Below are 252,500 nucleotides of genomic sequence, written 5' to 3'. Positions count from 1 at the left end.
TATGCTGGTTATTAATGTAATTATTCATTCATTCATTTTCTTTTCGGCTTAGTTCCTTTATTAATCCGGGGTCGCCACAGCGGAATGAACCGCCAACTTACCCAGCACATGTTTTACGCAGCGGATGCCCCTCCAGCCGCAACCCATCACTGGGAAATAATGTAATTATTCAGATTAATTTATGTAACTATTCATAAAATCTCTTTTAACACAGCTTTAAAACTATTATCATCGTCATTAATATTATTATTAAAGTAGGATTTCCTAATAAATATTGAATTTCATTTCTTAATAGACCTATAAAGCCTCATTATTTATGTATTTATATGATTTATATATGAGATTAGAGTATGTGTTGGCTTTTTAAGTGATTTTATGTTTTAGAATAGACTATGGAATATTTGTATTAATATAAGTAAAGGAAACACAGACCCCATATTGGCCATTTACATATATTTAAATTAATATGGAAAGCAAGTGCATACTTTTACCAAAACTAATATTAGATTTCATTTTAAATCTGTGTGCGTGTATCATTTGCACAAAGAAATGATGGGGTTCTTCTCTAAAGAAGTAGTTACTCCACCCAGCTTAGAGCATCATTATGGGCGTTTTGCGTTATAACTAACGTGGTTCAAGCGATGGATCTGCGACAGAGAAACTATGGGTTTTGGGAAACACTCATCACTACATCATTCTCTTCCCAAACGATGCATCATATACTATCTTTCAGCCGTGAGTTATGTTGTTGTTTGGGAAGCGCACCCCTGAATAGTTCGAGTGTGTTTCTGCATTCGCTGCTGCTTTTATTCTCTCCGTCTCTATAGTTGGTGGTTTGATGTGTGTGTTTAACTGATCAAACTTCACACAGTGTGATTTGTTTCTCTGTTCTTCTGCTTTTGTGAGCGTCTGTACGGCTCCTGACGATGTAAGATTAATTTAAGGTATCAATTATTCTTATGCTAATCAGGACACAGTTTCCCAAGGTTAGCATCACAGATGGCAGCAGACCCTCACACGCGTCTCGTCTGCTCTCCTCACTGTCAGACGGAGAACTGAGCGACAGGATTTACATACGTTTGTCCACTTTAATCCTGCATATCACAGACAGACCACACTGCTGGAGTGTAGCAGCACCCTGCTGATGACAAACACACACACACACACACACACAGAGCGCGAGAGAGAGAGAGAGATACAGACACACATGCACACACACACACACACACACACACACACACACACACACACACACACACACACACTGAGCGCGAGAGAGAGAGAGAGATACAGACACACATGCACACACACACACACACACATATTTGTTTATTCATTCATTTTCTACTGCTTTTCCGGGGCTGGATCGCAGGGGCAGCAGAACCCCAGACTTCCCTCTCCACAGACACTCCAGCTCCTCCGGGGGGATCCCGAGGTGTTCCCAGGCCAGCCGAGAGACATAGTCCCTCCAGCGTGTCCTGGGTCTTCACCGAGGCCTCCTCCCGGTGGGACATGCCTGGAACACCTCCCTAGGTAGGCATGCAGGAGGAATCCGAAACAGAAACCTGAGCCACCTTAGCTGACTTCTCTCAATGTGGAGGAGCAGCAGCTCTACTCCGAGCTCCTCCCGGGTGTCAGAGCTCCTCACTCTATCCATAAGAGTGCGCCCTGCCACCCTTTGAAGGAAACTCCTTTCGGCCGCTGGTATCCGAGATCTTGTCCTTTTGGTCATCACCCAAAGCTCATGACCATAGGTGAGAGTAGGAACGTAGATTGATCGGTAAATTGAGAGCTTTGCCTTTCAGCTCAGCTCCTTCTTTACTACATCGGACCAGTATATCGACTGCATTACTGCTGCCGCTGGAGCGATCTGCCTTTCAATCTCACGATCCATCCTTTCCTCACTCGTGAACAAAACCCCAAGATACTTGAACTCCTCCACCTGGGGTAAGGACCTTCCTCCAACCTGGAGATGGCAAACCACCTTTTTCCGGTGGAGCACCATGGCCTCGGACTTGGAGGTGCTGATTCTCATCCCAGCTGCGTCACACTTGGCAGTGTAACGGAGGCCAGCTAGTGAAGTTCTGTGCAGGTAAACCTCACTCCTCTGACCTCTAAAGGTGCTCTAGCGACAGATGCCAGAGGCCATGGTCTTTGGCCTACTTGGTAGAGCACCCGACTCCCATGCGGAAGGTTGCCGGTTCGATACCAGCTTGGAGCAGGTTGCGTGGCGTAGGACCAGCGGGGTTACATGAGCAAACAGCCCCAGTGCATAATGCTCCGAACCGGACCCCCTCCAGCCCAAGGCTGCATCTTGAAATTCTGTCCATATAAATTATGAACAGAATTGGTGACAGGGGGCAGACCTGCCGGAGTCCAACATGCACTGGAAACAAGTCTGACTTATTGCCGGCAATGCGAACCAGACTCCTACTCTGTTCATACAGGGATGAGACAGCCCTTAACAGAGCGGCTCCGACCCCATACTCCCAGAGCACGCACCACAGAATGTCATGAGGGACACGGTCGTATGCCTTCTCCAAGTCCACAAAACACACGTGGACTGGTTGGGCGTACTCCCATGAACCCTCGAGTACCCTAGTGAGGGTATAGATCTGGTCCAGTATACCACGGCCTGGACGAAAACTGCATTGTTCCTCCTGGATCCTAGGTTTAAGTCCTCCATGAACTGCCACTTTATCATGGATGGGTTTGAGTGCCTGACTGATCTTAAGAGCTATGTTGTTGGGGGCTAAAGCCCCTGGTAGGGTATCCTAAGGCAAAAAGGTCTCAGGTTACAGGTCAGACTAAGTGTGGTTTAAATACTCCTTATGAGTACAAAAACATCAAGGACCGTGACGTCACCCGGTATGGCGCAGCCGGGACCCAACCCTGGAGCCAGCTCTGGGGTTGGGGCTTGTACGCGAGCCCCTGATGACTGAGTTTTTTCCACGGAACCCGGGCAGGGTTAGCCCGAAGGAACAACGTGGGACCATCCTCCCACAGGCCCACCACCTGCAGGGGAGTCGTGAGGGGCCGGTGCATTGTGGAACAGGTGGTGGTCGAAGGTTAGGACCATGACAACCCGATCGTAAAAAAAGAGAGATAGAGAAAGAGAGAGAGAGAGATTGCAGACACACACAGACACGAACAGACATATACACACAGCCATATCACCCTGCAGCCCAAGACCGGTTACTCACTGAAGCTACGGTTACTCAGACAACATGAGAAAACTAGGTTGCAGTTGGAGGTGGTGTTAGTGAGGCCGGCAGGACACTCATCCTGCGGTCTGTGCAAGTCCTAATGCCCCAGTATAGTGAAGGGGACACTACACTGTCAGTGGGCGCCGTCTTTCAGATGAGACGTTAAACCGAGGTCCTGACTCTCTGTGGTCATTAAAAATCCCATGGCACTTCTGGTAAAGAGTAGTGGTGTAACCCTGGTGTCCTGGCCAAATATCCTCCATCGAAATGAAGAGACCCCCCCCCCCCTCATGATTGTGAGGTGCTTTGGCAAATGGAGGTGTGAAATCATGATGCTTTATGGCTCGTTTCCACTGACTGGTACAGTACGGTACGGTTCGGGTCGGTACGGGTCACCTTTATCAGGCTTGCGTTTCCACTACCAAGGGTACCCTTTTGGTGGGCGTGGTGTTAAGGCCTGACAAAGTTTCAGTCGCATCATTCTCACTCGAGGAAATGTCTACAGTAAAGCTGCACAGGTCATTCACATATCATATTAAAAGCACTTCTCACAAAACAGATGCTTTACACACATAAACACTTGTGTATAAATGTTTATTACTAACTTTTCTATAAACAGGAGTTGTTTATAACTGCAGATCAATGACTGTGCGAAATAGCCTACTGTAACCTCTGTAATTATATTAAATAAATAAATAAATGAACATATATGAACACATACAGACACTTACAGTCTCCGATATGATACCAACTACAGAAGAACTACACAAAGCAGACATTTCGTTGTTAATTAGGTTCAAAACAACACAAAGTATAGCCTACAGTCACTGCAAACCTCTCATCTGTGTCTGTAATCTTCAGCAGCACATGTCATGTAGCCTCTATTAGAGAGTCACTCCATCATTCCCAATTTATATTATACCAAAAGGTGATAATAAAGATTAAAACAAGGCAGTTTGTTCACGTTTGCTGAAGAAATAGCGTGCTCCTTGGCTTCGCCTTTTTTTTCGCGCCCCACTCTCGCGTTTGTCCTTTTCTTTCTGAATTTGTCACTCGTTTGTCAGCTTCTCACAGGATCGGGTTTCCAAAAGCTTGTAAATAATCAAGTGCATGTTATATCATCAGCTCAAGAAGTTTGTTATTTTAGATAGAGACGTGCGGGGAGCGCAAGGAAGAAAGCGAAACCACTCGGGCTTAAGACTGGCTCGTAAAAAAACTACGCGGCACAGGGTAAATCCGCTCATCTCCATGGCTTTGTGGCTGTTTATCATGACGACGACAAGGTTTGTTTGCAGGATCGACCATGGCTGCATATGTATATATAATTCCGCTGTAATCTCTCGCTGTGTATTTCAAACATGGCGGGTCCTTTGTTTACATTTTGGCTTGTTGCGTCTACGAATGACGTATCTCTATAAACCAATAGCGTTCAGCTGCGCGTGTAGCTCCACCTTTTGGGACTCTTTCTGCAGTTTGAGACCCTTTCGAAAGGGTCCCGAAAAAGTGGTACGGTACAGTTTGGTTCGGTAGGCCTTTTGACAGTGGAAACGGCCATAAAAGCGTACCAAACCGAACCATACCGTACCACTCAGTGGAAACGGGCCATTATTAAGACCTGCTCCTTCTGAGCTCACACACACACACACACACACACACACACACACACACACACATACACATTCATAACCTCTAAAATAGCAGATGTGCCTGTAAAAGCTTCACAATTTTAGATCCTTCAGTCCACAGACATTGACGCGCCTCATGTAACACACAAAAACACACACACCGTCAGACATAACTGAATGTATTTATATCCTGACCGTAATGAAAAGCAGAATTAAAAGTGAGCTCGTTTGCCCTCATCATGATCAATGATGCTTTAATTTCCTTCAGAAATGAATATTTCCGCATCTCATTTTCACGTAGCGAGTGAACAAAGTGTCGCCAAAGGCCAAACGGACACATTTCTCACTGCAGAAACAGACAAGCGTCAAAGAAAATGAGTTTCTCTTTCAGCTTCCCCTTCATTTGACTGTAATCGGCGCATGTTCATTCATTATACACAGCTCATGTCAAACCAAGCACCACATTATGGACGAAAAATCATTTGACCTGCATGTAAAAATGGCATGTTGTATTTATTATGTGTTTTTATTCTTGTGTTTTAGGTCTGCAGAAGAATGGAAGAGAGAGGGGAATCATGGGAAGGATTTCAGAGCGGTAAAATATGTAATATATTGTACATAAGTGAAATAAATATGTGTTATATATGTGTAATATTTACAGTATGCATGTAATCATGTCCAAAAAGTTTTAATAAAATTTCCTTTTGATCCAGATATGTGCCTTTTTCTGGTTTGTTTGTCCATTTATTGTCCTGGCAGCCCAGATATGTCAGTTTATAATTAATTTAGTGTATATTAAAGTTAATTTAGTGGGCGACACGGTCGCCTCAAAGCAAGAAGGTCGCTGGTTCAAGTCGCGGCCTGGCCAGTTGGCATTTCTGTGTAGAGTTAGCATGTTCTCCTCGTGTTGGCGTGGGTTTCCTCCGGGTGCTCCGGTTTCCCCCACAGTCCAAACACATGCGCTATAAGGGAATTGATTAATATTGGTCGTAGTGTGTAAGTGAACGAGTGTGTATTGGTGTTTCACAGTACTGGGTTGCGGCTGGAAGGGCATATCCTGTGTTAAACATTTGCTGGAATAGTTGATGGTTTATTCCGCTTTGGCGATCCCTGATGAATAAAGGGACTACGCCGAAAGAAAGTGAATGAATGAATGAATGAACATTTCAGCACTAAATTTAAGCTATTTGGCTTTATTGTGGGTAATATTAAAAGCAGTTCTATAGGTAAGGTTGTTTTGGGGAAGGGGGGTTCTGTAGAGAGAGCATTTGATTGGACGGAATTGAGCCAAATAATATCTGTTTATAAACAGATCAGTTTTAAATGCATGTATGTTTCACTCTTTAGGCAAATCGTGCAGCAAATAAAGTCATATTATTACACTTTTATTTTCAATTATTTTAAAGCACTACTTAAAAATATGAGTAAATGTGTTGCTTTTAAAGCGATTAATTGATTTTACTTAAAATAAGTGAGTACACCTGTTGCATTTAAAGTCAACTAATCGCTTTAAAAGCAACAGGTGTACTCACCTATTTTAAGAAGAGTCAACTAATCGCTTTAAAATCAACAGGTTTACTCACTTATTTTAAGAAGTCAACTAATCGCTTTAAAAGCAACAGGTGTACTCACCTATTTTAAGAAGAGTCAACTAATCGCTTTAAAATCAACAGGTTTAATCACTTATTTTAAGAAGAGTCAACTAATCGCTTTAAAAGCAACAAGTTTATTCACTTATTTTAAGTCAACTAATCGCTTTAAAAGCAACAAGTTTATTCACTTATTTTAAGTAAAGTCAACTAATCGCTTTAAAAGCAACAGATTTACTCACTTATTTTAAGAAGTCAACTAATCGCTTTAAAAGCAACAGGTGTACTCACCTATTTTAAGAAGAGTCAACTAATCGCTTTAAAATCAACAGGTTTAATCACTTATTTTAAGAAGAGTCAACTAATCGCTTTAAAAGCAACAAGTTTATTCACTTATTTTAAGTCAACTAATCGCTTTAAAAGCAACAAGTTTATTCACTTATTTTAAGTAAAGTCAACTAATCGCTTTAAAAGCAACAGGTTTACTCACTTATTTTAAGAAGTCAACTAATCGCTTTAAAAGCAACAGGTGTACTTACTTATTTTGTCAAGTAATCACTTTAAAAGCAACAGGTTTACTCACTTATTTTAAGTTAAGTCAACTAATCGCTTTAAAATCAACAATTTTACTCACTTATTTTAAGTAAAGTCAACTAATCGCTTCAAAAGCAACAGGTTTACTCACTTATTTTAAGTCAACTAATCGCTTCAAAAGCAACAGATGTACTTACTTATTTTGTCAAGTAATCACTTTAAAAGCAACAGGTTTACTCACTTATTTTAAGTAAAGCGATTAGTTGACTTTACTTAAAATAAGTAGGTAAACATGTTGTTCTTAAAGCGATTGGTTAACTAAAAAAAGGTGCGTAAATCTGTTGCTTTTAAAGTCGTCAACTAATCGCTTTAAAAGCAACAGGTTTATGCACTTAGTGTAAACTTTTTTGATCACCAGCCACAGTGGCTACCAGTTTTCCAACGTTACAATCCACTCTGCATTTTCACTAGCCACAATTTTGTTGCTGGAAAAAATATTTTTATATGCATAAATATTTGCACCCATATTGGGTCATTCTTATAGTCGAACCCTGCTTTTAAGAAAACCACAATTTAAAAATTATTTTCAACCAGCCAAGTGGCTAGTGGGAGTAACTGTCTAACCAGTGGCGGGTGTTAATGTAAAGCCCTGTATATATATATATATATATACACACACACACACACACACACACACACACACACATATATATATATATATATATATATATATATATAAATAAATAAATAAATAAATAAATAAATAAATATATATATATATATATATATATATATCAGATGGGTATTTACTTAATCACAGAATCATTTTTATTTCCAGGTTCACATTCTTATCTAAGGCTTTAGTCTGAGAGCAGGTCTCCACATTGACATCCATCTCCTCATTTCACCATGGTAAAGCACAGTAATACTGTGTTCGGACTGCAGCTGTGTGAATGAGTCGAGAAACTATATTAAATTACGCTGATTAACAATTTCTCCACGAAGCACAGAGGCAGGAGGGCTGCTATTGACGGAGCCACAGGGTCGAAAGGTCCCTCAAGTTCACAGGCTCTGTGTCTTTGTTATGCTAACACACAATCTGAAATCAGCGCACAAGTGGAGTGTGACAGAAATGATTCCTTGAGAACATACAGAGAGTTTATATTCAACACCCCTTTCTGTGCCCCTAGGGTCTGTCTGAGGGGTACATTAAGTGGAAATGTTTGGTGAAAAAGCCAAACAATCAAGTGTTTTTAAAATAATAATGCATTTAAAAAATAATAAAACATGAATAGCAAATGAATTAAATCAATAAAATAAGAATACATACACTTTATTTACATAACTAAACACATGGTGTAATTGAAACGAAGCAATAAAAATCTATTTAAGTAATATAAAATTCTGATATATATGGGTGACACGGTGGCACAATGGGTAGCACAATCGCCTCACAGCAAGAAGGTTGCTGGTTCGAGTCCTGTATGTGTCAGTTGGCATTTCTGTGTGGAGTTTGCATGTTCTCCCTGTGTTGTCGTGGACTTCCCCCAGAGTCCAAACACATGCGGTACAGGTGAATTGGGTAAATTAAAAAACTTGTAGTGTATGTGTGTGAATGAGTGTGTATGTTTCCCAGTGATAGGTTGCAGCATGGAAGCGCATCCGCTGTGTAAAACATTTGCTGGATAAGTTGGCGGTTCATTCCACTGTGGTGACCCCAGATTAACAAAGGGACAAAGCTGAGGGAAAATGAAGGAATGAATAAAGAATATTTAAATAATTCGAGCCACGGCTTGAACCAGCGACCTTCTTTCAGTGAGGTGACAGAGCTGCACCACCCAAATATATAAATTATTAATATAATTTAAACTAAACTAAATTATTACAAATGTTTTTGAAATATATTGGCCGGTATAAGATAGAGCCCATTTTGATTCTCTGTATGTCCTGTACATGTGGTTGAATTGACAATAAAGCTGACCTTGATTATGTATAGAGAAAATTAGTTTAACTTAATGCTAAAATAAATAAACAAATATTTAACTAGTTGTAAATGTTGTATTTTTATACAAGGAACAGTATGCCTTTCCTGTTTTTGTTTGCTAATTAAAGCAAAAATTACGACTGGCTCTCAGTTTTGGCATCATTTCAATCACTGTCAGCTAAGTGCTAATAAAGTTTTTTTTCAAAAGTTCAAACGAGCGGATTTTGTGTAAACACAGGAGCGTCAGCTTAGCAGAAGATTGGGATTGGGAACAAGGTAAGAATATTATTAAACATGCCCTAATCGATCTGCAGTTTTGTTAAATAGTGGGAAAATCATGGATATGTTGTTAAATAGTGTGCTTTTAGCATGCACAAATAGCGCTAGCCATGTCATTAGCATTAGCAAGACAGATGTGTTCATTGTGCTGCGATTATGGTGTTTTTTTTCATATGTTTTTCCATGTAATAATGTTTGTACTGCAGTTTTATATTTTGAAAAATCTGTGATTTTTGTCCCACAAGTTAAGAAAATAAATAAATAAATAAAATAATAAATAAATACATAAATAAATAAAGGGTTTATTATCAATATTAATGTTTAAAATTTATTAAAACACGACTTCTATCTTAGAGATTTAATGAATTTATGAATATTTATATTTTTCTTGAAATTTTATGAGTTTTCCTCAAAACAACTTTTTTCTCGACATTTAACATTTAGTTATCGACATTTAGTTTTTTCTCAGCATTTACATAATTTTTTTGAGATATTATGAGCTTTTTCTAAAAACACAATGACTGTTCTCAAAATTTAATGCGTTTTTGAAAATTCTATTTAAAAATAAATCTTAAAATTTACATTGAAATTAAAAATTGATTAGTTTATTACGTTTACGACTTTAAAAAAACCACTATTGTCAAAATTTAATGAGATTATTCTCAGCATTATATATATATATATATATATATATATATATATATATATATATATATATATATATATATATATATATAATTTAACATTTGATCTTGTATTATAAAGACTTTAATCATGAAATGGTTTTATTTAGTGTTTTTAACTGCTAATTATTTAATAACTGATGTCGTTTCTCTTTGCCATGATGACAGCACACAATATCTGACTTGATATTCTTCAAGACACTAGTATTCAGCTTAAAGTGACATTTAAAGACTTAACAAGGTTAATTAGGCAAATATTCACACTACCAGTCAAAGTTTGGGGTCAGTGGGATTTATAAATGATTTAAAATAAGCGTCTCCTGCTCACCAAGGCTGCATTTATTTCATCAAAAATACAGTGCACATTGTCAAATTGTGAAATGTTATTGCACTATAAAAAACTGTTCAAATATAGTTTATAATTTAATTTAATCATTTATTCCTGAGATTTTTAATGATGAGTTTTTAGCTTCATTACTCCAGTCTTTAGAGTCACATGATCCTTCAGATTTCACTCTAATTGTAGCTGCATTTTTGCTCTAAGCCGCTCTCTTGGTAAGGGTAAACAATGACGCATGAGTCCTTTTTTCATCATTTATTTTTGTCACATCTTGTGCCGTCAAATAGCTCCATTCCTCATCAGCATCTGCCTCCACATACAAACTCGCGCTCTTAAAATTGTTTCCTCTTCACTTACTGCATCACCTACTACCTGGCTGCCCTAAAAACAATAAAGCCAAAACTCAAACCTGAATACAATAATTATCAAATGTAAATTTAATATAATAATCATGTCATCCAATCAACCTATTTAATCCAAACATAATAATAAAAATGAAAGAAAGAAATGGCTCCAACACTAATATTTATATGAATTATTATTATTATTATTATTATTATTATTATTATTATTATTAAGGGTAATAGTATTAAAAGCAATAATGACTGGAGTAATAATTTCATTTGAAACTACATACAATAAGTAAAAAATAAATATTTAACAATTTTTTTACATTTAATAAAAGTCACCTTGATGAACAGAATAATTTTATTTTATTAAATTATTAAAATGAAATTAATAATACAAAAAAATCTGACCTCAAACTTTTGATTGTTCGTGTATATATTCATATATTCTTTCTTTAAATTCTGACTTTTTTATGTAATCAGTTTATTCTTAACATTTCTATTAATATTTCTGCATTAGATTTAACAAGTTTGATCTTGTATTATGAGTTTAATCATGAAATGGTTTTATTTATTATTTTTTAACCACCTCAGTTTATTATTCTATAGCTCTAAATGATGATGATAATGTGTAAGGAGCGTATGCGAGCTGTTTTGTTAATGCTGACGGATGATTCCCCATCCGCTGGGAGCGGTTTAGTGTCCTTCGGGAGTTCATTCACAGCAAACTGCAGGTCAAACAGTGTTAAAAAGCAGGTCAACATTCACTGAAACTCAATGACCATCATCTCCACTGCATTACTGCTCTCTCGGGACGCTTTTTACTCTTAATAACAGAAGTTGAATATCAGTGGATCAATGTCCACTGAATCTGCTGTATAAAACTACAGATTAATGAGAATTAAATTAAATTTGATATACATTTTAAATAATTTCTCAGATAATTTCTTTAACAGAGGTTATTTTCAACACATTTCCAAACATTTTAATATCTCATTTCTCATAACTGATTTCTTTAATCATTGCCATGATGAAAGCCCATAATATTTGACTAGATATTGTTCAGGTATAGGGGATATATACAGTTTTAACCCAAAAATGACCCGTCTGTCAGATGAAGAAGAGCTGGAGTCAGAGATTCAATTAAAAATAAAGTTTACTGAAGATGGTTTGCAGTTTCATCAGCAGAAGCCAGCTTCAACACTCGCAAATGAGGTTGTAGGCCGCTCTGGCCGACCTCAAAACGTCAGCAATTAAACTCTCACAACTGCGTCATACACACTGTATAGGTGTTTAAACATGATTGGCTAAAAAACAAATAGACTAAGAAAATGTCCACATGGCTTCATGCTAGGCTTGGGCGGTATTACGGTATTATGGTATACCGCGGGATCTAAAAATAGCAACGGTGTCAGTTTCAATACCGTTATACCGTCATAAAATATTAAATATCCTTTATTTATTGCCTACAAAAACGTATGTGTGGTTTTCATCACAGGACAATGTGGAGGAGAGAGGGAGAGGGGGAGAGGGAGAGGTGACGTGATGAGTCGCGCTTCAAAGTGACCTGCAGTTTGGCAGTATTTACGGTTTCGACTGAACAGAAGGGAGACGTGTTTAATATGAACGAGAGGTCTGCATTAGAGCTGAAGATCTTTGCCCGAACCCGACGAGACCCGAAAAAATCCAAATCCCTGCATTAAAATCCATCCCTGCAAAGGTGAAACAAATGATGATGAAGTATTAAAAAAAGCTCATTTTGACGGCGGTCAAGCCAGTCACTAGTTCAGAGGGAGCGGTTATTCCAGCCGCAGGTATTTCGGCGGTCGCTCATACACTGCGTATTACGGTAGAGCCCTAAACCGCAAGCTGACAGGTAAAAAGACGAGGCCTCTCGCTACAATGAAACTGGTAGAAGATGAACAAATAATTCTACCCAAAACTTGCAAAATCAGCCAGATCAGAACTCTGCATCTCGGCCTGTAGCAGCAGGAAAGGGTGTTCAGCTGCTGGACCCCGTGAGCGCAGGACTGCGCTAAAGCCAGTGGATTTAATAATGTGCCGCTAGGGTTTTGGATAATTATGCATTCAGATGTTAATGTCCAAATATGTCTTTATACGAGTTCAGTATTGTTGTTGCAGATGAAATATAACACACAAACGCCATTTCAATATTTCCCACTTGGCTAGATATTAATAAACAGTCATACAAACATCTTTATCGAAGCCTCTGTACTTGATGGTGGGTCCAACAGGTTTGTAGTTTATTTACACTTTTCACCCGCGATTGTAGTTCTAATCGAATTCACGTCCAACGTGCAATGTATTGTGGGTAATATCAGCGGTTAGAGTATGGACGGTTCTACACTTAAAATTTTGACCGGAAATAGTAAACCATCCAGGAACCTTTGACATACTCTTTTCAACATACTACAGCTGCGTCCGAAACCGCTTACTACTCAGTAGGTACTGCATTTGAATGTAAACGTACTACTCAGCCGTTATAAAAGTACGTTCTATACAGTATGAATGTGAAAAGTATGAATGGAATTCGGATATACTACATGCACCATTTTGTCATGGTCACGTGACCTACCTGCGTCAGTTGCATCGCTTCACTCCCATTCATGAATTCGCTCGCGGGGCATCATGGGATAGCGCAGCATGCATGGGATGCGCACTCCAGAATCTCACCGGAAGTAGTAAATCATCCGGGTACTTCTCGCATACTGATTTTCGAATTCTATGAATTCGTACAAACTACTCAGCTCGCATACTGATTTTAGCATACTATATAGTATGGAAGTATTTGGTTTTGGACGCAGCCTACGATTCCAACCGCGTGAAAATGTAATGGGCGCGGCCAATCGTGACCTCAATCAAGATTGACCAATAGAATAAGTTGTTTCAGAAGATCCCGCCCACTGAGCTGCAGTTTTCAACCCAAAAGCAAAGATTTTAGATCCGCAAAAATGAAACAAAACCGAAAGCGAAATGAATGAGCACACAATGCATTAATCGGGTGGTAACTGCATAAAATGGCAATAGTTTAGTTTTTGCTGTATGAATTTTTTTAAACAAATGTTTTTTTTTATTATTTGAAATCTTTTATTTTTAATTGCATTGCACTCAATTTTGGTCAAAAACTTCATATGTTTGTTTGAATAATTCATGGGTTTTTTCATGAATCCATGGGTATTCATGGGTTCAAAACTTTTCAAGTCACAAGCAAAACATTTCAACCCGCAAGCAAAGATTCTAGATTGGCAATAATGACAAGCAGAAAAGAGAGCAAAATTAATGAGTGTGCAATGAAAATTGTGGTAACTGCATAATAAGACAATTGTTTATTTTTTCAATCCAAAATATTTTATTATAATTGACATACGTTTTTTTAATTTAACATGTTTTTTATTTGAAATATTTAATTTTTTATTACTGCATACCTGATTTTTCTGTAAAACGAAATACTTTTGATTGAATAATAAAGAAACGAATCTAACTCCATAGGCGTCACCGACTCGGTCCCAGTCATTCCCCTCGCTGGCCAGCAGAGGTCATTATCACCGGACTTCTAACACATTACGTCATCCTCATTGACTGATTGTCACACACACCTGCAGCACATCCCATAATCACCTGTCACACACATATAAGCAGCACTCACACGCTTCAGTGCGAAGTCTTGTTCTGCCCCGGCTAACACTACTGAGCGGTTCTCGTCTTTGCCTGCTTTCCCGTTGATTACCTTGTACTGTCTCGACCTTGTCTTGCCTGCCACCTGCCCTGAACCTTAACCTGTATATCGACTTTGATCCTCGCCGCCTGCCTTTGACCCATGCCTGAATAATCACCTTGTGTTTGCCAGCCGCCAGCCCCTCGACTTGATACTACTGTGTTTAATGCGAGTTTGCACACGCATACCATCTGTGTGCTTATAATTATTAAACTCTGTTTAATAAATATACTGCAAATGGATCCCTCTATGTTACAATAGGACTCACTAATTCTATTTTTAGGGTGGTTAGTATGCAGAATGTGATGCAGCAACAGACTCCACGTATAGTCTGTTCCGTACCCAAGGCTGACAGTACTCTCAGCCATCTTTTCAAAACTGGTACAATCTAAATCCAAACTGGCAGCATACATGCAAAGGAGTTAACTTTAAAAGATTTAACACATAAAATGGCAAATAATTCTCTAAGAGTCCAGGTCCACTCAAGAGATCTCCATGACCTCTGACCTGGCTGGTAGATCCTGAGCTAACAAATCATTTGGCGTACAGAAAAGCCATCACACCTATATTATTCCAGTTTTACTCTGTAGTGGGATGACACTAGGGTCATCATATCATTTAGGCTCTTAAACATTTAACTTTGTTAATATTCATAAAGATATAAGAAAGAATATGTGTTGCTCCATCCTGGAGCGGACATCTATCAGAAATCCCAGGCCATCACAAGATATTCAGCTTAAATGTAAATGAAGGGCTTAACTTGGTTAATTAGGTTACCTGGGCAAAATTAAATATTGCTTAAGAGGGATAATACTATTGAAATGTTACTTAAAATTGTTAAAAAAAAAAAAAAAAAACCTGCTTTTATTCTAGACTTTTAGTGTTGTTTTTCCGTTAAATTTAAGTTTTTTAACTTTATTTTTAACAATTTATTCTGACTTTTTCTGAATTTAATTATTTATTTTCTCAGAGCTTGACTTTATTATTGAAATTAAATGTAGTTTTTTTTACTTTTTTTCTTAAAATTTAAATAAAAAAAATTATCAGAATAGAACGACTTCATTCTTGAAATGTAATGTTTATTCTGTAATCTCAATTTTTTTAAAATGAAATTGACATACATTTTTACTTTACCAGAAGCAAACAAATAGGGAAAAAAGCTCAATATCAGAGAGATTAAAAACAAAAATAAATAAATAAATAAATAAATAAATAAATAAATAAACATGCAACTAGAAAATGGAAAGTAGATTATTGACATGCATTTTTACTTTACCAAAAGCAAATAAAGGGGGTGGGGGTGGGGGGGAAGCTCAATATCAGAGAGATTAAAAACAAAAAATAAATAAATAAGTAAATAAATAAATAAACTTAAAACATGCAACTAGAAAATGGAAAGTAGATTATTGACATGCATTTTTTTTACCAAAAGCAAACAAAGAAAAAAGTTAAATATCAGAGAATTTAAAAACAAAAATAAATAATAATAATAATGATAATAATAATAATAAAGCATGCAACTAAGAAGTGGAAAGTATATTATTGACATACATTTTGTTTTACAAAGAAAGGAAAAAAGCTCAACATCAGAGATTAAAAACAATAAACAAACAAACAAACAAACAAATAAATAAAACTTTAAAGCATGCAAGTAGATACTGTAAAGAAGATCATTGACATACTCTATTTTTACTTTACCAAAAACAAAGGAAAAAAAGCTCAACACCAGAAAGATGAAAAAATTATAAATTATAAATAAATAAATAAATAAATAATAAAACCTAAAACATGCAACTAATAAATGCAAAGTAGATCATTGACATTTTTTTTTTACTTTACTAAAAGCAAAAAAGAAAAAAGAGCCTAACATCAAAGAGACTGAAAACAATAAATAATAAAACGTAAAGTATGCAACTAAGAAAAGGAAAGTAGACTAATGACATATATTTTTACTTTAAAGAAAAGCTGAACATCAGAGAGATAAAAAAATAATAATAATAATAAAAAAAACTTGCGTGCAACTAAGAAATATAAAGTAGATCATTGACATTTGAATGTATCTAGAAGTAATTAAAATATCATTGCAATAAAACCGCTTCTATTGGTAGAGTAAATTTGACTTTGCTCATTCTCAGTGCAAATCAGGTGTTCGTATCCCTCTCGTTTCTTCATACTTTCTCCCCTCTCTCTCTCTCTTTTTGGGATAATTGCCAGAGAAAATTGTGCCGCAATTTTAGATTTATGTAGCACTTTGAATACATCCTCCCCCTCTCCAGCCTGATTGGTATCCAGGCGCCTGTTACCATGGTAATGACAAGATCCCGTTCCTGTAGCTCTTTGTGCGTTGGCCTTTCTCAGATGACGGGTTAAGCAGACGTGTTGACCCGCAGTTCACATCCAACGACACCCTTACATTATTATATCTCGCCCAGGAGACCAAAGCAGAACACAATCAAGTTCAAGAATTTACTGCTAGTTCTGATCAACCAAACATGAAGACAGACTCAGCCGTTATACAGCAGAAGCATGGGAATGCTGTGACACAGGCCACTTTATTAGGTACACCTGTCTAACAGCTCGTTAACACACATTTCTAATCAGCCAATCACATGGCAGCAACTCACTGCATTTATGCATGTAGACATGGTCAAGACGAGCTGCTGCATTTCAAACTGAGCATCAGAATGGGGAAGAAAGGGGATTTAAGTGACTTTGAACGTGGCAGGGTTGTTGGTGTCAGACGGGCTGCTCTGAGTATTTCAGAAACTGCTGATCTACTGGGATTTTCACGCACAACCATCTCTAGGGTTTACAGAGAATGGTCTGATAAAGAGGAAATATCCAGCAGCAGTTCTGTGGGTGCAAATGCCTTGAGGCCAGAGGTCAGAGGAGAATGGCCAGACTGGTTCCAGCTGATAGAAACTCAAATAAGCACTTGTTACAACCGAGCTCTACAGAAGAGCATCTCTGAACACACAACACGTCCAACCTTGAGGCGGATGGGCTACAGCAGCAGAAGACCACACCGGGTGCCGCTCCTGTCAGCTAAGAACAGGAAACTGAGGCTACAATTCACACAGACTCACCAAAACTGGACAATAGAAGATTGGAGAAACGTTGCTGCTCTGATGAGTCTCCATTTCTGCTGCCGTGTATCTGTGTTTGCACTCAGTTTACCGCTCTGACCCAGTGCAAACACAAATACACGGAGACTGGAGCGTGAAGCAGCCGTAAAGATCAGTCGAGTCATCAAGCGGATCGCTCGTCTGTGTTTGTGCTCGGTAAACAGAGGATGGTGAACTGATGACCTTCTCGGCCAATCACAATCATTTCTGTTGAGCACGTGAACACAATGGCAAATCAGCGCTGTTTTAAGAAAGCCATCAACATTGCCTTAAATGTTAGCGCGAAATTGACGTTTTTTCTTTTAATTCAGTATCGTGACGAGTCTAATATAGTGAAAGAATCAGTTTATTAACTCGAGTTTGATAAATGGCATCTAAAACGTGTGTTTGGGAAAGAAAACGTTTGCTAACTAGTGCCATTTCCTTTAATTTAGCTGAAACTGAGCTCTGATATTCCTTTTATTTTCACCATTCATTCAGAACAGACCTTCGGGTCACCCGGAAGGTGGTGAAATGATAAATTTGTGTCACTTTCTCTTCGCTGATAAGATATACAGCAAAGTACACAACATTCCTATGTAACTCCCAAGGATTCTTCCGGGTTTCTTTCCACTGCAGCCTCGATTTCGCTTTTAAAAATGGCAGCCGCGTGAAATCAGTCTTTAAGGAAAGGTAACTGTTGATCTGGGAGAATAGCTAGTACTCTGTCTCCCGCACACAAGGCAGTGCATATGTTACAGCTAAGTTTCTTTATGCAGCCTGTTAGTTTGTTTCATTCTACTGTCTGTATATTTAAACATGTGTCTTAGGGTGCTTTCACATCTGTAGTTCGCTTCATTTGGTCTGTACTAAGGTCAATAAATGATGCATTGTTGCATTTTCTGCTGTCTTTGGGTCGTTTTCACACCACACTGCTGGCTTTGGTCCGAACCAGTTGAAACGAACCAAAATGCAGTCATCTGACAAAATCCACATCTCTCATTGGCCAGATGTTGTTGAAGATATTTCCTAAACTGCTTATTGATTGGTCAGAATTCACGTGCGGGAAAATGCCAATGAACTCCCGCAAGTAAACAAAACCGGCAGACACAAAATGTTGTTTTTACTATGGACGGACGACTGCGCTGACTGATTATATCCCTGCTTTAGACAACTTATACATTACGAAAATGAAGCGCGGCTGGAAAACAGTGTTTAATGCATCGCTCGTCACTTCAGGAGGAGGCGTGAATTAATTTAGCTAAACTGCGACATGGTGATCTTGCGGAAATATTACCAACGATCCATCAGGTAATGTTTTTCCCTCTCTGTTGGTAAAGCGCTGTCAACAAATATTTCCTCCATATCCCATAATGCACAGCGCATCGGCCTACGGCAGCTGAATTAGTCCAAAAGGCGCAGTACTTTTTGCGGTTGGACCTGTTTTAGTACGGATCATATTCTCACCACAAACTAACCCCTCCAGGGTTCATTTGAAAGCGTACCGAGACCACCTTTAGGGTGCTTTCACATCTGTAGTTTGCTTCATTTGGTCTGTACTAAGGGTAATAAATGATGCATTGTTGCATTTTCTGCCGTCTTTGGGTCGTTTTCACACCACACTGCTGGCTTTGGTCCGAACCAATTGAAACGAACCAAAATGCAGTCATCTGACAAAATCCACATCTCTCATTGGCCAGATGTTGTTAAACATATTTCATAAAATGCTTATTGATTGGTCAGAATTCACGTGCGGGAAAATGCCAATGAACTCCCGCAGGTTAACAAAACCGGCGGACACAAAATGTCGCTTTTACTCTGGAGGGACGACTGCGCTGGCTGATTATATCCCTGCTTTAGACAACTTATACATTACGAAAATGAAGCGCGGCTGGAAAACAGTGTTTAATGCATCGCTCGTCACTTCAGGAGGAGGCGTGAATTAATTTAGCTAAACTGCGACATGATCATCTTGCGGAAATATTACCAGCGATCCATCAGGTAATGTTTTCCTCTCTCTCTCTCTCTCTCTCTGTTGGTAAAGCGCTGTCAACAAATATTTATACTATACATACGCTTTTTTGGTCCGCTTTTGGTGCGCACTCCAGTACGATTGCTGCATTCTAACCTGCCCAAACGAACCGCACCAAAAGGGAAACAAACTCTAGTGCGATTTAATCGAACTAAATAAGGCAGGTATGAAAGCACCCTTAATAAACATCTTTGCCTGCTTTAGGGCGTAGAGATTCTCTCTCTTTATCAATGATGATACCAATACCGATGAGACCGAGAGCTGCGCGAATGGCACGAGCTGGACGCGAGCACAATGGAGCGATTGTTTACAAGTGTGGAGTCCCCTGAAGAAGCTCCTGATGGAAAGTTTTGTTTTGTGTTTACCTCATAGTTAAAGTTGTTGCACGTCCGCCGGTTCCTGCCTCAAAATGAGCGAGTTTGAGCCACTTGTACATCCAGGAAGTGTTCAGGAAAAGCAAAACAGAAGCGAAGAAACTCGACACAGGGGAACATTTACACCTCACTGCCCACAAGCGTTTCGGAAGTGTTAATTCAGAACAAGAGAAACAGCGCGCAGAAGTATAAATGCACAGCTACGCGCGTTGCATGCACCGTGGGTCACGCCGGTCACTTGACGCAGAAGTATAAACCAGTCTTAAGGAAAGATGCTGAAGTAATTCTGTTGCTTGGAAAATAAAGACGTTTTTATTTGCATCTATTTTGCCTACGGACTGTGACTTTATGCGTACAAAACTTGCTTGCTCTACCAACAATAGCGGCAATGGAACGCCGCTACAACTACAGTTTTACTAGGGTATTTTGGTGAAATATATATGCAGACAATACTAATCATGAAACCGCTATTCTTTAAAATTGAGTTGATACAACACTATTCCTAGGTCATTTTGGGACAACTTAATTTTTGTTTGTTCAATTCACTTAAACCATTTGTGTTGGGACAACATTAAGGAACTGTGTGGAATCCAGCATTTTTAGTGTGAAGTCTAAGTACCTTAAGTCTAAATATCAAAGCCTCCTTTTTCTTTTTTTGCATGTGAAACCCAGAGATTATCCTCTGTTCTGGTCTTCAAACACTCCTCAGGCCAATAATAGGCCGTCCTCCACATACTCAAGAGTCCATTAGTTGTGATCTGGATGGCAGAGGTAATGGCAACATCTCCATATATCAGCTTGACTCTGCTTACGGCTAATTGAAGGCTGCAAATTTCTTCGACACGACACCTTTTTGCTTATTGAAGAGCTCTGACCTGCGTACTGTGCCAATATATCACACAGCCAGGATGAAAATGCTGATTTTAAAGCTGTAGTCTGTGTTAGATGATCCAAAATCTATTTTTGAGCAAGTATATAAGAAGCCTGTGTTGAAAACGCGCTTGATTCACAATGGTAAACTTGTATTAAATGGATAGTTTACTATGAAATTGATTTATTTACGTTTACTCTTCCTAAAGTGGTCTGAAAACTCGAACCCTGTCTCGGCAGTCAACTCTGCTCCAAGTCTGTCAACATACATGGTGAGCCACTGAGCAAGCTGGTAACACTGTAAAAGCCATTCACATGGAAGCAAGGTTATTATAGTTAACATAAACTAAAGAAAAATGAAAACTAAAATGTCAAATAATTTTCGTTAACCGAAATAATAATAACGAGATTAAAAAAAAAAACTAGAACTGAGACTGTATTGTGTACACAAAAAGCTAACTAAAACCATAGCAAAAACTTTGTTTTCATCTTTGTGAATGTATTTAATACATAATCTTACTGTAAAGCCTTTTAAAAGTAAATATAATTCGCGCTGCAGGTGTTTGACCTGTACGGCACCTCAGAGTCTGTAATCCTGCTTCCATTAGCCGGATAGAGCCGGTTCTCCTCCAGTCATCCTCGCTGTTGCTCCCGTGACAAAAAAACCGAGTGGACATGACAGAAACACGGTGACAGCATTAAATACAGACACTTTAAACTATTACTTTAACACATTTGTGCCCAATAATGGGTTTTATTTCTGTATCGTGATCGCGAATTAATCTTTTTAACCGGATCTTCTTAATTAACTGGTTGAACTAGTTCACCAAATTGAACTGAATCATTTGAAATGATTCACGTCTCCAGTAAGCACTTATCAACCAACTACTTACTTTATAACAAGCCTGAACTCTGACTCTAAATAATCCAATATATACTCTCATACAGATATTAGAGCAGTAATCTTACACTGAGAACAAATTTAAGAAGCGCTTAACCGATAAAACTGCGCATGCGTGATTCAGTGACCAAACACAAACAGTACATGACAGCCTGCTGTGACTGAACTAAACGTGAACAGCAGCACCGCAGGTAAACCGAGAGCTTAAATGAGAGCATCTGGTGAAAAACGTTTTATTTTATAAAAGGTTTTTATATAAGGTTTTATTATATAAGGTTTATTTCATAGCAGAAAATCGTAACGGAATTTAAATAAGTGAATCATGATTGAGTTGGGTGGCAAAACTTTACATTTTTCAGATCATGGTGATGTTTTAACTGACTGAAATTACTATAGCTGACTACATAATGTTAAGTCCTAACATCCGCGGTAAATATCTGAACTTCCCATCACTACTGTGTATCTAACCTCAGAGCAGCCTTGCACACATTTTGTACTTAAGGCTGCTGTCTTGTGGGCTGTTGTATTTGAATTTGAGGATGGGTAGATGGTATTGGTAGATGATAGTGGTCATGTGTCCTCTGAATACAGGCTTCAAAAATGTTTATTATACAATATTTATTCTGTTGATTTTTAATTTTGCACCTAACAAATATCCTTATTTAGAAAAAAAAATAATACTGAAATTAATAAAAATTAAACTAAAACTAAACAATTTCAAAAGATAGAATCTAATAAAAACTAGTAAATCTGCCTTTAATAACTAGTACTAGTAGTAGTAGTAGTAAAACTTTATTGTCCTTGACAGGAGATTTCTTATGGGCATCGCCAGGTCCGGAGCAAGCTGAACTGCCGCTCTAGGCAAAGGACGGTCACGCCGCCCTCAAACCTAAAGTGAAAGGTTTAGGTTTAGGTTTACCTAAGGTTTACCTCAGGTGGGGGGGGTCTATTCTGCCGCCCTAGACGCGGCTATAACTGAGGCGCAGGTGGCGAGGGTAGTTTTGGGGACGCCACCCTCTGTATTCTGCCGCGCTAGACGCGGATATAACTGAGGCGCGGGTGGCGAGGGTAGTTTCGGGGACGCCGCTCTCTATATTCTGCCACCCTAGACGCGGATATAATTGTGGGCGCGGGTGGCGAGGATAGTTTCGGAGACGCCGCTCTCTCTATTCTGCCACCCTAGACGCAGATGAGGGCAAGGGTAGTTTCGGGGACGCCGCCCTCTCTATTCTGCCACCCTAGGCGGCCGCCTAGGTCGCCTCTATGGAAGCGCCGGCCCTGGGCATCGCCATATTGCTGCAGACATTCACTAAAAACAAGCAATTAAAAAAAACAATACAAAATACAACAATTACAAAATGTATAATGCTAATTAAATAAGACTCTTATTAAGTAAACCCACTGACAAAGGTACAAAGGATTTCTTATAGCGGTTTAACCTACACTTTGGGACTCTATATCTTCTACCAGAGGGAATCGGTTCATACTGTGGAAACAAAAAATAAGTTGGATCTTTTACAATCCTTTCCACCTGATTGAGGACACAGTTCTCATATAAAACTTGTGGATTAAAATGTTCATCGTGCCCGACAATTTTCCATGCTGTCTTTAAGAGATGCATCAGTTTAGATTTACACTGAACAGACAGGTTGCCAAACCACACTGTGATGCCATATCTAACAATGCTTTCACGCACTGCTTTATAAAACAACATCATGAGCTTCTTGTTAACTCCAAAAAGACGCAACCTCCGTAAAAAATACAATCTCTGGTGTAAACGAGAACAAACCCACTCAATGTGTGTTTTCCATGTGAAAGAACTGTCAATGTAAATGCCCAAGTACTTACAGGTTTCTGACTGAGTAATAGAATGGTCATGTACAACCACTTGACGATGGTCACCTATACACTTAGGGTCAAATACCATCTCTTTAGTTTTCTTTCTTTATTTTTAGCTTATTTCTATCACACCACTCAACGAACTGACTAATTTCTGACTGATAGATAACACCGATGTCATCATTCTCATAAATTAAACTTAGTATGGCTGTGTCATCAGAGTATTTAAAATGAACTAATAAACTAAAACTAACGGAATTTCAAAACAAAGTCAAAACGAAATGGAAACTAAAACTAATAAAAAATCCTAAACTATTATAACCTTGTATGGAAGTGGTCAGCTGGTAAGTGAGAAAAGAAAGAAAAAATCGTCCCGTAGCGTTCATTTTAAAGAGAAAATGCAGCCATACGTAGCTTTGGCTACATAATTCAAGATCTCCAGAAATGCACATAGGGCTACGTTTTCAGAATGAGCCTGTTGTATTTTGTACCACCTCTTGACAGAAATCCGTCACAGTTACCGACAGACAACAAGTGAAGCTCAAGCACTGCTAATGCATTTAATTACACTCAGTGTAACTGGGTTTATACCCGCTAAACTTGGAGATTCAGAAACGAGCTGTTCAGTTCTGGCTGCACCTGCATCAGTCGGACCCCCAGTCTGTCCAATATAAAGCCCTTCTGGCTAATGAAAAACCTACAGTGTCTCATCCTCTAAACACACTGGTATCTGAATTACTGAAAAAAACACAAACCGAACCCGTCCCCAAACAAAACCTTCACAAACAAATTGACAAAACATTAAAATATACCTATGATGATAAACAGAAAACTGAATTCAACCTCCAGAATAAACTTAAATGTTATTCGGCCCTAAATAGAACCACACAGTTGGCCAATTATTTATCATTAAAACAATTAAAAGAAAAGCACATTCTTTCTAAATATCGCCTCTGTGATCATGACATAGAAATAGAAAAAGGCAGACATAAAAAATCCTGGACTCCTAAGGAAAAGAGAATATGTCAACAGTGTGACAAACCAAATAGAGGATGAGACACACTTCCTTCTGTTTTGCCCCAAATACACCACGACTAGAGAAATATTTTCCCCCCAATTTGAAACATTGATCAGTTCATTTTTTTATTTAAATGACTCAGAAAAACTTTACCATCTACTCGGAGAGGACGAATTGACATTTGAACTGGCTGCAAAATATGTATACACCCTACACACCATAAGAAATGGTGAATGTAAACTCATGTATCTTATTTAAATAATTTAAACTTTTTATTATTATTATATTTATCAAATGTATTGTATTTTTTTTTGTATTTATTTATTTATTTATTTTTTTGTGTGTGTCATTATATCTTATCTGTATTACTATTAATTTTTCAATGGTTTTAATGTTTCATATTTGCAGTGCTTTGGCAATACTGTACTTAATGTCATGCCAATAAAGCAACTTGAACTTGAACTTGTAAGCCTTTTTGCTATATGTTTGTTTCAAGTAGCAAAAAATTCATGATCTGAATACAACCCCTTCCCCATTTTAATCCAGATAACCCCTGTATGAAGGTAATATTTCTCAGAAATCTCTGTGAGCAGCAGCACAAACAGGTTGTATTTTCTCTCAGTGCTGAATCTCTAATTGTGCAGACGGACTGCAGTGATCTCGAACTCATGGGGTTCGAGGCTTTTGTTTGACGAGCCGATCACAGGCTCATTATGTTGGCCCCAGGCTTGAGTTTAAGTCAGCGGGGACCCAAGGGCCCCTTTTTAAACAGTAAGAGATCCAGTAGTTACCACGGAGATTCTAAACCATGTACAATCAACAGCCGTGACTTTCCTCATCTGTGAATAAAGCAAGCACTCGTCTTATTAACACAAGATCAGTCTGATTTATGCTGCAGTTTACTTACGGTGATGCACTTTTAAAACCAATTACCAAAGCAACCAGCCTTCCTTTTTAATAACGAAGACAGGGCTCAACAATAAGGACTGCCCGGTGGCCCGGGGCCAGCGTGAAAGACACTCGGGACAGTAGACAGGATTGTTACTGGCCCCTATCGGCCAGTAACGTTGAGCATGTTTTTTTGTTTTTTGTTTTTTTGTAACGTGGTAACCAGTACAGCGAAAAGATGGCAACATGGCGGCAAAATTAAACAACGAGGCTAAAAGAAAACGTCTGTTTCTAAAGTCTTAGAAGCAGACAATTACATGGGAACAAAATTAAGAAACTGAAAAAAACAAAACAGTTGTCAGTTTGGCAAGCCATTTTTATAAAAAATTATTTAGAATTGCAATAAAATACCAGCACATTTTTCATACTGCTCTTTCATGTGCATTAAATCTTGAATTTTGCTCATTATACATTTATTAACATATTTAAAATGTTTAAATTCTAGATTCACAGGCATAATTTTGCCATTATTTAAAATATGTGGCTAAGAAATAGCTGGCTGATTCCAGCGTTATGGACGTGACATTTGCAGTAAAAATACAAAACATAAATGTACAAAGAAAGTATATGTTAACATTATATTGAAACATCTGTTTATATTTTCCAAAACAACTAACCACAGAGTTATGGGATCAAAACATTTCCGTTTGTGAACATTTTTTCTACTTTAAATGAGAAAAATAAACATGCGTTATGGATGTGACAAAAAAAGTTTGTGAGTTTACAGTCCAAAACATATTTTGTAGAAATTTTGTGAATTAAACTGCACTACCCGAAATAAATAATGCTAATCAAAAAGATAAGAGTTGGCTTTTGATAGAACAAAAATAAATTATTTTATTTTATTTTGACATTTTTGCATTTTTGAGGGAGAAGCTTTGTTATGGATGTGACACTTTTTCGTTATGGATGTGACAGATGTGAAATTGCCATTTGTGTGACTTTGGTAAATCAAATATAATAGTTTGAAAACATTGACAGAGACATTTTTAAGAATTTTTAAAGTACTGTAAAACACTTGCCTATGCAAAAAAAAAAAAAATGTAGAAATGGTTTCGCTATTTTGGTGAAAACATTTTCCTTTACATGGCAAGGTTGACATTTGCATGGAATTGCTCAGCTATTAACTTTTTAGTTTTTTTTTTTTTTTTTTGGTGGGGCCAGTGAAAATTTTGGCAGGGCAAGTAAAAATCTCAACCAATGGCCCGATCACACCCGTATAAAAAATCCTTAGCGTTGAACCCTGGAAGACAAATTAAAGCACTCTTTGCAAGAAATCAAACAAAATTCATAAATGAGTAGTTTGAACAAGCAGCGAAAGTCATATTTTGGAGTGAAAATAGCAATAAATATAACTATAATCATATTTTTGTCCGCACAGATGAACGATAATCATGTTTCTTTTTAGATTCTGCTTTTAATCGTGCAGCAGGCAGTGGTGGAAAGAGTACTGAAAAATCACGCTCAAGTAAAAGTACCATTACGTGCCTAAATTATTATTATTACGTGCATTATCATTATTTTTTCTCAAACATATGGTAAAACAACAATAATAATAATATTATGTGCAGGTCTACTGGTTTCTATAAATAATTCTATTCTACTTATAATAATTCTGATGTCGAATTATGTTTGAGATATAGGCCTATGCTTGCAATCTGTAATTGACAACATCATTAGACCGTTTAATTCACTGGTAAAATCAACATTATATAGGCTATAGCAGTGTTTCTCAACTGGTGGGTCGCGACCCAAAAGTGGGTCGCAGGAACATTTTCAGTGGGTCGCGGAGTGTGTGGTCAAAAAAACAACAACAACAAAAGTTTAATATTTTTTACTAATTTCAAAATAAAAGTCCGGTATAAGCAAAATGTCCGCGACAACCCTACCATTAGACTTATGAAATTTAATTTAATTATAGCAACAAATATGTCGAAGCGCAAGTACGATCCCGAATATGTAAAGTATGGATTTACATATATTGATGACAAAAACGACTTAAAGCCTCAGTGTCATATGTAGTGAGGTGCTCATAATAGAGCAAGAAACCTTCTAAATTAAAACGACATTTAGAAACCAGACATGTTTTATTAGCAGTTCAGTTTAGTTTATGGTAACTGAACATTTCCTTACAATAGCCACTGTTTACAGTATTTGCCGTTTTTACTTTGTAATATTTCTATAATTTGATCATTTTTTTAAAATGAGAGCAATAAAATATAGATTATTTGTAAGTCTCTGTGAATGTTTTATGATGTATCTGTCACTACTTGTGTATGTTAACAAATAAATACCAACTAATTATAATTAAAATTAACTAATTAAAATTGTATTATAGTTCTTAAAAATTTATGTCGCGGCTTGATGACCATATAAAAATGTGGGTCCCATCAACAAACCAGTCGAGAACCCCTGGGCTAGAGTAGTTATACTGACACTGTAAACATTTATTTTCATGCACAACTCTGTTCGATATGAAAGAAAAAACATATCAAATGCTTGTCGCAATCAGAAATTGTAAAATGCGATGATTATTTATATGATGTGCACGCTTTCGGTTTCATTTTCACTGCTAAGTGCTGTTCATACTTGGCGCGCGGCTCTCAAACGATCACTCTGTGCCACAAACTGAATATTGTTTACAACTTTATTACCTGTTACTCACAGCATATGCAGGTTCTGTTCACTAAAGGAGATGCGCGCGTCTATCATTAAGTAGGGCGCGCCCCTGCACATTCAGCAGCTCACGTCAAGTGTGATTTCAGGGTTGTGAATACAGCATTACATGAAAAAATTTTTAGGTGAATTATACCTTATAAATACAGTATTTGCCTCTTTTAACATCATTTGGAGGTGTTGCTGTCGCTGAGCAACGTGTGTGAAACAACGAAAAGACTCGTGTAGCTGCCTTTGCTTCTCTCCTGAACTTGAAAATATGATTGACAGAATCGTAGAAATGCTGGATTAAGATCGTGGGGGTCGAATCGAGATCGCGATCTTTTTACGATTATATGTGCAGCTCTATTCTGTAGTGCATTTAGTTACTGCCCAGCAGGCACACAACGTCTTAAGATGTTAATATTGGGTTAGATTTAGGTTGTGATATCAGGTGACCAAAATTCAATGCAATCTTTTTGCAATCTTTGGATCTATAGACCTTTTTCTTGGAACGCAAAATTACCCATGATGCTTTGCGTGTATGCGCAAGGAGAATGCGAAGAACTTCCGGTCGGCAGCTGATGCGTAAACAGTCACATTTGGACAGCTTTGAAACGATAGTTTTAATCTATTTGACCTGCTTTTATCCTCTTTGAACTAATACTGTTGTCCATCAGCAGCATCTCCTGGACTGATCATTTAGAGAAATGTGATCTAATAGGATAGAAAACAGCTGCTGTGAGGCGTTTTCCCCTCGTTGTCAGACGGCATCTTCTGCAGTTTAAGAGAAGCCTCGTCATCGCTAAAGTCAACATTTTCTCTTTATTTCAAATATATAACCAGCCCAAACTAATGTAGTTCACCAAAAAGCCTGTACTGTGCCACTGACACACTGATTTAATAACTGTGACAAAGTGAAAATATAGGCTAGTGTCATTTCGAAATGACAGAAAAAAACAAACCGTGGTGAAAACAACACACGAAATAAAACACAAACGGCTCGTGATTAAAAATGAACAGCAAATCAGCAGCAGAGGATCAATAACAGACTTTTATTGGCCATTTTTGTAAATTGCGCGACTTTCATACCTGTTAAGTGTCATGCCAGTACTCTTTGCTCTCTCTCTCTGTGTGTGTGCGTGTGTTAAAGAGCCATTTTTCTCGTTTTCTGAAGCGCTTGAACCACATGTGACAGATTATAACGGCTTTAACAGACACATTTCTAAGTTGTGTATCACAAAAACACTCTGTTATTCATTAAAAGCGGTATTGAAACCCATTTTCGGAGCGCAAATTACCAGTTGCACACGCTGTAAACGGAAGTTTTTAGCATTCTCCCGGAAGACGCTGGTCGCTATGGCGCCCTCCATGCAGCAGCCATGAAAAAGGTCTACAGAAACTATTAAAATCAACTGTTATTTTTGGCGTACAAAGAAAATAGTTATTCAAGTCAATCATTGATATTTATTAATATTATATGAACTCTACAGACCCTAGTACATGCAGAATTGTTGTATTTTATCCTCTTGATTAATAATTTTATGCTCTTAGCAGCCAAATAATTTCACAAAACACAATGTGTTCACACAGCTGCAGGTGAACCCCGTGCTTAACACAGTTTGGGTCACTTTCTTTTGCTTTTATTCTTGGTTTTTGTACCAAGTGACAACTGTAAAATATTGCACAGCATTTAAAAGTGTTTCCACTGTTTTCACAAGCAAATATTGCTGTTTTAACTTAGCCATTTTCCCCTGCTAGTGAAGAAACACACGTTTAAAGAGGACCTTTTATGCTCATCAGCACATCAGTACATGTTGTTAGTAAAACACTTTTAGCGTTTAAAATAAGAGCTGAAATTAAATTCAACAAATATTACAACAAAAATGTCATATACAATAATTTAAAGCTCACTTAAATGCATTCAGTTTCAACTGACATAAAAATGTAATGAATGTGACAAAAAACATCTCAAATGCTGAAAAATCTAAACTAATGAAATAAAAATGGAAACAATATTAAATATGGCAATTAAGAGACCAAGTAGTTTAGGGCCATAATAAGCAAAGCAGTGCAGAGGCAGAATGAGCAAAGCAGTCCAGAGGCAGAATGAGCAAAGCAGTCCAGAGGCAGAATGAGCAAAGCAGTCCAGATGCAGAATGAGCAAAGCAGTCCAGATGCAGAATGAGCAAAGCAGTCCAGAGGCAGAATAAGCAAAGCAAGCTAGCAAGCAAGTTAGTAGACAGCATCAGACCAAGTGAAACAATAAGTTTTTGAATTCATTTGAAGTATGTTTCACTTAAAATACCAAAAAAAAAAACATGAAAACAATCAAAGTATGAATGATTTATCGATTTAAAACTTTTGACCAATTGGGGGCAGAGTTAAAAACCGCAGAGATGCAGTTTGGCATCATGCCAGCACATTGAGATATTGCCTCGAGTCCATTTTCGCAAGCTCTACATTAGATTTGTTTGGAAGTTAAACGAAAATGGTTAGTCTAATCAACTTTGATTCCATAACCTTTGCACAGCTCCTTAGTTATTGTTGCTACGCCTGTCAAGCTTTCGTGCCTGGCATGGCTTTTACAATGTTAATGCACCGTATCAGACATTCGGGATATAATGTCATTTTTGGCGAACAGCTGACACATCCAAAATAGCCAGACAAAAAAGGAGTGCAGTCTGCATTACAGGGGTATATTCACCACATAATAAGCGACCGATTAGAGAATACTTCAATTAAAATTGAAGCTAGCTTAGCCTAGCCGCCTCATACGCTAACCATTCAACAGCTTAGCTCATGTACAGCAGGAGAGGTGAAATTTACAAATGATCTAATCATAACTAATTAAACCGTCATTTCTTTATTTTTAGCCTAAAAGCCTGATAGATTACTGTTGAGCAATGAAATATAGCGTTACTAACCCACCAGGAAACAAGCATGGACTTGAAATAGCTTGTAGCTTGAAATAGATGGAAATATCAAGTATTTTCCGGATCAATAACTCATGTCATCGTGACCTATTTGCTATTAGTAAGCTTGACTAAGGCCCAATCCCAATTCTACCCCTTAGCCCTTACCCTAACCCAGTGATGGGCAAACTCGGTCCTGGAGGGCCGGTGTCCTACACAGTTTAGCTCCAACTCTAATCAAACACACCTGCTTATAGGTTTGTAGTGATCTTGAAGACACTGATTAGCTTGTTCAGGTGTGTTTGATTGTGCAGAGCTCATAATATCAAGCGAAAAAAAAGAGAAAAAGACAGCTGGGAAGCATAACCTGCTTTGTGTTTTTATAGGAAACACAGTTTAGATCTGTTTAGGTGTGTGAGTTATTGTCGTCAGTCTATCACTGAATGTGTCAGGAATATCAAAACAAAACCAACGTATCTCCGCTCCTTTAGCGCCCCTCACAGAGCTTGATCCACGCTGGCATTTCTCCTCTGGGGTTTTTGGTTTCGAAAAGTGAAAAAATTCCACCATCCTGTCCAAACTTTAAGGATAGCGTGTGTCAGATTTGCACAATCCATATGCTCAGCGCTATGGTCTGTTTCCCTCGCTCGAGAGCATGACAGAGCCCCTGCTACGGTTGCTAAGCCACGATTGGTGGATGACGGTTTTTGGGGATGGCTTAGCGAAGGGTCAATAGTGGAATCAGTGTAGAAAAACTACATTACCCATGATGCTATGTAGGGTTGTAACAATATACCGGTATGACGGTTTACCACGATTTGAACGTGCACGATTATCATACCATGAACAATTGCATATCAACGGTTTTAACCCTTAAAGACCGAGACAGCCGCCCGCGGCTAAAAATAAGTATTGCTCTTAAATGTTAAATAACTTTTGATCCGCTGATCCGATTCATACAATTCAAAGATTGGCATAAAGAAGAGAGTCTCAGCTTTCCAGTGCTGTATCACATAACATTCGCGGACTTTCAGAGGCTCCGGAATCAGTGCAGTTACGTCATCAAAATTTGACAACTCTGATTTGACAAAGAAACGCTCGTCACTGTGTCTCCGGACAAATCAGACATGATACATTGATGCATTGTCCCTCCTCCATGCCCAGATTGGTTCAAACTCGCTATATCACAACCAATAAGCATAGGTTTCGCTTTTGTTTGTGGACCAAGCTTTTTGAACAACACGGAATGAGAGATAGGCATACATTTATGCGCGGCTAAATAAAACGCAAAAAAAAAAGTTTTGCATGAAATAATTCTCATACTAAGTACTTTTGCATGCACAGCAGCACAGAAACATGACAAAACAGTGACACAGCAAAGACGAACTGCTGCTCTTGCTGTTTTCAAAAGACGCTAATGAAGGTGCAGCTGTTTGTCTGCATTGCATACAACCATATCCAAATCCATATCCACAGACAACCATATCCATGCTGGCACATAAAACCTAAGGATGTTCCATATTGAATCTAGTTTCGTTATGTAACTATTTATAGTATAGTAAATATTTATATCTATTTTTACTGAGGATTTGCACCATGTTTATTTGGACTTTATTTGGACTTTGACACATTATTTATTATTTTCTTATTTTTATTTGTTCATTGTAAGTGGTGTTGTTTATAGTAACTAAAAAATATATTATTTGGAAAAAGTCAAATTTGCTTCACTGTTCTATTATTTTGTAACATTTGTAACATATCGTATACCGCGAAACCGTCAAACCGTGGTATTGTTTTAGACGATTATCATACCGTAAAAAATTCATACCGTTACAACCCTAATGCTATGCTGAAATTCACAAATCAGAGAGTTGCATTAAGCAAAATGAGCAACATATCTAGTACATGCATAATATGCAGTACATATTGTTTTACTAGTTATTCTGCAAGATACTAGTATTCAGCTTAAAGGTGACCTATTCTGCCCCCTTTTACAAGATGTAAAATAAGTCTCTGATGTCTCTAGTGTGTGTGTGAAGTTTTAGTTTAAAATACCCCACTGATAATGTTTACTAGTTCTCTGAAACTGATCTTTAGGCTTTGATCCTAATTGTGGTGTTTTGGTGACTGTCTCTTTAAATTCAAAGATTGTGCCCTTTTTGGAAGAGGGCGGAGTTACAAGTGCCTGTGTGTCAGCATAGTGGCAGATTCAAAAACAGGACTAACCTCATATGCAAATGAGGGAGAGATGGTCACTAGTGGGCGGGGCTTTCCCACTCTTATGACATGTACACTTAGAGAATGTCAATCAAAGTGTTTCTGCAGACTTCTTTCATCAAGTCTGATTATAAACAATACAATTCATATTTTTTTTTATTAGAAGTTGGTTGTATTCACACACTGCTGTTTAAACTGCTTATAAGATTGATTTCCGTATAATAGGTCATTTTCATTCAACACAGTGCATGTTTGTAAATGATGACATCAGCAGCTGTGGTATAATGGTCATAATACACTGCAGACTGATGAAAACAGGCCTTAGATTTGCTGTCAGATTTATTTCAGACATCAAGGGTTGGTTTATTTCAGCCCAGACTCATTTATCAGAGTCTGGGGCCGTCGACCCGCTGTTTCAGGGACAGTTGCCAGGGTACTAGGGCCAAAACTATCCTTCTCCGTCTGGCATCCCACAGCGGGACTCCTGGCACCGTCCAGACCTGCTGCTGACGGCGGTATAGAGGCTAGCTGTCTTTGGAAATGAGTGCACTGCCACCTACATGAAATACTCTTACTTATTTTTATTAAAAAATATTAATTATTATTCAATAAAATTAATGAATATAAAAATTAATTGTACTAAAATAGTGTAATAATAATTATGTTATTTAATAAAATTTGTATAAAATTCATTACCTGTAATAAAACAAATTATTGTAATAAAATAAGTAATAATAATATTAATTTACATTTAAAATTAATATTAAATAAAATGTTAATTCATATTAAAGTTAATTGTATTAAATAATGTATATGAAATTCAATGTATATGTATTAATATTAAAATTAACTGTAATAAAATAAAATAAACACAAATTGTTGTAATGAAATAATGATATTATTTTATAATATCAACATTAATATTATTAACTTTTAAATATTTAATAAATTGATTGTAAAATTAACTGCTTTAAAAGAAAATAAATTAACATAATTAAATTAACAAAATTAAAATAAAATATGAGTAAACATTAAACTTAATTATAAATTAATTGTAATAAAAACAATAATAATAATGATAGTAAATAATATAATATTTAAAAAATAACAATTATTTTATATTAAAATTAACTTCAATAAAATAAACTGTAACAAATTATTGTAATAAAATAATTAGTTATAATATTAATTAACATTTAAATATTTAATAAATTAATAATTAATAGTAAAATTAACTGCATAAAATTGTAATGTATTTTAATAATAAAATATATTATTTTTAAACTAATTTATTAACATTAAAGTTAATTTTATAAAATTAATTGTAAAAAATATAATATTAAATAAAATTTTTAATCAAATATAAATTAATAATTATTAAAATTAACTGTATTTAAAAAAATGCACTACAAATTAGTGTAATACAATAATTAATGATTATATAAATTGACATTTAAATGTTTCATAAATTATTAGTTATGTATTCATTGTATTAACAATAATTTTAATTTACTCTATTAAAAGAAAATACATTTTACTGTGTTTTAATAAAAAACATTAATATTATTTAAAATATTAATCAGTTAAAAAAGTTTATTTTATAAATTAATTGTAATAAAAATATAATAATATTGAATAAAATATAAAGTAATTAATATAAAAAATAACTGTAATTATAATACAAATAATTGTAATACGATAATAAATTATTAAAATTAATTATTAATTAAAATATTTTATAAATATTTCTTTAAATTAACGCTACAGAGATTGAAAGAAAATGTATTGCAAAAAAAAATGTTATTCAAATTTGACAACTTTTTTTTATATAACAGTTGATTTTCCTAATACTGTACTGTGTTTGAACCTCACCTTTGCTAATATACCATACTAAGTAGCAATGATGTGGTAATTTTACTACACTTACATATTTGCAATGTAGTCCAAAAAAGGCAAAGTGCTGTAACTACATAAACACTACAATTGAGAAAATATCTGGTTATACTTTACTTTTAGATGGTAACAAAAGGAATACCATTAATACTAAACTAATACAGTTAGGTGGGGGACGCAGTATACTGAATGGAACCCCAAACCATGATCTTTTCTTCACCAAACTTGACTGGTTTTTATGAATCTTGGCTCCATGTGGGTTCCAGTAGGTCATCTGCAGTATTGTTGATGATTGAGATGCAGTTCAACAGATGATCCATCTTAAAATCTACCTTCTGACTCTTTTCCAAATGACCAACTAGAAGTAGAGTTATTATGTGCTTCTCTTACAACTGGGATCAAGACAAGACTTTTGTCAGGTAGTGTACACTATACTGCAGTAAGATGTAGTAAATGGTATAATATACCGCAAGACACAACAATACTGTAGTAAATCCTGAAGTGTAGGCCTACTTTGTGCTTTTTCCTGAGGACAAAGAAGCAGATACAGCTGGCGCTTCGCTAAACTGTGCTAATGTACGGGCGCTACGCTAATAGTGCTACGCATAATGCTAATGCATCAGTCAATGTAAAGAGGCTTTAAAAAGGCTTGGCGAATTACACATTCACATCACACACATAATTCACAACTCCCACCCGACGCACTTGTAATTAGCGCTCGGCTAACAAGCTAGTGCCCCATTAGCACTCTGAGCCTGAGGGCGATTAGCATTGTGGAGGTTTGTATGGCTGATTAAAGAGAGTGTGCTTCCTGTCAGAGCACATCCACTTCCGCCATTATGTCCTGATGGAGAGAATGTGAAACTGCAGGCAAAGAAAGAGAAAAGCGTCAGGATTAAAGACTTTACCGGCCACATGGAATCAAAATTGGCCTTATTTAGCATCTTAATTAATGTCTATGATTATATTATTGGGCACATTGTTTGATACATACGTGTGATGGCTAAAGTCTATATGCACACACACACACAAACTGCAATATTAATGGTAACAGTAGATATTAAATAATTGTGTGTGTGTGTGTGTGTGTGTGTTGTATATGAATATTTTCAGTTTATCTACTACTACAGTATATGTTTTGATGTGTTTGTCTATGGTGGCTCTGTTTGTATACCTATGGTTCTATCAGTTCATCTATTATTCTGTCATTCTATCCATGGTTTTATCTTTAGTTCTGTCTATATGTGGTTCTATCTATCTAGATATCTATGGTTCAAAAAATCTTATTATCTATGGTCACACACTTACCGGCCACTTTATTAGGTACACCTTACTAGTACCAGGTTGGACCCCTTTTGCCTTCAGATCTGCCTTAATCCTTCGTGGCGTAGATTCAACAAGCTACTGGAAATATCCCTCTGAGATTTTGCTCCATATTGACATGATAGCATCACGCAGTTGCTGCAGATTTGTCGGCTGCACATCCATGATGCCAATCTCCCGTTCCACCACATCCCAAAGCTGCTCTATTGGATTGAGATCTGGTGACTGTGGAGGCCATTTGAGTACAGTGAACTCATTGTCATGCTCAAGAAACCAGTCTGAGATGATTGAGCTTTATGACAGGGTGCGTTATCCTGCTGGAAGTAGCCATCAGAAGATGGAGACACTGTGCTCATAAAGGGATGGACATGGTCAGCAGCAATACTCAGGTAGGCTGTGGCGTTGATGCTCAATTGGTACTAATGAGCCCAAAGTGTGCCAAGAAAATCTCCCCCACACCATTACACCACCACCACCAGCCTGAACCGCTGACACAAGGCAGGATGATCCATGCTTTCATAGTGTTTATGCCAAATTCTGACCCGAGCATCTGAATGTGTCAGCAGAAATGGAGACTCATCAGAGCAGCAACGTTTCTCCAATCTTCTATTGTCCAGTTTTGGTGAGTCTGTGTGAATTGTAGCCTCAGTTTCCTGTTCTTAGCTGACAGGAGCGGCACCCGGTGTGCTCTTCTGCTGCTGTAGCCCATCCGCCTCAAGGTTGGATGTGTTGTGTGTTCAGAGATGCTCTTCTGCAGAGCTCGGTTGTAACGAGTGCTTATTTGAGTTACTGTTGCCTTTCTATCAGCTGGAACCAGTCTGGCCATTCTTCTCACTTCTGGCATCAACGAGGCATTTGCTCCCACAGAACTGCCGCTCACTGGATATTTCCTCTTTATCAGAGCATTCTCTGTAAACCCTAGAGATGGTTGTGCATGAAAATCCCAGTAGATCAGCAGTTTCTGAAATACTCAGAGCAGCCCGTCTGACACCAACAACCATGCCACTTTTAAAGTCACTACAATCACCTTTCTTCCCCATTCTGATGCTCAGTTTGAACTGCAGCAGAATCTGTCTACTCTCCTATCTATGGTTCCATCTTTGGTTCCCATCTATCTGTGGTTTTATCGTTAGTTCTGTTTATCTATATGTTGTTTTTATCTATTAATATATGTATGGTTTTATTTTCAGTTCTGTCTCATGATTTTACCTTTAGTTCTCTGTCTATCTGTAGCTGTAGTTATGTATCGACTGTATCTTTAGCTCAGTCTGTCTACTTCTATCTATTTATATAACTGTGGATCTATTTACGCACCTATGGTTCTATTTTTGGTTCTATCTATCCACCATCACTACTTTAAACACAATCTCTGGCTCTGAGCAGTGTGTGTTGTTCTCTCTCACACAAACACTGCATTGAAAGCTCTTGGGTTGCAGTCGTGTGTTCTAGAAAACCGCCTTACAGACTCAGCAGGCTGGAAAATTGGCCCGCGCTGCCACAGTTAGCTTAGCTGATCCTTATTATCCAGGTTTCCAAGGGAGGGTCTGTATCCAGCATACAAGGAGATGTCCAAAGCCTAGGGTTGAAACGTTACTGGCCGCTCTCGGAGTGAGACAAAGAGCTTCACAAGCGCATGGGAAAAAAGTAGTCCGGCAGCTTTTTCTGCTACTGGGAGAGTTTGCAGTGACCCGAAAGGTCAGCTTGTGACAATGCTACGATAATAGTGGCGGTTCGAGACAAAGACTGTCTTGTACATCTATATTCATCAGTCAGGGTCGGTTTCTTCTACACACAAACTATCAACGTCCGATGTGCAAGGTTATTTTAGGGAACAAAAACTAAAACTTTTCATAAAAATTTTCAGCGGAAAATAAAAACTAAACAAAAGTAATAATGGTCAAAAACGTTTCGTTAACTGAAATAAAAAAATCACAAACGAAAAACTAAATTAAACTAATAATGGTCAAAAAACACTTTGTTAACTAAAATAAAATTAAAAAGCTCACAATAAATAAAAAACTAAATGAAACCAATAATAGTTCAAAAATGTTGGTAACTAAATTAAAATAAAAAAAAATTACTATAAATGATAAGCTAAACTAAACTAATAATTGTCAAATACGTTTCGTTAACTGAAATAAAATACAAATATTCACAATAAATGAAAAACTAAACGAAACTAATAATGAACAAATACGTTTCGTTAACTGAAATAAAATATAAAAATTCACAATAAATAAAAAACTAAACAAAACTAATAATGGTCAAATGCATTTCGTTAACTGAAATAAAATACAAAAATTCACAATAAATGAAAAACTAAAATGAACTAATAATGGTCAAATACGTTTCATTAACTGAAATAAAATGCAAAATTTCACAATAAATGTAAATATCAACAAAACTAATAATGTTTAAAAAACGTTTCGTTAACTGAAATAAAATACAAAAATCCACAATAAATGAAAAACTAAACAAAACTAATAATAGTAAAAAAAAAAAAAAACATTCCGTTAACTGAACTAAAATACAAAAATTCACAATAAATGAAAAACTAAACAAAACTAATAATGGTCAAATACATTTCATTAACTGAAATAATATTTAAAAATTCGCAATAAATAAAAAACTAAACGAAGCTAATAATGGTCAAATACGTTTCGTTAACTGAAATAAAATACAAAAATCACAAAAAATTAAAAACTAAGCAAAACTAATAATAGTAAAAAAAAAAAAACATTCCGTTAACTGAACTAAAATACAAAAATTCACAATAAATGAAAAACTAAAATGAACTAATAATGGTCAAATGCATTTCATTAACTGAAATAAAATGTAAAAATTCGCAATAAATAAAAAACTAAACAAAGCTAATAATAACAATCACTGAAAAGCTAACTGAAGTAAAATGATTAATTAGAATAAATAAATATTCACTTTCAGAATAATAATAAGCGTATAGTTTTAATAATAATAAGCGTACATAATTAATAGGCATTTATATAAACATCTTTTCTATAAAATTCATTGACAAAAAAAAAAAACGTTTATTTTAACAAGATATACTGTTTGATATGAAGATGGTTGTCTGAATTCGTTTAATTTCAGCTAATTTGAAAAAATAGTATCGAAATAACAAACCAATTTAAAAATGAAAAACTATAGTAAGCTTGGTGGAGCCTGTGTTCATTTAATGTGCTTTCGGTGTATAAATGTGTCGTCCACTTCCCCTCTGACCTCAGATCTGCTGGAAAACAGGTTTTTGGCGTGTTTGTATGTGATGGACAATGAACAGGTCAAGTGAGGGTTTGACGAAGGTTATGGTGGACAGCAGAAGTGAAGAGTTCGGCTCACTGAGAGTCATTTAAAACCACTTGGTCAATGATTGGTTTGACCTGATGACCCAGTTCATGACCACAGCACACACGCCGCTTAACCACACACTGGTGCATTAATGCAGTTACGGAAAATAAAAGATAAGGATATAATAGCTCTTTTTTATTTCAAGCAACTCTAAGATTATTTTAGTTCAAAAATAGTTTAAAATCTGGCAGCATTTTTATAATAATTTATCATTTTTATTATACTTTAGCAATTTGTGCACATTTATTTGCATTAATTTTTCATTTTTGTTTTTACCAAATGGTGGGCAGCACGGTGGCTCAGTGGTTAGCTCTGTCTCCTTACAGCAAAAGGTCACTGGTTCAAGTCTCGACTGGGGCAGTTGGCATTTCTGTGTGGAGTTTGCATGTTCTCCCCGTGTTGGTGTGGGTTTCCTCTGGGTGCTCCGGTTTCCCCCACAGTCCAAACACATGCACTATAGGGGAATTGATTAACTAAATTGTCCACAGTGTGTGTGTGTGTGTGTGTGTGTGTGTGTGAATAAGTGTGTATGAGTATTTCCCATGGTTGGGTTGCAGTCGGAAGAGCATCCGCTGTGTAAAACATATGCTGGAATATGTTGGTGGTTCATTCCGCTGTGGCGACCCCTGATTAATAAAGGTAATAAGTCGAAGGAAAATGAATGAATAAATTCCTGGAATAAAAATAATTGAGCTGTTAAAATTTAAAGTGTTTTAAAAGGAAGATTAATAGTACTTTCATTATTAATTATTATTATTTTGAATTATTAATTATTATTATTTTGAATTAACTAATAAAATTAGATTAATTAATATAAAAAAATTATTAAAAAATTAAAAATATACAGTGCTGAGCATAAATGTCATTTAAATAAATATTAGCTATAGGATGCATTACAAAATTATATGTGTTTATATAGATTAGATCAGTCAGTGCTGAAGCCAAATATGAAGCAAATCTAACATTAGTAGCCCAGAAAAATATTTAATAAAAGTTCATAAAAGAGCAAAAATTTATAAAATTTTGTTGAAATATTGTAGTTTGCAATTTTTTTTTGCATGACTTCAAATGTATTATCTTTCTATAAAACTGCTCAGTGACTTAAATATTATTTTAATAAATATTTAATATATATGCACCAAAATATATGACCTATATTTACTGAGAAATGAATAAAATATCAAAATGGGGTGTAAACATTTATGCTAAGTAATATATATATGTATATATGTGTATGTATATATATGTATATATATATATATATATATATATATATATATATATATATATATATATATATATGTATATGTGATGGTTTGTTCTGTAGACTATCAGAAAAAAAGGGTCTAATAATTTTGAGCTCAAAATGGTGTTTGAAAAAATAAAAACTGCTTTTATTCTAGCCAAAATAAAACTAATAAGACTTTCTCCACAAGAAAAAATATTATCAGACATACTGTGAAAATTTCCTTGCTCTGGTAAACGTCATTTGGGAAATATTTAAAACAGACCTTCTTGCTGTGAGGCAACAGTGCTAACCACTGAGCCACCGCGCCGCCCAATGTGTCAAATGTCAGCGAGAATTATAGACACTGACTGTGTTACTCTGAGGCCCGTGTCCCCCACGGCTGTCTCCCTGAAATGCAAATGTGAGCATATTGTTAAAACCATCTGTGAGCAATAATTATGCACTGAATAGCAATTGAATAGCCGATGTCAGTGTCACCATTATATTCCCACAGTCCTTAAAATCCCTGTTCTAAGGCAATTCCAGCCCTGAAAATCAACCACAATGCACTGCTTTACCCACAATGCGAATTCCGAACACCATTTAAAATAATGAAATTGGTGAAGGAAAATATGTTACACTTATTTACACATGCAAACATATTCCACTTCAGCTTTCTTATAGTCAAGAATCGATATCTGGGTTGTTGATGTTGTTGTTAACTAATGTTGAGTCAAATATCGACAATTAAAATACAGTGTGTAGGGACTGCTGTCACCTCACAGCAAGAAGGTCGCTGGTTTGAGCCTCAGCTAGGTCAGTTGGAAGTTTCTGTGTGGAGTTTGCATGTTCTCCCTGCGTTCGCGTGGGTTTCCTCTGGGTGCTCCGGTTTCCCCAACAGTCCAAGCACATGCGGTACAGATGATTTGCGTAGGCTAAATTGTAATCGTAGTGTATGAGTGTGTGTGGATGTTTCCCAGAGATGGGTTGCGGCTGGAAGGGCATCCGCTGTGTAAAACGTGCTGGATAAGTTGGTGGTTCATTCCGCTGTGGCTATAAGTAAGGGGACTAAGCCGAAAAGAAAATGAATGAATGAAAATAGTAAAAACAAAATAGACAAACATTGGATTTACCTATATTTGATAAAGTGTTGGGTTATGACGACAGCATTTTAAAAAAAATGGATATAATTGAATTTCTATAAGAGATATGAAATTTAAAAACAAAAATTCAAATCAATTTTATGTCAAAATGACCCAACATTGGCATAAAAAATCAATAACAGATCAGCCCTATAATCGATTACTGACGTGTTATTTGACGTCAATGTTAGACGTCAATTTGATGTTGTTTTGAAATTAGACAATAGTTTACAAAACCCAGTATCTTACAGATGAATCAAACATTTCTTATACTTCTTACGTTTTTATATTGGTGGTCAAAAGGGCGTCAATGTGTGGACGTCAAATAGACGTCAAGATTTTGACATTAAATTGATTTACATCTTTGATGTGTTTTTAGATGTTGTTTTGACGTGAAGTTGTCCAATGGGTCTGCTTAAGTAAAAGAAAATCTTGCATACATTCTACAAATGTTGGGCTGTACTAACCAAGTGTTGGGTTAAATATGGACAAAGCAAATGTTGGCAGTTTTTACGTTAAATTTTTTTAATCACATTTTTATGTCTGTATTGATTTTTTTTACATATTTGGTCCAAGATTGAGTTACGATAACTCAAAACTTTTAGAGAGCGTATGGATAAAAATGGGGCGAGGCAGTGGCACAGTAGGTAGTGCTGTCGCCTCACAGCAAGAAGGTCGCTGGGTCGAGCCTCGGCTCAGTTGGCGTTTCTGTGTGGAGTTTGCATGTTCTCCCTGCCTTCGCGTGGGTTTCCTCCGGGTGCTCCGGTTTCCCCCACAGTCCAAACACATGCGGTACAGGTGAATTGGGTAGGCTAAATTGTCTATAGTGTGTGAGTGTGTGTGTGTGGATGTTTCCCAGAGATGGGTTGCGGCTGGAAGGGCATCCGCTGCTTAAAAACTTGCTGGATAAGTTGGCGGTTCATTCCGCTGTGTTGACCCCGGATTAATAAAGGGACAAAGCCAACAAGAAAATGAATGAATGTATAAAAAATGTACCGCTTAAAATTCAAAACTGATTACAGGACAGTCCTACAGGCAATAGTTGCATTTTTGACATTAAATTGATTTGCATTTTTTGTAAGTTTTTAGTGGCCGACTGGTATACTAAAGAGAAAAAAATCTTGCATATACTAAAAAATGCTGCATTGTATTAACCCAGTGTTGGGTCAAATATGGACAAACCCAAAGTTAGGGCAATTTTTACATTTACATTTTAGTGATCTTTATTTTTGTCAATATTTCTGTTGGGTTTGTTCATATTTGTCCAAAGGTTGGGTTACGACAACCCAGCATTTTTCTTAGAGTGGGTGTAGAAGAAAAATGTGCTAATTAAGTCAGTTGTGTCCTCCATTGTGAGCCGTGCATGCAGGCACAGACAGCAGGACGTTGTGAACTCAGAAAGGGCTCAATAACGCGTCCCCTGAAGTGAAGGGCAGGTCTGTTGGTTTAGTCTTCAATGGAGCTACAGGTTGTTCAAGCAAATATAGTTGAATTCTATGAGAGATATGAACTTTATGCAGTACCAATGAACATTTAGTCAATATTTTCTTATACTTAAGCACTGATACTCAACAGGTACCTAAAAACACAATACAAAATGCTAATTTATTTGATGTCAATTGACTAACTTGATGTCAAAATTACATCAAACTGGTGTTAAAATAACACTGGTGTTAAAATAACACGTCAAATCAATTACAGGACAGTCCTATAATCGATTATTGACGCCAGTGTTAGATATCAATTTGAGGTCGTTTTGACTAAATCCAGTGTAAATTTGTAATTGAATCTTACAGATGAATAAATGTTCGTTATATTACAATACTCTTTATGTCATTGTTTGGTGGTTAAAAGGGCATCAACGTGTGGACGTCAAATAGACGTCAAGGTTTTGACATTAAATCGATTTGGATTTTATGATGTCGTTTTGAAATCAAGGTGTCCGATGGGTTAACTTAAGAGAAAAAATCTTGCATACACCAAAAATGCTGGGTTGTATTAACCCAGTGTTGGGTCAAATATGGACAAACCCAATGTTGGGGCAATTTTTACATTTACATTTTAGTGATCTTTATTTTTGTTGATTTTGTTCATATTTTAGTTGGGTTTGTTTATATATATATATATATATATATATATATATATATATATATATATATATATATATATATATATATATATATATATATATATATTTATACAACAGTTCTGTCTGGTTCTTGAATCTGATTGGCTGATAGCTATGCAATATTTTGCCAGTAACATCACACAAAGGCCTCATCACCCTTCACCTCTGTGTATTACTCCGCCCACATACAGCCAGTAACAAGTAGGCTACAGTTTGACAAATATTACTGTTGTTAAAATGTACTTTTGAGGCTTTTTTAGTCGATAATGTAGTTGTTTAGATTGCAACTATGCAATTTTTTGTAAGAATAGTGCCTATTTTAAAAAATTTACAATTTTTGACAGCTCGTCGGCGGCCAAAGTTGGTTAATGTTGTCTATCCACAAGATGGCGCCAGACTCGCATAATAAGCCCTTGCTCAGAGTGTTCTCTTAAGCGCGAATAAAAAGCTGAAAAACGGAAGCCTCGTGGTTTTTAAGGTGGACCAGATAGAGTCAATAAGAAGCTGTGAATAAGAAGCTGGATTCAGCCTCGTCCCTCCTTATTGCAAACACAACAGCCGTCTGGTGAGAAATCTCTGTAGATGGATGGCATTTCATGTCACGTTCAGCCTTATAATCTTAAAATGTGAGCAAAATTTGCTGTTTTGTCATCACCTTAAGGGGGTCACACACCAGAAGCGCCGCTTCACATTACGCTATAGAGAATCATTCAAACACTAGCTCTAAAGTGACGTTGGTGAATTAGTGACGGCTTCTGCCGTTCTGACGTCAGCTGCAGATGTGAATGAATGGCAGAAGAAAGTAGTTCCTAATACAAAGGGTTTTAGACTCTCTGTGTTTAATTTTTTTTATGTACAAGACTGTGCCGTCGAGCTGTTGTATAAACGCAATATCACACTCGTAGTCTGTGCTATGGCTGTGCTACGGCCTCGAGCCAACGCCACCTCCCACAAATGCTGATGTACAACCATAGCACACTGCTACTCATGTGATATTGCTCATTTATATATGTATATATATATATATTTATTTTTATTTTTTTTTTTACTTATTTTTTTTTTATTTTGTTGTTCATATTTGTCCAAAAATTGGGTTCCATGAACCCAGCATTTTTTTGAGAACATATGTAGAAGAAAAATGTGCTAATTAAGTCAGTTGTGTCCTCCATTGTGAGCTCTGCATGCAGGCACAGACAGCAGGACGTTGTGAACTCAGAAAGGGCTCAATAACGCGTCCCCTGAAGTGGAGGGCAGGTCTGTTGGTTTAGTCTTCAATGGAGCTACAGGTTGTTCAAGCAAATATAGTTGAATTCTATGAGAGATATGAACTTTATGCAGTACCAATGAACATTTAGTCAATATTTTCTTATACTTAAGCACTGATACTCAACAGGTACCTAAAAACACAATACAAAATGCTAATTTATTTGATGTCAATTGACTAACTTGATGTCAAAATTACATCAAACGGACATTAAACACTGGTGTTAAAATAACACGTCATAAATCAATTACAGGACAGTCCTATAATCGATTATACTACAGGTTGTTCATGCAAATATAGTAGATTTTTATGACATATATGAACTTTAATGGAATGACAATAAACATTCTCTTCCATCTTTTCTTATACTTAAGCCCTGATACCCAGCGGTGACCTTAAAATCATGTCGAAAAATGCATTTAATGTCAATTAACTAACTTGATGTCAAATCAATATCAATTTAACATCTAACATTGGCATCAAAAATCGATCGAAAGTCAGTCATATAATCGATTATTGACATGTTTTTTGACGTCAGTGTTACATGTCAATATTAGATGTCTTTTTGACATCAAGATAGTTTACATGCATGGTAGGGATACAAAATTCAGTGTAGATTTAATAAAACATTTCTTACTTTTTACGTCTTTGTGCTGGTGGTCAAAATGTTATCAATGTGTGGACGTCAAAGAGACGTCAAGATTTTGACATTAAATTGATTTACATCTTTGACGTGGTTTTCGATGTGGTTTTGACATCAAGATGTCCAATGGGTCTCCTAAAGACAGAAAAATACTGCTTACACTGAATAATGCTGGGTTGTGTTAACCCAGTGTTGGGTCAAATATGGACAAATCCAAAGAAGATTGGGCTCTGTGATTCCAGCGCTTTTTAGAGTGGGTGTAGAAGAAAAATGTGCTAATTAAGTCAGTTGTGTCCTCCATTGTGGGCCGTGCAGGCACAGACAGCAGGACGTTGTGAACTCAGAAAGGGCTCAATAACGCGTCCCCTGAAGTGGAGGGCAGGTCTGTTGGCTTAGTCTTCAATGGAGCTACAGGTTGTTAGTGCGAGCGGAGCGAGGGCAGCTGCTGTGGTCATTCACTGATTATGGATTACAAGCTGGCAGCGGTGCTCGGCCCAGCGGTAGGCAGTCCGGCGGCCCTCAGGGAGGTCAGGGGTTAAATGGTGTGTGTCAGAGGGCCCGAAACCCATAATTGAATATAGAGCTTGTCCTCTTTTAGTGCACTAAAGCAGTGGAGTGGTTAAGGGCACGGGGTCTTGCTCTCGGATGAAGTCCACCGGGCACAAGGTCAGAGGATCAAGACATTTATAGACATGTTGCGCTTCCACATTCCATCAATCATCAGTTATTGATGAAGACGCTGTCATTTTGGGGGAAGATATCATTGTCTTTTTATTTTCCTGGACATGCATCTACTACATGAGCATCTTATTGAAATGTATTTTTTTTTTCGTTTAAGATGATCTAGGGCAGGGGTGGCCAACCCTGTTCCTGGAGAGCCACCTTCCTGCAGATTTCAGTTGCAACCCATATCAAACACACCTGAAGCAATTAATTAGGACCTGAACACCACGTGATAATTACAGGCAGGTGTGTTTGATATGGGTTGCAACTGAAATCTGCAGCAGGTGGCTCTCCAGGAACAGGGTTGGCCACCCCTTATCTAGGGCAGGGCTTCCCAAACTTTTCAGCCTGTGACCCCCAATATGACGATGCCAGTGACTCGCGACCCCCAATATCCTGGTTATGAATACAGAAACCTTGCATGCAATGTCACACACACACCAATACACCCAGGTATATTATTTGTTTAATGTCAGTGCTGTAAATGGGCCAGAAACTTTAACCTGGTGTTATAAAATCAATCTGCTGCATGTGACGCTATTGCTATGTCTTTAATATAATGTAATCACCACTGGGGTCGCAATCCAATAGAACTAGTAACTATAAACTACTATAGTAACTATATAGTAGTTATAAACGACTATATTTTTTCTCTTCTGTAGGTTATAGATAAAATAGGGTAATTCTTATATGATTTAATAATAATAAATAGATTTTTTTAAATCACCAGGCGACCCTCCTTCATTGTCCCGCGACCCCTCGAGGGGTCCCGACCCCCACTTTGAGAACCCCTGATCAAGATTCACACAGAAATCAGTCAAGTTTGGTGAAGGAGAAATCATGGTTTGGGGTTGTATTCAGTATGGGGGCGTGCGAGAGATCTGCAACATCAACAGTCTGAGGTATCAAGACATTTGTGCAGCTCATTACATTACAAACCACAGGAGAGGGATAATTCTCCAGCAGGATAGCGCTCCTCATACTTCAGCCTCCACATCAAAGCTCCTGAAAGCAAAGAAAGTCAAGGTGTTCCAGGATTGGCCAGCCCAGTCACCAGAGGTGAACACTATTGAGCATGTCTTTAAACTTGAAACTATATTTCATTCATAACATGCATACAACTAAATACGTTATTAATAAATATATATTTTTGACGTTCTTACACAACTCAAATATGCTTCTCTCAATTGATTTCATGTGAATGTAGTTAAACATGCTAACAATGGGCTTAAATGTGTCCATGTACTTTTGAAAGAATGTGTCTAAACGGTAATCAATGCAAGCAAAGTGGCATGCTTAAAATCTGTCTGACCATAAAATATTTACAAGTCTTCAAACTTAAAACTCTACTTCATTTATATCATAAAATCTAAAGACGTCATGAATATATATTTTTGACCTTCTTACACAGCTCAAATCTGCTTCCCTTCTCTTCTCTTCAACATGCTAACTGTGCTAAAACATGATGTACTTTTGAAAGCATGTGTCTAAATGGTAAACAATGCTGGTATAGCGACATGCTATGATTCTATTTGCCTATAAAACATTTAAAAGTCCTCCAACTAATTTCATTCTTATATAAAGCCTAAAGATGTTATTAAATATATATATATATATATATATATATATATATATATATATATATATATATATATATATATATATATATATATATATATATATATACACACAAATCTGCTGGCCTCTATTTGTTTTATTTGAATGTACTTAAACGTGCAAGCAATGTGCTAAAACTTGTCAATGTACTTTTGAAAGCATGAGTCTTATTGGTAAAAAATGCTAGTATAGCAATCATGCTAAAATTCTGTCCGGCTATAAAACATTTTAAAGTCTTCAAACTCAAAACTATATTTCATTCATATACATACAACCGACAGACGTTATTGATTGTGACCTTACACAACTCAAATATGCTTCTCTAAATTGGTTTCAACTGAAAGTAGATAAAAATGCTTAGTGCTAACAACTTTGATACTTACTTTGATAGCATGTGTTTAAGTGGTAAATAATGCTAGCGATCATGCTTAAGTTCTTTGGCTATTTAACATTTAAGTCTTTAAACTACTAGACTGTATATTATATTTATATCATACATACAACCTACGAAAGACGTTATTAAGATTTCCTTTGGATGTTAATAGGATATATATATATATATATATATATATATATATATATATATATATATATATATATATATATATATATATATACATTTAATAAAACTTTCCTTAAAACCTTCAAAATAAAAGATTTAAAACAAAAACTAAACAATTTAAAACGTTTAACCTTTGCTGACGTTTGTCTTGACGATTTTTTTTTCCCGCCATCGTTTAATTTCCATCGTCGTCGCGCTCTTTGTCATCTTGATTTTAGCAGCGCTGACATTGATTTAATCATTGCTGGTAAAAGATAAACGCTAATCTTTTGTTCCCCTCCTGAAAAGTTGGTTCTTTCAGCTCTCTTTACTCAAACCCGCTGGGCTCCATTCGGGTCTTTTGAAAGAGGAAAATAAAGCGAAAAGTGCGGCATATTAAGAGTCCTTCTGTGCGCCTGTAATCTCCATTGTGCTTCGTCAAAGGACAATTAAATCACTCCACCAGAGTCCGGCAGGCCTGTGGAGAGATTGCGAATGAAAAATAAACTCATACCAGAACATCTACGCCTAACAATATGTTTAAATAAAAATAAATTTAGCTTGTTAATTCAAGCTAAAACGCGTAAAATGACTGAAACCGTGTATCACTGCGCTCATCCATGCTTATAATTAACCTTAATGGCCAGGACTATTTCTTCAAGCGGAAGGACTGCACTTTTATAATTTGTGCTAACATTTTATCATGCATATGCTTGTTTTGTGCTATATATAATAAACATCACATACAAATACAATCTAAAACATAACCCAGCTTTGAGTTCACTGTGCTGAGGACTCAACAGATCATGCATTTGTAAATAAAATACAATGACGCCATCTAGAGGCAAAACTATGAACATTCGTGATTATTTTCTTGCTTAGGAGGCTTTTGAAGACGTAAATTAATATGAGCACAGTACACTACAAAGATAAATGTATATTACGTTATGTATTTACAATGTTTCTTTTATTTAATTGCAGCAATTGGGTAGCGCTGTCGCCTCACAGCAAGAAGGTCGCTGGTTCGAGTCTCAGCTGGGTCAGTTGGTGTTTCTGTGTGTTTGCATGTTCTCCCCATATTAACGTCGGCGTCCTTGACCGTGCTCCGGTTTCCCCCCAAAGTCCAAACACATGCGCTATAGGGGAATTGGGTAAGCTAAATTGTCCATAGTGTATGTGTGAATGAGAGTGTATGGGTGTTTCCCAGTTATGTGTTAGCAGCTGGTGGGGAATCCACTGCGTAAAACTGGATAAGTTGGCGGTTCGTTCCACTGTGGCAACACCTGAATAATAAAGAGACCAAGCCGAAAAGAAAGATTTTATTTTAAAAAATAATATAAATTATACAGACTCTCCCAACGCAGGGAATAAATTGTCATGACAGTAGTTTTTGTTTTATTTTTCATTTATTATTAATATTATTTAGCTAAAGTTGTAGTAGTTTTGTGTTGTTTGTCTAAGGTTTTGTTTTATTATTAAATATATCTATAGTTTGTTTGCTTTTATTTAAGTCATAAAACAGCTTTTAATTTATAAAGTTGAATTTAAAAAAGTATCAAATAAATATTTTCATTACAGATTGAATATTTTAATCAATTTAATGTTTTAGTTTGTGCAAATTTAGTAAACCTGGTATTTAATCAAAAATAAATTTAAAAATAAAACATTATTTGGACACGTTTTTAGTTGATCTAGTTCAGGAATTCATGTTTCAAAAATCCTTTCATACACTGAATAAAAAATTCAGAAATTATTCCTTGGATTTACTCAATTTTTTTACATTAAGTGGCTGTAAACAATTTATTTGGGCTGAATTCAAACAAACAAATTAAGTAGAATTTTATTAAATTTAATTTGTTTGTTTAAATTCAACACAAATAATTTGTTTGCAGCAGTTTTGCAGACATAATTTTTTTAGTGTATGTCGATCTATGTACATTGAATAAAATAATGTCTGCCAAATTGTTGAAACAATTTATTTGTTGAATTCAAACAAAAAAAATTTAATGTTGTAATGTTTAACTATGATTGTAAATACGATTGTTTAATTTCACCCCAAATAAATTGTTTACAACCACAACTTTAAAAAATGTAGTAAATTCAAGGAGTCATTTTTTTTCAGTCTGTCTGTCTGTCTGTCTGTCTATCTATCCATCCATCAATCCATCCATCCATCCATCCATCCATCCAATTTAGGACCAATATATTGTTTCAGCATTGATATTGCAATGTGCGCATCCACAAAAGTCACATTCCAGGATCTGCAATGTGGAGGACCCAGGCTAGGCCTGGGCCAGTATAAGTTTCTGATGGTGTGATAACTTTGGATAAAAATTTCACAGTTTCTATGTATTGTGATTACTGGTTTAATATATATCTATATATATATTTTAAATGTCCGGGTAAAAAAAACAAAAGCTTTTCTCCCCTATTGAACACAATTTATTTTATTTCAGGAAATATTTTGGAGCAGTAAACATGTCAGGCTAAATACTTTAAATAAATAATTGGCCTCTGCTTTCTTCATTATTTTCAATAAAACAAATTTATTTACAAAAAAAAAAAAAAGAACACATTAAAAAAAACCTTATAAATAGGGTTTTTAAATCCTCGATATTTCCAAATCGTGGTATACCTTAAAACCAGTTATCCCTGATTCAGGCACACCGAATTATAATGTTTTGTATTTTTAATAAACTGTACTTGTATTTATGTATAATACGATGAAGACTACTGGGTCATTTTACATTTGATTATACATTTTGCACTGTATATTGCTCGACCTCCAGAAATTCATAAATTCTGTTTATTTAGTTTGTATCTCCGCTGTGCTGCATTTATCAACGCTCGTGATTGGTTTAGTGTATTTTATGCAGATGCTCTTCCCTACAAAGTCAATCTAAAATGATGAATTCTTACCATATTGAGCCATTGACTGTATTTCATCTGCTAAAATTCATTCATTCATTTTTGTCTGCTTTTCCGGGGCTGGGGAGGTAGCCGTCTTCGAAGAGAACCCCAGACTTCCCCTTTCCCCAGACCCTTCCTCCAGCTCCTCTGGGGGAATCCCGAGGAGTTCCCAGGCCAGCCGAGAGACAGCTCCCTAGGTAGGCATCCAAGAGGAAATTGAAACAGATGCCAGAGCCACCTCAGCTGACTTCTCTTGATGTGGAGGAGCAGCGGCTCTACTCCTAACTCCTCCTGGGTGTCAGAGCTCCTCACCCCGTCTATAAGAGTGCGCCCTGCCACCCTGTGAAGGAAACTCCTTTCGGCCGCTTGTATCAGAGATCTTGTCCTTTCGGTCATGACCCAAAGCTCATGAGCATAGGTGAGAGTAGGCAGATTGACCGGTAAATCAAGAGCTTTGCCTTTCGGGTCAGCTCCTTCTAAACCACAACGGACCGGTACCTTGACCGCATTACTGCTGCACCAATCCACTTGTCAATCTCACAATCCATCCTTCCCTCACTCGTGAACAAAACCCCAAGATACTTAAACACCTGGGGTAAGGACTTTCCTCCTACCTGGAGATGGCAAACCACCCTTTTTCCTGTGGAGCACCATGGCCTCAGACTTGGAGGTGCTGATTCTCATCCCAGCCGTGTCACACTGGGCAGCAAACCACCCCAGTGCATGCTGAAGGTCCATGTTCGATAAAGCCAACAGAACTTCGGTTCCAGCTCGCATCTCAGCCTGCCTGTTGGATATTTCACACTGGATGAGAGATCATCACCTTCAGCTGAACCTCGCAAAAATGGAAATGCTTGTAGTTTCTGCCAACCCGACTCTACACCATAACTTTTCAATCCAGATGGATGGGGCAACCATTACTGCATCCAAAATGGTGAAAAGCCTTGGAGTAACGATTGAGGACCAACTAATCTTCTCTGACCACATTTCTAGAACTGCTCGATCGTGCAGATTCACACTCTATAACATCAGAAAGATCCGACCCTTCTTATCTGAACATGCAGCTCAACTCCTTGTTCAAGCTCTTGTTCTCTCCAAACTGGATTACTGCAACTCTCTACTAGCCGGGCTTCCAGCTAACTCTATCACAGTGGCGCAAAAAGGGGGTATGCAGTATATGCGTCGCATAGGGGCGCCACACATGGGGGGGCGCCATTGTGCCAAAACTATTTTTGAAATTATTCTTACTAAAAGTTAAAAAAATAAATAAATATGTTTTGTTAAAAATGTTTTTTTTGCATTTTGTATGAGTATAATATTGTATTTTAATAAATAAAAAATTATACCATGAGTTGCATACGTTGGCACACACATTTTAATTCAAAATCAACACAATAACATGCAGTCGCAGAGCCAAGTGTAAAGTGTTCATGTAAATGTAACTTTAGATTTTTTTTTACAATTTTTATCAAAATAAAACTGTCAAATCATACATACAGTACAGCTGAGGTCAAAAGTTATAAGATTAATCTGAATTTTTCTTTATTTATTATTATTCATTATTAATTATTTAACTATTTTGTCTAAATAAGAGGGATCACACAAAATGTATGTTTATGTAAGTACAGACCTATTTCACATAAACCGATATTTCAGATAAAATATTTGGATTAAAAATTCACCTATATAAATATTATATACTTGATTATAATGATTCTTAACCCTGTTAAAGTTGACACATGAACAAATTGTCCGAATATTCACATTTTTTGGAACTGAAATGTTTTTAATCCTTCTATCAAAATCCATTTTATACAATATACATGTTTTTATAAATTTATTATGTGTCATATTGATACATCAGGCCTTTTGGTAACTTTTTTTGTTCAAAACTATTTTATTTTAGTTACAAAACTTGAACCCGCATACCTTTCAGTATATGTGTAGTTGCGCCCCTGCTCTATCAAGCCTCTTCAGCTGCTCCAGAACGCAGCAGCACGAGTGGTCTTTAATGAAACTAAAAGAGCACATGTCACTCCGCTGCTCATCCGTTTGCACTGGCTGCCAGTTGCTGCTCGCATCAAATTCAAAGCTATGATGTTTGCTTACAAAGCGACTTCTGGCCTTGCTCCTTCTTATCTGCTCTCACTTCTGCAGATGTATGTGCCCTCCAGAAACTTGCGTTCTGTGAATGAACGTCGCCTCGTGGTTCCATCCCAAAGAGGAAAGAAATCACTTTCCCGAACTCTCGTATTCAATCTGCCCAGTTGGTGGAATGAACTCCCTAACTGCATCAGAACGGCAGAGTCACTCGCTGTCTTCAAGAAACCACTAAAAACTCAACTATTTAGTCTCCACTTCACTTCCTAATCTGCAATTGCCTCTCTGGATATCACACTAACTGTACAAAAAATAAATAAATAAATAAAAAAGAAATTACCAATGCTTTCCTTCTTAGACTTTACAGACCTGAAACTGGCCTACAGCACTTATTCATTGTTGCTCTTATAGTTGTATAAATTGCTTCCTTGTCCTCATTTGTAAGTCGCTTTGCATAAAAGCGTCTGCTAAATGACGATGTAAATGTAAACATCATCTGGTAAAATTATACTCATTATTGCAATATATATAACAGAAAAATGTAAATATTGCAATGTAGTTTTATTTTCATTATCGTGCAGGCCTGATGTAATGTTTGATAAAGTCATCTTTAAATATTTATGATCTTAAAAATACATAATAAATGACAGAACAAGATTGTAAATCAAGAATATTTAAGAAATTCACATGAATAAACGTACAAACAAACAAAATTCCTTTGATTTATTTGCATATGTTAGAAAACGTAATCACTGTATTTGTACACGAGCATTAAATGTGCATGCATACCTGATAGTGTCATCTCATCCACATCTTTATGCATATTGTCAGGGAATCATGTCAGAAAATATTGCATTATTCTCAGTTCTGCCATTCCAACATAACAGTTTTAATACAAAAGCGCTTCTTCTGCACCTGTAGTTCCTCTATCAGACATATAATATATATCAAATCAGATTTAAAGCTTGTTTTCTCCTCAAACACGACATCTAAAAAAAACAAACACCAGAAATATATAAGTTTATAAAGCATATTTGGTCTGTTCAAGCATGTTTTCTGTACGTTGAAATGTGTATTAACTTGTTAGTGTTGATACTGCAGGATGCAAAACTCTAGTTATGGATATTTGCTTCCTCTGGTGGAAAAATAGGGTGATTGTGACTTTAACCTCATTCTGATTATTTTTTTTTCAAGCTACTGTAGACGAGCGATTTCAAATGAATCAGATGAATCAAATAAATCTGATGAATTCAATGTATCAAATGAGTCAGATGAAAGATGAATCAAGTGAATCAGATGAATCTGAATAATCGAATAAGTCAAATGAATCAGATGAATCCATTACCCAGATGAATCACATGAATAAGATGAATACGATTAATCAAATAAATCAGAAGAATCAGGTGAATCAAATCAGTGAAATTATTTGGTCTTTTCAAGCAAGTTTTCTGTTCGTTGAAATGTTTGAATGAAATAAAACGGATGAATTCGATTTATCAAATGAGTCAGATAAAAGATTAATCAGATAATGAGATGAATCCAAATAACCAGGTGAATTAAATAAATCACATGAATCCGATTATTCAGATGAAAGAGATGAATCAGGTTAATCCAATGAATTTGCTAAATCAAATTAATCGAATGACTGAAATGAATCCAATTAACCAGGAGAATCAGATGAATCAAGTGAATCACATGAATACGATTAGTCAGATTAATCAGATCAAAGAGATAAATCAATTGAATCCAATGAATCCAACAAATCAGATGAATCAAGTGAATCTGTTGAATCCAATTATTCAAATGAATCAGATGAACAAGATAAATCCAATTAATCAGATGAATCAAGTGAATTAAATGATTTGGTCTGTTCAAGCATGTTTTCTGTAAGTTGAAATGTTTTTATTGAGTATCACAGCAGTCAGAGGATTCAGAAAATGTGTTTGATTTTAGAGGAAACTGTGTCAGTGTTTGATGCAAAACTCCAGTTATGGATATTTGTTTCCTCTAATGGAAAAATAAAGTTAATTGTGACTTTTTTTACCTCAACATTTTTTCCGTTTCAGTAGATGAGAGATTTCAGATTAATCAAATAAATTTGATGAATTCAATTTATCAATTGAGTCAGATGAATCCAACTAATCAGATGAATCAAGTGAGTCAGATGAATCTGATTAATCAAATGAATCACATGAAAGAGATGAATCAAAGGAATCAAGTGAATCAAATAAGTCAGATGAGAGCAATGAATCCGACGACTCAGATCCTCCAGTATTGGTCATCAGTGTACAGTAATTCTAGCGTCCGCCGCTGCTCCCGCTGTACTGACCCTGAGTCTGCTGAAGGAGCTCAGAGACCGCCAGCAGCTTCTTTAACACGTGCTGAGAGAAACACAATCACACATTATGAGGGAAAAACTAGCGATGAGAGAAAATACGCTTTAAACAGCTCAAGCAACTGCTTTGGGAAATGAGTCAAAGCGTTTGAAACGCTGTGCACTGGTGACACCTGCTGGTCAAAAGTGTGTTAATGCAACAAAAACAGCTATTAGAATTGACTCTTCAAACATTTAGTGAACTTTAAATTGAAAGTTCAACTTATAACCGATGTTCTTGTTTATATTTCTTATACTTGTTTTGTAGTGAGAGTGAAACGTTTTATAGGTATAGTTATTTTAGAAACGCAGTACATTTCATATTTATTTGTTTAATAAATCAAGTAAATTTTATGTTTAAAAACCTGTATTTATTATTAATATTAAAATGAATATTACATTAATATAAATATGCATGGAATATTAATACAGATATAAATTTTATATACATATTTATATGATATTAATATAAATGTTCATTATTATTTATATTGATATTTATTTTTTTATATTAATTAATTTTTATATTACAAGCCCAAATCAGATAGAGTTGCGACAGTATGGAAAATGCAATTAAAAAAAAAAAAGTTGTGATTTCCAAATTTACTTTAACTTGTATTTCATTGCAGAAAATCTGAACACAAAATATGTCAGGTTGTGTCTGGTCAACTTAATTTAATCTGTTAATATACACCCTCTGTCATTCAGACTTGCAACACATTTCAGGAACAGGACTGATCTGGTAAACTGGTAAAATAAGGATGTGATGTCAACAGGTGATTGTAATTATGATTTGGTAAAAGCAGCATCCAAGAAAGGCCTAGTCATTTAGGAGCCAAGTTGGGGTGAGGGGAATCGCCAGTTTGTCAACAAACACCAGAGAAAATGATTGCAATGTTTAAAACAATGTTCCTCAAAGAAAGAGAGGAAGACATTTGGATTTTTCACCTTCATTAAAAGATTCAAGGAATCTGGAGGAATTTCAGCGGTAAAGAAAAAGAGCGCAAGCCTAAGCTGAACAACTGTGATCTCCGACCCGTCATGCGGCGCTGCATAAAGAATCCTCAAGAAATCATCTAAGTCAGATCAGCACATGGGCTCAGGACGACTGCGGCAAACCTGTCATGTAGCACAATACATAGTTACACCCATAAATGCCAGAGAAAACTGTACTGTGCCAAAAGGAAGCCCTATGTTAACAGTGTCCAGATGCTCCGTCGACTTCTCTGGGCTCAGAGGCATCTAATATAGACCATCACACAGTGGAAACGTGTACTGTGCTCAGGTGTTTTTGGGGTGGAAATAGACGCCGTGTGCTATGGACCAAAGAAGAAAAGGATCATCCAGACTGTTACCAGCAACAAGTCCAAAAGCCAGAGTCTGTCATGGTTTGGGCTTGAGTCAGCGCTTTTGGCAAAGGTATCTTGCACTTCTGTGAAGTACGATTAATGCTGAAGGGCATTAATGGAGCACAATTTGTTGCCATCTTTTTCAGGGATGCCTTTGCGTCTTTGTGTTTGCCTTTCCTTATTTGTCCGGAAAAGGTGGTCTTCAGTGGTGTGCCGGCCAAACCAAGCGAGAGAATGGCGCCGACTTATGACATCACTGGCCCCGCTGTGGTGGCACCAAGCACTGAAGCACCAACCGTACCAGTTGTTTTTTTTTTAATAGGGCACAGCCAGCGTTGTAGAGGTGCGATTTATGACATTAAACCTCCGATTGTTGTTTGTTCATGTATAGATGTTGGATCTTATGAGTAGCTGTGTGCTTTATATTTAGGAATGCCACATTTAAAAATCCCGCTCTCCCTCAGGAAGTCAATACGGAAGTAACTGAAACTGCAATTCATCTGAAATTCCGCTAGTCGTGGCCGCTCCTGGCTCCAAAACAGAGCAAATTTCAATTGAGTCCACTGTTAGAATGGCCAACTTTACAGCAGAAATAAAGGTGTTTACAGCCTGATACAAAAAAAGATTTTGCTTAATACAGCTAATATTACCCTTCATGACAACTGTGAGGGGGTGAATTTTTTTATAACTCATCCGTTTCCTTTATATTAAGTTTGCATAATTAAGGGCGTGGCCACTTGAGTGACAGCTAGGTCTCGTTGGTCGCCGTCACGTCACCTCAGCTGAATCCTGCAGATTAGCCACTGAACTCGGCGTATTTATCATATTTCTGTGTTGTTTTATGTGGCTTTACACAGTCAGCTGCCTTTTGGACTTGTTTCCTACAATTATTAGATAGATTAATTAATTAATTAATTAATTAATTGTGCTCACAAACCATTCATGTGGCCTCCGTTTCCCATGTGAGTAAAGTTATATACTTATATACCATCTCTATACATGTATTTGTTTTATTTAAGATCATTTATCGTTTATATTTATATTTAGAGCTGTAATGCACTCCAGGATCTGATGGATTGATCAGCTGTAGGCTCTAGAACAGTCATCTGAAGCGTTGTCATACAGTGTTATGCTGGAGTTCATCAATAGTCTTACATTAACTAACACAGACTATATCTGAAGTGTTTGGAAGTAATTCACACTTTCCTCCTGTTGAAAAACGTCATGAGAACAATGTTTAGTGGCTCAGTGTATTACAGCAGTGTTTTTAAAAGTCTAAACACTTTATTGATATAGTGTACAACCAAACACAAGTGGTCAGAACACAAACGAGTCGCAGGTGATAAAGTATTAAGCGTTCTCGCAAAGTAAAGTGTGTCTGAACCAGCTCCAAGCTAAATGCCAGCAGGTGTCTGTAGCTACTTGTGGCTTCTTTTGCGCTCTTTAGAAACCTATGGGTGACGTCACGGATACTACGTCCATATATTTTACAGTCTATGGTGTTATTATGTAGATACTTACCTGAAATCACCTGTTTTTGGTACGCTCCAAAAAAGGGGGCGGAGTCTAGCCTTTAAGAGGAGACGGCAGACTCGGGGTCAGTTCACCTGGCTAGTGCGTTGTGGCAGAACGTAAGCAATCCTTCCTATTATCTAGTGTCTGTGTGACGTAGATAAGTTTCTCTCATATATTGCAGATTGTTTTGTGTTGTATATATTGTATTTTGTTTTGTTTATTTGAGTTGTTACTTTGTAATTATTATTTTTTTGTACATAGCTTTTTGGGAAATAGGTCACTGTACTTTTATCTGCGCTGGGCTGTTGAATGTTATGAATAAACCATCTTTTTACACTTCCGGGACAAGGCCATCATTTTTATTTCGAGAACTCTTTGTTTTTTGTTTGTTTTTTTGTTTTGTTGGTGTTGTTGGGCATCCCACACCTGTTAGTGAACCCCTTCCGGGTCCACTACACAATTACTCACGGCGGCACGGGAAACAGTCTGACATACTACACTCCGTAGTGAGCACTCTCACCGCTCGGAGCTCACAGGGCGCCACAGTAAGTGGCAGTGGTGAGCTTGTGGGTTGCGGGCAGTGACGTAGCGAACAGGCCCGTGGGGGGGGGCCCCGCGTGATTAGGGGGCCCTGCGTCGTTGCGATTTTCAATACTTGAAAATCCGGCAACCACAATAATCAAACTGTGGTCGGAACCAAAGTTCACAGGTCTGTGTTCTCTGAACTCCTCTCAAGCGGTGGACTAATTCATTCTGATTGCTTGCCGCCAAACCACGTCATAGCTCATACCATAAAGTTGACTTAATTTCAACGCGCCGCGCTGTTTCTCGCCGCCGGTTCTCATTAAAATTGAATGACTTCTGCTACTTTGACGCTCTCGCCGCTTTCGGTTTGTGATCGCTCCTCAGTTTGTGAAGGCTTCCCCGCGTTGTCGCTCCACCCCGCTCCTCAATTTGTGATCGCTTCTCCAAGTTGTCTTCCCCCACCCCCCCACATAATCAGGGGGCCCCGTCAGTGATCCCAGCAGGGGGGTCTCTGCATTCTGCGCTACGCCACTGGTTGCGGGCCGTCGCACCCATGAATATTTCAACAAGACAATGCAAAACCACATTCTGCACACCTTACTGCTGCGGAGGAAGAGGATACAGGTACTTGACTGGCCTGCCTGCAGTCCCGACCTGTGGCAAAATGCGACGATGTTGCCCACTTTAAGACTTGTTTGCAGGAAGAACGGGATCAAATGACACCTGAAACACTTCATCACTTCAGTCCCTAAACGTCTTTTAAGTTTTGTGAAAAGTGGTAAAACATTACACAGTGGTAAATGCTTCACTGTCACAACTTTTTTTGAAATGTGTTGCAAGAACCAAAATTGGAATAGTGTTTACAAGAAAAAATCATGAGGAACACAGTTAATGATGTTTGTTGTATCGTCTGCAATATAAGTACATTTAGTACATTTTTATTTATTTACTTTTTTTCATTTATATATACTTACTTTTATTTACTTTTTTATTTTTATATACTTTTATTTATTTACTTTTTTATTTTTATATACTTTTATTTATTTACTTTTTTATTTTTATATACTTTTATTTATTTACTTTTTTATTTTTATATACTTTTATTTATTCACTTATGTTTTCTTTTATATATATACTTACTTTTATTTATTATTTTATTTTTATATACTTATTTTTATTTATTTACTTACTTTTTATTTATTTATACTTTTATTTATTTCCTTTTTATTTTTATATACTTTTCTTTATTTACTTATTTTTCCATTTATATATACTTACGTTTATTTATTTACTTTTTTATTTGTATATACTTATTTTTATTTATTTACTTATTTTTTATTCATATATACTTACTTTTATTTATTTACTTGTTTTATTTTTATGTACTTCTTTTTATTTATTTACTTATTTTTTATTTATATATACTTTTATTCATTTACTTTTTTATTTTTATATACTTTTATTTATTCACTTATTTTTTCTTTTATACATACTTAATTTTATTTATTGTTTTATTTTTAAATACTTATTTTTATTTATTTATTAATTTTTTTTATTTATATATACTTACTTTTATTTATTCACTTATTTTTCTTTTATATATACTTACTTTTATTTATTTCTTTTATTTATTTATATATATATATATATATAATTACTTTTATTTATTTACTTTTTTATTTTTATATACTTTTATTTATTTACTTATTGTTTTAAATAGCAATGACATTTCAGATTTTCCCCTTTATTTTCACTTATTAATGCTGTACCTGCTGTGCTCCTCTGTCGTTGCTCAGCGTCCGCAGCTCATCCAGATGTGTGACGCAGAGCTGATGCAGAGCAGCCAGATCTCGAGCCACATCTGTGTTAAAGTGCTCTGTGGGCTCTGGCAGCTCAGACACCTTCTGAACACACACACACATTTAACACACAACATCAATATTACTGCACGCTTTCAGCACAGAAATAAAGAATAGACTGTGTTTTTGAAAAGACTGTAAAAATGCTGCTGATGGGTGTCGATTAAAGGGATCTGGCGCCCTCTGGAGGATCATTTGTGTTATTTCTGTATCATTTTACCCTAATATTCTGCATTTCCTTAACCTCTTACACACACATTAAACTCACAACATCAATATTACAGCAAGATTTCTCAACAGACTTGAAGAAAAGACTGAATGTTATGAATAGATGTGGATTATGGGGATCTGGCGCCCAATTTGAAGATCATCAGTATTATTTCTGTATCATTTCACCACACTATTCTGTATTTTACTATTATTTTACCACATTAATCTGTATTTCTGTATCATTTCACCACATTATTCTGTATTTTACAATCATTTTACCACATTATTCTTTATTTCTGTATCATTTACCACACTGTTCTGTATTATACAATCATTTTACCACATTATTCTGTATTTCTTTATCATTTCACCATAATATTCTGTATTTTACTATAATTTTACCACACTATTCTACATTTCTGTATCATTTTACCATAATATTTTATATTTCACTATCATTTTACCACACTATTCTGTATTTCTGTATCATTTTACCACATTATTCTGTATTTCTGTATCATTTTACCACATTAATCCGTATTTCTGTATCATTTTACCACATTATTCTGTATTTCTGTATCATTTTACCACATTATTCTGTATTTCTGTATCATTTTACCACATTATTCTGTATTTCTGTATCATTTTACCACATTATTCTGTATTTCTGTATCATTTTACCACATTATTTTGTATTTCTGTATCATTTTACCACACTATTCTAGATTTGACTTTCATTTTACCACACTGTTCTGTATTTTACTATCATTTTACCATACTATTATATATTTCTGTATCAGTTTACCATAATAATCTATATTTCTGAAACAATTTACCACATTATTCTGTATTATTGTATATTTTCACCGTAGTATTCTGTATTTTACTATCATTTCACCATACTATTCTCTATTTCGCTATCATTTTACCATACTATTCTCTATTTCACTTTCATTTTACCATACTATTCTATATTTCTGTATCATTTACCACACTGTTTTGTATTTCACTATCATTTTACCACACTATTCTGTATTTCACTATCATTTCACCATTATATTCTATATTTCACTATCATTTTACCATAATAATCTATATTTCTGAAAAAATTTACCACAGTATTCTGTATTTCTGTATATTTTCACCATAGTATTCTCTATTTCGCTATCATTTTACCATACTTTTAAATGTTCATGGCACAATAATTATGCTTATGTTGAATAACTAATTGTTTTGTATCTAATTATTAATTAATAATAATATTATAAATGAATGATGCTAATATTAATAATAATATGCTAATTGTGTCTACCACAAACATCTGTAACAAAACAAAGCATCTCTGTAATGGATGACTAACCCCGAGCTCGTCCAGAAACAGGATCATTCTGTGTTTGTTGCTCTTGATGAATGGATTCACTCCCTCCATGTACGGCTCCTGAGAAGAGAGAATCAAATCATGCAGATTCTGACGAAATCTGTAACATCTACTGAAACGCACTTCAGAAAGTGTTTGTTCTTACTTTGGCACCAAACTCCACCAGGTTGGCCAGATTCTGCACCGCTTTGGCCACTAAAGTGAGAGTCCGTGAAGCGACAGGAGACGGAGGATCTACACACACACATAAGAAATTGCTTATAAAAATGTGACAGGCAATGGTTTTTGGGAAAAAAACACTGCATAAGCATGACGGGTGTTCGGAAACAGCCACTGAGAGCCTGTAAGCAGAAGCTTGTTATGGTTGTTCCGCCTCTAAGCTCTTCCGATTAGTCCACTGCACGCTATTGGAAAAAAATTGACATTGCTATATTTTGGATTTTGGTTTGATATACAGTGCAAAAGTTTTAGGCCAACATCAAATCTGTTGTTTTGGTGATGGTATAATGAAGAATATTGTATATTGTGCAAAATTCTAAGGCCAACAAAGCTGGTATAGCGCTTAGGACTTTTGCACAGTACTGTTTATTGGAGAATTGACATTTTTGGGTGAACTGTCCCTTTAAAGACTGTAAAAAATAAATAAATAAATACAGTCTGAAGCAGCTCACCAGCAATGATGTTAAATATTCTTGGGTTGACAATTGCAGGACAGATCAATCTGAGAAAGACAAATCCACTGGAAAACATAAAACAATAGATTAGTTTAAATAATGCGACATTAGGGCACAATGCATGGTGCATTTATAGCAATATACAACAATATATTGCCAAAATTGCATATTTTTCTTTTAAGCCAAAATGTATTAGATTACGTAAAGATTATGCTTCATGAAGACATTTTCAGAATTCATTACCATAAATATATAAAACCCTATTTTTTATTATTAATATGCTTTGCTAGGAATTGTAGCAAGCCAGACTACTGTTATCCTATTTTTCTTCTGAGACCAAAAATTAAACTCTATCTCCTTCTAGAGCTTTCGAGCTATGACCACCAAACTCACACCAGACCTCCAAACTGGTCTGACTTGGGTAGCTATATATTTTCCGACTGATTCGACTTTCGGTTTTCCGAAAAATGTCCCGGGACCGTCGGAAAAATTCCCATTGACTTAACATTGGACCAAACTTCGTGACCTCATAACTCTGACTGTCACACAGACTTCTAACTGGGCTCATTTAACTCAGACTAACTAACTGCCAATAACTGATGAGCTTTTAACTTTCTGGCCACGCCCTAGCAACCACTTTTGGGACCCTAGAAACTGTCCCATACACTTTCACTGCAAAAAAACTGTCATTGACTTTACATTGGGTCAAACTTTGTGAGCTCATAACTCTACATCAGACTGTCGCACAGACTTCTCACTGGGCTCATTTAACTCAGACTACCAAACTACCAATAACTGATGAGCTTTTAACTTTCTAGCCACACCCTAACAACCAGATACTGGACCCTAGCAACGGTCCCATAGACTGCCATTATAGAGGTTCATATTGATATCGTCATGCTGCAGTGATATAGAGATATGGGGGTTGTATTTAACTGTTCATACTGGCAAGAAGCTTTGATCCATTATCAGTCTAAGCTGTCAATCAACTCCATAGCAACAAAACAGACTTACCTAGCAACTATATAACAACAGCTGTATCTCAGCATCAGAACATCGCAGAGAAGCAGGGGTTGGCTTGTTTGACTCATGCTAGCACATCTATCTATCTATCTATCTATCTATCTATCTATCTATCTATCTATCTATCTATCTATCTATCTATCTATCTATCTATCTATCTATCTATCTATCTATCTATCTATCTATCTATCTATCTATCTATCTATCTATCTATCTATCTATCTATCTATCTATCTATCTATCTATCTATCATTTCATATTTTTAAAAACTGTTTAAACTAAATAAACTATTACCAACAGGCTTTCACAAACCAGCCTCAAAGTTTGTTCTCAATCTTTAATAATCTAGTTAAATTCTAAAATAGATTTTATCATTATTTCGATTTTTTTAACTCTCAGATTCCAGATTTTCTGTAGTTCAACATCAGCCGAATATTGTCTTAAACCATCAACATTTATTCAGCTTTCAGGTGTGGTATTAATCCTAATTTTCTAAAATGTATAGATTTTTGTAATATAGAATTTGGATATATTTCTTCAAATAATTAAATGTATTATTGAAAAACAGATTAGCTCTCCCGTAAAATCGTAATCATTTACAAATATTTCCCAAGTGCTGTTTATCAGAGAAAATATACACATTTTTAAACAATAGATTTAATCAATCTTTTCTAATAATTAAATTATTTTGTCTTTGTTCCTGAAGAAAGTTGAAATTGGGAGGCACAGAATTAGAGCTGTAAAGCTCAACTTTTCGATCTTAGGTGAAAAATAAAATCTGTTCGATACGTTCAATAGTGATCACCAGAATGGGGAAGTCCCAGAGTAAAGTGAGAAAATATGATACAACGGTGTTTGGGAACATGGAAAAACTGTCTTTATGCTGTTTTCATCTGTTTTTGTTTTATTTAATTGTATTTTATTTATACGTGTCTCTTTTTCCTGTTTATGCAAAGCACTTTTTTATTGCCACTGTGTGCTATATAAATAAACTTGCCTTGCCTTTGTCATGATGACAGCACATAATATTTCATTATTTTGCAATATACTAGTATTCGGCTTAAATTGACATTTAAAGACTTAACTAGGTTAATTAGGCAAGTTAGTGTAATTAGGCAAGTCACTGGACAACATTAGTTAGTTATGTTGCCAACTGAAAAATTATATTTCTTGAGGGGGCTAATAATATTGACCTATTGGCTAAAAAAAAAAAAAAAACATTTAATCATTATTATTTTTTATTTTAGGCAAACAAAAAAAAACATATTTTAAAGAAAAATATTGGAAAAAATAAATTACATTTTATGGGAGGGCTAATAACTGTACAACTGTACATTATATTATTATTTATTTTAATTTATTATTTAATTTTTAAATGAAACTAAATACAAATAAATTCGCAATGTCCTGCAATAGAACCATACCTTACAACTCTAGTCCTCATGGTGGTGTTTCTGGGCCATTTTTGCTCCACAGCTTTTTGTAAACACCCGTAAATGAACCTGAGAGTCCTGCAAAAAAAAGCCACCAACACGCATAAAACCCCATTCTGCCACATTTTCCATTAAGAAAAAAAAGTAAATTATAGTAAAATCTAGTGTTTTAACCATACCATACTTTATATATTTGAAGTATCTAAATTTCGGTTAATGAACACTCCAGTGTACTGTAGTATTAAATATAGTCAACTGATAAACTCATAAATACTGTAGTATACTTTAGTATTCAGTAGCATAATATACCCTTATAGTTATACATACAGTATTGGGTCAACTGTTATATATTACTAGTTACTAAAGTAACTACATAATCACCACAGCAAATTAATTCGTTTACATAACTTTAGTAGGTGTGTTACTATAGGAACTATAGTATCACCACAACAGATTCATTTGTTTATATTAATTTACTAGTTGTGTTACCATAGCAACAACAGAATCACCACAACATATTAATTTGTTTATATTTCTATAGTTGTGTTGCCATAGCAACTATAGAATCACCACAACAGATTCATTTGTTTATATTACTGTAGTAGTTGTGTTACCATAGCAACAACAGAATCACCACAACATATAATAATTTGTTTATATTTCTATAGTTGTGTTGCCATAGCAACTATAGAATCACCACAACAGATTCATTTGTTTATATTACTATAGTAGTTGTGTTACCATAGCAACAACAGAATCGCCACAACATAATAATTTGTTTATATTACTATAGTTGTGTTGCCATAGCAATTATAGAATCACCACAACAGATTAATTTGTTTATATTTCTATAGTTGTGTTGCCATAGCAACTATAGAATCACCACAACAGATTCATTTGTTTATATTACTATAGTAGTTGTGTTACCATAGCAACAACAGAATCGCCACAACATATTAATTTGTTTATATTACTATAGTTGTGTTGCCATAGCAATTATAGAATCACCACAACAGATTAATTTGTTTATATTACTATAGTTGTTGTGTTGCCATAGCAACTACAAAATTGCCACAACAAATTAATTTGTTTATTTTACTATAGTTCTTGTTACCATAGCAACTATAGAATCAACACAACAGAATAACTGTTCCTATTACTGAAATTGTTGCGTTACCATAGCACCTCAACATATTAATTTGTTTATATTACTCTAGTTGTTGTTACCATAGCAACTATAGAATCACCACAACAGATTCATTTGTTTACTGTAGTTGTTGTGTTACCATAGCAACTATAAAATCACCACAACAGATTCAATTGTTTACTGTAGTTGTTGTTACCATAGCAACTATAAAATCACCACAACAGATTCATTTGTTTACTGTAGTTGTTGTGTTACCATAGCAACTATAAAATCACCACAACAGATTCAATTGTTTACTGTAGTTGTTGTTACCATAGCAACTATAAAATCACCACAACAGATTCATTTGTTTACTGTAGTTGTTGTGTTACTATAGCAACTATAAAATTATCATGACAGATTAATTTCTTTAAAATCCTATAGTTGTGTTACCATAGCAACTATAGAATCACCAAAACAGACTAACTTGTTTATATTACTAGAGCTGTTGCGTTACCATAGCAACTATAGAATCACCACAACACATATATTAGAGTACTTAACTACAGTATGATTTAAAACATTACAGTATGTACTATCTGTTGAGACTCTACAGGCTTACACACCCACATGTACAAAGCTTCAGATAGACAACCACTACCTAGCCCCGCATCACATGCCTTTATGTGTTTTCACCCACCGGTGTGGGTAGACAGGTCTGTGACCAGCGCTCCCTAAGTGGCAGGACCAGATGGCTGCCGCCTTCATCAGACTCATCCACATCCCCTGTTCCCATCCCCTGTTGCAATGCTATGTCTATGTGTTTATAAGCTTGGTTGCTAGGGCCTTTTTCCCCCTTGATCTCACACTTTCCTTGAATTAGGGCAGTTATGAATTAGGGGTTATTTTCTTTTATTTCTCTCTTCTCAAATGCATCTTCTTTCCTCTCTTTCTAAAAGCTACCTCTTGTCTGAACTGTCTTTCCCTGGAATGTGTGATGTGTGATGTTTGCGTAATGATCGAGGGGGGGTGCAATTTGGCTGCATGTAAGAGTGAATGAGACAAATCAAGGCTTCATCATCATAAAGTACTTGTATATCTCATAGAGCTGAGAGACTCACGGAGGGAGGATTTCCGCAGCCATGAATATTTTCTCCAGCAGCTCCGACACGATGCTCAGCAGATGAGCCAGATTCACATTCACATCCTCGTTCTTCTCCAGCTTTGAGGGATTCAGCTGATTTACACACCAAACATGAGACAGAGAAAAGCAGCATTTATAATGGCCTTCATAATTAAAATGACCGTCGTTAAACTCCAGCACAACGTTCACAAAGAAAAAGCAGCGGAAGAGAAGTGTGTGGACCTGTGAATGCTGTACCTCACAGGACTGCCTGGAGTCCATGATCTTCAGGATGGAGTCTTTGAGCGCGTGGTGGACGAACGGTGTGGCCGTGGCCTTCATGTACTGCTCCATCAGAGTGCTGGCCAGCGTCGTGGCGCGAAACAGAGTCGTGGCTTCATCTGGAAAACACACAGCTCACTGAACACCACTCTATGTTCAATATAAACAGTTGAAGACTACTAAGGCCGTACTCACACTAGGTACAGTTGCCTCGAACCGGGCCAAAGCACGCTTGTCCCCCCTCCCGTCTCCCCCGACGGCCCGCGCTCGCACCATATCGGGCCTCGGCACGCTTACGTCATCGCTGCTGCTCTGTTCAGTGAGAAGCGCTCTCTATGGCAAGCCTTTTTAGCATTTAAATCTTTGTTCTGACTCCATAAATATATTTAGAGATATCTCTAATTATATTTTGACTAGTCATAATTATAATTCCACTACTCAGAATGACAATTAGAGATATCTGCAATTACAATTGTACTAGTACGAAATCAGATTGGAGATATCTGCAAATATATTATGACTAGTCATATTCCTCCATTGACTTCCATTGAAAAATATTTGCAGATATCTCTAAATGAGTTGACTAGTCACAATTGTAATTAGAGATATCTCTAACTGAGTTCTTACTAGTCATAATACATTTGGAGATATCTTTAATTCGTCATATTTAGAGATATTTACAAATATATTTGAAGATATCTTTAATTAATTTACTAATAGTCAAATTACAGTTGTAGATATCTTAAATTAGATTTTTGAATAGTCAAAATTCATTTAGAGATATCTGCAAATATTTTTCAATGGAAGTCAATGGAGGAATATGACTAGTCAGTCATAATATATTTGCAGATATCTCCAATCTGATTTCGTAATAGTACAATTGTAATTGCAGATATCTCTAATTGTCATTCTGAGTAGTGGAATTATAATTATGACTAGTCAAAATATAATTAGAGATATCTCTAAATATATTTATGGAGTCAGAACAAGGTTTAAATGCTAAAACGGCTTGCCATACGCTCTCACCCAGCAGCACAGTGGCGATTTCTCTAGTTATATCGTTTCAGTCGTTTGATATGCAGTAACATGCAGTCAAATATTTCGCCAAACAGTCCTTAGGGATGCGGTGACACGCAGTCAGATATTTCACCGGACAGATCCGCCACTTTTGGCGCTCATAAACAGTCAAAAAGCCCTCGTGCTGCAGGAATGAGGAGGTCTGCTGAAGGCGCGCAGCTGTCATGCTGTGAGGAGTTTGCATCTTTAATAAACTACGGCAGTTTGCGATCACTGAACAGTAAGAATGATCAATAAATCCATATGAAACAACCCTTTAAAAGTCACCTATCGCTTTCAGTTTCGGGCTTTGGCGCGTTTTGCACTCACACACAAGCGTACCGCGCCGAAGCCCAAGAGAACCGCGCTCAGGCACACCTCTTCCAACCGAGCCAGGGCCGGCCAAGTGAACCGTGCTTGAGCCCGATTCAGCGCACTCACACTTTTCAAACGATCCGGGAAACGGGCCTGGGCACGGTACAGATGGCATAGTGTGAGTAGGCCCTTAAAAGCCCTCATCCTTCTCTTTCGAACATTCCAAAGTGCTGTTTAACAAGCAAGAAAAAAATAACATAGTATTTCCTATATTTATTTATATATAAAGCCAATATAATTCAGTCAGCAATGTAGTAAGCCGTCAGCCAATATAATTCAGTCAGCAATAGGCCACTGTCTATCTGGTGTATTTGCATACAGCGATCTGATAGGCTGACGCTTCCATCGGCGCTTGAAAAGTTGATCTAGTCCCAACTTCTGCAGCGAGCAACGCCTCTGAATCGGCGCAGATGGATCCACAATGCAGTTCGGCAACGCCTGAAGTCACCCATTCAAAGTGAATGGGAAGCGTTGACGCTGACGCCCCGTGTGAATGGGGCGTAACTCTTTGTTAATGTTTTTGCAACCCACTAGTTGAGATACAGTGTGTATGTGATGAACTGAAAGGATCAGAAAATGCACCTTCAGCACAGATCTCGCGGTCGTTGAGTTCTCGGAGCAGCTGCGCCTCCTGGTTCTGGTGTCTGAAGATGCGGAGCAGAACGCTGGCCAGAAGAGTGCGCTTCTGTCCACACACATGAGCCAGAGCACTGACCACATGCAGATCCCTCAGCACCACCAGCTGATAGCACACACAAACACACACACTACACCATTACACAACACATGACATGATATAACACAACAAACACACAACACAACAATCCAACACAAAACAGAACACACCATCACACAACACCAAACTCAACAAAGAAGCAGTGGTTTAGAGTTGTGCCCATAAGTTGTTATATATTCACTGTAAACGATGGCTAAATGGAGCTTATTAATTCATTCAATGATTTTTTTTATAGTAATCATGTAAAATAGGCGAATATGTATGTCCTGAAAGAAACTGCACCTCTTTTAGCTCACTGTACACCTCGACAGGCATGATCTTCTCGACAGAGTATCGAACCCTCAGCCGCAGTGAACTGGGCATCACGTTCTTCAGGGGCACGTGGGAACTCAGAGGAAACCACTCGTCGATGATTTGACCCCTCTGAAGACGACACAGCGGGCAGCACATGAACACTGAAGAAGAAGAGCAGACGACATTCGAAACACTTGACTGATGGTACATTTCCACATCAACATCTCGCCTTGTCTACTTTTCACAGCGATTGGTTGCCACTGGCATTTTCCGCTTGACATTTGCATTAAGCCAACTTTTCTGATGCCCTTGGCTGCTCTCAATGCTTTTCTGTGCCACTTTCAATCCCATAATGCACTGCGTGGGCATTTACATTCATCCTCTATATCAGGGGTGTCCAAACTCGGTCCTGGAGGGCCGGTGTCCTGCAGATTTTAGCTCTAGCTTGCCTCAACACACCTGCAAGGATGTTTCTAGAAAGCCTAGTAAGAGTTTGACTAGTTACCCCAGGTGTGTCTGGTAGGGGTTGGAACTAAACTGTGCAGGACTCCGGCTCTCCAGGACCGAATTTTGGACATGTGCCTGCTTTATATGAATGAACTGAAAATGCTCGCTATATACCCAATGTGCCAGCAGAAATGTGTCGCTAGAAAAGCGCTGCTGTATCACACTAGCCTATAGTGCCGTATGCTGTTAAACACAAGCTTAAAGCTCAATCTGCTGTTTAAAACCTAGCCTAGAGCGCTATCTGTTGTTTCGAAACAAGCCTAGAGCACCGTCTGTTGCTTAAAAATTAGCCAAGATCCCCATCTGCCGTTTCAAAACTAGCCTAGAGCATCATCTGCCGTTTCAAAACTAGCCTAGAGCATCATCTGCTGTTTCAAAACTAGCCTAGAATGAAATGTGCTGTTACAAACTAGCCTAGAGCGCCATGTGTTTTTAAACGGTAACCTAGAGCACCATCTGCTGTTTAAAAACTAGCCTAGAGTGCCATCTGCTGTTAAACATAAACCTATAGCGCCATCTGCAGTGAAAAACTAGCCTAGAGCACAATCTGCTGTTAAAAATCAACCTAGAGTGCCATTTGCTGTTAAAAACTAGCTTAGAGCACCATCTGCTGTTAAAAATCAACCTAGAGTGCCATCTGCTGTTAAAAACTAACCTACAGCACGGTCTACTGTTTAAAAACTAGCCTAGAGCACCATCTGCTGTTAAAAATCAACCAATAGCGCCATTTGCTGTTAAAAACTAGCCTACAGTTCCATCTGCTGTTTAAAATCTAGCCTAGAGCACCATCTGCTGTTAAAAATCAACCTAGAGCGCCATCTGCTGTTAAAAACTAGCCTAGAGCACCATCTGCTGTTAAAAATCAACCTAGGGTGCCATCTGCTGTTAAAAACTAACCTACAGCACCGTCTACTGTTTAAAAACTAGCCTAGAACGCCCTCTGCTGTTAAAAACTAGCCAAGAGCACCATCTACTGTTTAAAAACTAGCCTAGAGTGCCATCTGCTGTTAAAAACTAGCCAAGAGCACCATCTACTGTTTAAAAACTAGCCTAGAGCGCCATATGTTGTTAAAAAATAGCCAAGAGCACCATCTACTGTTTAAAAACTAGCTTAGATCGCCATCTGCAGTTAAAAAATAGCCAAGAGCACCATCTACTGTTTAAAAACTAGCCTAGAGTGCCATCTGCTGTTAAAAACTAGCCAAGAGCACCATCTACTGTTTAAAAACTAGCTTAGAGCGCCATATGTTGTTAAAAAATAGCCAAGAGCACCATCTACTGTTTAAAAACTAGCCTAGAGTGCCATCTGCTGTTAAAAACTAGCATAGAGCCTCATATACTGTTTAAAAACAAGCCTAGAGCGTCATCTGCTGTTAAAAACAAGCATAGAGCATCATCTGCTGTTAAAAACAAGCCTAGAGCATCATCTGCTGTTAAAAACTAGCCTAGAGCTCCATCTGCTGTTAAAAATCAACCTAGAACGTTATCTGCTGTTAAAAACTAGCCTAGAGCACCATCTACTGTTTAAAAACTAGCCTAGAGCGCCATCTGTTGTTGAAAATTAGCCTAGAGCACCATCTACTATTTAAAAACTAGCCTAGAGTGCCGTCTGCTGTTAAAAACTAGCCTAGAGCACCATCTGCTGTTAAAAACTATCCTAGAGCGCCATCTGCTGTTAAAAACTAGCCTAGAGCACCGTCTACTGTTTAAAAACTAGCCTAAAGCGCCATCTGCTGGTAAAAACTAGCCTAAAGCACTATCTGCTGTTAAAAACTAGCCCAGTGCACTGTCTACTGTTTAAAAACTAGCCTAGAGCGCCATCTGCTGATAAAAATCAGATTATTTAATAGTGAAGCAAAATGAAAGAACGTACAAATATCATTCTCTTTGCTTTTCTTGGTCTTGTTGCTCAGGCTGATCTCAAACCTGTTGATCTCGCTGGACAGGTCACTGCAGGAGTATATAGACACGTTCATAAAGATGCACAATATCACAAAATTCACATCAAATCGGTATGAACATTGGTTTACTCGAAAATGAACTCCTCCGTCCACACGGGGTTCTGGCCTTCCCGCGGGTGGGTTTTTGCCACCTGAATGCTGTTTAGGTAAATGTTGCAGTAGGCGTTTGTGAAGTGTTTACTGGGAAGTTTGTGAGCCTCTTCGACGTTCAGAAATAAACTGCTGACCTGTAAAGAGAACCACTGGTGGAGTAACTCTGCAGTAAGTAATAATAAACGTGATGAAAAGAAAATGAGTTTACCTGACACAAGCGTTTGTTTGAGACTCTATTAAAAACTAGCCTAGAACACCAGCTGCTGTTTAAAAATAGCCTAGACTCCTGTATTAAAAAAAAACTAGTCTAGATCGCCATTTGCTGTTGAAATAGCCTAGATCACCATCTGTCGTTTAAAAACTAGCCTAGAGTGACATCTGCTGTTTAAAAAAACTAGCCTAGCGCACCCTCTGCTGTTTAAAAACTAGCCTAGAGCGTTGTCTGCTGTTTAAAAACGAGCCTGGATCACCACCTGCTGTTTAAAAACTAGCCTAGATCATTATTTACTCTTTAAAACCTAGCCTAGAGCACCAGCTGCTGTTTAAAAACTAGCCTAGATCACCAGCTGCTGTTTACTAACTAGCCTAGATCATTATCTACTCTTTAAAACCTAGCCTAGAGCACCAGCTGCTGTTTAAAAACTACCCTAGATCGCCATCTGCTGTTTAAAAACTACCTTAGAGCGCCATCTGCTGTTTAAAATAGGCTAGATTGCCGTCTGCTGTTTATAAACTAGCCTAGAGCGCCATCTGCTGTTATGTAAAAACTAGCCAAGAGTGCTGTCCGCTGTTTAAAAACTAGCCTAGAGCACCATCCGCTGTTTAAAAACTAGCCTAGAGCACCATCCGCTGTTTAAAAACTAGCCTAGAGCGCCATCTGCTCTTTAAAACCTAGCCAAGAGCACCATCTGCTGTTTACAAATAGCCTAGAGTTCCATATTCTGTTAAAAACTAGCCTACAGCGCTGTCTGTTGTTAAAAACTATCCTGAAGTACCATCTGCTGTAAATCTGGCGGTGTGCGCAAAGTGGGGGAAAATGGGGTGTTTGGTGCGCGCAAGTGAAGAGCAGTGTATGGGTATGGAGATGTTGTTGAGATGATGGAGTGTTGTTCCAGGAGATTTACGGGAGACAGAACAATATGGGAGATGGTCTGAAATACGGAAGACTCTCGGGAAAATGGTAGTGTTGGCAGGTATGGCGCCATCTGTTGTTTAAAACCTAGCCTAGAGCACTGTCTGCTGTTAAAAATTAGCCTAAAGTTTCACCTGCTGAAAAAAAAAATTGCCTAGGGTACTTTCTGCTGTTAAAAACTATCCTAAAGCGATGTCTGCTGCTAAAAACTAGCCTAGAGCGCTGTCTGCTGTAAAAAAAAAAAAAAGAAATAAATTGCCTAGGGCGCTATCTGCTATTAAAAACTAGCCTAGAGCGCCGTCTGCTGTAAAAAAAACTGCCTAGGGCTTCATCTGCTGTTAAAAACTAGCCTAGAGTAACACTTTTGAAGAAAAATGAGTAGAAAATGAGTTTACCTGACGCAGGCGTTTGTTTGAACATGGCTGGACGGGCTTCCTAAGGTTATTACAGAAGGTTTGCAGACATTTCATCCAGTCCTACACAGTCAAAAAGGTGTCAGAAATCATATTTACAGCGTGCCATTTAATCATTATTAAATTTTCTTAATTGCTGCTGGACCACATCAGTGCTACTTTAGGGCGCACTCACACTAGGCTATCCAAACCATGCACGGAGCTACAAATGCCTGTGTGTCAGCATAGTGGCAGATTCAAAAACAAGACTAACTTCCTATGCTAATGAGGGAGAGATTGTCACTAGTGGGTGAGGCTTCCCCCTCTGATGACACGTACAAAGGGAGAATGTCAATTAAAGTGTTTCTGCAGTACTTTTATGATTAAAAAAATAAATACGTTTTTGCCATTAGATTCTGGATATATTCACACACTGCTGCCACACAACTGTGTTTAGACCCCTTATACAAGTGATTTTTTTGCAATAGCTCCCCTTTAATGATGTTTGAATTAGTTTTTATTTTTAGATTGTAGTAATGTAACTTTATTTAGTTTTAGTTTGTAATGTGACTTTAAAATAATTAATGTTTTTATTAATATAGAATCCAATTAAATAAAAAACTAAAACATATTGTAAAAAATATTCAAACATAATGTCTGAACAAATTTCAAATAATTATTTCTTATTACACATAAAATTTGACATTTTAATTTAGAATTTATTCGTGATTTAAAGCTGAATTTTCAGCATCGATACTTCAGATATCAGATATATTTTTAAATTTAAATAATTTTATATTTGAATAATTTTTTTGTTCAATTTACAATGTTTAATTCAGATAAATAATTCAGATTAAATTAAATTCTTCCTGGTGAAACATTTATAAAAACATCCATCAAAGTGCTCGGAGTATAAACACCTGTCTTTACTATTGGTTTTTAACATTTCACCTTCATAAAATGTGTTTTATAGTGAGAGAGGATTAACAGTGGATCACACGTTGGTGGTCGATTATATAATGCACCTACAGATCAAAAGAAAAACACTGCAAATGTCTTTACTCTCACTTTTAATTAAAGTGATATCTTAAAAAAACACTGGTACCTCAGCTTGTTCCGGCGTCTCTCCTGCAAAATAAAAAATACACTGCTCCTCGCTAAAGTGCTGCACAACTATCTGGAAACAGTTTGGCCTGCAAAGAAACCCCAAAATAAAAACATAAATCCCAAATGTGGGTCACATGAAACTAAAGTTGCTACAGTTGAAGTCAAAATCCTTCGCCCTCCTGTGTATTTTGTTTTCTTTATCAAATATTTCCCAAATGATGTTGAACAGAGTTTCAGGAATTTTTCACAGTATTACCTATATTTTTTTTAATTTTTTTTATTTTGGCTAGAATACAAGCAGTTTTTAATTGTTTTATACCCATGTTAAGGTAATATTATTAGCCCACTTAAGCAATATTAGTTTTGAATTGTCATTCATTCATTCATTTTCTTGTCGGCTTAGTCCCTTTATTAATCCCGGGTCGCCACAGCGGAATGAACCGCCAACTTATCCAGCAGGTTTTTACGCAGCGGATGCCCTTCCAGCCGCAACCCATCTCTTGGAAACATCCACCCACACAATTTAGCCTACCCAATTCACCTGTACCGCATGTCTTTGGACTGTAGGGGAAACCGGAGCACCCGGAGAAAACCCACGTGAACGCAGGGAGAACATGCAAACTCCTCACATAAACACCATCTGAGCCGAGGTTCGAACCAGCTACCTTCTTGCTGTGAAGCGACAGCACTTCCTACTGCGCTACTATGCCAGTTTTGGATTGTCTCCAGAACAAACCACTGTTATACAATGACTTGCCTAATTACCCTAACTTTACCCTAATTACCCTAGTGAAGCCTTTAAATGTCACTTTAAGCTGAATACTAGTGTCTTAAAGAATATCTAGTCTAATATGTGTTGTCATCATAGCGAAGAGAAAAGAAATCAGTTATTAGAAATGAGTTATTAAAACTATTAAAGAGCACCTAGGTTACACCTTTTTTCAGATTAAATATAGAATATGTCTGTAAAGTTTCAGCTCAAAACACCCATCAGGTTTTTATTATACCTTTTATAAGATTCTATACCGTTTTTGCACCAGGTGGCGGTTTTGTTGTACTGCACCTTTAAGGCTAGTCCTCCCCGCCCACCGTTTCTACGTGCATTCATCTCCTCCCTCGGCTGCGTCAGACAACAGACAGACTTAAAGGAAGCAGATCTCACCTAGCGATGGTGAGAAATACTACAGTAAGAACTTTCCCAATGAGTATTTGATGCATTTATTGTGTTAAGTTGCAAGGAAGAGTCACACACAATGTCGTTACAAAGTTCACGCGCGCACACACAGATACACACACACATAACAACACGCTCGTTTAGGTTTGCGCTCTTTTTGCACGCATATGTGACAGGATACAGGTTAATCTCCACTGCTGTATGAGTATCTGTTATGTTAATGTACAAAATAAACCTGATTTAACATCCACAAACTGGGATTGAAGCGTTTATAATTGTTTTGACGCGCGGCTGTGCTGATAAAGTAAAGTTTAAGTAAATCGCTGTAATTTATTACACACATGCTCTGCTCTAAAACATTTTAAACATGTGAAGCTTACTCTTGATCACATTTGATGATGACTGATGATCCTAGCAAACTGAACAGACCTTTTATTCCCGGTTGCTTTGCGCTTGTCCTGTTTTGTTGATATGATTATACACGTGACTACCAAGACATGTTAATACGGAGCTGTCAATCAATATTGATGGGTGGGGGGACTGCACTTCTCTGTCAAGTTGTGGTCGGTTTGAAAACCGCTCCAATTGGTCCACTGTTTTTATGTTGATAAATTGAAAAAACAACGACTGGGTGTGTTTATTTCACACAATATGACGGTCTGTAAACTATACCTACACAAATGTCTGTCCAAACAGCTCGAAAAGTAGAATTTTCACCATAGGTGCCCTTTAAGTGTGGAAATGTGTTGAGAAAAATCTTCTTTTCTGCTAAACAGAAATTAGGGGAAAAATATACATGGGGCTAATAATTCAGGCTAATAATTCTGACTTCAACTGTAGATGCACAAAATCAGAAACTAAAACACACACACACACACCTGCCAAACATGCTGTCATGGACCTCGTACACAGAACACACACTCAGGTCGATCAAACCCTTTGGTTTCGTGGCTCGTTTCTCACTCTCAAAGTAGATGAGCTGCGAATCGTTTCCCTCCAGGATAAAATACAGATTTTTCCATCTTTTTCCTTTTCCTTTAAAAACAAAACAGAGAAATCATATTGGAAAAATAATATCAGTAATAATATCGCTCTGATGTTTTGTAAATTGAATGTTTACAAGGTGTCTCACTAAGTAGAACATCAGAAGAATAATACAGAGTAAGAATATAAGTAGAATAAGTGTTATTTATTGCAATTTATTTGTTTATATTTGTATATAAATGTATTATTTTCACGTATTTTGAATTTTACTTATTTATGTATTGTTTTAAAATTTTATGTTACTCAGATATCATATATTATTACAAAATTAAAATAAAAATTATTTTAAATAAATGAATCTTTCTTTCTTTCTGATGCACAATTTTACAATTATTTGTTTTGGGTTTTTTAACCTTAAATGGATAGAATAGTGCAGAAAATAGTTGGGATCAGAGAGAGGGGAAGGGTCGGCAAAGGACCTCGAGCCGGGAATCGAACTCGGGTCGCCGTGAGCACCAGGGTGCTATATGTCAGCGCAGTTAACCACTAGGCTATTGGAACCGACAACAGCAGTTAAAGAATCATTACACTAGCTACGTTTCCATCCACCTATTTTTATGCGCATTTTGGACATGAGGTTAAAAAACGAACGGGTTAATGGAAAAAATGCGCATAAACTACAATCGAAACACTTTTACGGAAAAAATTCCAGCCTCCAGTTATTAAAAAAAGTCATGTGATTATTGTTATTAGAGATCATGTAATGATAAAAATGTGTGAATGGACAAACCAGCAGGCTGAGCACACTGTAAAACATCTCAATTGATCAGTTGATTTGGTCATTCTAAAACACCTGAACCTTTTCAGTATTAGTGTTATTATATTATATTATATTATATTATATTATATTATATTATATTATATTATATTATATTATATTATATCATCAATGATCTCCAGAACTGGCATAAGCGTCTGTGCTCCGTTACTCACGCCCCAACCACGTATTCATTGCATGTCGGCATTTGAATTCTGAGGCGCAAGTCATTTATTAAATAAAGAAAAGATTCACGCAGCTTCTTCTACCGCAGCAAATTCAGTTTTTACTGTTGATATTTGGCAGAAGGTAATCCAGAAGTGGTCATTTGGTCTCTTTGACTTGTTGGGTGAAACGCTGCTTTATTCATAGTCATCTATGTGTCAGCTAAAACACTGCGCCAGGCATGTGAGCAACTGACCCAGGCTTTACAACGCATTTCAAGATGGCTTGAGCTGTCTCATTTGACATTGAATGTGCTTCTTTATAAGAAACAGGCCTGTACGGGATTCATTTGAGGTGCAGATTAAAAAAAGTTATTAAAAAAGTGAATTAATTTATCATGGCATAACAATAGACATTAATTAAAAATTTAATAATCATGTTAAAAATATGAGTGAGAAAGTTAAGCCAAGTCTAAACTGTTTTCCTTTTATTAGAAGGTTTTTAACACATCATACTGCAAAAAATTATACATGCACACAATGATATCCTCTCACTTGACGTATTGCATAACATCTTGGTCACAAGCCTCTTTAACAACATTGAAGCCTATTGACTCGATATATAAACAAGCAGTTCAAATTAAGCACTTAAAGCCTATGCGATGGCATCATTGTGAAGTTTTATGTAAACATAACAGTAGATTTTTTCTACTGGCCCAATGTAGTAGATGCCAAGCTAGTGCTGTTCCCATACTGATAAACTTCCTGTGACCTGTTATTGTGAGTTTTTTTCCATTTTATACGGTTCCTTTTACAGCATTGATGTTTTAATGTAATTAAAATACAATCAGTTAAACAAATTTGGGTATTTATTTAGTTGCTCAAGTGTAAAACGAGACAAAAAGCTGCACGTGCCCGTCAGAATTGGCAGGGTAGCGCAGAAGCTCCATTGAATATACTAGAGTAAAATAAATGCTCATATTATAAAGACATGGCGGGGGGAAATGTAATTTAATGCAGTGCTTCTTGTACAATCTGAGACCCACTTTATATCAGATATCACTCAGCCAGTGGAAATCGCTGATTTCTAAAGAAAACTGACCTTAAACGCGCCGATTTTGCATTGGCATACAATTCACCGAAAACAATGAACCCGGGTTAATGGCAAATTAAAAGTCCTATTAGCTTGCTTCAGGCCAGTGGTTCAGTTTTTTACATGCCCTGCCAAAATTTTCTCTGGCAACACCAAAATAAAGTTACCATTTAGTTATTCAGCATAACTTTTCTTTAAACACAACTGACCATTTAAAAATGATTTAATAAATACAATACTGATTTGATTAACTAAAGTGAATGGTTTATTTGAAAACTACAACAATTTTATGTTTATTGTTTGCTCATTGCATCAGTCTATAACACTGTCCATATTTGTATTTTTCATTTATTTGTAAACCTAGATTTAGGTTTACAAATAAATGTACTTTTTCAGGTCTATCTTCAAAAAGAGGGACAGACAGTTGAAACATGAAACGAAACACTGCAATACCTTTATTGAACAGGATGTAACCTTTCTTCACAATGTTCTTATAGAAAGCATCTTTGGTTTTTCGGCGGATGGTGTTGTAGATTTCTTTTCCTTCAACGATGTCAGTGAGCACCTGCTCCTGGTGCTGAGATATCACACATTTAGGATTAGACGCACAATAATGTCAGTATAATGAAGAAACAGCACTTTCCAGGAGTTTGTTTGTACATACCTGCACAGATAGAGCATCTTTAAGACTGTGGCCCTCGACGATCTGCTCCCTCCTGTAGTGTTCAATGATGTCATCAATACTGTGCAAACCAAAAGAAGAAAACAACAAACAAGTTTCATTAAACTCATGCATTCCCAAAGTTAACACATATTAATGTACACACACTAATTTGATTGTGCTACTCTCTTAGAATGCAGTATCAGCTGATTGGTCAGATAACTCTACTCTGATTGGTCAGATGACTCTACTCTGATTGGTCAGATGACCCTACTCGGCTGTGATTGGTCAGATGACTCTACTCAACTCTGATTGGTCAGATACTCCTCTGATTTGAGACTCTACTTTGATTAGACAGATGACGTATCTGTGATTGGTTAGATGACTCACCTCAACTCTGATGATCAGATGACTCTAATCAGTTTTGATTGAATTCAGTTTTGAATTTACTGGGTTCTGACTGGTCAGAAAAATCTACTCAGCACTTTTTGGTCAGGTGACTACTCTGATTGGTCAGATGACTCTATTTGGCTGTGATTGGTCAGATGACTACTCTGATTGGTCAGATGACTCTGATTGGTCAGATGACTTTACTTGGCTGTGATTGGTCAAATGACTCTACTCGGTTCTGATGTGTCAGATGACTCTACTCAACTCTGATTAGTCAGATTAATCTATTCTAATTGGTCAGATGACTCTACTTGGCTGTAATTGGTCAGATGACTTTACTCAGATCTGATTGGTCAGATGACTACTCAACTCTGATTGGTCAGATGACTATACTTGTGTCTGATTCGTCAGATTAATCTATTCTGATTGGTCAGATGACTCTACTTGGCTGTGATTGGTCAGATGACTCTACTCAGTTCTGATTAGTCAGATTAATCTATTCTGATTGGTCAGATGACTCTACTTGGCTGTAATTGGTCAGATGACTTTACTCAGATCTGATTGGTCAGATGACTACTCAACTCTGATTGGTCAGATGACTATACTTGTGTCTGATTCGTCAGATTAATCTATTCTGATTGGTCAGATGACTCTACTTGGCTGTGATTGGTCAGATGACTCTACTCAGTTCTGATTAGTCAGATTAATCTATTCTGATTGGTCAGATGACTCTACTTGGCTGTAATTGGTCAGATGACTTTACTCAGATCTGATTGGTCAGATGACTACTCAACTCTGATTGGTCAGATGACTCTACTTGTGTCTGATTCGTCAGATTAATCTATTCTGATTGGTCAGATGACTCTACTTGGCTGTGATTGGTCAGATGACTCTACTTAGTTCTGATTAGTCAGATTAATCTATTCTGATTGGTCAGATGACTCTACTTGGCTGTGATTGGTCAGATGACTCTACTCAGTTCTGATTAGTCAGATTAATCTATTCTGATTGGTCAGATGACTCTACTTGGCTGTGATTGGTCAGATGACTCTACTCAACTCTGATTGATCATATGACTCTATTTAACTCTGGTCAGATGACTATACCCGGCTCTGATTGGTCAGATGACTCTACTTAACTCTGATTAATCAAATTAATTTATTCTGATTGGTCAGATGACTACTCGGGTGTGATTGGTCAGAAGACTTTACTCAGTTCTCATTGGTCAGATGACTCTACACAGTTCTGATTGGTCAGATGACTCTACTCAACTTTGATTGGTCAGATTAATCTATTCTGATTAATCAGATGACTCTACTTGGCCGTGATTAGTCAGAAGACTTTACTCAGTTCTGATTGGTCAGATGACTCTACTCAACTCTGATTGATCAGATTAATCTATTCTGATAGGTGAGATGACTGTACTCAACTCTGATTGATCAGATTATTCAACTCTGATTGGTCAGATGACTTTACTTGGGTGTGATTGGTCAGAAGACTTTACTCAGTTCTGATTGGTCTGATGATTCTACTCAACTCTGATTGGTCATATGACTCTACTTAACTCTGGTCAGATGACTCTACTCAGTTCTGATTGGTCAGATGACTCTACTCAACTCTGATTGGTCATATGATTCTACTTAACTCTGATTCGTCAGATTAATCTATTCTGATTGGTCAGATGACTGTACTCGGCTCTGATTGGTCAGATGACTCTACTCAACTCTGATTGGTCAGATAAATCTATTCTGATTGATCAGATGACTCTACTCAGATAGCCATACGCTACTTATGTATCCATCAAAAGATGCAAATTAAACTAAAAATAAAATTCGTCCTACTCATGTTCATGTGGGCATTTGTTTTTTCATCTCCAAAAATGCACATCAAAATAGGTGGACGGCAACATATCGAATAACTCCGTTTATCCTGCACTATAATCTCTGAACTTTGCCGACATTTTACAGTCACAAACATTAATATAAAGAAAAACATACCACACGAAACATCACATCCAAAACACAAAACAGCTTTCCAAACCCTGCAGAACTGGTCTTTACCTGTTGTAGTAGCGTCCGCCCATCATGAACTGGTTGCTGGGTGTGGGGCTGATTTTGAAGCGCTGGATGGTCTCGGTGGTGCGGAAGTACAGTGAATAATCTCCAGGTGTGCTGTCCGACGGCCGCACCAAAAAACTGCCCACCTGCCCGACTGGAGAGAGAGATTTAAAGGTGTTTATCAGGAACAACAGCTGCTCTGTTTATTACTATACTGTACATGTTTCATTCTGACAGACCTGTCATCAGCAGGTTGTAAGCCTCTTGCTTGCTGATCTTGCCATGAAACCAGCTAAAACAATTATGAAAGATGGTGCATTAATATTATATGACACATCCATCAGAATATAAGCTGTTGTTTTACTAAATTCATAAGGAATTTTGATAATGATAAATTCATGTCAAGCAAGCAAAACATGTTTAAATCAATCCATTTGTTTGATTTTTGACTGACACACTTTTAAAAGCACATTTATTTTAAATAATCTGTTTGTTTTAGAGTTTTAATTTTATTATGGGCTTATTTTATTTTTATTGTTTATTACTTTATTGTTATTTATTCTATTAATTATTATTATTAATAAGTACAATTTTTATTATGACTTTGTATTAATATTATTGATTACTTTTATTAGCCACTGTTTCTATGAACTATTGTTTATTATTATTTATTAATGTTCTTTTGTATAATTGTTAATAAATGTTTGTATAATCAATGTTTTATTCATTAATATTTTTATATTTGTTTTAATAATCCTTTAATATTTTAATGTTAATGTTTTCATATTTTATTCTATTTAATTATAAATAATTATTTTATATTTTTATGATTGTTTATTATGTTTATAAACTATTGTTTCAATAAACTAATGTGTATTTATATTTATTTAATTTATTATTATTATTTTGTATAACTTTATTTTATTATTATAATTATTCATTTAAAATTTAATTATAACTATGTATTATTAATTTTTATATTTGTTTTAATAAACTTAATATTTCAATGTTAATGTAATATTTTATTCTATTTTATTATAATTATTTATTATTTGATAATTTTTATTATTGTTTATTACTTTTATAAACTTTTGTTTCTATAAACTATTGTTTATTATTATTATTATTTATAATATTTTATGCTATTTTATTATATTTATTTAATATTTTACAATTTTTAATCATAAATCAAGTGTTATTCTTTTATTTATTGCTCTGTCCTACACACCGTTAAACATAGGATTTGTTGTGGAATTAGAAAAGCTAAAAGAAGCTATTTTGTTTTATTTAGAGCTACAGGTAGCCAATTTTACATAATAGTGACTTATAAATCAATGCAAATTTTCTGTTTTTTGAATCCATCCAACCTATTTTCAGGAAAATATGGCAATATACAATTGCATTTCTACTCAACTAAGAATCACACTTACGCTTTCCCCTCATGTGGATCTTCTTCACGCCCCTGTTAAAGAGTTAACAGAGACACCCTGTTATAAATCTACATACATACATTTGATATTTTATTGAAAAGATTTTTCAATACATTTCAACACAACAGCTTTAATTACTTATTTCTAATAACTGATTCAGCCTAAAGTGACATTTAAAGGCTTAACTAGGTTAACCAGGTAATGTTTGTTAATTAGGCAAGTCATTAGAAAACAGTGGATTGTTCTGTAGCTTGATAAAATGATTTCATATGGCGATAAAACATTACCTTGGCAATAAAAAAAACATATTAAAATATATATCTTTCTCCATAAGAACAATTTAACAGGAAAAACTGGGAGATTTGCCCATGCTCTGTTTAACAGCACTTGGAAAATATTAAAAAAATAATTACAAATTTCACAGGAGGACTAATAATTTTGCCATCAATTTAATGTAAACAGTGTTTCTACTCACCACCTCCTTCACCAGATCCTCCACTATGAGACCCTGCTCATCTGTCCGGACATTGGTCACCCACAGCCAGCCGTCCTCCAGTTCATTATGAACTATAAATGTGTCGCCTTTGAAGAAACTGAGAGCACAAGATCTCCAGTTATGGGAACTTTTATCCAACTGACTTCTGAGGTTTGTGTCTGTATTTGCCAAGTCTTACATGCTCACCAAATTTGATTATTTTGAATATAGAAATTAAGGATGCACCGAAATGAAAATTCTGAGCCGAAACTAAATATTCTTATTAGACTTGAGCAAAAATGCCTTGCAATATATATATGTATGTATATATATATATATATATATATATATATATATATATATATATATATATATATATATATATATATATATATATTTTTTTTTTTTTTTTATATATATATATATATATTTTTTTTATATATATATATATTTTTTTCTAAGCAAAAGATTAAACTGCATCAATATACGTGCGTTTACTGTGTAGATTTTTTTGTATATCTAAACACACACATGCATGCCTAATATATTTGAGAAAATGTTTTTAATATTTAGATAACATATATATGTAACTGATGCAAATTATATATAAAATCTATTCAACATAAAATCTATGTATCTATTTTTATCTATGAAAAAGAAATACAACAAAATAAAATATATATGCATAGTAATATAATATATAATGTATATATATAATGTAATATAGGTATAATATATAAATATAGGCTTTACATTAACACCCGCCAACCCGCCAAAAGTGGGTAAATTTCAGCTCTGGTGGGTTAGACAGACACCTCCACTGGCCACTTTGGCTGGTTGGAAATCTGCGACAAAGTGTAGTTTTCTTAAAAGTAGGGTTCGACAATAAGAATGGCCCAAAATTCGTGCAAAAGTGATTTTAGAATTGAGAAGCAGCACGACTGACAAAAATAATTGTGTTTGCGCGAGCAAAACAGCAAAAAAGAATGTAAATACCGAACGACAGGATAATCACTCGCGTGCATAGGTGATGTGATGTGATGTGATAGTTAAAAAGCACACACACACACAGTTGAAGTCAGAATTATTCGCCCCCCCTGAATAATTTTTTTTCCCCAATTTCTGTTTAACAGAGGGAAGATTTTGTAAACACATTTCTAATCATAATAGTTTTAATAATTCATCTCTAATAACTGATTTATTTTATCTTTGCCATGATGACAGTAAATAATATTTTACTAGACATTTTTAAAGACACTTCTATACAGCTTAAAGTGACATTTAATGGATTAACTAGGGTAATTAGGTTAACTAGGCAGGTTAGGGTAGTTAGGCAAGTTATTGTATAACAATAGTTTGTTATGTAGACTTTCGAAAGAAATATACAGCTTAAAGGGGCTAATAATATTGTTCTTAAAATGTTTAAAAAAAATTAAAAACTGCTTTTATTCTAGCCGAAATAAAACAAATAAGATTTTCCCCAGAAGAAAAAATATTAAATTTTTTATATTTTAAATATTTAAAAATAAAGAAATATTTAAAAAAAACTGACTTCAATATATATATATATATATATATATATATATATATATATATATATATATATATTAATATAACACAATTAATTTTTGCCAAGCACGAATTATTTTATATTTTATTATTATTATTGTTATTATTATTATTATTATTAATACTATTTTATATTTTCAAAGTAATTTTGTAATACTTCATACTAACCCAATAATTTAAGTTATACATGTTACCAATGTTACCATGGCAGCAGTACATAAAGAATATCCTGCTGTTGTGATAATTGATCACATTTAGTTTTTCCGGTGAGCATGTGTGATATACAAAATATACAAAAAAATATATATATATATATATATATATTTTTTTTTTAATTAGGCCAATAATGTTGTGTGGGGGAAAATTCAGTGCATCCCTAAAAGTCATATTCCAAAACATTAGTCAAATCTAAAATATCTGTGTAATATACAATATATAATGTCAAATGCAATATATTCCAGAGAATGAAAGCTAAATTTACTCAGCATCTTCACTCCGGTCTTCAATGCTACTCTTTTAAGCATAAACACCAGTGCAAGCTGAATAAATACACGACTTTACTTGTATATAATTATATATAATATAATTTATAGCTATTTCTTATATATTGTAATCTACTCACCTGATCTCATCAGTTTCAGGCACTTTGGTGTACGGGAGAATGGCTCGCACCCTCCTGCGGTCTTCAACAGGCTTGCAGAACAAAATAATTATTTAAGATCTGCAATTTGCATCGTTAATCTTTTTGTTGTTGTTAAAAATTTATGCAAATAAATTAAAGTTAGCATGGTGTATGTACCTCTGGAGGGGCGACAGGTGATATCAGCTTCTCTCCTTTCAGCAGGCAGGACACGTAGCTGTAATAACCAATCAGATCCGACAGAGAGGAGAAACGACGGCCTCCGATATAATAATCTCCACACATTGCGATGATCCTGCAAACGATCATTATATATATAGTTGAAGAAAAAATGTCCCAAGAAATATTTCCCAAGTGCTGTTACACAGAGCACAGACATTTTTCAAAGGATTTCCTATTATGTTTTAGGAGAAAGCCTTACTTCTTTCAGTTTGGCTGGATTAAAACTTAAAAATAAAACAGTAAGAACTGCTACGGTAGGGCTGTGCAATTAATCAAAATTTGATTTTAATTTTGGCCTTTAACGTCTATGAAAAAACATGAATCCAGATAAAATGAATATTGCTTCATGTCCCGCCTTCATTCAAGCAGTCTGCATTCGATCCTCTGCAAAGCGGTCTCACATAAAAATGAGTAAACACATGTACTGTAACATGACATTTGCAGCATGAGGCAGACTTAATTTATTGACCGACTCGAGTCATTCAAGTTTTTATAACTGCTTTATAACTTTATGGGCTCTATTTTGACGGTCCATGCGCAAGGCGCAAACGCTTTCGGGGCGTGTCAGGACGCGTTTTTGCTAATTTAAGGATGAGAAATCTGCCTTGCGCTTCGGCGCAGGGTCTAAAAGGGTTGAGTTTATTTTCTTAATGAGTTATAGGTGTGTTTTGAGAATAAACCAATCAGAGTCTCATCTCCCATTCCCTTTAAGAGCCAGCTGCGTCACGCCAAGAGCGCATTCGCTATTTACAGGACGTAAAGTAAGTCTAAGTGGAAAAAATGAGCATTTCACAAGCAAACAGTTAACAGTGTTTTAACAGAAAACTGTTAAACAGAGCATCTACTGCGTGAGAATGAGAGATAATGGATCACTTTCACTTTCACTCTTGGATAGGGAAACCTTTACACACAGACATCAATTAGTCTATAAATAAATACTTTTGTTTGTTAAGCGCAAATATTCGTTTCAAAACTATTTCTAAATTCAGTTCTAATTTCCAGCAAACGAATAAATTAATAATAATAACAAAATGTGCTCAAAAACCTGAGTTATATCCTAAAACACATGCTGTGCCCCATATGGTCTAAAACCTGACAGGTGGACAAATCTAAGCTTGTTTTTAATAAAACAAATATAAATATGGATATAATAAATAATACTGCTAATAATAATAACATTATACAAAAGCAAATTGTTATGAATGAACTGAAAAAGCCTCCCGAGATGAAGAAGACATAAAAGCAGTGATTTTTCATATTTATGTGGGCTAGAAAATAATGTTTTGTAATATTTTAATCCTTTATATTTATATCCTATATCTATTCTTATTATATACTATATATATCCTTAATATTTACATTTTTTCATATGTAAAGATATTTGCCTATTGCTCTCTTGTGTGTATTAAGCAGTGTGTAAGCGAGGCGCAACTCTGCGCTGGAGTTTAGACCGGGTTAGTTTTGGTCTAATGAAAAATCTATTATAGTTTCTCAAAATAGCAACGCGCCAGCGGTCCGCCTCAGAACGCCTCCTTTTTAGACCAGAACGCCTATGAGCGCACAAATGAGTGCTAATGCATTTGCTATTTAAACAACGTAGCACAACGCCTCAAAACAACTCTTGCGCCAAGCTGAAACTACCAAAAGACTACTGCGCCACGCCTTGCGCCACACTGCGCCGGGTGTATGATAGGGCCCTATTTCTGTATGTAAGGTTTGACTCTTCTAAAGCAAAAAAATACCATAATATGTTTGCAAATTTTGCAGAAACATGCTCAGTAAACATTCTTGTTTATCTGAAAAAATTGCGTTTTAACTTGTTTGGTCATTGATTGTTTTTAGTAATGTTTAAGTTGTTTAGCATGACTGATGATGCTTACTGTAAGGCGACCTTGGGTGTCCAGAAAGGCGCCATTTATAAATAAAATGAATTATTATTATTATTATTATTATTAAAAACAGCGCTGAAGTCAGATATTCTGCTTTGAACATGTGCGTTACGAAACACGACAGAAATGTAAATGCAGCCATTCAGAAGCACAGTATAGTGCACTCACTGCACTCCAGCCTAATGTTAAGGTTTATAACCTAATGAATACAAATTATCCCTCTTTAACATTATTGAATGTAGATGCTGAATCACTGATGTGTGTTGGTTTTCACTGAGTCACAGCTCTAAAATTCAATTTCAGACAGTTTATTTTATTTTCCAGATCTGAGGTGAACTATCTGCTGCTGCTTTCAGTAGTATGGCAATGAATATCATGTGAAATGGCATTCAAACTCACATTATGAGCACTTAACACTGAATAAAGCACATGAGGTGTACCTAAGCTGATCAGTTTTCTGTTTTTCACCTGTCAGAATTAAAAGCCGTTTCTAAAATATACATATCAGGTGTGGGTTATAGGACAAAAACTCCTTTTGTTATGAAAAATGTTCCTTTTCTTAGCGTGCCGTTGCTTTTATTTAGAACATGACTTAAATCAGCCTGTAGACTCGCTCCTGTTGGTGTCCTCAATCTGGCAACCCAAGCTTGCGTGTGTTTTGAACCAGGTGTGCAATGCCTAGTTAAACCTCTGCTTGTCAAATTTACATACCGCACCTGTAAGTTGCATGCATAAATGCTCAAATAAAAAATAAATAAATAATGTGTCAAAACATAGCACTTATTGACTATTAGTCTAAACAAAGACTTGAGAAGGAAAGGTCATGTGAAAAGGAAACCATAAATGGGATTGTTGTATGCACAGCTCTTAAAGCAACGGTGCGCTATATTAATGCAGCCTTCATAAATATACACAAAACATTTTGATCATATGGGCCACTGATAATCACTTTGAATAATCACGATTACAATTTTAATCAAAATAAACGTTGGGGGGGGATTGGCGCGGGCCCTTGATAATGTCTCTGGGGCCTATCTAATTGTATGGGCCCTCAGAATCGTCCTAACTTTTCCCCCTAGCGGCGCCCCTGTGTACGGTCATCATGGCAAAGACAAAAACAATTGTTTCCAAAATAACTTTGTGCATAAAATGTGTCAAAAAAACCCTTCTCTCCATTAAACAGCACTTGGAAAGCATCAGAAAATCAAATCAAATTACACATCAATCATTTTGTCGTTAAAAAGACCCCAAGCTCATTAGTGATGGTCCAATGCCAACATGTGGAGGGGGATAAACACACACCTGAAATGACTGACTGTGTTGGTCATACTGAGGAATGACAGCACAAATGATCCGGGTCTCCGGTCGCTCTCTCGGATGAGGTAGCTGCCGGCCGCTCGAACCTGAAGCAAACGCTCCTCTGCGATCATCCGGTCCAGCTTCCCATGATACCACCTGTCAAGACACAAACTCCACTATGTTCAATTCAATTCATCGTTATTTCTCTGGCGCATTTACAATGTAGATTGTGCCAAAGCAGCTTAACACAGACGTTATAGTAAACTGAAACCGTGTCAGTCCAGTTTTCAGAGTTGAAGTTCAGTTCAGTCATTTATTTTCATCCGCTTTTCTGGGGCCGGGTCGTGGGGGCAGCAGTCTTAGAAGTGAACCCCAGACTTCCCTCTCCCCAGACACTTTCTCCAGATCCTCTGGAGTGCCTGAGTGATCCTAAGAGCTATGTTGTCGAGGGCTCATGCCCCTGGTAGGGTCTCCCAAGGCAAAAAGGTCTTAGGTTACAGGTCAGACTATGTGTGGTTCAAAACCCCCTTATGAGTACAACAACATCAAGGACCATGACATCGCCCGGTACGGCGCAGCCGGGACCCAACCCTGGAGATTAGTAATGGGTTTTATTCCACAGAACCCGGCCAGGCTCTGCCGAAGGAGCGACGTGGGACCATCCTCCTGCAGGGGGAGCCGTAAGGGGCCAGTGCATTGTTGAATGGCTTTTGGTCGAAGGTTAGAACCACGACAACCCAATCATCACAGAAACTAGTTCAGTTCAGTGTTGTTTAATTTTTACTGCTGAAAGACCAAACACTGAAAAGCAAATCAATCGATGCACAGCTCTACAGGTCTCAAACGTTTTATGTATGATCTTGTCAAGATTATGTATGATCTTGTGTTATACTTTAACACTAATGCGTTATAAAGTTGCACTGTTATGTTATTTTAAATGTTCCTATTTGGTCTATTACACTTAGGGATGCATATTATTTGTTATTCTGCGACATTTATATATATATATATATATATATACACTCTCAGAACAAATGGTACAATGTTGTACCAAAGAAGGTAAAAAACCCTTGTCACTGGGGCAGCACCTTTTTATGGAACAGAATTGTACCTTAAGACAAAGAAACAAATTTGTACCATTGCAGTTTGTACCTTTAAGAACATGATTTATACCATGGGAAACCAAAATGTACCTTCATCAAAGATACAAATGTTTTACAAGTTGTTTTGTATTAATGCATTATAGAACTTAATAATTATTGTTTATGAGTTTCTTTAAACACATGCTTTTAAATGATGATTCATGTTTTAATATGGAAATTATTCATAAATCACTTTTCCTTTCCAGTAATATTTATTTTCATAGATAATGTAACTAAGAAGGAGTTGTGCTACACTTTTGTACATTCTCAGAAATAAAGGTACAGGAGCTGTCACCGGGGCGGTACCTTTTCAAAAGATACATATTAGTACCCAAATGTACCTAAAAAGTACCTCTGAAGTACCCTTATGGACCCTTCAGGTACAAATATGTACCGTTTGAAAAGGTACCGCCCCAGTGACAGCTCCTGTACCTTTATTTCTGAGAATGTACCTTTTTATGAGAACAATTATGTACCTTCATTTGAATTGTACCATAAAAGGTACAGAACAGTATCATAAGAGGTCTTTTCTGTACCATATAAGTAGGCCCACACAGAATCTGCGCGCGCAGAATTCCGCAGATCTTTCGCAGATTTTTTGCAGATTTTCCGCAGATTTCTGCAGATTTTTAGCCCATCATTAATTCTGTTTATTTACTTTTTAACTTTTATTTTACTAATTTATTCAGTTTTTATTCAGTAATTTATTACTTTTATTTTATATATTAAGATTTTAGTTATGATACTCCGCTGGATACTAGGGATGTAACGGTATCAGAATTTCACGGTTCGGTAATACCTCGGTATGAATGTCACGGTACGATATTTATTGAATCATTTACAGGAAAAAACAAAACTTATGAAAATACTCCAAAAAAGTGCCAAAAGTGTCAATGACATACAAATTAGCCATCTATCTGTAAGCTTTGAAACAGGAACTTCAATTTTAATAACAAAAAATTATTAAACCATGTAAAAAAATAAAGTTTCAATTTAGTATTGTTGAAAACTCATCACATTCAACATTTAATCACTCACTCACTTAGATAGAGATGGGTTTTAAGGAAAATTATCATATAACTATAATCTGGTAAAAGCTGGTATCTCTGGGTATTTACAATGTCCCCTGCAACAGAAAAAAACCCTCTCATTTGGGACTGAGGTTTCTGGGACAGAGAGATATGACTTGGCCCAGGTTGACAGCAGTGGGGAACGTTGTGCATTGTCTTTCCCCCACTTGAGAGGACAAGCCATGAGTGAGATAGAGGTCTCATGTCTGTATCAATCTGAACAGTGTGCTGTGTCACACCCTCCGTCCCGCCCTTCAGTAGGCTCGCGACAACACCTTGAGTATGCGCGCTCAACCCCCCCTCCCCGCTTTACAGTACGCGCGCGACAACACAGCTGATCAGAACGCGCGCGACAACACAGTTGATCAGAACGCGCGCAACAACACAGCTGATCAGAACGCGCGCGACAACACAGCTGATCAGAACGCGCGCGACAACACAGCTGATCAGAACGCGCGCGACAACACAGCTGATCAGAACGCGCGCGGCAACAACACAGCTGATCAGAACGCGCGCGGCAACAACACAGCTGATCAGAACGCGCACGACAACACAGCTGATCAGAACGCGCGCGACAACACAGCTGATCAGAACGCGCGCGACAACACAGCTGATCAGAACGCGCGCGACAACACAGCTGATCAGAACTCGCGCGACAACACAGCTGATCAGAACTCGCGCGACAACACAGCTGATCAGAACTCGCGCGACAACACAGCTGATCAGAACGCGCGCGACAACACAGCTGATCAGAACGCGCGCGACAACACAGCTGATCAGAACGCGCGCGACAACACAGCTGATCAGAACGCGCGCGACAACACAGCTGATCAGAACGCGCGCGACAACACAGCTGATCAGAACGCGCGCGACAACACAGCTGATCAGAACGCGCGCGACAACACAGCTGATCAGAACGCGCGCGACAACACAGCTGATAAGAACGCACGCGACAACACAGCTGATCAGAACGCGCGCAACAACACAGCTGATCAGAACGCGCGCGACAACACAGCTGATCAGAACGCACGCGACAACACAGATGATAAGAACGCACGCGACAACACAGCTGATCAGAACGCGCGCGACAACACAGCTGATCAGAACGCGCGCAACAACACAGCTGATCAGAACGCGCGCGACAACACCGCTATTCAGTACGCGTGCGGCGACAACACCCGCTTCAGGTTCGATCATTTCCAGCTCTTTTTGATGCCCGCTTCTAGCAGCACACTCCATTTCCGCATTACTGTATCTGTAGCGTCAACAGACCGCAAGGGATGATGGCAAAGCCTGGGCTGATGGGAATTGTAGTTTCCGCTACCTCCCGTTTGCTTCATTCGCCTGAGCAAATTTTCTCAGAAGACCTATAGTTTTACCGAGTCATGCGACTACAGTAATATCGAAAAAAATTAATATTGCGGTATGACGGTATTTACAATACCGTTACATCCCTACTGGATACTCCCAAAATAATAATTTTTACCAAAATTCTCCGCAGAAATAGCAAAAAACCTCCGCAGATTCCGTCTGGCCCAACATGTAAGGTACAACTTTTACAAAGGTACAAAACTGGCCCTCAAGGAACATTATTTGTACAACTGTGTACCTTTTTTCTGAGAGTATATATATATATATATATATATATATATATATATATATATATATATATATATATATATATATATATATATATATATATATATATATACACACACACACACACACACACACACACAGTTGAAAGCAGAAGTTTACATACACTGTATAAAAAGGCACATACCCATTAAAAAAAAGTCAGATGTTAATGTGACTAAACTTTTTTCTTTTAGGTAAGTCAGGATTATTACAATTGTTTCTGTTATGCCTAATATCAGAATAATGAGAAAGACATTCTTTGAGAAATTGTTATAACTTTTCTTTAAAGTCAAGTTTACATACAATCAGATTATTCTGCCTCTGGAAAAGCTCAGATGATGGGGTCAAGGTTTTGGAAGTTTCTGATTGGCTAATTGACAACATTTGAGTTACTTGGAGGCTCAACTGTAGAATAGTATTGAAAGATAACCTCAAACACACTGTTTCCTTGTGTGACAACATGGAGAAATCAACAAGCCAGAATCAACAACAAAGCCAGATTACCATTAGCTAAACTACACTGGGAAAAAGACTAATTTCAGAGACATGTCCTGTGCTCTGAGATCGAACTGTTTGGTCATAAATAGCATTTGAAGGTCAAAGGAGAAAGCTTACAAGTCTAGGAACACCATCCCAACTGTGAAGTATGGGGGCGGCAGCATCATGTTGTGGGGCTGTTTTGCTGCAGGAGGGACTGGTCCACTTCACAGCATAGATGGCATCATGAAGCAAGAACATTATGGAGAAATACTGAAGCAACATCTCAAGACATCAGCCAGGACATTAAAACTTGGCCACAAATGGGTGAATGTTCAGAGTGAATGTTTTGCAGTGGCCATCACAAAGCCCTGAGCTCAATCCTATAGAAAATTTGTGGGCAGAGTTGAAAAAGCTTGTGCGAGCAAGACAGCCTACAAATCTGACTCAGTTACAATAATTCTCAGGCCAAAATTCCTGCAAACTATTGTGAGAAGCTTGTGGAAGGAGACCCAAAACATTTGACCAAAGTTATACAGTTTAAAAGCAAAGCTAAAAAAAAATACCAAGGAAATGTGTGTAAACTTTTGACTGTCTAGAAATTAATAAAAAATTCTCAAAAAAAAAAAAATTCTCTCATTATTCTGACATTTAAATGCAAATCATTTAGGTAATCCTAACGGACCTAAAATAGTATAATAGTACCCTAAAGTACCTTTGGTATGATTTACCATCAGACATTTTTAAAAATGGTTATGGTCCTTTTTTTTTAACTATATATATATATATATATATATATATATATATATATATATATATATATATATATATATATATATATATATATATAGTGTCAATTCCTGGCCATTAATCAATTCCTGGCCATCGGATATTGGGCATGGATATATATATATATATATATATATATATATATATATATATATATATATATATATATATATATATTAAGATCGTGATTTTTTTTAAAGTATTACATCGCTTTGTAAAAGTTTATTATTACCATTTGTTGAGTGTCCCCATACAGTTTGATAGAGTGCTTGGACCCGGAAGTTGCTTTGCGTGACGTAAAAAAAAAAAGATAAACTTGAAATTAACAGTGTATGATCATTTTCAGAGTCTAACAATATTCAGGAACAGAAACTGAATAATACAAATAAAAACAATTTAGTAAAATGTATCGCTATTAAAGTTACAAATGATACAATTTCTTATGCATAAATTAGTTTAAAATCCTCATACAGTCACAGGCCTCAAAAACACATGCAAATGTTGAATAATAATCCAGACTCAACATTGTGTAATCTGCGGAGTGATTATTGCGACATCGATGCCGAAACCATATATTGTGCAGCCCTAACTTATAGACATTACCTTATATACTGTCCACCCTAGAAAAGTCATTAAATTATCTGGTTTTGACTAATGTAGGTGCCTTTTGTAAAGCTGCTTCAGAACAACAACTATTGTAAAAATTGCTATACAAGTGAACTTGAATTATGTTGAATTAAACCAAAGCATCACTCACTGATTGGGAGGCGGCGCGGTGAGGGTTAAGACAATTTCCTCATCCTCTCCAATCTCCTGCACATCCAGAGTATCCCCTTCTTCAACGATGCTCAGCGGACGGAATGAAGGTGCTGCCAGGCACATTTCAGGACTCAAGGATGCGGACGGTACCCATCCAACAGCACCTTCATGTTGAGGATCTGACATCCCTCTGCCAACTCCTGAAAAAGATCCCAAAATGACATGTCCAGCACTAACACCAGCTCCCTTTGAGGCAAACATGACTGTTCCGGGTCTCGGATCCTTGCCAAAGATGGAATACGTGACTGTGGGAGGCTGTTTAGGTGGTAAAACTGTGGTGTGGATGGATAAAGCTGATCCCAGGTCTGAGATCTGTATCCCTTGACCATGACAGGCTGGTATGTGGGTGTCCCCGTCTGCTCTGGTTATGCGGGGCACCATTGAAAAGGGATCAGGCTCCTTGCCTCCACCCTGGGTTGCCATCATTGTCAACCTTGTGAAGCTGACAATAAAAGCAGGCAATATTCAGGAGGGTTTCCCCTCCTGAAACTCACAAATACACCTTTACTGTCTTTTCTGGGACTTTTGCCTTTTATTCAGTGTGATGTTTTGGTTTTTAACACACGAAACAAAGATTTAGGTCTTCACAGTGTGATGTTCTCCTCATCTGAAAATAGTAAAGAACACAGTTAATGAAATTCTGCAATATAGTTTAGAAATATCAATGTTTTTATTTTATATTGATATACATAAGAGACAAAAACATGAAAATAACAGATTAAACACAATGTCAGAGATAAATACACTTAAAAATAAAAATATTATTAACAAAATCGGGTAAATATCGTGATAATGACACAAAGAACAGTCCCTAAAACAGGAAAATTGGGATTAGCATCTTGAAATGTATGTTTGCTCATAAGGATGTTCACGCTTCACAATGATGCTAGCGGATTTTTTTTCACACGTAGTTACATCACACTCTTATTAATTGGGGAAAAGCATCAAATCTACGAGGAACTGTTAAACCGCGTTTCAGCAAGGTTAATACTGAAACGCCGCATTAAATCAAATCTGCACACAAATGACGGCTATGTGCGTTAGCTCGTTAGCTTGGCATAGTTTTGGTCTAGTTTGACACCACAAAGTGCTGCGTTTGAGGGTTAGTTGAGCGCTTAGGCGTGTTTACAGTGATGCGGGAGTGTTAAAAGTAGGTTAAGATGATGTTAATGAGTTGTTTTGTTACTTTCGGTTCACTCACTTTAGATAGTTTCATGATGAGAGTTGTGTTGTGAAGTCTCGCGCAGGCTCGCGCCCCTCAAACACTCCCACCACACGTGAACGCGCCCGCAAACCTCCTGTCCTAAATCCCTAAACACTAACAAGAGAGCACGGCGAGTTAAAGTGTTTTGCTTTTATTACGGTGTTTTAAAAAGCAGTTGATTCAGATTATCATATATTAAACGTCCTGAGGTAACAATGTCTTTAGAAACCGTTATTAATATATTTTTAAATCAATTTCTCAGTGTATAAATCCAGTAATTTGTGTACATTTAAACAAAACATTTTTAATTAAACAATTTTATTCTTTAAAATAAGTGTTTGGTCACCTAAATTTTTTAAGGAATCGAATTAATACATTTAAAATCAAACGACTTGTTACAACAACAACAAAAAATCTGCAAAAAAATTCAACTAAAAGTTATATATATATATATATATATATATATATATATATATATATATATATATATATATATATATATATATATATATATATATAGCCTATGTTTCTCTTGATTCGTCACGTTTGTTAAAATTTTGTTTAATAATTTCGCTTACACATTAATTAGGGTGTACTCTTTTTTCGGACTGATCTTAAGTCTATTTGATTGTTAGATTAGTTTGTTTTGGCTCTGGCTCTGACTAATCTAACGTATATGCATAAAAATTGTAAAGCATCCTGTATAAAATATTAATTCAAACAGAAGCAGAGGTCTCTCAGGGGGTTTGACTCATGAGGTCTACTTATTAGCCTAGTTGTGCACTGTGTGTAATCATTATTGATATTTATCCATGAATTATCAGAACTGATCCCTGTTGAAAAACTGCATACATGGTGGTAAGGTATATGTTTAGATGCTATAAAACAACATCAAAACATACAGTATAACTAACCAGCATATGTTGTTTTTTCAGAAGTTTGCCTAGCATTATGTTATACAATCATTCATTCATTTTCCTTTCGGCTTAGTCCCTTTATTAATGCGGGGTCGCCACAGCGGAATGAACCACCAACTTTTCCAGCTTATGTTTTATGTGACGGTTGCCCTTTCAGCTGCAACCCATCACTGGGAAACATTATGTTATACAGTAAATGATGAATTAATTTGAAAATGTATTCTCATATTATAAAATGATCTTACCTTTTTGTACCTACAGACGGCGCCAAACACACAATTTTGACATCAACCAAGTAAACTGTACATTTGACATGAAGTATCAAACTAGCTCTAGACAAACCCAATTTTTTTTTTTTTTTTTTTTTGCTTTATTAATCTGGGGTCGCCAAAGCGGAATGAACCACCAACTAATCCAGCATTTATTTTACACAGCAGATGCCGTTCCAGCCACAACCCAACACTGGGAAACATCAATACACACTCATTCACACACACACTCATGCACCATGGCTAATTTAGTTCATCAGTTCCCCTATAGCGCATGTGTTTAGGCTGTAGGGGAACCCGGAGCACTCGGAGGAAACCCACGCCAACACGAGGAGAACATGCAAACTCCACATAGAAAAACAAACTGACCCAGCCGGGACTTGAACCAGCAACCTTCTTGCTGCCACAGTGCTAACCACTGAGCCACCGTGCCACCCTTAGGGAAAAATATAGCTTTTTTTAATAGCGCAAAAATCAGGAATAAACTAAAAAAAAAAAAAAATTTTATTTAGTAATTTGGTAGTTTGTAATTTAAAAAAAACATGAGAAGCAAAAAAATATACTGAATATAAAATTGTTGAATTTTTTGTGTAATATTTTGCATGATTTTAAATGTGTTATCGTTCCATTTTCCAAAGTTGTTCAGTGACTAAAATATTATTTTAATAAATATATCTATTTGATAAATCTGTTTTGCTCAAATGCACCAAAATACATCACCTATATACACTTAGAAATGAATAATAATATTCATTTTTAAAACGGGGTGCACTCATTTATGCTGAACACTGTATAAGAAATCAATGCAACTATAAAAGCATGCTATAGAGTTATAAAGTTATAAAATAAAACACGGGGAGAACATGCAAACTCCACACAGAAATGTTGACCCCATACTGTGAACATTTCCTTGCTCTGTTAAACATAATTTAGGAAATATTTAAAACAGAAAAAAAAAATTCAAAGGGGAGCTAATAATTCTGACTTCAACTATATATATATATATATATATATATATATATATATATATATATATATATATATATATATATATATATATATAAACAGCAAAATAAATAAAAATGAAGTAAAAGTAGAAAAGGTGCATTTCAGGACTTGGGGCCCCATGGCTGGAATTGATTAGGGCCCCGAAATCAATAAACTCGCCAATGCCTACGTCAACATGGTGAGAACATGCAACAGGGAAACGCCAACTGACCCAGCTGGAACTTTCCTGCTGTGAGAAGACAGTGCTAACCACTGAGCCATGTCCAATTTATTTTTTTTATTAAATTAATTTAAACAAAAATGGGTCAAAATAGCTATAGACAAAGCCAATAGGGCCATTTTTCCCAATTAAATTTAGGCTAAATTATCAAAAGGTTTACTCAAGAAAACAAAAAAAAGGGTTTTATTGGTCCGCATTTGACCAAAAGTTCACTGTAAAAAAAATTAATTAATTTTCAATTCATCTCAACTTGCATCAAGTCAAACTGATTAAACAAATAAGTTAAACTTTGTATAACTTACTTTTTTGTTGGAATTTGATTAACCAGTTAATATTAAAGTAACATAAAATGACTTTTTTTTGTCAAATATATAGTAAGTCGGTGTGTTTAAAATAAGGATTATTTTAAATTAAAATTACACTATTAAATGCAGTGGTTGCGTGCGTCTATATTTGTTCCAACTCTATATAGCGTTCGGTGTTTAAGTGCAAGTTAAGTATAGCTATGCATTTAAATGCCTATAATAATTGAAAGTTATAGTTATATGTGTGAGTGAGTGTGTGCGCGCGCGCGTCAGTCTGCTCTCCATCTTCATCATCACTGCAGTGAAGCTGAAGCAGCAGCAGCATCAGCACCAGCGCGAGTCTCTCTGCATTTCATCCGCATCTCTGCTCCACACACCGCGGATTCAGGACTGCAGGACAAACCGCGGACACACGAGAGTTTCCCGCGATGCTGCCCGTGTTTTTGTTGCTGTTCGTCCGCACTGGCGCGTCCCTCCCGCATCCGACATCCGCGGGTGAGTTATAAACACAACTCTTCACCATACGACTCGCGTTCACCACAGCATTCACACGGGTAAGTTTACAACGCTGGGCAGAACTTCATCATCATCAGATTCAGATATCCTCACACATAATTCATGATGGTGGGGTTATTTCGGGTTAATGATCATGTCAGCGCCCTCTATACAACACACGCTCAGTGTAATCTGCATGAAGATGACAATAGCCTGTGATGTGATCGGTGATGTTTGTTTGATGTTAGTTTGAGGTGATCCAGAGGTCACCTGCACAATAATAATAATACTGGACATCAACAACACCGAGAGCCTGAGACATCACCTGTGTTTATAATGGAGTAAGCTGATTATTGTGGTAAATGTCATCCTGTGCATTCTGGCTGACCTTTATATCCGTGACTCAGGCTGTCACCCAGGTGTCATTACTATAAAACTGGCCTACTGGGTTGTGTTAACCCAATCAGGGGCGGACTGGCCATCTGGCAATTCTGGCAAATGCCAGAAGGGCCGGACCATTTTTTAAATGTGGGCCGGTCAGCTATTTTTATTATTTTTTTTATTTTTTAATATGTATTGTTTTTACATGCAGGCAGCTTTTATCTCTTGCAAGATGTGAGTATTATGATGATGATGATGCTAATAGTAATAATAATTATAAATGTTAAGCATTGGCCCAATCAGCAATGACCGGCTGGTTTCGAGATGGGCCGACCCAAAATCTGGCTAGAATGTCAAACAAACAGTAAGTGCAACACAAGCTAAGTGTCAGAGATGGACCATAAAAAAAGGAGGTGCCGAAAAGCTCAGAGAAAGCAAAAAAAAAAAAAAGTCAAACTCTGCCAAATGCATAAAATTAACAGAAATAGTCTTGAGAGAGAGCAGCGGAGGGGCGCAAGAAGGTTGCTTTTTTGAGCCTCGCCTGGGTTAGTTGGTGTTTCTGTGTGGAGTTTGCATGTTCGCGTGGGTTTCCTCCTGGTTTCCCTCACAAGTCCAAACATGTGCTGTAGATGAATTGGGCAGGCTTAATTGTCCGTAGTGCATGTATGTGAATGTGCTGTATAAGGGGTTTCACAGTGGGCTGCACTTTGGAGGGCATCTGCTGCGTAAAACATATGCTGGACAAGTTGGCGGTTCATTCCGCTGTGGTGATCCAAGATTAATAAAGGGACTAAGCCGAAAAGAAAATTAATGAATGATCGCATATATAAATTTGTTTTTGGTCCAGTCACATACATTAAATGTTTAAATATCTATTACATATATGGTACTGCTTATATTATTTCACCATCTATACACCAAATTAGTGAATATGCGTGTCCGTGCAAGGGGCTGTGGCAGTGTAGTAATGTGGGCTGGTGTGGCTACAGTGCCAGGGCTGATTTTTTAGTCCCAGTCCGCCCCTGAACCCAATGTTGGGTCAAATAAGCATAAACGCAACCCTTGTGTGTGTGTTTTTAAGGGTAATTTAAGTAAATTAAATGGTATGTTTTAACCCAACGTTGGGTTTTTATGTTTGACCCATTGGGTTTTGACAACCGTGTAGAAATGATCTGGGTTAGTGTTATTTTCTGTTATTTTATCATGAAAACTTTCTTGAAATGATTATTATTGTTAGTTCACAGGCTTACAAAAATGTAGGACCCACTGCTGGGTTATTTTAAACCAAAACGTTGGGTCAAATATGGATAAAGCAGCTGTTGTGTATGAGTACAAAAAATGAGTAATTAAAGTTTATTAAAAAATTGTTTGGGTTTTTTCGTGTTTGACGCAACATTGGGTTTTGACAACCCAGCATTTTTTGGTAGTGTGGAAATGACCTGGGTTAGTGTTATGATGGAGATTTGGTGTAAATTTCTTTATTATTATTATTTGTTATTTAATTATGAATAATGATTATTGTTATTAGTGCACATGCTGATATCGTACACTCAAACAATTGCTGGGTTGTTTTAACCCAAAGTTGGGTCAAATATGGATGAAGGATGTTTGGATGATGTGGATGTTTAATAAAAAGGGTAATGGACAATCCAACGTTTGGTTAAACATTTCAATTAAATTCAAAACCCAACATTGAGTTTTGACAACCCAGCATTTTAGTGTAGAAGTGACCTGGGTTAGTGTCATGATGGAGTTTTGCTGAACTATTTCTTTATTACTTTTTGAGTTATTTTATCATTAAAAGTTTATTGAATTTCATTATTATTATTATTATTATTATTATTATTATTATTATTATTATTATTATTAGTGTTCTTGCTTACAAAATATATAAACCATACACTCTAACAATTGCTGGGTTGTTTCAACCTGAAGTTGGGTCAAATGTTGATGAATGCATCTGTTGTGTTTTTAAAGTCATTTAAATTTATTAGATGTTTTTTTTAACAATGTTGTTGTTATTGTTGTTGTTGTTGTTGTTTCATGTTTGACCCAACATTGGGTTTTGACAACCCAGCATTTTTTGTAGTGTACTGCAGAAATGTCCTGGGTTAGTGTTATGATGGAGATGTGGTGTTATAAATATTTCTTATTGCATTTTTAAAATTACGGTTATTGTCAGTTCATGTGCTTAAATGTAAAAACATACACTCTAACAATCGCTGGGTTGTTTTACAAGAGTTGGTTTAAATATGGATAAACACAAGCGTTGTGTGTTCTTTGTTGTTTAAGAAGTGTCATTTAAATTCAAGTTATTGTTTTAAGTAACAAAACGTTGGGTTTTTCCAAGTTCAACCCATTGTTGAGTTTTGACAGCCCTGGATTTTTTATTTTGGGTGAAATGACCTGGGTTAGTGTCATGATGGAGATTTGGTGTAATATTTCTGTATTGAATTTATTTTTTGCTAGTTTATCATGAAAACTTTCTTGAAATGATTATTATTGTTAGTTCATAGGCTTACAAAAATGCAGGACCCACTGCTGGGTTATTTTAAACCAAAACGTTGGGTCAAATATGGATAAAGCAACTGTTGTGTGTTTAAAAATGAGTTATTTAAATTTATTAAAAATTGTTTGGGTTTTTTCATGTTTGACCCAACATTGGGTTTTGACAACCCAGCATTTTTTTGTAGTGTGGAAATGACCTGGGTTAGTGTTATAATGGATTTGGTGTAAATTTCTTTATTATTATTATTATTATTATTATTATTATTATTATTATTATTATTATTATTATTACTATTATTATTATTATTTTGTTATTTAATTATGAATACTTCATTGAAATGATTATTGTTGTTAGTGCACAAGCTTATATAGAAACCATGCACTCTAACAATTGCTGGGTTGTTTTAACCCAAAGTTGGGTCAAATATGGATGAAGGATGTTTGGATAATATGGATGTTTAATAAAAAGTGTAATGGAAAAATCCAACGTTTGGTTAAACATTTCAATTAAATTCAAAATCCAACATTGAGTTTTGACAACCCAGCATTTTAGTGTAGAAGTGACCTGGGTTAGTGTCATGATGGAGTTTTGCTGAACTATTTCTTTATTACTTTTTGAGTTATTTTATCATTAAAAGTTTATTGAATTTCATTATTATTATTATTATTATTATTATTATTATTATTATTATTATTATTATTATTATTAGTGTTCTTGCTTACAAAATATATAAACCATACACTCTAACAATTGCTGGGTTGTTTCAACCTGAAGTTGGGTCAAATGTTGATAAATGCATCTGTTGTGTTTTTAAAAAGTGTCATTTAAATGTATTTGACTTTTTTTAACAACATTATTGTTGTTGTTGTTGTTGTTTCATGTTTGACCCAACATTGAGATTTGACAACCCAGCATTTTGTAGTGTACTGTAGAAATGTCCTGGGTTAGTGTTATGATGGAGATGTGGTGTTATAAATATTTCTTATTGCATTTTTAAAATTACGGTTATTGTCAGTTCATGTGCTTAAATGTAAAAACATACACTCTAACAATCGCTGGGTTGTTTTACTAGAGTTGGTTCAAATATGGATAAACACAAGCGTTGTGTGTTTTTTGTTGTTTAAGAAGTGTCATTTAAATTCGAGTTATTGTTTTAAGTAACAAATCATTGCGCTTACTAAATGTGCAATTTAAATAAAATAATAATTATAATAATAATAATTTAAATAAAATTTGTAACCCATGCAATGTTTGGTTTTTCATGTTTGACCCAACATTGGGTTTTGTCAACCCAGCATTGTTCTAGTGTAGAAATGATCTGAATTAGTGTTATGATGGAGTTTTAGTGTAATATTTCTTAATTATTTTATCATGAATACTTTGTTGATATGATTATTATTGTTAGTGCACATGCTTACAGAAATGTAAAAACCATTACTGGGTTGCTTGAACCCAAAGTGGGGTCCAATATAGATAAAGCAACTGCTGTGTGTTTTTTTCTTTAAAGTGTAATTTGAATTTAATTCAAAAATTTAACCCAACGTTGGGTCTTTTCAACCCAATGTTGCCATTTTTAGTGCAGAAATGACCTACAGTAGCTTAGAGTTTGATGGTGTTTTGATGTACATTTCTTTATTAAATATATATTTTTAGCTATTTTATAATGAATACTTTATTGAAATGATGAATTCTTTTTTATTATGTTTGACCCAATGTTGAGTTTTGACAACCCAAGACCTGGGTTAGTGTTTTAATGAAGTTTTGGTGAAATACTACTGATTGGATTTTCGAATACTTTATTAAAATGATTAATATTGTTATGCACATGCTTACAAAATGCTTTAACAACTGCTGGGTTGTTTTAACCTAAAGTTGGGTCAAATATGGATAACCACAAACATTCTGCTTAAAAAGAAACTTTAGTAAATTCAATTTATTTGACAATTTTAACGCAAAGCTGTTTTTTTATTTTCATGTTTGACCCAACATTGGGATTTGACAACCCAGCACAATGATCGGGTTAGTGTTGTGATGGAGTTTTGGTGAAATATTTCCTTTTATATGAATATTTTTTTGTTATTTTATCATGAATACTTTATTGAAATGATTATTAGTATGTTATTGATAATCAGACAGGGCGGCACAGTGAATCAGCGGTTGACAATGTGGCCTCACAGTAAGAAGGTCGCTGGTTTGAGTTTCTTTTTTCTTTTTTTTTTAATGTAAGTAGTTACAAACACTTTATATGGGCTGAATTTAAACAAACAAATTAAGTTGAACATGAATACATTTCATTAGTTAAATTCAGCTCATATAAATAGTTTGCAACCACTTACCTTGGTTGCAAAACTCTCCGTAAGCTTCAGTGGGTCCAGAACTCAGCTGCCCGTATCATCACCATACTCCTTCTTCTCGTCACATCACCCCTGTCCTGCAGCAGCTTCATTGGTTACCTGTTTATTTTCGAATTGACTTTAAAATCTTTATGTTAACATTCAAAGCCATCCACAATCTCGCCCCTCCAGGCTAATCGGGAGGACCGGGAGAATTCCCGGTGGGCCGGTCCGTTTTTTGTCCGCGAGGGCCGGTGTCCCTAGCTCCAGAATCTGTTGCTCTCAGCAGTCACACTTTTTAAATTAATTTATTTATTTACTTGACCACAGTCTTCTTCTTCATTAGTTTACCGCAGCTCTGCTCTTTTTATATATAACCACTGTTGTGGTCCAGTGGTTAGCACGTTACATTATGACGCCGCTGACCTGGGTTTGATCCTTGTCTGAGTATGTAATTTTTTTCAGTTTTATTGTTACGACATACAATACTGTTAGGGTTGTTGAACATTTAAAGTTCTAAAGCAGCTGTTCTCTTAAAAAAAAGACGTGATAGTGTCATTAGAAACTGAATTGGAAATGACCTTATTTTAATATAGTCAGTCGTGAACTGAGGTGGGCCGGTCTGAGGCTTGAAACTCCAGGGCTGAAAAAGAGTCCCACTCCGGCCCTGCGCCCCTCCATATTTGTCTGCCCTCATCCACATTTCTGCTCCTTCTCGCACCCTGCGATCTTCTTCCTCCCTCCACTTGTCTGTTCCCTCTTCTCGGCTTTCGACTATGGGCAACAGAGCATTTAGCCGCTCTGCTCCGCGGCTTTGGAACTCATTACCACCTGCCATCAGAAACGTTGACTCCCTCACACTGTTCAAATCAAGACTCCAAACACACTTACTTAACATGGCTTTTAATATTTAATTTTATCTGCACTATTGTTGCGTATATTTTATTATTTCTCTTGTTGATTTCACGGTGTCCTTGAGTTGCTAGAAAGGCGCCTTTAAATAAAATGTATTATTGTTATTATTAACTTAAAAAATGTTGCAAACCCAATGAATCATTTTTCCAGTGCACCAACAAGCATCCTGGCGGTGTGAACTTCATTGTTCTGGAAAGCAGAATGTGGTGTGTTTGGCGCTACTGTAATGCACTGTGAGTTTCGCCCTCAGGTTGTGTTTGATCGGTGTGAAACGAGACGGCCCTGTCAACCGTGTTTCTTTCTCAACACAAAAGATGTACTGTAATCTTCTTTCGCACTTAACCTTACACACTTCTGAAGAGCTGGCCTTTTGTTTTCTGACACGGACACCTGTGTAAACACTTCAGATTCCTGCAGCTCAATAATCCAATAATAATGAATAATTCAGCTGCAAACAACAGCATGACGGAGAAGAGCATCGCAAACTTTTTATGTACTGAAGTATTAAAAGACGTACTTACTCTTTAACATTTACCCAACCAAACACAAGATTTAGACCAGTAATAAATATATATATGTGTATATATGTGTATCAAGTTATTGTATAACAATGGCTTGTTCTGTAGTCTATCGAAAAAAATATAAAGCTTAAAGGGGCTAATAATATTGTACTTAAAATGGTGTTTAAAAATGTAAAACTTAATATAAATATTATTGTATATAAAAAAGAAAATCAAACACGGAGAGTCTCAAAAATACTTTTACGAGGAACTACTTTCTTCCGCCATTCATTTACATTTACAAGCTGACATCAGGACAGCAGTAGCTGTTACTAATTCACTAACATCACTTTAGAGCTAGTGTTTGAATGATTCTCTAGCGTAATGTCTAACGTAAAGACAAAACTTTTTTTTGCTCACATTTTAAGATTATAAGGCTGAACAGCATGAAATGTCATCAGTCTACAGAGATATCCCAGTATTTCTCTGTAGCAATCACAATAATTAACCCTGAAAATGCCAAAGCAAAGGAAACACCGCCAGATTACTATGGTATAAATACAGCACTACAACATACAAAAGAGAGAGATCAACTTAGAATATCACTTACCTGATTTATAATGATTTATTTAGCTAAACCCTGTTTTTATCCTCTTATTACGTGTTCTCTGTTGGCTTCTTGTGGTGAAACATCAACCGTCTTTGCTCAGTATGACAGGCTGATGCATGGCAGACGGCGTGCTGAATATCCGAAATTATAAATATTTAAAATAGGCACTATCCTTAAAAATAAACCTGCAAAGCTTCAATCTAAACAACTACACTCTTGCCTAAAAAACCCCTCAAAAGTACATAATGTTGTTCAACAGCTGCAATATTTATTGATCTGCTGTCACTCTATATGGGCGGAGTAATACACAAGAGTGAAGTGGCTGTTATTAAAGAATATTGCAGTGCTATCAGCCAACCAGATTTGACAACCAGACAGAACTGTTAAATATATATAATTATTAGCCACCCTTTGAATCATTTTTTCCTTTTTTTTAATATTTCCGAAATGATGTTTAACAGAGCAAGGAAGTTTTTACAGTATGTCTGATAATATTTTTTCTTCTGGATAAAGTCTTATTTGTTTTATTTCGGCTAGAATAAAAGCAGTTTTTTATTTTTTTAACACCATTTTATGGTCAATATTATTAGCCTGTTTAAGCTGTTTTTTTTTTTTGATAGTCTACAGACCAAACCATCATTATACAATAACTTGCCTATTACCCTAACCTGCCTAACCTCATTAAGCCTTTAAATGTCACTTTAAGCTATACAGAAGTGTCTTGAAGAAGATCTAGTAAAATATTATTTACTGTCATCATGACAAAGATAAACTAATCAGTTATTAGAGATGAGTTATTAAAACTATTATGATTATAAATGTGTTGGAAAAAATCTGCTCTCCGTTAAACAGAAATTGGGGAAAAAATAAACAAGGGGGCGAATAATTTCAACTTTAGATATAACTTGTATTTAAAAAGTATCTAATATTCGCCAAGCCTGCATTTACTTTGATTCCAAATACTGCGAAAACTGTACAATTTGTGAAACATTTTCACTATTTAAAATCACTGGTTTCCACCAGAATGAATGTTAATACATTATTTTATTCATGGTAGCTGTGATTTAAAAATACAGTTGAGACATTTCCAAAATAACAGTAAACTACCGTATTTAATTACAATTACAATTTAATTAATTACCTTTGTAATACACAACATTAAACAATAAACATTATTTATAAATGTATATATTTTATTCATAAAACTTAAGTAAAAAAAACTTCCTAATGAACTTTTACAGAAATTAAAATAAAACATTTAAATATTTGTACTATCTAAAATGACCAGTTTCTATTTGAATTTGAAAATGTAATTTATTCCTAGGGTTTTAAAGCTGGAGTTTTAGCATCATCACTCCAGGCAGATGATCCTGCAGAGTATACTTTAATATCCTGGTTTATTGTTCAATAAATGCTTTTCTATTACTGATATTGATTTCTTTTGTAGGTGAAGTATGTGAACCAGTTCCCTGTGAGAACAGCGCTGACTGTCCCACAACACCAGCGGATGAAAATGGGTCCTGTGAGTTCTTAAGCTACTTTTTTAAGCAATTGTAAATCTGAGAAGTCTAAAAGTTTTGTTATGTTATGTTAAATGAAACTTTGGGGGGGGGGGGGGGGGGGGTATTGGCTAAGTTTTTCTAATCAATTATTATTATACATTTTTTTCATATATTTTTATTTTATTCAAAAATCTATTTCAGTTAATTAGGCTATAAGAGCCCTAATGATAATAATTATATATTTAATAAGTGATGTTTCATGTAGAGACTTATTGAAACGTCCTTTTACTGTCACCATAAACTGTATGTTAAACACAGGAAGGCTCTACAGTATTCATCTGTAATCTCACACCCCCTGTACTTTCTGCTCTCTCAGCAGCGTCAGACTGGAAAGAACAATCTATAATTGGTGAGTTTGTGTATTTAAAGCCTCCTTTAATGGACGGTTTCCTTCATTTAAAGAAAGGTCTTCACACTCTTCATTCACATACAATGCATCTTTCTGTCTAAAAATGCAAGACGCAGTATTTAGGAATGGTCTTAAAGGTCTCGTCAAATAAAAATGTGTTGTTTTTTTTGGAAGAGGATTTTATCAGTATGTTATAATCTTAAGGACATTCTATTATCATATTAAACTGATCACTGTTAAGAATGTTTGTGAACTACACAGTATTTAATTGTATTTTACTGTAGGACAGCATGCAGTATGTTACTGTATTTTAAAGTTGAATTGTGAAAATGACTGTATGTTTTACAGTAAAGATATATATAGTATTCTGTAAATACATGTACAGCAAGATAAATGGTGCTGTAAATATAAATACAGTACTTTGAATCATTTTTTTAACATTTAATTTTAATACACTTGAATTAGAAATCATTCAATTATATTTAAATTATTTGAATCGTTTGAATTTTAAATCATTTGAATTTTGAATCCTTTGAATTTTGAATCATTTAAATCATTTGAATTTTTAAAAATGTAAATTTTAAAACATTTGAATTTTGAATCCTTTGAATTTTGAATCATTTAAATCATTTGAATTTTTAAAAATGTAAATTTTAAAACATTTGAATTTTGAACTGTTTAAATTATTTGTTTACATTTTGATTAATTTGAATTTTGACTAATTTGAATTTTGAATCTTTCGATTTTTGAATCATTTAATTTTTTTATTATTTGAATGATTTAATTTTCTAAAAAGAAGAATTTTGAATCATTGGAATCATTTGAATTTGAAAAAAAAAATGTAATTTTTAAAAGATTTTTTAACTTTGAATATTTGAATTTTGAACAATTTTATGTTTTTAAATTATTTGAATCGTTTGAATTTTTAATTATTAGAATTTTTAATATTTAGAGTTGTTAATCATTAAAATTTTCATTTGTTTAAATCATTTAAATTTGTAATAAATTAAATTTTAAAACGTTTTAATTTTGAATAATTTAAATATGATTTGTTTACATTTTGAATCATTTGAATTTATAAAATGTAATTTTAAAACAGTTGAATTTCAAACTGTTTAAATTATGATTTGTTTACATATTGATTCATTTGAATTTTAAATCATTTGTATTTTTAATCATTTTAATGGTCAGTTGTTTGAATTTTGATTCATTTAAATTTTGAATCATTTGATTTAAAAAAATGAATTTTAAAACATTTGAATTTTGAATCGTTTAAAATTATGATTTGTTTACATATTGATTAATTTGAATTTTAAATCAATAGAATTTTGAATGATTTGTTTTTTAATTATTTAAATTGTTAGAATTTTTAATCATTACATTTTTTAATAATTTGAATTTTGTATCATTTTAATTGTTTGAATTTTGATTCATTTTAATTTTTAATTTCTTTAAATCATTCATCCATTTTATTTTCGGCTTAGACCCTTTTTAAATCAGGGATTGCCACAGAGGAATGAACCGCCAACTTATCCAGCATATGCTTTACGCAGCGGATGCCCGTCCAGCTGCAACCCATCTCTGGGAAATACCCATACACACTCATTCACTATGGACATTTTAGCCTGCCCAATTCACCTGTACCACATGTGTTTGGACTGTGGGGGAAACCGGAGCACCCGGAGGAAACCTATGCGAACACAGGGAGAACATGCAAACTCCACACAGAAATGCCAACTGACCCAGCCAAGGCTCGAACCAGCGACCTTCTTGCTGTGAGGCAACTGCCCTACCTACTGCGCCACTCCGTTGCCCCTATTTGAATCATTAGATTTTTTTTTATTTTAAAACATTTGAAATTTGAATAGTTTAAATTGTGATTTGTTTACGAATTGATTCATTTGAATTTTGAGTGATTTGATTTTTTTAATAATAAAATTTTTAATTGTTTGAATTTTTAACTTTACTATTTACGAACACGAAAAAACAATTAGTAATAGATTTCTTAACATATTCATTCATCTTTGTTAATGTTCTTTAAGTTAAATAACATTAGTTCATAACTCGTGGTGGATTAACTAATGTCAACAACTGTAGCACATCTTTGGATTTGAATGCATCAATGGTTAATGTTGCACCATGATTAATAAATGCTTTACAACATTATTCATACTCTATTAACACGTTAAATAATGGAGCATTATTCTACAGTCTTTTTTGCATATTAAGCAGATGGCTCATGCTCTTACAGCTGATTCAGTATTTAGTTTGATGCTCATATTAAAATATTAATGAGTGATCCAGCAATCAGCCTGCAGTGAACTCTGGGAATGAGATTTGTGGATCTGAGATCTTTTTGTGCTTCAGGGCCCTGCCGGCCAAACCCGTGTCACAATGGAGGCCTGTGTGAACTTAATCAGACCGACCGCGGAGACGCTTTACTGGGATATTTGTGCAGGTGTCCGGCTGGATTCAACGGGGTTCACTGCCAACACAGTAAGAAACCTTTTTACACACATTTTTACGCACAATTTTAGAGTGTAAATCAGAAACCTCATAATATGATATGATATGCAGCATACTCTTATGCTGGGATTACACACAACATTAAAGAATCATTGCGTCACACGCTCTGGATTACAGAATAATTTTTAATTTTGAATAGTTTAAAAATTGAATAATTTTCATTTTGAATCGTTTTATTTTTTTAATCATTTTCATTTTGAATCATTTTCATTTTAAATCATTTTATTTTAGAATCATTTTCATTTAAAAACATTTTATTTTTGAATCATCTTCATTTTGAATAATTTTTATTTTGAATAATTTTATTTTTGAATCATCTTCATTTTGAATAATTTTTATTTTGAATAATTTTATTTTTGAATCATCTTAATTTTGAATCATTTTATTTTTGAATCATTTTAGTTTTGAATCATTTTTATTTTGAATCGTTTTATTTTTAAATCATTTTCATTTTGAAACATTTTCATTTTGAATCGTTTTATTTTTAAAACATTTTCATTTTGAATCATTTTCATTTTAAAACATTTTACTTTTGAATCATCTTTATTTTGAATAATTTTCATTTTGAATCGTTTTATTTTTGAATCATTTTAATTTTGTATCATTTTCATTTTGAAACATTTTATTTTTGAATCATTTTAATTTTGAATCATTTTCATTTTGAAACATTTTATTTTTGAATCATCTTAATTTTGAATCATTTTCATTTTGAATCGTTTTATTTTTGAATCATTTTAATTTTGTATCATTTTAATTTTGAAACATTTTATTTTTGAATCATTTTAATTTTGAATCATTTTAATTTTGAAACATTTTAATTTTGAATCATCTTCATTTTGAATCGCTTTCATTTTGAATTATTTTAATTTTGAATCATTTTAATTTTGAATCATTTGCATTTTGAATCGTTTTATTTTTGAATCATTTTCATTTTGAATCGTTTAGATTTTGAATTTTTTTTTCTAATGACATTACAAATGCATTACACACATACACACACAGAAACCACACACACACACACACACACACACACACACACGCACACACACGCACACACCACAAATACATCGCACACATAGACATACACTTAACCCCCCCACATACACACACACACACACACACACACCGCTGACCTTCATCAGCAACGCTCCTCAGTTGACTTCAGTCTATAATTAATGTCAGAGGGAAAGAAGAGCTGAGGAACTGAACACTGAGACCCAGACAGCTGTTTCTGCAGAACACACACACACACACACACACACACACACACACACGCACACACACTGCGTCTCATTATTATCCCGGTCACCGTGACCTGCTCAGGTGTTGTCAGTAATTGGACTGAACATCATATTGAGCTCCTGCTGGATGTTTAGCGGAGTGTGACCAGCAGAAAACACAGAGGTGTCTCTGATTTAATGACATCCGACCTGTTTTCACTGTCAGGACACACAGAACTTACATTTGCTGCAAAAGAATATATATACATATATATGTACAGTATATATCATGGTGGCTCAGTGTTAGCACTGTGGCCTCACAGTAAGAAGGTCGCTGGTTCGAGTCCTGACTGGTTCAGTTGGCATGGTTCAGTTGGAGTATTCGGGAATCCAGCATGTGTTGAAGGATGACACAGAAATGTTTCCTCAGATCAGGAGCGGTGGGTTTATTAGGTCAGAAGCGTACAGTAGCACAAATCCAGCGTGACAGATCAACAAACCCCCTCTGATCCGCACACCAATTTACTTGCTCCGCTGGCTGGACTTCAGGAATCGCAGCCTTTAGGACCAATCACATCTGACAGCGCTGTTTCCCTATGGAGAACACTGGGAAAACAACGCTCTGTGTTCAGGCACATCTTTAAGTTCTGAAGTATTTTTGCACTTTACTTTCAGAAAACCCTTGTATTCTATTTACTTCTTAAAGAGGATGTCATTTAGTATCTTAAAGTGTCGTTTAAGACTGTGCTGGAGTCTCTTATAAAAGGTTTACATGCATCTAAGCTCAGAAAATGTGATTCAACATTTCATTTGAATCAATGCAGGGCTTAAGGTCTGTAAGCCCCTCCCCCTTCCAAAGCCAACTCTGCTCTGATTGGTCAGCTGTAGGTCAAGTCTGTTTTGATTGGTCTTTCTGTATCAGAAAAGCCCTTTTCAGAATATTTTTGTGTTGTGGGTGGGCGGAGATTATGCAAATTTGTTACTTTGATCATGTTTATGTAGATCAGTAGCAGGCAAAAAGAATCGAATGTAAAACAACTTAATTAAAGTGATTCAGAGTCGGCTCTTTCTTTTTAGAGACACCATCCTTATTTATTACATTAAGTGCTTGCAACCTTTTGATTTTGTTTCCGTTTTGTCAGTTTTTTTTGGAGGCTCAGTGGTTAGAACTGTGGCCTCACAGCAAGAAGGTCGCTGGTTCGAGCCTCAGTTTTCTGTGGGGAGTTTGCATGTTCTCCCAGTGTTGGCGTGGATTTCCTCCAGGTGCTTCGGTTTTCCCTATAATCGAAACACGTGCCCTATAGTGGAATAGACAACTACATTGGTCATAGTATGTGTGAATGAGTGTGTATGGGTGTTTCCCAATACAAGATTGCGGCTGAAAGGGCATCCGCTGTATAAAACATATGACGGAATAGTTAGCGGTTCATTCCGCTGTGGTGATTCCTGATAAATAAGGGACTAAGCCAAAGGAAAAGGAATGAATGAATGAATGTTGTCAGCTTTCTTAAAATCAAATGTTATTAGATTTTATCAGCTAAAAGATACGAATATTTTATAAATATATCTAGCCGTAGAAAACGCCAGATCCAATAATTCTATGAGATTGGTTTACCTAATATTCAGGGGCAAAATTTAATCCGTACTCCATACAATAGAAACAAAACGCATTGTATGTATTGATTTTATTACATGAATATAGTTCTAATTTGTTTCTTTTATGTTTAACGAATCAATATCAGTCACATAAAGGTTAATAGTTTAATTATGTTAAACGTATTTCATCCAAATAGATGGAACATTCATAGTTTAATATAATTCGATGTACATTCATTATAGTCCTGGTTTATTTTAATGCAATTTATTTTGCCAGCCTGATCTTACAAGGAAATGTAAGTATTTTACGTTTTGTCAGTTAAGTTGTTAATTCGTACAAATTTGTACGAGTTCAGTCATACGAAAATGTACGATTTTAAAAAGGAGGCTTGGCACCCAAGTCCACCCCTAACCCCAACCAACATTGGGTGACGAGCAAAACGTACTAAATTGTATGAATTAGATCATACGAATTCATACGAATTAGCCACTAAATCAAAAAGTTACGAATTGCAGTAAGAGTGCGTTGATTTTGCTGATATCCTGTTGCCAGATCTTGGTGGCAAAAACAACTCCATTACACTGAAAAACTTCTGTAAATGTATATGTGTTAAAATGCATTTATTTATTTAAATACAACCCAAATAAATTGTTAACACCCTTGATTCTTTTATTGTATTGTATTGTATTATATATCGTATCATATGGAATAATATCGTATGGTCTAGTATGATATAGTATCATACGGTAAAGTATTGTATGGTATAGTATCGTATCATACGTCATATGGTATTGCATGGTATCATATCATATGGTATCGTATCGTATGGTATAGTAGCATATGGTGCAGTATCTTATGCTATGGTATTTTATCATGTATCGTATAGTATCGTAGCATATGGTATAGTATTGTATGGTATAGTATTGTATGGTGTAGTATTGTATGGTGTAGTATTGTATGGCACAGTATTGTATGTATTAAATTGTATGGTATAGTATCGTATGGTATAGTAGTGTACGGTATGATATCATGTATTGTATGGTATTGCATGGTATCATATGGTATGATATCGTATGGTATAGTATCATATGGTATAGTATCGTATGATATGGTATTGTATGGTATGGTATTGTATCGTATAGTACCGACCATATGGTATAGCATGGAGTAGCATCGTATGGTAAAGCATTGTATGTATCATATCATATGGTATAATGTTGTATGGTATAGTAGCACATGGTATGGTATCGTATGGTATTGTATTGTATCATGTATCTTATCATATGATATAGTATTGTATGGTGTAGTATGGTATGGTATGGTACAGTATCGTATGGTAAAGTAGCATATGGTATGGTATCGTATAGTATTTTAATGTATCATGTATCATATGGAACAGTATTGTATGGTATAGTATCGTATGGTATGGTATTGTATGGTATAGCAGTGTATGGTATTGTATGGTATGGTATGGTATTATGTATTGTATTGCATGGTATCATGTGGTATGGTATTGTATGGTATAGAATAATATGGTATAGTATCGTATGGTATATTGTATTGTATCATTTATAGTAGAGTATTGTATCATATGGTATGGTATTTTGTAATATTGTATGGGATAGTATCATATAGTATCGTATTTATTTAAATACAGCCCAAATAAATTGTTAACAACCACTTCCCTTGAAAAAAGTAAATAATCTTTGATTCTTTTTTTTCAGTGTATAAAGAGAGAAAAATCTTAATGCTATCTATAGAATATAGGACAAATATCTGCTTCTGATCTATAGATCTATCTAATATCTAACTCTAATCATCTCTGTTTTATGTTTATCATCTTTTTTCCCATATTTATTTTGGTTTGTCACTTGTCACTTTGTGTACAGTGGAAGTTTCTGTAGCCAAAATAAGTTCCTTGTGTGTGAAGCGCACTTGGCAATAAGACTGATTCTGATTCTGATTGATTTATGAGCCAAAGCTTAAAGAACAAGCCCACATATGATTATAAGTGGACATGGCAACATCACAGGCATGCGTTTGTTAACTTAATAGAGTGTTTTAATTATAATTTGTAACATTATACATGTCTTTGCTGTTTCTTTTGATCAGTTACTCTTGAATGCTGGAATACATGTGCCTTATGATCTCCACTGCAAAACTAATGAGTACATTACCATATGACCCACATTTACATATCACTGCATATTCATCACCACATCAAGATGAAAACAGCATGAACTGTTTTGTTTAGCATATTATAAAGGAGGGCATTTACAGTACATTTATAAATGCAGAAAAAAAAGTAGAATTAGTTTACCTTTATCATTACTATAGGGACCTATTACTATATATGTTACCATAACAGATTTTAGATGAGTTTAAATTGGACTCCTGTTTTATATAATCTTAGATATAATATTATATGAAAAAAATATATAATATTATATATAAACATTTAATTTCCTGAAGAATGCACATATTTAAATGTAATTCCTTTATTTAGTTTATTTTCTTATTTTTTATTTCATTTAAATAAATAAAAAAGAAATTCTGTAGTGATTAAAAAAAAGAAAAAGAAAAAAGGAAAGAAAAATTGTACAAAAAATATTAACAAAAAATGCAATAAACATGTACAACAAGGCCTCTAGAGTTCGATTTAGGTGCTAAACTGAATCTGTGATGTGATTCCTACTATTATGTGTGGGAAAATGATGGCTAGACACAAAATTACTTAGTGGATTCTTTGTAATTGTTTGTGAAGTTTACAAATGACTTCTGTGTGAAAACCTGGTCTATAGCCCCATTCACACAGTAATACTAGTAAATTGCCGTATAATTACCAAAACGACTTTACTGGTAGATTCAAAAACCTAACCGAATATATATTATACATGGGTGTGTGTGTACTTTGTACTGTCAGTGCTCCTGTGACCCAGGTTAAGCTGTAGGTTTGGTTTCGGTCTTTTCTGCTGTGATAAACTTCTGTCTCTGATACCTGCCACATCTGAGCCGTCGCTTCACCTTGCAGATCTCAGTTTCTGCTCCAGTGACGCCTCCGTTTGCAGTCTTTAATGAGTCTCTTGAGCTCCTCTCGTACTGTTAAAAAAGACCAGGGAGAAGTTAGTGCAGGAAAATCTTCACAAAATATGTGCAGCCGTATTGCAATATGCTGAATTGATAAGAACTGGTACAAATTGTGCAATAAGTGAATTAAGGTATATGTTTTTTTTTTTTTTTCATACAGCACAAATCCAAATCAGTTCATCAAGATGTAAAATAGATTAAATAAATAAATAAACCAATTTTACAGTTTAAATCCAAATATCAAACACAAAAAATCTAAAGGGGTAGTTAATGTGTCAGTGCTCTTTGGATAAGAGATTCATCAAGAATAAAACAATGAAATCATAATTCACTTGAAAAGATGAAAAATGAAAAGCCTTCATTACATGGCTATTATTTGGGCAAGGCAAGCTGTTCTTAAATGATAGCCATGTTAATACAGTTTTTTTCATTATTTAATCTTACAGTTTGCATGAGTAAATTGAGTTGAGATAGAAACTAAGAATTCAGGTTTATTACATTTTATTTTTTCATCACTGTGGCATATCAAATTGTTTTTCAGGTCTAATTTAATGTCTGCTTTTCTCTTCAGATGTAAACGAATGTGAGAAAAACCCCTGCAGAAATGGAGGAAGCTGCACAGACCTGCAAGCAAACTACACCTGTCTGTGTCCTGGAGAATACATGGGACAAAACTGTCAGTACAGTAAGTGAGAATCCACTTCATCACCTCATTTTATAAAAAATAAAACATCATACTATATTGTATCGTATTGTGTCATGCATCGTTTGGTATTGCATGGTATCAAATCGTATGGTATGGTATAATATGGTATGGTATCGTATCATGTATCTTATGGTATCGTATCACTTGGTATAGCATCTTATGGTAAAGTATTGTATAGTATAGTATTGTATGGTATTGTATTGTATCAAGTATCGTATAGTATCATATCATATGGTATAGTATTGTATGGTATGGTTCTGTATTGTGTCGTACGGTAAAGTATCGTATGGTATAGTATCATATGATACATCATATGGTATTTTATGTATCATATCATATGGTATAGTATCTTATGGTATGGTATTGTTGTGTATCATGTATCGTATAGTATCATATCATATGGTATAGTATTGTTTGGTGTAGTATTGTATGGTATAGTAGTGTATGGTATGGTATCGTATGATGTATTGTATGGTATTGTATCATGTATCGTATGGTATTACACGGTATCATATTGTATGGTATCATATGGTATAATATCATATGGTATTGTACGGTATTTTATCATATAGAATCGTATCATATGGTAGTATGGTGTAGTATCGTATGCTTTAGTATTGTATGGTAAAGTATTGTATGTATCATATTGTATGTTATAGTTTTGTACTGTATAGTAGCATATGGTATGGTATCTTTTGGTATTCTATTGTATCATGCATGTATCGTATAGTATTGTATCATATGGTATAGTTTTGTATGGTGTAGTATCGTATGGTACAGCATTGTATGACACAGTATTGTTTGGTATAGTAGCGTATGGTATGGTATCGTATCATGTATTGTATGGTATTGTATCATGTATCATATGGTATTGCATGGTATCGTATCACATGGTATAGTTTTGTATAGTATTGTATGGTATGGTATTGTATTGTTCATGTATCGTTTAGTATCATATCATATGGTATAGTATTGTATGGTATGGTATCTTATGGTACTGTATTGTGTCGTACAGTAAAGTATCGTATGGTATAGTTTGTGTGATACATCGTATAGTATTTCATGTATCATATCATATGGTATAGTATCTTATGGTATGGTATTGTAATGTAACATGTATCGTATAGTATCGTATCATATGGCATAGTATTGTATGGTGCAGTTTTGTATGGTATAGTAGTGTATGGTATGGTATCGCATCATGTATTGTATGGTATTAGATGGTATCATATTGTATGGTATCGTATGGTATTTTATCGTATAGCATTGTATTATATGGTAGTACGGTGTAGTATCTTATGCTTTAGCATTGTATGTTATAGTATTGTATGTATCATATTGTATGGTATGGTTTTGTATGGTATAGTAGCATATGGTATGGTATTGTTTGGTATTGCATTGTATCATGTATCATATAGTATTGTATCATATGGTATAGTATTGTGTGATGTAGTTTCGTATGGTACAGCATTGTATGGCACAGTATTGTTTGGTATAGTAGCATTTGGTATGGTATGGTATCATGTATTGTATGGTATTGTATCATGTATGGTATTACATGGTATCATATTGTATGGCATCATATGGTATAGTATTATATGGTATCGTATGGTATTTTATTGTATAGTATCGTATCATATGGTATAGTATGGTGTAGTATCGTATGCTTCAGCATTGTATGTATCATATTGTATGGTATGGTTTTGTATGGTATAGTAGCATATGGTATGGTATCATTTTGTATTGCATTGTATCATGTATCATATAGTATTGTATCATATGGTATAGTATTGTGTGATGTAGTTTCGTATGGTACAGCATTGTATGGCACAGTATTGTTTGGTATAGTAGCGTATGGTATGGTATCGTATCAAGTATTGTATGGTATCATGTATCGTATGGTATTACATGGTATCATATTGTATGGTATCGTATGAAATAGTATTATATAGTATCGTATGGTATTTTGTCGTACAGCATCGTATCATATGGTATAGTATGGTGTATTATCATATGCTTCAGCATTGTATGGTAAAGTATTGTATAAATCATAGTGTATGGTATAGTTTTGTATGGTATAGTAGCATATGGTATGGTATCGTTTGGTATTGTATTGTATCATGTATCGTATAGTATTGTATCATATGGTATAGTATTGTGTGATGTAGTTTCGTATGGTACAGCATTGTATGGCACAGTATTGTTTGGTATAGTAGCGTATGGTATGGTATCGTATCATGTATTGTATGGTATTGTATCATGTATGGTATTACATGGTATCATATTGTATAGCATCATATGGTATAGTATTATATGGTATCGTATGGTATTTTATCCTATAGCATCGTATCATATGGTATAGTATGGTGTAGTATCATATGCTTCAGCATTGTTTGGTAAAGTATTGTATGCATCACATTGTATGGTATGGTTTTGAATGGTAAAGTAGCATGTGGTATGGTATCATTTTGTATTGTATTGTATCATGTATCGTATAGTATTGTATCATATGGTATAGTATTGTGTGATGTAGTTTCGTATGGTACAGCATTGTATGGCACAGTATTGTTTGGTATAGTAGCGTATTGTATGGTATTGTATCATGTATCATGGTATTGCATGGTATCATATGGTATGGCATCATATGGTAAAGTATCATATGGTATAGTATGGTATTGTATTGTATCATGTGGTATCGTATCGTATGGTATAGTATCATATGGTATAGTGGCGCATGGTATAGTATTATATGGTATGGTATCGTATTATGTATCGTATGGTATTGCATGGTATCATATAATATGGTATGGTATTGTATGGTATACTGTCATAAGGTGAACTACAAATAAGGTATGTTTCTGAAAACCTATATGGCCTGCTCTTTAAATATTCACCATCACATTAACCACTGCATCTCTGGAGGAGCAAAAGTGTGTGTGAGCTGGAGGAGGAGAGCCATCTGCCTTTCACAGCCCTTCATAGGAGAAACTGAGTGAATGAGGCCAATATGACATCGACTGTGCAGATCTGTCAGCTTCATCAATTCAGACAGGAGAGTTTATACCGATCTACAGCAACTGAGCCAGAAGGTGCTGTATGTACGTTTTTGACTCTTCTAAAGCATAAAAATACTGTGATCTGTTTGACACGGTGTCTCAGTGGTTAGCACTGTGGCCTCACAGCAAGAAGGTCACTTGGTTCGAGTCCAGGCTAGATCAGTTGTCATTTTTGTGGGCAGCTTGCATGTTCTCCCCATGTTGGCGTGAGTTTCCTCTGGGTGAGTCCAAACACATGCGCTATAGGGGAACTGGATAAGCCAAATTGGCCATAGTTTTGGATTGTGTGTGGGTGTTTCCCAATACTGGGTTGCAGCTGGAAAGGCGTCCGCTGTGTTAATCATATGCTGGAATAGTTGGCGGTTCATTCCGCTGTGGCGACCCCCGAAATACAAGGGGCTAAGCTGAATGATAATGAATGAATGAATCTAGAGATTCTGTCTGGGCCTACTAATGTACTACTAGTAACTGATTACACCCAACAGCACTCCTAACTCACACCGACACTTACATAAGTGTGTGTTATTTGCTGATGTCTTCTGAGGTGTCAGGTGTGGCCAAACACATCTATGAATGCGCAAGTGAATTATCTGCAGATTACTGTCATGCACTCTTACTTACGCGGCTCTCCGAGGAGTGTATATAGAGTTATACACTGATGTTCAGCCTGGCTTTTCATGCATCATGCTGTCCAAACGCAGCTCTCTGAGGGAAAGCCTGAGCAGTTTGCGACTCCTCTTCGACTCTCCTCAGGCAGGAGCTTCTGCAGGAGATAATAATGAGATTACAGGAGCTTCTGCAGGAGATATCAGTGAGATTATAGAAGTTTCTGCAGGAGATATTAGTGAGATTACAGGTTTGGAGAGCAGAGACAGCATTTCTGTGTGTGAGAGCAAAGACACAGGGTCTATCCATGAGGCCAAGGACGAGGCGTGCAGGAGGTCAGACCTGACGGATGTTTTCGAGGACAGATTAAAGAAAGAAGGCATTTCAGATGTGGAGTCTGTGGTGGAAAACAGAGGGAACGAGGACAGTGTTGTTATATTATCGCTCGAGACCCAAGAACACTGTGTTTGTGGTAAATCTTTTGCTTTGCTTGATATCTCCTTATTGAGGATGCTTCTCTTAATTTGATAACTATTTGCGCTGTTGTGAATTTTGTAGGCTTTTCAAGTGCAGTTTAAATGGAGAGAACATATTTGTTAAAAAAAAACAACGAATGATAGTTTAATAACTAATTTCTCTAAATTATTGCATTTTTTTCTCTTTCCCATGATGACAGCACATAATATTTGACTAGATATTCTTCAAGATACTATTCAGCTTAAAGTGACATTTAAAGGCTTAAGTATTTTAATTAGTTAAGGGAGGGAAGCTCATCTCCTACTACGCATCCAGCAGTTCGCACAATCCTATGTAGGCCTTTGCGATTGCTGCTGGTGCTGTTTCCATACCAGGTGGTGATACAGCCAGACAGGATGCTCTCCACAGTGCAGGTGTAGAGCGGGCGGAGGATGTGGGGGCTCATTCCATTCCAATCCAATGTTTGCAGATATTTAAGAATCATACTAAGTTAACAAAAACAATGCTTAATTTTCTGTTTTGACATCTATAACCAGCCCACTGCCAGTTTACCCAATTATATTTCAGCACCCCAGATTGCCTTGGTAGAACACAATATAGCATATTTCATTTCAGCCATCAAGACTGTCTCAACATACGCAGACACAGACGAAATTTGACTTCAGAAGCAACTGAAGAGGACAGAATCAACCTCCGAAATGAGATGCAGATTCAGAGTTATAAAAATCCACATTTTAATCAGCAAGTTATACATAAAGCGGCAAAAATAAGTATTGAACACGTCCCTGTTTTTCCTAAGAAAACATATTTCTAAAGGTGCTGTTGACTTAAAATTTTCACCGGATGTTGACAAAAGAAATACATATATGCAAAGAAAACAGAACTGATTAGTTTACAAATGAAGTTATGCATAATGAAATGAAAAAGTTTTGAACACATGAAGAAAGGGAGGTGTAGTTCGGCAGTGAACGCCCAGACAGCAGCTGAAATCTCTCAGCAGTTCTTCAGCAAGCCTCTGCCCTTCCTCAGTGTAAATGAATATCAGCTGCTTCAGTCCAACATCTACACTGTAAGAAAAAAAATCGTAAAAAAAAGGTCAAATGACTGTCAGCTACGGCTGCCGAACAAAAACCATAAAATTACGATAAAATGTCTTTGTTGAAATAAAGTGCAAAAGATAATAAATCTACAGATATTTTCATTCAAATGTTTACAGAAAAACACTGTTATTATACAGACTTTTCCTAGATTATTACGATCAAATCCGTTCAATAAAGTTACACACTAAGAGTTTTACAAAGAAACACTGTTATCATACAGACTTTTCCTAGATTATTATGATCAAACAACATCAGTAAAGTGACTGCACTAAAAGTTCAAGAGAAAACAATGTTATGTAAAAGAATTTTCCCTAAATCATTACGATTAAACACCTTTAATAAAATGCCAAGACATGCTCATGATCGTAATTTAATAGTTTTATTTTGGATCAAAACATTTTGGAAAAAACAACAAATGAGATACAACTGATTACAATTCTCAACTTTAATATTACAGTTGTTACATTTTATTGAATAGTGTTAATGCAAAACATGTAGAGGTTTAAGCTATATGGAATGATTCAGTTACAGATCTTAAATGAAATGTACAGTTCAAATGAAATGAACTGTAACGTGAAGGAGACGTTGACAAAGGAGTGCAGATCCAAATGCAGGTTTATTACACAGAGATGGTCAGGCAAACAGATGTAACATTATGCAGGGAATCCAGAGTCATGGTCAAATAACAGGCAAATGGTCAGTCCCGGCAGTAAACAACGTAAACAATTAACAAACAAAGCAAGGCAAAAAAAGAGAAACACATCATAATGTTCACAGTAACAGTATAATAAGACTAAGCAATCGGTCTATGCTGCTTTTAAAGTGCATGTAATCAGTTCATAATGATCCTCCGACTGTGTGTGTGCAATCAGCGAAATCCGGAACAGGTGCATGTGAGCGCACTTAGTGTGTAACTTTATTGAACGGTTTTGATCGTAATAATCTAGGAAAAGTCTGTAAAATAACAGTGTATTTCTGTAAACATTTTAATGAAAATATCTGTAGATTTATTATTTTTTGCACTTTATTTCAGCAAAGAAATTTTACCATAATTTTATGGTTTTTGTCTGGCAGCCGTAGCTGACAGTCATTTGACTCCTTTTTTATGGCAGTTTTTTTTCCGAGCAAGTAATTACAATATATTACTTTAATTTTACGTAATTTTAAATGTACTTCATAAAAAACAGGAAAAATCACTGTGTAAATAATACGGCAATTTTATTGTATAAAACAGACAAATTGATGTCATTTCTCATTATTTATATAGAACATAAAATAACAGTCAAGCTGTTAATTTACAGATATTGTTTGTAATTTTTACGGATTTTTGAATATAGTTTAAAATAACAGAAAAAAAATACTGTATCGAAAATTCCCTGTATAAAAAACAAAAATGTCAGTAATTTGTCTTTAATGATAAAGTACATAAAATGAAAGTCAAACTGTGAATTTAGAGAGATTATTTGTCATTTCACTAAGTTCCACATATAATTTTAAATGACAAAAAATTACTGTAAAAAAATTAGGGATATTTTCTGTAAAATTAGTTTTTTTTTTTTACAGTGTATGTAGGCCTTTGCGATTGCTGCAGGTGCTGTTTCCATACCAGGTGGTGATACAGCCAGACAGGATGCTCTCCACAGTGCAGGTGTAAAACGAGCGGAGGATGTGGGGCCTTATTCAAATCCAACCCAATCCAATGTTTGCAGATATTTAAGAATCATGCTAAGTTAACAAAAACAATGCTTAATTTTCTGTTTTGACATCTATAACCAGCCCACTGCCAGTTTACCCAATTATATTTCAGCACCCCAGATTGCCTTGGTAGAACACAATATAGCATATTTCATTTCAGCCATCAAGACTGTCTCAACATACGCAGACACAGACGAAATTTGACTTCAGAAGCAACTGAAGAGGACAGAAGCAACCTCCGAAATGAGATGCAGATTCAGAGTTATAAAAATCCACATTTTAATCAGCAAGTTATACATAAAGCAGCAAAAATAAGTATTGAACACGTCCCTGTTTTTCCTAAGAAAACATATTTCTAAAGGTGCTGTTGACTTAAAATTTTCACCGGATGTTGACAAAAGAAATACATATATGCAAAGAAAACAGAACTGATTAGTTTACAAATGAAGTTATGCATAATGAAATGAAAAAGTTTTGAACACATGAAGAAAGGAAGGTGTAGTTCGGCAGTGAAAGCCCAGACAGCAGCTGAAATCTCTCAGTAGTTCTTCAGCAAGCCTCTGCCCTTCCTCAGTGTAAATGAATATCAGCTGCTTCAGTCCAGCATCTACATCAGCAGGAGGATGAAGATGAAACCAGGGTGGACATTTCAGCAAGACAATAATCCAAAACACAGCCAAAGAGACTCTCAGGTGCTTTCAGAGAAAGAAAATCAAGCTGTAGATTTACCTGACTCCAATCCAATAGTAAAAGAGAAATTAAAGCTCAGATTTGATAGATGAGACCCACAGAACCATCAAACCATTGAAGTCTGTGAGGAACTCACACCTGAGCAATGCAAAATCTGGTTTTAACAGCTCTTTTAGAATTATTATTCCGATGAAAAAAACAAAAACGTTGTGTTCGATACTTATTTTCCACGCTGTATATTACAAATGCTAACATGAGCTGTTAGGCTCAATCTTTAGGCATGCTTGCTCCTGTTTGTGTCGACAACCTGTGTGTCATAGTCTGAGAGACCGGGTGGAAAAAAAACCCTTTCTCCAATATTTTGAATTTGTACTGCAATACCAAGTTCAACCACTAGGTGTTTTCAATCCTACCCACTGCACCCTCAGTTGTTGAATGAATTAAGAATACAACGGTTGCTTACACTTTCTTGCTGTGTTCTGGCAGAATGTTCCGGGCCTTTAGGGATGGAAGGAGGAATCATCTCGAACCAGCAGATTACAGCTTCATCTACACACCGAGCTCTGTTCGGCCTGCAGAAATGGTTCCCGTACTTCGCCAGACTCAATAAGAAAGGCCTGGTCAATGCCTGGAGCGCGGCCGAGGGGGACCGATATCCTTGGATTCAGGTAATGTGCTTATTTAGAACAGGGGTCCCCAAACTTTTCAGGCCGCGACCCCCAAAATGACAATGCCAGTGACTCGCGACCCCCAATATCCTCTGAGGCGGTTATAATACAATGGTCTTTAATACAATGTAATTACCCCAGGGGTTGCAATCCAATAGAAGTAGTAACTATAAGCTACTATAGTAACTATATATGGTATAAACAACTATTTTTTCTCTTCAGTAGGTTATGGATAAAATATGGTAATTCTTATGGCTTAATAAAAATAAATAGATTTTTGGAAACCACCAGGCGACCCCCCCTTCATTGTCCCGCGACCCCTCGGGGGGTCCCGACCCCCACTTTGAGAACCATTGATTTAGAACATGGATCTATTTTCCCCATTGCGAAAGTCTTCTTTAAAGCAATCAAAACAATCAGTTACAAATTACACACGGGGTGACAAGGTGGCGCAGTTGAGTTGTTTATTTAACCCAATGGCTGAGTTCAAAATATTTGATGCTTTGTTGGGTGATTTTTAATCTTTTTTGGGTTATTTATTAATAACTCAACCAGTTGGGTTAAATATTTGGTGCTTTGTTGGGTTATTTTTCAACCTTTATTGGGTTATTTATTTAATAACAATAACAATAATTTAAAATTTTAAATTTCCACAGTCAACTGACTTAACTGACACAGAAGAGCTGTATTAATATGCATACGTAATGTTGTTTTTGCTTTGTAACTTTTATTTAAGCTTAAGCTCAAGTTTATCAAATTACCAACAGGGTTCAATGCTAAGAATTTTTTCTACTGGCTCAATTGGCCCAATTCATTGGGCCAGTGGTTCCGATTTTTACTTGCCCTGCCAAAATTTTCACTGTCTCCACCAAAAAAAAGAGTAGTTCATAATTGTTTCTTGGCCACATTTTAAATAATGTGTTAAAAGCCAAACATAACTTCAGCATAACTTATCTTTAACTGACAATTGGTCACATGGTAACATGATCAGATGGTAATTTCTGTCAATTTTAATGAATAAACCAACCCGGGCTCATTGTAGAAACGTAGCCCCGCAGACGTTTCTGCGGACCGCGAGATACGTCCCGGGAGGTACGTATTCGAGCGTTTTTTGTTTTCGTGGATCTGCGAGAGGCCACTGTGCGCACTGTTTCGCGTCTCGGGCGCCTCTAGGGAGCGCGCGCCGTTCGCGCCCGCGCCGTTTTCGCGCGAAAAGCCGCCGAATCGGCCGCCCTCCTCTTCCACCTCCTCCTCCTTCCCTAAACCTGAGCGACGGTTCGCAAAAGCCGTCAAGAAAAAAAAAAAAAAGCAAAAGCCCTCGTCTTCGATTTTGACCGCGTTTTCGGATCCTGCCGCGTTCTCGCCCTTATTTTTCAGATTCCGTTTTTCGTCTTACCTGATTTCCGGAACTGCTGTTCGCCGGACTCGATCCCGGTCGTCGTCCCCGCGGCCGGCTCCTCCTCCTCCTCCAGGGCCTCCGCTCCGCCGACGCAACGCTGTGAGCTAAGCGGACAAACTGGTTGCATCGGGAAAGCCCTCCACTCGGAGGCGAGCCGGCAGCCAGCGAGCGCGAAGAGGAGGAGCGGAGCGGCGCCACACCGCCCCGCAGCGTTCGCTCGAAAAACTAAACACGGCCTTACGTACCTCCGGCCACGTAAATCGCGGCCTCCAGAAACGTCCGCGGGGCTACGTTTCCAGAATGAGCTTGGGTTGGAATAAACAGCTCTCGTTAATATTTCAGCATGCTTTCACTTTCGTATTTGACATAAAACACACATTAACCGGTTGACATCCCACCCACCTCGTAATTCTCTCTTTATAGCTATGACTATTACACAACCATAATACACTAATAATCCTGTCTACTAGCCAGAGCGTCCTACACATAAGCCCTGGGCCATCAGGCAGTCCTTATTGTTGAGCCCTGACCTCTCCGTGTCGTGTTTTTTCTATCCGTTTCACCAGCACTCTTAATAATTAATGATATAAATGTGCGATTCGCAGGTTGCTGATCTACATTAAATGGATAAAAATGCTGTGTCTGGAACTTAAAATGCAGTGGAAATAAATAATTTTCAATATTTTTGAAACTGCATGTTATTTATTTACACAGCTATAGTTATTAAATTAATAGTGATACTAGTAATAATAGCATTAGCAATATAAGAATGTAAAAAATAACTAAAATAACTAAATATTTAATCAAAATAACCCAATGCATAAACCCAAAGGTGCTATAATAACCTATAGTTGGGTTATATGTTGGGGTATTTGTAACCCAACTATTTTAACTGAGTATTTCAGAGGTAGCCACAGCGGAATGAACCGCCAACTATTCCAGCATACATTTTATGCCCTTCTAGCCGAGCCCAGTACTGCACTCTAAAAAACGTTGAGTTTTTAATTTAACCCAATGGCTGAGTTAAAAATATTTGGTGCTTTGTTGGGTTATTTTTTAACCTTATTGGGTTATTTATTAATAACTCAACCAGTTGGGGTAAAAATGTTTAATTTCAACAGTCATTGAGTTGGGTTAAAATAACCTATTGTTAGGAAGTTGCTATAATAACCTATAGTTGGGATAGTGCTATAATAACCTAGAGTTGGGTTATATGTTCGGGTATTTTTAACCCAACTATTTTAACTCAGTGGGCAACACTCATACACACTCATTCACACACACACTCATAAACTATGGCCAATTCCGTTCATCCAATTCCCCTATATCACATGTGTTTGGACTGTCGGGAAAACGGAGGAGCAGGAGAAAACCCACGCCAATATGGAGAGAACATGTAAACTCCACACAGAAACACCAACTGACCCAGTCGGGACTCGAACCAGCAAACTTCTTGTTGTGAGGCGACAGTTCTAACCACTGAAGCCCATATCAAACAACATTTCCCCCTAGCAGAGAAACCTTACCGTTAAACAAGTAACAGATGCCATTAAAATCAATGACATTTTTTTACCGTAAACATTAAAAGCACATTAACTAACAGCTATCAAACCTAATGCGTGTGCCAGCCGTCAGCACAGACGCAGCTTTCAGGGAAAAGCAGAACCACCCTGCAGCATGACGATTATGTTCAGAGACAGATTTCATTAGAGACTTTGGGACGTCTGAAAGCAGCTCTATATGAGATTTTATTAAGAAACAGACAGAAAGAACAGTGTGGGTGCACAACAACCGAGATTCAGCGGGGCTGTAATGATTTAAGTGGTCACCACACACTAAACCAGCGGCTCTGGCTGGGTGTCCTGCATGCATCTGACTTTATTTTTGTGTTCTCCAGATTAAAGACGGCTTTGATACCGGTATGCTTTTAAATAAGACCCTAATTTGTGCTGGAAAACGGTGTTATCTGTTCGCCTAGTCCTCCTCACATGCTCTCAGTGTAGTCTCCGAGCTGGTTTTGCATCGGAAAGCAGATTTCACAATGCACATTTTTGATTTCTGCTAAGCATACAAAAGCATGTCGAAGAGCTGATTTCTAGACACACACAAAAAAAACATCAACATGAGTTTATGATTACAAAATCTGCCATTGGGGTCAGAACAACATTTACAAAGACAATACAATTCCAGCTCAGCAGTTTCTGATAGGGATGAGCTGCATCGCTTGTTCATCTATTTATTATTTTTTTTATGTCTCAGATTAATCTGCTGCGCAGGATGAGGGTCACCGCACTCATCACACAGGGCGCCAAGCGGATCGGGAGCCCCGAATATGTGAAGTCATTTAAAGTGGCGTACAGTGAGGACGGGAAGGCCTGGAGCTTATTTAAAGTCAAGGGCACGGATGAGGACATGGTGAGACAAACACTGCTTCCAGATCAGATGAGGAGGGGGGTTGGGGGGGGGGGGGGGGGGACTTTAAATTAAGTAACCATCTGCTTAAAAGTAATGTTCACTCAAAATTTCCCCTGAAAAAAAGTTCATTTCTGTCAAAACAAATACTATGGAAGTCGATGGTTACAGATTTCCAGCTTTATTCAAAGTATCTTCTTTAGTGTTCAGCAGAAAAATCTATTATATTTTTTGAGGTGAAGTGTCCCTTAACTGGCTTTAACTGGCATAAACTGGAAGAAAATATCTTTAATCTTACATTTAACCTGATTAAATACCCCACATCCACATTTACAGGGAGATTACTCTCAGATACACTGTATATTTGGGTCTTGACTGGTTATAAAGTGCTTATGAACCTTTGTGATTTTCACTTTTCTGTTGAACAAAAATGAAGATACTTTGAAGAATGCTGGAAACCTGTAACCATTTCCTTCCGTAATAGAAAAAAAAAAACAATTACTATGGAGGTCAGTGGTTACAGGTTTCCATCATTCTTCAAAATATCTTCTTTGGTGTTCAGCAGAAGAAAGAAACTATTATATATTTTTTGGAGGTGAAGTGTCCACTTAACTGGCTTAAACTTTATTAAACAATTAATCCTACATTTAAAACCTTCCTCCACATGTACAAGGAGATCACCCTCAGATTTGATGTACAGTATATTTGAGTTTTGACTGGTTATAAAGTGGTTATAAACCTTTATGGCTTTCAAGATATATACTTTGAAGAATACTGAAAACCTGTAACCATTGAATTCCATGGTAGAAAAAACAAATACTATGGAAGTCGATGGTTACAGGTTTCCAGCTTTGTTTAAAGTATCTTCTTTAGTGTTCAGCAAAAGAAAGAAACTATTATATATTATGGAGGTGTAGTGTCCCTTTAACTGGCTTAAACTGGAAGAAAATATCCTTAATCTTACATTTAACCTGATTAAATACCCCACATCCACAATTACAGGAAGATTACTCTCAGATATTCTGTGTATTTGGGTCTTGACTGGTTATAAAGTGCTTATAAACCTTTGTGACTTTCACTTTTCTGTTGAACAAAAATGAAGATACTTTGAAGAATGCTGGAAACCTGTAACCATTTACTTCCATAATAGAAAAAAAAAACAATTACTATGGAAGTAAATGGTTACAGGTTTTGCAGCATTCTTCAAAATATCTTCTTTGGTGTTCAGCAGAAGTAAAAAACTATCATATTTTGTTGAGGTGTAGTGTCCCTTTAAGTGGCTTAAACTGGAAGAAAACATCCTTAATCTTACATTTAACCTGATTAAATACCTCTCATCCACATTTACAGGGAGATTACTCTCAGATACACTGTGTATTTGGGTTTTGACTGGTTATAAACCTTTATGACTTTCACTTTTCTGTTGAACAAAAACGAAGATACTTTGAAGAATGCTGGAAAACATGTAACCATTTACTTCCATGATAGAAAAAAACAAAAACTATTGAGGTCAGTGGTTACAGGTTTCCAGCATTCTTCAAAATATCTTCTTTGGTTTTCAGCAGAAGAAAGAAACTATTATATATTTTTTGGAGGTGAAGTGTCCCTTTAACTGGCTTAAACTTTATTAAACAATTAAACCTACATTTAAAACTTTCCTCCACATGTACAGGGAGATCACCCTCAGATTTAATGTGCAGTATATTTGAGTTTTGACTGGTTATAAAGTGCTTATAAACCTTTATGACTTTCACTTTTTTTTTTACTAAAATGAAGATATACTTTGAAGAATACTGAAAACCTGTAACCATTAAATTCCATAGTAGAAAAAAATAATACTATGGAAGTCAGTGGTTACAGGTTTCCAGCTTTGTTCAAAATTTATACTTTAGTGTTCAGCAGAAGAAAGAAACTATTATATTTTGTTGAGGTGTAGTGTCCCTTTAACTGGCTTAAACTGGAAGAAAACATCCTTAATCTTAAATTTAACCAGATTAAATACCCCACATCCACATTTACAGGAAGATTACTCTCAGATATAATGTACAGTATATTTGGGTCTTGACTGGTTATAAAGTGCTTATAAACCTTTGTGACTTTCACTTTTCTGTTGAACAAAAAATTAAGATACTTTGAAGAATGCTGGAAACCTGTAACCATTTACTTCCATAGAAACAACAAATACTATGGAAGTCAATGGTTACAGGTTTTGCAGCATTCTTCAAAGTATCTTCTTTAGTGTTCAGCAGAAGCATAAACTATTATATTTTTTAAGGTGAAGTGTCCCTAAACTGGGCTAAACTTAAAGAAAACATCCTTAATCTTACATTTAACCAGATTAAATACCCCACATCCACATTTACAGGGAGATTACTCTCAGATAGACTGTATATTTGGGTCTTGACTGGTAATAAAGTGCTTATAAACCTTTGTGACTTTCACTTTTCTGTTGAACAAAAACGAAGATACTTTGAAGAATGCTGGAAAACATGTAACCATTTACTTCTGTTGTAGAAAAAACAAATACTCTGGAGGTCAGTGGTTACAGGTTTCCAGCATTCTTCAAAGTATCTTCTTTTCCTGCAGCTGGATATTATTGCCTACTCCACCTTTAATCATAGTACATATATAGTTGCGAATACTATTACTGACCAATCAGAGTGCAGTATTCCAGTGAATGGTCATATTTTATTGGTCATTTTCAAAAATTTAATATTTGATTTAAGCAATTTTAAACAATAAAAAATGCTGCTAAAATGTTCTGTTTTTGTTATGCAGATATTCACTGGAAACACCGACAACAGCTCTCCCTCTGTGAACTCCTTCAGTCCACCAATCGAGGCGCAGTATATCCGCGTTTACCCTCAAATCTGCCGGAAACACTGTACTCTGCGCATGGAGCTGCTGGGGTGTGAACTCACAGGTCTGAAATAATCAACCCATGTTTTACAAAACACACACGTCAAAAACGCAAACGGATTTGATCTCAAAACCTTGATGACGTCTATTTCACATCAACACATTGATGCTTTTTTGACCACCAAAATAATGACACAATGTGTGGTTGTTGGGTATATTTAATTTTAAGTCACAAATCATGCGATTAACATACCATTAACTAAGAATTTCAGCTAAATAATCTGCTCACTCACTGCTTATTAACAGTAAGTACGGTATAAGTCAGTTATAATTCATACCTTATAACTAATAAAAACAGTTCATATCTTAATAATAGGCAGGTAATATTCCAGTAAATAGCATGACTTGTGACCTAAAGGGTTTACGGTTTTTTATTTCCCCCCCCAGGATGTTCAGAGCCCATGGGGATGAAGACGGGACATATCCAGGACTATCAGCTCAGCTCGTCCAGTGTGTTTCAGACCCTCAGCATGGACATGTTCTCCTGGGACCCGTCCAAAGCCAGACTGGACAAACAGGGCAAGGTGAACGCATGGACATCCGCGCACAATGACCAGTCACAGTGGCTGCAGGTGAGGCTCTGAGACTCTTCACTCCAAAACAATTCTTACTTTTGCTGCTTGTTCAAACGACTCAATCAAAATGAGCTGATTCAACGCAAGTTTTTCGAGGACAACTTCATTCATTCATTTTCCTTACGCTTAGTCTCTTATTTATCAGGGGTTGCCACAGGGGAATGAACCGCCAACTATTCTGGCGTATGTTTTACGCAGTAGATGCCCTTCCAGCTGCAACCCAGTACTGGCAAACACCCATATACTCTCATTCACACACACACACACACACACACACACACACACACACACACACACACACACACACACACACACACACACACACACACATACACTACGGACAATTTCTGTGGGGGAAACCGGAGCACCCGGAGAAAACCCACGCCAACACAGGGAGAACATTCAAACTCCACACAGAAACGCCAACTGGCCTAGCAGGGACTTGAACTAGGGACCTTTTTGCCGTGTTAACCACTGAGACATCATGTCATCATACCTATATATATATATATATATATATATATATATATATATATATATATATATATATATATATATATATATATATATATGTGTATATATATGTGTATATATATATATATCACACGAGTAGCAGTACGATATGGCTGTATATCGGCACTTGTGGGAGGGCGTGCCTTAGTGCCCCCACCAGTGCCGATATACAGCCATTTCGCACTGCTACTCGTGTGATATTGCGTTTATACAACAGTTTGACGGCATAATTGTGAACTACTTTCTTCCGCATTGGATTCAAATCATAAGCTGACAGGTAAACAGCTGAGCAAGCATCTTTTAAACTTTAGATTTGTAGTGTCTGCTTTCTGCTGGCTGTATGTGGGCAGAGTGATACACAAAGGGTAAAGAGGCTGTACGGGTGCTGATATTACTTAAATATATCATGGCTATCAGCCAATCAGATTCGAGAACCAGACAAAACTGTTGTGTGTGTATATATATATATATATATATATATATAATCTATGAGTGATTCTATAGGAATGCAGATATGTTTTGCATCTCCGAGGTGTATCTTTATTTAATTTTTCACAAATTATTTTGAATAACAAAACTTAAATGAAGATATCCCTTAAATAAAGTGTTTGTATGTGTATTTAAGGACACTTGGACCTATTTTTGATTGTCTCCCCCTCCTGAATCTTACATTCAGCTTCAGTTATCATCAAATAATTAAGTCTAATTTTCAAATGTTTGTGTGTGTTTATTATACAAAGTTAAATATTTGCATGAAACATCACTTTTTTTTGTATTATTTGTAATTCCAGTTATTTAAAAAAACATGGAGCATGCGAAGTAACCCACGCCACGCAGGCATTTTTTATCCAGCATAGTTGCAACTATGGTTATATAAATGTGATATTTAATCAGATTTCCCTCAGTCAATCAGCAAGTACAATATAAAGTTTTTCTTGGTGTGCTAAATTTTGCATTGTTCTAGGTTTCATGAGTTAATAACACTATTAATCCTGGCTCATGAACCCCTGCTCTGGAATTGCAGTGTCAAAGGTACTCAAATTTTTTTGAGTCATTTGGCAAGATAACCAATCATAAACCAAACACTGCCTGCCTCATTAAATATTCATGAGCTTGAGCAAAATCTCCTGTGTTTGCACAAACTGGAATGACAAACAGCTGATTTTATTTAAAGAAAACCACAGCACTTTTCTGAGGTAAATTCAGAATGTCTAAGCATCCACCAGATATATCATTATTTCAGACAATGGGATTGTTCGCTTAAGTTTGATGCGGTGTTGGTGTAAAATCAGCCACATGAATAAACACTACAGTCATTTATAATAACTACAATTGTGTTTCTGAACCATACTATAGTAATACTGTATATTATAGTATCTACAACACTTATGAATGCTTCAGCATGATAGAAAATAGAATCACCACAACAGATGTATTTGTTCATATTACTATAGTTATTGTGTTACCGTAGCAACTAAATATTTTATTGTATTACTATAGTTGTTGTTCCCTTAGCAACTATAGAATCATCACGCCAGATTAATTGTTAATATTACAATAGTTGTTGTGTTACCATAGCAACTATATAATTACCAAAACAAATTTAATATGTTTATATTACTATAGTTGATGTTACCGTAGCAACTATAGAATCACCACAACAAATGTAATTTGTTTGTTACTATAGTTGTTGTGTTACCATAGCAACTATAGAATTACCACAACAGATGTATTTGCTTATTTTACTATAGATGTTGTGTTACCATAGCGATTGTAGAATCACCACAACAGATTAATTTGTTTGTATTACTTTAGTAGTTGTGTTACCATAGCAACTATAGTTACCACAACAGATGTATTTGTTTACATTACTATAAATTTTGTGTTGCCATAGCAACTATATAATCACCATAACAAACGTATTTGTTTATATTACTATAGATGTTGTGTTACCATAGCAACTATAGAATTACCACAACAGATGTATTTGTTTATATTACTATAAATGTTGTTACCCTAGCAACTATAGAATCACCACAACAGATACATTTTGTTTATATTACTATAGATACTGTGTTACCATAGCAACTATAGAATCACCACAACAGATGTATTTGTTTATATTACTATAGATACTGTGTTACCATAGCAATTATAAATTTACCACAACAAATTTAAATTGTTTGTATTACTATAGATGTTGTTACCATAACAACTATAGAATTACCAAAACAAATTTAATTAGTTTATATTACTATAGTTGTTGTGTTGCCATAGCAATAATAGAATCACCACAACAGAATAATTCAAATATTTGACTTGGTTAAAAATAAAAAAACTGGCAACGGGTGAAAAAATAAAAACATAGTAGTATTTGCTATAAATGACTATAGTATTTTTTTTTCCTGTGAGTAAACAACACATGCATCCTTACTCAATATACGTCAATAAAATCCTTAATTTCCTAATCCTCCAAGTTCACACAGGGGTCAGACTGAGGGCAGTTACTGTAACATCAACATCTCTAATCCTGTATGTTCATACATAAGTCAGACTTAGGTCAGACTGAGGTCAGTTACGGTAACATCCACATCTCTAATCCTGTATGTTCATATATAAGTCAGACTTAGGTCAGACTGAGGTCAGACGGAGGTCAGTTACAGTATCATTGACGCCTCTAATCATATGTTAATACACGGGTCAGAATAAGGTCAAACTAAGGTCATTTTGAGGTCAGTTACTGTAACATCAACATCTTTAATCCTGTATGTTCACACAGGGGTCAGTTACTGTAATATTCTAATTTCTAATTCAGATGAACCAATGGTTGTTATCAGTGTGTGAATTATACATAATGACACATACCCGGAGGTCAGCTTTTTTCACTAGCAGTTTGTGTTATTCATGCGCATGCTTCAGTGAACCTAATTCATTTATGTAATAAGGTTTATAGTGTTTTGATTGATAATGAGCAGATGGCTTGCCCTCTGATGGGCTGTTTAAACAGACATCACTGCAAGGTTGGGTCAAATGTGGAAAAACCCAACGTTGATTTAAATTCAATTAAATTGAAATGGCAGGTTTACTAGCATGTTGTCAATATTAGCCTAATGTTGGGTTAAAACAACACAGTGTTTTTTTTTTTCAGAGTGATGTAATGCTCAAGAAATCTATTTTAAAATAATATGGCACATTTTATCACAATGATGACGTTGTTAATTTGACTTATAAATGAATGATCATGAAAGATTGGGCTAACTGTTTACATTGTGAAAAATGCTGGGTTGTTGTCACCCAATGCTGGGTAAAATATATGGACAAACCCAACTGTTATTAAAGTATATTAATGGGCTAACCCAACATTGGGTGACAACAACCCAGCACCATCTGCTCCTGTTTTATTCATTAGTTTAAAATGATATTATATGACATTAACATAATGGGTGGCGCAGTAGGTAGTGCTGTCACCTTATAGCAAGAAGGTTGCTGGTTCGAGCCTTGGCTGGGTCAGTTGGCGTTTCTGTGTGGAGTTTGCACGTTCTCCCTGTGTTTGCGTGGGTTTCCTCTGGTTGCTCTGGAAGAAGTCCAAAGACATGCGCTATAGGGGAATTGGGGAGGCTAAATTGTTCGTATCGTATGAGTTTGAATGAGTGTGTATGGATGTTTCCCAGGGATAGATTGCAGCTGGATAAGTAGGCGGTTCATTCCTCTGTGGTCACCCCAGATTAATAAAGGGACTAAGCCGAAAAGAAAATGAATGAATGAATATATTAACATAATATAATATAGGTGGCACATTGGTGCAGTGGTTAGCACTGTCGCCTCACAGCAAGAAGGTTGCTGGTTCAAGCCTTGGCTGGGTCAGTTGGCATTTCTGTGTGGAGTTTGCATGTTTTCCCCATGTTGGCATGGGTTTCCCACACAAGTCCAAACACATGCGCTATAGGGGAATATTTTAAGCTAAGTTGTTTGTAGTGTGTGTGTGTGAATGAGTGTGTATGGGTGTTTCCCAGTGATGGGTTGCAGCTGGAAGGGCACCCGCTGCATAAAACATATGCTGGATAAGTTGGCGATTCATTCCACTGTGGCGAGCCCTGATGAATGAAGGGACTAAGCCGAAAAGAAAATGAATGAATGAATAATATAATATAACCTATTATATTATATTATATTATATTATATTATATTATATTATATTGGTCTAATGATAAAGCTATTTAACTAAGTCTGCTTAAACAAACAGGCATACATAATTAAATATAAATAGTAGTATGTTTTTCTGTTATCCATATGCATCTACATAAACACATTGAGATCGACTGTGATATTTACAATCTGCACTATGCAGATTCGCCTATTTGTAAATTTGTAGAGTGGTAGAGTACACTGTGGTTTCTACAGTCAAAACTAAGTGGATTAATCAGGACTGTGTGTTTCAGTAAAACAAGAGCAGATCAGTCTTAGAGAGTAAAAGACAGAGTACAGGTTGAAAACAGCAGTTTTCACTTCAGATGTTGCTTTGCAGAGGTTTAACCTACTTTCCACACTGACACTTTTAGACATGAGCAGAGTCTGATGCCCTGCTTCTAATTTTACTCTCCGGAAAAATTGACTTTTACTCATTGACTTACAGTTGATGGCAGAATTATTCGCCCCCCTTTGATTTTTTTCCCCTTTTTTAAATATTTCCCAAATGATGTTTAACAGAGCAAGGAAATGTTCACAGTATGCCTGATAATATTTTTTCTTCTGGAGAAAGTCTTATCTGTTTTATTTCTGCTAGAATAAAAGCAGTTTTTAAAATTTTTAAACACCATTTTAATTAGCCTCTTTAAGATATATATTTTTATAATTGTCTACAGAACAAACCATCATTATACAATAACTTGCGTAATTACCCTAAACTGCCTAGTTATAGTCAACTATAGAAGTGTCATGAAGAATATCTAGTCAAATATTATTTACTGTCATCATGGCAAAGATAAAATAAATCAGTTATTAGAGATGAGTTATTAAAACTATTATGATTAGAAATGTGTTAAAGAAATCTGCTCTACATTAAACAGAAATTGGGGGGAAAAAATAAACAGGGGGAGAATAATTCTGAAGTTAACTGTCTGTTATTACTGCCGAAATTCCTACTTACCAAATCGTTTCCTCCACTGACTGACATTCAGGTTGTTCTGTTGTTACGACTCTGCTCTAGGCCAAGGACGTAACATAAATAATGCACTTGACAAATAAATTTCACTTTCATGAACCGCATGAACAAACAAAAACACCCACAATAAAACTACCTACACTCACAAAGAAAACAACAGAAATACAAATACAATACGGTAACACTTTACAACAAGGTTCATTAGTTAATGCATTTACTAACATGAACTAATCATGAACAACACATGTACAGCATTTATTAATCATAATTGAACATTTACTAATGCATTATTAACATTCATGTCCATGCTTGTTAACATTAGTTAATGCACCATGAGTTAACATGAACTAACAATGAACAACTGTATTTTCATTAACTAACGTTAACTAACATGAACAAATACAGTAGTAAACGTATTGTTCATTGTTTGTTCATGTTAGTAAATGCATTAATTAACATTAACTAATGATCCTTATTGTAAAGTGTGACCTACAATGCTAAACTTAACTTCCTACATATTAGTAAAAGCTGTATTGCTGACAAAATACAATTTTCTGCTAAATAATTTAAACATAGGCAGCACGGTAGCTCAGTGGTTTGCACTGTGGGCTTACAGCAAGAAGGTCACTGGTTCAAGCCTCGTCTGGGGCAGTTGCCGTTTCTGTGTGGAGTTTGCATGTTCTCCCTGTGCTCTGGTATCCCTCACAGTTCAAACACATGCGTTATAGGTGAATTGGGTAAAATAAATTGCCCGTTGTGTGGGAGTGTGTGTGAATGAGTGTGTTTGAGTGTTTCCCAGTACTGGGTTGCAGCTGGAAGGGCATCCGCTGTGTAAAAGATATGCTGGATAAGTTGGCGGTTCATTCCACTGTGGCGATGCCTGATGAATAAAGGAATTAAGCCAAAGAAAAATGAATAAATGATTTAGCTTACTCAATAGATTTGTGTTGGGACAACATGATGCAGTGATGTGGAATCCAGCATTTAAAGTTATAATAATAATAATAAGATTTTACTGATACCATGTTTCGTTTCCCTCAGAAAACGCACAAACTCTTTTTCCCTTTCTCTCTCTCTCTCATTACAGATAGATTTGCTGATTCCCACTAAAGTCACAGGAATCATCACACAAGGAGCCAAAGATTTCGGACACGTGCAGTTTGTGGGTTCATTTAAACTGGCGTTCAGCAACGATGGAGAGAAGTGGATCATTTATCAGGATGAGAAACAGCACAAGGATAAGGTAGGACTCTTACTGAGCATTTCAGTATTCAAAGGAGATGCCATAAATGTGTATTCAATAATTAAATCAGATGTTTTGTAAATTTAGGTAAATGTCTTGTCGCCCGAGTATGTATCGCAGTCAAAAATAACACTATAAATGGCCATATATTTTGTCCCACCACTAACCCACAACTCAACAAACTAAAACGAAAGTCACACAATAATTTCAAGCACTCTTGGGGGCCCCCTGGTGGCCACGGGGCCCTAAGCAGCCACTTATTTCGCTTATATATTTAATAAACAATTTTATCTTAAAGGATGCCCATTTTCCACGAGTCATTATGGTCTTAAATGCCACCTATTATGTGAAAATCAAGGGGTTTAAACCCAGTTGTGTGTCAGCATTGTGTGAATATAATCAGCTTCTAACTGTAACCCCGCCGGTCCTACGCCACCCAACCCGCTCTGAGCTGGTATCGAACCAGCAACCTTCCGCATGGGAGTCGGTTGCTCTACCAAGGAGACTAAAGACCATGGCCTACTAGCTGGCCTCTGTTACACAATGGTAACAATTAATTGTATTTGTTCATAATCAGACTTGATAAAACAGTCTGCAGAGACACTTTGATTGACATTCTCCCTTTATACGTGTCATCAGAGGGGGAAAACCCCGCCCACTAGTGACCATCTCTCCCTTATTAGCATAGGATGTTAGTCTTGCTTTGGAATCTGCCACTATCCTGACGCACAGGCATCCATAGCTCCGCCCTCTTCTGAAAAGAGCACAATCTCATTTGAATTTAAAGAGACAGTCACCAAAACATCACAACTATGAACAAAACGCCCAAAAGGGTCAGTTTCAGAGAGTGAGAAAACATTATTAGTGTGGTGAAATGTCACACACACACACTAGAGACATCATAGACTTATTTTACATCTTGTAAAAGGCAACATGATAGGTCCCTTAAAAATTCTGTGTGAAGCAGAAGACATTTATTTTAGTATGATTGAAATAGAATAATGATTTAGGGTTTTATTTTTGAGCTCCTCCTACCATCTTTCACTCGCAGCAAAATAATGGTTGGAGGGGCGTGGCTAAGCATATTTCAGCCAATCAGCGTGCAATAAGCAGATTTTGATTAAAGATGAACAAAACAATCAGTTTTTTTTAAACAGCGGATTAACTTGCACAGAATAAATTGCTCACTTTAAAGGGATATTTCACCCAAAATCCTCCACTTGTACCTGATACTTGTACCTTTGAGTTTCTTTCTTCTGTAAACACTATAAGACAGTGGTTCTCAAACCTTTTTCATCAAGTACCACCTCAGAAAACAATTGTCACTCCAAGTACCACAATAATGAGCAGTATTGAAATACAGTAGCAAAGTAGTCCCAATAAAGCAGCTTCAGCTCTGCTCAGTTCAAAAATGGGGCAGATTAATTCCTATTATTAAAAATATTTATTGTTGTCAGCCACTTTAAATATTATAAAGAGTCTGAACATTAACACTGCACTGTGCTTATATGTAAAAATAAATAAATAAACAAACTAAACACGTCAAGATTTAAATTAAATTGTGCTTTTAAAGGTTAAAATGGTAGGTTACTGTTCTTAAAAAGTAAAAAAAAATAAAACTGCTTAAACACCTGAAAATATTGCCTGTACCTTAGAAATATACGCTATATGTCATCATATTCATATTGTTGTAAAAAAAAATAAATGAGTGAAAAGAAGAGAGAACCCAGTCCAGGAGACTCGTTGGTTAATCTGCAGTCATACAGCGTCTTTAAGATGTCCATGTGTCTGCAAGAGCCTACTAGAGGTCCGCAGTCTGCAAGTTCTTTCACAAGTCTGTCACAAGTCTGTTTTAAGACAAAGATTTCATGTCTATATTGTGTTCTTAGGAGGAGGGGATTTGGCTAAACAAAGCATGCAAATTAAGAGTTGTGGTCGGCAGGGTAAACTGCTTTTTCAGGCCTGATCTCATCATGTTCTGGAGACAGAAACCGCCTGACCAGTTGATCAAAAAGAGAAAACAATAGACACAACCATGCTGCGAAACTGACAATTTGCATAACTTTGGCTTAGCCTGTAATCAGAAAGACAAAAGGTTAATGTCCCTCCTAGCTGGAATGTTAATGAAATGATATAATTAAAAACCAGAGAATAAAACTTTTTAGTTATACGTAGATTATTGTTCATTTGAAATTAGATGATATAAATTTATTTTTCCACAATATATAGTTTTTGATCAATTTTGAAATATATGTAACATGTACATACATGTATGACATAATTGATTCCTCCGCGTAGAAGGAAGCCTGCGTACTAGAGGTCTGCATTCCCGCGGCTGTCCGGGAAATTTAGAGGCTGTAAATTTCCGAATAAATCGCGGGAGCGGTCGGTAACGGGTTTAATTTGGGACGGGAGCGGGCTGTCTAGCAATATCGCAGATATTGCTATGCGAATGAGAGAGAGAGAGAGAGCGAGCTTTGCCTGTGTGTGTGCTTGTGTGCGCGCGAATGAGAGAGAGAGAGAGAGAGATATTTCCCAGATAGCAAAATACACTCGGGCCAGTTCCGGCTAGATTCTCGCCTGCCAGAGACTTACCACTCAGCCCGGCTCCGGCTGCCGGACTCCGGATGCTTGTGGACTCACTGCCCGATTCCGGCCCGAATCAATTGGGCCAGATGCGGCGGCCGTAAGCGAGCCGACGCTGCCGCATCCGCGCCGGAATCGGCCCGAGAGTAATGTGCGCTGCGGCCCGGAGCTGGCGCGACTCAGTATTTATATACCTTTATATAAAACCTTTTGGTATTACATTGGTACTTGATACATGGTATTACAAGCCTTTGAGTTGATATAACAGCAAACGCCTGTGTGTCTGCTTGGTGCTTGTGTGTGTGTGTTAGTGCGCGCGCGCGTATGAGAGAGAGATTTGTCTGTGTGTGTGTGTGTGTGTGCTTGGTGCTGTGTTTATACAGACAGCTTGGCTGTCTGGACTGTATAGCTGGGGGGTTTTCAGTTTTGTTCTCCCCCGCTCTTTAGCGGGATCGGGCGCGGCGGGTCGGGCAGCGGGACAATAAATTCTTAATATAAGCAGGAGCAGTCTTAGCAGGCTAAAACCTGGCGGGTGCGGGCGGGATTCAAAATTTAGTCTTGCGCAGATCTCTACTGCGTACCACTAGTGGTACACGTACCACAGTTTGAAAACCACTGCTATAAGATATTCTGAATAATGTTTGAAACAAATACAAATAAATCGGCCTCCATAGTATTTTTGTTTCTACTATGGAAGTCGATATGCTAAATAAGTTGGCGTTTCATTCTGCTGTGGCGAGCCCTCAAGTATAGCTACTTCTGCACACGCACACAGAGAAAGAGACAATGTTTGTCCTCTAAACACACACATTGTGAGGTCACTGGAGGTTGCTAGTGGTGTAGGGCTGATGATGTATTCTGACAGCGCTGATAAGAGATGCTGGAATAGATTCTCTCAGAGGATTAATCTGTGAGCGAGAGCTATAATAAGAGCGCAGGTTAAGGGTGTATGAAAGCCAAACGCCTGCTTTATATGGACTACTTCACCGGCACATCATTCTTCACTACTGAATGACATCAGAGCGTGCTTGTAATCACAGGGAGTGACACTAACAACAGAAGTTTGGATCCAAATGCAGGTTTATTCAAAGTCAGGCAAGCGATGGTGAACACAGGTGCAAACAGGTATATGGAGACAGTCCAGAATCGTAGTTGAATAACAGGCAAGAGGTCAGAAGGCAGGCGGCAGACGGAGACAAAAGGTAAACAAGGCTGAGGTCAAAACACGGAGAAACAAGACAAGAAAAACGCGCTGTAGTGCTACTATACAGTTAACAAGACTCAGCAAGGGGAGTGAATGAGTGTGCTGCTTAAATAGTGTGTGCAATCAGTCTCTGACAATCCTCAGGTGGTGTAAGTGTAATCAGTCTAGATGAGGAAGCATGTGTGAGTGTGAGCGGAGTGCATGTATGAGAATGTAGTCCAGAAATGGCGGATTTGTAGTCCATGGTTATTGTGAATAATTGCTGGTAATCGTGACAGTGCTACTGATTCGGTATATAAGGGATAATTTACAACGGGCCATTGAACTATGAGAAAAAAAACAATGCATGGCCTGGAGTGCAATATTCTGCTTATCTTCTGGTCTCCACAGATGCAGCCCCTGTTTAAATGTTGTATTTGAGACATTTGTCGCGTTTTTATCCTCAAACTGCTCCCGTGTGCAGCACTCGTTTCTTACACATCTCCTCCAAAGCTATCTGTTTTGTTTTGATGTGATTTCTGACTGTTGTGGCTGAGAAATAATTCAAATCATTCAGCGTAGTGATGTAGAGCTGGAGTGCGCTCAAAACCTGCCGGAACTACTTTACCTGTGTGTTTATCTACCAATAACAGCACATGTTAGAACGAACCGTCAACGGCCAATTAAAATCAAGCATTCAACAGAAATATAACCAGATCCGACAGAAGCATGTTTAGCTTAGCTTAGCATAGATCATTGAATCAGATTAGACCATTAGCATCTAGCTGTGAAATAATTAAACGGTAATAATAGTGGTATGTGTTTACCTGAAAATAACAGCACATTATTATGGAGTGTTCATCCGCCAATCAGAATTAAGCATTGAACAGACCCCATAGTGGACATGTGATGATGAAGCGGTTAAAATGGATGCAAATCGGTTGAGATGCCAAACAAACTGATACAACTGAAGCAAGAGCTTATGAGAAATAATCTCTGAGGGGTACTCTGAGGTTTCTTTAGATAAGCTAAGCTGATATTTTCTGTTCATCTAGCCTCTGAACAATTTCATATTAGTGTAATAAAAAAGCATTGAGCTCTATTTTAATGATCAAGGTGCAAAGTCTAAAACGAATGTTGCAAAAGCATTAAGAGCATGTCTGAATCAACTTTTGCTATTCTAAGGACAGATAAATACACTTTGCGCCCCGGCGCATGGTCTAACAGGGCTGTGCTTGTTCTCTTTATGAGATCTGGGTGTGTTTTGAGCAAAACCTACATTAAACCAATCAGAGTCTCATCTCACATTCCCTTTAAGAGTCAGTTGTGTCGTGCCATGGCGCATTTGCAATTTACATGGCAGACTTTATAAGTGGAAAAACTGAACGCTTCAATTAGCGAGAAAACAGTTAAGCAGAGCATCTGCAGCACGAGGATAAAGAACGAGTCTCCTCCATTCAGCCTCTTTACTTTCACTCTTTACTTCTTTACTTCGGTGGAGTGAGGAAACAGTGGAAACTCACTTCACTGAACACATCCATTAGCCCACATATTTAATTTCATTTGTTAAGCGCAAAGAATTGCCTTTAAAACTATTTCTAAATTCAGTTCTAGTCTCCTGCAAAGGAATAAATGAACAGTAATAATGAAGTGTGGTCAGAAAACTGAGTTACATCCAAGCCATTTCACTCGGTGGCCATCTTTTAAATTGCCTCTCGGGCAGTAGGCTCGGGCATTCTGTTTGATTGGGGAAAACATCAAATTCAAAACTGCTTGCCAAGCTTACGATTGAATTTCATATTAATAATCACCAATACAATTAAACAACAACTGTGTCTTTAGTTTCATTTCTAAATCACACAAAATCTGCAGAAACCCATGTCTGGTCCGAGCCCCTCCCCGGAGCATCGTCAGTCTATAGGAATCGATGATTGGCTCCTGTACTCGAAGGTGGGCTTTATTCGCCATAGCAATTGATGATTAGTGCCTGTATTAGAAGGCGGACTTTATTTACCATATAGTGATCGATGATTGGCTCCTGTACTAGAAGGCGGACTTTATTCACCATATAGTGATTGATGATTGGCTCCTGTACTAGTAGGCGGACTTTACTCACCATATTGTGATCGATGATTGGCTCCTGTACTAGTAGGCGAACTTTACTCACCATATTGTGATCAATGATTGGCTCCTGTACTAGAAGGCGGACTTTATTCACCATATTGTGATCAATGATTGGCTCCTGTACTAGAAGGCGGACTTTACTCACCATATAGTGATCGATGATTGGCTCCTGTACTAGAAGGCGGACTTTACTCACCATATAGTGATCGATGATTGGCTCCTGTACTAGAAGGCGGACTTTATTGACCACATAGTGATCGATGATTGGCTCCTGTACTAGAAGGCGGACTTTATTCACTATATAGTGATCGATGATTGGCTCCTGTTCTAGAAAGCGGACTTTACTCATTATATAGTGATGGATGATTGGCTCCTGTACTAGAAGGCGGACTTTATTTACAATATAGTGATGGATGATTGGCTCCTGTAGAAGGCAGACTTTATTCACCATATAGTGATCGATGATTGGCTCCTGTACTACAAGGCGGACTTTATTTACCATATAGTGATCGATGATTGGCTCCTGTTCTAGAAAGCGGACTTTACTCGCCATATAGTGATCGATGATTGGCTCCTGTACTAGAAGGCGGACTTTACTCATTATATAGTGATCGATGATAGGCTCCTGTACTAGAAGGCGGACTTTATTTACCATATAGTGATCGATGATTGGCTCCTGTACTAGAAGGCGGACTTTATTCACCATATAGTGATTGATGATTGGCTCCTGTACTAGTAGGCGGACTTTACTCACCATATTGTGATCGATGATTGGCTCCTGTACTAGTAGGCGAACTTTACTCACCATATTGTGATCAATGATTGGCTCCTGTACTAGAAGGCGGACTTTATTCACCATATTGTGATCAATGATTGGCTCCTGTACTAGAAGGCGGACTTTACTCACCATATAGTGATCGATGATTGGCTCCTGTACTAGAAGGCGGACTTTACTCACCATATAGTGATCGATGATTGGCTCCTGTACTAGAAGGCGGACTTTATTCACTATATAGTGATCGATGATTGGCTCCTGTTCTAGAAAGCGGACTTTACTCATTATATAGTGATGGATGATTGGCTCCTGTACTAGAAGGCGGACTTTATTTACAATATAGTGATGGATGATTGGCTCCTGTAGAAGGCAGACTTTATTCACCATATAGTGATCGATGATTGGCTCCTGTTCTAGAAAGCGGACTTTACTCATTATATAGTGATCGATGATTGGCTCCTGTACTACAAGGCGGACTTTATTTACCATATAGTGATCGATGATTGGCTCCTGTTCTAGAAAGCGGACTTTACTCGCCATATAGTGATCGATGATTGGCTCCTGTACTAGAAGGCGGACTTTACTCATTATATGGTGATCGATGATAGGCTCCTGTACTAGAAGGCGGACTTTATTTACCATATAGTGATCGATGATTGGCTCCTGTACTAGAAGGCGGACTTTATTTACCATATAGTGATCGATGATTGGCTCCTGTATTAGAAGGCGGACTTTATTTACCATATAGTGATCGATGATTGGCTCCTGTACTAGTAGGCGGACTTTACTCACCATATTGTGATCGATGATTGGCTCCTGTACTAGTAGGCAAACTTTATTCACCATATAGTGATCGATGATTGGCTCCTGTACTAGAAGGCGGACTTTACTCACCATATAGTGATCGATGATTGGCTCCTGTACTAAAAGGTGGACTTTACACACCATACAGTGATCGATGATTGGCTCCTGTACTAAAAGGTGGACTTTACACACCATACAGTGATCGATGATTGGCTCCTGTACTAAAAGGTGGACTTTACACACCATATAGTGATCGATGATTGGCTCCTGTACCAGAAGGCGGACTTTATTTACCATATAGTGATCGATGATTAGCTCCTGTACTAGAGGGCGGACTTTATTCACCATATAGTGATCGATGATTGGCTCCTGTACTTTATTCACCACATTGACCATTACACTTTTTCCATTCAAAAAGATACTAGTCATACGTATTGTGTAGTCTTTGGTATTCGGCAGTGCATAACTAAAGCGCTCTGCTGGACTTGAGAGCTTTTAGTTGATCAATGACGCAGTCTATTTCAGTTCCTCAAAATAGCAACGCACCAACAATGGACCTTAGCACACCTCCAGCACACCCATGAGTCCACAAAGTGGTTCAAATGGATTTACTATTTAAACGTGGAGCAAAACGTAAAAATTACTGTTGCGCTTTTCTGAAAATAGCAACAAATCGTGCCAAACATGCCCTGCACTTGATTGCACTGGGTGTACAATAGGGCCCTTAGTTTTTGAACATTTATTTCTTACAATAGTGAGTTCATAGGTTTCCAATTCTGACATTTTAAGTTTGCACATCACCATATCTCGCAATCGCAAGTTTATATTTTGATACCAGTGTCAAAGATATAGCTTAAGTTCATGCAGAATATGTAGTATTAATAAACTTAATAACTGCCAGGTAATAATCCACTAGGTAATAGAGAGAACTGGTACTTAAAGTCCTCATGAACCAGAAGCTGCGTCTGTATTTTTTTTTTTCCAAATTGTGATGCAGTTTCTAGAGAAAAAAAACATTAAACAAGAAAATAGTGTGCGTGGCTTGTTTTTTTTTCTACTGCGAGCTGATTGGATATAGTAAAGTAGGCGTTTCATTTAGAAAGATAGTGAAAAGGGTTTGAGGAGAGTTATTACAGTCTAACAGACTCCTCCTGCTCACCATTTCTGTTTGTTATTAAAACTGACAGCTGGAGGGGCGTGGTTAAGTGTGTTAGCCACGCCCAATACCTCAGACAGACCTAATCTGAGCATTGAACTGAAAACAAACAGGAAGTGCATTTTCAGATTTCAATTGAAGATGACAAGAGCAAACCATTATTTTTGTCTCAATGACCTGCGCAGATGAATTGTTCAGCACACAACTAGCACTGTAAGCTAACTAAATCAATACGGTTAATAATTGATTTCATGTGTACTTTAATCTGCAGTGTTACCTTAAGGTTTTCTTCTGTCATCGGCAGATCTTCCAGGGAAACTTTGACAACGAGACGCACAGAAAGAACGTGATCGATCCGCCGATTTACGCTCGGTTTGTCCGCATTCTTCCGTGGTCGTGGTATGGACGGATCACCGTACGGATGGAGCTGCTGGGATGTCCGGAGGAACAGTGAAAAACATTTCTAACGCTGATCTCAAGGATGCTGACTCAAAAGCGGAGGAGGAGGATTCTGATTACAGTCGATGATTGTTTTAATGATGATTGTGATGACTGGAAAATGTTACTGCCGATGGGCAAAGTCCATTGTAAAGCCACGTATACACACTGCTATTGAAGACTGTTTTGATTAAGGCTTTCTTCTCTAAATTCTAAGGGAAGTAATGTAGTTTTTGAGTTCGAGTTTGTTCTATAGTGAGTTCGTAGGTTTCCAAATTCGTTCACCATTTTACGTTTGTATATTACAATATCTCGCAACTGCAAGTATATTTTGATGCCACTTTCAAAGATATGACATAGCAATTCAGATTTTTTTTTTTCCTCACAACTTTAGCACTGTCGCCTCACAGCAAGACGGTTGCTGGTTCAAGTCTCGGCTGGGTCAGTTGGTGTTTCAGTGTGGAGTTTGCATCTTCTCCCCGTGTTGGCATGGGTTTCCTTCGGGTGCTCCGGTTTCCCCCACAGTCCAAACACATGCGCTATAGGGGACCCAGCCGGGACTCAAACCAGTGACTTTCTTGCTGTGAGACAGCAGTGCTAACCACTAAGCCAACGTGATTCCGAACATTCATTCATTCATTTTCTTGTAGGCTTAGTCCCTTTATTAATCCGGGGTCGCCACAGCCAACTTATCCAGCAAGTTTTTATCCAGCCCTTCCAGCCGCAACCCATCTCTGGGAAACATTTACACACACATTCACACACACACTCATACACTACGGACAATTCAGCCTACCCAATTCACCTGTACCGCATGTCTTTGGACTGTGGGGGAAACCGGAGCACCCGGAGGAAACCCACGCGAAGGCAGGGAGAACATGCAAACTCCACACAGAAACGCCAACTGAGCCGAGGTTTGAACCAGCAACCTTTTTGCTGTGAGGCGACAGCACTACCTACTGCGCCACTGCCTCGCCCGATTCCGAACATATTGCATGAAAATATTCGCATTTCTAATAATAATAACACAAATATTTCTAATAATAAAGACACAAACACAAATAAACAATATACTAATTTTCCAAACACTAATATTCAAAATATTTTTTTCTGCAGTTGGTCACTTTTCTACAATAAAATAAAATAAGAAAAAAACATTGAGTGGCACATCTTACCCCGAGATCCAGGGCCGGCGTGTCCATAAAGGCGACCTAGGCGGCCGCCTAGGGTGGCAGTATAGAGAGGGCGGCGTCCGCAACACCACTCTTACCACCCGCGTCCTCAGTTATGTCCGCGACACCTCCCTTACCACCCGTGTCCTCAGATATATTCGCACATAGGCGACAGAATAAAGAGGGCGGCGTCAGCGACACCTCCATCAGCACCCGCGTCTCCTCAGTTAAATCTGCGCGTAGGGCAGCAGATTAGTGGTCCACGACACCCGCGCGTCCTCAGTTATTTCCGTGCATAGGGCGGCAGAATAGAGAGGGCAGCGTCGGCGACACCTCCCTCCCTCCCTCCCTCCCTCAGCACCCGCGCGTCCTCAGTTATATCCGCGCATAGGGCGGCAGAATAGAGGTCCGCGACACCCCACTTCATTTTCATATCCGTTCACTTTCGTTTTCACATTGGGGTTGAGGGCGGCGTGATCGTCCTCTGCCTAGAGCGGCAGTGCAGCTTGCTCCGGCCCTGCCGAGATCTCACATCTACACGTAGAACAGCATTCAGTATATGACAAATACAAAAGTTAAAACTAAACTATTGCATCACAGATTATAGCTAATTTCAACTTTTACTCAGAATTGCATCATAATAGGTCTGTCACGATATCCATTTTTCGTTGTAGGATATATTCAAATCAAATTAAACCAGGCCTTTATTTGTCACATACACTTTCGTATAGTGAAATAAAACCCCCCGACCATACACAAACATCACAATTTTCAGGGGAAGACAGGTCACAGGAGGTAGCACTTAGAAAAAGGAAGTAAGATACATATCAGGAGAGGAAACTCCCTCTCGCCTTGCTCTTGAATTAGGGCAGGGAGAGAACAGGGGAAAAAAGAGAGCCCCAGCAGTCAAGCACATAAACACACAGACAAGACATGACATCGCCACAGGGGATGGGAACAGGGGATGTGGATATAGTCCGATGAGAGCGGGCAGCCATCTGGTCCTGCAGCCATGGAGGCGCTGGTCACAGACCCGCCTACCCCCTCCAGTGGGTGAAAGCACATGAAGGTGTAGGATGAGGGGCTAGGTGGTGATCTGTAGCTGTGTATGCGTGTGTAAGCCTGTAGAGTCCAACAGGTGTCCTTGACAGGGAGCAGGAATTTCAGAGCATCTCCTTATCTTGCTATCCTGGAGAAGTTGTTTTTCTCCAGCCGAGGCCGTCTGGCAGGAAAAAAAAAACAAGCGAGCCGAAAAAGTACTTCAACTTTAGGTCAATAACTGCAAATTTCACAGATATTTAACGTCTCCAGATTTGGCCAAATGTTGTTGCAAAGCTGCTAGTTTCACACCGATGTTTTCCAATTTGCGATCTAATATTGCAGTCTGATTATTAGCGAGCCTGCCCATCACTGTTTCAATCAAACCGGCCAGCCTGGTGGGGTTTTGAGCAGCACTGACCGCTTTCATCAATTGTCGATACCCCAGGGCCCCGCATGAGCCCATCAGCAGAAATGAAAGTTCTGAATAGGTGGATATCTTCAATACCCTCCAGAGACAAAGCAGCCAGACAAAGGACGCGCCACTTCTCCCACCCGTGCATCACGTATCCAGCTGCAAACATCCCCGCAGGACAAGTGGGCTCCCCCGAGCCCAAACTTCTCATCGAGAAGATCGCATTCAGAGACCAGTTGATCAAATCCACACCACCAAAATATATGCCACTCATTATACAATGCCACAATGACAATATAACATCACCACAATGCAAGTACACTCCTCCAAAGAACACATCATATTTAACTCTTTAATTATAGTCATTTGAACAGTTTAATAATGAGGCATTGGAGTCAGAATGTGAAAACATGTCCTAAATAAATAATAATAATAAATGTGAACACAAAAGTGCAGGTAAAGAGTAACAGAGGCTGTGAGATCTGCTAGCAGATCTATTTACAGTCGTCAGAATATACTATAGTAATTTATAGTAAATACTGCAGTGTTTGTTAACCGTACTGACACCGACACCTCCAATAGAGATAGAGATGTTGCACAATCAGCTAAAATGAATTGGTTTTTATATATGGGCGATAGATATCGCATCACCAAAAATGATTGAGCTCATGTCCATGTGTTGTGCGATCAGTCCATATATTGATTATTGTGACAGGCCTCATCACAAAACTTGTATAAACGAAAATACGAGAGGTTTTCTTTTGTAGTGGTTGTTTTTTTTTTTTGGAGAACTTGTAAATATAATAGAGCAAGAGCAGTTTGGTATAATCATATGTATAAAAGCTTTGTATTTCTTCATCGCAGTACACACTGGACAGTTATCAAATGATGTACTGTGGTATTACTGAACCCTTAATGCTCATTTTAAAAATAAAAAACAAAACTGTGAGACTGTTCCTTGAGCAATTCAAGAGTCTGTTGAATATGTATATGCACATTTATTTTCTGTTCTGTTCTGTGTTTTTTGCTGATGCTTTTACTTTCAATAACCACAGCCTGACCTCGAGCTCACAATCACTCCACAAACACACTGCATGCACATAAACTACTGGAGAATAGGCTTAATGTACTGTACAGCTGAAGTCTAAGTTATTAGCCCCTAATAATTATTGTTTTAGTTCTGGGTGATGCACAGAATTCACATGGAGGGCAGGAAGTTTAAAAAAAAACTCAATGGAAGACAAAGGAAAGTCCGTATTTTTGCGATTTATACAATATTTTAGAGCAGATAAAAATTGAAATTAACCACATACAGTGCATACGGAAAGTATTGACAGCACTTCACTTTTTCCACATGTTGCAGCCTTATTCCAAAATGGATTAAATTAATTTGTTTCCTCAACATTCCACACACAATCCCCCATAATGACAATGAGAAAAAAAGAGTTTTTAAAATTTCTGCAAATTTATTAAAAATTAAAAAGCTGTAAATCACATGTACATCAGTATGCACAGCCTTTGCTCAATACTTTGTTGATGCACCTTTGGCAGCGATTACAGCCTCAAGTCTTGTTGAATATGATGCCACAAGCTTGACACATCTGTCTTTGGGAATTTTTGCCCATTCCTCTTTGCAGTTCCTCTCAAGCTCTATCAGGTCATATGGGAAGCAGCAGTGTACAGCCATTTTCAGATCTCTCCAGAGATGTTCAATAGGATTTAGGTCTGGGCTCTGGCTGGGCCACTCAAGGACATTCACCGAGTTGTTGTGAAGCATCTCCATTGATGTTTTGGCAGTGCTTTGGGTCATTGTCCTGCTGGAAGATGAAGCGTCGCCCCAGTCTGAGGTCAAGAGCACTCTACAGCAGGTCTTCATTCAGGATGTCTCTGTACATTGCTGCATTCATCTTTCCCTCTATCCTGACTAGTCTTCCAGTTCCTGCTGCTGAAACACATCCCCACAGCATAATGCCAACACCACCATGCTTCACTGTAGAGATGCTATTAGCCTGGTGATGAGCGCTGCCTGCTGTTCTCCAAACATAACGCCTGGCGTTCACTCCAAACAGTTCAGTTTGAGTCTCATCAGACCAGAGAATTTAGTTTCTGATGGTCTGAGAGTCCTTCAGATGCCTTTTGGCAATTCCAGGCAGGGAGTGTCTTCTGTCTGGCCGCTCTACCATACAGATCTAATTGGTGGATTGCTGCACGGATGGTTGTCCTTCTGTAAGGTTCTCCTCTCTCCACTGAAGTGCGCTTGAGTTCAGACAGAGTGCCCATCGGGTTATTGATCACCTCCCTTACTATAGCTCTTCTTCCCCGATCACTCAGCTGAGATGTCCGGCCAGCTCTAGGAAGAGTCCTGGTGGTTAAACATCTTCCACTTATGGATGATAGAAGCCGCTGTGCTCATTGGAACTTTCAGAGCAGCAGAAATGTTTCTGTAACCTTCCCCAGCCTTGTGCCTCGAATCAATTCCTTTGTCTTCATGCTTGGTTTGTGCTTTGACATGCACCGTCAACCCTGGAAGCTTATATAGACAGGTGTAGCCTTTTCAGATCATGTCCAATCAGCTGAATTGAGCACAGGTGAACTCCAGTGAAGCTGCTGAAACATCTCAAGGATGATCAGAGGAAACAGAATGTAGCTGAGCTCAATTTAGAGCTTCACGACAAAGGCTGTGAATACTGATGTACATGTGATTTTACAGCTTTCACCGAGAACAAAAACACAGAAACAATGTTACACAGCCTCATAAATGTCAAACATATAACTGGATCATAACGGCCCATGGCTGAAATGATGAAAATGGCTCATTTTATTTTATAAAATATTTGTCAAAACCTAGTGATATTTTTTTTGAGTAAAAGCAATACTGACATTTAATTTATTTAATTAATTCATTCATTTGACTAGTTTATTAGTGCATATATAGCAGGGCTCGAAATTGCAACCATTTTGCTCGCATATGCGCCCGAAAATTAATCTATGCGACCTCATAATATATTTGGGCGCATTCGTGCAACTGCAGATAATGGTTGTAGTGCGACCTGTTTTGATTTTTTGTAAAAACGTGCTGAATCGCTCTTCCCTGCCGCTATATTGGTTCATATTAGCTGTCATTCACTCAAGGTATTCCGCTGTCAGATGACAGGGAAGGAGCTTTTATGACCACGGGGAAATGCAAACGGCTGAAGAGTGAAAACTTAAAGCACACAGGTTTGCAAACCCCACCTAAAGTTGAGGCGCAGATGAGAGCGATCATGACACGTCACGTGTGAATAATGATCCGCCAGCTGAGATCAATCGAGTACGCGCTTCATGGAGAAGGTGCCCGAATCTCCATGCGTTGCATTCACTGCGTGTTCAGCGCAAATGTCCGCTTAAAGTCAAATCTAATACTGTACATATCATCGCCAAAGGAGCTCGCCTTTACTAAGTTTACACTTACGCAGCTCATAACAAAGACCGGTATTGCGCCGATGGTTAGCGCAAGAATCCTGCTCTGCCTGCTCATAAATTGGGTCGGCTGAATCGCCTGCTTTCCACTAACACAGAAAAATGAAGATCAGCTCAGACTGAACAGTTAAATTGACACAAACTGAAACCAAAACTTTTAAAGAGTGATAGAAGTGAGACTTTACTTACTTTCCTTTGTCTATTCTTTTTTGAGGTGTATATTATTTCTTTATTTATTTACTGATGACTGCTTTGCAGCTTTCATCATTGAATTGAATGATTTATTATAATCTTTTGTTTGTTTTGTAGCAGAAATATTATTTATTAAATTGACATGCATATAAAAACAGCAGCACAAAATCAATATTTCTTAGTACAATGCTTCATTTTTGTTTGATGCAAACTATACAATTATTTTTCATAAAGTAACAGACTTTTTATAGCAGATAACCTACATTCATGCACATTCAAGGCAGTATCATAATGAGAAATGGAATTCATTGTTACTATTATTGTCTTTTTTTATCATCATTAATATTCTATGGCCTAATTATTAGACATTCATTTTGGAATTATTGCACACAAATATCAATGTCTTCGCAGCATTAGTTAGATAGTTGTTTCTAGTTTTTGTCAGTCCTATTAATGTTGTTTTAAAATACAATAAATCCCTTAAAAAACAATTTGCAGCGGTGCTCATTCATTTTTGGTGGGTGCTCCTAAATTTTTTCTGGTGCTCCTAAAACTTTTTTGGTGCTCCTAAATATTTGAAGTTGGGAGCACCGGTGCTACCAAGTAAAAAAGTTAATTTCGAGCCCTGTATAGGCTATAATACAAATCATACCACAGCAAAGTCTAAAAAAATTATTGAAAGAGTTGATTTTCTATTAACGTTTATTTGGTTTTAAAACTATTAAAAACTGCTTAAATTCTTGCCAAAATAAAACAAGTAAGACTTTCTCCAGAAGAACAAATATTAGAGGAAATACTGTGAAAATTTCCTGAATCTGTTCAACATCATTTGAGAGAGATTTGATGAAGGAAAAAACTATTCACAGAAGGGCGAATCATACTTCAACTCTAATTCCAGTGAGCTTGAGCTGGATTTATTTGGGTTATTGTCCCTCAAACACTCTCCTCAAGCCAGATGAGAAAGTGATTTCAATTAAAGTGCAACAGAGCGAACGTGTGTTGAGTTCAGATGCGGACATGAACTCACAGGCGTCTGAAGCGATGAAACACAGTCCTGCAGATCTCACAGGCTCTTCTTCCTCAGAGCCCAAACACATGAAAAATGCATGAGCAGATCTTCAGCTTCTGCTGATAATGTCAGCATGAAGAACACACACACACACGCTCTGACTGACACTCAGGAGGATCTCAACACATCTGATGCTGAATCTGCAAACCTCTGCTGTATGTATGCTCTCTGACTGGGGTGCATTTCACTTTTGTCATCTTATACATTCAGACATGCTGATCATTTCCTGCATTAATGGCTGAAATGAGGTAAAGTGGTTCATTTAGATTAGCTTTAATTAAAAGCAGGGTTTTAATTGCTTTAAATGTGACTTATTTTGTGCTAATGTAGCTATAATAAGCAGTTTGACCAGTAATATTATCATTATTTAAAAATAAAATAGGTGAATTGAATTGTAGCCTCAGTTTCCTGTTCTTAGCTGACAGGAGCGGCACCCGGTGTGGTCTTCTGCTGCTGTAGCTCATCCGCCTCAAGGTTGGACGTGTTGTGTGTTCAGAGATGCTCTACATGTCTACATGCCTAAATGCATCGAGTTGCTGTAATGTGATTGGCTGATTAGAAAATTGCTTTAATGAGCAGTTGGACAGGTGTACCTAATAAAGTGGCCGGTGAGTGTATAATTATTATAAAAAAATAAACAGAAAATAAAATAGAAATATAATTAAGTTAAAGGTTAGTTTTAATTTAAAAAAAATAAAAATACACAATAGACAAATAAAATTATAAAAAAATTAATTAAAATCAAACTATTTAAATGCAGATAGCTGCTAGGAAAACATTTAGTTAAAATAACAAAGAAAAACTAGAAGTAAAATTAATAATAAAACATAATCATATAAAAAATATTTAAAAATGTAAAAAATACAACACAAAAAAATAAACTTTTTATTATAAAAAATATTTAAGCCAAATTGTTTAGTTTAAGCTGAAGTATTCAGCTTATTAAAACTAAATAAAATAAAATAAGTCAATTAACACTACACAAATACACCAGAATTCGATCTACAATTATCAAAAATCAAGACCAAAAATAAGTTATAAAAATAAAACATTGATTAAAAGTGTAATAATATGTCAATGATGCTGAAATAAGAGACTATATTACGGCTACATTTCTCTATTAATATCTCTGAGCATTTTATAAAAAATTAAAGCACCTTTTTATTAATTACTCTGTAAAAAATATCCATAAATGAGCAGTTTTCAGTATTATGCGATTCATGTTTTAATTTTTCCCTGTTTATTTCTGCTTTTGAATTATTTTGGGATCTTAATCTTTCTTCAAACAACTTTTAACCATGAAAAGTTCAGAAAAGAGACGTCGTAATTACATTTATAATAGTTTACAGTGATATATTCCACCCCTGAAACACACATATAGATAATTTCCTCGATTTGAACACCACTCATAAACATTTGATTTCAGTTATTCATCATTTAATAAATTAAATGAATGATGATCCTACTGACGCATTTAAAGATACTTGGGAGCGAGATCTAGGAGTTCCTATGACAGAGGATCTATAGGATAGCATTTTAGCCCAGGTGTATTCCTCTTCATATGTGCTAGACATGGTTTGATGCAATGTATTGCTGCCCATCCCCTATTGTCTAATGGACAATAAATTACTGCTTACCTCTCTTAATATTTAATTTGTGTTGTCACACAAAAGACCAATAAAAATATTAAAATAAAATGACATATTGTCTGGTGTTGGTGTTGTATATTTTGTATTCTTATACATCCCTACTGAAAAAAGCAGCTTAAACCAGCGTAGGCTGGTTGGCTGGTTTTAGAGGGGTTTTGGCCATTTCCAGCCTGGTCTTAGCTGGTCAGGCTGGGAGATGACCAGCCAAAACCAGCTTGACCAGCTTAAACCAAGCTGATCAAGCTGGTTTTAGCTGGATTTAGCTGGTCATTTTCCAGACTGACAAGCTAAGACCAGGCTGGAAATGGCTGGAAACCAGCCTGGAAATGGCCAAAACCCCTCTAAAACTAGGCTGGTCAACCAGGTAAAACCAGCCAAACAGCCTAGGTTGGTTTAAGCTGGATTTTTAGCAGGGAATATTATTTCAAACTACTAAAATGTCAACAAGAGTCACTTTGTTTAACAGTAAACTTGAATTTTCAACATCAAAAGTGGACAGAGCAGAGATCAACATCCCATAATGCAATTCACAACCATAAATAATCACTTGTGAACCACTAAATACGTAAACTGTTAAAAAAACTGACATTATTTACTGTACAGCAGCTGTAGTAGTCATTTATTGAACTAATAAACAGCAGACTTTATAAACCTGCATTAATGTCGCCCTCTAGCGGTCATAAATGTCAACGACAAGACTACCGACCCTTACTGGACATTTCACATCATTACAAAAGCACTGAGGGTTTATTGTGACCTTATCTGCACATTAGAATGCGGATAGTTGCAGTTTGTCCTGCAGAAAAGAGATAAACTGTCCTACCGCAGAGTAAACAGTGCCGTCTCTGTTCGCTCAGATAAGCTGCGTCCCAAATCGCATACTTATGCACTATTCTACGCCATTTTGTAGTATAAATAGTGTAAGTAGTGTGTTCACACTGAAAACTCTTAAAATAATAAGTGCACTTTAATTACCCGGATGATGCACTCATTCAGCCGCTAAAATGAAGTGTGTAATGATGGACACTTCACGCACTCAACGACCGTAGGTTTGCTTACGTAGCGGAAGGGGCGGAGCTATCGGACGCACATGTTGAATAACTTTATTTATTTTGGAGTGTGAAAGCAAAATTCTCCTACGAGAGTGATTATAGCGCCTCCCGATGGTGAATGCGGCAATACTCACGATAGGTATTATTTGATAATTCGGTCGTTTATTTCACTTATTTGGCAACCGTCAAACGTCAACAGGGAAACGGTTTGAATTTCCGTCTAGTAAAAAAACATAAGTGTGCCATTTGGGACAACACTACATACATGTACTATCCTGTTGAGTGTGTAAGTGCATAAGTACATAGTGCATGAGTGCATAGTGTATAGTGTGCCATTTGGGACGCAGCTATACTCTTCATTCAGTTGTCAATCATACACAAACACCGCTGACCGGAAAAGACGGACGTCTATCTCACGTCGACAGGAAGTGGAGACACAAGGAAAGGAGCCTCTTTAAACTGTTGTTTCTTTTATCTGTTACTGATAAGAACAGGCTTGGAGGGATTAAAACCAGGAAACACACAATCAGCTTCCTTTACTGTTTAAGATAAGACGCAAAACACTACAAACGCTCTGCACTATGATGTTAAAGCTGAACTTATTATAGTTTCGGTCATTTACAGTTGATTATAGTTAAAAATAAAGCCTAAAAATGCAAATGTTTAATGTAAACATTAATTTAAGTAAAATAATTTTACAAATATGAATGTAAACTTTATACTATAGAAATGATTTTGAAGATGCGCATCTATAAAAACAACAACAAATGTAAGTTTACTATTTTTTTTAAGTATTAAAAAACAAACGTGCTAAGGAATCGTTTAATATTTCATTTATTTTAAGTTGACCATCTGAAATTAGTCTTTTACAATCGCTATGACAGTTTTTTCAATAGATTTAACAAGTTTCCTAAACTCTTAACACAGTTAGCACAACATCCATTTTCGTAGGCTATACAATTAACAGATTTCTTGTTGCTTTGACTCAAAATGCATCCAGTTAACACCAATTTAAAATGCTTGAACTTCAATCTTTTACACACAAACTCAATCAAGACCAAAACAATGTCATTTTACAGTCAAATTTACAAATGCTTTCACACAGTATGTCAGGACAGATAACATCATGATCTAAACAGAACTTATAAAGGCTAAAGTCAAAGTGAACAGCGGTTCTTATTGTTAATTGAAACACAAATATATTCCCTGTATTTTATTCCATTGCCAATGAGAAACAGCTTATTGCAGTAATGCAAACATATGAGGTATATACCCTAATGAAAAAAACAGCTTAAAGCAGCCTAGCCTGGTTTTAGAGGGGGTTTGGCCATTTCAAGGCTAGTTTTCAGTCATTGCCAGCCTGGTCTTAGCTGGTCAGGCTGGGAGATGACCAGCTAAAACCAGCTTGAGCAGCTTAGCCAGGCTGGGAACCCAGCCAAAACCAGCTATGTCCAGCTTAAACCTGATCAAGCCTAAACAAACACTACGGGCGGTATGATGCCGTTCCTTTTCGTGCCTACTAGCTGATTGCTTATGGATGCTTTTCCGCTGTTACCAGTTTGCTCAGTGGCTCACCATGTACGTCGGTGGACTTCAGACGCAGAGTGGAGTTGACCACGATGATGGGGATCGAGTCTGATGATGAACAGTACCAGAAAGCGGGTAAGACAAAAACAAAAGCCAAAACATAAAATAAACAAGTAAATAACAGGATGAGAATGTGGTAAAATCTGAAAATGTGGTACAAATCAGACTAGGGCTTTTCTTTTTCTGGATTTTGCTTTTTAAAACACTGTCGGTTGGGTTTAGGGAAGGAAGAGGGTGGGTCAGTCGATCAGTCAATAGGTCGACAGTGGCCTCTGGTGGAAGTACGTAAGAACTGCAGGTGTGAATGGCACTCGTGAGAGAAATTTGAGATCTGAAAAAGCATACACAGCGCCCTCTGGTGGATTCACTAAAACAAAAACTGCAAAAAAAAAAAAAAACATTGATCCTGTGACATATTTAGCGCTCTCCAGAAATGTATATGGAGGTACGTTTTCAGAATGAGCCTGGGTTGAATACTTCTACTAATATTACTACTACTCCTACTAATAATAATTTATTTGCCGCATCTAGACTGATTTGTCAGTGTATGAGTGAGATTTTTTGTCAAATGTGTACATTACAGTGTACAGTGTACATAAATAAACATTCCTCAAGAACTTAAATGTACCCAAATTAGCCCAAAGTCTAGTTTCCATGGGCTCTTCTGAAGCAGATGCTGGCCGTGTGTTTCTTTCAGCTGAAGATCAGGACAAACAGGCTCTTCAGAGGCCAGTGTTGATTTTGGGGGGGTGTTGTGTGTGTGTGCGCGCGTGTGTGCGCTGTTTTGACTGCAGCACTTCACATGAACATCTGGAAAACCAGGAGATGTGAGGAAGTTCTGTGTTCTGCTGTTTCCATGCAAAGGTGGAGGAAGAATGACATCATCACAAAAGTAAACCGACCCCATTGACACTGACTGTAAGAAATGTTGGGCTGTTTTAACCAAACGTTGGGTCAGATATGGACAAAACCAATCATCGGGCAACAAAGGTGTCATTCACTAATGCTGGGTCAGATATGGGCTACTTTTTTCAATTAAATTTAAATGACATTTTTTAACCCAATCATTGGGTCCCAATCATTTTAATATAGCTTAATTATCAATATAGATCATTCATTTCATTTCATTTGCTTGTTGACTTAGTCCCTTTATTAATCCGGGGTCGCCACAGCAGAATGAACCGCCAACTTATCCAGCAAGTTTTTACGCAGCGGATGCCCTTCTAGCCACAACCCATCTCTGGGAAACATCCACACACACATTCAGTCACTCATACACTACGGACAATTAAGCCAACCCAATTCACCTGTACCGCATGTCTTTGGACTGTGGGGGAAACCGGAGCACCCGGAGGAAACCCACGCGAACGCAGGGAGAACATGCAAACTCCACACAGAAACACCAACTTAGCCGAGGCTTGAACCAGCGACCCTCTTGTGGTGAGGCAACAGCACTACCTACTGCGCCACTGCCTCGCCCAATATAGATCATATCACCCCAATTTTATCCTCCTGACACTGGCTGCCCGTTAAGTTTCGTATTAAATTTAAAATATTGCTTCTCACCTATAAAGCTCTAAATAATCTAGCTCCTGTTTATCTAACCAACCTTCTGTCTCGCTACAATCCAACCCGCTCTTTAAGATCTCAAAACTCAGGGCTTCTGGGGGCACCTAGAATAGCAAAGTCAAGTAAAGGAGGTCGAGCCTTCTCATTTATGGCTCCTAAACTCTGGAATAGCCTTCCTGATAATGTCCGAGGCTCAGACACACTCTCACAGTTCAAAACTAGATTAAAGACCTGTCTTTTTAGTAAAGCATACACTAAGTGCATCACAGTGGGTTTCCACACAGGTTTTTACATCTTGTTTATATACACTATGAACAGCAGCTACGCTAATTATTCTCTTTATTCTCTATTTCCACCTTGGGATGCTCATCCCGAGGCCCTCAGACTATGCAGTGCCACTGATTCGATCCAAGACCAGTGATGATCCCAAGGTTTCCACAATCCTGGACCAGGCCGTATTCTGAGCAGCTGCTGTGGTGAGAGCATGAGATTGATTCCTGTGACGCTCCAGGGACAGACGAGTCTTCGCTGAGGTCCTGCGATCTCCAGCGCCTAGACTGCAGCTCTGCACTAGACGTTTGGCCAGAGGAGAAATGGTCATGCCCATCTGAGCCTGGTTTCTCTTCAGGTTTTTTAATTCTTCACTTTCGCCAATTGGTGAAGTTCTTCCCTCGCCGCTGTCGCCACTGGCTTGCATAGTTCGGGATCTGTAGAGCTGCGCATGGATGGATTTGCTCTTCAGTGTTTGGACTCTCAGTAGTGATTATTAAACCACACTGAACTGAACTGAAACTCTGAAAACTGAACTACACTGTTTCAATTTACTGTGATCTTCTATGTGAAGCTGCTTTGACACAATCTACATTGTAAAAGCGCTCTACAAATAAAGCTGAATTGAACTGAACTTAGAGTTTAATATTGCTCCTAGCATTTTCTAAACATGCAATAACAAATACTGTATTGTTTTTAGAAATAATAAATCAAAATAAAGTGAGTTCTTATTTAAAACAAGCTAAATGATCTTGTTTTTCATTTGATATATGAGTATTACTGACACCACTGGCAGATTATTCAGCACGTTTAAAAGAAAACACCACGTAATTTGGGCTTATTTCTGCAAACAAGACAATACTTTTTACTTGTCTACAAAATGCTTCTTGATATAAGAATATCTAGGTATTTTAATAAAAAAAAACAAGACAAAAACTAAATAAAGCCTTTTTTTCCATTATGCAAAGTACTGCTGGTGCAACCCTACCCTGGTGCAGATATGAGACAGGCAACAATAGACACACAACACACACACACAGCAGTAAAACAACAATAAATGCACAGAAGAAGAGTGTTTATCCTGTCACACAGTCACTTCCTCTGCACTGATGCCTGGAGCTGTGCATGTAAAGCTGCTGACACACATCTGTCCTTGTGCTCGTGTTGCAGAATGATTTCGATCTAAACCACTAACAAGTCAAACAACCACTTCCCACAGGCTACATGTCTTCTTTTGTTTAGAAAGCAGATCCATATCGGACCAGAATACATCAGGCTTCCCATTGGTCTTGGAATGTCTGGAATATCACGGAATTTTAAATGGGAGCTATTATGCAAAAGGACTTTTAAAAGGAGAACCAAATCTCCTACCACAGCGATGCTGATGACACTCAGATCTGCTTAGCCTAATGACTACAGCCCCATTGACACCCTCTGCCAACGCATTGATGAAATGAACAATTGAATGTGCCAAAACTTTCTTCAGTTAAACAAACCGACTAGAACTAAATCAAATATTCTTCAGAATGAAATATGATGTGTTCTTCTGAAAAGTGTTCTTGCATCGTGATTATATTATATTGTCATTCTGGCATTATATAATGAGTGGCATAAAATGAGCTTAAACTGACAATAATATAAGTTATCACAATATGTTTTTGTGCAATATATCATACAACAAACGATCATCACGACAGGCCCAATTGTCGCTTTAAAGGGCCATTTCACCCCCCCACTTTCGGTTAAAGTCTACTTCAGAATTTTTTCAAAAGATGCATGATTAATGGGCGTGGAGCTCCGCGAGCATCGGGCAGGAGTGGGCGTAGCCAGCAGGGGAGAAGGGGAGCGAACAACTGTTGTTGTCAGTTAGCTCACAAAATGAGACAAACCGTGAGGAGACGCATGAGTTTATAGTTTACAAAGTTAAAATGCAAAGAAATGAACAGTAATTTAATGCCCTGCTACATTTGTTATTCGTAATTTCATATACACATAACCACAATTTATATCATTATAAAGATAATCGTGTTCATATAAACACTATAAATGAGGATTCTCCCTCGATCCCTGTATCCAGCAGACTCAGTGCAGTTTTACTCAGTTTTAACCATTAGCCCTGCTGGTAATATAGAGGATTTAGGCAAACACAGCAGCACGGCGATGTGTCTGAATGTGAATGAACTCCTGATAAAAGACGGCGTTGGCCATTCTCTAATTTTCGTACTGCTCTCCCGACAAAAATGCTTGCAGCACACACACAGCTTTGCTGTATGATCGGCCTTGACAGGATCGCAGGGGAAAACATGCAACAAACCCCGTGGATCATGGAAACAAACGCATATGAGCCTTCATGAACGGCTAAATACTGTGTGCCGTGGGTCCTTGTCTCACAGCTCGGGCTTGACTCTGGCAGGTCTGGCAGGTCTCATGAATAATTAAGCAGCCGGCTCTTCTCATAGGATAAGAAAACTCCGCTATGAATAATAATGAGAAACCGATGCGTCATCATTGCATTTGCAGTACTGCGCTATGTTGCCGATTTTGATCCGCCCCAAAAATCATTTTAAACCCGGAAGCTGAAATGAGCTGACAAAAGCTCAAAATTATCCAGTTTTCCCCACAATTAAAGCTGACAGGTGCTAACATTGTCTTAACTGATGCTCAACACACACACATCTGTTAATATAAAAAAAAGGTTCTCCAGGGTGTCCTGAACCTTTCAATTTTACTGAAAATTCAGATTTGGACATTTGAATTGAGACCTTACGAAGCTCTGACACACATTTCATCCACCAACAAAGTTCAGATATTTGCTAAATGAAGCTTCTAGCTCAGATCTCTGACAGCCGAACTCCCTGTGAGATGTAGAAAGCACCGTCAAACTCAGAGATCTGCATTCCTAGCAGTTTAGTTTCCCAAAATGAATCAGACCTTGTGCCCAACATACAGTACCGGCTTTCTAAGAGCAAAAGTGTGCGCTGAACCACTTAGAAACATGGAAAAAACACTCAACATCATGGAATGGGTGACTTTCTGTGAGGTGTGTGATGTGTGTGTGTGTGTGTGTGTGTGTGTGTGTAAGACCAAATGTCCCTACAACTATAGCAATACCAGCTATTTTTGTATGTATGTATGTATATGTATATATATATATATATATAATATATATATATATATATATATATATATATATATATATATATATATATATATATATATATATATATATATATATATATATATATATATATATATATATATAAACCACATTTCTTTATGGAGAAACGTGCTCCAAAAACAGTGAATTATGTTTGATCAAACAAAAGAATAGTGAAATATGAAAACAATGATCGCTCCCTGTGGCTTGTACAGCACCTCTCATCAGTTGGAATACAATAACTTTTGCATAGATTATGGTGGAGACATTTTTCTTTATGGATTATCATCTGCTGCTTGCATTGAATGCAGGCTAAAAACGTCCATGTTATCTATCAGATATGCACAAAGCACAATGTTTAAGTTCCAAATCTATTAAGATGATGCTATTCACATGTTTGTGCATCAGCTTAACACCGGTTAATCTGCGGACCGGGTACCGGGTCCGTCACATCATTGACTTTAAGATTTAAAGGGCTAGCATTGCACCAGACCCCCGTAAGTGGTTTCGTTTGAAAGTGTAGAATCTATATTTAATGCACATATGCATCACTTTGGTTTTTATTCTACTGTAAAAAAGTTATTTACACTTAAATACACAGTATTATGGATACCCGAGCTGGGTATTGAACATTGGTTCATTGTCATATTTTTCCTATGGTTCATATGACACATGTACATGTTATAGCTCAAATGAAAGCTCTTGCCGGTGCTCATACAGTTCTAGCATTCTTTTTACTGAATTAAATTCACAAATCAAACAGTTGCCAAATGAATTGCTGTGTTTCCATGCTGCAGAAGTGAACACAATACATTTATGATCAATAAGCAGCCCCAGATAGCACAGACAGCTGTCATCTCTTACCTTATGCTGTGCGCTTCAGGGCCATTCTCCTCTGTTTTTGAGGTGATGTGCATAAGTAATCCTTTTATATGTCTGACGTGCTCCAAACACAGTGAATTATGTTTGATCAAACAAAACAATAGTGAAATATGAAAACAATGATCGCTCCCTGTGGCTTGTACAGCACCTCTCATCAGTTGAAATACAATAACTTCTGCATAGATTATGGTGGAGACATTTTTCTGTTTTCCTATGATTACAGACATGTGCAGGAACCACCAAAATTAATTACAGCACGCTAGACCACACACAACCTAAAAGAGACACTTTTAAATATGAGTTTATAAAAAAAAATACAAAAAGCGCCTCTTTTTTAGGTGTTTATTATAACACAGATGACATATACAGTTATTTTAAACACTTTCAATAGTGCTTTATGAAAATTCAAAGGGTTTTCTTTAAAATGATGCCAAATTTTTGCATTTACTCCTCTGCATGTGGATTTGGGAAGCTTTTAAATTTGGGTAGGCAAAATCCAGGTGGAAATCCCAAAATAGCAGCAGAGTTTAACTGGTTTAAGATGCTGATATAACACAACACAATGCAATGCTTTGGTTGATACATTAGGTTTTCTTGGCTGGTTGATCTATATATTTTCTTTAAAGTTTAGATGAACCATAATATAAGCATGCCTGAAGCAGCCAAAACACACACCATTCCTCTTCCAAAGGCCCTGGGGTTTCTTTGGACGCAACACACAGCGGATTGAGGTATAATGTAATTGGTTGTAAGCCAGAGTCAATAAAGGCCAGAGAAGTGGTCAGTTCATCTCCCCGTGGACTTAACTTTTACAGGCTCAGCGTTTGCATTCTCGTGTGTTTACGACGTTTGCCTTTATACCGAACACAAAACAACAATTCTGCTATCTTTTTCGTCTACGGAAGAAACATCTTACCTTTTGTACACAGAAGTGCAACTGATGGCTTCAACAAAAGCAAATGCAAGCAATGAACAACCTCACTGCTCACAAACAAAGGCTGTGTTAAAACATTGAAAGTACAGTTTTATTCGCAGTTGTACCATATCAGGGCAGTATAAACAATGCCTTGGCAACTATCAAGCGAACCACTTAGACCACCCTAGCAACCACCTAGCAATTGGGTGCTTTGAACATTGGGTTCATTTTTCAATAAATATTATTTTATAATCCGACACTGGGTTTGTTCATATTTAACACAACACTGGGTTATAATAACCCACCATTTGTTTTGAGTGTTTTAAAGAGCCTGAAAGGCCAATTGTGTAGACAAAAAGGCGGGTAAATGCATAGTTTTGCAGCAGATGCTCTTCCAGCAGCAACCCAGTACTGGAAAACACCCATACACACTCATTCACGCACACACTATGGTCCCTATAGCGCATGTGTTTGGACTGTGGGGGAAATTGGAGCACCCGCAGGAAACCCACACCAACACGGGGAGAACATGCAAACTCCACACAGAAATGAAAACTGACCCAGCCAGGACTCGATCCAGAGACCTTCTTGCTGTCAGGTGACAGTGTTAACCACTGCGCCACAGGGGCGTAGCAACCAGGGGGACGGGGGATACGTCCCCCTCACCTTTGAGACAGGCCATTTTGGAAACAGGTGATTATAGTTATATGAACTTAAAATTTTGCATGTCATTCAGCTAAAATGTCCTCTACTCCCTTGTATGTATATATGTGTGTGTGTATGTATATGTATTTATGTATGTGTCATAATTTAGCCCCCCCAATTATTTTTTCCCCAATTTCTGTTAAACGGAGAGCAGATTTTTTTCAACACATTTCTAAACATAATATTTAAATAATTCATCTCTAATAACTGATTTATTTTATCTTTGTCATGATGACAGTAAATAATGTTAGACTAGATATTCTTCAAGACACTTCTATACAGCTTAAAGTGACATTTAAAGGCTTAACTGGGTTGACTAGGCAGGTTAGGGTAATTAGGCAAAAAAAAAAAAAGAAAATGGAAAACAAATGAACAAAACGTACACGGACCGTACACGGACCATTTTTTGACTCGTTATTTCGTTTTGGTTTTGTGTTTGTTTTATTATTTCGTTTTAAGTTAATAAGCAGAATAACAGATGAGTTTCCGTTTTTTTCTGCCTACAGAATAAACAGAAAAACGAAATATTCATCGTTTTTCTGATGTTTCGTTTTCCGTAATAAAAGGAATAATCAAATGAACGGATGATACACGGACCGATGTATTTCCCACATAAAAACGATCTAAAAGGCACAAAGGTCTATGTGTGTTTGCGTATTTATTAGTTTATAATATATAGCGTGGATTATAATATAATAAACAGAGAGATTAACTCTTTTTCATGGACATTATTTCTAAAAATAAGCTTGATAAGTTGTCTGTAGCAGGGTGAGACGAGCGCCCCAAGGGCGCTGTAGTCCGTTTATAGCCTAATGTTAGCTTTTCAAGTCTTGCGTTTCCATTTAAGATCCGAAAGTGCTCAAAATTGTATTTTCGTGTAGCAATTATCCGGCTGAACAAAACGTGTAAGTGTAATGAACCGTGTTTGAACACAGAGCTTATTATTCGCAGTCTTCGAAAACCCTATAGGGGTTTTCACGAGGGAACCAGTTTTATGCTAGCAGCCGATTAGCCTGCAAAGTGACGTCATAGTTCCTCCACTCTATAGTGTCAACCAAATGCATAAAAAGTGATGTGCCATGCAGGGAATTCTGGGAAAGTCAATTTATGGTTATTCGCCGTATATATTAAGGAAACATACCGTTAACCAGGTTACGGATTTGTACTGTAGCATTTTTACAGTTTTTTTACCGTTGAAATCACGCCATTTTTTACAGTGTAGCCAAAATAAAACAAATAAGACTTTCTCCAGGAGAAAAAATATTATCAGACATACTGTGAAAATTTCCTGAATCTGTTAAACATCATTTGGGAAATATTTAAAAAAAGAGAAAAAAACATTCAAAGGGCTGTTTTGGCTTCAACTATATTTATATATATGAAGAGCACTACAGTTATACGTAAATAAATAGAATCAATAATTAAAAATAAAATAGTAAAAATAAAAAAAATAATAAAAATATTACAAATATATTAAATTCACAATAACTTAAATGTATAGCCTATTTGAAAAAAAAATACACCGTTTTTTACAGCTTTCTTGTTATTGTTTGTTTGTACTCTTCTTAATGGTAACTGGTTCCTTTTAAAGCACCACCGAAAAAAAGGTTTCTGATTCTGCATATGAAACATGCATATGAGGATGGATATGAAACTTAATGAGTATATTCAAACAATTAATAATATATGCTTCGCTTTCCACTTATCAAAGTTCAAAAAGGCAAAATAAAAATAAAAAAACACGTTAATAAAAGATAAAATTAAAGTTTGACAGCACTTTATCATTTATAAGTTTAATTAGCTACCTTCCTCAGAGTCATTTAGTACGGCGCGTGTGTTTTCCAGCGCGGGTTCTGCCTTGTTCTGTGACGTGCGTGTCTGTCTGTGTGTGCGCTCGTGTGGATCCGAGCAGTTCAGATGCTGGAGCTCATCAGAGATCATTCAGCAGCACACACAGCTCCTCCGCTTCACAAGGTAAGAACACTGCATCTCTTCTGCATTTACAGACTTCACCGCGATTATAGTGTATTTTAATATCCAGTGCTGTAGACACGGACAGAACACCTGTAAAGTGTACAGTTGTGCATGCTCATAGCGATCGTCTGGATGATCTTTGCATTCATAAACGCTTCTAAAGTGTTTCACGGTGTTAGCATGTGATTTTAGAAACCACGGAAACTTTTCATGCACATACGCTGGTTGTGTTGGGTTGGTTTAATGAAGCACGAGTGAGCGCGCGATATTATTAACACAACAATTATACTTGATGGCGTAAATATAATATGGTGAAATGTGACATTCAATGTGACACAGAATGTGATGGTCAAACCAAATGATTAAATATACAGTTTGAAAATGCTGGGTTGCTGGGTCAATAATTGAAAAATCCAACAGTTTGGTAGAAAAAAAAGTTTAATTATATATTTATATATTATTAATATTTTTTTTATGAATTACATATAATAATTAAAAAATAATAATAAATTTTTATTAATTTCATTACTGACAAACAAATGTTCTGTTGAAAAAAATGTCTTTTAAGTTTAATTTGAAAAATTAACCCAACATTTTCCATGTTTGACCCAACTTTGGGATAATACAACCTATCATGTATATTATATATTTATTTAAGTATATAGTGCATCCTGAAAGTCTTTATAGCGCTTTACTTCTTCCACATTCATTTATGTTACAGCCTTATTCTAAAAAGTTATTAAATTCATTGATTTCCTCAACATTCTACACACAATCCCCCATAATGACAATGTAGAAAAGAGTTTTTAAAATTGTTGCAAATTTATTAAAAATTAAAAAGCTGTAAATCAGTATGCACAGGCTTTGCTCAATACTTTGTTGATGCACCTTTGCCAGTAATTACAGCCTCGAGTCTTGTTGAATATGATGCCACAAGCTTGGCACTCCTGTCTTTGGGAATTTTTGCCCATTCCTCTTTGCAGTACCTCTCAAGCTCTATCAGATCATATGGGAAGCAGCAGTGTACAGCCATTTTCAGATCTCTCCAGAGATGATTAATAGGATTTAGGTCTGGGCTCTGGCTGGGCCACTCAAGGACATTCACTGAGTCATTGTGAAGCCACTCCATTGATATGCTGGCGATGTGCTTTGGGTCATTGTCCTGCTGGAAGATGAAGCGTCGCCCCAGTCTGAGGTCAAGAGCACTCTACAGCAGGTCTTCATTCAGGATGTCTCTGTACATTGCTGCATTTATCTTTCCCTCTATCCTGACTAGTCTTCCAGTTCCTGCTGCTGAAACACATCCCCACAGCATGATGCCAACACCACCATGCTGCACTGTAGGAATGCTATTAGCCTGGTGATGAGCACTGCCTGCTTTTCTCCAAACATAACGCCTGGCGTTCACTCCAAACAGTTCAGTTTGAGTCTCATCAGAGCAGAGAGTTTAGTTTCTGATGGTCTGAGAGTCCTTCAGATGCCTTTTGGCAATTCCAGGCGGGGAGTGTCTTCTGTCTGGCCACTCTACTATACAGGTCTGATTGGTGGATTGCTGCACAGATGGTTGTCCTTCTGTAAGGTTCTCCTCTCTCCTCAGAAGAGTGCTGGAGCTCAGACAGAGTGACCATCTGGTTATTGATCACCTCCCTGACTAAGGCCTTTCTCCCTCGATCACTCAGCTGAGATGGCCGGCCAGCTCTAGGAAGAGTCCTGGTGGTTAAACATCTTCCACTTACGGATGATGGAGGCCGCTGTGCTCACTGGAACTTTCAGAGCAGCAGAAGTTTTTCTGTAACCTTCCCCAGCCTGGAGACAATCCTGTCTCAGAGGTCTGCAGACAATTCCTTTCATGATTGGTTTGTGCTTTGACATGCACCGTCAACCCTGGGACCTTATATAGACAGGTGTAGCCTTTTCAGATCATGTCCAATCAGCTGAATTGAGCACAGGTGAACTGCAGTGAAGCTGCTGAAACATCAGCATGATGTTTGCAGCATACGCACCATATATATAGTTTATAGTGATGGGTCGTTCATGAACGATTCGTTTATTTTGAACGAATCTTCAGTATGACTCGGGAACTACGAGTCCTCTCAGGGAGTGATTCGTTCATCCGAGCGTGCGCACATTTGTGCAGGTGGTATCATTCATGTCAAGTCTTCATCACATTTCGAGTCGTTCATCGCGGAAAGGCAGAAGCCAATCATACGCGTTTAGAGCCAGAAAAACAATTGAACCGTTCATCTCTCGAGTCCTCGGGTTTGATTCATTCTGTCACGTAAATAACGAACGACTCAAGCCTTGAAAGGTGAACTAATTATCATGGCTCCTACCGGCTTAGACTGTGTACATTGGTTAAGATTATATGTGACTGTCAGTGTAATGGGAACGAACCACTCACATTAGAAGATATGAAGAGGTGAGCTGAGCAAAGAGACAACAACACCTGTGTAACCGTACTCTCTTTTGCTCTGCGTTGTGTAGTGAATGACGAGAGGACACCAGTCTGCACAGAGAATGTTATTATGACAGATCGGCAGCTTCAGCTCATTACATTAAATGTACACTCCTTAGCTCAAGGTAAAGGTGGAAAAAGGGAAAAGGCGAATGAAAGATGGAGGAAACGAGCGAGAGGCACCGCGGAAGGACGCGAAGACAGGAAAGGGAAAGAAAACTAGTTCTCACAATTACAAAAATCAGCATGTGAACAGTGACAATCCACATATTACATTGTCAAAAATAAAAATCATAAATGCATACCTGCACAGAGAATGTTATTATGACAGATCGGCAGCTTCAGCTCATTACATTAAATGTACACTGTCAACAAAAATAACATTCTACAATATAACAAACTGTTTTTATATCAGTAAATATAACAAATGATTAAAATGAAACTGAAATATGCATTTGTGTGTGTGTTAATTATGGCCAGAGCCAAGTTCAATTTGGAACAGGTAGAGCATACCTCCTTAGCTCAAGGTAAAGGTGGAAAAGACCGCTCAAGCAATAGTGCAACAGGTATGGCTGCTTGGACTATACCACCTTGACGTTAACCCAAGGGGGGGAGAAGAGGTGAAACCACTGTCACTTTACAGACTCTTTTTACATGTATATTGTGAACACAAAACAATTTTATATGAACAGTAAGTAAACAGGAGGAAAATATAGTGAAATCAATATATCCAAAATAATCCTGTTACACCTGCATAGACAAAAGAGCAGGTGAACATTGAATTATTATTTTCTCCTTCTTATAGTATTCTATTGATGACTTATTTGTCATCTGATCAACCTTTTGGGCTAGTTGTAGATGTGTTTGGAAGCAATTCAAAACATTTTAATAATATTTTGGCAAATTGAACCAAATGAACGAAATGACTCGAAAAAAGATTCGTTCATCTCGATGAACGAGACTCAAAGATCCGAGTCAGTAAAATGATCCGAACTTCCCATCACTAATAGTTTATTCGTTTGTTATTTTTCCATTTTTGACAAATGTGTTGTCTTTATATGGCATTATTATTTAATCACTGTAAACAAAATCTTTACTAATTTAATTGTAAAAAAGAATCGTCTATATTTGACCCAACGTTGGGCAATGACAACCCTGCAGTTTTAAGTGAACCATTATATAAGCCAATTTGTTATGTGCCTAAAATGTATAATCAATAATTTCAAGGAAAACACTTACTGCTTTTTACTTGAAGCTTAAACATTTTATTATCGCCACAGCTTTAGTAGGAGTCAATCATTTTGTTTACACTTACACGAAATTGCCTTTCAGAAATGAATTAGCATTGTTTACAGATGAACAATATTGTTTTTAACCATTACGATTTGGCAATCGAGGTTTAATTTTCTTGAACTGCATTCATGGCGGTTTCAATCTCTCCCTCAAATCAACTGGGTTTAATCTTCATGGCTTCCAGAAAGCTGTTTAGCGGTTTTCCAGCAGTGGAGACCATTGGTGAAGACTGCCATTAGCATCAACACAAACAACTTCCCCTTGTTATTTCTCAATGAATTATGAGACATCCTGGCTCCAAAGAGACCAACAAGTGTAGCCCACATTCTGCAGAGTGAAAAGCTCGCTTGTTGAGTCCATGCTACGACAGAACGTCGAAATACTGAGACGCCACTTCAAAACAGGCAGAAACAGTTGCTTAAACAAATACTGGGGGCTGTGAGGGTGTACAAGGATAAATTAATAATGCGTGGCTTTATTTGACGCATGAATGAAGCACTCTGTTGAATGTCAAAGTCAAAGTCAAAGTCAAAGTCAGCTTTATTGTCAATTCAGCCACATGTACAAGACATACAGAGAATCGAAATTGCGTTACTCTCAGACCCAAGGTGCTTAACATTAATATAAAATATATATATAAAAAATAGTAGGGTTTAAGAAAAAAAAGAAAATTTAGAAAATTTACAGTATATACACATTGCACATAAATGTAGTCTAAGAAATATACATATGTAATAAAAAAATTGTAAACAATACAGTGACATTAAGGGCATATAGCAATGAGTGCAAAGTAAACCAGAGTTGTGCAGATAAAAAACAGTATAGTGCAAAAAGAACTTGTAAACATGATCATTGTGATAAAGTGACAGTGACATATTGGGAGGTAGTATATGTGTCTGCATAAAGTGACCAGTGCAGATGAGTGTGTGTGTGTGTGTGTGTGTGTCAGAGTCCAGAGGTGCGAGGGGAGGAGGTGCGTGGGGAGGGAGCGGGGAGCAGAGCTGGGAGAGAGTTCAGCTTCCTGACAGCCTGATGGATGAAGCTGTCTTTCAGTCTGTTGGTCCTGGCCTGGAGACTGCGCAGTCTCCTCCCTGATGGCAGCAGACTGAAGAAGCTGTGCATTGGGTGGGTGGCATCTGCTGTTATGCAGAGGGCTTTACGGGTAAGACGTGTGCTGTAAATGTCCTGAAGGGAGGGGAGAGAGACACCAATGATCTTCTCAGCTGTTCTCACTATGCGTTGAAGTGTTTTCCTGCAGGATGCATTGCAGGTTCCAAACCACACAGTGATGCAGCTGGTCAGGATGCTCTCAATAGTGCCTCTGTAGAAGGTGTACATGATTGGGGCTGGTGCTCTTGCTCTTTTGAGTTTGCGGAGGAAGTAGAGACGCTGCTGTGATTTTTTGGCCAGTGCAGTGGAGTTTTTGGTCCAGGAGAGATCCTCAGTGATGTGTACACCCAGGAACTTGGTGCTGCTCACACGCTCCACAGTCGCACCGTTGATGGTCAGGGGAGCATGGAGAGTGTGCTCTTTCCTGAAGTCAACAACAATCTCTTTCGTCTTCTCCACATTCAAAAAGAGATTGTTGTCTCTGCACCACTCGGCCAGACGGCTCACCTCACTTCTGTAGTTTTCCTCATCGTTTTTGTTGATGAGACCCACCACAGTTGTGTCATCCGCAAACTTGATGAACAGATTGGAGTTGTGTGATGGTGCACAGTCATGAGTGAGCAGGGTGAAGAGGATAGGGCTCAGAACACATCCCTGAGGGGCCCCAGTGTTTAAAGTGATGGTGCTCGATGTGTTACTGCTGGCCCGTACTGCTTGTGGTCTTCCAGTGAGAAAATCCAGCAGCCAGTTACACAGAGAGGTGTTTAGCCCCAGCTGGAGCAGTTTTTGAGAGAGCTGTTGGGGGATGATAGTGTTGAATGCTGAACTGAAGTCTATGAACAGCATACGGACGCAGGAGTCTTTTTTGTCCAGATGTGTGAGTGCTGTGTGAAGTGCAGTGGAGATGGCATCATCAGCCGAGCGGTTGGGCCGATAAGCAAATTGAAACGGGTCCAGGGAGGGGGGGAGGACAGACTTGATGTGCTGCATAACAAGCCGTTCAAAGCACTTCATGATGATAGGAGTCAGTGCAATTGGACGGTAGTCATTAAAGCAGGAGGGAGATGAGTTTTTTGGGACCGGAATGATGGTAGTGGCTTTAAAACAGGTGGGGACAACAGCCTGGGTTAGAGAGATGTTAAAAATGTCTGTGAAGACATTAGTGAGTTCTGATGCACAGTCTCTCAGTACACGACCTGGGATGTTGTCAGGGCCCGGAGCTTTGCGTGCGTTAATCCTGCTGAGAGACCTCCTCACACTGTCCGGAGACAGAGTCATCACCTGGTCACCAGGGGGAGGTGGCATCTTCTGTGCAATGGTGCTGTTTTGTACCTCAAAACGAGCGAAGAATTTGTTTAGCTCGTTCAGCAGGGGGATGGAGCTGTCACATGTCTGTGGTTGGGGTTTGTAGTCTGTGATGGACTGTATTCCTCTCCACAGACTCCGTGTGTCCCTGCTGTCATTAAAGCGATGGGCTATACCTCTGGAGTACTGTCTCTTAGCTTCTCTGATGCCACGGGAAAGGTTGGCTCTAGCTGACTTTAGGCTCGCCTCATCTCCAGCTCTAAAGGCAGTGTTCCTAGCCTTCAGGAGGTTGAAGACCTCTCCTGTTAGCCATGGCTTCTGATTGGGACGGACTGTGATGGTTTTGGTGACTGTTACATCCTCAGTGCATTTGTTTATGTAGGCTGTAACAGTCTCAGCATACTCCTGGAGGTCAGTGGTGTTGTTGTAAGTGGCAGCCTGTTTAAACATATCCCAGTCTGTGGTATTGAAGCAGTCTTGTAAAGCCTCTGAAGAACCTTCTGGCCACACTTGTATCTCCTTGCAAACCGGTTTGGTGACTTTAACGATCGGTCTGTAAGCAGGCATTAGCATGACAGTTAAGTGGTCTGAGGCACCAAGGTGGGGGAGGGGGAGGGCTTTGTAAGCTCCTCTCTGTGTGGTGTAAACAAAGTCCAGTGTGTTATTGCCCCGTGTTGGAAAGTCTATGTGTTGTTGTATTTTTGGAAACACACTCTTAAGGTCTGCATGGTTAAAGTCCCCTGCCAGGATGAGAAAAGCATCGGGGTGGCCTGTCTGCTGCTCACTAATGTGCAGGTACAGGTCATTTAGTGCCTCACTCCTGTTGTTTGCATTGGAGCTGGGAGGGATGTAAACAGCGAAAAGCAGAATGGCTGTGTATTCCCTCGGTAGATAAAATGGACGGCACTTAATAATCATGAACTCCACCAGTGGTGAGCAGTGTTTGCGGACTACAACGGCATCGCGGCACCATGACTCATTGATGTAAACACAGAGCCCGCCACCGCGGGTCTTACCTCCCGCGACGATAGCTCTGTCTGCTCTGTAGCATGTTAGCTGGTCGAGCTGAATGGCGCTGTCCGGAACGTTGTCGTTGAGCCAAGTTTCCGTAAACACAAAAACACAACAGTCCTTTACAGTCCTCTGTGATGAACGAAGTAGACGGATGTAGTCCAGTTTGTTGTCTAGCGAGCGTACGTTCGCTAGGATGATGGAGGGGATAGCGGGTTTGTGGGGGTTAGCCGCTAGCCTAGTTCGGATACCCCCGCGCTTACCCCTCTTCTGCTTCCTCTCGCGCCGCTTGAAGCGCCTCCATTGTGGGCGAGGTGGAGAGGTGGGGGTCGGAGGATGGGTAGGCATTCGGAGCAAGCCGAGATCTTGCAGCTCCTCAGTGTCCGCGGAGTTTAGCTTGTAAAGTTTGTTTCTACCTATGTCTAGCAGAAATGTTCGACTATATGCGCGGTTACGGACAGATAAACGTGACGTTGACGCACAAAAACACTGCGACGTACAAGACGAAGAACACAAAAACACCGTTTTGTCGGGAGAGAGAGAAGCCGCAGCGTGTGCACGCGCCGCCATCTTGGTCATATCCGCCGCCATCTTGGTCATATGTCTGGCTGAGTTTGCCATCTATTGGTTTGGAGCAAGATGTTACAACATACCTTCAAGATCCAGCTTTATCGAGAGAAAGCTGAAAATAGGATTACTTTAAAAGGATGGTTCACCCAAAAATTAAAATTAGCCAATGATTTACTCACCCTCATGGCATCCTAAAGCTGTCAGAGTTGGCTCTTAATAGCTCTACATTGGCAACAGGCGGGTGTTTCTCTTGAACACTTAAAAAATAAAGCACGAATAAATGCCTTAAATGGATCCAGAGAGCGAATGGAGGGGTTGTGTAGTGAATCAATGCATTTTTTGCAAGCCAGAAATCCATATTTATACTTTATCAATAGTTTTGTGCAATGTAATGCATATAGTCAAGCTCAAGTTATTCAAACCCCTGACAAATTCTGACCGCTGCTTCTTGTTCACATGTAAATAAAATCTCTGATGTCTAAGTGATGCCACTTTTACATCATCTTATTATCTTTTGCGTGTCATTTCTGATCAAAAACCAGAGTTTTCCAGGGGTATGATTAAATTCTGAATTGACTGTATATGTGTAACACATGTGCTGTTTAACCCTCTTCACTTTAATGTGTAATATAACTGAAAATGGTCACACAGTAGATGACTATTTTTTAAATTAAATCGAGTAGTGGCTTGGATTCGGAAATGCATTTCCATATTTCATGACTAAACAAGCAGATAAAACAAGCAGATCAAACTGCAGTGAAGAGCGGTAAATGCATGTATGCTTATGTCCTATATCAGGGGTCACCAATCTCGTTCCTGGAGGGCCGGTGCCCTGCAGGGTTTAGCTCCAACTTGCCTCAATACACCTGCCTGGGTGTTTCAAGTATACCTGGAAAGACCTTGATTAGCTTGATCAGGTGTGTTTGATTAGGGTTGGAGCTAAAATCTGCAGTAAACCGGACCTCCAGGAACAAGTTTGGTGATCCCTGTTCTATATCATATATATATATATATATATATATATATATATATATATATATTAGGGATGTGCGGAGCAGCCGGTATTTGTATTTGTATTTGTTGAGGGGGAAAAGTATTTGTATTTGTATTTGTATTTGTATTTGTATTCGAGTAAAATTCAAAATGGCGCAGAAATATATATTTTTTCTATTACACTTCTAATTTACGTTATTGTGAAAGTATTGTTTAATTATACCCATTATATAAATTATAGATATGCAATATTGGCTGTTGTTTTTGAACATGTGATAAGAAATGTCATTGAAAAGAAAATAACATAGAAGCCATTATCTCATCCATGGTTAAACCAACAACTAATAAAATACCATTGTGAATATTATGAACCCCACCACCACCGTTCTTGTTTAAGGACACTGAATAGACAGAATAAAAACAAATAATACTTCAAAAAACTGTTCTTCTTCTGAAAGAACTTTTTTCCAATGGACAGAATTCCAAAAATAAGCCAAATAAATCTAAATAAAACCCTGCCTGGGAGATCTGGCAGAACAAAAGTATTCTATATAATACTAAAAGATGCAGCCCTGCTATTATCATCTGCCAGCCACAAAAAACACACAAAGTTTGTTTGTTTGTTTATTTAGAGATATCTGCAAATATTTTTCAATGGAAGTCAATGGAGGAATATGACTAGTCAGTCATAATATATTTGCAGATATTTCCAATCTGAATTATAATTATGACAAGTCAAAATATAATTAGAGATATCTCTAAATATATTTATGGATAGTCTCAACAAGGTTTAAATGCTAAAACGGCTTGCCATACGCACAGTGGCACAGTGGAGATTTCTCTAGTTATATCGTTTCAGTCGTTTGTTATGCAGTGACATGCAGTCAAATATTTCGCCAAACAGTCCTTAGGGATGCGGTGACACGCAGTCAGATATTTTACCGGACAGATCCGCCACTTTTGGCGCGCATAAACAATCATAAAGCTCTCGTGCTGCAGGAAGGAGGAGGTCTGCTGAAGGCGCACAGCTGACGTGCAGAGAGAGGTTTGCGTCTTTAATAAACTACGGCAGTTTGCGATCACTGAACAGTAAGAATGATTAATAAATCCATATGAAACAGTCCCTTAACAGTCACGTCTCGCTTTCAGTTTCGGGCTTTGGCGCGTTTTGCACTGAGCGTGTGTCTCTCTTTCTCTCTCTCTCTCTCTCTCTCTCTCTCTCTCTCTCTCTCTCACTCACTCACTCACTCACTCACTCACTCACGCGGGCATGCACTGTGGTCTCATGAGGAAACGCTGCTTTTTGATATAGTGTTTTTCTTGCTCCCGAATACAAATAATTTTTCAAGTATTTGTTTGAATCAAGTATTCGTAAAAACACGCTATTCGTGCCTTTCCGAATACCGTATTCGGGTTCGGCTCCACCCTTAATATATATATATATATATATATATATATATATATATATATATATATATATATATATATATATATATATATATATATATATATATATAAATATATAACTGGAATCACTACCGCAGTCGCAATCATGGATCTCATAGGAAGCAGGAGCTCATGATGACATATGATGACGTGTGCAGGTCTTGTAGTGCTGTCCCCTTTCGTAGGGGTAAATTTGAAGCCCTTCCCCTTCACACTCTGTTTCAAGGGCCAAGAGGAAGGAGTAGAGGTACAAGAATAGAATTGGGATTGGGTCATAATGTGCCAATCAGTGAAGACATGTCCTCTTGCGCAGGTGCAGAACGTGGCTCTCGTTTCAGTCCGCTTTTGTCCGTTTGGTGTGTTCACGGACAGTTTTTTAGTCCAGATGGGATCCAATGAGAGATAACATTAATGGGTTTTGTTGGTGTTAGTTGTTTGGCGTCAGCTTGGTGTGTGCAACACCATTGTTTCAGCAGACACTGGGCTTCTTGATCAACACTTTGTGTTTTGTTGGTTTCTCTCTGCTAGCAGTGGCTAATCAGATCTGTCTGGCAGATGTCTGCTTGCTGATCTCAAGGTCACGTTGCCAGATTTTTCAAAGATGCGTTCAGAGATCTGTGATGACCATGCATGAACTCCGACCTTTTCCACTCATGGCTGACAGAGCGCATTAAAGCATCCTATTTTCCGAGTGACCTTTTATCCCTATTCTCCACAGTGCTGTGATGTAGAGAAGGACGGCCTGGAGCCATGCAGTTCATTTCACCCCTGGTCTCCTTCAGGTTAATGCATAATGAGTCTGTGTTGTGTTATTAAACACTGTTCTTTTCATGCTTAAACCAGTGCGGTTCATTTGATTTGAATATCATTAGGGCTGCACAATATATGGCTTCAGCATTGATATCGCAATGTGCACATTACAGGGCTCGAAATAGCGACCATTTTGGTCGCATATGCACCCGAAATTTAAGCTATGCGACCTCATAATATATTGGGAGCATTCGTGCGACTGAATATTGAGGTTGGAGTGCGAACTGTTTTTTTTTTTTTTTTAAACATGATAAAATCGCTCTTCCCTGCCGCTATATTGGTTCATATTAGCTGTCAATCACTCAAGACTTTCCGCTGTCAGATGACAGGAAGGGAGCTTCTGTGACCGCGGGGAATGCAAACGGCTGAAGAGTGAAAAGTATACTAAATCTCGATACGTGTTCTGCCAACACAATCTCACGGCAATTCGTAACTTTTTCATACGTTTCCTCGTGAGATCAGGCTGCAACAGCGCAAATGTCCGCTAAAACACCATTGCCAAGGAAGCTTGCCTTTACTGCGTTTAAACTGATGCGGGTTATAACAGAGAACAGTATTGCGCCGGTGGTCATTGGGAGAATCCTGCTCTGCCCCTCTCATATATTGGGCCGGCTGACACGCATGCTTTTCCACAAATACAGAAAAATGAAATTCAGCGTGTAACGAGGCTGAGCATTAAAACGACACGAACCGAAACCAAAACTTTTAAAAGTAAGACTTTACTTCCTTTCTTTTGTCCGTTCTTTCTTGAGGTGTATATTATTTTTCTATTTAATTAATGACTGCTTTGCAGCTTTCAGCATTGAATTTAATGGATTTATTATATTATATCGTTTGTTTTGTAGCAGAAATAGGCTACTATTTATTAAATTGACATGCATATAAACATAATAGTACAAAATAAATATTTCTTACTACAATGCTTCATTTGTGTTTGATGCAAACCATCAATTTATTTTTCATAAAGTAACAGTAGGACTTTATATAGCAGATAACTTATATTAAAGCACATTCAAGGCAGCATGATGATGATAAATATGTTTAATTATTAGTATTATTGTCATCATCGTCATCGTTAATATTTTATAATTATTCAACATTAATTTTAGAATTATTGCACAAATATTAAATCATCACAGCATTAGTTAGATAGTTTTTTCTGGGTTTTGTTAGTCCCAATTGATGCTGTTTTCAAATACAATAAATCCCTTAATATACAACTTGTCAATATTATTAATTTTTGGTGGGTGCTCCTAAATTTTTTCTGGTGCTCCTAAATATTTCAGGTTGGGAGCACCGCTGCTACCAAGTAAGAAAGTTAATTTCGAGCCCTGCATTAGCAATAGTCACATCGCAGAATAATATGCAATGTTGAGTTATGAATATAGTCGATCAGGAACAGCTCAGAACGCATGAGAATGGTGAAGTTGCTGCAGAGTTTATTCAAAACGGAGTGGAAGTTGATCATGTGCATTTGTGTTATAGGCCTGACAGAGTTCAACGTATATCTTCGTTTTAATACTTTTATTGATTTATTAATACAGTAAATGCTTTTGCAGAGTTATTTAACATTTATTACTCACATCCAGCTTTTTGTAGACTATTTGACTGTTCCGAAAACCATAACACTACCACACTGATGTCTTTGCTTTTTTGTATTTATCTATGCTTGGAATTTTTTTTTAATCACATTTCATGCATAATTAACTTCCCTACAGAATCATCCTAATCATTCATTCAATCATTTTCTTGTCGGCTTAGTCCCTTTATTAATCCGGGGTCACCACAGGGGAATGAAGCGCCAACTTATCCAGCAAGTTTTTACACAGCGGATGCCCTTCCAGCCGCAACCCATCTCCCGGAAACATCCACACACACATTCACACACACACTCGGACAATTTAGCCTACCTAATTCTCCTGTACCGCATGTCTTTGGACTGTGGGGGAAACCGGAGGAAACTCACGCAAACGCAGGGAGAACATGCAAACTCCACACAGAAAAGCCAACTGAACCGAGGCTCGACCCAGCGAGCTTCTTGCTGTGAGGCGACAGCACATCCTACTGTGCCACTGCTTTGCCACATCCCAATCAAACTGAATAAATTCTTTCCAAATAGCAATTTTCAAGTCATCTAGTGAAATTGTATGCATATTCCAATATTTATTGCAGAAAAACTAAATATCGCAATGTCCGATTTTTCTAATATCGAGCAGCCCATATATACAGTTGAAGTCAGAATTATTCGCCCCTTGTTTACGTTTCTGTTTAACAGAGAACAGATTTTTTTTCAACACATTTCTAATCATAATAGTTTTAATAACTCATCTCTAATAACTGATTTGTTTTATCTTTGCCATGATGACAGTAAATAATATTTGACTAGATATTCTTCAAGACACTTTTAATTACGTTAACTGGACAGGTTAGGGTAATTAGGCAAGGCATTGTATAACGATGGCTTGTTCTGTGGACTATCGGAGAAAAATAGCCATCAATAGAAAGTAATACTGTGGTTAAAAAAGTCTTGCAGATAACAGTGCCATATTTATTTTTTATTCCAAACGCACCAGCTCCATTGTGGTCCAGTGGTCAGCATGTTGCGTTACGATGCCGCCGAGCCGAGTTCGAACCTCACCTGAGTACATTTTTTTAATTTTTAGTGTTAAGACATATCATACTGTTTGGGTTACTTATGTAGGTGAACATATTTTATTTTTATTTTTTGTGTGACCACTGTTACAAAGGACTGGATATCTATAAAGAACTTTGCACAGAATATATATTCAGATATTGCAGGAAAGAACATTGTGATGTTTAAGAGGTTTATCTACCCTTTAATCTTCTCATATTTATGAAAAACATTTGAAGTTCTAAAGCAGCTGTGTCCTCGAAAAAGACGTGATAGTGTCATTAGAAACTGAATTGGACATGACTTTATTTTAATATAGTCAGTCGTGAACTGAGGTAGGCCGGTCTAAGGCTTGAAACTCCAGGGCTGAAAAGGCGTCCCACTCCAACGCTGCTTTAAACACTGAAAGAGTACTGCTGACGATACAAACTAACTTTGCCATCTGAATAAACAAACACCACTGATCGCTTACTAAATCTGTAGAGACAGGACAATCAACACCAACTGGAGCCGCATCTTTATTAAAAGGAGACGAGAAGCAAATCCAGATTTCACCATTTCCAGGTGAGAAAAGCTCTCGGGTTAAAAATGTTCCTTAGACACGTGTTTTTGATGAGCGTCGCATGCACTGTAGTCCACACGTGAGTCCAGCTGCGCTCTCATAGCGTGAAAATGAAAACAAAACCTTCACTGCAGCACATTATAAACTTAAAGGGCCATGAAACCCCCTCGTTTCAGCAGGGTGTTTTCACACCTCTACTTTGGAAAAAGGCAGAAAAGTGGGCGTGTCCAGCTCTGTTTAGGGGGGAGTGTCGGAGGAACTAAAGTGGGAGGGTGTGGGAGTGTCTATTTGGGCACGCTGAGTTTCAGTCAAAATACACACAGGAGAAAGTGATGGTGTTTAACCTACAGGGACATCTGTAGTCGAATTATTTGCCAAATTATTAAATGGTGGACTTTAACTGCAGTTTGGCTCTTTCATTCAGGGAATTCATTCATGCCCCTCGCGACAAACGAGATATTTGATTCGAGGAACTGCTCTAAGCGTGTATTTTTCATGCAATGTTTGATACCGCACGGCGAATGAGAGAAAAAAAAAACTCAGCATTTCCCGGAAACTTAGATGCACACGGCAGGTAGCGTCAGAAAGCCGCGTGTGTTATTCCGGTCACAAAATGCGGTGCTAACATGTTTGCACTCAGTGCAATAGTTAACTTAATTCGATACGAACAAACTGAATAAACAAAGAGCGCTGGTCGCTCACTTACCAAATCTGTAGAGACAGGACAATCACCAGCAACTAGAGCCGCGTCTTTATTAAGAGGAGACTACAAGCGAATCCGGATCTCAGCGTTTGCAGATGAGAACAGCTCTCAGGTAAACAATAATCCTCCTTAGACACGTAAGTTATTGTTGTCGCGCGTCGCGTACACTGTTAATCCACACGTGATCCAGATGAGCTCTCACAGAGAGAAAATGAAAACAAAACTGAACTGCAGCAAACTATAAAAGCAACACTTCACGCTTGTTTTGCCAACACAACGTGGCGTCTCTGCCGTCTAAACACTCTGACAGTAATGAATATTAATGAAGTTGCACAATAGAGCGCGCTGATTGGTTTGAACCAAGTCTTTCTCATGAATTAATGCAGCACACTCAGAGACGTCACAAAGTACTCCCAGGTACAGACAGCCAGTCTACATGCTGGAATACACGCTAAGATCTCATGACCATGACGCAACTTCAAAAATTCGTTTCAAACCGGAAGAACGAATTTGCTCAAAATAACGCAAAAACAACCAATTTTAACTTTTAGTGAGATATATGTGTCCTAATATTATTTATAGCAGTGTGGGACACATATACGACAGTCAACAGCTCAAATAATGTGTTTTGGTGTTTTGTGACAATCCTTTTAACCCTCTCTTCCCTTCTAGGTTGAATCAGGGGGTCCAATCACTCCAAAATACTACCGTATACTTATATTTCTGGGCATCATTATAGGACGCCCTATCAACCTACTTACCTGTTCACTGTTTATTTACTCTTACCATCCTCTTCAATGAAGTCTAGCTCAAAGTGTGACATAGTCCATGCTGGTGAATGAACATTTGTAATAGTTTGCAGTGCTATGTATATTGTCTGCGGTGGTGTTGTATATTACACTACAAACACCGTGTAATAAACTGCCTGAGCATTTACTTTACAGACTTTTTTCTTATGCATTATATTACTACTTCAAACTACTTATAATGTCAATAAAGTCACTTTGTTAAACCGTAGAGTTGAATTTTCAATGGGGCGAGGCAGTGGCGCAGTAGGTAGTGCTGTCGCCTCACAGCAAGAAGGTTGCTGGTTCGATCCTCGGCTCAGTTGGCGTTTCTGTGTGGAGTTTGCATGTTCTCCCTGCGTTCGCGTGGGTTTCCTCCGGGTGCTCCGGTTTCCCCCACAGTCCAAAGACATGCGGTACAGGTGAATTGGGTTGGCTAAATTGTCCGTAGTGTATGAGGGTTTGTGTGAATGTGTGTGTGTGGATGTTTCCCAGAGATAGGTTGCGGCTGGAAGGGCATCCTCTGCGTAAAAACTTGCTGGATAAGTTGGCGGTTCATTCCGCTGTGGTGACCCTGGATTAATAAAGGGACTAAGCCGACAAGAAAATGAGTGAATGAATGAATTTTCAACATTGAAAGTCGACAGGGCAGAGATCAACATCCCATAATGCAATTTACAGCAGGAAATAAACGGAAAACACAAAAAAATACAGAAACTGTTCATTGAGGGATATTTTTTATAATGTGCTCTGTGATTATGCTTGGTCTTTCTTTAATTCTGTTAAAACCACCATACGAACCCTGCAGCTCTTTTATGAAATCGCAGTGAATCGCATTTTACAATCGCAACTAGATCTTACTTCCTTTAGATCGTGCCGCTCTAGGTGGGAGTGTATCAGCAGTGTGTGGATTGGTTAAAGACGGCGTAGAAGGAAACGGTTGTAGTTCATGCATCAGCACTGAGGACTCTTTGTGTGTGTGTGTGTGCTAAGGTGGTGTGAGTGTGACGTCAAAACCTGCAAATCTCCAACTCCCATTAACCCAACCCATGTACCTCAGAAGAAAATACTCTTTCTTTACCAACAGTTTATTTGTGGTGCGGAATATTTCGCTTAAAAATAAACATTCATACCATTAGCTCATTTTCGTTTTACTTTAAGCAACTGGCTGCTGCTTTCAAGAATGCTACCTGTCAGCAAAAAGTCCATCAGACACGCCTCACCATTCCACTTTACTCAACTCCCAACGTCAAAGACTCTTTATGCACTGAGCACAGAGCCTTTACTCAAGCTGGAGTCTATGAATAAAAGGTATTTATTGTCTTAACTGAGCGCAGAACATGCTTGGAGGACGCTAATATGGAATTAATGAAACATTAATTGAACTGAAGGAAGTTTGCTTAAGCAATATTTTTTAAATTAAAAACTGTACATTTAATGCTTGATGAAAATACTTAAGCAGCAACTGTAAGTCTTTAGCCCCTTTCACACATACAGACCTTTCCGGAAAATTACCAGCAATTTTCTGGAAAGGTGTGTATGTGTGAACAGGCCCTTTTTGAAAATACCGGTAAATTCGTTCTGGCTATTTTCTGGAAAGAGAAGTTGTAACATTACCGGTAATTTGCCGAAATGCTGCGCTGTGTGAACGCAGAAGGAAGATTGCCGGAAAGAGCGCGTCCACGTCTAGAACGTGCTGACGAGAGACGTCTGCTTTAGCCAATCAGAACCGTCAGACGCATTCACGTCCGGGCGGTTTATGAGAATAAAAGCCTTCGAATATTTTCCCAGACACATTTAGCTGCTAGATGTTAGTCAGATCACGTTTATATGTTCTTCTTAATGCCAACTGTGTAAATAATCATCGATAAGATGCTTATAATAAGCCGTTGTTTGTTTACCTTCAAGCTTTGCGTGTGCCCGTGAAACAGCCCGGAGCGCCACCACACACACATATCATGTACATCTCGACATGCGAAAGTGTTTCTCTATATGTTTTCATCGAAGTTGTTCACAATACTGATCATCCACAGAGTTTGTGATGTAGTCAAATGTTTACAAACACAAGTGCAGACGTTTAGAGGTAATTTCTGGTTAATGATGTCAGAATTTACCGGTATTTTGGAATGGATCTGTGAATGCTCTTTTCCGGAAAAATTCCGTAACGTCCTCGCCTGTGTGAACATCGCTTTTTTGAATTTACCGGTAAAGTCGTTTCGGAAATTTTCCAGATATTTACCGGTATCACTGTGCGAAAGGGGCTTTTGACTCTTCTAAAGCATAAAAATACCATAATATGTTAGCAGATATTTAAGAAACATGCCCAGTGAACATTCTTGTTTATCTGAAAAGCAATGGACTAGATAGCAGTGTTTCCTCTAGGATTTTTTCCAGCTGTAGCGGCAGACTCTGTTGGGCATTTTACACAGATCTACCATTACATGTGGCGTTATTTCATTGACAAATGTCGTGGGCGCAGTATTAAGTTGAGATCGCATTCATGTAAATGCCTACGAGCATGTCAATCTCTGCTTGAGCGCTGATTTCTTCTATTTGTGCACAAAACTTCTTGCACGCCCTCAAATATACGCTGCTCAAGTGCAGATTTTCTTGCGCGCCCTCAAATAAACGTGGCTGAAGTGTGATTTAGTGCGTTCATGTAGCGAGTCTGTCTCCAGCATTGATTAGATTTGCTGGGAATATTTATGAATGTCTCTGATAGACTTGCGGAGCGGACCGCGGCATTAATGCGTCCTGAAGTAAAGTGAAACGGCTATAAACTCCAGCAAGATAAAGTCATTATATGCAGCGCCACAGACCTTTATTTATAAATAAAGTATAACTATGGAAACTGTGTTCATCATAACTGAAAGCTACGCCGTGTTTGCTGGTCTCACGCACCTGTCAGTCTGTCAGTCAGCACGTCTCCTTAAAGGGTTAAACAGGACGCACAGCACAACTACGGTCACAGAAAAGTTTGCGCTGTTATTCACTTACCTTTTCATACGTTTTCAGTGCGATTTTAACCCGCTATTTAAAAAAAAACAACTGAATATTTTGAATAAGAAGCTGTAATGTAGCCATAGTGGGATGAATTTTGGTGTGGCGCCCCGCCACGGAAGAATGAATGTAGCAGAAACCATGGATAGGATATGCAGCCAGCCGGAAGTGCGATATTCACATCAATATAGCAGCATTTTTATGACACTGCATAACAACAGTTAATATTCAGTACTGTGACGGTTGGGTTTAGGGTTGGGGTAGACGTAAAAAAATAAATTTTATTGTGTAATTTAATAGATAACATAAATAATACTCAGTACAACTACTGTTTTTATGTTACTGTGACAGTTGGGTTTAGATAGACGTTAATAAAATACAAATAATGGGACATTTAATTAATAATATAAATCATTTTCATTCTGGTCACAACCATATCTGATCTATCAACCACTAAAAACAATGCTGAAGTCAGATATTCAGCTATAAAAATGTGCGTTACGTGCTGGATCAGCTGTCTTTGTTTTGGTTCTTTTAACCTGCCTAATGCCAGTTTAGCCAATTATATTTCAGCAGGCCAGGTTGCCTTGGTGGAAAACCACTTCTTTCTTTCTTTCTTTCTTTCTTTCTTTCTTTCTTTCTTTCTTTCTTTCTTTCTTTCTTTCTTTCTTTCTTTCTTTCTTTCTTTCTTTCTTTCTTTCTTTCTTTCTTTCTTTCTTTCTTTCTTTCTTTCTTTCTTTCTTTCTTTCTTTCTTTCTTTCTTTCTTTCTTTCTTTCTTTCTTTCTTTCTTTTATTGATCCATCCATTCATTCAGTCAGGACGACGTTCAAAGCATGCGTCCGTGACCGTAATGCGACCTCCAGTGGATGGTAGCAGACTCTGAAATGAGACGTAGATTCGGAGTTCCACATGAGGTGGTTATTAAAGGTTCAGGACACTCTGGAGAACTTTTTTTTTATATTAACTGATGTGTGTGTGTTGAGCATCAGTTAAGACAATGTTAGCACCTCTCAGCTTTAATTGTGGGGAAAACTGGATAATTTTGAGCTTTTGTCAGCTAATTTCAGCTTCCGGGTTTAAAATGATTTTTGGGGCGGGATCAAAATCGGCGACGTAGCGCAGTACTGCAAGTGCAATGATGACGCGTCGGTTTCTCATTATTATTCATAGCGGAGTTTTCTTATCCTATGAGAAGAGCCGGCTGCTTAATTATTCATGAGAGCATGTGCTTTCCGAAGGCAGACCCGCCAGTTTCAAGCTAGCTGTGAGACACGGACCCACGGCACGCAGTAGCCGTTCATGAAGGCTCGTATGCGTTTGTTTCCATGATCCACGGGGTTTGTTGCATGTGTTTTCCCCCGATCTTGTCAGGGCCGATCATACAGCAAAGCTGTGTGTGTGCTGCAAGCACTTTTGTCGGGAGAGCAGCACGAGAATTTAAGAATGGCGGACGTTGTCTTTTATCAGGAGTTCGTTCACATTCAGACACATCACTGTGCTGCTGTGTTTGCCTAAATTACCAGCAGGGCTAATGGTTAAAATAGACAGGTCAGGAGACCTGCTGCACTGAGTCTGCATTCAAGATCCATGGTTCAGACCCGGGGATTGAGGGAGAATCCTCATTTATAGTGTTTATATGAACACGATTATCTTTATAATGATACAAACTGTGGTTATCTGTATATGAAATTACGAATAACAAATGTAGCAGGGCATTAAATTACTGCTTATTTCTTTGCATTTTAACTTTGTGAACTATAAACTCATGCGTTTGTGTTTCATTTTGTGAGCTAACTGACAACAACAGTTGTTCGCTCACGTTCTCCCCTGCTGGCCACTCCCACTCCTGCCCTATGCTCGCGGAGCTCCACCCCCATTAATCATGCAGTAGTCTATTCTGAAGTAGACTTTAACCGAAAGTGGGGGGTGTCATCGCCCTTTAATCAGCAAATAATATAAGTATTGCGAATGTAAACATTAAGGTTACATAGTAACCTTGTGTCCTAACAACACGCTACTTAACGAGAAACGCAGTGATAAGCAATTTGGCTGTTTGCACCAGACGAAACACGACAGAAATTTAAATACAGCCATTCAGAAGCACAGAATATGCACTCTAGGGTTGGGCGATGTCGACTAATTTGGCATCGTATGATGTGTAATGTAAAGCATTGCGATGGACGATGACATCGTTATCATAGGCAGCAGTGAATTAATTATTTATGAATAATTAATTATTCATAATGAATTATTCATAAGAAGGAAATTATTCTTTCTTTCCTTCTTTCTTTCATTGATCCATCCATTCATTCAGTCAGGACGACGTTCAAAGCATGCGTCCGTGACCGTAATGCGCCCTCCAGTGGATGGTAGCAGACTCTGAAATGAGACGCAGATTCAGAGTTCCACATGAGGTGGTTATTAAAGGTTCAGGACACCCTGGAGAACTTTTTTTTGGACATGTGTGTGTGTGTTGAGCATCAGTTAGGACAATGTTAGCACCTGTCAGCTTTAATTGTGGGGAAAACTGGATAATTTTGAGCTTTTGTCAGCTAATTTCAGCTTCCGGGTTTAAAATGATTTTTGGGGCGGATCAAAATCGGTGTCGTAGCGCAGTACTGCAAGTGCAATGATGACGCGTCGGTTTCTCATTATTATTCATAGCGGAGTTTTCTTATCCTATGAGAAGAGCCGGCTGCTTAATTATTCATGACAGCACGTGCTTTCAGAAGGCGAGACAGACCTGCCAGTTTCAAGCTAGCTGTGAAAGGACCCGTGAGGGACCCACGGCACGCAGTATCCGTTCATGAAGGCTCGTATGTGTTTGTTTCCATGATCCACGGGGTTTGTTGCATGTTTTTTCCCCGCGATCTTGTCAGGGCTGATCATACAGCAAAGCTGTGTGTGTGCTGCAAGCATTTTTGTCGGGAGAGCAGCACGAGAATTGAAGAATGGCGGACATTGTCTTGTATCAGGAGTTCATTCACATTCAGACACATCGCCGTGCTGCTGTGTTTGCCTAAATCCTCCAGATTACCAGCAGGGCTAATGGTTCAAATAGACAGGTCAGGAGACCTGCTGCACTGAGTCTGCATTCAGATCTATAATTTAGGCCCGGGGATTGAGGGAGAATCCTCATTTATAGTGTTTATATGAACACGATTATCTTTATAATGATATAAATTGTGGTTGTCTGTATATGAAATTACGAATAACAAATGTAGCAGGGCATTAAATCACTGTTAATTTCTTTGCATTTTAACTTTGTGAACTATAAACTCATGCGTCTCCTCACAGTTTGTGTCTCATTTTGTGAGCTAACTGTCAACAACATTTGTTCGCTTACGTTCTCCCCTGCTGGCCACTCCCACTCCTGCCCTATGCTCACGGAGCTCCACCCCCATTAATCATGCAGTAGTCTATTCTGAAGTAGACTTTAACCGAAAGTGGGGGGTGTCATCGCCCTTTAATCAGCAAATAATATAAGTATTGCGAATGTAAACATTAAGGTTACATAGTAACCTTGTGTCCTAACAACACGCTACTTGACGAGATACGCAGTGATAAGCAATTTGGCTGTTTGCACCAGACGAAACACGACAGAAATTTAAATACAGCCATTCAGAAGCACAGAATATGCACTCTAGGGTTGGGCGATGTCGACTAATTTGGCATCGTATGATGTGTAATGTAAAGCATTGCGATGGACGATGACATCATTGTCATAGACAGCGGTGAATTAATTATTTATGAATAATTAATTAATTCATAACAAATCAATTATTCGTAGCCTACCGTTTCAACTACCTGACCCGCATGGTCTTTGTTTTACCCATAATACCCAGCAGTATAGTGTAGACAGAGATCATTTAAGAAATGCTAGATAAAACGCCAGTGTGGACGTGGAACGCTTTCGTTGTAAAATGCCATCTTAAAACTAAGACGTATTCATGTAAACGGGGCCTGAGTGTGTATTTTTTGCGAGTGGGTTGCTGCTGTGATGGGGTGGGGTGAAGGATTGCGGTGCCGGCGCGGCATCATGATGTCTATCAGCGGTGGATGATGACATCGACTATCGACCAAACCCTTGTTCACTTACTCACGAAATGGTTTATAATCTAATAAATACATATCAAACGTCTTTACATCTTTAAATGTAGATGCTGAATCACTGATATTTGTCGGTTTTCATTGAGTCACAGCTCTAAAGTTCAATTTCAAACGGTTTATTTTATTCTCCAGATCTGAGGTGAACTATCTGCTGCTGCTTTCAGTAGTACGGCAATAAACATAATGTAAAATGGCATTCAAACTCACATTATTAGCATTTAAAACTGAATAAAGCACATGAGCTGCTCCTGAGCTGATCATTGTCAGTTTTCTGTGTTTCAGCTGCAGGAAATAGAAGCCGTTTCTAATATATCAATTCGAGGTGTTGGTTAGAACAAAAAAAAATCCTTTTATTATGGAAAACATTCCTTCTAATTGCTTTTATTCAGAACACGGTCCAAATTAGACTTTAATTTAGTTTTAATCATTAGACTCACTCCTGTTAGTGCTCAATCTGGCAACCTGCGCTTGCGTTTGTTTTGACCCAGGAGTGCAATACCTAGTTCAACCACTGGGTGTCAAACTTACATCCTGCACATTTACAGTAGGGCTGAACAATATATTAATACTGCAATGTGTGAATCTGGAATAAAAGTCACATCACAGGATTAGATTATTTTTAGTTTTATAGCTTTTTATTATTTATACAATGATGACCATGTTAGTTGACATTTGAGTGTTTGATAGACATTTGATTGAACATTATTCAGCAATGCTGATGCTGAAACACATCTACAATAAGCCCAAAAGGTTGATCACACGACAAATAAGTCATCAATAGAATACTATAAGAAGGAGAAAATAATAATTCAATGTTGACCTGCTCTTTTGTCTATGTGTTGTTGTCTCTTTGCTCAGCTCACCTCTTCATGTCTTCAAATGACAGTGGTTTGTTCACGTTACACTGACAGTCATATGTAATCTTACCCAAAGTACACAGTCTGAGTCGATAGGAGCCATGATAATTAGTTCACCTTTCAAGTCTTCTGGTTTTTGAGTCGTTTGTTCGTCACGTGACAGAATGACTCAAACACGAGGACTCGAGAGATGAACAGATCAATTCTTTTTCCGGCTCTAAACGCATATGATTGGTCCGTGAAGAACGAATGACTCAGACCCGATAGAAGACTCGAGAGATGAACGGATCAATTCATCTTCCGGCTCTAAATGCATGTGATTGGCTTCTGCCGTTCCACGATGAACGACTCAAAAGACTTGAAATGAACGATACCACCTGCACAAACGTGCGCACACGGGCATGAACGAATCACTCCCTGAGAGGACTCATAGTTCCCGAGTCATATTGAAGATTCGTTCAAAATGAACGCATCGTTCATGAACGACCCATCACTAATGCACAGATCGTAAAAATGTCTATCTACAGTCGTACCTGTTTCAGACAAAATCTGTTCAAAGTGATTCATATTCAACTCAAATCAAATGCGGCGTCGCTGTTCTCTCAAGTCTCAAAAAAAAAAAAAAAAAAAACGTGCGCTCCGCCAGCCGAAATCATGTTACGCACCCAAAATTAACCTCTGCAAACAGATCGATGATGCACATTTGCCGTCTGCACTCAAGCCAACTAGCGAACGCGTCGAGTATAAACCAGGCTTTAGACTCCCAGGACTTCCTGCTGATCTTTTTGATTTTTTATTATAATTTATGCAAATGCACTGCACAGAAAAAACTTGATCATATCAGTCTAATTAAATGAACGAAATCCGTCCAAATACAGCTATTCAAATCATCTGGGGCCTCATGTATCACTGCTGCGTACGCACAAACTTTGCGTACGCCAGGTTTCACGCTCAGAATCGCTCACGTTTGGATTTACTAACAATGAACTGAACGTGGGAATGTGCACAGCTCCACGGCAGCTTTCTGGCTGGCGTACGCACATTTTTTGTGCGTGTCTGTTTTATTTCCATTTGCGACTCCTAGAGGCAGTTGTGTTAAATTCTTCTCTACAAAGTGTCTGAGCCTTGAAACGGCAGCTGTATGAGACGGGTTCAGCAGGTATATAAGGTTTCCATACCATACAGTTGACCAGCCAAACATTAAAGAGCAATTTGCAGCAGTCGCCTGTTTTCCCAATGTAATCTGAGCGATCTACTGCACGCACATTGCTATAAAGACACTATCTGAAGATGAATTTGCATGCGTGAATCAGAAACATTTCCATTCAATAAATGTGCAAATAAAATATGATGCACAAACTTATTGATGATTCCTACTTGTCTTTCTCGTGATAAATAGTAGGCAAAATCTGATATGTAGCGGGGAAAAAAAGAAGAGAGAGTTCATCAGACGCTGGATTCGAGCCGAGTTCATGCTCGAACGTATCAATTCATGATCACATGCGTCTTACGAGTAGCGCCACTGAGACTGTTCAGCGTCCTGCAACATTTTACAGATATAAACCACACTATTTCTTGTTTCTTGTTAATGCACTCAGTGCGATGTTCAGAGCCAACTGTGTTGACCGCATCAGCTAAACTCTCCCACTCTATTTTTTTTCTTTTGTTGTTAATTCCGGAGAACAAACTTGCAAATAACACCGCTTTTCTCCGGTCTACCACTGAAAGCAGCACCTCCAATTCACATTCTGTTCAGAGTTTCTCTTTTTGCTTTTGCCGTTGCTTTTTCGTTGGGTTTTGCCATTAGCATAGTCATTAGCATATTCATACGGGGGAGGAGGCAGGGAGGGGTTTTGTGCTCGTGCATGTTGCGCTCAGTTTCACGTTCATTCACAAAAGAATATGCGTGAGATTCGGCGTACGCAGTGTTTCATACATCTAAATTTTTTTCTGCGTACGCACATTTACAGCTTTGTGCGTACGCAATGTTTTAGTAAGATTTCCACGCAAGTCTTCGTACATGAGGCCCCTGGTGAATTTTTGTTCATATCGCAATATACATTGCAGCAAAACAAAACATTGCAATGTGAGATCATGCAGCCCTGACTTAAAGGGATAGCTCACTCATAAAAAAAGACATTTCCTCTATTTAATCACCCTCAGGTCATCCAAGATGAAAATTCTCAGTCATTTGCTGCACATCACAACCGGTTAACAATGACAGAAAGGCTTTTTGTACTGTCCAGAACAGAGCCTCTCCTTATTGTTCATACTGAAAGACTCAACTGTTTTCTCATCTGTGTGTTTTGTTTCCTAAATAATGTGAAACGTGGGAACGTTTTTAACAGAAAACCCTGTTTATAATTTTATCTATACATTTAGAATGATCTCATTCAATAAATCATAATAATAAGCACGCGCAATATTGATTGTGTGCACTTTAAAATACCCCTGCATTATTATTATTATTTTTTAAACAACAATGCGGGGAAGCCTTCACACACTGAGGAGCGATCACAAACCGAAAGCGGCGAGAGCATCAAAGTAGCAGAAGTCATTCATTTTTAATGAGAACCGGCGACGAGAAACAGCGCAGCTCGTCTTCTCCGGTGTGCGCGTCGAGGAGAGTTGAAATCAAGTCAACTTTATAGTATGAGCTATGACGTGGTTCGGCAGCAAGCAATCAGAATGCAGTTGTCCACCGCTTGAGAGGAGTTCAGAGAACACAGACCTGTGAACTTTGGTTCCGACCACAGTTGTTCCCAAGAGTTTGATTATTGCGGTTGCCGGATTTTCAATTATTGAAAATCGCGACGACGCGGGGCCACCTAATCACGCGGGGCCCCCCCGCGGTGCGCGCCCTGCGGGCCCGTCCGCTACGCCACTGCCTGTGCATGCATATTGGACCATCCTTATTGTCGAACCCTGCTTTTAAGAATTATCATCTGGGAAAATTATTTTCAACTGGCCAAAGTGGCAAGTGGGAGTGTCTGTCTTACCTGCCACCGCTGAAACCTACGCGCATTTGGCGGGTTGGCGAGTGTTATTGTAAAGCCCATGTATATTCCCAGGGATGGGTTGCAGCTGGAAGGGCATTCGCTGCGTGAAAACTTGCTGGATAAGTTGGCGATTCATTCCGCTGTGGCTACCCCGGATATATATATATATATATAGTACGATTATATTTATTACACATGTACATATGTATACAGTACACATGTATATATTATGTAAATAAAAACATTTATCTTGTATGTTATTAGCCGCTATATCCGTTTGTTTAGTGGTGACGTGTTGGTGACGTATGTAATACTGTTTCCAGGTCCAAGCCGCCACTCATTTGAGTGGAGAAAACATTCGTTTATGATCACGTTTTATTCCTGTCACACATTAAAGTTAATTTTATATAAAGTCATAATGTACACAATAATCTCTGAGCTTGCTGCATAACAAATACCAACATTTTAACAATTTATAAAAAATTAATCACTTTCTGGCCATCGGATATTAGGCATGGACATATATAATGCGATCGGGGCTTTCGAAAGCCTTAAAACGCTTTGTAAACGTTTATTATTACCATTTCATGAGTCTCCCCAATCAGTTGAATAGAGCGCTTGGACCCGGAAGCCGCTTCGCGTGACGTCACACTTAACAAGCGGATATCAATTGACAACACTAGTTATTATACCTTCATTCATTCATTCATTTTCTTTTCGGCTTAGTCCCTTTATTAATCTGGGGTCGCCACAGCGGAATGAACCTACAATTTATTCATTACAGCGGATGCCCTTACAGCTGCAACCCATCTCTGGGAAACATCCACACACACTCATAAACTACGGACAATTTAGCCTACCCAATTCACCTGTACCACATGTAAACCCACATGAACGCAGGGAGAACATGCAAACTCCACACAGAAACACCATCTGACCCAGCTGAGGCTAAAACCAGCGACTTTCTTGTTGTGAGGCGACAGCACTACTTACTGCGCCACTGCGTCGCTCTAGTTATTATACATATTCATTTTTTTTTCTTTGCATAATTTTTTGCAATACCTACAGAATATCTACAGAAGCCTAATCTCAGTTACTCATCCTCATGCGTTTCCAACTCCACTGAAAGAGGTTTGGAGCAACACGAGAACGAATAAATGACATGAATGTTTGCATTTGAGCCAACAATTCCTTTCATGCGCAGAATGCTAATAATGGTCACAGTCCATGCCTATGTGTAGTAATACATTTAAGTGACCAATATTCTGCATTTGGCGCTTAAATAAATGGAAATAACTTATGAAGTGAGCTCTACTGAGTGTTTATAGAGAGCGAACACACGCCTGACCCCTTGAGAAAACACATGGAAAGATTTAAATGTTGTGACACGGCTCTTTGAGTCTTTGGGAGTGGTACTTTGGATGCCGAAGACTGCGTAATAGTGCGTTCAATTACTCCGTCAATGGGGCCAGTCTTAGATATGTTAGTGTGCTAAATCTCCAACGTCAATTGGCCTTTTGGCACAGTTTGCTGGCCACTTTATTAGGTACAACTTGAAAGAACTGTGTTGGACACTCTATTGCTTTCAGAGCAGCCTTTATCCCACATATAATAATCATAAATATTTATAATAATAATAATATGTATAATAATAATAATAATAATACTCATTATTATTATTATTAATAAATGATAATTTTTTGTTATAAAAGGAGATTTTTTTCATATTTTTCCTGTTTTTAGATGCAGATATTTCACTTTTTCCTGTTTTTAGATGCAGATATTTCACTTTTTCCTGTTTTTAGATGCAAATATTTCACTTTTTCCTGTTTTTAAGTGCAGATATTACACTTAGATGCAGATATTTCACTTTTTCCTGTTTTTAGATGCAGATATTTATCTTTTTCCTGTTTTTAAGTGCAGATATTTCACTTTTTCCTGTTTTTAGATGCAGATATTTTACTTTTTCCTGTTTTTAGATGCAGATATTTCACTTTTTCCTGTTTTTAGATGCAGATATTTCACTTTTTCCTGTTTTTAGATGCAAATATTTCACTTTTTCCTGTTTTTAAGTGCAGATATTACACTTAGATGCAGATATTTCACTTTTTCCTGTTTTTAGATGCAGATATTTATCTTTTTCCTGTTTTTAAGTGCAGATATTTCACTTTTTCCTGTTTTTAGATGCAGATATTTTACTTTTTCCTGTTTTTAGATGCAGATATTTCACTTTTTCCTGTTTTTAGATGCAGATATTTCACTTTTTCCTGTTTTTAGATGCAAATATTTCACTTTTTCCTGTTTTTAAGTGCAGATATTACACTTAGATGCAGATATTTCACTTTTTCCTGTTTTTAGATGCAGATATTTATCTTTTTCCTGTTTTTAAGTGCAGATATTTCACTTTTTCCTGTTTTTAGATGCAGATATTTTACTTTTTCCTGTTTTTAGATGCAGATATTTCACTTTTTCCTGTTTTTAGATGCAGATATTTCACATTTTTCTGTTTTTAGAAGCAGATAATTCACTTTTTCTGGTTTTTACAAGCAGATTTTTCACTTTTTCCTGTTTTTACAAGCAGATATTTCACTTTTTCCTGTTTTTACATGCAGATATTTCACTTTTTCCTGTTTTTACATGCAGATATTTCACTTTTTCCTGTTTTTACAAGCAGATATTTCACTTTTTCCTGTTTTTAAGTGCAGATATTACACTTTTTTTCAGTTTTTAAGTGCAGATATTACACTTTTATGGTGATGAATATGTTATTTTCATTGTCTCATAAGTGAAATAACTGCATATAAACATAGGAGACTGAAAAAAATGCTAATCTTAAAGGAAAATGTCAGATGGCTTTTAGATGACTCTTTATATAAGGCCAAATATAGACGCTTGCATAACATTATTGAAAAATGTTATGAAAAAATTGACATAAAACACCCATTTTTGCTATATCTTGAAATATATGTTGCATATATGAAATATTTTATATATACCAAATCCAAATATGAATTTCGGCCACTATATTAGGTACACCTTACAAGTACCAGGTTGAACCACCTTTTGCCTTTAGAACTGCCTTAATGCTTCATTGCAGAGATTCAACGAGGCACTGGAAATATTTCTCAGAGATTTCGCTCCATATTAGCATGACAGCATCACACAGTTGCTGCAGATTTGTCGGCTGCACATCCATGATGCAAATCTCCCGTTCCACCACATCCCAAAGCTGCTCTGTTGGATTGGGATATGCTGACTGTAGAGGCCATTTGAGCATAGTGAACTCATTGTCATGTTCAAGAAACCAGTCTGAGATGATTGGCGCTTTATAACATGGTGCTTTGTCCTGCTGGAAGTAGCCATCAGAAGATGGAGACACTGTGCAAAGAGATGGACATGGTCAGCAGCAATACTCAGGTAGGCTGTGGCGTTGATGCTCAGTTGGTACTAATGAGCCCAAAGTGTGCCAAGAAAATCTCCCCTACACCATTACACCACCACCACCAGCCTGAACTGTTGATACAAGGCAGGATGGATCCATGCTTTCATGTTGCTGACGCCAAATTCTGACCCGACCATCCGAATGTGTCAGCAGAAATGGAGACTCATCAGAGCAGGCAACGTTTCTCCAATCTTCTATTGTCCAGTTTTGGTGAGCCTGTGTGAATTGTAGCCTCAGTTTCCTGTTCTTAGCTAACAATGGTGGCAAATTTGCGTTAACTAGCAGTTGGTAAGGTGTACCTAATAAAGTGGCCGGTGAGTGTATGTCATTTTCATACGTCAGATTTCTATGTGGGATGCTTCATAGCACTGATTCAGAAATATGCTGAATATATTTTGGGAGATAAATGAGATATTGGTCGATATTTACATGAGATCTGTTGATCCATGATGTAAATCTCTAGTTCCAGCACATAATGAGGAGGCTTTGTTGGATTGAGATCTGGTGGATGTCATATTTGGTATACTGAGCTCATTTTATATTTGAGAAAAAAGGGGCTGTAATCACAAAACAACAAACTAAAGGGGATAGTTCACCCCAAAAATGAAAATGCACTCAATATATGCTCTGCCTCAAGTGGTTTTAAACCCTTAAGGAATTTCTTTCTTCTGTTGAACACAAAAGAAGATATGTTGAAAACGTGTAACCATTGACTTCCATTGTATTAAAAACAAACACTAAGGAAGTCAATGGTTACCGATTTCCAGCATTTTTCTTCCATTGTGTTTAACAGAAAAAATAAACTAAAAAAATAAGTTTTAAACAAGTTTGAGTTAGTAAAACACGACAGAATTTTTATTTTCGAGTGAACTATCCCAACTATCCTTACATGAGTGATAGAAAGCAAGCCTGTTTTCATTGTAAACGTGTCCTGTTTATACACTGTCATCGCTCTGATGTCTAGTGCGGAAAGATAGCGTGCCCTTCAAAGACAGCGATTCGTTTGAAGGGTGTAAACAGTCCACGTGCTGATGTTATGGAGATTAAGGGTTACTTTGTGCTCTGTGGAATCAAACGAAAGCTTTAAACGTGAGTCACTGAAATCACAGGTTTCACACAACATCTATTTATGTGTTGAACTGATTCGGCATTCGCCTGAGAAATCTCCATCTGCACAGGTCTGCAGTTCCACCGCCTCAGGCTGTTCAATTATACCTGACTTTCCTGGCAAAGATAATTAAAGAAACACAATACAGATGAATATTTGTCCAATCTATAAAGCACCTCAAAACAACCAGCGTGTGCTTTAATTTCAGAACATTTATTATATATCTCTGTCAGCTTACAGACGCCTCTCATATTGAGAATGTAGTGTCATGCATTGCTCAGGTGTGAGTTCCTCACAGACTTCAGTCCAAAATCTTGATGCTTCTTTGGGTCTCGTCTATCAAATCTGAGCTTTATTTTGCATTTTCTATTGGATTCGGATCAGGTGATTGGCTAGGCCATTCTACAGCTTGATTTTCTTTCTCTGAAAGCCTCTGAGAGTCTCCCTGGCTGTGTTTTGGATCATTGTCTTGCTGAAATGTCCACCCTGATTTGATCTTCACCCTCCTGCTAGTGTAGATGTTGGACTGAAGCAGCTAATAGGATCTTCAATATTGGAAATCTGACACTGTGATATTTTGTTTTTCTGTGATATTATTACAAATTTCACCAGATGGCTTGAATAGCTCTATTTAGAAAGAATTCATTAATTGTGATTGATATGGGGTGATTTTTAAGGGTGTAAGTCATGTATAAAAATAATTAACAAATAGCAAGCTAAAATAATTACGATAAAGCAACAGAAACAGTAAAATAAACAGTGCCTAATGGTTTTCCAAGAGAGTCAAACAGTATTCAGGTATAGAAATTGAATAATTGAATAATGAACACTGCATTAATTCAGTAAAATAACTCCTCATTTAAGTTACAAATGTACATTTAAAATGCTTCTAATGTATTCTTAAAATGCTTTTAAAACACATGCAAGTGATAAACTTTAACTCTTTTATGGTTAAACTTTGCAATGACTCATGGCTTTACAAATCTCATGTATTGTATAACATTATAATGTATAACTGTTGTAGATCCTGCAATGTGACTATTGCAGACGCACACATCGTGATATTGATGCTGAAACGATATGTTATATTATAAACGATAGGGCTGCACGATACATCGTTTCAGCATCAAAATCGCGATGTGCGCATCCGCAATAGTCACATCGCAGGAGGTGTGATGCAAAGCAAAAAAATAAAAAATTTATATTTATATAATTTTTTATCATACTAGCATGTGTGAAAGTATTTAAAACAAGTGTGTTACAACTGGCCCTGTGTTAGGTTCTGCCCCGCTCTCCCCTATTTTAATTGCATGTATTTAATTACTTATTTAATTAACTTCGAAAGACAACTCAGGCTCGCCGAAAACACTCTAGCTGCCTTTTCTCTGCCAAAAAACTCATACCGGAACTGGGTTTACAAGTTGTTGACGTACTTTCAGTTTTTGCGTAAAAGGTCTATTTGGATAAGCACGAATAACGTGTTTTTACCAATACTTATTTCGAGGCTGCTGCTCCACACAGCAACAGAGAAGGCTTGGCAGAGCGAAAAATACTTTACTGCATCACTATTTTTGTTAAATAATTTTTTGTATCTGAACTGGGTTCCAGAGGCAGTTTATAAACTTGTAGCGTACTTAAAGCGGAGTTTGATCCGTATATTATTCCATTACGCTGCATTATTGACGTCTGCAATCTGTTGCTCTCTGTTTACGCAAGTTTGCACAGTAATTAAGACAATAGACTGTTGACAGAGTAACGTAAACGTTCGGTTATAAAGGTTAAAACGATGCTTGTGTAGTTGTGTCGAATTGTATGCACTTATAGGAGTTTTATGGTACGTTTAAATTACTGTCATTTGCAGACAGCAAGATAGTTGCTAAGCTAGTTAACCTTAGCATAGCTTTCCGTCACTCATAGATATATGCATCTATGCCTGTCACTTATTAACTTTTAGGCACCCAAATAGATGAGTGAGGCTGCTGCTGAGTCATTCTTGGTCCTCCACAAGCCAAAAAAAAAAAACTTGCTCTAGTTCTTTGTGGAAGAATTTTACAGTCAGTGGTGCAGCAGATAAAACAGTGATACAGTATGTAATGTGGGCAAAAGTATATCTTAAGTATATATATATATATATATATATATATATATATATATATATATATATATATATATATATATATATATATATATATATATATATATATATATATATATATATATAAAATAAAAAATAAAAATCGCAATACATAATCGCAGGGAATATCACAATGTCAATTTTTTCCAATATCGTGCAGCCCTAATAAACGATAAATATATAATATTATTTATCGACCCACAACCATAGGATTGGATCTTAGGCCCCGTTTACACTTGTGCGTTTTAGTTTTAAAACGGCGTTTTAGATCAAAAATGCGTCCACACTAGCGTTTCACCTAGCGTTTCTGAACATATCTCCGTCCACACTACGCCACCAAAAACGTATATCACGTGACCATTCGCACACTCTGGGCATGCGCGTTCTAGTATAAACAGGAAGCATGCGTCTCGCTCTGCATTTGGTTATTGTTTGTCAACAAACGCCGGTTGAACACTGGAATGGCAAAGAAAGCAAGAGAGGTATTTCTGTGGACAGACGACGAGGTCGAGTTGTTACTAAACGTAACAAATGAATAACTGCACAATGCCGCCTAAAACAGACAATAGTGCAAACAACGCTCCCATTTCTGTGTTCATGTTGTTGTTTACAGTGAAGGCTGGTCTGCTGTCTTCCAGTAGCGTTGAAGCCATGTGCTATAGTCATGTGATGGAGGCTTGAAGAATAAGAGAAGAATATGCAGTGACACAAAAGCTCCAATCAGGTAGCGAATCTCAGCAGCCCCGCCTCCGTTTTCAGATGTCTCCATCTTCCCTCATCCACACTGAGACAGAGCAGCAGCGTTTCAGAATGAAAACAGCCTCTCCAGCGTTTCCAAAACGCCCCGCTTTCGGCGCTCAAAACTCCGTAGTGTGGACGGATGGTGTAACCGTAGCATATCTCATGCGTTTTGAAAATAAAACGCATTAGTGTAAACGGAGCCTCAGTTTGGTGCCTAAAGAAAAACAACCACTATCACTTCTCAAGATCAGCTGCCAAACAAGAAAGAAACAGTCCTCACAGTAATGCAAAGTGATCGGCAACGGCTACTTAAATGAACCACTTAAAGGATTATGATTTGGCACATTAGGGAACAAGGTCAAAGGGGAACAAAGTTCTTGCCAAAACACATCTATAATCCTGCTGAGCTTCACAGCGGCTCAGAAACCAGGAGGAGCAGCTGAGGACTGATATAATCAAATGAAACCCGAGTCGTGTTGACTCTATTTCCATTAATTATTGGGTTTTCTAAGTATCTATGTTGTGTATAGCCTTTATCCAGTGCTATCTTTTCTTCAACTAACAAAAGACGTCTACTAACAAAAGTCTCTTTAAATATTTAGCTTTACTCAAAAATGCAAATGTCTTTTATCTTTGAAGTTGGGTGTTTTATAAGTCAAAGCCAATGCATTAAAAGCTATTTACATCAGGAAAGTTACAGATTTCAGAGCCATTGCTATCAAACATCATCAAATGACACTAATAGATACTTGCCAAAAGGCCCAGTTGACTAAACACTTTACATCATCAAGTAAAAAGCATAACAAACGAAAGGATTGCTTCTTGCAACAGAGATTTCCAAATGAGGATTGGAAAATGTCTGTGCTTGAGTTTTTCAAGCATGTTTAATCAGGACCTGTCTTGGAGTTTTGATTAGCACATCATTTATATTCAAAGCAGATGACGCCATGCTTATATTCCAAGAGTCTACATGTGATCATGTGATAATTTTATTGCTTTAAGGAACCCTCCACTTTATTCTTGGAAATAAGCTCATTTTATGAGTGAGGTGGAGTTTATTCATATACTAATTTTAAGAGGATCATGTGCTTATGATTGCTTGCAGATTATCCAATTTATAATTGACCAATCAGACGATAAGTTCCATATCACAGCCATCTTCGTTTTGAAGAATCCCCCCCTCCACCCCTACTCCTCCTCCTTTCCTAGATGGGTGGCACGGTGGCCCAGTGGTTAGCACTGTTGCCTCACAGCCAGATCATCACTAGTTTTAGTCCTTACCAAGCTAGCTGATGTTTCTGTGTGGAGTTTACACGTTCTCCCCGTGCTCAAGTGGGTTTCTCCTGGGTTCCCCACCGTTCAAAAACATGCAGCTTAGGTTAATTGACTTATCCAAATCAGCACCATAGACATGCTCCTAGTCAGTAGTTCTCTCTTAAGAGCGATCACGATCTGTTCATTAGCTTCTACAGCAGGGGAGTTCTCCAGCTCTACCTGAGCTCAAACTCCCCTCTCGCCTTGCAAACGGGAGGGAGCCCCAGGCTCGAGGATCTTATGAGCTCAAGGCTCTCTCCCAGGACAGCATGCCAAACAAGCTTTATAATCAATCATCAGCTAAGTCTTAACTCTTGAAACAGTCAAGTTGTACCATTTTTAAATCCATTCAGCTGATCTTCGGGTCACTTTTAGCTTAGCTTAGCACAAATCAATTAATTGGATTAGACCGTTAGCATCCATAGCGAAGCTCCTTCGTTATTATGCCAGAATGGGAGTATAGTTCCTAGCCATTTTAACCTATAACTTGCATATGTCAGTCTTAGCACAGGAAGGGTCAAGCTTTACATAGAAACATTATCTGAAACCCTATTTGAAATTTTTGAGACGCTAATGGTCTAATCCGATTCAATGATGTATGCTAAGCTAAGCTAAAAGTGCTCCAGCCAGACCTGAAGATCAGCTAAATTAATTGAAAAATTGTAAAAGTCAACTGTTTAACTCAAGGTGACCTGTAATTTACTCTATTACCCTATTTATACCCTATTTATACCCTATTACCCTATTTATTTAAAAACTACTGTTCCTTTAAAGGCAAAGCAAGACTACTTAAACATTTGGCATTGTTGTCAAGCACTGGCAGCTTCATTTGTTGTTTACTGCAAAACACTAAGATTTAACGTCAAGGCGGTAACAGCAACCTGGCTTAAACGTCCAAAAACAAGAGAAGTACAATGTTAGCAGCATCAGAGTATTGAGTCACTGTTTACACTGGACTGTCTTAAAGCAGATTCACCAATCACATTTGTAACCATTTCAGCAACAAGAGACTTTCCCCCCTCCCTTAACAGCAGAATCAGCGCCTCTTCCCAGAAGATACGTTCCCAAGTTGTGCAAGACTAAGATTCTTGCAATGCTTATGTGAATTAGTTGGTGGTCTGGCGCTGTTTCTAAACCAAGGCTGTCTTCTGATCAACTGTGCATTCAGGACGTTTACCCACATTTGAAATCTCAAAGAATGGGCTGTTTTCCCTGAGCTTGACCCCACTGTACACAATGGAGAGTCACAAAGGAATGTAAATGGTAACAGTGCTCTCTGTCAACAGCACAGTCAGTATAGATAAGAGTTAGCCGGTCTGTGTTTGGTTAACCGGCAGCCTGCAAAACACAGCATGTTTGACAGTCGTTACACTAAAAAGGCTTCAGGGTCATTTGGGGTGGGAGCAAATTCTTAGCTGAAACAATTGTGCCATAAAGTGGCCTCATAGGGCAATTCAGCACAGCAGACCAATGAAGCATCCTCAATGCTTGTCTAATGCATTGCATTAAAATCAATGCCACCAGAGGAGTTGGCATACTTCTCTGCACTGAACTGGATAGTAATGAATTATATGCAATCTGGATTAATTAACCAGATTCCAAAAATCAAGTAGTTTCAATTAGAGTAAGTTTTTTTAAAAAATGATTTATAATGTTACAATAATAATAATAATTAATGTTATCATAAATATGTAATCTAAGAGATTATATTACTAAGTATACATTTGATCATGTAATCAAATACGGGTTACAAAAGCCGTAATCTAAATGTAATCCAAAAGTAGCCAGATTACACTACCGTAAATATGTAATCCAAGAGTTTATATTAGACTAAAATCATATTATCATGTAATCAAATAAGAGTTAACACAAACGTAATCCTAATGTAATCCAAAAATAGCCAGATTACATTACGATAAATGAGTAATCTAATAGTTTGTATTATAGAATACAAATGAGGGTTAGCACAAAAGTAATCGAAGTACTTTTAATTTACATTTAGATTACATTACCATGTGTATTCTAATAGTTTATATTACTAACACCACAAAAGTAATCTAAATGTAATCCAAAAGTAGTCAGATTATGATACCATGAATATGTAATCCAAGAGTTTATTATTACAGACTACAAATCGTATCATGCAATCAAATAAGGGTTAACACAAAAGTAAAATAAATATAATCAAATAGAAGCCAACAGCACAAACGTAATCTAAATGTAATCCAAATGTAGTCACATTACATTACCATAATTATGTAATCTAAGATATCATATTAAAGACTACAAATTTTACCATGTAATGATTTCTTAGAGATTATAATACAGACTATAAATTGTATCATGTAATCAAATAACGGTTAGCACAAAAGTAATCTAAATGTAATCCAACAGTAGCCAGATTACGTGACCCAAAATGTGTAATCTACATGGCAAATTTTGTGTATTTTGCAACCAATAACTGATTACAATTCATAAATAATCCACCCAGCTCTGATCAAACCAATATGATTTAGCTTATAGCAGCATGGTAACTTATCTGTCAGTTTTTTCACAAAATCTGCACAAAATTAATCTAAATGTAATCCAAAAGTAGCCAGATTACACTACCGTAAATATGTAATCCAAGAGTTTATATTAGACTAAAATGTTATCATGTAATCAAATAAGGATTAACACAAACGTAATCCTAATGTAATCCAAAAATAGCCAGATTACATTACGATAAATGAGTAATCTAATAGTTTGTATTATAGAATACAAATTTTATCGTGTAATCAAATGAGGGTTAGCACAAAAGTAATCGAAGTACTTTTAATTTACATTTAGATTACATTACCATTACCATGTTTATTCTAATAGTTTATATTACTAACAGCACAAAAGTAATCTAAATGTAATCCAAAAGTAGTCAGATTATGATATCATGAATATGTAATCCAAGAGTTTATTTTTACAGACTACAAATCGTATCATGCAATCAAATAAGGGTTAACACAAAAGTAAAATAAATATAATCAAATAGAAGCCAACAGCACAAACGTAATCTAAATGTAATCCAAAAGTAGTCACATTACATTACCATAATTATGTAATCTAAGATATTATATTAAAGACTACAAATTTTACCATGTAATGATTTCCTAGAGATTATAATACAGACTATAAATTGTATCATGTAATCAAATAGCGGTTAGCACAAAAGTAATCTAAATGTAATCCAACAGTAGCCAGATTACGTGACACAAAATGTGTACTCTAAATGGCAAATTTGGTGTATTTTGCAACCAATAACTGATTACAATTCATAAATAATCCACCCAGCTCTGATCAAACCAATATGATTTAGCTTATAGCAGCATGGTAACTTATCTGTCAGTTTTTTTCACAAAATCTGCACAAAATTAATCTAAATGTAATCCAAAAGTAGCCAGATTACACACACACACACACACACACACACACACACACACACACACACACACACACACACACACACACATATATATATATATATATATATATATATATATATATATATACAGATTATCATAAATGTGTAAACTAAGATATCATATTACACACTACAAATTTTATCATAAGAGTTAGCACAAAAGTAATCTAAATGTAATACAAAAGTAGCCAACAGCACAAAAGTAATCTAAATGTAATACAAAAGTAGCCAACAGCACAAAAGTAATCTAAATGTAATCCAATGGTAGCCAACAGCACAAAAGTAATCTAAATGTAATCCAATGGTAGCCAACAGCACAAAAGTAATCTAAATGTAATCTAATGGTAGCCAACAGCACAAAAGTAATCTAAATGTAATCCAATAGTAGCCAACAGCACAAAAGTAATCTAAATGTAATACAAAAGTAGCCAACAGCAAAAAGTAATCTAAATGTAATCCAATGGTAGCCAACAGCACAAAAGTAATCTAAATGTAATCTAATGGTAGCCAACAGCACAAAAGTAATCTAAATGTAATCCAATGGTAGCCAACAGCACAAAAGTAATCTAAATGTAATCCAATGGTAGCCAACAGCACAAAAGTAATCTAAATGTAATCTAATGGTAGCCAACAGCACAAAAGTAATCTAAGTCTAATCCAATGGTAGCCAACAGCACAAAAAATCTAAATGTAATCCAATAGTAGCCAAAAGCACAAAAGTAATCTAAATGTAATCTAATGGTAGCCAACAGCACAAAAGTAATCTAAGTGTAATCCAATAGTAGCCAACAGCACTAAAGTAATCTAAATTTAATCCAATAGTAGCCAACAGCACTAAAGTAATCTAAATGTAATCCAATGGTAGCCAACAGCACAAAAGTAATCTAAATGCAATCCAATGGTAGCCAACAGCACAAAAGTAATCTAAGTGTAATCCAAAAGTACTCAGATTACGTTACAGTAAATGTGTAATCTATATTGGAAATGTTGTGACTAGTAACTGATTACAATTCATAAGTAATCCCCCCAGCTCTGATCCAACCCATATGATTTAGCTCATTGCAGCGTGGTAACTTATCTGTCACAGTTTTTGTCACAGCATCTGCGAGTCCTCAGTGTTATCAGCGGAGGCTTCCTGGTGTGCGTAATGATTGTTTGCAGGATGGGGTTTTGGGGGGGGGGGGTTGGTTGGCTACTCTGCAGAGGAGTTCTGCTGACTGCAGTAGAGAGGGACTACCTCAGTGCGTCAGCACTCTGAAATGAATGAAGAAAAAACCCCCGAATCAATCAGAGTGACTGCAGAGAGAGAAGAGTCTACACACTTTCTCTGATCTTTTGGCGTAGCTGTCTTCACATGCACTAGTGAGCACTCCGTAAAATGGTAAGTCCTTTCTAATCTCGGTCTTGTGCTTTAAAAGTGTACTTGGAAAGTTTTGCAGCATAGTGAGCACTTTTAATCACACTTCAGTGCGTCCTAAGGTGAAGGGTATGGAAAGCGGTCCTGCAGCACTGCTGTTAATTGGGATTTAAGCATGCATGAACCGTTTATAAGCCACAGTCATTCGTTTCTGAACGCGTCCTACTGTATTTGTGTTTGAGTGACTTTCTGTGATAAAAGGACATGGTGTGCGCTGGTGTGTGTGCGTGACAGCACTGCACAGCGGAGTTACTGCGGATGGGATCTGCCGCACAAAACTGAACTCTCTCACTATAATAGAGTTGTAATGCTATTAACAGCTCATATTATGAATACCGTGGCCTAATATATCAGGGTTATTAATGGTATCATGCTTTTGTTATAATGACCTACAAATGTTCCAGAATAAATGTCACACACTTAACGCAAGTTTTGGGTCTATAAATGAACAAACAACAAATAAAATAAGCAGTTTTTTGTCGTTATGTGCCAAAGAACATACTGAAAAAATTATTCATTGGATTTACTACGTTTTTTTAAGGTAAGTAAATGCAAACTATTTACATGGGCTGAATTTAAACAAACAATCTTAGTTTAGTAATGTTCAACTTAATTTGTTTATTAAATTCAGCTCAAATTAACTGTTTACAACCACTTACCTTAAAAAACTGTAGTCAATCCAGTGATTCATTTTGTTTGAGAACATAACCAAAACACTGTGCATTTTGTATTTATGTATGTTTGTATTATTTCATGTACATTTTTCAACGCAATCTCACGGAAAATCGTTACGTTTTGACTTAGTGGCTAATTTGTATGAATTCGTATGTTCTAATTCGTACAATTTAGTACGATTTGCTCATCACCCAATGGCTGTTGGGGTTAGGTACCATGCCTCCTTTTTAACACCGTATATTTGCGTATGACTCAACTCGAATGTACGAATTAGCCACTAAACTGACAAAACAAAAAATACACAGGTTTCCTCATGAGATCAGGCTGCATTTTTTGTGTTTATTACGTGTGCATTTGATTTTCTTAACTCAAAAAAATGACGTTTGCTGTTTGAGCGAACTGTCTTTCTTTTAAAATAAGCTGAAACAACAATTCTTGAGTTTTTTTGTGACAACCTAACTGTATGTTCAATCCACCTTAATTTGTAAAACGTAATAAGTTAACTTAATGGGCTAATGACCTTATTCTAAAATGTGGAAGTGCGCCTGTTTTCGCGATTGTCTTAGAACTTCCGATTCAGTCGCCTATGGTAGAAATGACTAGGAATAATAAACGGCAGAAAATGGCCAAACAACTTGCTCAACAAACAAATGTTTGCATGACTACACAGACCAAGTAGCATAATATAATAAGAAAATATTAAATTGCAACATCAAGCAGCGTAACGAGCAGTTGTTAACGTCAAAAAATGAATGGAAGTGAATGTGACCGGAAGTCGCGAGACAAAAAGATTCAAATGGCAGCGCCCGCTCGTCAGCTGAGAATAAGGTGAATAAAACAGCTAGTGTTTTTCAGCCAATGATAAATTTCTGGTGAAAGCTTAATGCGACTATTTTCAATGTCATAAGGTTCCTATTGCTGCATTGATGTAATGTAATTACAATACATTCAGTTAAACAGATTTCAGCATTCATTTAGTTGTTCAAGCGAAAAACGAGAAGACTGTGACCACTAGAGCCGTGAGTACCAGCAAGCTAACGCAGAAACTCCATTAAAAACACTGGGGTAAAATAAATTGTCTTATTTTAAAGACATGGTGGAGGGAAATGTAATGTAATGCACAGCTTATTGTCCGATCTGAGACCCATTTCATATTGAATATCTAACAGGCAGCGAAAATCACTGATTTGTAAAGAAATCAGACCTTAAACTTGGCAATTTTATTATGGAAAGACAGTTTTCCGGAAGCACTGAGGCTGGCTGGCTAAAATTAAAACTCCGTGTGCATTTAGCCCGTTCGTTCATGTTGTCCCAATACAAATCAATTGTGTAGAATCCAGCATTAATTACATTGTTATTTGAGGTGTTGTTTGTTAAACCTGCACTTGAAATAGTGTCTCACAGAGATCCATGTTTACTTTGTTTTTCACAAAACTGCTTCATAAAGCCCAAAGTTTATTGTGCGATTTGAAGAAAATATCTAATTGCAATTTTTCTCACTGATATTGCGATAGCATTTGTGATTTAAATTTTTAAAGTCAAGCTTCAGCTCAGTATTCTCAATAATAATAAACCGCACATACTTTAAATGAAAGAAATACAACATACTTTAACTGCACTGTATGAGATAGCGTTGATTTTACACACATATATACATATATACACACATATATGTATATATTTGCAAAATCACGCTCGTTGCAGTGCGATGTGGCTGTACATCGGTACTGGTGGGAGGCATGCGATGCCATATTGCACTGTTACGAGTGTGATATTGCGTTTAGACAACAGTTTCACGGCATAATAGTGTATATAAAAAAAGAAAATCAATCATGGAGAGTTTCAAAACCCTCTTTGTACGAGGAACTACTTTCTTCCGCCATTCATTCACATCTGCAGCTGATGTCAGAACAGCAGAAAACGTTGCGCATTTTCCAACGTCACCTTAGAGCTAGTGTTTGAACGATTCTCTAGCGTAATGTCTAAAGTGATGACAAAACAGCTGATTTTGCTCACATTTTAAGATTATAAGGCTGAACAACATGAAATGACATTAGTCTACAGAGATTTCCCAATATTTCTCTGTTGCAATCGGGATATTACAATACCACTATGGTATAAATACAGCACTACAACATACAAAAAAAGAGAGAGAGAGAGAGAGAGAGATCGACTTAGAAAATCATTTACCTGTTTAATAATAATTTAATGTTGTATGAAATTACGCTGTTTTCTCTTAGGGCTTATTATGTGGTCTCTATCGCCATCTTGTGGATGAACGTCAACAATCGTCTTTGCTCACAGACAGGCTAATGGCTGCCGACGTGATGTCCCTAAAAAATATGAATATTTAAAATAGGCACTATCCTTATAAATAAACTGCAACCTAAACAAATAAATTCTCGACTAAAAATGCCGCAAAGGTACATCATGTTTGCAATATTTGTCAATAGCTGCAACATTTGTCAATCTGTGGAGAGTCCTCTGCTTGTTGCTGTATGTGGGCGGAGTAATAAACAAAGGTGAAGGGTGAAGAGGCTGGTTGAGTGCTATTACTGGCAGAATATCGCACGGCTATCAGCCAATCAGATTCAAGAACCAGACAGAACCCTGCTGAAAAATCTAGCTTAAACCAGCCTAGGCTGGTTGGCTGGTTTTAGCTGGTTGACCAGCCTGGTTTTAGAGGGGTTTAGGCCATTTCCAGGCTGGTTTCCAGCCATTTCCAGCCTGGTCTTAGCTGGTCAGGCTGGAAAATGACCAGCCAAATCCAGCTAAAACCAGCTAAAACCAGCTTGACCAGCCTGGTTTAAGCTGGATATAGCTGGTTTTGGCTGGACTCCCAGCTTGGCTAGGCTGGTCAAGCTGGTTTTAGCTGGTCATCTCCCAACCTGACCAGCTAAGACCAGGCTGGAAATGGCTGGAAACCAGCCTGGAAATGGCCAAGACCCCTCTAAAACCAGCCTGGTCGACCAGCTAAAACCAGCCAACCAGCCTAGGCTGGTTTAAGCTGGATTTTTCAGCAGGTAAGTGTTGTATAAAAACATACATTTACTGACTGTCCATATTAGCATGCATTTATTAAACAGCTAATCAGACTGTTACAGGATTTACTGCAGGTTTTCCCAAATCATGATAATCAATCACGGATTTAATAATGAACATTTTAAATGTTAATGATAACCATCAGAAAATTTGTTGTGGTTTAGCTTTAATCTGGTAATCGTGACAACACTACTCCGAGAACGACCTGGGATTGTTTTAGGAAAGCCCTCTTTATCAAATGATGTAGAGCAGGGATGTCGAACTCAACTCCTAGAGGGCCGCAGCCCTCCACAGTTTAGTTCCAACCCTGCTCCAACACACTTACCTGTAGGTTTCAAACAAGCCTGAAGGCCTCAATTAGTTTGATTAGGTGTGTTTAATTAGGGTTGGAGCTAAGCTGTGCAGGGCTGTGGCCCTCCAGGAATTGAGTTTGACATCCCTGATGTAGAGTATATCGAGTCATTTTCAATGCATGCTTGCTGACTTTGTCATATTTTTGTGTTCCCCTTGTAGTGAAGATTCCCCCGATCCCCCCGGTGCTATAAATCAAGATGACCTTCCTGCTCCTCTTCCTCTTGGTTCTGTCTGAGAGCAGAGCTGACAACTTTGAGGAGGCGTACAGCGACCTGGAAACCTACAGGACCATTTATATCTCAGGTGAGAGGATGTTTAGGATTGTGTGCAGGAGAAAACTGCACAAAAAAAGAATGTACACTACCTGACAAAAGTCTTGTCGTCGATCTCAGTTGTAGGAGCAACAAATAATAACTTAACCTTTAGTTGATCATTTGGGAAAGTGTCAGAAGGTGGATTTCTCTGCTGAATCACCCCAATCATCACACATACTGCAGAAGACCTACTGGGACCAGCATGGAGCCAAGATTCTCATAGAAATCAGTCAAGTTTGGTGAAGGAGAAATCATGGTTTGGGCTTATATTCAGTATGGGGGCGTGCGAGAGATCTGCAACATCAACAGCCTGAGGTATCAAGACATTTGTGCTGCTCATTACATTACAAACCACAGGAGAGGGCAAATTCTCCAGCAGGATAGCGCTCCTCCTCATACTTCAGCCTCCACATCAAAGCTCCTGAAAACAAAGAAGGTTAAGCTACTCCAGGATTGGCCAGCCCAGTCACCAGACATGAACACTATTGAGCATGTCTGGGGTCAGATGAAGGAGGAGGCGTTGAAGATGAACACAAAGAGTCTTGATGAACTCTGGGAGTCCTGCAGGAACGCTTTCTTTGCCATTCCAGATGACTTTATTAATCAGTGATTTGAGTCATGTCAGAGATGTATGGATGCAGTCCTCCAAGCTCATGATGGAGTCAGACACAATATTCATTCTGTCTCCACTGCAGCAGGACTTTATATTCTATACTGGACATTATTTCTGTTCAGTGATGAGACTTTAGTCTAAGCAGAGTCAGAGCTACTGTCCTAATGAAATCATTAACAATCAAGGCATGATCATATTTTATTGAGCTCAAATAAGTGTAATCTAGAGGCCTTTGCCTTTCATATAGGCCACTTCTGATGCCAAATGATCGACTAGAAGTCAAGTTATTATCTGTTGCACCTAAAACACCCTAAGAATTGCACAACCACTAACTAAAAACAATAGCAAAAGCAGAACACTGACAACTGCCAAAGAAAGGGAAAAATTCAGACACTGTTTCCCAATATTATAATTCTTTGTTTTTTATATTTTACTGGTCAGTGTAATAAAGCATATATTAAAAAAGCAAAAAGAAGACGGGGGAAATTTAGACAAATGTAAAGATATAGACAGGGGTTGTGTAACGCCCATCCCCTAAATAGTGTGTCCCCCTCCAGCACTTCTTAACAGGGACACTTACCATAATTATCTCAACGGGTGTCGCCTTTGGAGATTCAAACCCCTCTGGCTACTGTCACAGGACAGTCACAAAGAGGCTGGAATTACTTAAGCGTGGAATAACTGATAAGCTTTTAAGGTTCCGTATTTACTTATATTATAGTAGTCTCTCAGCCTTCTACTAACTTCATCTGCAAAATAAACAAGATTACACTTGCTCCAACGACCTATTTAAATTGAGCTGAAACAACCCAAAACGTAATTCTTTTATGTTTAATACACTTAAATATGTAACAACTATTAAGTTAACTTGATTGATCTGTGTTGGGAGAAATTGTCTGAAACCCAGGATTTTTATTTTCATACAGTGTAGTTTGTGTGAACAGCAATATGTGGACAGGGATTTCAAAACCGGTGATAATTGTCAATGTTTGGAAAATGAGATGTACAGTTCATCATCAAAAAAATGAAACTATTAGCTTTCCATTGATGTGCGGTTTGCTAGGATATTTTACAGAGGCTATTTGAAACTCTCAGATGGTAAATTTTTTTTAATAAAATAATAATAAATATAAACAAATTTTATATATATATATATATATATATATATATATATATATATATATATATATATATATATATATATATATATATATATATATATATATAATTCAGGGGCGCCAATAATTCCGTCTTCAACTGTATGTATGTATATGTGTATATATATATGTGTATATGTGTGTGTGTGTGTGTGTGTGTGTGTGTGTGTGTGTGTGTGTGTGTGTGTGTGTGTATATATACACACACACACACACACACACACACATATACACGTGTATATATACATACATACATACATACATACATACATATATATATATATATATATATATACACATACATACATATATATTTATATACATATATGCATATATATATATATATATATATATATATATATATATATATATATATATATATATATACACATATATATACATATATATTTATATACATATACACATACATATACATATGTATGTATATATATATGTATATATATATATATATATGTATATATGTGTGTATGTATATATATATATATATATATATATATATATATATATATATATATATATATATATATATGTATATACATATATATACATATATATACACATATATATACACATATATATACACATATATATACATATATACACACACACACACACATATATATATATATATATATATATATATATATATATATATATATATATATATATATATATACATATATATATATATACACATATACATATATACATACAGTTGAAGACGGAATTATTGGCGCCCCTGAATTATTACCTCCATTCCCCCCTTTATTTTTTTTCCTCTAATTTCTGTCTAAGAGCAGATTTTTTTCAACATATTTCTAAACATAATAGTTTTAATAACTCATTCCTAATCACTGATTTATTTTATCTTTGCCATGATGGCAGTAAATAATATTAGACTATCGAAAAATATATACTATCAAAAAAAAAATTGCTTAAAGGGGCTAATTATAATGACCTTAAAATGTGGTTAAAAAAATGAAAAACTGCTTTTATTCTAGCCGAAATAAAACAAATAAGACTTTCACCAGAAGAAAAAATATTATCAGACATACTTTGAAAATTTCCTTGCTCTGTTAAACATCATTTGGGAAATATTTAAAAAATAAAAAAATAAATCAATCAAAGGGTGGCTACTAATTCTGACTACACCTCACTATATATATATATATATATATATATATATATATATATATATATATATATATATATATATATATATATATATATATATATATATATATATATATATATATATATATATATATATATATATATATATATATATATATATATATATATATATATTCATATGAGATGCTCCGATCAGGATTTTTGCAGCTGATACAGAGTACTGATATATTGTCATGGTGATCGGCTGATACTGAGTACCGATTTTGATGCTTCAAACTTTATAATGCATTAAACACATTTTCCCTCTAATTATAACAGTTCAGTGGAGATCTTTCCTTACTTAAGAGAATAAATGAGGGATGTTCCATAAAATCCCTTAAACATGTCTTTTATAGTCATTTAGTGTGGACGTGTCATGGTCAGAAGCAGCTTTCCAGAAAATAATAGATAAAAATAATCTAAAACGCACAACTTTGGTTTTTATACATGTAAAGCAGCCTAAATACATAAGAGGCTATTCCAATATTTTGCTTTCTAACCAAAATGCAATATCTGTCTGACGTTGGACATTGACGTCAACCCGATTTTTATTTCCAATCAAAATGCAACGTCTCAAAATAACTTGGGGTACAATGTCAATCTGACGTCATGTTGACGTCCTGTGACTGCTGGAAATACTGAGACATGCTAATCCATGCTAACATTTAATGATAACTAAAAACATATGCTTTACCTTAATCCAATTGTGTCTGAGTCCTGAATATGTCCTTTGCTCCTTTGCAATCATTATCAAAAGCAGATGACTTTAGAAAACTGAGAGCAGGCCACAGTGTTTCCATAAACACCACAGCTGGATTTCTATGATTCCTAGTGTTATATACACTGCAATGGTGCACAATAAGTTTTACATGTCAAACTGTTTATGCATGGGTCATGTGCACTAAAAATATAAGTTTCTTCTTGTTCAAACTACTTATTTAAAATGAACTGAAGTTGTTTGGGGGGGGGGATTTGAATTTTTTCAGTCCATATAAGCTGACAAAAGCTTAAAGAGTTTTGAGGCATCTTTTGTTTTTACCAGTATTATGGATTTATATAAAATGTTAAAATCATTTTTAAATGCTTTGAAACAAGGAGAACCTTTAAATTTGTGAATATACAATTTTGCTACAATCAACATATTATTACACAGAAATTCAATACTTTGTTTTTCATATAAATGACATATAAATGTATTAAATGTATATTATTATATGTATATTAAATGGATATGGATTTAAATGTAAATGTTTAAATGTAAATGATTAATGGATATTAAATGTAACAACAAGGTCCTGAGATCACTACTGACAAAAGAATATTTTCCTCTTCCTGTTAAAAGAAAAGTTTCATATAAAGCACACACTATTGAAGTTAAAAAAAGATACCTGGCATTTCCCTTGTTGCCTAAAATGAAAGAAGTACATTTCAAAACAATTAAAAACATTTATCCATGTAATGAATTTCTTAGAATAAGATTTAATTTAGAAAGTAAGGCTTGTATTTTCTGCTACTATAAGCTTCATGATAAAAATAATTTTCATCAAGTACAATAATAAATAAAGAAAATTATATATAAATAAATACAAATAAAACATACCAGATATTTGCACAAAATGTCTACTCTGGAAAATTAAAAAAAAAGGGGGGGGGGGTGTTTATGCATAACTTAAAACTGTACAAACCATTAAAGTTAACTTAATTTGCCTTCGGACAACATCAAGTGATTATGTGGATCCCAGCATTTTTGTATAGTGTATGTAAGCAGAGCCTGGTGTGTAAATATGCATTATATTTGGCATTATGTTGGCAAAGTCTGACAGGAAGTTCAGAGGTCTAGCCATGGGGGTCCCTCTTTAACTTATTTACGTTTAGTCCATCTCTCAGATCTCTGGTACTTAAGCACATCTAGAACTTTCTGAGGCAAATCTCTCCACATCCTGCTCTGTAAAACGCATGCAAACGAGAGCACGTTTTTCTTATTATGTGAACTAATGGTTGCAACGACAGGAACACCTACTAGCGCGTCTTCACTGGAAGTGCATGCACAGTCACAAGTCATAAACATTTAAAGGGAGTTTCCTCTTCTAAGAAATCTAGCAAACATGATAATTCATGTGTCTGCATAACCCAACAGCATATGGCAGGGACAGACTCACCATGTCATCTTAGAGAAAAAAAATGAAGACGGTGATCGCAATCTATGATATTATTGAATACATACTTTTTGTTATGCGATTTATTATTCATAGAAATTACTGTGATAAGTGATGCTGTCATTTTAAAGGTTTAGGACACCCTGGAGAACTTTTTTTTTAATTAACAGATGTGTGTGTGCTGAGCATCAATTAAGACAGCTTGTCAGCTTTAATTGTGGGTTAAACTGGATCATTTTGAGCTTTTGTCAGCTCATTTTAGCTTCCAGGTTTAAAAGGATTTTTGGGGCAAAATCAAAATCGCGACGGGGTGTTGCATGTTTTTCCCCTGCGATCCTGTCAGGGCCGATCATACAGCAAAGCTGTGTGTGTGCTCCAAGCAGTACGAGAATTGGAGAATGGCGGACGCTGTCTTTTATCAGGAGTTCATTCACATTCAGACACATCGCCGTGCTGCTGTGTTTGCCTTAATCATCCAGATTACCAGCAGGGCTAATGGTTAAAATAGACAGGTCAGGAGACCTGCTGCACTGAGTCTGCATTCAGACCTCTGATTCAGAGTCAGACCCGGGGATTGAGGGAGAATCCTCATTTATAGTGTTTATATGAACACGATTATCTTTATAATGATATAAATTGTGGTTGTCTGTATATGAAATTACGAATAACAAATGTAGCAGGGCAATAAATGGCTGTTTATTTCTGTTTAATAAACTCATGCGTCTCCTCACGGTTTGTGTCTCATTTTGTGAGCAAATTGACAACAGTTCGCTCCTCTCCATCTGCCCTGCCGGCCACGCCCACTTCCGCCTTTTGCTCGCGGAGCTCCACGCCCATTATGATGCATCTTTTGAAAAAATTCTGAAGTAGACTTTAACCGAAAGTGGGGGGTGTCATGGCCCTTTAAGGCCATTTTATTTATCGTTGTGTACGAAACATCGTTAGACTACGTTAGTTTTTTTTTTATATATATGTATGTATTTTTTTTATTTAGTGCCATGTCAGCAACCAAGGCTATCTTCATGGCAGTAATCTTTCAACAATAAATATACAATTTAAAAATCAACAAACAAAATAAAACATAAATTAAATAAGATTTTTTGTGTTAATACATGATAAAAATTCTAAAATCTTTTCTGGTTTCACTTTGTCAAAAATGTCCTTAAAAGAGTCCATAAAAAGTCCTTCTGGAATCAGTAAAAGCAGGACAGTCCAGTAAAATGTGTTTTACAGTAAGAGGAGTTTTGCAGCACAAACACTGAGTATGGTTTGCACCTTGGAGCAAAAAACCATGTGTAATTCTCGTATGCCCAATACAACATCTGGTAAAAACTACTTGATCAAATGGATTCTTAAAATGTCTTAAAATTCTGTGTGAAACTTCAGGTTGGATTTCATGTAGTTTATTGTTTTCTAATGCAGCCCATTCCTTTTGCCACTTGTTTAAAATGTAAGCGTTGATAAAAGGTTTCATCTCTGACGGAGGAATTCGGCATTTGTTCACTACTTGCTTCAAAGCATCTTTAGCAGCTGCATCAGCTCGCTCATTGTCTAAAAGTCCGACATGTCCAGGAACCCAGCAAAAAATGATGTGATAAAACTGATTTTGTAGTTGGTGAACTTTAGTTAAAATATTGTCAATCAAAGGATGATCATTCGTTGAAGATTCCATAACTTGGAGGCATGATTTAGAGTCTGTAAAAATGACTGATTTCTTTTGTTGGGCATTTTCTATATACTCCAATGCTAAAAGTAAAGCGCGGGCTTCAGCTGTGAATAGTTTTTTTTTTAAAACATCTGCATATCATGGCATTTTTATGCTTTAGAAGAGTCAAAAACGTGTATACAGCATCTTAAAAAAATATATAACTTTACAATCATTTGTTGAAACCCCATTAACTTATTCAAATAAGTTAAAATAACATTTAAAAATCGTTTGTAATCATTACTTTGTCAGTGTATGTTGAAGACTGGAGGGAATAATAATAGAATAATTATAATAATACTTAAGCACTGTGATGATGGACTGACAGCTCCTGACAACATTTCAGATCTGCAACAATGGAAAGCTGTAAACATGTGCTGCAAACTTCCTTAATGCAAAACCAAAACTCTCTGAAACCCAATTTACTTATTTAAATAAGTTATAATAATTTTATTTTCACTTATTTTAAGTTATTAAATGTAGTCATATCGTTTTATTTTACAGTCTACTTCTGTCACTAAGTTTCTGTTTTATTGGGGTTTTTAGAAAACGGCCCCCGACTCTCAGTCGACACAGCACAACCCAAAGTGATCTCTCAGCGCGGAGGCAATGCCACACTGCCATGCAAGTTCAATCGGGATTCCTCGCTTCCCCCAAATCCCAAGCTGAGGATTAAATGGACTAAACTGACCTCAGACTACCTGAAGGAAATTGATGTGTTTGTGGCGATGGGCTTCCACAAAAAGAGCTACGGTCGATTCCACGGCCGCGTTCACCTTCAGGCTGCCAGCGAGAGCGACGCCACACTGGTCATCACAGAGATCACCCTGGAGGATTACGGGAAATACAAGTGTGAAGTCATCGATGGCTTGGAGGACGATACGGCAGTGGTTTCTCTTGACCTACAAGGTAAAGCATGTTTATGTTGGTTGTATACTGTATGTGGTGGGGTTTCCATCAATTGCAAGTAAAATGTCAATCTGGCAACATGTCTATGCAGTATCATGCTACATTCACACAGAGGGCCCTATCATACACCCGGCGCAGTGTGGCGCAAGGCGTGGTGCAATAGTCTTTTGGTAGTTTCAGCTGGGCATAAGAGTTGTTTTGAGGCGTTGCGCTACGCTGTTTAAATAGCAAATGCATTAGCGCTCATTTGTGCGTCCATAGGCGTTCTGGTCTAAAAAGGAAGGCGTTCTGAGGCGGACCGCTGGCGCGTTGCTATTTTTAAAAACTATAATAGATTTTTCATTAGACCAAAACTAACCCGGTCTAAACTCCAGCGCAGAGTTGCACCGCTTACACACTGCTTAATACACACAAGAGAGCAATAGGCAAATATCTTTACATATGAAAAAATGTAAATATTAAGGATATATATAGGATATAATAAGAATCGATATAGAATATAAATATAAAGGATTAAAATATTACAAAACATATTATTTTCTAGCCTACATAAATATGAAAAATCACTGCTTTTATGTCTTCTTCATCTCGGGAGGCTTTTTCAGTTCATTCATAACAATTTGCTTTTGTATAATGTTATTATTATTATTAGCAGTATTATTTATTATATCCATATTTATATTTGTTTTATTAAAAACAAGCTTAGATTTGTCCACCTGTCAGGTTTTAGACCATATGGGGCACAGCATGTGTTTTAGGATAATACTCAGGTTTTTGAGCACACTTCGTTATTATTATTCATTTATTCGTTTGCTGGAAATTAGAACTTAAGGACGGGAAAATCTGCTTTGCGTCTCGGCGCCTGGTCTAAAAGGGTTGAGTTTATTTTCTCAATGAGTTATAGGTGTGTTTTGAGAATAAACCAATTACAGTCTCATCTCCCATTCCCTTTAAGAGTCAGCTGCGTCACGCCAAGAGCACATTCGCTATTTACAGGACGCAAAGTGAGTCTAAGTGGAAAAACTGAGCATTTCACAAGCAAACAGTTAACAGTGTTTTAACAGAAAACTGTTAAACAGAGCATCTACTGCGTGAGAATGAGAGATAATGGATCACTTTCGCTCTTGGATAGGGAAACCTTTACTCACAGACATTAGTCTATAAATAAATAATTTTGTTTGTTAAGCACAAATATTTGTTTCAAAACTATTTCTAAATTCAGTTCTAATTTCCAGCAAACGAATAAATGAATAATAATAACAAAATGTGCTCAAAAACCTGAGTTATATCCTAAAACACATGCTGTGCCCCATATGATCTAAAACCTGACAGGTGGACAAATCTAAGCTTGTTTTTAATAAAACAAATATAAATATGGATATAATAAATAATACTGCTAATAATAATAACATTATACAAAAGCAAATTGTTATGAATGAACTGAAAAAGCCTCCCGAGATGAAGAAGACATGAAAGCAGTGATTTTTCATATTTATGTCGGCTAGAAAATAATATGTTTTGTAATATTTTAATCCTTTATATTTATATTCTATATCTATTCTTATTATATCCTATATATATCCTTAATATTTACATTTTTTCATATGTAAAGATATTTGCCTATTGCTCTCTCGTGTGTATTAAGCAGTGTGTAAGCGGTGCAACTCTGCACTGGAGTTTAGACCGGGTTTGTTTTGGTTTAATTAAAAATCTATTATAGATTCTCAAAATAGCAACGCGCCAGCGGTCCACCTCAGAACGCCTTCCTTTTTAGACCAGAACGCCTATGAGCGCTATGATAGGGCCCATAAAGTTAGAAATGGAATTTCCTATACCTAAATACTTTCAACTGAATTGAAATCCCCACACAGGCCCTAAAATACACACATAACTGCTTAAAGTATTGGTAACTCTATGGATAAACGTTGCAATGACTCCACAAGTCACACGTTTTGAAATGTGGACAGTAATAATACTAACAATTTAGATACTGATGAAGCAGTGGCACAGTAGGTAGTGATGTTGCCTCACAGCAAGAAGGTCGCTGGTTCGAGCTTCGAGTGGGTCAGTTGGCGTTTCTGTGTGGAGTTTGCATGTTCTCCCGTATTCGCGTGGGTTTCCTCCAGGTGCTCCGGTTTCCCCCACAGTCCAAACACATGCAGTATCGAGGAATTGGATAGGCTAAATTGTCCATAGTGTATGAGTGTGAATGAGTGTGTGTGGATGTTTCCCAGGGATGGGTTGCGGCTGGAATGGCATCCGCTGTGTAAAAACGTGGTGGATAAGTTAGCGGTTCATTCCGCTGTGGCGACCCCAAATTAATAAAGGGACCAAGCCGAAATTAAAATAAATGAATGAATGTTCTAGCTTTGTTCTGTACATATTCTACAACCTTCAGACATAATAACCCTTAAGCAAACATCTGAAATGCAATATTACTCACAATATTATACACAGTTTATGCGACGTTCTTGGCTGGCCCTCAAGACAATTAGCTATGAGATAACATTGTGCTGACTCTCTTCACAGCGTGTGCAATGTAAACGCTATTCAATAGTCTTATAATGCAGTGCAGAACAACTTATAAGTGTGGACCATCAGCAGGATCCTGACACAAGCCAAATAACAGCGCATTTATTTGGTCCCTGCTATCTGCATTTTTGGCATCATTTCAGCTTTGTGCAATAAATCACAATAATAATTCACTTTAGACAGAGCTCTGAAGGAAAACAAATAGGAGTTTGATTATTGCCAGGTCAGACAGCATATTATCCTAGCATTTTTAAGGACTTTTTGTACAAAATGATATATTTTCAGGTATATGGCTGTGCAACATGGCGATATATATTGTATATACAAAATAAAAAAGTCATTATTCTTATTATGCTCTTGTGACATCACTAAATATTCATTATATTTTACATTTATTTGATATTTTCAGGGCTCAACAATAAGGACTGCCCGGTGGCCCGGGGCCAGCGTGAAAGACACTCGGGACAGTAGACAGGATTGTTACTGGCCCCTATCGGCCAGTAACGATGAGCACGTTTTTTTTTTTTTTTTTTTTTTGTAACCTGGTAACAACCAGTAAAGCGAAAAGATGGCAACATGCCAGCAAAATTAAACAATGAGGCTAAAAAAGAACGTCTGTTTCTAAAGCCTTAGAAGCAGACAATTACATGGGTACAAAATTAAGAAACTGAAAAAAAAAACAGTTGTCAGTTTGGCTAGCCATTTTTATAAAAATTATTTAGAATTGCAATAAAATACCAGCACATTTTTCATACTGCAAAATTTTGAATTTTGCTCATCATACATTTATTAAAATATTTAAAATGTTTAAATTCTAGATTCACAGGCATAATTTTGCCACTATTTAAAATATGTGGCTAAGAAATAGCTATTAACTTTTTAGTTTTTTTGGTGGGGCCAGTGAAAATTTTGGCAGGGCAAGTAAAAATCTCAACCAATGGCCCGATTGGACCTGTATAAAAAATCCTTAGCGTTGAACCCTGATTTTTATTATACCCTGTATATTTTCCCCAATTTCTGTTTAACATATTCGTTTTAATAACTCTAATAAGCTTCTAATAACTGATTTTTTTTCTCTTTGCCCTGATAACAGCACATAATATTTGACTAGATATTTTCCAAGATACTAGTATACAGCATAAAGTGACATTTAAAGGCTTAACATGGTTAATTAGGGTAAAGTTAGGTTAATAAGGGGGCTAATAATAATGACCTTATATGGGTTTAAAACAATTAAAAACTGATTTCATTCTAGCCGATATAAAACAAATAAGACTTTCTCCAGAAGAAAAAAAGATTATCAGAAATACTGTGAAAAATTCCTGAATCTGTTCAACATCATTTGGGAAATATTTTAAAAACCCTACTAATTTTGACTTCAACTGTATATAACAAAACAGAAAACAGAAAGGATACTTTATCGTGATAAATATCGTTATCAGGATTTACCATGGCTTTCCAGGTAGCAAAGAATTCTGGCCCAGATTTGCCATAAAGCTGGCACAGCAGGCATTTATCCGGCACTGGCATACAGCATGTGGGCCAAACATGACCCGTATTTGGCAGAGGTGGCACCGTCTTTAAGGCGGCACACAATACTTAGGCCAGATATCAAATGTAGTATTTGGCCCAGATGCTAACAATAGATATGTGGGCCATGTAAGTTTGGCCTATTTTGACCCACATTTAAAATACTTTTTAATTATTTTTGAATAAAGGGAAAAAAAATCTACCAATCAGGTTGCTTCAAGAAAAAGCACAGCCATAGCGCACCTAAAAGGCAAGGTTTTATGGGTTTTATGGGTTTTTATGGGTTTATCAATTTCATTGCAGTCGTGAAATCAACATAACATCAACATATCTGGCCCAGTTCAGGCTGTGTTATGGGTTATTAACTTGGCTGAGACTTGGCCCAGGTTTGGCCCTTGTCTGGAAGCCAGACTTGGTCCAGTCATGTACCGTAATTCACTGCGGCATGTGGGCCAAGCAACAGCTGGTTGTGTGGGCCAGAGATATTTTGCTATGTGGGCTATATCATGAAATCTCCCAGCTCTACTTTTATACCAGATCTTCTGCTTTCCACAGGTATCGTTTTTCCATATTTCCCAAGACTGGGTCGATACAACCTGAACTTCCTTGAGGCTGAAAAAGCTTGCCGAGACCAAGACGCCATTGTGGCATCCTTTGAGCAGCTGTACGACGCCTGGAGAGACGGTTTGGATTGGTGCAATGCAGGCTGGCTCAGTGACGGATCAGTACAATACCCCATCACCAAACCCAGAGAGCCATGTGGAGGCAAAAACACCATTCCCGGAGTCAGGAACTATGGGATACGAGACAAGCAAAAAGAACAATACGATGTCTTCTGTTTCACCTCCAACTACAAAGGTTTGTCTTCCTCACAGTTCAATTAAAGGCCATTTGAAATAGGCTGGCTACAAGGGATTAGTGTTGTCACAATACTGGAATTTGATAGCAATCGATACTAAAATTTTAAAAACGTCCATTTCCTGCTAACATTTGAGCACTGTTGAGCGCGTTCTTAAACAGCACTGATTTGCCCTTGTGTTCACATGCTCAACAGAAATGACTGTGATTGGCCGTAAAGGTCATCGGTTCACCAAACTCACAGCCGTTTACACTGCCGAGTGTAGCTACAGATACAGGGACACCTGAGCGTTTTAAAGCTGTGGAGATCAGCTGGTCTGTTTAAAAATATACATACGAGTGATCTGCTGATGAATCAACTGATCATCACAGCTTTAAAAAAAAATTTTGATTTTACTTCTCAGCAAAATAATTCTTGTATTAAAATGTGTCATTTATAAATACATTACTATATTATTTGTAAAACAATTGTGTCCTTTAATACAAGCAGTCAGATAAATTAACTGTATATATGTTCATATACAACCATATATGAACACATTTAAAATATAGGTAATATATTTTAACATATGTCAGTGTTTGCTTTAGTTGTGGCGGCAGGCCTTTTTTTACACAGATCTACCAACTACCTGTGCCGTTATTTCAATGGCAAATGTCGTGAGCGCAGTATTAGAAGTCGAGGCCACTTTGCTTGCGCACCGATTTCCTCTGCTCGTGCACAAAACTTGCTCGTGCACGCCCCTTCAAATATACGCTGCTCAAGCACAGATCGTCTTGTGCGCTCTCAAATAAACACTGCTGAAGTGTTATTTAGTGTGTTTATGTAACAAGTGTGTCTGCAACATTTATTAGATTGGCTAGGAATATATTTGAACCTCTCCAATAGACCTACAGAGCAATATTAATGCGTCCTTAAGTAAAGTGAAATGGCTATATGTCTTGTTTGCTGGCCTCACACATCACGCACCTGTCAGTCAGACAGTCAGTCTGCATGTTAACTTAAAGGGTTAAACAAACAACGCACAGCACTACAGAGAAGTCTGCGCTGTTATAATTCACTTACCTTCTAATACATTTTGGTGCACTTATCACCCGCTATAAAAAAAAACACGACTGAATGTTTTGAATGAAAAGCTGTAATGTACTGTAGCGGGGATCAATTTTGGCATGGCGCCCCGCCATGGACGAATCATTTGTAGAGGAAACCATGTATGTAAATGTATATGTTTATATATGTACTTAATTTTACCTGCTCAAAGAAAACACTCGTTTAATTACATGAAAAGAACAACATGAGCATTTATGGCGAATAAATAATTGTAAATATTATCTCACTTGCGGCGACGCAGTGGCGTAGTGGGTAGCACGTTCGCCTCACAGCAAGAAGGTCTCTGGGTCGCTGGTTCGATCCTCGGCTCATTAGGTGTTTCTGTGTGGAGTTTGCATGTTCTCCCAGCGCTCGCGTGGGTTTCCTCCGGGTGCTCTGGTTTCCCCCACAGTCCAAAGACATGCGGTACAGGTGAATTGGGTAGGCTAAATTGTCCGTAGTGTATGAGTGTGTGTGTGTATGTTTCCCAGAGATGGGTTGCGGCTGGAAGGGCATCTGTTGCGTAAAAACTTGCTGGATAAGTTGGCGGTTTATTCTGCTGTGGCGACCCCAGATTAATAAAGGGACTAAGCCGAGAAGAAAATGAATAAATATCTCACTTGCTTTCTGCGCCTTGTCGAATGAATTCTTAAACACCTGTGATTGGTCATTGTGTGCCTGCGGCTCAACAGAAAGGGCTGTGATTGGCTCTAATGCTGCGTTCACACCAGACACGGATAAAGCGTCAAGCGAATAGACATCCCGAATAGACATCCTGCTGTGCGATTCACAGGAATGAAGTGGCGCGAGTTAAGCATTTTGCACATTTGACATGCTTAACGCACATATCGTGCTAATCGATCAAGTTTCTGAACTTCTGTGGACATTCGTGCCGCATTTCTGTAGGGGCGTGATTGCGACGCCGGACAACAGTTCATCAAACTGGGCTTAATCGGATGCACCGCTGAAAGCTCAAGGAGTTGATGAACTCACAGAGCTGGGTGCACCTCTGAATGGATCTAGTGGATTCAGACACAGCGCCAAATAAATCGTCGCTGTTTATCAGCCTCCCTAAAGCACAGCTACCCCCAATAAAACCCATGTTAGCCATTTAGCAATGAAGCTAGTGTCACCAGGCAGACAGAAGCCCTGCCCATAATGTGAATCGGCGTATATTGTGAATAAAGCGAATTTGGTGTGCAAATGAAGCCAGTAAACTCAAAATGTTCACGCATCTATTTACGTGTGAATAGCATGATTTATTCGCACGTTCCACATTTGGTGTAAACACAGCATAACGGTCAGCACGGCTCTGGTGTTATTCACCAATGAGTGACACAGATACAGATAAACAGCTGTGATCTATAATGTGCAGTTATCACAGCTGATCCATGATAGACACGGTGGAGAAAACTTGCGCTGTAGAGTAACCGTCTAGATCTACAAATATCGCTGTAACAGCCGAGAGAGGAGAGGAAACGTTACCTCACGCAAAGTGAGGGGGAGAGGGGGAGAAAGAGAGAGAAGGACAGCAGAGATGGAGTTTACGGCTTTTATTTTTCCCATAGTGAAATAAGGGCTCGTGGGTTCTAGGCATGGGGCGATAACCATCTTCAGGGTATACCGCGGTTTGGAAAAGTCAAGGTTTTAAACCCACAAAAATTTCTGTAATACCGTTCCTAAGGTATATGTAAGATTTTACATGTATTTTTAAGTCTTGTAAAGAAATCTCTGATTTTAAAACTAATGTAAACAGCAGAAGGTAATGATTCATTTGAATCATTTAGCCTGACATGTTTACTGCTCCAAAATAATATAAATGTTTCCTAAAACAAAATATATGGTGTTTAATTGGGGAAAAAAAGTAGTTTTTTTTTTTAACCCAGACATTTAAAAATAGCTTGTTTTAGAGCAGTAATCACAATACCGTGAAATTTTAATCCAAGGTTATTATAATGACAGAAACTTTCTGTCGTAACAGTTGTCTGCTTTTTAAGTAACGTTAGTTGGATTATTTAAATGTATTGTGCTTGCCTCCCTCGCCATAGTTATAATCTAAATAATCGCAGCTTTTGTGATTTTGGGAAAAAAAAAAATTTATAATAAAAAAAATAAATAAATCACACCTTTTCAAATTGATTAATTATGTAGGCCTAGGCACAAGCCATTTATTAAATAAAGACTCACGCAGCTTCTACTGCAGCAAATTATATTTAAATTTTGATATTTGGTGTCAATTATCAGGAAGTGACGATTTTGTTCTCTTTAACTCATTGGATGGATGTCTTTTATGCAATATTCCAGTTTTGTACATATATTTTATGTGCATCTTTGGATGGAAACATGCAGAGCTCTGCATATATAACAAACCAATGTTTTAAATTCATATATTTTTTTTAATTAGTCAGTACTGAAGCCAAATCTGGAGCTTATCTACCAAAATAACTTACAATAACGGTCCAAAAACTAGTACACCAAAATTTATATGTTATAGAAAAATAATAAATACAACTTTGGAAAAGAGGAAAAAATCCAGAGAAGCAAAAAATTGAATTTAGTTGAAAATTTATTAGATTGTATTATTATAATTTATTTTTTTTTGCTATATTTTGTTGGAATTTATTTGTATTATCTTTCAATTTCTAAATTGGTGACTAAAATATGTTTTTTATAAATATGTTTAATAAATCTATTTGTTTAAATGCACCAAAATACATTGCTTATATTCACTGAGAAATGGAGAAAAAGATTCATTTTCGAAATGGGCTGTACTCAATTATGCTGAGCAGTGTAGCTAGTGTAATGCTGCATCTTATTTGAGCAACTTTGAGAATAAACACTTGTCTTTTTACTCCCCCACAGGACGTTTTTATTATTTGATACACTCGTCCAAGCTTACATATGACGAGGCGGTGCAAGCATGCCAAAAGGATGGAGCTCAAATCGCCAAAGTTGGGCAAATGTACGCAGCATGGAAGCTTCTGGGCTACGATCGATGCGACGCCGGCTGGTTGGCGGACGGTAGCGTACGGTATCCAATCTCCAAACCCCGCAGACGCTGCAGTCCCACAGAGGCCGCCGTACGCTTCTCCGGATTCCCAGACAAGAAGCACAAACTCTACGGCGTCTACTGCTACAAGAGCAACAACTGAGTTCGCAAAATGTGTATAACTCACGAACTAAGTGTAACAATGTAAGGAGTTAGAGTGCATTAAAACTGTGACAAAGTCTCTAGATACTGTAATACTGAAGGATTTGATTAAGACGTAAATGATTGGTGTTTGTTTGACGATTCTGTCGGATTAGGCACCTCCTCGGGTGGTCTTTTCCCTCAAAAATGAAGACGGCAACCGGACAGGAAAAGCATTCATAGTAGGCCGCAGAAACTACGAGTCTGAGCGATCGTATACAGCAGTGCTAATTAAAGGAAGAGATATATTTGGCGAGATTGCAGTAGAAATTCACACTGCGCTCTTCCATTCAGCATGCAGTAGCTTGAGGGATGTTCTAGAACTGAAATGACGGCAAAGTTTAAATACGTTGACCTGATACCTTTGGGCACTTAGTTTATCATTCAAGAGCATCATATCCCATAAAAAACCTCATATAGGAATCTGATCCGTGACTATATACTGTATGCTAATTACATATTTGGATTTCACATATATAAAAATGCGGTATATATGCTACATACATTTAAAAATATTGCAAAAATGGTCATTTAAATGTTTTTTATTATTATTGGAATTACAAATATGAACTTGTATGAGAGTATATGTTTAAATTTAGTAGCTATATTTTATATATGTTTTCATATATCACCATATACGAGCACACATACATATATGTGTGTTCATATACAGCCATGTGAACTCACATTTAAAATATAGCTAATATATTCAAACATATGTAAACGTATATGTTCATGTATGGCCGTATATGAACATATATGCATGTGTGCTCATATGCGGCCATATATGAACATATACATTTACACATGTTCAAATACATTAGCAATATTTTGTATATGTTCATGCATACATGTTCATATACGGCTATATATGAACATATTTAAAATGTAGCTAATATATGTAAATGTATATGTTTAAATATGGCCATATATGAGCACACATACATATATACGTGTATGTGCATTCGTATACAGCCATATATAAAGATATATAAAACATAGGTAAAATATTTTAACATGTATGTAAATGTTGATATATGGCCATATATGAACATATCTGAACACACACACACACACACACACACACACATACATATATACATATATATATATATATATATACATACACACACACACATATACACTTTTGTGTGTGTGTGTGTGTGTGTGTGTGTGCGTTCATATATGACCAAATATGAACAATTATTTCAAATATAGTTAATATATTTGTACGTGTAAATGTATATGTTTATGTATGGCCGTATATAAACACACCTACATATATGTATGTGCGTTCATATATGTTCATATACAGCGATATATGAACACATATTTAAAATATAGCTCATTCATTTGAACATATGTAAATGTATATGTTCATGTATAGCCGTATATGAACATATAGGAGCACACATGCATATATGTTCATATACGGCTATATATGAACATATTTAAAATATAGCTAATAAATTTAAACATAATATGTAAATGTATATTTCCATATATGGCCGTATATAAACATATATGAAAGCACACATACATATATGTGTGTGTGTGTGTGTGTGCTTGTATATGTTCATATACGGCCATATATAAACATACTCAAAATATAGCTAAAACATTTAAACATACATGTAAATGAACATATACATATGGATGTGTATGTGCGTTCATATATGTTCATATACGACCATAAACACATATATAAAACATAGGTAATTTATTTGAACATATATGTCAATGTATATGTTGATATATGGCCGTATAGGAACATATACGAACACATGTGTACATATGTGTATGTGTGTTCATAAAGGACCAAATATGAACACATATTTAAAATATAGCTAATGCATTTGCACATATGTGTAAATGTATGTTCATATATGGCCATATATGAACATATATAAGTACACATGCATATATGCGTGTGCGTTCATATACGTTTTTATACGGCCATAATTGAACAGATATTTAAAATAGCTAATATATTTAAGCATATGTAAATGTATATGTTGTTCACATATGAACACACATACATACTCTATGTGTGTGTTTATATATGGTCATAAATGAACACATTCATTAAATGTAGTTAATATTTGAACATATGTACATATTTGTAATTCCAATGGTTGAAAAAAAATACATAAACAGACATTTTTACAATATTTTACATATACGTTTTAAATAAGAAATCTAAATATGAACTTGTGTTATATATGTAATTTGCATATATATTGCCATGTATCAGATTTCTATACGAGGCACAGCATGAGAGAAAATAAATCGAACTAAAGTGCTAAACAACACCATGCCACAAGTTTTCCTTTTGCCATCCTTACAGGGTGCTATAATTGTATTATTTCCTAAACACATACCTTTTAAAATCTAGTTTGAAAACATTTTGTGTGTGGACCAAGCCATGTTGAGACATAAGTTGGGAAACAAATCATTGCTTTGTGATTTTTTTAACTATTGAAATATACAAGTAGAGCGTTTACAAATGTATGTTAATTATCTCTTGAAATGATGTGTTTGTAAGTCTCCCCTACGGCTCCACTGTATCGACCTCATCACTGTCAGGAGGATGAAGAAACCACCATTGTGTTTCAAAAGTAAATCTTGCTTTCCTTTTCCGTTTTTCTAGATCTTGTTTATAACATTCATGAAACCGTAGAAAACAGATCCTCAAACAACCCACAGCAATGGTGCCAAACGTTAACACAAATTAGTTTGCTAGAAAAAGTTGTGTGAAAAAGCACACGGTCCACTTTCCAGCCAATGTGATGAGTAGTTTTAGTCTTTGCATGTTGATAACGTTTACAAATAGCAAGACTGAGGTGGTCAAAAAGATGCTGAATGACCAGCTAGGAAAAACAGCACAATGAATAAACTATTTTCTCTTGTAGGAAAAAAGACATACCTTGCAGGTTAAGGTTTACTCAAAGACGATGCAAAAAAACAACAGCACAACAACAAAAACAAGTGCATAGCATGCTGCATTCAGTCTTTACTTGTCAATGAAGTAGTAGACTTTCAGAAAATAAATAAATAAAAACGTCAAGCCAAGGCATTTGGAAACAAACCATTAAAACCGACTGCCAAGCGAAGACAAAAAACAACTCATTTGATTCTTGTGAGTATTACGATTAGGGTCAGCGCATTCAGTTTACAACTGAAGCTCCTGAGTTTTAGCCGCTACCAAAAAAAGGATGAAAAAATAATCACACTGTTCGAAAATACTTTGCATATGTATTTACATTCATTATTCACTTTGTTTTGACTCTGGCAACTGTACACGTGCCTTGTTTACAAGACTTCAGAATCAATTTTAGAGCCGAATGCTTAGACATGTATTTAACGTTAACATTTTTCACCCTCTGTTTTTTTTTTGTGTGTACATAAAGTATAATTAATGATTTGACTGTATCGACTTGGAAAACGCCTTAGACCCCCAGAAAATAAACAATCAGTCAAGTACATGTTTGGTTTGGTTGTTTTTAGTGAAACACACACTGAGTGTGTGTTTACCTGTCACTCATAAGCTGACAGGTAAACAGCTGAGCAAGCATCTTTTGAACTTTAGATCTGTAGTGTCTGCTTTTTTCTGGCTGTATGTGGGCGGAGTGATACACAAAGTGTAAAGAGGCTGTACGGGTGCTGATATTACTTATATCACAGCTATCAGCCAATCGGATTCGAGAACCAGACAGAACTGTTGTGTGTGTATATATATATATATATATATATATATATATATATATATATATATATATATATATATATATATATATATATATATACACACACACACACACAAACCTGTATCAAAATTTAGCTCAATAAATGGAGATTCTCAAGTCATCCTTAGCATAAGATTTCAATTTCCTCCAGCTTATTCATCTGAGTGTACAGTGAAAACAAACCAGTGTTCGCTCATTTAACTAATAGACCATTTCAATGTGGTGATGTCATTGGCCCATGAACATTTCCTGCATGTTATCAAACTATTTCAGAACTGTAGAGGCAATTTAATCATAACGTATTGGTAAAACAGCTATCATAACATTATTTAACAATATGTTGCTCTTTTTGGATTCTTGGGAGCTATAGGAATTAAAAATGTGCTCCGGGGTTACAGATACCTTAGTATTAGGGGGAAGCTAATTTCAACCATTTTGTGCAGGGAAACGCATATCCCAAAAGGGCAAAAACAATGGATTTTCTCATCAAACACATGCTGAATTCAGTTAAATGTAAACGTACACTGTTACCTAGTCAACATGATCAAAACAAGCTAAAATGCATACCATAAAACAACAATATAGATGGTTATAAACTAAATATTCCACATCAAATAATGTTTTATGGACTAAAATCACAACCTCCATATTTACTTACTTTCAGAAAACACATGGTCAGATCGGTCCGTGTACGTTTTGTTCATTTGTTTTCCATTTTCAAACGGAATAAAGGAAATGGAGAAAACGGCCGTTTTTCCGTTTTTCTTTTGAGCACGAGAAAACGAAAAAACGAGATTTTGGCTGGATTTTCGTTTTTTTGGTTTAGGGTAGGAAAACGGATAAACGACTTTAAAATTCATTTTACACATGTAGGCGGTGCTGAAACGCCCACTTTCCTCTAATTGGTTAACCAAATCTGCGCTCGTGACGTCACCCTCAAAATAAAAGCCTTACACGCAGGCTTTTAATTATTATTATTTAATTATATATATATATAAACAAAGTTTACATATTCTATCATTTGAACCACACACAGTTAGCAGGCTTACATTCATTACCTATGTATAAATTAAATAAAAACGTAAATCAGCAGTATTCTTAGACATTTGTCATTAAAATAAGGTCATAGTTCACTGCCAAGCTTCTTGCTGCTGTGCAACTGATGCTGAGCAAAGAAAGCCATTTCCGAGCAGCACCTGGTTTGCATGATTGTTTCAGAGCAAGTGCTTTATAATAATAATAATAATAATTATTATTATTATTATTATTATCAGTTACTAGTGTTTTTATTGTTTGGTGTGTTTTTTTTCTTTTTAATAGTTGTTACCAGAACCAGAATAAGAACACTTTGGGCCCTGCTATAAAAACAAAGGGTACCATTTGTTTTCATTTATTTCTTCCTATTTTAATTATATTGTAATTATTTATTTGATAATTAATACTATTTTATTGCAACGCCAAAGTAGGCCTGTCTTATTATTTTTTTTATTATCAAATTTGCTGTTATTGTAGGCTAGATGGCAGGCTTTAAATATTTTAAATAACATTTACTCATAACCTTACTAATTCGAGAGCCGAACCTAAAAAAGTTTAAGTGCAATAAGCCTGTACAATAAAGGGAGCCGCAATGCATATTTCTAGCGCATTCTTTCACTCAACAATTATTGCTGGAATAATAAAATAAATTTCAAATTAACCAATTAAACACATTATAGTTGATAAAAAAATTGTGTCTAGTAGTTCCGACAAACAGATGAGCTCGCTACATGTGCGTTGCGCTAATAATTTGACATTTGCTCTTCTTGAGAAAGTGCTACAGCGGGCCCTGCTATTTCACATATAAGGTTAGTGATACGTATTTTAAATTAGTATTGCACATTATTCATTCATTTTCTTGTCGGCTTGGTCCCTTTATTAATCTGGGGTTGCCACAGCGGAATGAACCGCCAACTTATTTAGCAAGTTTTTACGCAGCGGATGCCCTTCCAGCCACAACCCATCTCTGGGAAACATCCACACATACACACACACTTATACAGTATGGACAATTTAGCCTACCCAATTCACCTGTACCGCATGTCTTTTTACTGTGGGGAAAACCGGAGCACCCGGAGGAAACCCACGCGAACGCACTACACTACTGAATTAGACACACAATCTCAAAAAAAAACTTGATGCTTATTTACATTATCTAAAGTCATTTCTGAGGTAGGATCTGTTGTTGTATTATATATTTTCGTTTTAATATGCAAATAATTTTCTTTAATTTGTAATAGGTCCCTCATTGCATAAAATAACCAGCCTTTGTATTCAATATGTTTGTAAATTGTCCATCCAGTTTGACGCAAGCTAAACAACATTTTGGCCTGTTTTGCTTATTAAATGAGTGATTTTCACGGAGAAACAAATCATCCATCCACACAGTTTTGTATAGGACCTGTGTGAACAAAAATGTACACTTCATCATAGCCTATAGGAAAATGTATCTGTTTAGAACAAATTTTGTGTTGTATAATTAAAAATATTAAAAATACAATAAAAATAAAAAGAAGGAATAACATTTGAAGTGCAATGCTTCAAAGATCCAATACGCTGCATGCAGAGCCAACACAAAAACTGGTTTGTTTGTTTAATAAAATAATAATATGAAATTAAAGTGAAATAGTTCCATAACCTGTATTATAACTGTAGTCACTCTAGATGACAAATCATCCGTTGCGCCGTTCAGTTTCACCTTTAATCAAGAATGTGCCAGAACCAAATGAGAATATTTACAGATTACCTCGGAATGAGACCTCGGTCTGTGAAGGATGCAGAACACAGAAACTCGCTGCATGGAGATGCATGTTAGATGTTTTATATCCCTTTAGATATTGTAAATAAACAAGTTTTTATAGAGATTGTGTCATGTCTTTTCTTTAACGCACGCGCTGAACAGCCTGTAGCCTAAATAATAGTTTAGATTTTATAACATATAATGTTCCATTACTTTAAATGTATAATGTTTTTTAATATGTATGGATTATATAAAATATATAGTTTATATAAATGCGCTCTGATCATTCAAGGATCATAATGCGTTGCATATTCTTCTTATTCTTCATTAGGCTTGATCCGTAAATTGTGTATTTTATAAACTGATCGTTTATAAGGACTAAGCTATTAATAACTGTAATTCCTCGAATGGAAAAGTCTTGATTAAAGATAAAGAGAACTTAATTCGACATATGCATATAGTGCGCTTATTTCTGCGCGCATCGCGCGCTTTACCGAATTACCTTTTTTTTTAAATGCATTATAAATGCATCTGGCAGCACCGAAAAGAGCAAATGCCAAGTTATTAGCGCAGCGCACAGACAGCTAGCTCGTCTAGTCTGAACCAGGGGTTTTCAAACTATTCATTGCACACCGATCCCATTGCATTTTATTTAGGATAAACCACTTATTTAAAATTAATTAATTAAAAGGTGCGTACTCTCCAATACAACACTGTAGTGTCATAATATTTAATAATTATAATTAAGATAGACACCTGACCTCCATTTAATAAACAATTTATTTGCCATCCTCTGTTAATTTGAAGTTTAAAGTTTAAATCATTTATGTTAAACTTAAATTATTTAAAAACTTAAAAAGACTTAAATTTAGTCATTTAAGACATTTTAGGTCATAAGTTTACATACATTGACCGTTGCATTTAGTAGGCCTATTCTGGTCTAAATAAGCTTTTTGCATCTTAGGTGTTTACACACACAAATTAAGCAGTTTATACGTACATTTAATGTTACTTTGAAATTACTTTTGATGCAATAAATAATCCTAAATAGTTGAAAGTGTTAACATATTCTTGAAATGTAGTTATTTTATAACTATGAAATTTATTACTAAACAAAGTGAATCATTATGAATTTGCCAAGAAATAATCCACTTTACCACCGTAAAGCAATGCCCCACACTCTGTAAAATAGAGAAAATAAGCAAGATGCGCAGTCTCATGCAGCCTTAGTGAAATATAGCGCGTCACAGCAATGAACTAAAAATAAAACCACCCTTGAAATGCTGGCGATCTTAATTTTTTCAGCCTACACTGACTGAGAATAATGTTGCACTATTTTATTAACAAATAATTAGAATGTTTTTTTTTTCCTTCAACACATTCATCATTACTTTTGCCTGTTCAAGTTTTTGCGCGCGCTTGAGCGCGAAGGCATCTATTTTCAGGTGCAAGATGCCACTTTGGGTGGCACCAGCACACTCTGCCACACCTGTGGCTATGTTCCTGCTACAATAATAATAACAACAACAACGACAAAATAATAACAAAAAATAATAATAATAAGACAGGCCTACTTTGACGTTGCAATAAAAAAGTATTAATTATCAAATAAATATTTACAATAGGCTAAAGGCATATATTAAATTAAAATAGGAGAAAATCCAATAGAAACAAATGGTACCATTTATTATAGCCCCATGCAGGGTCCATTGTGTTCTTACAACCATTAAATAACTAAGTAAATAATAATAATAACAATACTAATAATAATAGGCCTAATAATAATCTAATAATAATAATAATAATAATAATAAATTATTATTTTATACAGAGTAGGCTATTATTTAGGCCTACAATAGCTCTGAAACAATCATGCAAACCAGGTGCTGCTCGGAAATGGCTTTCTTTGCTCAGCATCAGTTGCACAGCAGCAAGAAGCTTGGCAGTGAACTATGACCTTATTTTAATGACAAATGTCTAAGAATACTGCTGATTTACGTTTTTATTTAATTTATACATACGTAATGAATGTAAGCCTGCTAACTGTGTGTGGTTCAAATGATAGAATATGTAAACTTTGTTTATATATATATATAATTAAATAATAATAATTAAAAGCCTGCGTGTAAGGCTTTTATTTTGAGGGTGACGTCACGAGCGCAGATTTGGTTAACCAATTAGAGAAAAGTGGGCGTTTCAGCACCGCCTACATGTGTAAAATGAATTTTAAAGTCGTTTATCCGTTTTCCTACCCTAAACCAAAAAAACGAAAATCCAGCCAAAATCTCGTTTTTTCGTTTTCTCGTGCGCAAAAGAAAAACGGAAAAACGGCCGTTTTCTCCATTTCCTTTATTCCGTTTGAAAATGGAAAACAAATGAACAAAACGTACACGGACCCAGATCAAACAGTGTTCATCTTTAACCACCAACCTACCTTGTCAGGTAAACCAAGTTAGTTTCGGCGTTGGAAAACGTCATCAAATCGTGTCCGTTTGTTCCTGTCACGTAAACTGAATATAAGGCGCGGGAAAAGTTACATCGCCCTCTATCGGTCAACATCAAAGGACTTTTATATGAAAGATTGTTGTGCTGACTAGCATTATTTTCTGTCAGAACGAGCGCGGGATTGTTATAAATAAGTAAATAGTATTAAAAATAAATCTATCAAACAATAACACTACATCAAACTCTATGTAATATAATTAAAAAAAAAGACCACAGTTTTGGATACGATTTTTAAATGCAAAAGGGTATATGCAGAAGCATGCTAATAGGACTTTGAATTTGCCAGTTTTATTTATTTATTTATTTATTTATTTATTTATTTATTTTAACTGAATGTATTTTAATGACATTACAACATTGATACTGTAAATGGAACCGTATAAATTAGAAAAAAAAATTCACAATAACAGGTAACGGGAGGTTTATCAGTATGGGAAAAACACCAGCTCGGGATATACCATATTAAGCCAGGCTGGTCAAGCTGGTTTTAGCTGATCATTTCCCAGCCTGACCAGCTAAAACCAGGCTAAAAATAGCTGAAACCAGCCTAAAAATAGCCAAAAGCCCTCTAAAACCAGGCTGGTCAACTAGCTAAAACAAGCTTACCATGGTTTAAGCTGTTCTTTTTTTTTTTAACAGGGAGGCTATTAGCCTTTTTAATAATTTAATTTTGTTTTATTTAATTTGCTGCTTGAAACTAAAGAAGACTTAAACATTATTCAATTAAAAAACAAAGCAATTAACATAGGGTTTTTGCTCGCCAGACAACAAAACAAGCTCTGTAATGTTTATAATTAAAAAAAATTAGCAAAAGAGAAAAATACTTGCAATCTGTATAAAAAAATGAACTGAAATCAATAACATTAGTATTTTAACCTTCTTAGTTTATTATTTTAAAACGTTGTTTGAATTACAAGGAAGGCTTTAACGTTCTCAGCAGAACGTGCGATTAATAGAGGGAAATTAACATGTTTTTTGATGCTGCGTATCTTCTAATTTTAACAAAATTATACATTTCAACAAAAGCACAAAACCATTTACATAAAAATGTATTGAAATTAAAAGTAATATTATGTAGTATATGTTTTAAAATGTTTCAATAGGGTATATGCCAAGCTAGTGCTGTTCCCATGCTGATACACGTCCAGTGACCTGTTATTGTGAACTTTTTTCCATTTTATACGGTTCCTTTTACAGCATCGATGTTGTAATGTCATTAAATACATTAAGTTAAATAAACTTTAGCATTTATTTAGTTGCTCAAGCGTAAAACGAGACAAAAGCTGTTTCCTCACACGCGCCCGTCAGAATCGGCAGGCTAACACAGAAGCTCCATTGAATATACTGTGGTAAAATAAATGCTCATATTATAAAGACAAGACGGGGGAAATGTAATTTCATGCCGTACTTCTTATACAATCTGACACCCACTTTAAATTGGATATCATTTAGCTGATTTTTAAAGAAAACAGACCTTAAACGCACTGGATTTTGCATTGGCATTCAATTCGCCGGAAGCACTTAATCCAGGTTACTGGCAAATTAAAGTCCTATTAGCATGCTTCGGCATATACCCCATTGATTAATTTATCAAATTGCTTTATAAAGGAAGGTTCTTGTTGTGAGAAGAAAAAAACCTGCAATTAACATGGGCTTTTTAATAATGCAAGATCACACACAAAGTAAACATATTGATAATATTCTAATAGCGCTTTATTATTCAAAATCTCACAGTTCATTCATCGTTATATGTATCTTCAGCAATAAATTAAACTTCTGTGGCTTATAACATTTGTAATAATGCTTGACAAAAGAAAAATGCTAGTTCATTCACATATACCACACATACAGTATTCATATATTCATTCTTTACCATGACATTCATTAAAAGAACAAACAAATTGGTTATATTACAACCCCACATGTTTTAAAACAAAATGCACACAGAAAAAATATAGATATATTTTGATGAGCATATGATTGTGAGAGTGTACAATGGCGTTCTCTGAAGATGATGATGACGGTGGAGATTTGTTTTCCAGTCATGAGTTGCAGTCTTTGAGCATTGTTTGTCCTCTGGACTCGTGACCTCCCATTCAAACCCCTTCGCCACAATTCAAAACAAACATATAAAGCCTATTGTCCTTTTATCAGTAAACTGCTCGTACCATAGTGCTCTCTTAAAGAGCCGGAGAGAAAAGGAAATCCAGTTCTTCGCAAGCAAAACTTACGGATGAATACAGTCACCAATTCACAGCTGCGTTGACTTGATCCTCATTTCTACTATATACATTTAAGCCCCGCCCCCTATTCCAACATCCAAACATTAAGACAGTATTATTAAATGCAATGTATTCATTTGCATAGTCAAAGTACACTCTCAGTGGCTCTGTGTGGTGGTTTTTTATTGTTATGATTATTTTTTTTCTTGCAGTCCCTCAGGGAAATTCACTTTGCGGCTCTATAAAACATTCATCAGGCACATGTTTTGTCTTGAAAGATAGACGTGAAGTAGATCTGGATGCAGATCAGTGTTTGAGTTCTTCTGCTGTTTTTGACCAGCGATGGCGGTACTGAGATTCACTGAAGCGTCTCTTACTGCTGTTGTAATAGTTGTTGTTTTGGTATTTGTGTGCATACATCTTCTGGAAGGTGGACGCTGTGGAATAAAAGGAAAGATGTGTTCATTTAAAACAAATAGCTTATGTCAAAATGTCATTTTTTGGAATCATTTATTTTTGTTTTTAATATATATATATATATATATATATATATATATATATATATATATATATATATATATATATATATATATATATATATATATATATATGATTTTTAATATTTTTACTGCACAATGAATTTTATTATACACTCAGTGGCCACTTTATTAGGTACACCTGTCCAACTGCTCGTTGACAAATTTCTAATCAGCCAGTGACATACTCAATGCATTTAGGCATGTAGACATGGTCAGGACGATCTGCTGCAGTTCAAACTGAGCATCAGAATGGGGAAGAAAGGGGATTTAAGTGACTGAATGTGGCATGGTTGTTGGTGCCAGACGGGCTGCTCTGAGTATTTCAGAAACTGCTGATCTACTGGGATTTTCATACACAACCCTCTCCATCAGAGAATGGTTGATAAAAGGGAAAATATCCAGTGAGCGACAGTTCTGTGGGCGCAAATTCCTTGTTGATGTCAGAGGAGAATGGCCAGACTGGTTCCAAGTGATAGAAAGACTACAGTAACTCAAATAAGCACTCGTTACAACCGAGCTCTGCAGAAGAGCATCTCTGAACACACAACACGGCCAACCTTGAGGCGGATGGGCTACAGCAGCAGAAGAGCACAGCGGGTGCCGCTCCTGTCAGCTAAGAACAGGAAACTGAGGCTACAATTCACACAGACTCACCAAAACTGGACAATAGAAGATTGGAGAAACGTTGCTGCTCTGATGAGTCTCCATTTCTGCTGACACATTCGGATGGTCGGATCAGAATTTGGCATCAACAACATGAAAACATGGATCCATCCTGCCTTGTATTAGCGGTTCAGGCTGGTGGTGGTGGTATAATGTGTGGGGGAGATTTTCTTGGCACACTTTGGGTCCATTAGTACCAATTGAGCATCGTGTCAACGCCACAGCCTACCTGAGTATTGTTGCTGACCATGTCCATCCCTTTATGAGCACAGTGTCTCCATCTTCTGATGGCTACTTCCAGCAGGATAACACACCATGCCATAAAGCTCAATCATCTCAGACTGGTTTCTTGAACATGACAATGAGTTCACTGTACTCAAATGGCCTCCACAGTCACCAGAGCTCAATCCAATAGAGCAGCTTTGGGATGTGGTGGAACGGGAGATTGGCATCATGGATGTGCAGCCGACAAATCTGCAGCAACTGTGTGATGCTATCATGTCAACATGGAGCAAAATCTCTGAGGAATATTTCCAGTAGCTTGCTGAATCTATGCTACGAAGGATTAAGGCAGTTCTGTTCTAAAGGCAAAAGGAGGGCCAAACCCGGTACTAGTAAGGTGTACCTAATAAAGTGCCCAGTATAATACCGGTATAATAAATACCGTGTATCTTTTTTGACAAAAAACCTCAAGAAATTAGTATTTACTTTTCAAAAGTATTCACTATGCAGGACGAAACCTGCAAAAACAATAAATAAACAAATATGCAAATAAATTAATTAATTAAATAATAAATTCTAAAATGCCTGCATAAATAAATCAATAAATAAATATATATAAAAACACAAATTCTTGCATGAATAAAACAATAAATAAAAATGCAAATAAACACAAGAATATATATATAAAATACACAAATTCCCGCATAAATAAATATATAAATAAATAAAAATTAAATAGGTTTCGTCCTCTATAATTCACTAATGTCTTTAATCTTTTAGTAAATTTCATTAATATCTATACCTTTTTTTGTAAAATAAAATGTTAAAGAGTATTTTATTACAATATATATCTTCTTTTGTCTAGCGTGAATTTTTATTTTGAACTAAAAGCTAAAAATAAATAAATAACATTTTAAATCTGATTGAAGAAATGAAAAAATTAAAATAATAAAACGTTTGCAAGAAAATAAATAAAAAATGTTTTTAAAAAGATTAATATTAAGTTACATATTAAATTGTTTTCATGGCTTTAGTTTTATTATACAGAATAACTCATACAACTTACGATTCAAGCATGTGATTTTGGGCTTGTCCCACTGTCCGTCTTCTCTGCATCTGATAGTAGGGACATGTCTCTGGATGAAGCCTTCTTTACAGTGATATCGAACCAGAGAGTTGATCTCGTATCGCGGCTTCATGCTGCCATAGACTTGAGCGTCCTTTATGAGAGGAGGCTGACCGCAGGACACTGGGAAACAGGATAAAGATATTTTCATATTATGGTCAGGTTATGTTGTGGATACATTACAGTAATGTTAAGGTTATTTTCGGGTTATGTTTTGGTTTTGTTTAGGTTATGTTCTGGTTATTTTAAGGTTATGTTCTGGTAATGTTCAGGATATTTGCAGGATATGTTCAGGTTATGTTCTGGTTTTGTTCAGGTTATGTTAAATTAAGTTATTTTCAGGTTAAATAGGATCAGTTTATTTTCAGGTTATATTTAAATTTTGTTCTGGTAATGTTCTGGTTATGTTCAGGTTACTTTCAGATGATGTTCAGGTTATGTTCTGGTTATGTTTAGTTGATGTTTAGGTTATGTTCTGGTAATGTTCAGTTTCTGTTCAGATTATTATTAGGTTATATTGTGCTTATTTTCAGGATATGTTCTGGTTATGTTTAATTAAATCATCTTCAGGTTATTTTCTAGCAATGTTCAGTTTGTTAAATTAAATTATTTTCAGGTTATGTTCTGGTTATAATCAGTTTATGTTTAGGTTATAATCAGTTTATGTTCAGGTTATATTCTAGTTTTGTTCTGGTAATGTTCAGTTTATGGTTAGGTTACTTTTAGATGATGTTATTGTTATATTCAGTTTATGTTTAGAATATTATTAGGTTATGCTCTGTTTTTTTCAGGACATGTTCTGGTTGTTTAATTTATTCATCTTCAGATTATGTTCAGGCAATGTTCAGTTTATGTTCAGGTTATGTTCTGTTTAGGATCAAATTATGTTCAGGTTACTTGCAGATGATGTTCTGGTTATGTTCAGGTTATGCGTAGTTGATGTTCAGGTTATGTTCTGGTAATGTTCGGTTTATGTTCAGACTATTATTAGGTTATGTTCTGCTTATTTTCAGGATATGTTCTGGTCATGTTCTATTAAATTATTTTCAGGTTATGTTCTGGTTAGGATCAGTTTATGTTCAGGTTACTTGCAGATGATGTTCTGGTTATGTTCAGGTTATGTTTAGGTTATGTTCTGGTTATGCTCATAATATTAGGTTATGTTTTGCTTATTTTCAGGATATGTTCTGGTCATGTTCAATTAAATTATTTTCAGGTTATGTTCTGGTTAGGATCAGTTTATGTTCAGGTAACTTGCAGATTATGTTCTGGTTATGTTCATGTTATGTTTTGGTTATGTTCAGGTTATGTTCAGGTTATGTTCTGTTTATGTTCAGGTTGTGTTCTGGTTATGTTCAGGTTATGTTCTGGTTATGTTCAGTTTATGTTCTGGTTATGTTCAGGTTATGTTCTGGTTATGTTCAGTTTATGTTCATAATATTGTTAGGTTATGTTCTGCTTACTTTCTGGTTGTGTTCAATTCAATTATCTTCAGGTTATGTTCTGGCAATGTTCAGGATATGTTCAGTTTAGTTTATTTAGTTTAGTGGCCTATAGCTCCTTCCCTTCAGCTTAGCGGCTGAAACCTCCTCCACTTCTGCAAAGCTCACTTCTATTTATTAGTTGAATAAGTGCATCATCCAGGTATTTAAAGGGTACTTATTCTTTTTTGTTTTTGTTTAAGTTTTCAGTCTGAATGCACTACTTATACTTCAAAATGGTGTGGAATAGTGCGTATAAGTATGCAATTTGGAACACACCTATAGTCAAAAACAATAAAGAAATGAAATAAATAAAGCGCTGTCTCACCTGTGCCCTTCTTACAGGTGAAGGTCAGGTGGTAGTTGCAGGGCACATCGTTCCACTGTCCGCTCTCATGCCAGATCATGACCACACAGTCCTCACCGGTGGAGAAGAAGCTGTCCGGCTGACCATCACGCCAGTTCTCGAATTGCTGGAGAACCAGAGCACACTTGTGAATTTCTTTTTTCTTGATTTGAACACAAAAAAATATATAAATTACAACAACAAAGAAAAATGAGACTTTGTGTGCATTCACACCTGTGAATCGATTCATGTGTTCCGAAACAGGGATTAAAATAGTTACATTAATACTCTTTGCTCTTGGTGCGGTTCGCTTTCACACTGCAAAGTTTCTAAACGGACCAAAAGAGCTACTGTACAAGTCACATGTGAGTTAACTCTCCTTACATTGGTCAGAGTTTCATGGTTTATTTTGCAGAGTCCCGCTCAGCTGTCATGCGTCCTTATTTTAATTCATGGCGATGGGCAATAAGACATTATAAGTGGAAAGCTGCACTTTCATTTTGAATGGTGACACCCACAGACATCGTCACCAGATATAAATCAGCGGTAAGACCCTCTTACAAAAAGCCCTTGGCTAGACTGCAGTTCGGTCAATGTTCCTAACGAATAAAAATCTCTCGTTAAAAGTTCAGCATGCTTTCACCTTCGAATTTAGCATGAAACACACATTTACCGGTAGGAATGACATCCAGCACTACTCATAATTTTCTCTTCATATAGCCGTATATATGCCTATTGCATATCCATAATACACTGTGATATAGCCGGGCTTGGATCATTTTGCTTTCTCACTACAACCGATCTGCTCCAAAGTTTGTTTCAATCGAGCCGACACCACTTCATTCAGGCGATCTCGGATCGATTGCTTTGGTGCTGATCCGAGCCCGATTGCTGGATTCACATATGCCAAAAGTCTAGGGGCCCTATTATACAACCGGCGCAATGTGGCGCAAGGCGCGACGCAATAGTTTTTTGCTAGTTTCAGCTTGGCGCAAGAGTCATTTTGAGGCGTTGAGTTTTAGGATATAACTCAGGTTTTTGAGCACACTTCGTTATTATTGTTCATTTATTCGTTTGCTAAAAACTAGAACTGAAGTTAGAAATAGTTTTGAAACAAATATTTACGCTTAACGAATGAAATTAATTATTTATAGGCTAAATGATGTCTGTGCGTAAAGGTTTCCCTATCCACGAGAGCGACACGGCCTGAAAGTGTTTGCGCTCTGCGCATGGATCGTCAAAATAGAGCCCTAGGTGTGAAGGCACCCTCAATCAATAGTCATGCCTTCTAATGTTCCATTTCTTACGCGGAGCAATCGTTTAGCTTCACAAGACCTCAGTGTGTAATCAGTAGGCATGTCTATTGATTTACTCCTTTGTGTGTGTTCCTTTTGGTAAAACTTTAATTTGATGGTCCCTATTGCACATTTTGTTGACTAAAACTTGCATTGCAGCTACATGACAGTATTACTAGACTATTCTGCTTAATATCTGCTGATGCTGCTCCTTCAACAAACATTTCACTGACTATAAGAGACTTTGCAAGTCCATGTCAACTTACACTAACCCCAACCCAACAGTCTACTTATAATCTATTGAGAATTAGTTGGCATGCAGATGCGATGTAACTTAAATTCTACAAATAGCATTAAACGGATCAGCAAATAAAAGTAATACCTTTATGTTTAATCTAAAACAACCTTTCACCATTCACTGCCTTTATATGAATCACCAAGAACAACAGAATCAGTTTAAAATCTTCTTTAATGTTCTACTGAAGAAGAAAAAAGTCTCAAGTATGAGCTGTGGTGGAGTAAATCATATATCAACTATCCCTTTAACAGTTATTAAGTTAGTAGTTGGGTTTAGGATTATGTACTAAGTACTAATAAACAGCCAAAACAAAGAAAAGAGGAAGGGGTGCTGACAATATTTTCAACAGTATCTGGATGCAGCCTTTATGATACAAGCTGAGATTGCATGGCTCAGCGATGCAATGTCAGACACAATGCACTCAATGGAGCGAGTGACGTCACTGTGAGGGGTAGGGTTAGGGGCGGGGTTAGGTGAGCACATTAAAAAGCATTGGATGCAGCTCAGATTGCACTGCACCAGGTCTGCATCCAGACCCCTCTCGAAATTTTTGAAATCTTGTTCTTTCAGTGGGCGGCACGGTGGCTTGGTGGTTAGCACTTTGGCCTCACAGCAAGAAGGTCACTGGTTTGAGTCCCGGCTGGGTCAGTTGGCATTTCTGTTTTGAGTTTGCATGTTCTCCCTGAGTTGGCGTGGGTTTCCTCTGGCTGCTCCGGTTTCCCCCACAGTACAAACACATGCGCTATAGGGGAACTGATGAACTAAATTCGAAACTCAAAGTGTTCGAGTGTGAGTGTGTTTGTTTTCCAGTACTGGGTTGTGGCTAGAAGGGCATCCGCTGTGTAAAGCATATGCTGAAATAGTTGGCGGTTCATTCCGCTGTGGTATATAAAAGACTAGGCAGAAGAAAAATGAATGAA

At 36.8% G+C, this 252,500-nt stretch overlaps 4 protein-coding genes and 3 long non-coding RNA genes across 22 annotated transcripts in view; 4 read left to right on the top strand and 3 right to left on the bottom strand.

Moving 5' to 3' along the window:
• si:ch73-215f7.1 overlaps positions 1-5,545 on the top strand; it is a 41,496-nt gene extending 35,951 nt beyond the window's left edge. The window contains exon 3 of the long non-coding RNA XR_224442.5: positions 5,375-5,545. This is a non-coding gene — a long non-coding RNA (si:ch73-215f7.1). The remainder of the gene's footprint in view (positions 1-5,374) is intronic.
• Positions 5,546-9,122: 3,577 nt separating this feature from the next.
• Positions 9,123-53,327, top strand: LOC137496610 (uncharacterized). 2 transcript variants are annotated; one of them, XR_011017090.2, is made up of 4 exons: positions 9,123-9,214; positions 47,634-47,962; positions 50,043-50,100; positions 52,062-53,327. It is a non-coding gene; the product is annotated as an uncharacterized lncRNA (long non-coding RNA). The 2 variants fall into 2 exon arrangements; XR_012386608.1 differs by having other exon boundaries at positions 9,126-9,214; positions 50,043-50,212.
• LOC141376484 (uncharacterized) lies at positions 26,538-30,187 on the bottom strand. Its single transcript, XR_012386615.1, has 2 exons — positions 28,415-30,187; positions 26,538-26,982 (listed from the first exon to the last, which is right to left on the bottom strand). It is a non-coding gene; the product is annotated as an uncharacterized lncRNA (long non-coding RNA).
• A 1,452-nt stretch (positions 53,328-54,779) lies between the features above and the next one.
• Positions 54,780-98,664, bottom strand: rasa1b (RAS p21 protein activator (GTPase activating protein) 1b). Its single transcript, XM_001921687.9, has 26 exons — positions 98,596-98,664; positions 97,333-98,001; positions 91,463-91,615; positions 88,209-88,344; positions 88,032-88,102; positions 85,841-85,958; positions 85,366-85,397; positions 84,175-84,227; positions 83,939-84,089; positions 81,492-81,570; positions 81,281-81,404; positions 78,648-78,804; positions 76,594-76,681; positions 75,492-75,572; positions 73,941-74,098; positions 73,784-73,860; positions 71,392-71,564; positions 70,956-71,115; positions 68,919-69,061; positions 68,659-68,774; positions 66,403-66,489; positions 63,953-64,020; positions 63,427-63,515; positions 63,264-63,341; positions 61,604-61,738; positions 54,780-56,452 (listed from the first exon to the last, which is right to left on the bottom strand). The coding sequence occupies exons 2-26, from the start codon at positions 97,818-97,820 to the stop codon at positions 56,369-56,371; spliced, it is 3,099 nt and encodes a 1,032-aa protein (XP_001921722.2). The 5' UTR covers positions 97,821-98,001; positions 98,596-98,664; the 3' UTR covers positions 54,780-56,368.
• A 2,953-nt stretch (positions 98,665-101,617) lies between these two features.
• edil3b (EGF-like repeats and discoidin I-like domains 3b) lies at positions 101,618-165,903 on the top strand. 14 transcript variants are annotated; one of them, XR_012386600.1, is made up of 12 exons: positions 101,618-101,812; positions 110,508-110,582; positions 110,939-110,971; positions 113,339-113,467; positions 119,973-120,086; positions 128,218-128,399; positions 132,058-132,213; positions 134,989-135,133; positions 135,517-135,701; positions 142,466-142,621; positions 151,554-152,361; positions 152,531-155,269. XR_012386600.1 is itself a non-coding variant. In XM_073915259.1 (12 exons), the coding sequence occupies exons 1-11, from the start codon at positions 101,746-101,748 to the stop codon at positions 163,370-163,372; spliced, it is 1,323 nt and encodes a 440-aa protein (XP_073771360.1). In that variant the 5' UTR covers positions 101,618-101,745; the 3' UTR covers positions 163,373-163,395; positions 164,115-165,902. The 14 variants fall into 14 exon arrangements, 11 of the variants coding, with proteins under 11 accessions (XP_073771360.1, XP_073771362.1, XP_073771361.1 ...); XR_012386602.1 differs by having other exon boundaries at positions 110,942-110,971; positions 151,554-151,882; positions 152,631-154,068; XR_012386601.1 differs by having other exon boundaries at positions 151,554-151,882; positions 152,631-154,068.
• Positions 165,904-172,734: 6,831 nt separating this feature from the next.
• hapln1b (hyaluronan and proteoglycan link protein 1b) lies at positions 172,735-234,405 on the top strand. 2 transcript variants are annotated; one of them, XM_009305685.5, is made up of 5 exons: positions 172,735-172,793; positions 217,276-217,419; positions 224,802-225,164; positions 229,782-230,084; positions 234,034-234,405. In XM_009305685.5, exons 2-5 carry the CDS (start codon positions 217,314-217,316, stop codon positions 234,321-234,323), a joined length of 1,062 nt encoding a protein of 353 aa, XP_009303960.1. In that variant the 5' UTR covers positions 172,735-172,793; positions 217,276-217,313; the 3' UTR covers positions 234,324-234,405. The 2 variants fall into 2 exon arrangements, with proteins under 2 accessions (XP_009303960.1, XP_002663704.3); XM_002663658.8 differs by lacking the exon at positions 172,735-172,793 and adding an exon at positions 212,850-213,009.
• Positions 234,406-245,083: 10,678 nt separating this feature from the next.
• The window catches only part of vcanb (versican b), a 74,496-nt gene continuing 67,079 nt past the window's right edge, over positions 245,084-252,500 (bottom strand). Inside the window, 3 exon segments of the mRNA NM_214688.1 lie at positions 245,084-246,047; positions 248,101-248,283; positions 249,970-250,114. Of these exon segments, the coding sequence (NP_999853.1) occupies positions 245,917-246,047; positions 248,101-248,283; positions 249,970-250,114 (459 nt within the window). The 3' untranslated portion in view covers positions 245,084-245,916.

The sequence above is a fragment of the Danio rerio genome, chromosome 10, assembly GCF_049306965.1.
Source record: "Danio rerio strain Tuebingen ecotype United States chromosome 10, GRCz12tu, whole genome shotgun sequence".
In the NCBI taxonomy this organism is placed as follows: Eukaryota; Metazoa; Chordata; class Actinopteri; order Cypriniformes; family Danionidae; genus Danio; species Danio rerio.
The sequence above is the reverse complement of the archived record's forward strand: the minus strand, read 5'-3'. Positions and strand labels throughout refer to the sequence as shown.

What these genes read in the sequence shown, in the direction of transcription:
- rasa1b (XM_001921687.9), bottom strand. Translation starts at nt 97,820, where the DNA reads ATGATGGCAACCCAGGGTGGAGGCAAGGAGCCTGATCCCTTTTCAATG. An exon ending in CATGACAGCATGTTTGGCAG is followed by an intron (nt 76,682 to 78,647) that starts GTGTGTGTGTGT and finishes GTTTCTTTGCAG; the next exon opens with GCCAAACTGTTTCCAGATAG. An exon ending in ACGACAGAGGAGCACAGCAG is followed by an intron (nt 56,453 to 61,603) that starts GTACAGCATTAA and finishes TGTTTCTCTCAG; the next exon opens with CACGTGTTAAAGAAGCTGCT.
- edil3b (XM_695583.10), top strand. Translation starts at nt 101,746, where the DNA reads ATGCTGCCCGTGTTTTTGTTGCTGTTCGTCCGCACTGGCGCGTCCCTC. An exon ending in GCTGGGGTGTGAACTCACAG is followed by an intron (nt 135,134 to 135,516) that starts GTCTGAAATAAT and finishes TTCCCCCCCCAG; the next exon opens with GATGTTCAGAGCCCATGGGG. An exon ending in ACCAGTCACAGTGGCTGCAG is followed by an intron (nt 135,702 to 142,465) that starts GTGAGGCTCTGA and finishes CTCTCATTACAG; the next exon opens with ATAGATTTGCTGATTCCCAC.
- hapln1b (XM_009305685.5), top strand. Translation starts at nt 217,314, where the DNA reads ATGACCTTCCTGCTCCTCTTCCTCTTGGTTCTGTCTGAGAGCAGAGCT. An exon ending in GGTTTCTCTTGACCTACAAG is followed by an intron (nt 225,165 to 229,781) that starts GTAAAGCATGTT and finishes TGCTTTCCACAG; the next exon opens with GTATCGTTTTTCCATATTTC. An exon ending in TTTCACCTCCAACTACAAAG is followed by an intron (nt 230,085 to 234,033) that starts GTTTGTCTTCCT and finishes ACTCCCCCACAG; the next exon opens with GACGTTTTTATTATTTGATA.